Consider the following 242,342-nt stretch of genomic DNA (forward strand, 5'->3'; position numbering starts at 1 on the left):
GGTCCCTTACAATTTTAAAGCAATTTTTCTTTTCCTGTTCACTAATTGCAATCTTATCTTTTATATCTGAAATTCTGTCCTCACATTGGCTCATTCTGCTGTAGAGTTTCAATGGAGTTTTTAATCTCCTGGAAATCTGTTTGCATCTGTTTTATGGATTACATTTGTTTCCTATGTTGGGATTCCATCATGTTCCTGAGCTCCTCTCTGGATTTATTAATCATGTCTTGCATTATGAGCACAATCTCTGCTGTTATCTGAGAAATTACTTCTGATTTTCCAGTTCCTCTTTTGTGGCCAGTTTAGGGAGTCTAGGTGGTTGAGTATCAGAGTGTTCTATCTCGTTTCCCTTTGGGGTTGCTGTAGGTGATCTGGAAGTCTGGTTTTGAGACTTGTTTATGTGTCTTCTCATTTCGATGGGGGGGGGGGTGCTGCTGCTGGTGCTCGCACGGTACAGCAGCCTGGAAGCCTCCTCTTGTGTGCTGGGAGCAGCTCACCTCTCATGTGCTGGTGGGGGTAGTAAGGCAGCCTGGGAGCCTTCTCTTCTAATCCATCAATTTTTGGGAAAGATTTGAATAAAGTATTCCAGTAAGATTTTTATTTAAGGCTGTGTAATCAAGAGGCTAAAGGTTTATGACAATACAGTTTTTTGGCAGACAGTACATTTTCCTTCCATTTTCTTATTCTATCTAATAGCTTTGGTTTAGATCCTACTTTGTCTGACAATAATATTGCCATACTTACTGTCCCTAAGTCTTTTAACCTGAATAAATTTTAATTTATATGAGTACATGGATGTAAAAATCAAATATTTTTATAGGACTTATAACAAACTCCTTGTCTCACCCTTGATTCCCTTCTCCCTGGAGGCAGTTGCTTACTACATTATTTCTTCTGATAATTGCTTCCACATTTCTAAATAATAATCTTCCCACTCTACCTCTTGATTTGCAATGCTAGATTTCACCTATTTCCTGTTGTGAAACATTACGTAGCTCTATGCCATGACCCTACCACATTCCCAATTCCATTCCCAACATCTTTTCAAAATAGTTATACTTTTTGTTCATGTCAATATTCATTGTTCATTATTATGTCCATGAGACTGCGATTCATAGCTAAGTTACTTAATACTCTATGATTATATAACCTTTCTTTATATCAGGTTCTGCTTTCCTAGAAGTCACATTTCCCCCTTTGTCTGATTTTTTAAAGTATGAATTCACCCCAGCTTTGCACCAAAGAGTCAGCCATCTTCTGTCCTTGTGCATAATCCATGCTACCACTGTCCGTCCCAGGGCCTCCTGCACCCCTGTCCTTCTTGGGGTATCCATACACCATCCTGGGCCTTTTTCCCATTTAGGTCCCATTGTTGAACCTATATCTGTCTTTCTTTTGCCCTTGTTTTGCTGGGACTTGTCCGGACTTTTCAGGACAGCCCACATAAGAGCCTGAAATGTCTTTTTTCTACTCTCTCATTTGAGTGACATTTGATTCCCACATCAGAAACCGTTTTCTCTCAGGATTTTGAAGGCAGTGCCAGTTCTGGGCTTGTTCCTGAGGTGTGATGATTCCCATCTGATTCCCACTCCTTTGTCTGTGGCCTGTTATGTTTCCAGAAAACTTTCAGGATCTCCTATCCCAAGTGCTCTTAAATGTCAGTGAGCTGTCTCTGTGTGGATTTCCGGTCATGTGTCGTGCTGGGAGTTAGTTTGTCCTTTCCATTTAGAAACTCACGCCCTGGGTGACCTGACAGCTCTTCTTCAGTTGTAGACCTGGTCATTTCTTCTCCTTCCTTTCCTCTTTGTTCTCTAGAGCACCTATTTCTCTCAACTGAGTCTGGTCCCCTACCATCTCTAATCCATTTTCATCTTTGTTATGCATGCTCTTTATTTCTTCCACTTCTTAGGGAATTTTCCAAAATTTTTCTTCACTGAATTTTTCTTTTTTATTTCATTGAATATATCACATGCACCCTTGTATTTTTAATTTCCAAGGTGACTTTTGCATGTTCCTTTGTTTTACAGTTTTCTGATGGTATTTGTGAGTACAATAAACTTCTTTTATGTCTGAAAATAGCATTTTGTTTTGCTTTAGAAGTTTCTTATGCTTCTTCATTGTTCTTGCTCTCTTACATTTCCTTTTCTCTTGTGTTGATTTTTTTGTTTTGATTCCTGCTTTTATGTGGACATTTACCTCAGCTACGTGTCAGTGTTTTGGTGATCTTTCGAAATTAGGAGTGAGTCACCAAAAGTGTCCAGGCAAGGCAGGGAGACCTTTTCAAAAGCTGTCTGTGAGTGGGCATGACTTGTTTCCTAGGGAACTTTCCAGAAGAGCTGGCTGGGTGGTGTGGTTAGGGATGCTGGCCATCCATATGTGATGTTCTTTTCTATCGGGCTAGTCAGATGCCTGGGAAAAGACAGCCTTATTGCCTGGGAGTGCAGATACAGCATTCTCAGCGCCCAGGGGAGAAGGAGTTGGGAGTCCCAGGCTATACCATGTAGCCTTTCCTTAACTCCACCATGTCCAGCACAGTCTCCTAGGCCCTGAGTCCTTCTCATCCTTGTTTGCTGCAGAGGTGTCATTACAGCTCCAGTGGCATCATATGTGACATTCCTACAACAACACCAGTTTAGCTTGCTAACCACCCCATCCTCTAGTCTCACAGTGGTGCCTCCCATTCTTGACTCTGGTGGTTTGTGCACAAAGCTGCTTACTTCCAATTCCCACATTGCCAAAAGCCATTAGCCTTTCTGGTCGTTTAATCATTCACCAATTAGGTGTCCAGCTGATTTCTTTTCTGTAGGATGTTGCAGCTGTTCTTCCTTCTGAGATGATGCTTAGTTATTAAAAAATCTTATTGTATCATTAGAGGGTAAGGTAGGAGTGGATGCATCTTCAATCCATTGTGTTTAACTCACTGTTCCTCATGTATTTCCATCAGTACTTTCTTGTTCTATCTTTACTTGTTCCTGTATTTCCAAACCTTAAATCATCATTTGTTTCAAATAGCAATGATAACAGCCAACATTAAGCACGATTTGGCAGGCACTTTACATGTATGACATGTATAATTCCAGACTTGTATTGAAGTACAGGCACCACACTTGGTTCTCTCATTTACTACTCACAATGGGACTGTTAAGGAGGCAGTAGATACTGTTCAGATCTGAACTACATATACTAGAGGTGGATCCAAGAGGGAGCCCCAGAGTCTGTGTTACTGTACTAATCACTGTACTACTAGTAATGGCATCTTTTTCTTTAATCCATTAGCATCTCTGCCTAATAGAGACATTTCAATCTATAGCATTTATTGAGATTACAGGCATGTGCCCCATGCCAGGCTAGGACGGGTCTGATGTGGGTCCAACTTTACCTCCAGCCTCTGCTGAAAGGAGCAAACCCCAGTGCCATGAATGAGTTCCTACTTCAGTGGGTTCTCAAAGCTGGCTGATGCCCCTCTCTCAGTGCACTGTATTTCACATCTCCCATTCAAGGTTGTATTGCTTGTACACTTCCCGACAAGACAAAGGGTACAAAAGAAAATGATTAAAAATGGCTTATTTCTTCCAGTCATGGGATAGTGGGAGAAACACTTAAGGTTTCTGCCCTTCTCAATGACTTAACTTAGCAGCCACAGCATATGATGGTCTGAGATATAATGGTCAAGCTCAACAGGAAATACGGGAAAGTCTAGGACAGATGGATGTAAACTATGTGCAGAGACAGAAGTTGAGCAGTCTCCTGAGAGAGAAAATAGTTGGAACATTCTTGCTATGATGGACTTCTGACTGCTTGTATAAATAGATACAGAAATAGATTATGTCTCTACATAAATATATCTGCTACCTACAACTCTTGTGAGAAACACAATAACCATTTGCATTTCATTTGGGAGCAATGAGGTTTAAAACAAGTAAAGTGAATGTGTAATAAAAAATTAAATACCACCAGCATTCTAGTGCCTCCCTGTAACTCCAGCTTTCTGAGAGTCTGAGGCAGGAGGGTTGCAAATTCAAGCTTATCCTGGGCAACGTGGCAAGACCCTGTTTCCTGGTGAAATATAATAAAGGACTGGGATTGTAGCTCAATGTAAAGGCCTTGAGTTCAATCCCCAGTATCACAAGAAACAAAATTAAATACCAAATTTTCTTTTTCCTGTTGATGGTGAGCCTGAAGTCTTACACAAAATATCTGTTGATATTTACCAACCACCGTGAGGACCTTAGCAATGAACTAATCAAATGGCAACCAAAAAACACATGTCTACAAATGACTTGAACACAAGATTGCTGTGTCCCAAAATAACATTTTAACCTGTGCAATGTACATGAATTTATCTATTACCCCAAGAAACATGAGTTTCACTTAGACCAAATGACTGTTCTAAATTTATTTTATATATGAAAATTGAGAAGATGACTCTTAATACATTGATTCTATTAATAGAAGAAATCTGCAAAGATTTTCACAAGATTCCAGTTTATGTCTGCAAATGGGGCTTAAAATAGAGTAACAGATAATTCTAATAATGATTATTTTTGTTCTCAACCAATTCGTGATTGGAAAAATACAGCTTTTGGGAGTTCATTACATCAAAAGTGAAAAATCTGACACTGTTAAGGCTATTGTAGATCCAGGTTAAAGTTTTAACATTGAAGGCAAAAATACTTGAGGTGAAATTTTGGTGGTTAAAAATAGTTAATATTCTGAGTGCTTGGAGCAAAAATGTACAACAAAATTATACCCAAACAAGTTGTAATTTTCTGCTACTAGAAAAAAGCTAAGTATAGTATAATGAAATAGCTATACCTCAAAATTCAAAAATATTCTCATATGTGTACAGTTACATTGATTGAATTATAATTGTTTGTGTCTTGATATTAATGTTGGGAGAATTCTGTTTTTATGGAATAATGTTTATTTTATTGATCTTTTGGTGCTGAGCACTGAACCCAGGGCTTACTTAGCACCCGCTAAACATACACTCCATCCAAGAAATAACATTTTAAAAGCCTAGAATTGGGCCAGGGATTTAGCTCAGTGGCACTGTGCCTGCCTCACAAGCACAAGGTCCTGAGTTCCAACCCCAATATAAAAAAAAAAAGCCTAGGATTTTCTAGCATCCAAATTTGGTGAAACACTCAAAAGGATCATGAACATAGACAATTTAGTTGGCAAATTTAAATTGTTTGAAGTTAAATTGTTGAAGAAAACGGCTTTAAATGGAGCAAAAAGATTACATGTGAGACCACTGAATGAAATACCTGCCTGTTTCATGGTGAAGACTTTGGATGTGGGAGTAGCCTCCGTTAGTATAGGCTTTCTGAACTCACCATACCTCTCAGCTCTCTACTTGACAAACCCAGCTTCAGCTTATCCTCTCTCCTCTCTTCTTCACGCAGTTCTTGCCCCCATCGCCAGCCTACCCAGCTGTCAGGTCCCCTCTGCCAGGCGACCTCCTTCTGTGACCAGCCAGCACAATGGCTGCAGCCCAGTGCCTTCTCGGAGCCCTCCTGACCCACAGCAGAATACAGTTTCCTTGCTGCGTCCAATGATGTCACTATAGGCTGCTGTCTTTGTTTGTTTTCTGCTCTTATTGCAGAACACCACAGACCAGGTAACTTGTGAAGAAAAGAGGTTTCTTAGCTCAGGGTTCCAGAGGCTGGGAGATCCAGGAGCATGGGTCAGCCCGGATTCTGCTGGGATCAGGACCTGGTGGAGGGCATCATGCTCCAGGGTGGAACAGGCTTGTCAGAGGCGCTGCCATGTACCACCCAATCACTGCTGTGACAAGCCAGGAATCTGTTCATCTACAAGGGGCTTCATTCTACTGCGTGGGCTCAGCCTTACTTATCTGGTCACCCACAAACACCGCTCCTCTCCAGCGTCATTTACATATGACTTGGAGATTCCATTTCCAGTGCATGGAATCTGGGGGCACTTTGCTCTGTGGTTATGTCCCTTGTGGACCTGTCCCCCTGCATCTCATGCGCTACTAAGAGGCATAGGGCTAAATCAACCAAGCAAAGCAAGGGAGATTCTTTCCACCAAGACACCAACTTGGTGAGTTTCTTCTTCTCCTCAGCCTTGGGAAGGGAAAGGCCTCTACCCCAGCCTGCAGCCTTCATGGAAAGCTGTCACCTGGTGTTCATCCATCGCAGGAAGTCAGACTTCTGGAAGTCAGTCTGCTGGAAGTCCGACTTCTGGTGTTTCTGTGTCAGCCCTGCCCGTGGATGGGCCTCGACTTCTAAGCACATCAGCCACATCCTGGGCTGCTCATCTCCCGTTACTTATCTGTGCTCCGCCTGTTTCTCTACCTGCAAAATGGGCTCCTCAGCAGCCCTGCCAGGCAGGGTTACATGACGGTGAAGGGACACTAAGTGCCCCACAGGCTACCTCGCACCAGAGCTGTACTTGGGCTGAGAAGAACAGAATGGCCCATAGACAACAAGGCAGGTATTTGTTTCTCTCCAGCCAACTCCAAAAGTCAACACAGTAATTCCATGCTTGTTGTGATTTGAGATTTTGTTTTGTTTTTGGTTTTTGAGACAGGGATCTTGATATGTAGTTCAGGCTGGCCTCAAACTTGCGGTGATCCTCCTGCCTCAGCCTCCTGAGTGCTATGATTACAGGCTTGTCCCACCATACCCAGTGGCTATGCCATTTGTAAGCTAAAAACATTGTGATTCTTTACCTCTAAATACTTTAGATCCATTTCTTAACAATAAGGATATTTTCCTATACAGGTTGAGCATCCTAATCCAAAAATCCAAAATCTGAAATGCCCCCAAACCAGAAACTTTTTCAGGGCCAATATGATGCCATGAGTAGAAAATTCCACATGGTAAAACTTGGTTTCACACAGAGATTTATTTGAAATATAGGATAAGGTTGGGGGTGTAGCTCGCTAGTGGTGCTTGTCTGTGGAAAAAAGCATAAAATTACCTTCAGGTTACGCATATAATTTCATGTTTAGATTTGGGCCTCATCCCCAAGGTATCTCATTATATTTGTGTACCTATTACTGGTTTTGGGATGCTAGAGTCTCCTTCTGGAAGTTCTTTCTGTCCTGAGCAAAGAATTGGTTAAGGCAAGCACAAACAGTAGCAAAATTTTATTAAAAGTAGGAAAAGAAACAAGCTCTGCAGAGCGAGTTTGGGGCAAGTAAAAGTACAAAAAGAAGTACACCCTACAGCATGAGAGTGGGCTACCATGCAAGAGAGAAGATGGTGGCAAAAGCTCAATGTGGACTGTCTTTCTTGCTTCACTTAGTCCTCGGGCTGATGTTGGTCCAGGCCATCCTACCGAAAACCTACTCAAGTTCTTGCAAGAAGTCCATGTGCAGGGCTTTGGAAACTGTTCTGTGCATGTGTTCGGGGATCTTGTACTTAGAAGGTCACACCTACTTCCCCAGCTAGCTTTGCCATGCCCTAATCTTCTGTCTCACACCTATTCCAAAATCTAGAACACTCTGCTCCAAGTGTTTGGTTGGATAAGGGTTATTCAACATGTTAGTACTGTACTGTCATTTCACTGGAGAAAGTTAACAACAGTTCTACAGTATCATCTAAAGTCTCAAATTCTTGGGTCCCAGTTTTCTTGACCATAGTTTTGATAGGAGTAATATTTCAAACATGATCTAATCAAGGTTCCCAAATATCACTTGGCATTATTTTTCTTTAGTTTCCTTTTATCTAAAATAGTCCCACATTTTTGTTCACTTGTTTTTCTGAGACAGGGTCTCACTATATAGTTCAGGCTGGACTTGAACTCACTGTGGTCCTCTTGCTTCACCCTCTTATAGTGAAATTGCAGTCCTGTGCCACCACACCTAGATCTACATTTTAAAAATTCTCTAGAGAGCCCCACTTGTACCATGTCGCACCTTCTGGATTTGTCTAATTATTTCTTCACGTTGTCATTTAACCAGTTCCTCTGTCCCCTGTATTTCCTGTAAACTGCAGGTTCAACTTTGACAAGGCTTGACTGGCTTATGTTAAGCCTTTTAATCAAGCATTCAATCTTCTTTTATTGGCCAGGAAACTGAAACCTAAACAGGAATTTGGAAGCAGGCTTGTGTACATAGTATTTGGTTTTGAGCCAGAAGGTCTGAATTAAAACACACACAAGCCTTACTGGAACATTTGGAAAATTAACTTTTGCTTGGTAAAGCTTATTTTCCTCTGTAAAGAGAAAGGGTTAGAAAAGCTATTCCCTAGTGTGTTTTGGGTTCTAGGTTAAATGTCCATTTGCACATAATTAATGTGACAGGTAGCACAGGAAACTGCATCCCACCTCCCCCAGTTCAGGTTCTTTTGACCTTACCAGATCCATTGCTATCAAACACTTGGCAATATTTGCTTGGTTTTATTGTTGTTTGCCTCTTTTCTTTTTTTGAAGGGAGATAAAGGGTCCTGGCAATTGAACCCAAGGCCCCTGTTTTAATTGATGGATGATATAGCCATGAGCACTACTTTAAAGCCTAGGCCATAGTTAATGTTTACATTGATATACGACTGCCCACCCACCAGCCAGATTAAGCAGCCACCAGCCAACCTCATAATTTTACTCATGCTAAGTCTAGAATGGGTGAGTTTCCACAGAAGTGTCACTTGATTTAAGAAATGAAAGAGCCAGGTGAGGTAGTCCAAGCCTGCAGCTCCATCACTCAGAAGGCCGAGGCAGGAGGATCACCATGAATTCAGTGCCAGCCTAGGCTACATAATGAGTTCAAGTCCAGCCTGAACAACATAGTGAGACTCTCAACAAAGAAACAAACACAGATGAAAGAAGGTAGCAGGGTTCCACCACAGTGTAGAATGAGAAAAGTCAACATAACAAATTTGCTATAAAATCACTTTGTTTCTGGAACTCCATGAAAAAACATATTTTAATGTTAATTAAACATTTTATTATTTGCAAATTAAAAATAAAATATGAAAGCCCCTGCCATCGCAGCACGTAGCTCTCATGGCTAGTCCAGGTCAATTTCAGGGACCAATGTGCCATTCCCACCTGGGCAAAAAGCACCAAATCCCAAGTCCTAGGCATGTCTCCACAAACTACACCTGCAAAACACTTCTTTCACGGGTGGTCCCATGCCTCTTAGTCCTGCTTGCTTTCGCACTGTGTGACAAAGAAGGCCTCTGTTAAGGTTAAATCATGTGTTAGCCAGCATGGCGGTGTACACCTGTAATGCCAGCACTCAGGAGGTGCACACTTTAAAATTTAGAAATGTTTGTTTGTTTTGGTACTGGGGATCAAACTCAGGACCTTGTGCTTGTGAGGCAGGTGGTGAAACCACTGAGCTAAATCCCCAGCCCTAGAAATTGTTTATGTCACAAATTTTCCACTTCATAGTTTTGGACTGTGCTTGACTGTGCTGTGGAAATTGAAGATGGGTGTGGGGGTTGCAGTACTAATGGGTCTAAGGAATTGAGCCATTAAAGGGTAGGTTGTGACAGAGTAGTTACTGAGCCCCGAGCAATGTATGTAGTGAAAAGAAAGAGGCTAACAGGTGGGTGTGATGGTGCACACCTGTAATCCCAGCACTTGGGAGGCTGAAGCAGGAGGATCGTCTGGAGTTCAAGGCTAGCCTGGGCTACATAGTGAGTTCAAGGCCAGCCAGAACTTCAGTGAGACCCTGTCTCAAAAAAAAAGGATCCCTGAGCAGATGGTGAGGACCTCAGAGGCTTAGAGTGGGGCTCCCTCCCGCCCACACCCCACCCCACAGTGACCAGCATACCCCCCCCACCTCTGGCCTCCTGGCTGTGCCGGTACCTGGTTCCACACTACAGAGGCACAGGGGGCCATTATTAAGGCCATTGTCCTGAGCTCCAGAAGATAGAGCAAAAGTGAACAACAGAAAGAGAGCCTCTCTTAGGCTCCTTGATGAAAATTGAAGCCCAATGGAAAAGTGAAGACAATCTCTGCAATAAAGGCACACCAGACAACCGTACTTGCTAAGTTGGAGGGTTCATCACCTCCCATCAGAACCTGGACTATCTTCAGGGGAAGGGCAGCTGGAACCTGCAGTACAACCTTGCAGAGTTCAACCCTACAGGAGGACAGGGAGCTCAACTTGGGACTTGCAGCCAGAAATCTGCCTGAATCTCACGGGTCTGCTACTGGCTTGCTAAAACTCATGATTTATATCTGCACACTGCTGCCCACATTGTCTATTATGACAGCAGACAAATACCCTGAAGGAGGCCCTTCATTTTTATTTTTCATTTGCTATTTTCAAAACTTTTTTTGCTCTTATTTTTAATTTTTTTTCTACTCTTTTCAAATTTTTCTTTTTTCTTCTTTTTTTCTGCTCCTTTTCTCTTTTCTGTCTCTCTCTCTCACTCTCTCATTCTCTTGCTGGCCCATATTGTTCTTCATCTCCCTTTTTGTTCCTGTTCTGGCACTAATTTGGATTTCTTCTTTATTTTTCTTCTTCTTCCTTCTCTCGATTATCATTAGCTTTAAAGGAAAGTAAATACAGTTTCTAGCCTCCCTACTGCTGTTAGGTTGTTCTGTTCTCATCTTTGTTCTGTCATTCTGTTTTTTCCTCTTGTCTTTAACAGTTTCTTGGAGTTTGCATGATCTTCCTGTGTCCTCTGGCCTCACTGCTAACCTTTCCCTATCCTTCTTCCTGTCTATCCCTTCCTCCCCAACTCCTTCTAACTCCCCATCCTGAAGGGTAAAGTTGCTATATTGAAGAGGTTATTCCTGAAAACATATGTTTGGCTGGTCCTCAATTTTGATTTAATTTACAGAGTTAAAAGTAATAGATTAATAACTACCACAAATTGTCATTCTCTAAGCTGTGCTTGATGCTATGATGTGGCTGATTGTATCACTTGGGCTAATGTGTTATGATTGATCTAATCAGTTGTCCTTCCTGGTATAATAAAAATGAGATAGCTCCAGAGTCATTACAGACTCAAAACCTAATGACCAGCTGTATCTGGAAGAAATCTCTGAGAAGCAAGCATTCCATAAGGGTTCTAAATACAAGCAACAAAGATACTTACAATAAGCAATTTTGAAGTATCAGCCCAGGAATTAAACCAAGGAGAGTACCAAAAACAAAAATGAGAAGGCATTTAAGCAAGGCACAAACCCAGACTTCCACCTCACCAAAGGCAAACTCTGGGGGGAAACTACAGAGAAAAGTTTGATAATCAACCACCTGGACACCCTGAACTGATAACACAGGAAGTAGCAAAAGAGATGAATGAGGCTCTAGAAAAATTCAAAAGAGAAATAATCTCCCAGATAACTACAGAGATGGTGAGCAGAGTGAAAGACATGATTAGAGGCTCTAGAACAGAAACAGATAAAAAAAAATAAGTGAGCTCAGAACCATGCTGCAAGCCATGAATGCCCAGCATAAGAAAGAAATAGAAACCATGATCACTCAACACAGGAAAGAAATGGAATCCATGAAACAGAGTCAAACAGATATCCAGGAGATTAAAAGCTCTATTGAAAGTATTCACAGCAGATTGAGTGAATGTGAAGATAGAATATCAGGTATAGAAGACAGGATCATGGTTAGTGGCCATAAAAACAGAGATTTCTTAAAAATAGTAAAGGACCATGAGAAATCAATCCAGCAGCTGTTAGATGATGCAAAGAAGAAGAGCATAATACTGATAGGAGTCCATGAAAAAGCAAGAGAAAGTACAAATGACATAAAAAAACTGTTCACAGAAGTAATAGTAGAAAACTTCCCAGACAGAGGTAGAGAATTGGACATACAGATAAGTGAGGTATATAGAACTCCAACTAGCCACAATCAAAAAAAAAAAAAAAACTACACCTAGACATATAATAGTCAAGATCCCAGAAACCCAAAAGAAGAACAAAATCCTATAAGCAGTTAGAGGAAAAAAAACAAATCACATACAAAGAAAAGCCCATAAGAATCACAGCAGATGTCTCAACACAAACCTTCAAGTCAAGGAGAGCCTGGAGTGAAGTATTTCAAGCCCTAAAAGAAAATAACTTCCAACCTAGACTGTTGTATCCTGCAAAATTGATGGGGAAATTAGATACTTCCATGACAAAGAACACCTGAGAAATTTCATGAACACCAAACCAGAACGCCAAACAATTCTAAACAATATTCTAGAAAAAGGCAATAAAGGTCACAACTCCAGGAGGCCCAACAGAGTGAACCCATCAGACAAGGCAAGAAACTAAAGGGAAAGGGGGAAAAATAAAAAGTAAAAGAGCCAACAACAGTAAAACATCATGACAAGGATGAGTCAATATCGATCAATTATAACTATCAGTGTTAATGGCCTCAATTCACCAATCAAAAGAAATAGACTGGTAGAATGGATTAAGAAGCAAAATCCAACAATATGCTGTGTACAAGAAACACACCTAATTAAAAAAGAAATTCATAGAATGAAAGTAAAAGGATGGAAAACAGTTCTCCATGCAACAGGAGCCTGGAGAAAAAGCAGGGGTAGTAATCTTATTTGCAGACAAAGTAGATTTCAAGCCAAAACTAATTAGGAGAGACAAAGATAGTCACTACATCCTTGTGAAGGGAACAATCCAAGAGGAAGAGATGACAATCATAAATATATATACACCAAATATGAATGCCCCCAACTATACAAAACAAATATTAATGGACATGAAAAACCAAATAAGCACTAAGACAATTGTAGTGGGGGACTTCAGTACCCCACTATCACAAATAGATCATCTAGACAAAAAATCAACAACGAAATTCTAGAACTGAACCAAGCTATTGAAAAATGGACTTAATAGATGTTTACAGAGTATTCCACCCCACAAAATCAGAAGATACATTCTTTTCAGCTGCACATGGGTCATTCTCCAAAATAGACCACATGCTAGCTCATAGGGCATATTTAAGTAAATGTAAAAGAATTGAAGTTACCCATGTATATTATCAGACCATAGAGCAATAAAATTGGAGATCAGTAGCATAAGAAACTGCAAAACCCCCACAAACACATGGAAATTGAGTAACACTCTCCTGAAAAACCAATGGGTCACAGAGGAAATTAAAGAAGAAATTAGACAGTATCTACAAGTAAATGATACTGCCAGTGCAACATACAGGAATCTGTGGGACACAATGAAAACAGTTCTGTGCAGGAAATTCATAGCAGTGAATGCCCATATTAGGAAAACAGAGAGATCTCAAATAACCTAATGCTGAACCTCAAGCTCCTAGAAAAAGAAGAGCATGACAAACCCAAAGCTTGTACAAGAGAGGAAATTATAAAGATCAGACCAGAAATCGATGCAATGGAGACTAAGAGAATGATACAAAAAAAATCAATGAATCAAAGAGTTGGTTTTTTGAAAGAATAAATAAAATCAATAAACTGTTAGCCAAAACTTATCAAAAAAGGAAAGAATAGGCTCAAGTCCCTGCAATTAAGAATGAAAAAGGTGAAGTCACAACAGATCCAACAGAAATCCAGAGGATCATCAATACCTACTTCAAGAACCTGTACTCTAATAAAATGGAAAACACAGAAGAAATGGACAGATTCCTAGATACATATGAATTGCCAAAGTTAAATGAAGAAGATGTAAAAATTCTAAACACCCCAATTACAATGAGTGAAATTGAAAACATAATTAAAGATTTACCAACAAAGAAAAGCCCAGGTCCTGATGGCTTCACTGCTGAATTCTACAAGACATTTAAAGAAGAACTATTGCCATTACTCTTTAAATTCATCAATGAAATTGAAAGGGAACCAATACTTCCAAATTAATTCCTGGAAGCAAGAGTTACTTTGATTCCAAAACCAGGGAAAGACCCAACCCAAAAAGAGAACTACAGGCCTATCTCTCTAATGAACATAGAAGCAAAAATCCTCAACAAGATACTGGCAAACAGAATACAGAGGGTCATCAAGAAGATCATGCACCCTGACCAAGTTGGATTTATCCCAGGGATGCAAGGATGGTTCAACATATGTAAATCAATAAATGTAATACACTATATTAACAGAGTCAAGGACAAAAACCATATGATCATCTCAATAGATGCAGAAAAAGCATTCAACAAAATCCAACACCCATTCATAATAAAAACCCTACAGAAAATTGTAATAGAAGGTCTTTATCTCAACCTGATCTGGGCTATGAAAAACCAACAGCCAACATCATACTAAATGGTCAAAAACTGAAAACCTTCACGCTAAAATCAGGAACAAGTCAAGGACACCCACTATCACCACTCCTGTTCAATATAGTTCTGAAAACATTAGTCACAGCAATTAGAAAAGATAAAGAAATAAAAGGAATAAAGATAGGAAAGGAAGAAGTTAAACTGTCATTATTTGCTGATGATATACTTTGTATAGAAGACCCAAACAACTCTGCCTAAAGACTTCTAGACTTAATTGACAGATTCAGTAGAGTAGCTGGATACAATGTCAACACTCAAAAACTAATAGCCTTCTTGTACACAAATAATGGACGCACTGAGAGACAAATTAGGGAAACAATTCCTATTACAATAGCATCCAAAAATGAAATATCAAGGAATCAATCTAACAAAGGAAGCAAAAGACTTCTACACTGAAAACTACAGACTCTGAAAAAGTACATCAAAGAGGATGTAAGAAAGTGGAAAGGCATCCCTTGTTCCTGGGTAGGAAGAACCAATATAGTGAAAATGGCCATACTTCCAAAACTGCTATATAGATTTAATCCAACGCCAATTGAAATTCCAGCAATATATTTCACAGAACTACAGAAAACAATCTAAAATTTCATTTGAAACAAGGGACCTAGAATAGCAAAAGCAATTCCAGGGAACAGAAATATGGCAGGGGGATCACAATCCCCAACTTGAAACTATACTACAAAGCTACTGTGATAAAAATAGCATGGTACTGGCAAAGAAACAGACCTGAGGATCAGTGGAATAGATTAGAAGATGCAGAAACAACTCCAGACACACTCAGCCACCTCATGTTTGACAAAGGAGCCAACCATCCTCACTGGAGGAAAGATAGTCTCTTTAATAAATGGTGCTGGAATAATTGGGTTTCACCTTGCCAAAGATTAAAACTAGACCTATATCTCTCACCATGCACTAGACTAAAATCAAAATGGATTAAAGATCTAAATATTAAAAGAGAAACACTGAACCAGCTGGAACAGAGGTTAGGTAGAACTCTTGAAGACATTGGCGTAGGAAAAGATATTATGAACAAAACCTCAGTTGCCCGTGAGCTAGCACAAACAATCAACAAGTGGGATCTCTTCTTATTAAAATGCTTCTGCACAGCAAGAGAAACCACCAGCAGTGTGAAGAGAACCCACAATGTGGGAAAAAATCTTCACCTGCTCTTCCTCAGACAAAGGTCTACTACCTAGAATCTATGAAGAACTTACAAAAATCATACCTCCCAAATTTAAAGACCCAGTCCAAAAATGGGCATCTGAAATGAGCAGACATTTCTCAGACACAGAAGTAGAAATAGCAAAATATGAAAAAATGTTCAACATCACTGGTCATTCTAGAGATGCAGGTTAAAACAACACTGAGATTCTACCTCATCCCAGAAAGAATGGCTACTATCAAGAAATCAACCAATAACAGATGTTGGTGGGGGTGTGGGGAGAAAGGAACCCTTCTCCATTGTTGGTGGGAGTGTAGACTGGTGCAACCACTGTGGAAATCAGTACGGAGATACCTCAAAGAACTAGGACTAGAAGTCCCATTTGACCCAGCTATTCACCAGTTATTTTGGGTATCTTCCCAAAAGAATTAAAAGAATCATACCACAGTGATATATGTGCACCCATGTTTATAGCAGCACAGTTTGTAACAGTTAAAGTTTGGAAGCACCCCAAGTGCCCATCAACTGGAAACTGGGTAAAGAAAATGTGTGTGTGTGTTTTTTAAAATAAAGTGGAGTACTACTCACCCATAAAGAATGACAAACTAGAGGCATTTATAGCTAAATGGATGCATATTGAGGCCATCCTCTTAAGTGACATAAATAGGACACACATGTGTAAACGCCGAATAGTTTCTCTAGTGTGAGAAACTGAAAGTGTAAATAAGGATTAAAATGATTAAAATTAATAATTGATAATTTGAAATAGGAAGAAAAGGTCCAAAGGTGTAGGGGAAATGCGAGGGGAAGGGGAAAGGAAAGAAGAGAAAGGAAAAATTATACGAAATGGAAAAAATGGAAACAAAGTGTTTGTAAATAGACAAGGGTGGAGGGGGTGAAGGGAGGACAGGGAATGGGGAAAAAATAAGAACCAAGATTTATCATGTACAGATACAAGCACCCAATGATAAATGTAAATGTATTGTATACCTAAAATGTACCAATAAAAGAATTTAAGGGGAAAAAAAAAGCAGGTCATCAAACAGAGAAATTCCATTTATAAACAAATCAATGAATAAGTATGTTTAGGAGAAGAATAGAAATAGATTAAAAGCTAATGATTGTTGGTAGGGATTATAAGAGAATTTTATATACTTTTCCATATTTTATTTAATAACTACATTATTTTTATGAGCAGAGGAATTTTTTTCAGAGGAATTTTTAAGTCCTTCACATTAAGGAATCTTGGATCCTTTCATCACTACTTAGGTAAAATGCACAGGTTACCTGAAATTGAAAGGCCAAAAGCACAAGTATCACATTTGTGATTCTGAGGATTGAGCATGGGGAGCTTTGAACTATGTCTCCATCCTTTTTTATTTTTATTTTGAGACAGTCTTGCTACATTGTCCAGGGTGTCCTGCTTCAGCCTCCCAAGTGACTGAGACCACAGGCATGTGCCCCTGTGCTGGACTGGATCTGTTCCTTAATTCTGGTTTTGCTACTTTCTAATGGTACAATTGTAATAGACAGCTAAATTAAGTAGAAATATTGTAGGCAGTCAGATTGGGCTAAGCCCTCGAGAAAGTCAATGCAGAGGATGAGAACACATTGAATCTGTGACTGGAGACACATCTGAAGAAGATTAAAGTCACAATGGCCAGATCTGCACACTTCCCTAAGGGATGAACAGAAGCTTATTATTGGCACCATATAGATAGACCATTATCTCATTGGGGGTGGACTGTCCTCCTCCATCCACTAAGGCTAAGGCCACTAAGACTAAGACTATAGATTATTGACCAAGGTTAATGATGTTATCCATATACCCTTGTTACTATTGGGTCAATATTACCTAAGTGACTATACTTGTAATCTTCTTGGTTGATTACAGTTTTTACCCAAGTGGTACCCAACCCTTGTGACTTTGCTCTATAAAACTTCTTTTGAGAAGTGGGCTCCTTGGCAACCTATTCAGGATCCTCCTGTCTCTCAGGAGCTTTCTTATTCCCATTTCCTATTCCACATTCCTATTCTCCATTCCTTTTCCCCAATAAATTTTCCTACTCTTAACCTCCATTGCTCCTTAGAGTTCATTCTTTGACTTCAGGGAACACTAATTGAGTGTATCTAACATCTAGCATGTTGGGAGTTACATCTATTACCCTTATCATTCCTATATCACCATGAGGGCCAAGTTACTGAATGTCCCCAAGGCTTGGGCATTGTCCATAAAGTAGGGATAATGCACAATATGATTACACAGAGTGTGTGAGGATTGAATGACAATGTGAATGAAATGCTGAGTGACACACACCTAAATCCCAGAATTTAAAAGGCTGAGGCAGGAGGATCACTATGAGTTCAAGGCCAGCCTGAACTACATAATGAGACCCTGTCTCAAAAATAAATAAATAAATAAACAAATAAATAAAACAATGCCCTATTTGCAAAGAACTTATGTACATCCTCTTGCACATTTTGAATCACCTCTTGATTATTTATAATCCTTAAGGCAATGTAAGTGTTATGATAATAGATAGTATACTGTGTTGCTTAGGGACAAGAAAAAAGTCTGTCCATGTTTGGTGCAAATGTGACTTCTTGGAATATTTTCAATCCAGGGTCAGCTGGATCCACAGATAAGCACTGGCAGAGCTAAAGGCTGCCTGTTGCATTCGTCCTCTTCCTCCTGGGCCAGAACTGCAGAGCTAAGGAGGAAGCCAGGCCCAGGAGGCAGGGTGGCATCCCTCTCCCTTTTAGGTCAGGGCAGCCCTGCCCAGAGTGGAGAAGAGATATTTCTGTATCCCTACAAGACTCCTGTGAGGAGAAACTGCCCAGCTTTAACTTTTCTGACATGCAATGTTCAGAACAGCCAAATAGCAGCTGCTGGGAAAAGAACAGTTCCAATTTCCTGACTCACAGGCAGTAAAGTTTCATTGCATTAGCACAGCATTGCATTTAATTTCCTTAGCTTTTTGACACAAACAAAGCTTGTTCAACAAGAAAATGGAAATCCTCTCACAAAGGAAGACACATGACAATCTGAAGAGGTCATTGACATTCTCATTAAAATAAATACCTGTGTGTAATAAGAGAAATAATATTTTCACTTGCAAAAGCTCATGGCAGCAATATAATCAGATCCAGGGAATATAAGCAAAGTCATGTTTGCTTTGCCCATCATGCCATCATTCCTTATTTATATTTTTATGTCAGGCAGTTCTGTTAAATTTAGCAAAAGACATCATTCTTCAAAAAATTAAATAAACTTACTTAAATCTCAATATAAAAAAATGTTTCTAGTTGCAGCATGAGAAAAAGTCTCTCTCTCTCTCTCTCTCTCTCTCACACACACACACACACACACACACACACACACACACACAAACACAAATAGTTCAAGGGCCAGGGATGTAGCTGAGTGGCACTGCACCTGCCTGGCAAGTGCAAGGACCAGAGTTTGATTCCTGGTAGTGGGAAAAAAAAGTTCAAAGCCAGGAAGACATTTTTTTAAAAATTAGGTAATTCATAAATACTCCAACTAAACTGGAGAACACTCCATCCTGAAAAAACACTTCCTTTGGTAGCGCCAATTTCTTACTGGGGATTGAACTCAGGTCCTTACGCTTGCAAAGCAGGCATCAGAATCACTGAGCTAAATCCCTAGCCCACTAATGCCAATTTTTATTTCAATCTTTTTCTTGCTTAATTTTCTTCCTTCTTTTTATCCTATTAGTCTCTTCCTTATCATCTGTTACATGGTTATGAAAAGGTCTAAGAAACTTTTACAATTTAATTTTAAAGATAACCTTTATGGTGATTTGCAGATGGCATTTGCTTATTAAAAAGTCGGTCTATTTGAAAAATTACAGTGTAAATGAAAACAACCTGCAGCTCATGGCTGGAAGAGACTTTTGTGAGACTTTTAATTTTGATAGATGAACACAGTACAGTGAAGTCAATATATGCCTAAAAACACAGTTAGATGATGGTAAGAGAAGGCCATAGTAACAACTACCCAAACTGCCACTTTAGTAAACCACCCATGTGCTAAAGTGCAGAAACCACTATATTAGGAGAAGGAATAACTGTCTTCAACTTTCCTGAGAAACAGCAACAAGTTAATGACTCTGACAGGTTGGCTGGTGTCTTCCCCACCTGCTCGAAAAAGATTATGTGGAAGTCCTAAGTCCCAGGACCTGTGAATGTGACTTTATTTGGAAATTGGGTATTTGCAAATGCAATTAGTGAGCACAGGAGGAGAGGGGGGTCCTTCGTTCAGGAGGACAGGAGTCAGATGCTGTGTGGAGACAGAGGCTGATTGATGCAGCTGCAAACCCAGGACACAGGAGAAGTTGGAAGAGGCCAGGAAGGCCTGGAAGGGGTCCCTGAGGACAAGGTCAGCTCTGTGGGAGCTCGGCCCTGCCACACCCTGCCCCAGCCTCAGCCCTAGGAAGCCAGGCATTTCTGTGGCTCTAAGCAATAGAAAGCCAGTTTAATTAATCTATTTATTTATTTATTTACATATATTGTTGTTTTGTTTTGGATCTCACTATGTAGTCCAGGCTGGCCTTGAACTTGAGGCGATCTCCTGTCTCAGCTTCCGGAGTGCTGAGATTCCAGGCATGTACTACCACACCTAGCTCGAAAGCCAATTTAGAGGGCTGTATCAGAGCCACATTTAGGAAATTAATATAGTCACTTTATTTCATTAAAAATTTATATAAATGTATATATAAGACATGTTCATAGAGAAAATTCACAGAACCATATCTTGAAAGGAGAGGAGAGATTTAGTTTTGTTAGCTAGCAACTATTTAATGTGAGGTTTTTTGGCATTATTTCTCCTATGAGTAGTTTTAAGGTTTACATAACTATGACCATAATTTCAGACAAATTTTGTACAGTGGTATTTTCATTGAATATCATGACATATTTTCTTTGTCACTACACATTTTTCATAAACATCCTTTTAACTTTTCAATGTAATCAATGTTGCCTGGTTTCTTAGTTATTATTCTTGTTGCTGAGACAAAATACCAGACATCAAAAATTAAAGGGGGAAAGGTTTATTTAGCTTACAGTATGTAGAGGTTTCAGTCCATAATCAGCCGGCTCCAAGGCAGGGTGGCACATGGCAGAGGGGCAATAATTCATGGTGGATAGAAGGTAGCAAAGCAACAAGAAACCTTAGCAGTGTCTTTCTGCCCCTTTTATTTTATCTAGACTACTTAGGGTGGGTAGTACGCACACCCTTGATCCTAGTGGTCTTGAGCCTAGCACTGCACCATGAATCAACGCCAGAATCACACAGTCTAGACACAGCCACCTCTGAAAAAGCCCCACCTATGACTGCATGAGACTTTTGGGGGAATATCTAGAAACAGATTGTAACATTCTGCCCCCTCCCCAAAGACTCACACATATCCCCATATGTAAAAGGTATTTAGTCCATCTCCAAGAGTTGTTCAAGTCCTATCTTTTTCAGCATTGCTGAAAAGTCCAAGTCCAAAGTTTCCTCTGAGATTTAAGGCTGCAACCCCTTGTACAAATGAAAAGGAAGTTAAACACTTCCACCATTCATTGGCACAAGATAGATACTACCATTCCAAAAGGTTCAAACAGAGGGATACAAAGGAATGAGATCAAAGAAAGTCCAAACTCCAGCAGCACAAATGTAAAGACTTATAGTTTCATGTCCAGCATCTGAGGCAATCTGTGGCAGGATGATAACTCCAAAGGACTTGGGTGGTTCTACCCCTATGGTGCTGCAAATAGTTGTAGCTCCCATGGCTTCTTTCTTTCACTGGCTTTGCTCCCTCTTTGTAGTTTTCCTCAGACAATCCTTGTTCCTGGATTCCACAAATTTCTGGGGTCTCCACTGCACCTTTTGCATCACACTCACAGCTTCACACACTGCCCTCTCAGGACACACTGCCTGGCCTCCCAGGCCTGCTTCTGAAATCTGGGTAGAAGCCTTCCTGACCTTACAACTCTTACATTCTGCATGCACCTAAAACCAGCACCATGTGGGTGATGCCAAGGTCTGTCACCAGCTGGAGCAGTAGCCAGGCTTCCTTCTCTCTTGGCTATAGGGGTCCAGTGCCTATAAACCAAATCCCAAGAAACAACTTCCCTAGGCCACTGCCATTCTGGACCATGGCACTCTGGGCCTGTCTTCTCAAAGCAAAGTCTTTCACCTTTGCAACTCTGAGGCTCCAAAGGCTGGAGTCCTGCTGGTTCTTGTGATGTCCTCAGGCCATCTTTCTGCTGTCTTCTTCTGAAATACTTAACTTTTCCTTGCTAGACTTCTCTGTGCCCAGTTTCTGCTCTGTTCCATCTTTGCAGGCCCCAGCTTTACTGGAGCTTTCTTTCTGGCCAAACTCACAATGTTTTGAATCATTCTGCTGGGCTCTTTGCTCTTGATTCTCAACATAAATCTGGCTAAAAGCCCCCAACTCATGCCACTCCCATGCCACTGCCTCAACATTAGACTGTCTTGTGATTTCCTCTGCCAGATTAATTAGTTTGCCACTCTTTATCTTAGTCTCAGGCAAAGTGTCTGGACAGGAGCAAATTACAGACAAACTTTCTGAGAAGGTATAACACGCATTGTCTGGAGTTCAACAGCCAATCTAGTCCTTCTTCCTCGCAGAAACCTCCTGAGCCTGGTCTTTACTGGCAAGATTTCCATCAGCCTTCTGGTCTTCTGAGCTCTGACAAGAATCTCCCATCAGATACAGCCTAAGGCTTTCCAGTTTTCCTTTTTCAACCAGCATCTCCGAACCTTTCCAAACTCTTCCCACAGGCCAAACCTAAAGGCTCCTGAACCACATGGTCAGGTATGGTCACGGCAATGACCCCACTTCTCTGGTACCAAATTATGTCCTAGTTACCTCTCTATCATTGCTGAGACAAAATAGCCAACACCCACAAGTTAAGGGAGGAAAGATTTATTTAGCTCACAGTTGTAGAGGTTTCAGTCCATAATCAACTGGGCCCAAAACAGGATGGCATAGTGAACAGGCATCACAGAGAAAAAAAGTTCATGGTGGGATAAAGGTAGCAAAACAAGCAAGCAAGGGACAAGGCAAGCCTCTCTCTGTCCCTTATATTGTATTCAGGCTACTGGGATTTAGGCAGTGCCATATCAATCAGTGGACTGATTTTGTAATCACCCACACTTAATCCTAGCACTGTACCATGAATCAATCACATACTCTAGATTCAGCCACCTCTGAAAAAGCCCCATCTATGACTCCATGAGGCTTTGTGGGGACATCTAGACACAAGCCATAACGCCTTGATTATTGTTTGGCAATTTTATTGTATATTTTTTAATTATTATAGACAGTTTCTTGAATCTGACGTCTAAGGAATGAAAAACATGTTTGATTAGCCTAAAATATGCTGTGTGAGAAGCAGGAGGAAGATTATTTTTAAAAAGATAGGCCACTATATAGATCTTATGACTTTATTTTTTGTTGCTCTAATAGAATACCTGAGCTGGGTAATTTGTAAAGAAAAGAGGTTTATTTAGCTCATAGTTTTGGAGGTGAGAAGATCCAAGATCAGCAACTGTTTGGCTTTTGATGAAGGACTCGTGCTTCTTTGAGTCATAGCAGAAAGCCAAAGAGTGAGAGGGTACAAGGGAACCAAGGAGGGAACAGCAAGGGCTGGATGCTTTGTAACAACCCAATCTTGCCATAACCAACCCCCCTCTCATACACCACATCCACCCATCCATCTATTCAAGAACATGCAGTCCCACGACCCAGTCACTCTTTACTGTCTCTCCCCTCTCAGTATTGTTAGGTTACAATGACATTGCAGCACCTGTTTTAGTGGGAACAAACCACATCAAGTCACGTCACCCTCATAGGCCAAGGTCACACTTATGCAGCCTGGAATTGGTCACAGCCACCCTCAGATCTCTGGACTGAATCCAGAGCCCGGAGCCTGATTTTCACTCCTCCATCAGTTCTCTATCTCTGCTTAAGTCATGGTAACAATTCTCAAAATGCTTAAAGTGTTGTTTAGTTTTAAACTCAGAATAACATCACTAGATAGATATCTCTGCCATGTAATTATGGAAATCTTGGTTTCAAGTATATTTTAAGTCAGGATTTTTCAACTTTTAGCAGTGGAAATCTCATCTGAAAAAAAATATTACTCACATTCTGAGTTTATAGAACACATAAAATCAGAACTTATGTGGTGGAAGGAGGAAGGGCCAGGCAGTGAGCTCAGCAGTTCCGTTACTAAAATCCCCCCAAATCCCTTGGAATATCCAGGGAACCCTGGGACTCTGAGGAGCAGTTTGAGAAACAGAACATATATTCTCATTTTCATTCACTGCACAGTGTAGCAGTGCAGAAAGGGGCTTCCTCAGAGGACTAAAGAACCAATGGTTATGAAAATAGCTGTAAATGTTTTACTAAGAAGCTGCTTCTCTCTTTGAGTGCCTGCCTTGCTCCAAATTCCTGAAAATTTCAAAATGAGTGGTTATATTAACAAATGGCACATGCCGGGTCCATATCCAGATCTTTGACCTTTAACTCCTCTTGCCCTCGGCTGGTGTTCCATTTGTCTGCATTTTCTTCTCTCTGTACAACTAAAGAGCTAAGCTGGGATTCTGAAGCTCATGCTTGCATCACAGCCCATCTCCACAAACACCAGTGCAGATTTGAATTCTTTTTTATTTTTATTTTATTTTTGGTGCCGGGGATCGAACTCAGGTCCTTGTGCTTGTGGGGCAGGTGGTGAAACCACTGAGCTAACTCCCTGGCCCTGAATTCTTTTTTTATACAAGTCAGGCTGCTAACATTGATACATACTAATGCAATAGAAGATGGAATTTGGTGAGAACTAATAGGCCTTCTTGTTTGTGACTGACTCTGAGTTGCATGTTTAGGAGTTACAAGACTGTGCCCATCCACTTATACTTCCTTGTCCAAACTTTTCCTTCCTCCAATACTTCCCCCTCCTCAATTCCCAAATAACCTCCAGGGGCTCTGTGCCCCAGAGTTGAAACAAATCCACGTGATCCATTTCAGGAACGGCTGGCCTCTTGAGTTGGCTCTGACTACCCTAAACCAGCTGCTCACAGAATATAGGTAGTAGATGTGGAAAAGAAGATGAAAGTGATCATTGTGTTTATCCAAAAGAACAGAAAATCTGTAATTCATAAATACAGCATCTACCTGTCATAGGTGATTGTCAGCATGCACTAACGGTCTCTTGGTCTAGGACATAGTTTAGAAGGTTTGGAGATTGGAATCACTGTAATTAACTGCAAATCAATAACTAGCACTGGAGAGCTTGTGGGACACTAATGGAGCTATGTGGTTCATTCATTTTTAAAGGGATAAACTTGATTATGATTAAACTTTCACTTCCAAGGGAGCTTTGGTACGAATCAGATAAGATCTCATGTATCCTATCTGAACTCATGACTCAACTTCAGTTATGACATATTACATGACTGAGCATCAAGAAGCCCTTTCTGGTCTGGCCATTTTTTGGAAGGTAGCTTTCAGGCTGAGGGTACAAGTATCTGATGAAGTATGATATCAGTCTGCTATGTCCTCGACCAGCAGGTCTAGCTTGGTTCCCTTGGCAGAGTTCCTGACTCCCTTCTTCAGGAACCTAGCAAGGCCAGACATGGCTGACAATGACTAATGTCCAGGTCCTGCCTCTCCCAACCACTGTCTAGGACTCTCATCTTGAGTTCTCAAGGTGGGATTCTTGTTTTATTTCTTCTTAAATATTTAAATTTTAAAAACATATGGCAGTAAAAGACAAATTGCCATGAATCCCTCTCAAAATATCCTCCTTTTACTTTGGACATATTCGTTCCATGTTTCTTACAATGTCTGAATCAGTTCTGGAAGTCCTCTTTCATCAGTGTCTTTAGTTATGCTGTTGTGGCTGCCTTGATGTCCTCAATCACTTCAAAACATTTACCTTTCATGGTCATTTTTACTTTGAGGGAAGAGCCAAAATTTGCATGGTGCCATATCCAGTGAATAAGGACACACCATCATGTTTTTATGAGCCTGTCTTTCCATTAGATAGCATGTGGCAGCCACATTCACCAAATTTTTTATCACACTTCAATAAAGAGACTCATGAAAGAGGACTTTTAGAACTGCTTCAGAAAGCGACAAGAATAATGGGGTAAGTGTGTTCAAAATGGGGGGGTGTTTTTCATTTTAGTATATATATATTTTTTGTACATGTTTGTTCTGCTGCTTTATGGACATGTTAGAGTTCCATTTCCATTATCTGAAGCAACCTGTGACAAAGAGCTTAGGTGGCTCCGTCTCTTTGGCACTGGCAGTGTTGTAGCTCCCATGGCTTCCCTCATGGGCCGGCTCTGCTCCCTCTTTGTAGTTTTCCTCAGACAATCCTTGTTCCTGGATTCCACAAATTTCTGGGGTCTCCACTACACCTTCTGCTTCACACTCACAGCTTCACACATTGCCCTCTCAGGACACACTGCCTGGCCTCCCAGGCCTGCTTCTGAAATCTGGGTAGAAGCCTTCCTGACCTTACAACTCTTACATTCTGCATGCACCTAAAACCAGCACCATGTGGATGATGCCAAGGTCTGCCATCAGCTGGAGCAGTAGCCAGGCTTCCTTCTCTCCTGAATGTGGGGGTTCATACACAAATCCTGAGGACCGAGCTTCCCTAGGCCACTGCCATTCTGGAGCATGGTGCTCTGGAGCTCTCTTCTCAGAGCAAAGTCTTTCACCTTTGCAACTCTGAGGCTCCAAAGGCTGGAGTCCTGCTGGTTCTTGTGATGTCCTCAGGCCATCTTTTCTTTTGTCTTCTTCTGAAATACTTATCTTTTCCTTGCTAGTCTTTTCAGTGACCAATTTCTGCTCTGTTCCATCTTTGCAGGCCCCAGCTTTACTGGAGCTTTCTTTCTGGCCAAACTCACAATGTTTTGAATCATTCTGCTGGGCTCTTTGCTCTTGATTCTCAACATAAATCTGGCTAAAAGCCCCCAACTCATGCCACTCCCATGCCACTGCCTCAACATTAGACTGTCTTGTGATTTCCTCTGCCAGATTAATTAGTTTGCCACTCTTTATCTTAGTCTCAGGCAAAGTGTCTGGACAGGAGCAAATTACAGACAAACTTTCTGAGAAGGTATAACACACATTGTCTGGAGTTCAACAGCCAATCTAGTCCTTCTTCCTCGCAGAAACCTCCTGAGCCTGGTCTTTACTGGCAAGATTTCCATCAGCCTTCTGGTCTTCTGAGCTCTGACAAGAATCTCCCATCAATTACAGCCTAAGGTATTTTAGCTCTACTTTTTCAGCCAGTATCTCCAAACCTCTCCAAATTCTTCCCACAAGCTAGTCCCACAGGCTCCTGAACCACATGGTCAGGTATGGTCACAACAATGACCCCACTTCTCTGGTACCAAATTCTGTCTTAGTTACTTTTCTCATTGCTGAGACAAAATACCTGATGCTCAAAGTTAAAGGGGAAAGGTTTTATTAGCTCAGTTTGTAGAGGTTTCAGTCCATAATTGGCTGGCTCCAAGGCAGGGTGACTCACGAAGGGGTATTGCAGAAGAGAAACAGTTCATGGCAGGAAGAAGACAGAAAAAGCAAGCAAGCAAGAGACTATAGCAGCATCTTTCTCCCCCTTTTATAATGTATCTAGGCTAGCTGGATTAGGGCAGTGCCAAACCAGTCAGTGGACTGATTTAGTATTCAGATATCCTTACATACTCTAGATCCAGCCATCTCTGCAAAAGCCCCACCTATGACTGCATGAGGCTTTGTGGGGACATCTAGACACAAGCCACAAGAATCTATATACAGGAATTAGAATATTATGATTTTTAAAAAGAAAATGTTTATAAAACTCCTTTCTGTGAACACAGGTGCTAGGATTTGAACATGATTTGTCTCCTCTGGAACTCATGTGGAAATTTGTTTATCATTATGGCTCTGCTGGAAGGTGGGGCTCATTAAGAGAGATTGATGCCTTTCTATCTATCTAGTTTTCTTTTGGAGATCAGATTTTGCATGCCAGTGGGTTCCTATAAGGTGAATCTGCCTTTTTTGTCTTGTCCGGTCTGTTCACACCTCCTTCCCCTGGTGTTTTCTGGCATGAGTTGAAGGAGCACAAGGCCCTTGCTGGTGGCTAATGAATCTCTACTCTTTAAAAATTAGTCACCCCAGGTATTTTGTTATAGTAATGGAAGACAGACTAAGACAAAAGGTTCACATAAAGTGTACCTATAAAGTAAACTTGCATTTCCCCCCATTTTCTAGCAAGCTAGGAACATCTAGACATCTGCCCACAGGGGTTTTTTTGTTTTTTTTTTTCTTTTAGACAGGATCTCACTATGTAGTTCAGGCTGGCCTTCAATTCACTATGTAGCCCAGGCTAGCCTTGAACTCACGACAATCCTCCTGCCTCAGGCTCCTGAATACTGAGATTACAGGCATGTGGCACCATGTCCAGCTTGCCCACAGTGTTAACTTGCTCATTAACATGCTCCTCATTAGCTCAACTCCCTTCCACAATTTTTTTTTTTTTTTTTGGTACTGGGGATTGAACTCAGGACCTTGCACTTGTGAGGCAGGTGGTGGCATCATTGAGCTAAATCCCTGGTCCTCCCTTCCACTTTTACTTTCCTTTCTCCTACACTTGTGCTTCTTGGGCTGATTTCAGTCAAACTACCTGATCCAGTTCCTTCTTAGGTTCTGCTTTTGGAAGACCTAGGCTAAGATAATTTCCTCATCGCAGATATGGCAACATCCACAGCCCACTAGCAAGGATAAGATTTTGGTCCCACATGTGGGCTCTTTCTTCTTTTGTTGCCCTTCAGGCTGCCTTCCTTACCCCAAAGACTTTGTTCCTCTCCTCCAGTGCTCCTCCAATTCCTCTCCTTCAGTGCTCCTCCAGTTGCTTTCAAAAGATGGAACTTGCTGCCCAATGTAGAGCATTCCTCATGTGTCATTAAAACGTCTACTGCTCATGCCACCCCTCTTCCACCATCACTAAATTGTAAGGGATTATAGGCCTGAGGCCAGTATAATATAAGCCAGACTCTCCAAGGCTCCAAAAGGACCTTTTGATCATTTTATCCAATCCCTCAATCTCACATGTTAGAAAACTGAGGGACTCAGGGGATACACACTTGCTCAAGCCCTTATCCATCAGAAAAGAAGAACTCAGATCTCCACCCTCTAAGTCTGTGCTTCTCCTCTTTGAGCTTTGCCTGAATACAGCTCATCACTTTTCTTCATTCCCCTTGCTAATACTTTCATCATTTACCTGTATTTCCAGTTGGTCCAAGTCCTTAATGACCCTGAACACTCAAGTTATATCCATTCAATCCTCTGCTCTTAACCCTGCTCTCTTCTGAGGTTGAAATCCATTTCTCTAAATATTTCTGCACAAAAAAATAACCTAGGCAATAAGGCAATGGACAAGCAGTTGTCATAGTCCACCAAACATCCTTGTCTAACTAAGCTTCCCTAGAATTGTGTGAAGATAACTGCCAGCCCACTGTACCCTAGGAAGATGAGCATTCATATTCTGTGACCTGCTGAGCTCAGGACCACACCTGCTGCTGTGGTTTGGCAGTGACCCTAAAATTCATGTGTTACACACAATTCATGTGTTAGACACTTCATCCACAGTGTCACAGTGTTGGGAGGTGGGATCTTGTTATGGTTAGGTGGGGAATGTCCCCCTGACCCTCATGCACTCAGAAGGGGAGCTTTATAAAGGTGATTGGACCATGAGGTGCTACACTCATCAGTGGATTCATCCTCTGGCAAGTTCAGAGGCTGGGTGTGCTGTTGCAAAGTGGGGCCATGTAGGAAAGAGCAGTCACTGGGGCTGAGCTAGAAGAGGGGTTTATCTCCTTCCCTGGTTCTCTCCTCTCCCTGCTTCCTGGCCTCCATGACAGGAGCAGTTTTCCATGGCCCAGGCTTCTCTGCAATATTGTTTCTGTGGTTAAGTCAGCAGACCATGGACTGAAACTCCTGAAACTGTGAGCCAAGTAAACCTTTCCCCCTCTAAGGTATGGTTGTTGGGTACTGTGTCTCAGGGACAAGAACAGACTTCTAAGTGGTGATAGGGCATGAAGGCTCTGCCTCATGAATGGATTAATGCTGTTAATTACCGGGATGTGTCGGTTATCACTGTAGTCGGTTGGTTTAGTTATTGAAGGAGTGATTTCCTGATAAAAGGATGAGTTTCACACCCTTCTTCCTTGTCTTTGTCTTTCTCCCTGTCATGCATTTATGAGTGCACACACACACACACACCCCACACATACACACACACACATGCACACAGGCTTGCCCTTTTGCTATCAGCTGATGTAGCAAGAAGATCCTCATGGAGACCCCTCAACCTTGGACTTCTTGACCTCTAGAACAATAGCAAGTACATCTCTCGAGCCAGGGATTTAGCTCATTGACACTCCCTCTGCCTTGCAAGTGCAAGGTCATGGGTTTGATCCCCAGTACAAAAAAAAAAGTACATCTCTGTTCATTATAAATGACCCCATCTTAGGTATTCTGGTATAGTAACACAAAAGGAGCCAAAAACACTTGCTATCTGGGCCCTGAAGAGCTAAGGCCAGGCCGCCTCTTGCTTGGTATGATGGGGAGTCTAGTCTAGACTGTTTTCAACCCCTACATGGTATCCTTGACCCAGTTTTGTCTTCTGGTTCCACCTCACCTGCCTTACTCTCTGCTGCATTTTGATTCTTTAGTGTCCTCCAAGTGGCCATGTGTTCAAGGCTGAGTGCCCAGAGCGGTGCTATTAAAAGGTGGTGCACACTTTAAGAGGTGAGGCCTTGAAGGAAGTCATGGGTCACTGGAGGTTTGCCTTTGAAGGGGACAGTGGGAACCCACCCCTTTTTCTTCCTTTGTGTCTAGCCACCATGAAGTGAATGACTTTGCTCTGCCACCTCCTCATGATTCACTACTTCACCTCAGCCCAGAGCAGGGGTGCTAACCAATCACAGGCTGAAGCCTCCAAAATCATGAGTCACAAGACACCTTTTCTTTTTATAAGCAATGTTCACAGGTACTTGTTATAGTAACGGAAAACTGATTGACACACTCTATTTCTCAGGGTTCCTGAACTGAATCCTCTGTCCACTGTGGCTGGTCTCCTTTTTCTTTCAACTTTTCATTCTTTGTCTAAGCAAATAATTTTTCACCTGGCCTAAAATGCCAAAGGGCTACTTATTTTCTAGTATCCCATCTTGATTAGTGTTTTGGATGAGTTAATTTGTGTCCTCAAATAGATTCTTAAGGACAAGGGCCAAGACATCTTCTTTCTGGCATGGTGTACTGACTGTACTGACTGCACACAGCTTGTTGCAGACCAGATGTTTGTGTCTTCCTGACTCAAATTTAGGCTCTCTCCCCTTCCTCAGGTGCCTGTGTTTGGACATAGATAGGGCTTTAAGGAAGTACTTTAGATTAAATTAGGTCCTTAGGGTGAGGCCCTGGTGGATAGGGTTAGTGCCCTTATAAGAAATAGCAGAGAGCATGTTTTCCCTCTATCCTTTGCATGCACCAAGGAAAAGTCATGTGAAGACAAAAAGAGAAGGTGGCTGTCTATAAAGTGGGAAGAGAGGGCCACCTCAGACCACCCCCTCGCTCTATGCCTATTCAAATTCCTTCCATCATCTCAAGCCCCGTTCTATTTTCCCCAAGTCCCCTCTAAAGAACCAAATAGTTCAGAACCTTGGTCTTGGACTTCTAGTTTCCAGAATGGCAAGACTTTCTGTCACAGTAGTCCCCCCTGCCTTATCTATAGGAGACACATTCCAAGAAACTTGGTGCATGCCTGAAACCATGGATAGTACCAAATCTCATCCATACTGTGTTCTTTTCAGGTGCATATATGGGGTAAAGTTTAATTTATAAGTTAGGCTAAGTGATTGATTAATAACAATAATAAAAGGTAATTATAAGACTATAGTGTACTAAGTTTAAAAAAATTTATATGAAATTTATTTCTAGTATTTTCCATTTTCTATTTACATGTGGTTGACCTCAGGTAACTGAAACTTCAGAAAGAGAAATCATGAAGAAGAGGGACTAGAGGATGCAAGGCACCCATATGTGGAAAGCTACTATGGCAGCTTGGTCTATTGTGTGGCTGTTCATTGAAAACCTGGCTCCCAGCTATGGGGCTGGAGAGGGGTTTGAAGATGGGCAGGTGTCACTGATCCTGCAGGAAAAATTCATTAAATCTGGTCCTGGGCTCAAAAGGAAATCTTCCTTTGTCACTACCTTCCAGCAACTCCCATCTTCCTCTGCTCATGGCAACACCCTTGAAGTCTCAACAAGGCATGGAACCACAAGCAAATCTTTTACTTCTTTGTCTACCCTACCATCTGGCATCCCATCCAATGCCAAGTCTTAAATAACCTACTTTCCAAGACCTCTTTCGCTCCTCAGCAATAGGCTTGACCACCCTGGCCTGGGTTCTTGCTCGGCCTTCTCATTTCCAGTCTTCAGACTATCTAGAAGAGGAAACAGATGCTCAGAAGTCAAGCAGACTGAGCAAGATTGCACAACTGATACATAGTAGAGCTAGGGTTTGACCCCAATTCCATTTTTCCTAAATCCATTATACTCAACAATAGGCCTGCTTGCTGCTTTTTCCTGGGATTTACAATGTTCTGCTTCATGCTATGGCTATTTGTGGAACTATCTTATGCGCATTACCAATCAGGCTGTAAGCTCTCCCAGGGCAGGCTGTGTTGCTTTTCCTGACAACAGGCAATGGTGGGAGACCCTTCAAGAGTAGGAACTGACTTTAAAGTGTGAAATAACTGTCCCAACAGTGACAGAAGAAAAAGCAGCTTAGGAGGGAGGGAGACTTAGAGAAAGCCCATAGAAGGAAGAGATGGTTTTGAGCTGGGCTCGAGGTGATGGAGGGAAGAGGTGAGAAGGTGGTCTGAAGTGGGCCTTGATGTCATGGCTTTAGAGTTGAAGCTATGGAAGGAGCTGCCTAGGGGGAGGAGTACTGGCATTTGTGTATGGGACCACCTATGCATCCTGCCTGGTAAGGCACTTCTTCCTCTTTTTTCTGCCTCAGCCTCCTGAGTGCTGGGATTATAGGTGTTCACCACCATAGCCATAAATGTCTGTCTTGAGTCATTTATTTTCCAATATGTGGAGTAAAATAATATAATAACACATGTAAAGGACTTAGCACATTGCCTGAGCCTAATATGTGCTATGTATTACTACAAATAAACACTATTAAATATTATTACTAATAATATGGTTTGAACATTAAGAAGTGCATGAATCTAGTTCCAATTAAATTATTTAACCTGTATTCATACCTAGGTGATGCAGTTGCTGCTGACCAGAATAATTTATTTATTTATTTATTTATTTTTTTGAGACAGGATCTTGCTATGTAGCCCAGGCTGGCCTCATACTCATGGCAATCCCTCTGCCTCAGCCTCCCTAGTGCTGGGATTACAGGTGTGTGCCACCAGGCCCAGCCAGAATCATTTAAAAGGACTAGTAAATCCAAGAAGCACTTTGGTTACTGTGATTTATCAAATCAGTGAATACCAGGCATCCTTGGATATGTCTTAAGCCTGAAAGAGATTTTTCAGGTCGAAAACTTTGAAATTTAAACTGGCAGGAAGTAGGAAGGTGCTGAACCTAATCTGAGTGGAACAGACCACTTGAGTGGCATCAGACTTGAATTTTGGGATGGGTTCATAGGGAGAAATCCCCGCTCCCCTGACACAGCTCCCCTGACACAGCTCCCCTGACACAGAATGGGCGTGGGTTCATTGCTTATCTTTCTGTACTTTGGTTTCCTTACCCTAGGGCTGGGAATTGTATGTAGAACACTCAGCACTATGCAGGTGTGTAAGGTGGGTACAGTAGGTGATGATAACAACTCTATTGTTGGTGAAGCCCAGGGGTGAAGGGCCTTGGATTTGCAGGCAGGTGGGGCCTTGCTGTCAGCAAGCTGCAACTCGCAGTAACCATAGCTTCATCTGAGAACAGGCCAAGAGGCCCTGGACCTGAAGTTGGGGGTTAGCCCACAAGCTGTCAGGTACCCAGCGCTGGGGAACCACTGAATATTTTTGGCTGGTGCAGGAATGTGCTAAGAATGACTGGATGAAACAGGAGAGAACTCTGCCTAACTGCCTTCCAGCGTGAGAGGCTGCCTGTCTTGACCCTTGGTGACCTCCAGGTACAGAGTCTGAAGCCCCGCAGATCTGGGAGTGCGGCCGGGCAGATCGCGGCTGCTCGCGCAGGGCCACTAGAAGCGAGGGTCTCTGGGTGCATGTGTACACATGCTCAGCATGTGAGCTGGCAGGGCAAGGCCAGAGAGAGGCCCGCTCCACCCAGGCGGACCGGCTCCAGCCCTCTCCACAAGAGCCACGGAGTCCCTCCTGCCTCCTGGCTTTGGGGTCTCTGGAAGGGTCCCTTCTCTGGTCATTGTTACTGCGAGGTGGGAGCGCGTTGCCCCCATCCAGGACGCTTTTCGAACCCCTCGTGCCCCCGAGACCAGCACCCCCAGAGACAAGGCCTGGACCCGCCCCTGATGAATATTCATGAGGCCCGAGCGGGGCGGCCACTGTCCTGCTCCACCGACCCTTATAGTCACTACGCCCGCGCCCAGTCCGCCATTGCTTGGCCCCACCCCTAAATGAATATTCAAGAAGCCCGCGCGCCTCCAGACTTTAGTCCGGCCCCGCCCCTGCTGAATAGTCGAGTACCCGGGTGCCTGCCCAGCCATTGTTCGGCACCACCCACCTCGATGAATATTCAAATAGCCCGCCCCGCCGGCGACTGCCCGGCCCCGCCCACCCTGGTGAATATTCAAGACGAGCGCAAAGCGCCCGGCGCCTCGCCTCCCCGCGAGCTCCGGGCGTGAGCGCGTTTCCGTCCGTTCTCCAGCCTGCGAGGGGAAGGGGGAGCCGTTTTCTGCGTTCTGCGTTTCGAGGTCCCGGTCCCGCCCCGCGTCGCCGCCCCGCCCCGCGTCGCCGCCCGGGGATCTTTGTCTGGCGGCCTCGCGCGCGCTCGCTGGCTCGCGGCTTCTGGGCGCGGGCCGGTCCTGAGGCGGCGGGCGACGCCCGGGGCCATGGTGTGAGCGCCACCGCCGCGCACGCTCGTCGTGCCCCGCACCCGGCGGAGCCCGGGCGGGACCGCGGGAAGATGGCGAACGACTCCCCCGCCAAGAGCCTGGTGGACATCGACCTCTCGGCGCTGCGGGTAAGCGGCGGCTGCGCGGGCGCGGGCGCGGCCCCTTTGTCTACGGGCGCGGGCGGCGCAGGGACACCGGGGCGCCGGCGACGGCGGGTTCCCTCCTCCTCCTCTGCCCGCCGGGCCCTGGGCCGCTGACCCCTCCTCTTCTCCCTGCAGGACCCCGCGGGGATCTTCGAGCTCGTGGAAGTGGTCGGAAATGGCACCTACGGACAAGTCTACAAGGTCGGTGTGGGCGCCTCCTTTGTTCCCGTGGCGTGTGGAAACTTCGTGCTGAGGACCCTGGGGGACGGAGCCTCGCGGCAAGGCCGCGCCCGGGGAGGGCTCGCCCTGCAGCCGCTGCTCCGCACCCCGAGGGGAGACTCGCCCAGGTCTCTGAAGACCTCATTTCCTGGCTGTGCGATAAAGAAATCGGCCACTGTTAGGCATGCACTTTTTTTTTTCCCCCAGTGAAATTGAAGAGGATTTCTTTCTTCCCCCCAAGACAACCTGCGTCTTTTTCTTTTTTCTCCAAATCTGGCCTCTGAGTGTGTGTGTGTGTTTGTGTGTGTGTGTGCGCGCGCGCATTAATATTTGATACCGGCAGACCTGGCCTGGAATCACTCTCAGCCCCTGGTTCCTTGGCCTTAGGGACATTGTCATCCCATTTCCTGGCTGCCCCAGGGCTCGAGGTGGGGACTTAGTATTACCTGGGATTGCTTTAGAACTCCGCCCTGCCTCGCCTCCTTCCCTGGATCCGAAGCTGGGCACAGATTTTGGGGAAGCAGGGAGGAGTGTGTTTGGGCAACAGGAGCAGGAAGAATTACTGTGTGGGGATTATAAAATGAATTCCAGGAATAACCTGTTTGACAGCTGTGTAATTGAAACAGAGATGAGGGAGAGGAGGCAAGGATGCCCTGGTTTCACACCCACCCCAGGTCTTTCCCTTTAACTACCCCCCCCCCCAAGAAACTAAAGAATCTGGACACTGTGAGTCCGAGCTGAGTAGCTGACACCTGATGTGTTATTCATTTCATCCGTGCACATTTGTAGAGCTCGTGAAAGAGCTGTAGGTAATGGAGGCACAGGCCTCGAACATTCAAAACAGAATGCTACATTCTCCCAGACTTGATTTGTTGCTCGTTATCAGAGGTTTTCTGCGAGTTATCTGCTCGAGGGGAGTTTTCTAGCTTGTTAGAGTGGGCACAAGGTTAAGTTAGAAAAGAAAATGATCTTATGAAGCGAGGCTTTGTGGCTCACCATGAAGAACTGTCATTGTCTCATTAAAAATGGAAGGGAGGGGTTTGGAAGCTGACTGTAGACGTTTTCTTAGGCAGAATGAAGTGTGGATCCTATTGTCTGCTTTCTGCTTTCTGAACAGCGTTTGTCTATCCCTTGAAGCATCTCCCTACCTCTGACTGCCCCAGCAGGCCTGGGCCACGACTGGCCGGCTGGCCTGTGGTGTGCTGGAGTGTGTCTCCTTTGGTGATCTTAACTGAATTAGCGTGTGTTTCGCTGGTTAACTGTTGGGGCCCAGTCCAGATTTTTGAATTTGAAAGGAAGCCCTGTTAACTTAAGCCTGCTGGGCTCAACTGAATTTGGGAGGCTTTGGAAAATTTTGGAAAAGACTGTTGCAACTACTGAGTGCCTAGTTATTGGCTGAGAGACGTCCTCCCCAACCCGTGTTTGTTTAAGCACTGGGCGATTTTTTTCTAACCCAGTTTTTCTAGCCAAATCTAAATGGTGAGTATACTCTTCCCAGCCAGTTAGCCAGAGCTTGTTTTTGACCTGGTTACACAGTAGTTGGATTGTGTCTTCCTTGGTCAGCATGGATGTTGAGGGCAATGCAATAAGCCAGCAGGCTTTTTGAAACTAAGAAAAAGCAAAGAATGGGACCTCAGTATGAATGAGGAATTGGTTTTAAGAGTTGGGTGCTCTTTATGGTGTCAGTTTGGGCAGGTCCACTGTGGATTTTCCCTCTTCATTTCCTCCTCACTTCCAGCTCCCATCCACAGAGCTATTCCAGGAGATTTGCAGAGTACTACATTTGGAAAGTTTTTGGGATACTGGCAGTGACAGGAACTCTTGACTACAGAGTCTGTATGTACAGTTGAGCAGTTCTCTAATTATGTAAACCTCAGGATTTAAGAAATGTGTATAAAAGTTGCATGTAACGCAGAACTAAGCGGCATTTGAGATTTTGCTCACAAGAGGTATTCTCGTTATCTTGGAAAATTTCAAGAATCCAGGAAGAGTTGATAGCTCAGTTTAACAGTTATCTGCCCCTGACTAATCTGTTTCATCTGTAATCATCTTCCCCCCTTTTATTTTAAGGGAAACTCCAGGTACCATTTCACCCATAAATACGTTAGGATGTTTTTTCCTTTTTTAACATCATCACAATGTTACTGTTACACTTAGGCAAATATCACAAATCCAGTGTTAACATTTTTCTGATTGCCCCCTACGTGTCTCCAGACCTGTTTCTATCAAAAAACTTCTCCAGTGATGATGAACTGTCTTCAGTAGAGACAGGATCTCTGCTTTCCTTTTCAGTGTATGATTTTTAGAGCCATTTACCATTATGCATAGGGATTTATTTGGGATTTTTGTTGGTTCATTTGCACATGGTGGTTTTAGTTTATTGCAATTAATTTGTTATTTATGTTTTCTTTTTATTTGTTTATTGGGTTTTTTTTGAGACAAGGTCTCGCTATATAGTCCAGTCTGGTCTTGAACTCACTATGTAGCCCAGGTTGGCTGAGAAATCATGGCCATCCTCCTGCCTCAGCCTCCCAGAATGCTGGGATCACAGGCATGCACCACCACACCCTGCTAATGTTTTCTTTTTAGAAGATGTGATCTCCTATAAAGCAGAATAACCTGTAGTCCTAATTTATTTTAGTATTGTGTTTTCCATTTTAAAATTTTTTCTAGGAAGTTTTTTGTTTCTAGTGACAAGTTGCTTAGTTTGAAGGGATTGTATGTGAAGGGAATGAGTTTAAAATTTCTTGAGTTTTGATGTTTTATGAAAATGGCTTTTTTGGGAATATCTTTCAGTTTTTTAATATCTCTGAAAAAAGTGAATTCAAAAAGAATTTGAAGACAATATATTCTTTGTTTTAGACAGATTTATTTGTAACCTTACATTTTTGTGGGATTTTGGGAAAGGATAGTGATAAGTTAAAGCTTTTAATTTTTTTTTTTTTTTTCTCGTGAGGCTGGGGCTATAGCTAAAGTTGGGCCTGCCTAGCATGTGCCGGGCCCTGGGTTTGATTTCCAACCCTACCCCATACCCCTCATTTTTTTTTTTGCTTCCCGTGTGCTTGTGTAGAGGTGGTTTCGAGAGAGTGAAGTTCTCTTCACAACGTTACATTCAGAGTATCAATTTTTTTAAAAAAGAAACGCCCATATTCTGTATGTCTGCTTCCTGATTCCACAGGTTGAATGAATATGGTGAATTTCAATTATTTTCATTACTAGGAATAGTGATAGTGTGGAAAATTAAAACAAGAAATAAGTCAAGTTTATTATTTTGGAGTTTGTTAATTATTTTTTGACAGTTTTTGTGTTTTTCTTGAGGTGATTACTGTTGTTTTATATTTTGTGAACGTGCTGCTCCTGAGAAAGAAAACTGAATCTTGAAAGGACTGTTCAGCTGTGTGGCACATACCTGTGATCCTAGCACTCTGGGAAGCTGAGGCGGGAGGATCACAAGTTCAAGACCAGCCTGGGCAACTTAGCAGCTTAGTGAGAGCCTATCTCGAAATTAAAAAAAAGAATAAAAAAAGCTGGGGATGTAGCTCAGTATGAAAGCTATAGGTTCATGCCCTGGTACTGGAAAGAAAGAAATAAAAAAGGTTTGTATGGAGTCATAGGGTTATTTGTTAACAGTGTAGAATCTAGCAGGTGGAATGTCTGCAGTAGGGCTCATTCAGAGGAGCAATGACAGGCTTTATGGAGGACAGTGTGTCTGACCCCTCTGCAGAGCTCTGTCCTGGAAGTTTGGACTGGAGAGTACCCCAGTCCCAAAGACTTGGAAGGTAAGGGGTCAGCACTCAAGAGTTTGCTCATACCCCCTTGGGCACTGTGTGATTCTGTAGCCCACAGGTCACAAAGGCAGGAGAGAGTGTGTGGCAGAGGGGCTCAGAGTGACTTTTGAGAGTGGCAGGAGGTTTAGGGAGAAGTAGGAACCTCGGGGAGGCACTTTTTGGGCTGGAGTTTGGGGCATATTCTTTAAGCATTGAGGAGCCTTGGGATTAGCAGGGGAAAGTACTACAATTCCTTTGACGGTTCAGCAATAAAATTTCCTATAAATTGTGTGGCTTTTAAAAATCCTGACTCACATTTTGGAGCAGACACTTCAGCCTTGTGAGGGGTTCTCTGACTGTTCCAAGTGTGACAGGTCTTTTTCTTTTAGGAGGTGCAGACGTGCAGATGTCCAGACCTGGGGTTTTCCCTGGGAGGAGGCTGCTGTGGGGTGGCATGTCCAGGCTTGTTCCAAGACAAGGATTTCCTTCCTGCTGGGAGGATCCTGGACCTTGGGAAGGTGGGGGCATGCCAGCTTGTTAAACAAGTATTGGTGTGTAGCTCTCTTAGGTAGCAGCAGCTCACATCCTGAAAGCTGTCCCACTAAATTAGAAATGCTAAAAGTTAACAGAAAACCCAGACCCCTTGTTGGTGGTGGGGTCTTTAATTCCGTGTTGATTGGGACTTCATAATAAACATGTATTCAGTTGTGTAGCTGCAGACTTGCATTTTGCCATTTTTTAAAATCATTGTTGAATACTTGTGTATTTCTACATATGAACATAATCTAAAAGTACTGTTCAGACACTCTTGGTACAGTGCATGCTTCCGTACATTGAGCCTGGAGGAGTGGAGACATTTTTGAAATGTCTACTTTTGAAATAATGTATCACTGATCAGGCTGCCAGGCTAAAGAATGATCATCTGAGGAGTTCATTTTCAAGGAGCTAAAAATACTGAAAATTAAGTACACTTCACCTTACAGATAGATGCCTTAACATAGAAATTTCATACACTTTTGCCTTTGGCTTCCTTGGTAAGTATGTGCCCAACTGGTGCAAGCAGCTGTTTGAGTCAAGAGCTTGCCCGCTCTTGGAGCTTCACGTATTCTCAGTCTCTTGCAGCTGTGTTTTGGTTATGATGCCTGTGCTGTTTATTGGTATCAGTGCCTTCATTTGCCCTGTCCTTTATTCTAGCCATTTAAAAAATTGGCAGATACCAGTAAGGTATTTAAATAACTGCGTGGGTTACTGCTTTTCAGACACAGAAAGTGAAGGCATCAAGGCAGAACTGATAAGAGTGGTCACCCGGGAGGTTCTCCACCTGGCTTGGATAAAGGTTAAGTATGAGTACTAACTGAAGTAAAATGTACAAAAGCCCAGACTGCTTGACCACTGTATTAGAGTCAAGGATTTACTCCTTGGCAAACATTCAAAATCCCACTACTCATTTGGAGTGTGTGATAATTTGAAGGGCTGAAAAGATTTTTAGGTCACTTCTTTAGCTTTTTAGTAAGTGTTTTGAAAGTGTTTCTGTCACAGTTGATGGATATAAAATGAATTGCAGTTCATTATATAGGATATTTTATTGCTTCTCGGCCTTTTGGCTAAGATCAAGTGTATATAGGATATTTACAAATAGATACTTTGGAAATTGATTACAGATAAAATTGCTCACTAGTTGGGTTACTTGTGATGCTAATCTGAATTATGAGGTTTTTAATATTTAATTTGGGGGCAGTCACTTGATTATCCAGGTAGAGAGTCCCATGTATTTACTTGACTTGAAGACTTGTAGATGCTGTGCTCTAATAACATAAGAATAGAATCAATAAAATTTCTGGATGTGTGGAAGGATAGCTAGGAAGAGAACTAAGGAGGATAGAATAATGTTGTATTTACCACCAGTGTGGTGGTAAATATGTTCTTGTGTTTATACTGTTTTGTCAGTGTTTACCAAATAGAATATGATTTTTTTCCCCTGAGGTTTATTCAGAGTTATGGTTTAGATATAAAATGTCCCCAAAAAGTTTTATGTGTTCAGAGGTGGGACTTGGGGAAGGTGATTGCATCCGTGCTCATCAGTGGATTAATCTGATGAGTTCATGGCTGACTGTGCTGTAGGAGGTGAGGCTTGCTGGAAGAGGTGGTCACTGGGGCATGTCTTCGAAGGGCGTATTCTTGTCCCCAGCTCTTCCCGTCCCTTGCTACTTTCTGGCTACCATGAATTGAGCAGCTTTGCTCTCCTGTGCCCTTCTGCCATGCTGTTTCTGTCTTGGAGCCAATTGTGCATGGACCAAACCCTCAGAAACCATGAGCCAAAATATGAGGTGTGATCGAACAATAGTGTTTAAATTAAAACATGTATTACAGTAAAAGACACGTTGCTTTTTATACTTCCCCTTGCTTCAGACAGACTTCATCATTCTTACCACTTTCTGTTTTTCTTTTTCTTTTTTTGGAGACAGAGTCTCGCTATGTAGGTCAGGCTGGCCTTGAACTTGCAGTGATCCTCCTGCCTCAGCCTCTCAAGTGCTGAGATTACAGGTCTTTACCACCATGCCTGGTCACCACCTTCTGAAGCAGTTCTCGAAGTCCTCATTCATAAGTGTCTTTAGTTATGCTATTGTAGTGGCCTTGGTGTCCTAACTTGATTCAAATTGTTTACCTTTCATGGTCATTTTGACTTTGGGGAAGAATTTTTGGGGAAGTCTCAGGGTGGCAGGCCTGGTGAATAAAGTGGATGAAGACACACTGTGATGTGTTTACCAGCCTGCCTTTCCATCAGATGGCACTTAGCAGCAGTGTTCACTGTATTTTTGATCACATCTTGCAAAGACAACACAAAAGAGGACTTCAGAGCTTCTTCAGAAAGTGGCAGGAACAGTGAGATAAGTGTGTTTGAAGTGAGAAGCATTGAGGGGGATTCATGGGAATACTGTATGTCTTTTACTATAATAAGTTTTTAAATTTGTGACAGGAAGAGACTGGTACATTCACTAATAGCGACTCCTGGCATTATTCAGAAGAAAAACTGCCTCCTTGGTTAACTAATTAATAACATACTTTTGTTATTTGAGAGATACTTTTTCTGGTAAGAATTTTGTGGGAAAGGCTAGAATAGTAAGTTTTAGAACTTCACCAGTTTAAAAACTGGGATCTTAGAAACTTGATATCTATAAGTGAGTTCCAGAGACAAGGTGAAAAATGATGAAGCATCCAGCAGGTATTGACCTTGCTGTTGGTGGCGCTGGACCGTTTTCTTAATTCCAGTGTTGAGTGAAGAGGGTAGTGCCTTTGTCCCCCTGGACTCCACCCACAGACTCAGCTTCAAGCCCTGCCTCTCCACACCTGGGGACCCTCCGCCCAGCAGGCTGCACTAAGACTGAATGGGCCCGCCCTTGGGAACAGCTCCCGTTGAGCTCTAAGGCTTCGTGGCTTGACCTCACCAAGGCTTTTCTGTATGGTAAAATACAACAGAAATAAATGGATAGAAACTGAAATGAAGACTGGTTATTGCTATCAGAGTTGCAGAGTTTTTACCTACAGTACCTAATCTTAATTTCTGAAGAGGCCTTGCTATGTGTGCCAGTGAGTAGGCCAGGTTTTGAGGGTCACTGAACTATCAAGTTGGACTTGGAGCACAACTCTCCCTCAGCCTGGTGCTCTGGTGCCCTGAGCTGTTGTCCCAGCTCAGCTGTGGTTCTCTTATGTATGATGACAGACCCAGGACTGGGGAACCTGAGCTCCTGTGCTTCTAGGTTTGAGCCTCCAGCCAAATGTCTTTGACTTCAGGGGATTGTAATCTCCTAAGCTGTGGCTGAATATGGGCAAATTAGCCTATAAAGTCTAAGTCATTAAAGGAAAAAGGCCCACTTTCACAAGATAACTTTGCAGACCTTCTGTTATATATGAAAGGCCTTAAAAGACTTATCACAGTCCTGAACGTGTGTAGTTATAATCAAGTGACTCTGAAATGCACATTTCACACCTCAGTCTGTCACCCAGAGGTGCCATTCTCAATGCTTTTGGCTGCTACATTGGATATTTACTACCATACTTTTAAATTATAAGCTTCGGTGGCTGTTTCTCAGTTTATCAGTTTTAAAGCTTTGTTGACTTCCTGTAACAGTAGTTAACTGTAGTTCGATAATATTGCATGTTTGGCACCTCTCCCTGCCTCTTCCCTTCGATGAGTATATCATAATTTTGGGTTAAAATGACACAGTAGTTGTTTATATCATCTTGATTGTGCAGATACTACTTAATGTGTGAGCCAATCAGGTAAATATGATTACATTTCCTTTTTGCAACAGTACCCCTCCCCTCACGTTTCTTTACAGTGGTGTGTTTTCTGTGCACCTGTCATTACTTTTCCTCTTCATATGCCTTAAAAGATAAATGCTAGAGGAGTTTAGTCTCTATCAGCAGTTTTTCCTAATGCTAAATATATCAGATAATTTGTTGTTTCAGATACCCTTTCATTTTTTTGAAGACAAGGTATCAGTCACTATGTAGTTCAGATGTCTTGAATTCACTCTGTAGCCCAGGCTGGCCTTGAACTTCCTGTGATCTTCCCGCCTCAGCCTTCTAAGCACTTAGATTGCAGGCCTGTGTCTGGCTCAGATAACCTTTTTTTTTTTTTTTTGGTACTGGGGATCGAACTCGGGTCCTTGTGCTTGCAGGCCAGGCAGCGCTGGAACCACTGAGCTAAATTCCCAGCCCTCAGATAACCTTTTGATTCCCATTTTTCCACCCTCGAGAAACCTCAGAGCTGGGCAGGTATGAGTGCTCTTGGTCCTGTTTCTTGGATGCCACAGTCTTCTCTCTCTTTTTCTTTTTTATTTTGGTACCAGGAATTGAACTCAGGACCTCACGCTTACGAGGCAGGTGGCGGAACCACTGAGCTAAATCCCTGGCCCACTTTTTTTTTTGGTGTCCTATCTCGTTTTTCTGAAGCACATCCTCCAGTAGCTATGTAAGAAAGGATACATGGGCTGAAAATTTGAATTCTTTCATGGCCCCAGATCCTTCTGTCCTCCACCTTGCCCGGTGTCCTCATCTGGAGTGGGGATCTTTCATGAACGAGTCCACTGGTTTCCTGTGGGTATGAAGTGGGTGTGGAATGATGCTGGATAGTCACCAGACTGAGGCAGAGGAAGGGGTACATGCTTTTATTGCATTTCCCTGACGTTAGCCCTGCACCTCCTTTGATGTCATTGTTTCCAAGTGACCATGTTGTGGGGGCCACCTGTCTCACTTCTGATGCCTTCTCAGTAGGTGTTCAGTGGGTCAGGACTTTTGCTCTTTGTGAGTCTGTTACTGACCTGTCTACTTCTTAGCTGCCAGAACCTGGTAGAAATGATCTCTGCTGCATCTCCGGTCCTGTATCTCCACCTTTTCACCTTATAATCATTTTTATGGGTGTTAAGCCCCATGACTTATGATCAGTCTGCTGTGTTTGACTGGAAGTTGTGTCTTTGGGTGTTTTTGTTTTTTTTTTTAAGTAGATGGAGTCTCGCTGTATAGTCCAGGCTAGCCTTGAATCACCATGTAGTCCATACTTGGCTTGAATTTGCAGCAATCCTCCTGCCTCAGCCTCCTGAGTATTGAGATTACAGGCTATGTGTCTTTGATTTTTAACTTATGGTTTTGGTCAGGCATTTTTTTTCCTTTTCATCTAAAATAACACCAAACAGTGTCAACAACAAAACGCAAATGGGGCCAGCTATGTCTATGCTAACATCAGATTTGGGAGGAGTAAGCCCAGGGCAATGTCCAAGAGGAAGGTGGGGAATGGAGGTGAGATAGAAGGTGGTGTGTGTCATGTATTAGCCTGCTGTTTGCTGTTTTGAAGCCTTCAAGAGATAAAGGAAAGTTTTTATTTTTCAATAGTTTTATTGAGATTTTAAAAAAATATGTCACGTGAAATTCACCCAGATCAAACTTCCATTTTGGTGATTTTTAGTAAATTTACTGAGCAGTGGAACCATTACCACAAAGCAGTTGTTGGAACTCTTCGGTCTTACCAACGAGATCATTAAACCCAAACCCCGTTACCTTCATCCCGTTCTAACTCAGAGCCCCAGAAATCATTATTGTCCTGTTTGTATAATTGTGCCTGTTTTGCACATTTTATTTAAGTGGAATCATACAATGTGTAGTTTATTGTATGAAAGAGGTCCCTTTCACAGAGCATGTTTTAGAGATTCATCCATGTAGCTATGTGTTCCCTTTTTATTCCCACATTGTACTCCTGTGCGTAGATATACAAACCACATGCGTGCTGATCTGTGTAATGGATAATGCTCAGTAGAGTTGCTTCCTGTGGCTGTTGTAGGTAAACATGTTTAGAAGGTGGCTATGCCCAGTGTCACTGTCTCGTTCTGCGATTGTGCTTGCTGGAACCATGTGTTGAAAGAATGATGGAAGGCCAGGAATGGCCTGGTCTTCCTGCTTCTTGGCAGTGTGAGCAGACACCTGATTCTGATAACCGCACTCGATGTCTCTATTTGGCTGGGGAGCAGTCCAAAGTTGCTCTCACTGAGACCTTTCCTTTCCTCATCCTCACTGTTAGTCACCTCTGTGAGCTCAAGTCATTTCTTTAAATGTGACTGTGGCTACTTATCTCTAACAAGACAAACTACTTACTATCATTGGAGTATCAAGAAATAGAACTGGGGCAAACTGTTTTTTTCTTCTTACTGGTGTTTGGGGGATTCCTTTGTGTAATAGCCATTTGTCATGTGATGCTAAACTAGTTTTCTTTTATCCCAAGCAGAAACTATTGACTCCTGATTTTAGAAATGAAAACCTGTTACCTTTGGTCAGAGGAATGTATATGTCAGGTTAAATGACTTGCTGTGAATGAGTTCACTCATTTTCATTTGCTTCAAGTGTACTTTCACAATATTTTTCTAACTCTTATTCTGATGTTCAATTTGTGATACTTTTATTAGGACTTTTTGGGTGCATTTAGGTCAATGTAATTGCATTAAGAATTGTGTGCCTTTTGAGAATTCTTGAACTTGAGCCTATTCTTACCTGCTTGTGACAGTGGGAGAACACTGCTGTTGACTTCAAGTTTTCTTCCGCTTTCTGTTTTTGTGAGACCATGTGGTTGTTGTGCAGTTCTGTGACTTTCCAGTCTCGAGATCTCAAGGCAGAGACTACGTGTAATACACAGCAGACTGCTGTTTTTCAAGGGATGCAGATGTGTTGAGGTCCCAGTTAGATGCTGAGTGTCAGTGAGGGTTGAGGGAGTTCTCAGGGTGATGCCAAACTATTGGGAGTGTTCATTCACTCACCAAGGGGAGACACAAATTCCAGGCCCTTTCCAGTCTGTGGTTGGTATCTTAGAGCTCCCAGCTCTCTGGGCCTTTGCAGGTTTTCTCATCATCAGAACCCACTTCTCCCCCAGTTAAACCCAGGGCCTTGGGCATGCTAGGCAGGAACTCCCATGCCCCCAGCCCCTCTTCCATTCCTGTTGCTCCCTCCCTTACTGCTCAGAAAAAAAATCTGTGAATGCAGTACTTGCTGTCAGTGATTTGAGGGCTTGGTATCTGTGCTTTCGTTCACTGTCTATGGATACTTTGAGCCTATTCTGCCAGGCAAGATTCCTCTCATTCATTGCTGAAGTGCTTACTGCCTGTATAATGTGCGCCAAGACTCCATGCAAGGCTTGCTCCTGGGTGACAGTGAACAAGAAAGGCAGTCATCTCGTGCCCTTGTGCAGCATACAGCCCAGTGTGTAGGGCAGAAAGTGAACAAGTGGTTGAAGAGGATGAGGTTGCAGGTGGGGAAGAGTAGGGACTGAGAGTGTATGACCTGATAGCTGAGCTAGATCTGATAAAGGAGATAGGTATACACAGACAGATGGGTGAGGAAAAACAAAACAGTCTGTTTGGTTTAAAACAAGGCCTATACTCATCCTCTTGGTTAATACCAGACAGGAGAGGTGAAGTAAAGATAGGAAGGGTGTTTTCCATTGATAATGGTAATTAGCTGTCTCCACTCAGTTTGCCTTGAGCCAGCCAGGTCTTGGGACTCCAGCATCTGCTGCTGTTTGGTGTTCATTGGTCTGAACCTCCTGCTTCAGTGAAGCCTGTCCAGTTAGAGCCTGTGCATCCACATCAGAGGCAGAGCCCTTAGTACACCTCCGGGTGTCTTTTGTGGAGTGTCTGAATAATACCTGTTGAGTGGATGGCCTGAAGTCAGTACGTCTTGCTTCTGCACTACATGCACATAGAGAGGACTGCTTTGTTCAGCTGCTGGTACCCCGGGCCTAGGGCTGGCAGGGTGGAACACTGGGAACAGGTTTGTAATACTCAGAATAGTTTTTAAAAGTTTCTGTAATTCAAGTTATGGAAGGAAGCAATTAAAAGATGAAATTTTGCATTGCTTTTTTTTTTCTCCATTTGGCACACACAGTCATGCATTAATGAGATTATGTTGTGAGAGTATGTCATTTGATGGTTTTGGCAATTGTATAAATATAGTATACCCACACACACTAAGAGCTGTGGCATTACTGGGCAACATATCTTATAGGACCACTGTCATATTTACTGTTCACTGCTGGTGGAAAGGTCATTGTGCAGTGTATGGCTCTGTTTGCTTTTTGATGATGTGGATAAAATAATTATTTTTCTGAGCTTACTAAGTAAAATGGTTTTGTGACTGTTTTAAAAATAAAAAATTATAGGGCCCGGGATTTAGCTCAGTGGTGCTGCTGCCTGCCTTGCAAGTGCAAGGTCCCGAGTTTGATCCCCGGTGTCAAAAAACAAAACAAAACAAAACAAATTGTATAGACTGATATGTTTCTAACCTTTCTCTAATTTTACTGGAAAATAGGATGTTTCAGTTAGTAATCCCAGCCTTTAAAGTGTGAGATTATTTTTGTTTCATTTTGCTTAAGCAAGGCTTTGTCAGTCATCAGCTTCCAACATTAAATTGGATACTAGTTTGCTATCAGTTAGTTGAAAATATATTCTTAATTGTTATATGAAAAATAGTGATTTAGTGTTAAATCTTACATAGTTTTTTTCCTTGTCTTTATTTTTTTCCAGTTTTGTGAGGACTTGTTCTCATTGGTAGTTTTATCTTTTCCTTTTTCTGTCTTTGGGATTGAGTGTTTTCCTCTGATTCCATTTTATCTCCTTTGCAATTTTTTTTTCTATTTTTGTCTCCTTTGTTAGCTTATTAGCCATACCATACTTTACAGGTTGCTTTAGAGTTTACAGCACATACATTTATAATCTACTTTCAAATGATACATGCTTCAAGTAGAAGAGGCTTATGGTAGAAGCTAGTAAGTAAAAGAAACTAGTAAATGTACTCATGTGATTACCATTTGTGGTATTGGGCATTCTTTTGTGTAGATCCTTAATTCTTTTGGTATCATTTTCTTTCTGTCTGAATGACTTTAACACTTTGTAGTGTAAGTCTGGTGATAAATCCTTTTAGCTTTTGTGTGTCTGAAAACTTTTTTCATTTTTGAAAGATATTTTTGGTGGGTATAAAATTCTAGATTGAGGTTTTATTTTTTTAGATTGAGTTTTAAAGCTAGTCTATTGTCTTTCACTTGCATTGCTTTAACTGAGAAATGTTAACCCTATTGCTGTTACGCCTTTGTATGTATGTGTCATTCTTTTCAAGCTGCTTTTAAGACTTTCCTGAGTCCTTGGTTTTGAGCAATTTGATGCTTTTTTTCCCCTCTTGCTTTTTGTGTTGTGGTTTCTCAGCTTCTTATACCAGGATGCAGCAATTTGATCAGATTTTCCCCCTACTTGCTGCGCCTTTCCTTGGCTTGGGGACATTACTTGAAAATTAGGCCCCTTGAAGTTGTTTCATAGCTCCTTGGTGCACTTTATATTCAGATTCTTTGTGGGCTTCATTTTGGATAGTTTCTCTTGCTCAGGCTTCTTCAGTTATCTTTTCATCTTCAATTGTTGACTTTGTCAATAATCCCATTTAGGGCTGGGGATTTAGCTCAGTGATTCTGCCTCCTGCCTCACAAGTGCAAGATCCCCAGTTCAATCCCCCGTACCAAAAAAAAAATCCCATTTAGTATATTTTTCATTTAAGACATTGCATTTTTTTTATCTCTAGAAGTTTGATTTGGGTCTTTTTTTTACATTTTTTCCAGGTTTTAAATTTTCTCTAATTCTTGGGACACACGGGATACAGTATTATGGGTGTGTGAACATCCTTGTCTGCAGCTCATACATCTGTCAGCTTTGTGTTGGTTTCAGTTGATGGTTGTTCTCCATCTTGTAGTGGGTGCCAGATGTGAATTTCTCCTTGTTTGGCGCTGGGTATTTTTATATTCGTATGAGTATTCCTGAGCTGCATTCTGGGGTGTAATAAGTCACACAGAAATCACTTGATCCATTTAGGGCTCACTTTTAGGGTTTTTGTTAACATAGGTCTGGAGCAGTGGCCTGTCCCACATATCTACTCCCACTGCTGAGGCAACAGCTTTCTGAGCACACAGTGTGTCATGGCCTGTGGCTTCCTACAGTCAGTCTGGTGGGAATAGGTGCTGTTCCCATCCCTTTGTTCCCTCCAGTTCTTCTGAATATGCCTTGGGCAGCCTCCTTACATGCATGTGCTCATCATCACAGGGTCCCTCTGAAGAGATCTTTAGTTTTATCTCCCCTTCTTTCCCCCTCTTGTCTGAATTCTCACACTGAACTCTAGCTGCCTTGGTTTCAGCTCCTCCTTCTCACCAGAAGGCCTTTGCTGAGCTCTGTCTCTGTTTCCTCTCCTTGTGCTGTGGTCTGAAGAGTCTGTTGAGGTGAGCCCAGGGAGTTGAATATTAGCAATCCTTGTCCTTCATTGCTTGATGTGCAGTTTCTTTACCACCATTCTTTCAGAAGGTATATCCAGTCCCTGTTAACTCCATCCAGTCCCATTTCCAATGTGTCTCTGGAGTCACCATTCTCTAACATCACCAACAGCACAAGCTGGGAAAGTAGCCCTTCCTCTTGTCTAATGGGGGTACTGGAATGTAGAACAACAACCTTAGCTTTCAAAAGAGTCACAAAAGAAGGAAAAACCGTTTTGTTAAGACACAGTTCATACACACTCTTCACCCATTGAAAGCATACAATTCAGTGGCTTTTAGTCTTCTTACAGAGCTGTGCAACCATAGTGACAGTCAATTTTATAGCATTTTCACCATCCCCCAAATAAACCCCACACCCTAACCCTCCAGTGACTGACTAACCTCCTTCCCTATCCCTATCATAGGCTACCACTAATCTTCATGGCTTTTTAGATTTACCTGTTGTAGGCAATTTATATACATGGAATCAAACTGTGTGTTTTGTGACAGGATCCCCCCACCCCATGGAGATTGAACCGAGGGCCTTCACACTGAACTGCATCTCCAACCCCAGCTATTTTTATTTTGAGACGAGTTCTCCCTAAATTACTAAGTTGCCCAGGCTGGGCTTGAACTTGTCATCCTCCTGCCTGAGCCTCCCAGAGTTGGGATTAGAAGCATGTACCATCGCCATGCCCTGTTGTGACTGGCTTCTTTCACTTAGCATAATGTTCTCAAGGTTCACACATCTATCAGTATGTGTTAGTACCTTTATTGCTGGATAATATTCCAGTTTGTGTCTATACCACATTATGTTGGTTAATTAGTTGATGGACGTATGAGTTGTTTCTGCTGCTGGGTTGTTAGGAATGCTACTGCTGTGAACATTTGTATACAAGGTTCTGGGTGGGTTATGGAATTGCTGGGTTGTAGGGTTCCTCTCTCTAACCTTTTACAGACCCTTCAGATTGTTTTCCAAAGTGGCAGTACCATTCGCAAGCCCACTGGTAGTATGTGAAATTTTCAGTTTCTTCACATCTGTGTCAATACTTATAATTATCTGTCATTTTCTTTATAGTCTTCTTAGTATGTGTGAAATGTGACCTCATTTTAGTTTTTTTGATTTGCGTTTCTCTGTTGACTAATGGTGTTGACCATCTTGTCATTTGTTTGTTGGCCATTTGAATATCTTTGGAAATTTTTTTCAAATTCTTTATTCATTGTTTAAATTTTAGGTTGAAAGAGTTCTTTGTGTTCAAGATATAAGTCCCTTGCCAGGTGTATGCTTTGCAAAATTTTTCTCCCATTCTGTTCATTGTCTTTTCATTTTCTTGATACTGTATTTTCCAGAACAAGGTTTTAATTGTTTTGAAGTCCAGTTTAGTTTGTCTCTTTCTTCTGCTAGTGCTTTTGGGGTCATATGTAGGAAACAATAAGTTTTATAGTTTTAGCTTTTAACATTTAGTTCTTTAATCCACTTTTAATTATTTTGTGGATGGTGTGAAAAGGTGCTACTTCACTCATTTGCGTATGGATATCTGGTAGTCTCAGCATCACTTACTGAAAAGATGAATAGTCTTTGTTGAATTTTTTTAGCATAGTTGTCAGAAATCAATTGACCTTGAATGTAAGGGTTTCTAGATCTTTCTTGCCCCCTTTTAAGTTTCTGGACTCTTTATTCCATTGATTCCTGTGCCTGTCCTGTGTCAGTATCACACTGTCTTTACGGTGCTTTTGTAGTGATTTTTGAAATTAGGAACTGAACCTTCTAACTTTGTTCTTCAAAAGAACCTGTTGAGTTTTTTGAACTTTTTACTAATGGATGACCTTAATGTGTACGAGTTGATTTTTTTGCAGTTACCATAAACTTTATGAGTTGGTACTTTCTCTTCTCAAAATTAAAATCTCTACTGTTAGACTAGTGTCTGTTCATATACATGCATACATCATGCATCCACTGGACCTCATGTATTTGTAAGGAGCATCTAAAGACATTCCCATATCCTCTTCTGGCAAATGAGTCAAGGAATTACTTTATAATGTAAATGATGCTATCACAACCTTAGTGTTTTTATGAATTAAGAACCACATACCATAGTATAGAAGAAGAAAAAAAAATATCTAAAGAATGGAAATCAAGCCTGAAATATCTGTATGCAAAATTATTTTATGATTTCTTACAAAATACACACTGTTAAAAGTCTCTAGAATATGTGCAAATTATATGACTATATAACATACCTATTGCCATCACAAAAGTATAGTTAGATTTAAAGAAGATGAAAGGCTCTGGCCTTGGAATACAAGAAATAGCTCCTGTTAAATTTCAAGAGCTAACTAATCAAAAATTTCTGTTAAACCAAAATCTTTATTTTGCTTAAAATATTTTACCTTAGAGGAAAAATGTGGTTTGCTATTTGTGATGTTCTAGATTGAAAATGATAAGTGAAAAAGTTCCTAATCTCCCATCACCCAGCCCTACTAGCAGATACAACATCCTGGAGGTGCTTTCCGTTTTAGCTACAGTGCACAGACTCAGCTGGCCTTGTGACCAGAGTACGGTGTTTAATGTCCTTGTCTTAGAACCTCACTGGAACAACACGGCTAAACCTCAAGTGCAGTCCAGAGCATGGAATCAGGGGATAGTGATGATTTTAAGGCACTTTGGATATCTGTGGTGCTATAGCTAAATGCTAAGCAATCAAGACTTTTCAGGTTTAAGCTTCATATTTATTAGTTTTCTACTCACAAAATGTAGTTTTCATTAATTTATTCAATTGCTGGTTTATAATACTAGCAGAAGAGGAACTACCCAGGGCAGAGATTTCATCTAACAACCTGTTGAGACTAAATTGCAGAGAAGGGAGTCTTTGCTGAAATGCATTTCCTTTGCTTGTGAAGAAATTTCTATTGAGAAATGGACTTTAACTGTGAAAAATAGTGCCATTTCTGTGCAATGCACACATTTCTGTGCATGTATACTTGAGAAACCTAATTGCCCTACATTTTGCAGTGGGCCTTTGAAGTAGCAGGAAAACATCCTCCTGCTACAGAGTGTGAGAAGTATGTTCGACAACCACCTTATGTGATTGTCAAAACTGGCCGGAAATTACCTTCCTCTGAAGTTTAACACTTGTATCAGTCAACTGAAAGTTAAAAATCCAATATTGTTTTGCAGAATTTCTTTAAATAATACTCTTGTAATTGTTTCCATGTAAACTCATTAACTGTTAGGGCTAGGCGGCGGCTCCACCACAGTAGGTTCAAACTCTTAAAAGTATGGCTCTGGAAGCCAGGGATCTCTTCCCGAATCCAGAGCTCATTGTCAGAACTGGAACTAAAACCTATCTTCCCTCAGTTAAAAAATCAATTCAGAAATACCACCCAGCATTTCTTCAATGCACCACTCAATGGGTTTTTTTCTTTTTCTTCTTTTTTTCTTCTTCTTTTTTTTTTTCATTCAGAGGATGTGGTAGAGATTTGAGACCTACAGGAACAGATGCATGTGAGCTCCAAGCCTGCATAATTTTGCGTGGCCTGCCATAACAGAGTGTCACAGTCTGGGGGCTGAAACAACACAGACTCACAGTTCTAGGGCCTGAGGTCCAAGGGGGGGGGCAGTGGGAGCTCTGGCTTCTCCTGAGGCCCTTTCCTTGGCCCTAGGAGGGCCACCTTTAGCTGTGTCTTGTGCTGTGCCTTTCCCTCTTTGTGGGCCTCCCTGTGGTTCTCTTTTGAGGATACCAGTGAGTATGCACTAAAGAGTGGGTTGTGTGTCAGAAGGTGACGTGTAACATGCCAGGGATATAGCTCAGTGGCAAGTGCAAGGTCCTGAGTTTGATCCATGGTACTGGAAAAAAAAAAAGGTGACGTGTAAAGAGTGAAAGGTAAGTGTCAGTTCTTAGGATGAAACAGCAGGTAGTGGGATTGAGGTTTAAGTACCTCAGGTTAAGACTGGCATAGAAAACTCTCAATTTCTTCAAGAAGAAACTCCTACCTGGATTAGCCAGTTATTTTTGAAACTCAGAGACTTCCCCCACTGGAGGAGAGTTGCAGGAAGTGCAGTTCATTGCAGATGACTTTTTCCTGGGTCAGTGAGGAGGGTGTGGGTGGTGTGTCCATTGTGTGCCACTGCAGTACACCAGTCTAAGTTTAGAAAGGAATCAGGATGTGCCAAGCTCAGGAAAGGACTCTGCAGCCTTTGATAATGTGACTAGATCAATTAATAGAGATAAATAGGTGAAGTCTCAGGAAAACTGAAAAAAATGACATTGCTGGAGGCTAGAGCCTGATTTGTGGGAGTTTGGAATCAACAATGCTTTGTTTGAATTAGTGAAAAGAGGGGACTTGGTCCTTGACAGTTTGTTTTAAAAAAAACAAAAGTTCCGGAGTACTGACACCGGAACTTTTAAAAGCATTTTCTCTCTTTTATCCTTACATTACATATGTCTGGAGAGGCTAGGTGATGTACCTAAAATCTTATAGCTAATAAGCAAGTAGAGTAATCAGATAATAAGCCAGCTCAGTCTTGATTTTGAAGTTTTGTACTTAACCCAGGATATTGACAAGTTGAATGGATTGGCAGAAAGGAAGTAGGAGAGCTCAGGGCCAGGAGAATAGTGGGAAGAGGAAAGAGGAAAGCAAGTGCGGAGAGGTGAGGAGGCGAAGGGAGGGGCACCACTTGCCAGCATGCAGCATTCCTTTTTCTCTAGTTTTCTGTGCTTACTTCAGAGCTTCTCAAACTTGCATGTGCCCTTGAATCAGCTGGGGGCTTGTGAGAATGCAGATTCTGCTTCAGGGGTCTGAGGTACAGCCTGAGGACCTGCATGTCTGATACACATCTGGGGTGATGCTCATGTCCTTGCATGCATTGAATACAGAAGGTCACAGAGCAGCGTTAAGCGGCCAACTTAGAGGTTTCCTTCCTTGAACACCACTGTTAGGGCAGCTTATTTGCACCAGGATTAAGTCTTATCTGTGTAAAATGTCCTGTACACATTGGTGATATGGTGAATAGATTAAAACTTCCAGCTGGGCTTCTAATCTTTCTAGGAATCAGTTTCTGAGGTTTCACTTCTCCCAGGTGGAAAGTGTGGCAGAGAGGCAGGTGGAGGAACTGCTCAGTCCTTGGCTGCTGGAGGCAGACAGCGGAGAAAGAGCCCATGAGATGGTAAGGGGTTGGTGACAAGAAGACACCCGGTCACCCTGGGCTGCTTCCTCCTGCCTGGCCCCCTAGCTGATAGCATCTGTAACTGGGAGCTCCCCAGGTCCCCAGGACCCATAGCCCTGCCCTTAAGCTGACAGATGGGGAGAGAGGGTCACAGGGATCTTAGCCCTCACTCTCACCTGCTTCTGCTCTCTGTCTAGGCTGGAAGGCAGGACAGTGAAGTGCTGCCACCTCCTTGTTACTCAGGTTGGCAATTTGGTGATAGGACATCATCATAATCTTGACAGTATTTCTCATTGCATTTCAGGTTTTAGTGCATATCCGGGCATAAAGTAAGAGAATGGACAAAAGGGCTGATCTTTGGGTAAGGTGGGTCACACACAAATCAGGGGCTGGCATGGCTGGGTCTAGTGGAAACAAATGAGTCCTTTGTAGCTACACCCGCGACAGCTGTCTTTGAGGCAGGGGAGGGGAAAGCAAGCAGGCAAGAACGTGATCAAGTGGGTAGTTAGAGAAAAACTTACTTATGCTTTTTGGTTTTTGGCTATATGGTCTCTCTTGTATCTAGGAAAACAGGCAGTTAAAAAGTTCTTGTTGGAATGGAAAATTCAAAGCCATGTTTTGAGAATATGGGAGCAATGAGTGGGAGGTAGGAGGAGCTTGAAGATTCCAAGTATACCTGAGAAACAAGTGAGTTAGGAATCAGTCTTGGCGCAAATCTGTGCCATAGAGTTCTGCTAAATGTTGAGTCTTTTAGGGGTGGTGGGTAAGGCCAGCGGTTTTATGTTGAAGTGCTAGAGCCTTGAAATGATAGTTCCTTCATTTCAGGGAGCCTTAATCCACCCCCTGCCCCCAGTTCTACCTAGGAAACCCCCCAAAGGCCCAGTGAGCTGCTGAAGATATTTGGCAGCTGTGCAGTAGACAACAAAGCACTCTGGCTTTTCTCTCATTCATTTCTACAAATCCAGTTTTACTGTCTTTCATGTACAGGTACTATAATAAACAGTTATTCTGTCTGTATCCTTTCAGCTTTTAGACTATGCTTTCTGAAAATTCAGGTATTCAAGTTAAGTGATCTTTTGTTAAGTTTTCATGATAAAGAGAATAATTACTAGATTTATTTGTGGTAGACCTTAATTTAACTTGAAAAACAAGTTGAAGTATTGGTGAACTTGGGCAGGGTTGATAGATTTTGCAGTTCGTTGCATCAGGCTAGTCTTTAGAGAATAACATTAAAAATACTTAATTTTCCTATGATTCACATTAATAAAAAACACATTTTATAATTTGACCTTGCAGCACACAGAACTCTGGCTGAGTTGCATTTAACACTACTCATGGGATTTTTAGTAGCCTTAATTCAGGTCTCTCAATCAGCTAAAATCAGCTGAAAGTACAGAATTGACATTCCTGTTTTATAAATAGGCCTTGGAAAGTTAATTTCCACTGAGGTTAAAAAAGAAAGGATGCAAACTTAACAGATACTAGAAATTGAAGAGGTAATCCCTCAAGGCAGCCTTGAGAATTCAAAATCCACTTCTGAATGGCTTGGGAGGCAAGCAGGCTTTTCCTTCTAGGATTGTGTGGAAATGGTTCCAGAGGGGAGATGGCTCCAGTTTGTGGATTTGTGTTGGCAGAGATGGGGCGTCTGCAGATTCTCTTCTAGGAGTGTGTCAGTAGTGGTCATTGACGCCTTTGTGAAGGCTTTCTGACCCTCTAGCTCAGAGGAGGTGGTAATTGATGCTGAAATCAAGAATTGTCCTAAAGCAAGGTTACATACCTTTCTGCTTTCCAAGAAGATGTAGCTATTTGGAGCAGACTTGATTTACCCCAAAAGCAAATAAATGAACAAACAAAATCTTCAGTAAGAGCCAGACGGTAGACCTACCTTCAGCTGTTAGTAGCCTCTTGGGTTTGTTGTGTTCCCTAACTTCTTCTACACCCCGTGAGCATAGATCCTTCTGTGACCTTCCTGCTGAAAATAGTTTACAACAGAGGGAGGTGGTGGAAAATCTCAAAGAAAAGCCACAGAAAGAGAGTCTGTACTCCAAGGCACCTTGGAATCATCTTGGGGAGCTGTCAAGCTTCACTCGAAAGCAGCACAATCCTGACCTGGCTTGCACATTGCCGTCCTTGCTTGGAAAGTAAGAACAAATTGATGCCTGTGCGGCAGGAGTCAGATGGTTGTTCTGGGCGTGTCGCTGCCTGGTCTCTGTGTTAAAAAGCTCCCTGACACTCTTCGTGTTTACGCTTCTGAACTACCCAGTGTGGACCACACCTGCCAGCAGCCAGATTTGGTCTGCAGCTCTGATGGTTACTGAATTTGGAAAGTTCTTGGAACCCTTTCCTCTCCTTACTATTGTTTCTTTTACCTTCATTTATAATGACCCAGTTTGGGGGAACATTAAGTTCATTGTGGAAATTTACTCCTTCGTTTTGAGAGAGAGGTAAGCATAGGCCTGCTCTGTCGACTCATCTCTGAGACGGAAAGGTATGAGTTACTATTGATTTTTCTTACTGGCTTACCAGTTTTCAACTACAGCTGTGTTGGAGATTGTTCCTCTGGAAGTGTGTTGTTAATTTTCGTAGTTTTTAAAGAATTCATCTCAGAGGTGAATCTTAATGTGCAAATTTACTTGAGGACATTTCTTAGAGGAGATCTGTATTGTTTTTGGAGGAAGAGGCTATTAAGTCTAAGGACTAAAGGGGTTTCAGAATCGATTTCTTATCCACATTCTCAGCATTCCACAGAATCACAGATAATTGAGTTGATCTTGCATTCATCAAAGATTGACACTATAGTAGGGGTGTTCTTTTTTGTATTTATTGCAAACAACTTGTATAGACTAATGCATTAGTAACATTTTCCTGTAAATATTTGTACCATAGTAAGTACAGGAGAGAGTTGCTGAAGATGTGTAGTTGTGTAGCTTAGGGTAAAGGTAAGCAAAACAGGCTTTGGGTAAGCATAAAGGTGGATAAAGAAGGCGAAGGCTATAATTTGCTTTCTGTATAACCTCTGGAGAACAGTCAAAATCACTATATTCTGTAGGGTTTTACTTAAGAGCCTATCCCCTCTGTCGTTGGTGTGCATTAAGTGGCTGAGTCCTGGGCCAGAGCCCAGGTTAATTGTTAGTAAGGATGAGGAAAACTGGAGAGTTCACCTTAAGGAACTTAGCAATCACCTTTTCACAGTTGAAAGCACTAACTAGTTTGTTTGTTTGTTTGTTTTTAGTTTTATTGGTACATTTTAGGTATACAATATAACGACTTACATCATCCGAAATTTGCACCTCTACATAATCTCTCTTGGTTCTTATTTTTCCCCCTTCCCCTGCCTTCCCTTCAACCCTTCCATCCCTCCCTATTTACAAAGACTTTGTTTCCATTTTTCTGATACTAATTTCATTCCCTTCTTTCCTTTCCCCTACCCCTCCCACTTCCCCTTCCCCTTTGCCCCCTTTCTTCCTATTTCACATTACCTATTATACCTTTTAGTCCTTACTTACACTTTCAGTTTCTCACACTAGAGAAACTATTCAGTATTTACACGTGTGTGCTATTTATTTCACTTAAGAGTATCACCTCAATGTGCATCCATTTAGATATAAATGTTTCTAATTTCTCATTTTTTATGGCTGTGTATTACTCCATTTTATAAAAAAAAACACATTTTCTTTATCCATTCTCCAGTTGATGGGCATTTGGGCTTCCAAGTTTTAGCTGTTACAAACCGTGCTGCTATGAACATAGGTGCACATATATCACTGTGGTATGATTCTTTTAATTCTTTGGGGAAGATCCCCAGTAATGGAATAGCTGGGTCAAATGGGACTTCCAGTCCTAGTTCTTGGAGGTATCTCCATACTGATTTCCACAGTGGTTGCCCCAGTCTACACTCCCACCAGCAGTGGAGCAGGGTTCCTCTTTCCCCACAGTCCCGCCAGCATTTGTTATTGGTTGATTTCATGATAGCAGCCATTCTTTCTGGAGTGAGGTGGAATCTCAGCGTTGTTTTTATTTGCATCTCTCGAATGACCAGTGGTGTTGAACATTTTTTCATATGGTTATTTGCCATTTCTACTTTTTTGTGGGAGAAATGTCTGTTCATTTCAGATGCCCATTTTCGGATTGGGTCTTTAAATTTGGGAGGTCTGATTTTTGTAAGTTCTTTATAGATTCAAGATAGTAGACCTTTGTCTGAGGAAGAGCAGGTGAAGATTTTTCCTCACATTGTGGGTTGTCTCTTCACATTGCTGGTGGTTTCTCTTGCTGTGCAGAAGCTTTTTAATAAGAAGAGATCCCACTTGTTGATTGTTTGTGCTGGTTCACAGGCGACTGAGGTTTTGATCATAAAATCTTTGCTTATACTGATGTCTTCAAGAGTTCTACCTAACCTCTCTTCCAACTGGTTCAGAGTTTCTATTTTAATATTTAGATCTTTAATCCATTTTGATTTTAGTTTAGTGCATGGCGAGAGATATAGGTGTAGTTTTAATCTCGGGCAAGTTTTAGCCCAATTTTTCCAGCACCATTTATTAAAGAGGCTATCTTTCCTCCAGTGAGGGTGTTTGGCTCCTTTATCGAAGATGAGATGGCTGAGTGTGTCTGGTGTTGTTTCTGCATCTCCTCAGGTCTGTTTCTTTGCCAGTACCATGCTGTTTTTCTCACAGTAGCTTTGTAGTATAGTTGCAGGTTGGGGATTGTGATACCCCCTGCCATGTCTGTGTTACCTAGAATTCACCGTCAATTTTGAAAGATAGTTTTTCAGGGTACGTCAATCTGGGTTGGAGGTTATTTTCCTTTAGGGCTTGAAATACATCACTCCAACCTCTTTCTTGCCTCAAGGGTTTGCGTTGAGAAATCTGCTGTGATTCTCATGGGCTTTCCTTTGTATGTGATTTATTTCTTTTCTCTAACTGCTTGTAGAACTTTGTTCTTCTGTTGGGTTTCTGGAATCTTAACAATTATATGCCTATGTGTAGATTTTTTTTGATCAAGGTTATTTGGAGTCCTATATGCCTCACAATCTGTATGTCAAGCTCTTTTCCCCTGCTTGGGAAGTTTTCTGCCATCACTTCTGTGAACAGTGTCTTTATATCATCTGTACTCTCTCCTGTTTCTTTGTTGACTCCAATCAGTCTTATGTTATTCTTTTTTGCATCGTCTAGCAGTTTCTGAATTGATTTCTCATGGTCCCTTACAATTTTAAAGCAGTTTTTCATTTCCTTGTCACTAATTGCGATCTTATCTTCTATATCTGAAATTCTGCCCTCACATTTGGTCATTCTGCTGTGTAGACTTTCAGTGGAGTTTTTGATCTTCTAGAAATCTGTTTGCATCTGTTTTATGGATTCCGTTTGCTTCTTATGTAGGGATTCCATCATGTTCCTGAGCTCCTCTCTAGATTTATTAATCATGTCTTACACTATTGAGTACAATCTCTGCTGTTATCTGAGAAATTATTTCTGATTTCATTTTTTCAGATCCTCTTTTGTTGTCAGTTCAGGGAGTCCAGATGGTTGAGTATTAGAGTGTTCCATCTCACTTCCCTTTGGGGTTGCCTTAGGTGATCTCGAAGTCTCGTTTTGAGACTTGTTTACATGTCTTCTCATTTTAGCGGGGTGAGGGAGTGGGGTGCTGTTGGCACCCGTGTGGGTCACCTTCTCTGTGCTAGAAGTGGTGGTACAGTGGCCCGGAAGCCCCTTCCTCTGCACTGTGAGTGGCAGTACAGCGGCTTGGATGCCCCCTCCTGTGTGCTGGGAGTGCAGGAGCTGCAGCAACCCGGTGGCCCCCTCCTCTGCCCTGGGTGTAGTGGTACGACAGCCTGGAGGCCCCTTCCTCTGCCCTGGGAGAGGTGGTACAGTAGCTCCAAGGCCCCCTCCTCTGTGCTGGGAGTGGTGGTATGGCAGCCTGGAAGCCCCTTTTCTGTATTGGGAGCTGTGGTCGGGCAGCCCGGAAGTCCCTTCCTCTGCATTGTTAGCTGTGGTAGGACAGCCGGGAGGCCCCCTCCTCTGCACTGGGCGCCATGGTGCAGCAGCTCGGAGGCCCCCTCCTCTGCGCTGGGAGCAGTGGTACGATGGCCCAGAGGCCCTTTCCCCTGTGCTGGGAGCAGTAGTACAACGGCCTGGAGGCCCTTTCCCCTGTGCTGGGAGCAGTAGTACAACGGCCTGGAGGCCCTTTTCTCTGTGCTGGGAGCAGTGGTACAGCGGCCCGGAAGTCCCTTCCTCTGTGCTGGGAGTGGTGGAACGGCAGCCCTGAGGTCCCCTCCCCTGCGCTGGGAGCTGTGGAGCAGTGGCCTGAAGGCCCCTTGCTCTGTGCTGGGAGGGGTGGTATGGTGCCCCCTTGGCCCCTTCTTCTGCACTACTAACTAGTTGTTTTAACTCTTTATTGCTAGTTTTGTTTTAGTCTCTCAGCTTCGCGAGAGCTTGAGAGGAAACCTTAACCTGGCTTGATGGAATTAAATGAGCTCTTGATCCTGCATTGGAGAAGGAACCCCTGGGGTTAACCTGGTCTTACTGCCAGCCAGGCTCAGGAAGCCCTCCCATAGCATTGTTGCCCAGTTCTTTGTCCTTGTGCTTTGCATATCCCTAGGGACTGAGCATGTGGTCCCCCTCATGTATATGACTCCAGTTAGCTGTGTCGGCTGACATCTCCTTCCTGTAGCTTTTGCCTTCATGGGTGATGAGGCCTCACTGTGTTCTGTACAGACTTCTTAGTGTTGTCCCGAGCACCTTCAGTTCTTTCTTCATATGTCTCACACGTCTCTTTGTGTCTGATGTGATACTTTCAGGAGTGCTTCGGTTTGATAATGACTTTATTTGTTTTTGCGGTACCGGGGATCGATTGCAGGACCTTGTGCTTTGAGGCAGGCACAGCACCACTGAGCCAAACCCCTGGGGCCAGTAATGACTTTTTTAACTCCACATGCTTGGGGGTAGCCAGGGTTCCTGCCATCCAGCATGCCCTGTCCTGTGTACTTTTTTCCCAGATTCCAGACAGTGGAACAGTCTGAGCAGACGGGCGGCAGGCAGAGAGCCATGTGGGCAGTGAGTGGAAGAGCATCGAGGCCCAGGAATGATTTTCCCAGGTTATCTTGAGCTCATCCTGTCATCTCTTCAGGCCTGAGATTCCTTGTCTGCAAAAGGAAGGGGCAGGCCAGTATGGGCTCATTATCTTTCAAGTGTTGAGTGCTGTCAAAAGGCAGCAGTCTTTGAAACCTCTAGTACAGGGTGATTAAGAGGGCCAGGGATTTAGCTCAGTGGTGCCACTACCTGCCTTGCAAGTGCAAGGTCATGAGTTCCATCCCCAGTATCAAAAAAGAAAATGTGATTAAGATTTATGAAGCATCTGGTTCCATTCACAGGTTCACCCCAGACAATGTTTCAGGTCTTCACTGATTGCTTGGTTTGTTATTTCTGAACATATTCCACAGTCAGAAGAGTCTGTCTTTAGGGGGAATGAAAGGGGCAAGAACTTAAGGGATAGCTCTTGCCCAGCTGTGGGGGATTTGCCTCAAGAGATTAGGGAACAAACTGATCCTAGTACTCTTAAGTCTGTAAAGCTAGGCCTGTCTCTGGATGAGGCCCAGGAATGTGTGAATGCTTGTGTGTGTATGTGTGTTTTCTTCTTTTCTTTTAAACTTCTTCAAATGACTGTGTAGCCAAGTTTGGGAAATGCTAGTTTCAGCAGCATTTGATTCTTGTACATATTGAAGTATTTGCATATAACATGATTGATATTTGAGATTCACTTCAAAAAAGCTCAGTACAAGGAGAGGATAGGTAGGATAAAGATGAAATAGGACTAGCCTTGCATTGGTAATTAATTATTCAAGCTATTCATGGGTGCTCAGGGCTCATTCTACTGCTTTCTCCATCTTTGTAGTGTGTTTGAAGTTTTCCAGACTCAAAAGATAAGCAGGAAAAAAAATGGCATTTTGAAACTTTTTCCTTGTTCCTGTTGTTTTTATTCTGTAGTCACCAAAGGTCTGTGGCAAGGAGTGTACTCTGCTCACCTCACTGAAGAGCAGCTTGAACCAGACTTCTAGGATGGTGAAGCTGGCCCCCAGCCCCTGGTGTGTCACAGCAGGGGTGGTCCTCGCCATTTTGACTTCAGGTCTAGAAGATAACATGGAGAGATGTTCTCTCATCACTTCCCCAGTGCCAGCACCACCATTGCAACATGGTGGCTTGCAGATGCAGGCTCTGGAGGGTGGAGTGTGTGGCTGATGACTCTGGTTAGAGCCAGGATGGGGATACCTGGGTGCTGCAGCAGGTGGCGGTCACACATGGGACTCAGAACTTCTGAGGACCAGTGCTGTGGGTTCCATCTCGTCGTCCTTCTCCTTATGCCTTATTCCTTTATAGCTGCCTCATACTTCTTTTGATGACTGGTGTGGGGGATCCTTGACATGTAGGTTTTTGTGTTTTTGGTTTTTTTTAGCTTTAGAGCCTCCTCAGATTTGAGTTGGGTTCTGGCCTGGGTTACCTTGTATAGCCATTTCATCCCACTTTATACTGTGAAGATTACCGGTTAGATTGATTTATATGTCAGAACTGCAAATTGAAGAGTCTTGAAATTGGCCTATAATTTTGAGTGAGGATTCAGAATTATAAAGGGTCTTTTGGACTTGTGCTTATTTTTAGTGATTCAAGGACTTCAGAGGAATTATCATGATGACTGCTTTTGAATTAGTGTGGGTTTAAAAACTCATGGGAAATTTACTTCACTGTCACTGGAGCCATAGAGAATGCCAGTGATCAGTGGATTTATGAGCCTCTCCCTTTTATTATTTTAGCTTTGGTCTTATTGTTGACAAAAGTCCACTAATATTAGTTAATAATCAGGTGATATTAGCTTATCATCTTGGAGTTCACTGTGGGGCTCTCTGGGTTGTTTATAAGAGGTCTTGTGTTCACTTTTGCAATCCAGCTGCTAGGCTAGGTTAGCTGGTACTTTCCAAACCATGGCAAGGCCTCAGGTTTTACTTGGGACATAAATAACTTCATTTTAAAGAGCCTTAGTAGTCAGGATGATAGACTGTATTTCTTTAACTACACAGGAATGAGCAAGATGTTTTGTCATTGGTGTGGCTAGACTATTTAATGTGTGATAGAAGAGCAAATGAGTTTGACCCTCTCATAACTCTAATGATGTATGTTAGGGTACTTTACAGATGATCTGTAGAGATACTCAGTTAAAACATTTAGTGTTCACTCAGGCAGCAACTATTTTTTCCAAGAGTTGTGAAACTCATGGACCGTCTGTTAAGATCCTGTGAGAGTTTTATCTCCCTCCCCCACCACCTCAAATTGAATGTATGCTATCCCAGAATACCCAGAAATATAAAGATGCTTGTATAGTCAGTAGGTTGTCTTTTGATTCTACTTGTAGAACTCCTTTAAATATGAATCTGAAATAAAACTTTCTCAAGCTTAGCAAATACCACGCCCCGTGTGTTTTAGACTTAAAAAAATTTTTTTTTGTAAGTACATATTGACTAATATAGAATGAAAGAGAAACAAGCAACACTTGTCTTGATTTAAACAAGTGATCTAGCTCTTTGTGTTGAACATTGGAAAACAGGTCTGGATGTGTAGTTCAGTGAGAGAGCCCTTCCTTCTCACATACAAGGCCCTTGGTTCAACTCCCAGCATAGCAGGAAAGCAGCCACGCAAGCAAGCAGAAACAAATGCAAAAACAAAACCGGTGATGAGACCCTAAATAAGCAGCACACAACCTCTGTTGTTAAGGGCAATGGCTGTCCATAAATAACTTAGGGGATAGCCAGAGTTGGTTGTTTTAGGGGTGTAGCTCACAGAGCCTCTGATTTCTCGGTCATGGACATTGTTGGAGTTGGGATCTGGGGTGCAGATGTCCTAGCTTGTTTTTGTAGCATGCTAGTGAGATCATGCTCAGGGGGGATGGATCATCTCCTGGGGAACTTCTCAGATCCACCAGGGTACTTCTCAGACCCAGCTTCCTAGGCCCCCTCCACCAGGGGGCCAGAGGTAGGGCAGAGCCTCTGCACTTCAGTTGTGTACAGCTGGGAAGCTGCTGCTCTGAGGACCACATTGGGAGGTAGTGGCTTGCATTTCAGTTGCTTGGAGAGCTTTCCTCCCAACATTTCATTATGAGAAACTCAGACCTAGGAACAGGTAGGGTACACCCATGTATATCCACCTCCTAGCTTTTATAATGAATACTTCGGTGTTTTCACATCTACTTATGTACCTGTCAGTCTATCCTATTTTTTAAAGGCATTGCAAAGTAGGTTGCCCAAATCAGTACCTTTAACTCTGAAACGTTTCAGCTTGAATGACGTTAAATAGAGTACAGTGTTTCTTTACAGATTTTTTTTTAAGGAAAAATGTATATGTAGTGAAATGCATGGCTCTCACTGGGTTTTGACACTTGTGTAACCTAATGTCTTTCAAAATGTAGAGCATCACTGTCACACCTGGGAACTTTAAAAGACAGTGTGGTCCTTGGTCCCCATTGCTTACTTTGCAGTGAGACATAAATCCCGCAGTTGACTTAATCAGGCAACTGTGTTTGGAGACCATTGCTCTAGATTCTCTTGGATCTTGTAATATGTGTGAAAGAAATTGATTTATATTTGGAAACCTGGAAAAACCAAAAAATCAGTCTATAATATGAAGAAAAACTGGTGAATGTTTAATAAATGCTAAGCTTTTAAGAATGTAAAGATGCTAAAAATGAAGCATGGAATGGAAGCAGAAGCAACTGAAGAGTTACAGCTAGAGGGGATATTGTCCATCTATCTGTCCTACCCCCCTATCCTTTGTCCCCCTTATGGTCTTCCCTGAAGATCTGTTTGATATAAAAATCTCTTGATACTTGAGAAGATGAATTGGTACAAATTTTAGTATATGTTTTCTTAAAAGAATTCCACTGGGAGATGAAATGAGTTCAGAGAGCCCATGAAAGTAGCTAGTGTGTAATTTGCCATGGCCCTAGGGCTGCAGTAACCCATGTTCAGAGCAGACTGGTTTTAGGTTGATTTTATTTCTTTTAAGAGTTGGTTACTTCAGGGAGTGGAGTGGCACGTGTGGGATGGGCTGAAGAGAAAGGGCAGGTGATCTTCATAGAGAAGGAGGCTTTACCATCTTCATGTGTTGCCTACAGTGTAGCTGCTCAGGAAGTAGGGTGCTGCACAGTTCAGGGAGGCTTTTCCTCTCCCACCCTGAGCCCTCTAGTACTTGAGCCTCCCATTTCTGCTGTGCCAAGAAAGCTAAGCTGCCTCCCCTTTCTGTATCTTGCTACATGGGGGTGGTCTTGGAAAATGGAGGCCCAGCCTTTTGGAGCCATTGTCCTTGGGATATTTAGGGTTCACCACTGTCCTTCTGGCCTGAGCTCTGGGTCACCTGACCTGTGCCAGTAGTAGGAGGTCCAAGGCAGCTTTTTGGTGTCTTTGCAGACAGCCAGAACTGATGATTTACCTGTGTTAGGAAACGCCTGCCAGCATGGCCAGCCTTCCTCCTCTAGGTGTGGTGTTGCTGGAACCTGGAGCCTGGGGCTGGGAAAGGAAGTGGGGAAAGAAAAGGGCAGCCAGGACTGCGGGTGCAGCTCTACTGAGGTCTCCTAGCAAGTTGGGGTCAAGTCTGGAGGAGAATATGGGCATCTCTGTGAAAGCAGACAGTAGAGCTTCACAGTGGTCCATGGGTGTGCCGTGATATTGAGGGCAGGAGGTAGAGGAGGGGAGGTGGTTGGTGCTCTCCTTGCCCTAGGCCAGAGGGCACTGGTCAGTGTGTACCAGGGCAGGAGGGACAGGGCCAGCAGCCATGCAGCCCGTGTGCTTGCTGTGAAGCTAGACTGCTGGGTGTGCACATGGGGTCACCATCGGAGGGAGGACCATGCTGTTGGAGGAAGAGCACAGATTTGGAGTCTCAGTTTCTGGGCCAGTTCCACTTTTACATGTTGTTCATGTGACCCCTGACAATGTCCTGTTCCCTCCTGGAGCCTTCATTCCCTGAACCACAGCCTGATGTGTGTGTGTGTGTGTGTGTGTGTGTGTGTGTGTGTGTGTGTGACCAGTGGATGCACCTAGCAGTGTGTGGCCCCGAAGTGTATGGAAGGGGTTCATCACCTTCTTTCCTTCCATTACTATGCAGGCTGTTGAAGAGAAGGAAATTACGCAAGGAGTTTGATTTATTGTCCGTGATATAGGGTATCATTGGAATGTCTGTAGTGATAGGAAAGACTGAAGGTTTGAAATTATTTTTGGTTGAAAATCTGTATGAAGTCAAATATTAAGGGAAATATAAAAAAAAACAGTGAGAATAAAATGTGGAGGAACACCCCCCCCACACTTTTTCTTCTACATTGTACAGGTAACATGCAGCTACTACAGTTTGCTAGTGTGTGTGTGTTTAAGTTACAAGAAAAACCTCACATAAATCTGAGGCACATAATGTAGACTATGTACTGGATGTAATTTAGTATGACTGTCGGGCATCTTACTTCAAAGGTTGTAATCAGCCTTACTGCATAGTGGGCCAGAGTTCTACTTGTCATTGCCATTCTTTTCTGTCTGCAGACTGACAGTGCTTGGTTGATAACCATTCACCCACAGGCGCCTTGGTTGCTCATGTTCCTGGTTGCCCTCTGCAAGAACTGGCCAGTGTCCCCACACTCCCACCAGGGTGTGGCTATTTGCTTCCCTTCCCTCCCTGTCCTTGGATTTTACCCTGGGGTGGTTGAGGAAGAGAGAAGTCTCCTGAGAAAATGGGCCCTCAGAATAGAGAATTGGAGAGGAAGAGGGGTTGTGTGCACATGAAGTCTAGGAGTCAGGAAGTGGCTGGCCCAGCTAGAGAATGTTTGCCCTCGTTTGAGGGCGGGGTATTGTTGAGATGTGAGAAGGCACCAGGCTGACATCATACCACCACTGCCCCTCTCATTGGTTAGAACCCAGACTTTCTTGTCCAGCACCAAAGTCTTTTGGTTTTTTTTGGTAAAAAGCTTAACAGCAGATGTGTAGCAACTGGGCTTTGGTGCCTGGTGGCCAGAAGGAGTTAGGCCAGAAAAGCAGGCAGGTCCTGACTTTGGGACAGGAAGGAGGCAGAGAGGAAGTAGGGGACAGCCTTTCAGGGACGAATGGTGTCACCTACAGAGAGGATCTGAACAAGCAGACTTGGTGAAAGTGGCCCTGTTTTCTTCAGGCCAAAGTTGTCAGGGGTAAGAGCCTTCATTTCTCAGGTGGTGTCTCGCAGAGGCTCAGACTGGGCACCAGAAGGTACCACCAGCTTTATTTTTGTACCTGGGTTTCTTTTGAGATGAAAGAAAGCCTGTGGGTTTTGGAGTAAACACTTCTCAGAATACACCAAGTTACTCTTCTCAGTCTCTGGCTGGGGTGGGCAGGGCCAAGGCCAAAGGACTGGCTGGAGCTAGAGGCTTTGTCAAGCCAGTGAATTCAGCTTCCATCTGAGATTGCCAGGCAGATGGAAGGTTGGAAGCAGAGGAGGGAAACAGGTTGGCACTGGAAAGACATAGCCAGCTGAGTAGAGAGGGTGGCATGGAGTGACCGAAGCAAGGAGAGCAGTTTGGATGCTGCTGGAATGGGAGCCAGATGTGGAGGTGACAGAGGGTGTCAGAGCAAGAGGTGTGTGATGCTGACAGGTCTGGTCTGGTAGTTCCAGCTGTGATGTGGGCACCTCTCAGGATGGCTTTGGATGGCTGCCCGAGTGGCGTTCCCTCCATAGGGAGCAGCCCTTCCTTCAGACTGGGAGGGCTGCTGTGTGCCTGTCTCCTTCCACCCAGAATGAGTTGACCACCCAGCCTCTGAAAATGAAAAAGGCGGAGCTGCTGTCACTGCTGCTGCTTGGTCAGGACCCCCTGCCACTTGTCTTCACCCACTCTGCCACAGAGGCCTCTGCCTGCCTGGCTGCCAGCTTGGGCCTGCTCCCTACCCTGTGGGACCTGTTCCTGGCAGGAGGCCAGCTATGTCACCTTCTTCACCAGCTGCCCCATGCTCCTGGGAAACAGGCTCACCTCCCCATACACCTCTGGGCCCAGCAAGCCAGCCCTGGCGTGGTTCAGGCTGCCTTGTGGGTGGTTCCCTCCTTGCTGTTGCCCTCCTGGCCTTCTGTCAGGCCCTGCTTCATCTGGGTCCTGGTGAACATGGGAACTTTTAACACTGCCTCTTGTCACGACACCTGGCATGGTTGTGTTTCTGCAGTATTTGGGTAGTGTGAGAAGGGCTCACTACCATGGCCCTGCGCTTGTCAAGGTGCCTGGCACATAGTCGAATTCAACTTGGCCCATGGTAGTAACTTGTTTTGTGCTGACTCTTAGTTGGCCAAGAGTTTAATTCAGTGTCTTTTTCTGGTTGTCCTACATAAGTGAGCCCCTCTTCAGTGTGCCCCTTGTGCCTTGTTCCAACTTTGTAAAATTCCCGTTGTACTGTAACTAGTTGCTCTTCTGTTGGGGAGTAGTTTCCAGTGATGCAGTTGGTGCTCCTGGTGTACCAGGTGCATACTTTATAAAGGTTTCTTGACTGAAAGAACATTGTAGAAAGGTCCTGGCAGCACAGGGTGCCTCTGCACCCCTGTCTTCCTCGTTGCTTCCTTCCTCTCTGTGGACAGCTCGTGTACTATGACAGCATTATGTCCTGGCTGTATTATCATGAGCTGTTCACACACAGGAAGGGGGCTGTTGGGAAATTTGGAGTTTTGATTATGGAAGGTTAGTCATTGTGACAAATCAGTGAAACACAGATGATAAAGTTGCTAGTAAAATTTACTCTTGTGAAATTTGTCACCTGGAAGAGCTGCCATTCTGACATTCAGATACCAGGCAGAAGTGTCATTTCTGTTGGGCAGGGTTGTTGGTTTACTGCAGCATATAGTAAGATGCCACCCTTATTTGAGGAATGAGCCCTGTGCCCTCTGTCTCGTTTTTTGATTAAATTATGTTGTTTACATGGGTCCAGAGAACTTATGAATACACATTATTGCTTGAAATTTCTTGGGGTAGGACTTCCCCAATGTGAGGGATTTTCCTGGCTGCCACTAATTGTGGCCTCGCTTGATGGATCACAGAGTAAGACTGGGAGCTGGTGGTATATGGGAAGTGTCAGGTAAGGCCTTGTGGTGTTTCATTAAACTCCCTGATGAATGCACAGAGTAGAGATAATACCTGTTTCCTTTCCTTTCTCGTGCCACTTCTTTGAATTGCTCAAGGCCAGGATACATGTCTGGAACAGGTGACTCAGATGAAAGTTTGAAAAGGAAAAAAGCTGTCATTTTCTGGTTAGTCATCGTTCAGGGCCCAAATTACACCTTTTTTCTTTGCTCTCTTCCCATCTCACTTGCTCGTGTAAACTACTGTCTCCTTTAACCTTTTAATACGCTTTTTAGCTTGCTAGGAATTAATGGGAACACAAAGGAATACCATGAATTAGTAACTGTGGAAACCCCCGGATTCCCTGTTCAGGGGCAGGCTCGGGGGGTATTATTTTGAAGTTCAGAGAGGTCAGCTAACATGCCAACATTACAAGGTTCCCCGGTGGCAGAGCTGAGGGTGAGCCAGGGAAGATTGTCTTTTAAGAGTCAGACAGTTGGAACTGTGCTTCCACCCTGACCCTAAAACAGGAAACGCTTTCTACTTAATTTCTTCCTTGAAATCTAAAATACATTCCTAAGTGAATACTAAGATTCTTCAAACACTAAGGATCTACACAGATCTGGATCCTTTATTTTTGTGTGTTCAGTACTGGGGATTGAACCTGGGACCTTTTCACTCACTGAGCAACATCCTCAGCTCTTCAATTTTGAGACAGGGTTTCCTTAAGTCACCAAGTTGCCCGGGCTGGGCTACAGCTTGTGATCCTCCTTCCTCAGCCTTCCAGAGTGCCTGCATTACGTTTGTGCATCACTATGCCTGGGGTGGATCCTCTCTTTCTTGGTACCAGGGATCTAACTCAGGACCTTGCACTTGCCAGGCAGGCAGCAGCACCACTGAGCTAAATCCCCAGGCCCCCCCCCCCCCCCCCCCCCGCATTCATAATAAAGGAAACCAGGAAAAGAGCTCTGGACTAGAAACTGACTTGGACTCTTGCTGAACTTGAGGGTTAAAACTGCCATGGACACTGTACATAGAGAAATAAACCTTTCAGTCAGTGTTAGAAGTACTGATATGAAACTTTGAAAAAGCAGCAGGGCATCTTGTTTTTTAAATGGTGTAATTAAAGTCGGTTTGGGTTGAACCATATTGATGGTAGTTGCCTCTGGGAGGCCACTGAATACTTCGTAGAATGAATTAGGATAGTGATCTGTGGAAGGGCTTTTGGCTTGGTGAGTTTTGAAGCCACAAAGCCTGACTCCCTCTTTGCCTGTCCTCCCCGTGTGGAGCCCTGCAACTGGATTCACTGTCTTTGAGCACCATCTCATCTCAGCTCCTTCCCTTGACCTCAGTCTCGCCTTGTGCTCTGGGCTCCTGTCCTTGGCCTCTACCTTAAGGGAAGTGCTCTGGCTAAAAGGTCGTCCTGTTCCTGATTTGCAGACTGGTGCTGATCTCTTGAGAGACTGAGCCTGGGCCAGAGCCTGTTTTCCCAGGTGCAGATTAGGGCTGATGACGGCAGCATGCGGTGGCAGTGCAGGTGGGAGACGGTGTCCACAAAGTAAAATGGTGCTCATGGAGTGGCTGGAGCTGGATCCCCTTCCTCGGCACTGTGCAGGGCTGAAATCCTGCAGGTGTGGGTGTCTGTGGCCTTACCCAGCACAAGGTGTGGGAGGCAGGTAGGGCAAGCTGCCCCGAGAGTCCCTCGAGTGTTGCTGCTGGCTGTCTTCACCTCCTTTGCCCTCCTGCCTTGGACACGGTTGAGGTCCAGCAGACCCTGTCAGTGAGGTCGGCAGTCCCAGCAGTGTTACCCATGTTGACTTGAGGTTACAGTATGAGTGATCCCAAAGTAAAACCATTTATGAAGACATTTTCTGTAGTGCATACAAGTGCAGGAGTCCTGAGGACTATCCCTGAGATAGCATTTGATTTGGAAGTTTTTGTGTTTTTTTAAATTTACTTTTATGACAGTTTGGTGTAACTCAAGAATTAGAAATCAGAGCATTCCTGATGAACTAGTTGGTGTGCTATTCTCCGGGCGCCTAGTGGCTGTCAGGGGTTTCCTGGAGGTGGCCAGCTGCTTTCTCAGTCTGAGCACTCATTGCCTTATAGAACGGGGTGGGGGGGGTGCTGACTGGATAAACTTAATCTCTTTTGACTAAATAAATGTTAAAGAAAAGGAGCACTGCAGAGAGAGCATTTGTTTCCTTTATGTTTGGTAGGAGGGAGCATTTACAGTCAATCTCTGAGCCCCAGAAATTGAGTCTACTCTGATTATTTATTTATTTATTGTCAATGTGGGAAACCAACTGTTAACCTGTGAGTGCAGGAGACCCTGTGAATCTTCTAGGAGGGCAGTTCCCTTCCTCTTTCCTCCCTGAGGCTGGCCCTTCCTCTGCTGCTGAGCAGGCGTACCTGTTTCCTGACTGACACTGAAGAGAGGGTGGCGAGACGTTGAGAGACCTGTAGGATGGAAAGGAGGACCATGGAGCCTTCACTAGAATTCTGATTTGTTTGGCCTCAAGGTGATTTATTTATATCATCTGCCATCCTAATCCATCAACTATCCTAATTCAAAGCCTACACTACTATATTGTGCCCCTGATTTGTTATGTATATCAGTAGCCCTCCTCTAGTAGGTCATTACCATCTTTAGTAGACTTGAAACTGAAGTTGTGTTTTTTGACCTTGATGTCTGCAGTTACTCTTTTTTTCAAGCTTGAAAGAAGACAGGAGTGTTGATGTTCGAGTGGGAAAATAAATATTTGAAGATTAGTCTTCTCCATTTGCACTGTCAACATAAGCGAAGCCCTTTCCTTATTAGCTAAAGAGTAAAACAAAACAAAACAAAACAAAAACTTACTTTTAGAGTAAGGGAAGGAAACAAGTCAAATCAGAAACCCTTGCTAAGTTTTGTGGAAGTGGAAAATTCTCACCTCAGCCCTTCTCTCTTTTTCTGTAGCTAATATTAATAACAGTAATTATAGTCAACATTGGAGTGTTTCTGAGCTAGATCTGTGATGCATGTTTACCCTTAAAATATTCCTATTAGTGATTTCCATTGCTACAGAGGATGAGGCATGGAGGCTTAGAGAGGTTATTTAATCTCACCTAAAGCCATAAGGAGCTAAAATAAAAAGTGGATCTGAGAATCACATCCAACTTTGTTTTGCTTCATGTCTCTTTAACATTACTGTATTATACATTCTTGCAGTTTTGACTTTGTTATAGTTTTCTTTTTTTGTTTTTTTGAGACAGAATCTCACTTTGTAGTTTAGGTGGCCTTGAACTCACTGTAGCCCAGGCTGGCCTGGAATTTACAGTAATCCTTCTGCTTCAGTCTCCCAAGTGCTGAGATTATAGGTGTGCACCACCATTCCTGCCTGGTAATAGATATTTTTCTCTCTTATGGGTCTCATAGACTCCATGTTAATGAAGGATTCCTTGCTTGCACTAAACTAGATCAACTCAACTTCCCTGCAGTTACTCTGCTTCTATTTCTAATGTGGTAAATTTTGATATGATCCACCTGAACAAAAATTCTTTGATGTTTTCAATTTTTATGAGTGTAAAAGTTTCTGAGATTAAAAAGTTTGAGGACCCACGGTCTAGGCTTTGGGAGTCCTGGTTCTAAGCATTAGCTATGGGCCCTTCTGAAAATCATTTTTCTCACTTCCCATGCCCTTATTTGGAAAATGGATCCAATGGTATTAACTACTAGAGTTGTGAGGATTAAATAAAACAATGCATGCTGAGTGTTCCTCTCAGGGTGGACACACTCCATGTCACGGTGAGGCAGGGATGATTATTGGGCTGTCAGTCTTCAGAGGGCGCAGAGCCATTTTGAGGCAGATGGCATGAGACATAAAAATGGGTATGGAGAGGACACAGCACTCTTGCTGCACAGGGATCTGATCTTTGGCTTGGGAGAGATTGTCCCTTGGGCATAGGAATGTTGTGGGAACTGTGCCCAGGGCCTGGCATGTGCCAGTGGATCTGGGCACGTGGCCGGGGTGGGGGGACGGACTAGGAGACCCTTAGAGTCCTGTGCTCTGGAGAGAAAGGGCTGCTGCAGCGATCCAAGCCCTAACTAACCTTCCCTCACCTCCCAGCACTGCCTGCCTGTGTGCATTGCAGCTGATTGGAGCATCTCTTCTCAGTGACCTCTTGGGGGCGTTGTTTCCCTTAAGTCTTTAAGATCAGTTATTCCCTTCCTCCTTCTTGGCTGTTTTGTCCATGCCCTTCAGGAGGCTTGCAGTGAGTGTGTGCCTTAGGTGTAAGCCCCCTTTAACTTCTTGCTGATCTTGGCCAGAAAGTAGTGAGTGAGACTGGAGCTGGTTAGCACCTGTGCCGCCCCTCCGGGTCTGCCTCCTGGGGTTCTGATGCCTCACCCTGCAGCAGCCTGTTCCCTCAGGGTGGCCTGGCTGGGTTGGCCTGGGAAGGGAGAGGCTGAAGTGAAGGTAGAGAAGTGGTCCTTGAGACACAACGAGTCACCTCAGACTTCCAGTTGTACTTCCTGAGGGGGAAGGAAGACTAATGAACTGTTACCATCCCACGTTGGAATTCTACCTCTTCTAGTGTGCTGTGAGTGGGGTGGTGAGAGCTAGCGTCTTTCTGTCCCTCAAGTGTGTCAGCTAGAATTGAGAAGCCTGAAAAAACATCCATTTTTTCATTTTTAAATTCTAAAGTGAAATGCGAGACATTCATCAGACCTGGCGGTCCCTCTCTCCTTTAAAAAGAGGTTTTATCACTTTAAATAAGTTCCTAAAAATAAAGATATGTTTCATTCAGTTCCAGCTTAGCCTCAAGTTTCTTGCCTGAGGGGCCTGGCGAGACCAGAGCAGGGTCAGCTCAGGGCTTCTTCACTTAGAGGGTGTTGAGGACGGTGAGGTGTGGGAACCCTGGGTTAGCACTGAAGGGGTCAAGGGCTCCCCTTAGTTTCCCGGGAGGTGAGGTCCAGCCCCTCCTCCTTCCCATAAGGTGCTTATGGATCTGAGTAGGTTGATACTGGTTAAGACTCCTCTCTCCTGTTTGGTGAATTGGGGGGTGGGGGTGCGTTTATATGTGGTAAAAGCAAGATTTCCTCACATGGTGAAAGTAACAAAATACCAGACCTTGCAGTAGCAGACTAGTGACACTTGTCTCAGTGACTGACTTAGAATAAGGAAGAGCATGGCGTTGGTCATTCATTTTGGGCCAAGTGTTTATGAAGTCCCCATTTTTCCTCAACCGTAATACTTTTCCATGAGCAAGTTATCTGTTTCCTACATGCCCAGGCTTAGTTGAGCTCTTTGTGCAGACTTGTCTCTCTGACAAGGTGTGGACACCAAGGTGTCTCTGTCCTGCCTTTCCACCTCAGACACGATGGCCTTCTTACCGAAGAGGAAAACACCCCACACTTCACACCATTCTCAGGTGCAGATGATACTTGAAATAAGGAAAATAGGATGGAGGTAGAAAAACTGCCTGTTTCTCTTAAGTTGTTTCTAGTATTTTTTCCTTTGTTGCTCTGCTGGAATGATGAGAAGCTTGGCTGTTAAAAGTTGAGTGTAAGATTTATTAGGGCAGTTTGTCCAGCAGAGGCAGCAGGAGAGGTGTACATCTAGGAGCCTGGAGCAGAACTGACCCCAGAGCTGGACTTTCCCCTTTTCTACTGTGCATGTAAAAATGTGAAAAGAAACAGGTGGAAGTAATTTTTTTTTTTTTTTTTGGAACCGGGGATCGAACTCTGGTCCTTGCGCTTTTGAGGCAGGCAGTGGAACCAGGTGGAAGTAATTTTAATAATAGGCTTTATATTTTTCATTATAGCTGTACTATTACCACTCAGCATATTGTTTAACAAATATACTATTAGGCAGTTTACACTTTGCTTTTTAAAAATCCAGTGTGCAGTGCACATATATAGCTCAGAATTGGGACTTGTCACCTTTCAAATGCCCAAAGATTTAGAGAATTTATTCTTATAAAATTGTTTTGCTAGAGCCTGGGATTTAGCTCAGTGGTTCCACTGCCTGCCTCGAAAGCACAAGGTCCTGAGTTTGATCCCTGGTACCAAAAAAAAAAGTTGCTTTGCTTTCCTTTTTTTCTGCTTAATAAATTCTAGACCTCAGAAGGCATGATTGAGATGTATAGTGAATGTTTAAATTTAAAAAATTACAGGGCGCTGGGGATTTAGCTCAGCAGCACAGCACCTGCCTAGCAAGTGGGAAGTCCTCAGTTCGATGCCTGGTACCAAAAAAAATTCTCTCATCCTGGCTGTGCAGTTCCTCTCCTGGAAACTTGCCGCTGTCCCTCTTGACAGTGTACCCATTGATCTAAATAAAAAATCACAGTAAAAGACACATCTCCATGAATCCCCCTCAAAATATTCCCCTCGATTTGAGCACACTTATCCCATCATTCTTGCTGCTTTCTGAAGCAGTTCTGGAAATCTTTTTTTCCTGAGTGTCTTTTTGAAGTATATGATCAGTAATGCAGTGAATGCTGCTGTTGAGCACCATCCAACAGAAAGGGAGGCTTGTAAAAATATAATGCTGTATCTTCATCCACCTTATTCACTGGATGGCACCAGGTGACCTCTGGCTCTTCCCCAAAGTCAAAATGACCATGAAAGGGAAATGTTTTTGATTCAGGACATTGAGGCAGACATGAGGGCACAGCTAAAGACACTGACAAGAAAGGACTTCCAAAACTGCTTCAGAAAGTGGTAAGAACTGTGGGTTAGTGTTTGAAATGTGTGTGTGTGTGTGTGTGTGTGTGTGTGTGTGTGTGGTATTTTCAGGGGGATTAATGGCAATGTGTCTTTTACTGTAATAATTTAAAAAAATTTAAACCTTCACCATATTTTTTGGTCACACCTTGAAGATGTGAAAAGCCTGCCCTTTGCCCAGCACTGAGGGAGTCTGATGTTCCACCGGGAGAGGTAGGCATCCTGAGAGGCCTCTGGTCTTCTTTGCCTGGTGTTGCCGTAGGAGAGGGTGGCACCTTGTGGCAGGGCATTGCCAGGTGTCTTTTTCCTTCCCTGGAAGAGGCCTGCCCACCTCTGGTGGCTGCATGTGAAAGTGCAGATTCTCTACAGAAACCTGAGATTTCTAGTCTAGGGTGCTCATGGTTAAGACGTGTAATGCTGAGGAAGGCAGGTATTACGGAAGGGGCTGTTAATGACTCCCTTAGGTAAGCCAGACATTTGTCCCCTGTGTCCCCACCCTTTTCTCTCAGACAGTTTGAGGTTAGCATTCTAAGGAAGAGTTGACGAGAGTGCAGGGTGAGAAGAGAAGAGCAGTACCATGGCTTGGCTTTTTTGTATGTATCCTTGGTCAAGAATGATCCATATTTCTTTTGGGTTTTCAGAGAGAGTATGGAGTCTGGCCCCCATCATAAGGATAGGTATTTTAAGGGTGGAGTAATTAAAGGCTGCTGGAAAGGAACAGATATTCCCAGTGTGTAATTAGATGAGAGCTGTGCTGCAAGTGACCACAAATTAAAACAGCTCAGTCGGGATAGAAGCCTGGATGCCATGCTCCAGCAACCGTGTCCATTTCTTTTCCTTCCAAGGGTTTATTTTTTCTTTCTAACCCTGATATAGACATTAGAAAAGTTGTCTGAGGAACACATTAATCAATGAACAGAAAAGCTCCCCGGAGTCATTTCAGTACTAATTAGGCTGGTTTTGTGCACGAAGCGGGCTTGGTTAATCTTTCCAGCAGCCCCTGAGAGTGGGTGCACTGAGGAAGGAGACTGCTGGCAGGGTGGCGCCCCCTTCGTAATTCTAGAGACAGAGATGCTTTGTGGGCAATGAGATACGGGGCTGTGGTTGGCAACTCCATCCCTGGGTTTGGTAGTGCTAGTTCCCTCCAAGGAGCAGAGCTGCTTTCATGTCTTTAGCGTGTTGATATGTTAGACATACCGTAGTGGTTTTTTTGGGGGGGGGGTACTGGGGATCCAACTCGGGACCTTGTGCTTGCGAGGCAGGCAGTGGCACCACTGAGCTAAATCCCCAGCCCCTGTAGTGTATTTTCTATATTGTGTTGTTCAAAGCTACAACCTGAGATTTTAGTGTAAAACAGAGCTTTTTAGTATTTCATGGGATTTCCAGAGAATGTGGTAGGCTTTGTATTTAATACTGTGCCTTGCTGTTTGGCTTCTGAAGCATAATCTAAAAGTTTCTAAATGAAGCCATTCAGAGCAAGTTAGTACCCCAAAAAGATTTCTATTTGTACAACCTTTAAAAAGGTATGTTTGCCTATGTATGTGGAGGTAACATGCTTCTGGTGTTTTCGTGGAAATCTGCTCTTTTGTTTTGGAATTAGAATCAGAATTGTTTTCTATCAGGTGAATTTATTGAAGAGCTTTGTTTGTCTACTTAATTTCTATTTACCATTTCTTGACTCTGAACTTGGAGTACAGTGGGACTGCTGGTTAGGAATAAAGAACGAAGAGGCATGTCCAGGCTCAGCAAGATGAATTTGCAAGGGGGAAGTGGTCAGGATTACCCATCCAGGCACCCTTGTCTTCCATCGGCCCTCCACCCTTTACCCTGTCTCACTTCCTTTTTTGGGGGCTGGTACTGGGGATCAAACTCAGGACCTTGTGCTTGCGAGGCAGGGAGCTGAACCACTAAGCTAAATCCCTGGCTCCTATCTCATTTCCTTTTTGATTTGGAGGCAGGTAGCCTTTTTGGTTTGTTGGTGTGTTGGAAAGTATGGAGGTTTTAATAGTAGCATTTTAGTTACAGATTAGTAACTGGGCATTAGTGCTCCACAGCTTCACATATATACATTGTTATCAGGGGAAAGAGCATGAATTCAATTAAGAAACAGATTAAAGAAGGAGGGACAGTGCTTTAAAACAGCACCTTTGTAGGAATGAATTACCCAGTTCGGCTGTGTTTCTGTCTCCAAGCCCCAGCTTGCATGGTGGCAGCAGACAACCCTTGGAGTCTGAACGTGGCCTTCTGCAGACATGGCTCTGACAGGAGTACCAGCCCTTTTGGACCCCTTCGTTCATTCAGTGAACATCTGCAGGTGCCTGCTGAGCACAGGGCACTATGGTCTTTCCAGGCATTCAGACCCTGGGAAACAAAGGGCCTCTGCCTCCCCTTGTGGAGCAGCTGATCTGATGGGCAGACAATTACAGACAGATCAGACCACTTCAGCGGCTATCTGACAGCCAGGCTTGAGCTGTTGGGAGGTGCTGATGTGGAAGCTAGCTTCTTCTGGACCAGGATTGTTAGCAGCCTGACTGCGGAGATGCATTGTCACTGGGGAAGGGCCTCAGCATCGAAGTCTGACCGTGTGCCATCTGAGTCTGATGCCCTGGTGATGCCCTGCTCTGCATGTATCTGAAGTCTCTGCAAGGCTCTGCTGGATGAAGTTGCTGCTGGGATTCCCTGAGATGGGTCAGGAAGGAGTTGGGTGAAACTAGGATGGTGAGGAGCTGGAGAGGAGAGAGGAGGAGGGAGAGAAGGCACATTTACAACTGACTCAGAGAGCCACTGGAACTTCATTTTATACACCGAGGTCTCTACATTCCTAACACCAGAGGGAGAGTCTGACTGAAGTGTAGCCTGTGTACCATCCTCACCTGTACATTTCCTTTTATGATCTAGTTTGCCTCCGTTTGATCCTGGGGCTCCAACCAGGGTGAGATGTCAGAAGCCTTTCAGTTTTCTTGTCAGTGCTTCCTAGCTAACCTCTGAGCATTGCTGTTCTCAGAGGTCCCTCAGGCTCTGCAGCATGAGCCCTGTGGACTTTCTCTGAGGGTGTAGAGAACCCATACACTTTCTAAAGTGTGTGATTGTGGGAGGAGGCTGAGGCAGGAGGATTGACACAAGTTTGAGGCCAGCCTGGGTTATGTAGTGAGTTCAAGGCCAGCCTGGACTGCCAGAAAAAAACAAGTAAATAAAAAAAACAACCTCAAAAAAAAAAAAACCTCAAAAAAACCCCAAATAAGTAAATAAATAAAATGTATGGCTATGGCGTTTCAGTTCCCTATTTTAATCTCTCCTGTTTTCTGTCCGAACCTCTTCTTCCTTTCAGGGTTGTAAAGTGGATTAAAATGAATTTTATATTGAAATTGAATAATTATGACATGTACAAGGACAAATGTGAAGTCACTTCCAGGTATTGCAAATCTGGTCTGCGAATGAGAGATTGCTGGAAGCCCAGTGAGCACTAGTGCCAGAGCCTTCCTTGGCTTCGAGGTTTTCTATTTCTTGGGCGTACTCACAGGGCACCAACTTACCTCTGTGAGCAGTGGTTGCGCAGCAATTCTGTCCTTGTCTGAAAGGTAGCGTCCTCTCGTTAGTCCACCTTCATGTTGGTGCATGGTTGGCCATGAGGAGAATGCCACTCCCCTGTTAACCAACCTGCATTTTCTCCCGTCCTTATTCACTTCACATACCTTCTGATGGTCGTGGCTGACAAGCTCACATGTACAGCAGAAGACACTTGGCTTTAGGAAGTTCCAGGGTACAGGAGGGAAAGACAAAGGACAGAGGACGAGCTGGTGGTCCTTGCAGCTAGGCACTGTTCTGGTTCTTTCTCAATGCTCTTGGCATTTGTCGGAGGTACTGTGATTCCCATTCAGCAGAAGACACTGGGGCTGTCCCAAGCCTCATTGACCTGACTGTGGCCACACAGCCTTGAAGTCCTAGGCTGGAATTCAAGCTCCTTCTGCAGAATGGAGCCAGGGTTTTACCAGCTGGACCCAGCTTCAGCCCCTGTCCCTGTCTTGCTTGTGACATGGTGGTGGGCTCGGAGGCTGTTCCTGTTGTTACTGGTGCCAGGCTCCAGCTACAGGGAGGGTGTCAGCCTTACAGATGGAGCTGTGGCCTTGGGAGCAGACGCAGACCACTGGACAATGCTGCTCTGTCCTTGTGGCTGCATAGACGGTGATGATGACAGTGGCCAGCATCTGGGGTGTGTTCTGTGTGTGCCAGGAGTCTCAGAGTGTGCTTGGATGCATGCTGTCTTGTTTAACCCTTAAAGTCAGTGCAGTCGAGGCAGGCACTGTTTTGATGTGCGTTTTTCAGATGATGAATCAAGACTAAGTGGTGATTATACTGTTTTCCTGAGATTGTGTAGAGCTGACCAGTGCCAGAGCAGTGATTTGACCTGGCTAACCTAACCACTTTCCCAAGTTGCCTTTCATCAAGACAGTGAAATCACTTTTGCTTACTCCCCTTTCCTCCCCTCCTCATAACCTCTTTTCCAAGAAAATCTTTGTTTGGTATAAAAGCCTTTGAAATGTGCTGTTGGCATTTTGAACATAAACATTCTCATTGTGCCGCTTGGAAGAGGCTGTGGAAATGAGAATTCAGCACAGTGAGGTCTGCAGTCATCTTTCCTGAGGTCTGGAGTGTGAGGAAGGACGTCAGCGACATCCTGAGGCCCATCCGGCTGGGATTTATGAAACGATGTGGTATAGATTGCATCAAGTGTGTGAACCACTTTAGCCTTTTTTGGTATGTTTTGGTTTGCAAGAACCAAAACAAGTTTTGTTGAATCCAGCAACATTTTCAAGCTGTAGTCTGGAAGATCATATAGTTCATGCAGTATTCATTGTAGTAATTGCCAGCAGATAAGGGATTCTGCTGATTGCTTTGTATTTAATCAGCACTGTCTAGAAAGTTACCTCTCGATCTTTTGCAACTAAAGCGGTAACCATCTAGGTGTAGGTGGCCCTACCGGTTGGAAGCCTTTGCTCCTGCTGCTTGGGGTTTTCTCCCTGGGCCTGGTGGGAGCCTCAGCCAGTCTTTGGGCCTGGAGCATCAGCGACTATTTCTGGTAAAGTGAAGGGGGACAACTGACTGCCCAAGTGGTGTTTGTTTTTTTCTGTTAAGTGGAAAGGCCCAGAGAACAACATTGCTTTTGTCTTCAGTGTTAGTTGTCTACCTTCTTCTCTTCCAGGGCAGAGAGAATCTGTCTGTAGGGCCTCTCTTAACAGCAGTATATTTTCCTGTCCTCATGTTGCTGCTCTGATTCAGGAGCTAGTTGCACCCATTCTGTGAGAAATCACTTCAAAGGCATGGGTTACACATGTTCTCTTCCCAGAATATTGGAGGCCAGCCTTGTTGATGTAAGTTTTCATTAAGCAGTGAATTAAAACAAAGCCCCAGGAAAATTCTATGAGAAAATATACCTGAGATATTCACTGGTACTAAAAGTGTCATTTATTTATGCCTTGCTTCAGGAAAAATTTAAAGTGAATATTTACTATCCAGGGCAACTTGAGGTAACGAAATACAGCAATTTTGGGTATGGACAGCTGCTCCCTGTACATTACATTAGTTAAGATACTTTAATGAAGAGTTGGCCTTGTGCTAGATTTGGGAAGCATGAATGACAAGAATGATTCTTGTGTATTCTGGGCTAAAATTCTTAAAGGTTATCTTGTGGACTTCCTAGTAAAAGCTTTTAGACTGAATTCAAGTGACCAATGCTGAATGATAAATACTTGGCTAATCACTGCACAGGAAGGCCAGCAGATCTTCTGAACTTCATTTCGCACCTCAGGCCACCTATTCCATTATTCCTGACCCAGGAGGAAATCTTTTGGAAGAAAATTTTACTCCAGTTAGTCCCACAGCCCAAGATTCTCTTGAAGGGTCAGAAACCCCAGAAAATGATACCTTAACTATGCCTCTGATGTATGAAAAGCTTCTGGTCCCTTTCTGTAGTTCTGTTCCTTTCTCCTGTTCCTTACTCCCTCCTGTCCTGGAGTAGATTGCCAGGCCCGGCTCTCTGTTAAATGTGCTTGGTGTTGCTGCATGAGGCACTGGGTACAAGCAGGGATGTGTGTTTACTGCCTTTCTATCATAACTTTTACCATATTCTTGTGCATGTAAGGAAATACGTATTACAGTCTGAATTCTTGTTTACAAGATTTTCTCCAGTAACTCTTTATTGGCCAATTTTCTGGACGTTGTCTATTAATTAACAAAATCAATTGCTCCAGCTTAGGAGTTTTCCAGACACATTTCCCCTGCGTCACCCTTCTCTTTTTCCTTCCAGGCAGTTTTAGATAAATGTTTATTTCTTTTTTGGTACGGGGGATCGAACTCGGGTGCTTGTGCTTGCGCAGCAGGTGGCGAAACCACTGAGCTAAACCCCCAGCCCCATAAATGTTTATTTCTAATATAGACTCTTGTAAGTTGGTTTACATTTTTGAGGGAGATTTTTTGAATTAATGAGATATGAAAGGACTTAAACTGAATCGAATACCTTAACTTAGGTAGTGAATCTGCCTTGTCATTAGACTTTGAGAAGGAGTTGCTTGCAGCACATTCCTAATTTATATCCCTTTTCTGTATCAGGAAAGAGGTATTAAAAATACAACTCAGCATTTCTGTTGGGAGGGAAATACTTGAATACTTGTGAGTACTTGAGCCATAAGTACTTGAAGTCACGTTTCTTGGCTTGTCGCCTTAGTTGACTGAGCAGGCATGAAGCAAATCCAAGTAATATTGCTTTTCTCCTTGCTTCATGTGAAGTGGATTTAGAAGTGTACCTTCTCGGCCCCAGAGCTCAGGTTGCACCCTATATGTAGGGTGGAGATTCACCTTCCTGTTCACTCGGCCTATGTGGGTTACATGCCTAGGCTTTCTAGGCACATAAAAGCCAATATCTGCACCTTGCTGGTCTTGGCCGTTGTGTATGGTTTTGGTGGGAATGGAATGAGGAGAGGCAGGTTCTTTGTGATGAGAGGTTTAAAGTAAGCTCGAAGTGGACGGTTTTGAGAAGTTTCGCTTTCAGACTGTTCCCAGCAGTATCCGGGACGCCGTATCTATTTCTGAGTTAGCTGTGTTTAGGAAGTCATGCAGACATAGAGATCTCAGGGAGGCTGTATCTCACGCCCTCCTGTGAGGTGTCAATATGCAAGTTGATAGGAACTTAACTAAGAGAAGAGGGAATCTAGAAGCCCAGCAGATGCTATCTAGTCCAACCTGTTCCTTGTTTGTTGCTGAAAAAATCAGTACTTGTTCCCTAGCTGAAAAAGTCCCATTGGAACCTTGCTAAAGGTCAGAGGTATGCACAAGTTGTTGGTGACAGTACTGAACTCTGACCCATGTTCCTTGGGTCCTGGGTCATCTTTTCCACAAGCGTATCTGAGTATCAGAATGGTCTCCATCCTCTAGAAATAAATTACCCTGTTCTGCTATGGAAAGGTTTTTCCTGTGCATTCACTTGGGGTTGTATTAATACTGCCACTGTTTATTTATTTTAAAAAATTCTTTATTTTATAATACTTGATGAAGGATTGTAATTTTAATGTAATATAAGTAGACATTAATAAAGAAAATATTTTAAAAGTACTTTTCTTTCATTTTACTTCATGCTGAGCACATTCAACAGGGTTTGTTGGGAACTTGTAAGGTCTCACTCAACTCTTGAGATCTCCTTAAAAGTCCCTCTTCCCCTCCCCAGCAAAAAAGCAAGTACTGTAGTGAGTAGATGAGAGCTATAGAGAAGTAACCTGTAGTTTACAAATGGTAAAAATTTATTTATGTATGTATGTATTTTTGGTACCCAGGATCGAACTCGGGACCTTGCGCTCAGGCAGGTGGCGGCACCACTGAGCTAAATCCTCAGACCCAAATGGTAAAAATTAAGACTGAATCTAGTCTGGATTCTCCCCGCCCCCCCGCCAAGTAAATCAGACATCATAATGTCCATAGGAAAACAATACTTTTTAATGGTTTGTTTTCTGGTAATAGATCTAGTCATGGTACCCTCTTGTTTGGGGGGGAGGTTTTTGATAAATCAGAGGTATCTTTGTGTCACACTTGTGGCGCAACTGTTATTTTGTATTCCTTACTTGAAAAGGGATAAAACAGATCTTAAGGACCACTGTCAGTGATGCTTTATTGTGCATTTGTGTGTTTGTATTGACCAAGGGCAGGAAAGTTACAAAAATGCCCAGTCTTTAAGCTTCCCAGCCCCTCTCTGATAACCTCAACCCTGATGATCAACCCCATAGCTTTGCCTTGGATACTTTTCCTGGTAGGAGGGAGTATGGTCTGAAGAAAGGAAAGAAATTTGGAGAGGTCAGGACTGTAGGCAATGGAAATAATCACACTCCTTCCCAGCAGCATGCTTTCTTAGAGTCACTTAGATATCTCTCTTGGGTACTTGACACTATAAAGAACAGTTGCCATTTTATTTTAGGATTCTTGTTTCAGTTTTCCAGAGACTATAAAAAGCTTATTAATTGGGTTAGGCTTCTGTCTGGGAACAAAGCTTGCTTCCTTTAGTTTCCTTACGCATTTTTCTCCTAGAAAGAGCTCTTATCTCTTTTCCTTTTCTTAAAGGAGTCTTGCATGACACCATCTCCTTGGCATTTCCTCTGAGTTTGTGAATTTCCCAACCTAGAGGATGGGGGTTGTTTGTGAAAGGAGCTAAAACAGAAGAGAAAAGTAATGGAGCCCTTTTCCAACTGCTCCCCCCCTTTTGCGGTTGACTGTGTTTCACTCAAGCCTTTTTAAAGTATTTCCATGTTCTCATACTGTTTAGGTTCTGAACACTTCCAGATGTAGTGAGACATTTGTATGTGAATTAGAGATGTTGTGTAAAAGTAGTGGGGAGATAGAGGTAAAATACTATTTGTTATTATAATATAATTTTTTGTGGTTTAAAGCTGAGTATTTTAACATGTTGACTGATAAAAAAGGACTGACTTTTAATCTTTGGGATCATAAGCTCTCTGGGAACAAAATATTGAAGCAGTAATACCTAGAGTGTTAAAGCATTTGTGTTTGTGAACTTGCTATAGAAGTTGATGGTACTCTTGGGGCAGTGTGGTTTCCTTTTCATTTGGTTTTGGTGTACAAAAAGAACTTCATATTTAAGGTTATATACATTAAGATTTGAGGGTTTGCTATTATTAAATCTAGTTTTTCATTTATGGTTGTGTAGATTGGTGCTTACTTCATCTTTCCAGTGACTTGTGTGAGATTTGGCTTGGGCTTGGCTACCTGGCAGTCCTCGCTCTGGCCTCCTGTCAGGCAGCGGGTGTAAAAATAAGTCAGTCCTGGTCTGCAGGACACTCACTTGGTGGACAGGTAAGTATATCACGGCCCTCTGTTCAGCCACATCTGTCTCCTGTGCTGAGTTCATGGAGCACCACTGCCAATTCCAGCAGCCGGAGGCTGGAGAGCAGAGGGCTGGGCCAGGATTGCTAGGTTCTAGGGCTCTTGGGGCAGTACCTCCAACAGGTCTGTGAGGTTGGGGACTTACCTAACCCTCCTCAGTATGTTTCCTTCTCTGGAAAAATAGGAGCAGGATTAGAAAGATTGTTTTAGGATTAGAAAGTGAGTGATAGAGAATGAATTCCATCCAGTTCAGCATTTTGTAAGTGGTGTCGAGGTCCCAGTGAGGACCTTTGGCAGCAGGAAGTGTGTATCCACATGTGGGGATGCCTCATTCACAGGTCTAGACCAGTGGTGGTGAACCCATGGCGCATGTGCCATGGCAGGCTGTATCATTGAGAGCTCTAAAAGGCTTGCCATCACTGCTCTACTACTCTTCACTAAGAGGGTGGCATCTGGCAAGTTGCCACACCTTGATAAGATGCTTTACCTTAGTGACCAATCCAGGCTGACATAGTGTAGTTGGTGGTGTCCCTTCTCTCCCTGTCCCTCTGGGCAGTGAAGATCTTCTCTGCAGTGACTTGAATTCCTGGGATTTAGAAGCCAGGAGTTTTCAAAGGAGGCACTTGTGAATAGGAGCTCTGTCTCTCCAGGGCCCTCATACTCCATTCATCCCGGAGCACAGAAGTACTTTTGATACCATCTGCTGAGTTGTCAGCTCTTGTGGAGGTAAAACGGCTAAAGTGGCACAGGGGAAGATTATTAAGGGCATGGCCATCTAAATGGGAGCTCTTTAACAAAAGTCTGGCAATAAGCAGTATTTCCTCATTCCAGATCACCATGAAGAAAGCCCCCAAGCATGTGTTGCACAAAGCTGCTCTGTTGTCTCTCTGGGGCTAGCAGAGGGCTCCAAGGCTCTCCCTTGGTAAAACCCCTTCCTCCTCCGCTTTTTGGGCTCGGCCTCCCTGTGTGAGTGTCCCTGGGACCTGAGAGGAAGGGATTATGGAAAAGCCATTGCCAGCTTTCTGCTAGCTTCCAGCAGCTGTTTTGGGTGGTGGGAGCTGGGTGTTGTTTGTGTGGTAGGAGTTTGAGTGGCCAGCATTTGTGGAAATGTTACCACTGATTATCCTTCCATAGGTAGACAGCTGTGAGGTCAGAACCCAGTTAGAGGCAAGGGGTTTCCCTTCAGCCCCTGCTCTGTCCTGGTAAGTGTGGGAAGTCCAGATCCACTGCACTCTTTGCACAGAGCTTGGTGGGGGGGATCTGTAGGGACTCAAAAAAGCAGGACTTCTTTCCATCATGCTTTGCCCTCCCACTGCAGCCAGTGGGCAGAGGCTCTGTTCAGGGTTGCTGTGCAGTTGGTTTGTGCAGAACGAGTTTGCAGAGTCCAAAGCATAGTCTGTCATACCACTTTTGTGCATGTCAGGACCAGGTCAGGTGACTTCAGTTACCTGAGTGTCATGTTCTTTTGTGCTTACAATTATGATTTTTCTCCAGTTTTGATGGCCAGATGAGTTTATCAAATTAAGTTTTCAGTTAAATTCTTTTTGATTGGAGAATAACCACAGTTGTCAGAATGTACAAAAAAATTACACAAGCCCTCCTTTGTATCTTCAAGCAAAAAAAAATGTGAGTAAAGAAGGATTTTCAAAAGATTTTAAACTGACCAATCATTTGGTTATGAAAGGTACTGGTGGCATTCATGACTGGACTGCGCAGCTGCAGAGTGAGGTGAACCAATGTGAAAGATGTCAGGAATTTCTGTGAGAAGCAAAGGAGAGGAACTAATAGAATTCCCCAGAGAGTGCTTCTGTGAAGTAGGGTTGTTTGCTAATCTTGGAAACTCACTTTAACCTATGAAGACCTTCCCTGCAACAAACACAAACACCAAACCAGACACAAACCTCCAGTGTGCCAGCACCAGGCCGTGGGTGTAGGGATGCAGATGAGGACCAAGGGCTTCTGGCAGCAAACACCTCGGGACACTCTCTCTTACACAGAGCTGTCACTGCACAGCTTGTCTTATGAGAACCCAGTGTAGGTTTGCTGTTCCTTAAGGAGGGTTCATTTAACATACTTACAAATATTGTTTACTCAAATACAGAACACTAAGACTTAAAGACCCATGCAGTATTTAGGTGTATGTGTGAGGTGTACTATACACATATAAAGTATGTGTGTTGTGCATAAATAGCTCTTCACCTTAGTGTTCCACAAAACATGTTTCTGAGGAATTGCACCTGGATCAAATCTGGCTGTTTACACCCATAACTCATTTCACTAGACAGGCCATTCTGCTGAGTGCCAGGAGACAGAATCCCCTTAGTTTTGCCACTGTGTGCCTGGCTGGATCTTTGCCTTTAAGCGCAAACTTGCATTAGCAGCAGGAGGGTGAGAACTTTCTTGTTGTGACCCCCACCCCCAGGTGTGTGAATGTGTGCTTAGAGAAACATCTCATTCACAACCAAGCTTAATATAACCATGACCCTGACCTCTTCCACATTTTGTGGCTCGTCTACTTCTCTTAATTTAATATTTATCTTTTTTCTCTTGCATTCTTTATTTAAAAACTTACCTAGAAAACCCTATGTGCTTTTGTATAAAATAGCCTTAGATTAAAATATTTATTTCACTACTTAATAAAATTTAGGATCATGGATGCATAGTTGGATAACCTGATGTGTAATCCATTGCAGTGATATGGAAGTTTGCATCTTTTCTGTGAAATGACCATAACAATGCTAATCAGAATCTAAGGTAAACTTATGGCTAAGAGGAACAAATGATCAACACAAGGAACACGAGAGAAGAACCAAGTAAATCCAGAATGAGACACTTTCTGTAAAGCAGCTGGCCTCATTCCTTGAGAGTCAGAGCTGTAGAATCACAGGGGAACTGGGAAGGATTGAAACAAAAAGAAATCTGCAGAATGAGCTGGGCATGGTGCACATGCTTGTAATCCAAGCAGTATGGGAGGCTGAGGCAGGAGGATCAAAACTTTAAGCGCAGCGTGGGCAATTTAGCAATTTAGAGAGACCCTGTCTCAAAATAAAAAATTAAAAAAAGGCCTGGGGATGTGGCTCAGTGCAGAGGTCCTTGATCTTCTTTCCTCACGGTAGAGAGAGTATTGGATGATATGGGTTACAGCAGTTATGTTCCTTAGCTGAGGTCATGGTGTATCTCAGTGGGTAGGGGATATACAGTACTTACTATATGTAGAAAGGAGGTATGTTGATTGCTGTACTTTGAAATGGTGCAATGGGGGAAATGTCTTACTAGGAGAAATAATATCAAAATGTCAACAAGTTGAATCTAGACATTAGGTGATCAATTATTCATTATATTTAAGACTACTCCCTTCAATTTTCTAAGTTTCACAGTTACAAGTAGAGGGAATATTTCCATTTCTGAGCCAATTACTATACCTTAAATGTAGAGCTGTGTGAATTCCTCCAAACTTCTTTGCTGTAATGATCTTTTGCCCATTTTCAGATTGCTCATTGAGTCTTCAATAATAAAAGATGACACATGGTACTGCAGGGCATGGGTATTTGGGAAATGCCTGGTGCTGTTGTTGGCCCTGGCTGGGCCATCTTCCACACCAGCTCTCTATGTTCACCAAATGTCATGTGCCCTTGTCCTTGTCTTCTGGGAGAACGTTCTCCCTTGCCCCATAAATGAACTAAATGTGGCTGCTTAGTCTCTGTGCTCTAAGAATCTGCAGAATTGTGGAAAAAGGTATTCACTGGACTGATTTTCCCTCCTCTTTCAGAATGAGTGGGGGCTGGGGCAGGGGAAGTGGGTGCTATAGGGCTTGGTGGGAAGGGGACCGATGCTTTGAAAGTTGGTCTGCTGAGTGGCTTTGATTTTTGCCTTATGAGAGTGTTGTAAAATGTCCTAAAGGTAGCCTCTGGAAAATTCCAGAGGCCTAGAGCAGCCTTTGGGGCATGTCCACGTCTCTTTAAAGTCACTTCTCAGCAGTGTAAATACAAAGCACCTCTAATGGATTGGGTACTTTTGAAGGAAATGAACCTTAGTCTCTAGTTTCCAGCCGTGATTTAGTCTTTTTATCTAAGACTTGAGCATTTTTCTTTTTTCTTTTTTTTTTTTTTTTGTGGCATTTCAGAGTTTTATTTTTAAAAATTTAAACATTGGGTGTTTTTTCCTAACTTGTTTCTGGTGCTAGCATCTCTGCTCATTTCCTTTATGAGGAAATCATTCTTCCGGATTCACCCTTCCAAACTTGCTGCGTAGGTTGAGGCAGCCTGTTTCTGCTGGAGAGATGTGTTGACGGTAAAAAAGAAGTAGAACATTGGGCAAATGGCTCAGTCTTGTGAGAACAAGACAGTAGCTTATCTGGGACTCTTTTTTTTTTTTTTTTGGTATTGGGGATTGAACTCAGGACCTTGTGCTTGCAAGGCAGGTGGTGGCACCACTGAGTTAAATCCCCAGCTGGGACTCTCCTTTATGAAGAGCTAGGTGAACTTCTCAGATAGTTACTTCACTGGAAGTTGGGTGGAGAGGGTCTATAATTTAATCTGTTTTTTTGTTTGTTTGTTTTTGTTTTTTGGTACCCAGGTTCGAACTTGGGACCTTGTACTTGTGAGGCAGGCGGCTGAACAAACCACTGAGCTAAATCCCTGGCCCCTAACCTGGTTTTTATTAGAATTCTTGCATTAGTTCAAAATTGTAAAGAATGTATTACTTCTTTCCTTAAGTGTGACTTTTTCCTAAGCCCTCCAGTTTGTAGGTCCAGCGGAGGGAACCTTTGAACACAAGAGGTCCCCTGTGGCCGGAGGGGTTGGTCTCCCTGTGGCAGGGTGCTTTGGTGTCTTTGGCTTGTGGCTGTGTTGTGATCTATGATCTCCGGGGCAGCTTTGCTGTTAACTCTCAAACAATGGGGAAGCACAGCATGCTCATCCATCCTCTAGTGTGAACCAGCGTCTCTCACCTTTGCAACGCGTCTGCCTCTGTTCTCCTCCAACCCAGTCCCTAGCAGACTGGCTTCCTCCCAGACAGAGATGGGTTCCTCTAACTGACACTGGAGTGGGGTGTGTGTGTGGCAGGTTGTCTTAGCCTTTAATTAGGCAGGAAATTTGCTTTAATAATTGCTGTGACAACTCGGCTTCCTAATAGCTGGGTTAGAATGAGCTGTAATATACTGTTGCTTCTACTCAGCCCTGTTATTTCTTTTCTTTTACTTCCCACAAATAAAACTGCCTTTTGGATTAGGTAGCTTACTATAAATTGATACAGTTGTTCAGTATAAGATTGGGTTTCAGACTTTTTTGGTGTAGATAATTGAAACGGATACTTAATTTTTTCTTAATTGTTGCTTATTTATATACTTCCTCTTCACACTTGCCTTATTACTACAATTACTTAAGCTGCCTATGTGTATGATTATATTGTGTCATAATAATAGTAATATTTTAATATTACAGTGAGTCGGGTACATTAAAGTGACTGCATTTCCACATCCAGTTATGGGATATGTGCTCAGATTTTGATCTTTCAGTAACTGCCCAGGTGGGCTTGGAAGGTAGCTGGCCATCATATATGACTGCTTTTGTTTTAATAGTAGTAACTTTTTACCAAAGAATTCAGTGTTGGATTAGAAAAGACAGTTATTCTCTCCAGGAGCAAGAGTCCTTTCTGTAAAAAAAATAAAGTGCACACTGCTGTCTTCAGGGTGAAGATTTCGGCTTAGGTTTTGTGTACTTCGGTTATAGTCCTGACATTTTAATTCTGTGTTTTACCCTAACATTAACTTCAGTACAAACCACATAATGCATTACTTTTTCCTGTGCAGATTTGAGGCAGCACAGCAGCACCCTGCCCCTCCAGATGATGGTATGTGCTGTGTCCCCTGTCAGTGGGGTGAGCAGGATGTGAGGGACAGAGGGTCCATTGGGCACAGGCCATGGGGTTCTCTGAGCCAAGGTTTCAGGGCCACTTGGTCATGTCCCTGCCAGGAGGACACCTTCTCTGGTCTTTCTTCGTTTTGATGTTGCTTCTTCACCTCTTCTGCAGAAGGCAGGAATGCTTTTATTCACTGTGAGGTGAAAGGTTTCAGTTCTCAGTCAGCACAGGATGTCGTTGGTTGTAGTTGGATTAAGCCTTTCAAACTCTTCTCACTTAATAAAGTGTTGTTTGTTACAAAGCTGAAAGAAGAAGAATCTCTTGAAGGCCTGGGATTTTATTTATGGGCCAATTATAGAAAATCTTTGCTTTTACCAAAATCTTATGTCCCTGTGTGGTGTGTGGGTTCTTGGAAAAAACTACAATTCAAGTGACTTGGTTTTCTTCCCCCTTTAAATGGGAAAATTAACTGCTTTGTTATTATAAAATTTGATTTGTTATCGAGCCACCATTTAAACAGAAAAAGGAAGGTAGAGTGGTTTCCGCTCCTCTCAACAGATACGGTGTCCTGACTCTCACTCTAAAGCTGGCCCAAGTCAGCTGGTCAGCTCCCTGGCCTCTTGCTGCTCACAGGCAGACCCCAGTTCTTCAATGAAGGCACGAGGTGGTCAGGGCAGGTAGAATTCCAGGAACAGGGATGACTTTGTGGGAGTGGGATGGCATGTGCTTTCACAGTTTACTAGAAATCACGTGTGTTCTCTAGCATTAGGGTATCAGGCTGTGATAAGAGTGTGGTATTGTGATGCTTGAAATGATTTTGAGATACCTGTTAAAGGTTGTGCATTCAGGGGAAAGACTGGAGGGAATGGAAGAGAACCAGTAGCCTTGACATCTGGCCTTTTGAGCTTTTGTTAATTGGTTGCCAGCAAAATTACATTTCATAAACATTTACTAGGAGGATGAACTCACTTAGTATCATCTGTGACTAGATTTATCATCATGCTCCTTCAGTGTTTTGAAAACAAGATGTTAACATGTATGCAGCTTGGGCCTTTAAAGATGATCACTTAAATATAATTTTAGGACTGAGTTTCACAAAATATTACATTTCTGTTCATTCTGATTTTTTATGGAATAAAAATATTAATTAACACTTTGTGGTAGCGCCTGTGTAATGATTGGCAGTAGTTGGCCTTCCACCTAGCCTCATTCTTTTTTTTATTTTTTATTTTTTGGACCAGGGATTGAACTCAGGACCTTGTGTTTGCAAGGCAGGCGTGGTGCCACTGAGCTACATCCCCGGCCCTAGCCTCATTCTTGAAAAGAGGTATTCTCCTTGCCAGTCTGCATTGGGTTAACTTGTGACCCTCACCTGGGATTCTTGGAATTGTTGCAGTTGACTTGGAACCATCCCAATGGACAGTTCAGCTGCACAGACAACTGTCACTAGGTGGCACCAAACTGTGGCTTGGCTCCGGATGGAAGAAGTGGAAAATGTAGAGAAGACTCCAGTCTACCCTGCTGTTGTCGTTCTTTAAGCAGAAACAAAATCCCTGTGTAATTTACTGGATACCAAGATTGAAATACAATAGTTTGTGAACTCGTAATTGATGGTTGAAACCTAGCTGTTGGTGGTCCCAACACCAGGGTCCACAGGAAGCCAGCCTGGCTTCTGTGGGCCTCTCAAGTTTCTTTCGGTGTGGCATGGCAAGGCCAGGCAAGGGCTCGGTTAGGGTTAGAAGTCTGTTGACTCCAGGCATTGGGAGGACGGGATCCAGGTGCCCCTAGGCCTTGGCCTCTACTGGGCTGTGACCCCTGGTGGAGAGGACTGGGGGACACTGACTGCTCTGCATCTTGGCCACCAAGAATCCACTTAGAAACAAATTTCTCGTTTTTATTCCATGGAAAGGCAAGCTGTCTCCCTGGGCTTACAGTCAGACATCCTATTTTAGACAAACTTTGGGTTGAAGTTGCAGCTCTGACACCAAAAGGATATATCCAACGAAATTTGTTTAAGCTTGAGGAGCCTTGTTGAATATAGCAACAATTTTCTTGTGTGTCAACCTAGGAACACACCTACTGTGGAAATACTTCTCTCCACATGAATTCTTTTTCAGTTACAGGCTGTCATGACCTCCTTTAGGAAGGCCTGATGAGATTATTTTGTGCCTCTGTCCAAGAAAGGATAAGATAGAAAAGTTGTTGCCGTTTCCTCAGTTCTCTCCTACTATGTTTCATTCTCAGCATTAGAAGGGAAAGCAAGGAAGAATGAATCAAGGAGCCTGCCCTGGTTGATCTTCTTCTGCAGTCTTGATCAGCACTGTCTCCCCATGTGCTTTGCCTCACAAGCAGCTTGTCGGTCCTCATCTTTACCCCCGAGCGCAGGTGTTCAGGGGTGTGGGAAGTGGCACGCTCACCTCCCCTGCCCAAACCCATGCACACTGTCCCATTTCATCTTCATTATCTGTCCACACACACAGTGTTCATAAAATGGAGCGGGGTCCATCCACCTTTCTGTTGGTAGAGGGCGGTGCTTGTGAATGCCACCAACTTAGACCTCCGTTCTTAATACTTCTCCTTGACCTGGTACTTCCTCCTTGATGGAGCACCTGGGACCAGAATTACACCTGTCCTGGCTTTGACATTTTCCCAGCTGAAGACCTGATTCAGCAGAGACTCTGAATTGTGAGTTTCTCAAATGACAATGTGATAAGAATAGAAGCAGGGAGGAGGGAAGGAAGACAGTGCCAATGAAGCAGAATCCCCAAGCGGATGCGCCTGTCTGTCTGAGGTCCCCTCACTGAGCAAACAGGAAGAGGCCAAAGGGCCCTGGCCGGTCATGGGTTTTGAATCATTGCTGCTTCCTTTCAGTTTTTACATTTTATTAAACATCATTGTAAAGTAATACTGACTTTAGAATAGATAAGTGAATCCTGCTTCCTTGGAGTTAAGATTTTGGAGTGTCATGGTGTTGGGGAGACTTCACCCCTGCTAGGGGAGGTGCTCTGAGGACACAGGGAGAGTTGGAGGCTTGGGTGTGGTGGAGGCTCAGGTGTGGCAGCTGTGCCAGCAGCCTCCAGGACTCTCCACAGCTAGTGACCTGGCTTTGTCACACTTCATTTTGCTTATCATTTGAATGGGGAACTAGGATGTCCTATTGCTCTCTTTCTCCCCTCCTTTTTAAAGAGCTGGATGATGTTTGCAGGCATTTTCAGACTTTACAGCAGTACTTCAGGAATTTTTCATCAATCTTTATGCTTCAGCACCACACTGTACAGTGTAGGAGAACGAGTTCTGGGGGACAGCTGGCTCACCCCCATCAGAAACAGCAGCAGTGCCTGCCCCTAAAGAGGAGATGCTCTGTCTTCCCCAGAGCCTCAGGAGCCAGCTCCTGCATCATGTGTGGCCACTTCTTTTTGAGTGTATTTCTTGTGTTGAGTTTGGGGGAACCATTCAGATGGACTTGCAGAGTAGAGAAGGAAAGGTCATTGGAGAGATGTGAAGCTTGGCCTCTGAGAAGTTGCTTGTAAAGGTCTTTGTTTGCAAGCACTTCGCAGAGTCCTCACGCAAGCACTAGTGGCCTCTTGATTAGTCCCTGGAAAACCACTTGCTGATCACCTGCTGTGTACAGGCTGGGCAAGGGCTGGCAGTGAGAATTTAGAATGTGATAATTAGTGACTTGCCATCTGTTTCAGACTTTTCCCCTTGGAGAAATTCTTGCAGCTGGGTGAAGGGAAGGTGACTGTACTTCCTGTTGGCCTAAGGCAGTGTTGGTTCATACTTGCTGTGGCACACTTTTTATTAGTGTCCTGTTTGCACAGTAGATTCATATGGTTACCCAGTAAAGCGGGGCAGGAGGCAGGAGGACATCTGGGTCCCTTACCATTCCGTGTTTTTGTTGGGGGCTTTGCTGCTTGGGCTCCCCCACAGTGTTGGGCCAACCCTGTTACTTGTCCTGGAGATAATTGTGTGTCTTACTAGCTGCACAGGATGTGCCCCTCACTGTCCCATGGGATTCAGGGCGTCCTTGGTTTGGGAGGCTTACAGTTCTTCCTGGAGGGTGTGGGGCCCAGTGTTAGACACTCAAGTCTTTCTCACATTATTCCCATGGGGCCGTGTTGCGGGTATTCTGAATGTTTCATGGGGGAGCTTAAGATGCTCAGGCCCCACACCTGGGGATTTGATCCAGAAGATCTGGGTGAGGCCCAAATCATTTTGAGTTAAAGACACTTGGCTTTAACAACCCAGCTCTGTGTCTGCTGTGACAACAAACAGGCTATTGTCACTGAGGGGCTGCAGTGGAAGCAGGTTCTGGAGCACAGGCCTTCAGCTTTAAGTCACTGGAGCCTATGAGGAAAGTGCTGATTGAATCAGTGGTCAGCACTGAGCTCTGAAGCAGACACACAAGGCTCAGAGTCCGCCCTGCCTCTTCCTAGCTGTGGGAACTCAGACTGGTTTTCTGTCACCTGGAGCTTCCCCTTCCCCTCTGTGAAGTGGGCATGTTTTCATCTCTGTAATTCTTAGCGAGGACTTTCTGTATTATGTAGTGTTTGTACACTTGTGAAAGGTGCGGTAAACAGGTACTCACTGGAACACTTGTGGAGAGGGAGCACATAGTGTGGCCCTGGCTGCCCCTGCCTTGGCCGGGAGAGGTTTGTGGGGTGACGGGAAGGCAGGGACAGTTGTTGCCACTGCTTCTCATCCCAGTGGGAGGGAAGTGGCCAGGACTTTGCTTCTTCAGCACCACTCAGGTTGAGCAGCACTCCAAAACTCCCTTTTACTTTATTTACTTACCAAGTGTCTCACTGTGATTCTTATTGTGAGAAAGCAACAAGGAATATGTACAGCTTAAAAGAAATGATTATATGACAATGAGGAAAACTCAGCCTGCTTTTATAATATGATTTCTCATAGTTAGTTCATCCTGATTTTTAACAAAAGGTGCTTTGAGAAGGGAATTTTCTGTTTCAAAGGGTGAGCTCCCTATTTTCTATGGAAATATTTTTCAAGTCAAGACCTTTTTTTTTTTTTTTCATTTTGACCAAGTTTAAGTTTAGATGAGCACGACATGAGTTTGTATAAAAGGATTCTGACTTTTAAAACTTGAGCTGGTGGTATGAGTGGATTATTCCTGGTAAGGGAGGGTTTCCCCCTTTATCATCCACTCCCCTTTTAGTGGAGCAATAATGCAGTTATACGTAATGAATGAAATATCTCATGGATATTCAGCACAGGCAAATTCAGAGTTGTATATAGACTTGAATACCAGCGGGAAAACAAGCACTGCCCTCCTAGAACACCAAGAGAACAGTTATGTCCTCCAGACTCTGCCAGTGCCTGCAATGCAACAGCAGCAGCATTGTCGGTTCAGAAGCGGGATTATAATTACATTCAGAAACAGTTCAGGGAGATGCAAGCCTGCTTTGTTTGACTTTATATGAGGAGTGTAAATATATCCAGGTTCAAAAGCAGTGCTGTTTTGGAGTCCTGATGTGCTGGGAAAGAAGGGGCGGTTTGAAAGCCTTAACTGACAGTTGAGTTGGTAGTCAGCAGGAAGGGACCACGGGAGGGTCAGCAGCCCAGAAGGGGATCTGAATCCCTTGTACCACTTAATCCCTTGCTTTCTAATCTGTGTCTGAAACATTCAACTTTTTCATCTAAGCCAGTGAATGATACAGATTGACTTGGAGCGCTTTGCTGACATCTGAAGTGATATTTCAGTATTAGAATTATGGCTGTAATTCTCAAATTGACTGCATTGTGAAGCCACAAAGAAGAAATGTGGAGAAACTTCCTGGGGGAAGGGAGGGAATCCCACAGAATCTGTATTTTGTTTTTTGCTCTGGAGCAGTGGTTGCCTCACAGCAAATGCCTTTTTATGAAAATTCTCTAACTTTTCTGTGTCTGCTGCCTTCTGGAGTCTTGCTGTTGGGTTTCAGTGCTGTGGTGGCTCTGCCTACATGGCAGTAGGTGTGTAGCCATGGCTGCTGTCCCGGGGTCCAGGGCTGCTCGGAGCAGAGGCCCAGCCCAGTACTGATGGTCTTGCCGGAGCAACTTTGTCCCATTGGTCAATTAGAGGACCTTCTGTCTCATGTTGGATTAAGCTACCTTCAGGAGTGTTTACCGCTAATGTATCAAGGCAGTCATGTGGTTGAATTCCAGGTTGAGCACCACCAGATCAACCCATTACTCAGCTACTGAATGTAATGGCATATCTCTTAGATGCTATTAAACATTCCTTTGCTATTTTAAACTAAAATTGCTGAGTTTAAACTCAGTTGGGATTTTTTTTTGAGATGGGCCTCACTATGTAGTGTAGGCTAGCCTCGAACTCATGGTTCTTCTGCCTAAGCCTCCCAAGTGCTGGGATTACAGGTGTGGGCAACCACGCCTGGCTCAGTTGAGATTTTTAAGTGAGTGAAAGAGAAGGCAGTTGTCCATGGATAATACATGTTAGTGATAGCTGCCTGCAAAATGTGAAAGTTCTAGTGTTTTATATGTTGCTATTGATGAAACCTTTATCCTTCCTTGTTTTTTCTGGTGCTTTTACATTTGCGAGTCCTCCTCTTCTTCACGCTTGATTTGTTGTCTGGACCACAGGACTGTGGCCTCCATTGGAAAGGGCATCACCTGTTGTCCTTTCTTTCTTTTTTTTTTTTTGGTACCAGGGATTGAACTCAGGACCTTGTACTTTCGAGGCAGGCGGTGGCACCACTGAGCTAAATCCCCGGCCCCTGTTGTCCTTTCTGATGGACTTTCACCAGGTGTCTCTAAAAAGCAGCTGTCCTTTTCTCCTACCCGAGCCACTGCCCAACCAAGTCTGCCCTTCCCCATTTTGAAGGAATTGCTCCTAAATTCTTGTGGCAGTGTTTCTTGTCTTTGCAGCCTTTCACTATATGTCATTTCACTGTATGTCCATCCAGACTGTCTCCACTTCTCTGACACTGAGGGGATTTAGGGCACAATGAGCGATAGCACATCTAACTGGAACCCAGCTTGCTGCCTGCAACCCCCACACCCCAGCCTGTCAGGAACACAACTGTGAGTGACGGACCACAGACAGAGCCCAGATGACTAGCCTTCTCTTTGTACTGCCTGACATCATGTTCCCTGAGGCTCTCAGCTTAATTGCAAGGACTGGATTGTAATTGATGTTCATCATGATTTCCCTCCCCATCCAGAAAAGCACCTTTAGTGTACTCAGGAATTCATGGTTTGGAAAGATTTCCATCCATATTGGCCCCTTTAAAAAAAGATATGGTGCAGAATCTTATGTTGAATTATCTGGTAACTCTGCTGTGCAAAATGGTGGCTCAATTACTGGGAAATGAGTGGTGCAGCATTGTGCAAAGTCTTTACCATTGTGTAAAGCCTTACCATGTGGTAAGAGTGTTATTCTCATCTACACAACAGAGTTTTCTCTAAAGGGAATGCTGTTCTAGATAAGGTAGCTCCCTCCTAAGGAAGCTATACGTCTATATTTTGGCTTTTCACTTTAAACTCTTGCGCAAATAGAAGCACTGTTTTTGTGAAACCACAAGTCCTCTGATCTCATGGCACTTCTGTGTTCCTGTGGTATCTTTGTCTACTGCTCATCCACAGCCATGACTGTGGAAAGGGAGAGAAGTGGGTGGGCATCTGTTGACTGTCCCTGGAAGTACTAGTTACAGGAATGAGATATTCAAATACTTGGCCTCTGTGCTGGAGGTCACTGAGGTCCCTGGGCTTGCGTTGCCTTCTTCCTGCCCTCTGGTAGGGAGGGGCTCAGAAGCCAAGCTGTCCCTGAGTGCTTGGCAATGTCTCCCTTCTGAGTTAAAGACACTCAGATCCTTATCTTAGCCTCAGAGTGCTGTCTGGGTAATAATGTCCTCCCCTGTTGATAATTTTGGATATTTCACAGACACTTCCTGGAAAAGAGCACTCATGAGGGAGGCTTGTGGTTTTGGGGTTCACCGTGCAGAACCAGTCAAGCTGGTCTTTGACTTTGGGGCGGATGGAAAGAGTGGTCAGCAGATTGCCCAGTGCTGAACTCATGCCACTAACCACACAGCCCCCAGGTTTCATCTTTGCTATGAAAATCAGGAAACACCAAAAGGGGAGTGGATAGGAGTTTTCAGGTTGAACCGTGAGCAGTGTGGTGAGATGTGCTGGGGAGAGAATGCCAGGCGTGTGTTGTTCTTGCTCTAGGTTTATTTCTGCGCCTGTAAAATCATCTATTTTGTTGACAAGCTTCACCTTTCCTTTGAGCTCTTGAATTCCTCTAAGTTATGTGTTTTTATGGAACATGTAATTGACATTTGTTAGAATTTACACATTAGGAATCTTGACCTTCACACACCAAACCCCCAGTGAAGACCATACATAGCATATATCATCATAATTAATACACTACATAGTCTGAAAGCAGTATGAGAGCTTGAGTTTGGCCCCTTTCATCAGCCCTGGAGAAGTGATTCCCCACAACTCACAGAACCTGAGAGATCACTAGTTACTGGTTTAAAAAGTCACGGACTTTTGCACCTAACTTAAAACAGCTCTCCTGTTGGGGTGTGGATGAGTTACTGAACTTGACTTGCTCCCGCCCCCATAAGCTTCTTAATTCCAAAGTGTGAACACTCTAACAGAATGCCACTGAAAAGTCAAACGACAAAGATGAAGACACAGAACTTCCCAGATGGGGCTGGCTCTCCTTTCCTGACAGGCACTGCACTCAGGGTGGAATCCCTTCCAGCTCTGTGGAGGACACCGGCACCTTCCTGTTCAGGCACAGCACATTGACAGGCTCTTCTTGTCCTTGCTTGCCCACACATGGGTGATGCAGTTTGCTGACATATCTGGACCTGAGTGAATCATTGTGCCCTCCCCCTTTCTCCGGCTTGTTCCTGCTTGCCTGTCCCCTCCTGGGATTTGGGAAGGATATTTTGCAGCTCAAATCTTGAGGGATCTGTGCCCTGTTCTTTGCTGGTCTTCAGATATCTCCCCGAGAGGCCCCTTTGCCCTTCTTGTCAAAACAGAGTAGTTGCTCACACTGTCATGTTTCTATTATAGGGCACGCACGGTGTTTTCTCCATGTGATGCTGTGTGTGTGTTTGTGTGTGTGTGTGTGTGTGTGTATGTGTCTGTGTGTGCATGCACATTTAAACACTCCTCTAAATCACAAAACTCCTTGAAGGCAGTTGCCCTGTGTAATCCCCTGTCAAGGTAGAGCAGGTCCTGGGGTCTTGGGAACATAGTCATTCTTCAGCTCATTGACATTTGCTTTAATAGGTTTTGCTGTTAAGCCAACTGTAAAGTCAGTTTGGGGCAGTTAATTTCAGAAGTTCTTCCCCCACCCCTTTCATTGTTGGGGATTGAACCTAGGGCTTTTGCACAGACAAGACAAGGCTTCAGAAGTTCTTGTTTCAGATTAAACACAGCAGAAATAAAGTGACATTTTGATCTCTGGTATTTATGGAAGGAAAGTTTATCAGAGATAAATGTGAGCACAAATGGAAGCCTGTCATCAGTTTCAGAGAGCTGTGGTCAGGTGGCAAGGAATGTGTCCTGAACACATGCTTTCCGGTTCCCCAAGGAATCTCTGTAGTATAGGACGTTCAGTCCAGCGATGAAAAATGTGTTTTAGGTTTTGGTCACCATGTTGCCATGTTTGATTATAATCAATGAAAGCATTTGTTTGTAGCATAGTGTACTTGGCAGTGGTAATTGTGGTCATGTCTGTTTTATAGTGCATGGCCTAGAATAAGGAACAAGTTTAGGTTAATCTAACCTCCCTAAGCTTTAGTTATGAGGATAACTTGCATTGCATTGTTCACCAAGTGTCTAAGTGCTGGGCAGGGCTGTCCTGGTCTCTGCTCTCCCCTGTCCAGGGACTGTCAAGGTCTCTGCAGCCCAGCTGGGCTTTATACTGTGAACACGCATGCCTTTGGGCTCTTGAGGAAAGAAAAGCTTCGTTATTCCTAAATTATGTGTCACACAGGGCCATAAGCATACTGGAACTTCCTTCTTCGATAGTCTGTTAGTTCTCTCAGGCTGAATGACCCCTCACCCTCTGTAAAGATGGGCAGGATCTAAGAAGGCCAGCTTAGGTAAAGCTGTGTGGACAGAATCGCTGCCAGATCACAGTGTACTTTCCTGAGAAGGCACAAAGTGGTGGCACCATTCAATGAGGGAATGTTGTAGGATGAGTGGTAGAATTTGTTGTTGGGACAGTTGGTATGGCACAGCTCAGGGTCTCTGTTTTTAGGATGGATTCCCAACTTTAAGGGTTCTTTCACTAATGTTGGGTTCATGTGCACCTCTTCCAAATTCCCTCTTAATGTGAACAAGACCCCCAGAAGTTGCCTCTCACTGGGCATATGTAGTCATCAGCTATATTTTAATATACTTACAGGGCTGAGGCAAAGATATCCTACAACATGAACTGTGACTTAGCTACCTGGCACTTAGTTCTAGTAGGTGATTTCAGAAGCTAGGAAACATCTCCATCTTCTTGGTTGGTTTGTTTTTTGCCCTGGAGATTTAAAAGCTTCCCTTGAAGGCTCTTTCCTCTGCCTCTAGGCTCCTATCTGTGGGCCAGGAACAGACTTCATTGAGGCAGACAGACAGGCTGCCACAGTGCCCTGCAATTTAAAACCATGTGGCATGATTTTTCTTGGACCATGTGTTCTAAATGCATTGCATATTTGCAAGTGCAAGGTGGCAATTTTGACTTGGTTAGGACAAAGGAGAGTTGAAAAATAGGCCAGTTTCTTTAGCTTGAACTTCTGCCAACAATAGTTTTCTTCTTAAAAAAGAAACATTCATTTTCCTAAAACTTAAAAACTAAAAATGAGTCAAAAGCCACTAAGGTTGCTCAGCAGAGGGGGGTGATTGTGGTTACTGTGAGACAGACTTGGATGAAATGATACTAGTGGAGAGAAAATTTTAAATCTTGATCATTTTATGTCTAAAGTGTAGAATGAAAATAATTCAAGCCGTTTCTTTAAAAACAAAACATTTTGATAGTAGGGATTTGACGAGTTGCAAGGAACAGTGGGGGGGTCATTTTATTATATAATCGTCATGGAAGGGATGCTGCTGCTACTCTACCTTGAGCTCATAACTTAATAATAAAATCTGTTGGATTTTTTCATCTGTAGAACAGGTTAATGACCTGCTTTGGTGCCTTCCTAGGGTTTTCCAGGACCAGTTGAGAAAATACATGTGAATAGTATTCTGGAGCTTCTCATTATTAAATGTCTTATAAATGCATTAATGTTTACATGGTGCACCACAAGTAAAGCAAGTGTCAAGCCTTTAATCCCTGCCATCTGGCATTTCAGAGCCCTAGACAGGATACCTTGTCTGTAGGTAACAGGACAAGAATAGAGTTCATAAATGGGTCCTAGGTATGCGTATTTAATATGACAAAGTATTTGACAATGGATGACACAAAGGAAAGACAGACTCTTAATATTAAGTTCAGAATCCTTCCCTGTATAAGTTAGATGTGTTCATTGACATAGCACACCAGATTTGGAATCCTGTGACAAATTGTGATCATGTTATTCAAGGTAGGAAGAAACATTGTGGAGGTTAAAATGAGATGATGTAGTGGAGGTATAGCCTCAGACTCAGTGAATAACCCCTTTTCCTGTATCCTTAGATCCCTAGCACAGTGCAGTGCATTTTTTCTTTGACTGCTCTCTCAGTAGCAGTCCAGAGGAAGGCCAGCTGTCAGATCCCAGGGACTCTGAGAGGATCCTGAGGAGGCATGGTATCCCCTACCACCACCCCCACCCCCCCAGGTTGTATTCCACTCTTGGTGGCGGGGATCAGTACAATCTCTCAGTATTCTCTTGGCTCGTGCTGAGTAAATAACAGATTCCTGACCTTTGGAAAACTCTGCTGTAGCCTCCTTACTGCACAGTTGACGTACATATTAATGCTGAGCACTTTCAGCTCCAGCTTCAGTTTTTCCCTTAGGTTTTCTGTTGGCTACTTTTGTTCCTTGTCACAAAGATGGCCCATCTCACAAAGATGGCCCATCTCAGCAGATAGGCTGTTACTTGTTTTAAATTAGGCGGTTTGCTTTTTTAAAAACTTAGAGAAATATATTGGATTAGTATCCCTACCTCCTCTAAGACTGGTCTTGCCTTTCAGAAGTTAGGCATAGTCCTCAATTGCTAGGTCCCAGATAGTTGCACCCTGGATTAGGGAGAAGAGGACAGGGATAAGTGGGCCTCTGCTGGGATGGATGTGGAGGTCTTGCTTGTGCAGGCGTGATGGCCAGGGCTTTCCATGCTTCCTGTATGGGCACCTGGCATCTGAACACACCAGGTCCCACTGCAACCTGAGGAAGCTCAGAAAAGTTAAGCAGCTTTCCCAAGGACATGTAGTGATGGGCAGAGGAGGAATGGGAGCCCAGAGCTGCCTGGATCCCATATTCTTTTTTTTTTCCCCTTCCAATATCTCTTCTCCTTAGAATAGAAGAAGCAGAATTCTTAGAAGATTTCCTAATTTAAATTTAAAATGGAGCTAGTTTGGAGACCTAGGATGTGTTAATGAAGATTAGTGCCTTTGCATGGTCTGGCCTTAGTCACAGAAATAATTGATTCTGTATTAGGTCTTGATTTATAATCCCTTAGTCGGGAAAACTTACATTCTATATAAAGCAAATGCTGAGTGAATTCACAAATCTCAGCTTTTATGCCATTGTCAAACTGCTAGGTCCCGAGAATACACATTTGTGGTCTTGAATTGAACCATGGAAGGAAGATCAGGTCATTTTCTGGTTGCTCTTGAAGGCTTTGTTTATTTATTTATTTATTTTTGGTACTGGGGATCGAACTCTGGACCTTGCGCTTTCGAGGCAGGTGGCAGAACCACTGAGCTAAATCCCCAGCCCATGAAGGCTTTGTTTATGTTGCGTTGTTTGAGGAAGAAAAAAGATACCACTAAATAAACATCTGGAGAGGATTTTTATAGACCTGTGGATTTTCTTGACCTTAGGGACTTTAAGTCTTAACCATGTCAGACACTAAGGAACCAATACCCCCTTTCCCACCCCAGCACAGCACAACAGAGCACGGCACAGCACATCTGTCTTCTCACAAAGAGAGGGCTCCAGGACAACTCTGACACTTTGCCACCCAGAGACCAGCTGTCAGTGGGCTTTGGTAATTTGGAAATAGGCCCATTTCAGGAAGACCAGGAGGTTTGAGGGCCGATGGGATGCCTAGAAGCTCATCTTTGTGCCCCTTACCTGGAAAAGTGTCAGAGGATTACTTCGTACTTGTTAAGGCTTGTGTCAAAGCCTCATGCAGTCATACAGGTGGGGCTTTTTCAGAGGTGGCTGGATCTAGAGTACGTGGCTGATTCATGGTGCAATGCTAGGATTAAGGGTGTGTGATTACTGAATCAGTCCATTGATTGGGTTGGCACTGCCCTAATTCTGGTAGCCTGGATATAATATAAGGGACAGAGAGAGGCTTGTCTTGTCCCTTGCTTGCTTGCTTTGCTACCTTTTGTCTGCCATGAACTGTTTCTCTGTGATGCCCCTCTGCCATGTGCCACACTGCCTGGGGGCCATACAATTATGGACTGAAACCTCTACAAACTATGAGCTAAATAAACTTTTCCTCCTACAACTTTGGGTGTTGGGTATTTTGTTTCAGCAATGAGAGCGAAGTAACTAAGACACTACTATATTTGTATTCCATTCTCTCTTCTTGGGTTCAAGAAAATCAGAATTTGGCTTCATGGTTGTGTGGCCAGCCACAGTCATAGGAGCTGTCATGGATTGAAGGGAGCAAGGTCCATCTAAACTCCTGGTTGTGCTTGACCACCAACCACATGCCTATTTGCATCCCAGTTAGTACATACAACAACCCTAAGAAATGGCTGCCACCTTTGCCTGCCATTACAGAGGAGGCCCAAGATGCACCAGTCTGAGAGTTGTTAGGTCACAGTGACTGAGTGTACTAGTCATGCAGTATCATTTACTTGGGGTTGCTTTGTCTATGTTGCAACTTGAGTTCCCACACAAGCTTTTCAGAATAAACAGACTTTTTTTCCAGGTTTGAAATTGTAAGGTCACTCTTCATCATGAGACCACAAGAGAGACAGACTCTTTGAAAAGACATGGATATTCTTTCTGTTTGGCATTTGCAGAAGGAGCATTTCTACTAAGTCCCTAAGTAGGTCATAGTCAGATATCTGGGTAGCTCTTAGTTGCTGGCCTGAGACATGACCAGAGGGCATTGGAGAGGGGAACAACACTAACAGTAGAAACCAAACCACCACTGTTCATCTGGGTGTGAGAATGATACTAATTTGTTTGAAATATCTAGTGATATAAGTGGGTTACAAAGTTTTAGGTTCTAGGTCAGGACTTACGGGATAGCCACAGGAAAAAAAGTTAGCTTCCCTCAGTCTTTCAGTGTACTTCAGTATACATTGATCCCTAAACTCTTTACCTTGGGATTGCCAGACAGTTTCAAAGAAGATTCAGTATAACGGTTGTAAATTCAAGGCATGAGTGCTGGGGAGTCCATCAGGGCAAAATTGCAGTTACCCATTTTTTGACATAAAAATAGTTTTTCTTTAATGTGCAATTTTAAGGAAATAAATTTTAAGGTCAGTCTGCTGTGTAGATGAACACATTTTAAGTTTTTTGGAGATGATATGTAAATTAAACCCGTGAAAGAAGGAAGGAGTTGATGGCTTATCAAATCTGTTTGTTCTAATTGTCGTGTTTTAAAAGTGTGGTTCATTTATATTACAAGATATTGTTGTGTTGGAGAGCACAGAATTTCATCACCACCCTTGGTTGATAAGAGGAAAGCCTAGAAGAGAGACGATTTATTGGAAATCTTAACTATGTTCTAATGATCTTGCAAAACATCTTTGCTGACTGATCTCCTTTTCTCTGGTTTTCAGGGCCGACATGTTAAAACGGGTCAGCTGGCAGCCATCAAAGTTATGGATGTCACCGAGGTAAGGTGGGATCACACATTTTTAAAGAAATCCTTACATAAAAGGACCCCTACTCCCACCCCAGTAATGTGAGAGCATTGTTCTGCTTGGAGAATCTGATCCCAGGAACAAACAGCCCCCAGGTGATGTTGTGGGTTAGTAGGTCCAAGAGCAGACTAGGTGACTTAAACTGTTGCAGATGGTCCTCAAGTAACCAAGACTCAGTAGCATTTGGTTTAAATACCCCCCGCCCCCCGAAATCCACATCTAAGTGATGTCATCCTTGGCCAGCATAATGGGCCATAATTGGAAACAGCTTGTCTAATGGAAAGAAGGGAGCTTGGAGGTCACATGAGTAGGGAAGATGAGGGGTGTGGGGTGGGGGACAGTTTCTCTAAGGTATTAGGCCACATTTGTGCCATTTCTTTTATTTTTAACATTAGGGAATAAAAAAGACCCAGCCAAGTTCCCAGAGGTTGAAAAACAGAAACATCTGCTAGAATGCTGAGCAGCTTGTTGGCAAAATTTAGTAGCAAAAAATAGTTCTTGAAATGGTCGCATGAGGATTTACTGTACAGCTTTAGATGGGAAAGAGAAGTTAAACCAGGCAAAAAAGTAAATCTGTGTGGATTTATGTACCTATATACATGATGCCACATTTAAATTTTAAAAAACCATTGATTATAAAGAGCTAAATCTTACTTAAATTATTTTTGTAGGAAATTTATGTTTTCATAGTTGCTTGCCTAATTATGAATAGGGTTCAACATTGTTATTTCACAGATTCTGGAAAGTGTTGCCCAGCAGCTTTATGAATTTGGAGTGCCTTTTATTCAAGCCGTGGTTTCCCCAAATCTGGGTCTACTGAGGGAAATAATGCTAACCTTCCTTCAGGAGTGCCATTCAGTGGCGCACAGAGGTGTCCCTGTGTCCTCTGCTGGTCTCTGATAGCATGGTCAGCTGAGTGCAAGTGATTGTCAGTTGGAACCAGAAAACATTGTTGTCTTTGGACCACAGGACAACTAGTAGATCCTTAATAAAAATATTCAAGGATGAGGCATTTTATAAGGTGTTGGTGCTCTTTTCTCTGTCAGAGAGGATACGAGAGGCTTTTAAAATGGAGAAACTACTGCTTCTTGGTTGAATGTGCAGAAGAGTATGGCATTGGGTTCTGCTGCTTAGCGTGGAGCATGTGTTCAGGGCGGTGCTGCAGCCAAAGTTCTCAGTACCTCAGGTGAGGTCATTCACAGAGTGCCCTGCGAGCTGCACTCGAGCAGTGGTCTGTCCTGCTGTGTGGTGTGGGGACATGGTGTCACTGGAGACCACAGTCTCCAAAGATTTATTAGCACAGTTGTTGTTTACAGCAGACTTGTGGGTTGCATTTTAAGTGTAAGCTCTGAGATTTTATAAACAGTTTCTTGCTGGTCTCCTGACAGGAGCTGTGGCCAGCAGAGGACTGCTGGCTTGCACTTCCTGGGGAGTTCCCAGGGCTGGCTTTCTGTGCAGAGGCCACCTGCCCTCAGCCTGGCTCTGCGGTTGAGGCATGGCACGTGGTCACTGCAGATGAGCGTGCACAGTACAGGGAAGAGTGGAGAGGTATGAGGTCCTTCTACTCCTGCCAATTTAGAGCCCTGTTCTTGGTGCTGTGCTCTTTGCTTTCAGCCAGGTCTCTGAGCATAGATATAAAGCAATGCACGTGTGAATGTGGAGCAGATGCTATGTCTCCCACTTTATTTTTCTTTCATTGGTGGTGCTGAGGCTCAGTCCCAGGATGTGTGCATGTCAGCCAGGTGAAGGCTGTCCTACTGAGCTCTAGGCCCAGTTTCAAATTCCACTTCTGTGGAGTTGCATACAGAAGATATTTTCTTGCCTGAAAAACAAGGCAGTTTTGAACAAATGCAAGATAGAAATGTTTTCACCTTTAAAAATAATTAGTGCAAAACCCACGTGTTCAGGTAAAATGAAAACCAGATGGTGGGTCTTAAAAAAAAAAAAAAAGAGCCCAATCAACCATTTGTTATATTTGCCTGTCACTCACACTTCTTCTGTGTGAGTCTCACTCAGTGTCTGCCACTGTAGTCCATGCTTAGGGAGGACTGGAGTTGTGTTGCTGGTGGCTAGGGGACCCGAAGGTTCACCTCGCCTCGCCCTTCCTGTCTAGGCCTCTGGGTTCTTATCCCAAAGTTGAGAGCCTTGGAACCTGGGCCAGAGGATGCAGGCTGAGAGGTCCTGCAGCTGATGCTTCTGGCATCCACTCCAGGGGCAGCTGTTGGCACTGGCTCTCTGGGAGAAGCAGGGTTCTGTGTGCTTTCCTCTCAGAGCAAAAAAGTGGATGCTTGTTTGTGGAACAGACTGGTCTTGACTCCTGAGGCGAACTAAGAGGTAGTTAGCAGGCTGCTAGTTACCGCCAGGCTCAGAAGGCAAGAGGAGCAGCAGGTGGCAGCTGGGTGGGTCAGCCTTGGGGCTGGCTGTGATGGTGGTGGAGTCAAGGGCCCACTTCACCTGCTGTTGTTACGAGAAGTGCCCGGAGGGACCAGTCGACAGTCCAGACCACACTCTGGGGTGTAGTGACGGACTGTGGGGCAAACTAAGAGATGTACAGGTCTCCTGGGGTCTTGTTGTATTAAGAATTGATTCTCCTTAGCATTTTGGAGGGCTCTTAGGAAGGAAAGCAGCCTTTTGTTTCATTGGTTTTGGGAAAGGTTTAAGGAGCGTGTTAAAGATGTGTTCAAATTGGTTGACACTAGTACAACACATCTATAAGGTGTTTTTGTTTTATTTAAAATATATAGATTCTGCCAGGTGTGGTGGTACATGCCTGTAATTCCAGCACTTAGGAGGCTGAGGCAGGAAGATTGCTGTGAGTTCAAGACCAGCCTGAGCTACATAGAGTAATTATAATAATATAATAATATAATAATAATAATAATATGTATTCATATTCATTCACTGGAATTTGCAGAGAAATATGGGGAAGGCCCATGTACCCTTGACTCAGTTTTCCCATGCTAGCATCTTGTATAAACTGTCCTGTGGTGTCATAATGGAAGTACATGCACAAAACAAAGCAGAGCAGAGGTTGCCTTAATAAGCCAGTGTTTCACTGTACTCCAGGGTTGATCCTAGAAAATTGGGCTTCACTGGTCCCTGTGTCAGTCCACAGCCTTGGCTGACCATTGGATGCTGACTTTGGTGGAGTCCAGTGGGCACATCCAGATGCCCCCAGTTTAACATGCACACATTTCTGTGCTCCTGATGTGAGGGGGTCCTTGAATTGGTAGTTTAAATTTTTTTTTTATCAATACATGTTTGCAGTGTATAATATTTACATTCATGTTAGAGAGTAGGTAGATGTGCTTAACATATCTTAATTCTTTTTTATCTTCTTTCTGGTAGTTTAAATTCTTAATAGGTTCTTCAGTTCTTGCTTTTTTTTTTTTGAGTCATGGTCTTGCTGTGTAGTTCAGGTTGACCTCGAACTCACAGCGATCCTTCTACCTCAGCCTCTCAAGTGCTGGGACTACAGGTATGTGAGACCTGTACTGTATTATACATAAGGGACTGATCCTCATCAGGGGATAATAGTTTCCCTCTTGTGAGTTTGAGTTATCCCCTTACTTTCAGTTAGTCTTCTGTGAGGCAGAAAGGTGAGTTAGCCAGACCAGTGATTGTCAGGGGGGTCCGTAAATGCTGTAAGTAAGGTTTATCTGAGAACAGAATTGTATTTTGAATTTCACTGATACCTCCCAACTGGGTTTATTTATGCACACCTGTAATCCCATCACTTGGGGAGGCTGAGACAGGAGGATCAGAAGTTCAAGCTCAGCCTGGGCAATGTTACTGACTTAGCAAGACCCTGTTAGGCTGGAGAAGTAGCTGAGTTGGAAGTCCTTACTTATCTCCCCCCATGACCAACTTCTTATGAAAATGTCCATATGTATATAACTGTTCAAAGAATGAACATTCTCTATCTTTTACTTAGATTCATAGATGTTACGTTTTGTGTTATATGTACTGTGATTGGAAGTAATCCCCCAGTACTCCCTGGCACTTGAGCTGGACATATAGCACTCGAGCTTGCTTTTCTTCAGTATAGCCCTCACGAAGCTGTAGCACCACCCTAAGAGGATTGACTCCACCTTTTAGCCTGCATCCAGACAGCCCCAGTTGTTTTTATGACTAGTTTTTGAATCATAGTCCAACCCCATTTTTTAAAGAAACTTGACTTTTGGAAGAGTTAAGCCAGTTGTTTTGCAAAATGTCCACATTCTCGATTTAGTTTCCCCAGGTTTCCTATGAACTGGAAATGGAGTGAGGTGGCCTCTTGGATCCAGGTTGGAGTACTTGGTAGGGGCTCTTCCCTGGCTGTGTCAGGTATTCCCGTTGGGCATCAGCTCCAACTGTCTGCTCCCCACCCACACCTGGTCACAGCAATGACTGCTGTGGGTGTCCTTCAGAGGCCATCACTGTGTGCCACAGTGGTAGTGGTCTCCAGGGGCATTTCTGTCCCACATCCTTTAACTGAGGGCTCAGTGTGCATTTGCTGCCCCTTGCCTGGGGAAGTCGTTGTTGCAGAATAGTGGCATTTGCCTGTCTTCATCAGCCAGCATTGTTCCGTAGTTTCCTTTCCCACCTTCTCCTGCCCTTTCTTGTCCTTTCTTTCTGGGTGTTGCTGTAGATGTAAGCAGTTTTATTTACTCAGTGTTATTTCTACTACTTACACTTGGTATTATTATGTAATCAAATTGGAGGGAAGTAGGCAGTGGGGGCCTTGGACATGACCCCGGTGGGTCCCAGCGGAGTCTGAGGCCTCTTACGTGATCCCACGAGTTCCTGAGTACCACCTTGTCTTGTGCTTACTGGGGATGTGTTTGGACACCAGCATCCAGATTCTAAGTGTACTTGATGCTTCTGAGGTGTTACTGCTTCTAGACAGAGTCAAGAAATACATTTCTTCAAGAAAATCCTGGTTCCTAATAATTAATGGTATATTTGCACAGTCATTTCAGAATTGCAGTAATGTTGTTTACTACCTCACTTGCACATGGATGGGAGTGCTCCTTGCCCTTAGAATGTGTGTATGGTAAGGAGATTTACAGTTCAAGCCCTGTGTCTAGAAGTAACAGAAGTGATTCTTTCCTCGGTGTGGTTAGGAATTTGTTAGGTAACTTGGTTCAAGTTTCTGTTTAAATTCAATCATAGGGTGTGCTTTTTCCTAATTTAATTTTTTAGTATATAAACCATTTACATAATTCAGAAGTCAAAACTGTATGAAGAAGCATTTATTTGAAAAGCAGTTTTAAAAAGCTCAGGGTACTTAACCTGGATGTGGACCAACTGCCTTGTCCTCAAGTGCTGCTGTGCAGTTTGCGGTACCTGCATTTGTGTTTTTTTCCTTAGGGCAAAGCAGAGCATGGCACATTCTTGGGTTAAAGCAGAAAAGAGAGGCAGTTAGTATATACATGGAGATGAGGCAGTACTCTACAGGGTGGCAACCCACTGCAGCCAACCTGGGGGTCTCCCCTGCTGCCTTGCTCCTCGACCCTCTTGATGTGAAGCAGTGTGTTCTTGGGTGTGTTTGGCAGAGCAGCAGGGTCGGCAAGCACCTGAGAACTCATGGGAAATGTGGTGCCTCGGGTGCCATGCCACACGACTGGAGACTGATGCAGCTCAGGTTTGAAGATGCTGCCTTAATGGAACCAGAACCTTAGACAAAAGCTCCTCCTAGCTTCAGGCCAGCACTCTGCTTTGAGGCCCCAGAAGTCTGTTAGTTAAAATCTTTCATGCTCAACTCACAGTTCCTATGTAAACAACAGGTTCTGAGGAGCCCTGTTGAGAAAGCTGATTTGATCTAGATCATTTTTTTCCTTTCTGAAGTTTTTAGCAAATCAATCAAAGGAGACTTCCTTTTAGTCTCAAGACTAAACTTTTGGTTGGTAACCTTGTATATTCTTTGGGGGACAGGCGTGGTTTGGTCACAATGCCTCCCAGTGCCAGGGGGCCAGGCCTCTGGGTAAAGTCTGTGGAGCATCTTCTGTACTCCCAGCCTCGTGCTGATGGAGACATGGGAGGACAGTCCACAATACCCAGGCCTGCCTGCACTGAGAAGGCAGCAGCCACACAGGGAGCCCTGGGCACTCAGCACACCCTCCCTGCTTTGGGTGGACAGGTACTGGAGGGCCTGCTGAACTAGGCCCTGGGGTGTGCGGGACCCTTTTGTGCTCTTTGGGGCACAGTGTATTCTGGAAGAAGAGCAGAATTGGCCCTCTCCAGTGGCAGAGCTCACCATTTTCCCTTCTGTGGTAGGAGGGAGGTGCAAGAATATGCAATTCTCGTCTAGACCAAGAATAGGAGCAAAAGGAAGGGAGGGAGAGACCTGTGAGCCTTGTGACCCATGTTCCATCCTTAGAAGCTGGCTGAGTGCAGTAGGCCTGACAGCGTACTACTGGCTTCTTGGCTGTGGGCAGCTGGGGCACTTGGTCCCTGTCCTTCCATGGTGCTGAGCAACTCGCCTCAGGACCACTCAGGGCTCTAAGGGGCCCTGGTGCACCACCTCCCACCTTCATCCTCTCACAGTTTGTCTTCTATTTTTTTAACAAGCTGCCTTCCTTCTTAGCTACAGACAGAGATTCTGATGCTTGTATGATGCTCAATTTCCTTATTTGGTGCTTGCTTCTCTTTGTAGTTTTTGATCTGATTTCAGTGACCTTGACACGACTTCCCAGTTTGGATTGTTTTCCTTACCTGTCTGTAGACAGAGAAAAGATCACCAGTTGTGTTTTTTTTTATACCAGTGTAATGCTACTCTTTGAAGAAAAACTCTTAAAATTTATTAGAACCAACTAACTTTTAATTAAAACGTTTAATGACTGTGAGAAGTGATGGTTCCCCTGTGCCTCATAGAACCCAGTAGTGTCTCTCCCAACTCCTCTGTTGTTACTTCCTTACAAAGCATTTCAGATCTTATCATCCTTAGAGAATTTTAGTAAAGATATTCTGCATACCTGTGTGTGCACCTGTGTAATGAACAATATGTCTTTGTGCTCATTCATAAAAGTATTGAGTTTTCCTCCTCCTTAAAGAGGTACCTTTCGTAGCCTTGGCCCATTAAAATGCAAGTCTGGTACAGAGAATAGAAACACAAAGAAGTTTCACATATAGGCCAGAGGACTCTTTGTACTCTTCCTAGTATCTCCTTGTTTTAATAGATATAGCTAGATAACAGAATTAAGTCTTGGTGATAAAGCACGTAAATTGGTGAAAAAGTAACCTAGATGAAGTGAACTAACTCGTTTTATAAAAGATGACTTTGGCTATTTATTGTATGCTGTCTGAGACACTATCTACTGCATTAAGCATGTCGTGTAACGACAGCTTTGAGACTGATGTCACTGTGTCCTCTATCCAGAGGAAAGAGCAAGCCCTGGCCTCAAATCCATGTTTTTCTTGTTATAAATCTCATTCCTCTTTCTTTGAATGCTTTTGTCTCTCTTATCCTACAAGCAGTAATGTTAATTTACAGTCAAGTTGAACTGTTCAACAGATGGTACCTGTTCAGGCATTTAAAAAAAGTTACACTATGAGCGATATTGAACAGCAAAATTTTTTGAAGAATTAGGTCTTTTGTTTTAGGTAGAAATAGAATGTGTTTTGGATTAATTCATTCTAACTTAATACTATCACTGGGAATTTATAAAATATGAAATTTCTCCCTTGCATTCTTATCTGTAAACAGGAGGGTTAAAACTGGTTAGCTCTTTACCTCAAACATTTTATTTTTTTTTAAATTGAAAAGCTTCACTTTATTTATTTATTTAGTACCAGGAATCAAACTCAAGACCTTGCACTTGCCAGGCAGGCGTGCACCACTGATCATCCCTGGCCCTTTACTTTATTTATGGGTGACAGCAATTGGAATTCAGAGTGGTGATAGACCTGCCCAGAGTTTCATAGCTCTTTGCCAGAGTAGTATCCCAATCTTGTTTTTCTGCACCGTGGTGTCTGCCAGTTCACCTCAGGAACACCATGGAAGTGTTTGTATTTGAGTTTTAGAGTAGTAGTACCAAACAGGTTGTGAGACTGACTGTATTGTAAGTATTAGGTAGTCATATCTTCGATGAATTATCTTTAATTAATTGTGGACCCTGGAGGAAGGATATGATAGGGTGTTGGTTAAATTTAATTGAGTCATTTTGAGAACCACTTAGTGGATTACAAAGGCGTGCCTCTGGGAGTGTCTGAGTGGTTTATGGAGGTGTGACTTTGGATATTAAATATGGTTCCTTGCCCTGTCCTCTCTGCCACTGTTCCCCTGCTCTATTTCACAGCTGGCATGAACTAAGCAGCTTTTTCCCACCATACCCTTCCACCATGATGTTTCTGCCTTGGTGCCAGTTGACCATGAATCCCCTGAAACCAGGAGCCAGATTAAATCTCTCCTCCTTTAAGTGTGGGTGTCAGGAAAGCTGATAGAAAGATAAATGACACTGGTTGCTTTATTGAAGAAAATTACAGTTAACGTAATTTTGTAGAGAAGACTCTGGTGAGATCACTTTTCATATGCATTTTTGGTAATCAGATATCAAATTTGGAAATGCTAACATAAATAATAGTAAGAGATAGTCTTATTTACTTTTACACTTGAATTTCATCTTTAGAAAAGAATGAGTACATTTTGGGGTCTTGTTCTTAGAATTGTCACTTAGCTAATAATGTTTTAGCCTTTTTCTCATTACTATGAACATAAATTTGAGCTCATAAATACTTTTTAATGTGAATTTATAGTTCGTGAATCTCATAGAAAACTGGCCTTTTTAATAGTCCTATCCTGCCTCTTATACTATTGTATCTCTTGTTAGGCTAGGGCCTTGGATTACCCAGGATGAAGCTTCGGTTTCCTTATCTGTAAAGTGGGTTAATAATTCCCACCTCATAGCCTTGTGTCAGGATAGAAAGTACCAGCACATTAACTTTTACACAGTAAATACAAGTTTCCTTGCTCTGATTTTTAAGCATTGTTTTTGTTCAGTGCTCTGTTTTCAAGGCTCTGATGCTTTCCTCTGCCACTCTTCCTCATGGGCCACCCCCCAAGTGGCCTCCTCCTCTAGAGGTCCTCCTTCTCAGGAGTTGGCTTCCTCAGCCTCTTTGTGGTCACAGCCATTGCAACCACTTTTGTCTCACCCTGTGAGCCACTGCCACTTTATTTTTAGAGAACAGTTTCTATATGTTGATTCCATGTGTTTGTTATATTGTAGTAGATTGCAAACTCTTTGTGGGAGCGAACCCTTTTAGAAAAATTCGACGCTCATGACAGAGCCCTTCGCTCATATGAATGGGGCCCAGCTTATATTTGCTTTATCTGAAAAGGGCCCTGGGATTTAGGGCAGTTTAAAATGAATTTCCAAGGCCCGCGGATTTAGCCCAGTGGCAACGCCTCCCATGCAAGCGCAAGGTCCTGAGTTCCATCTCCGGTACCCCCCCCCCCCCCCAAAAGAAAGAGTTTCCAAAAGGGTTTTGGGCATTGACAAAAAGATGTGCATAGTGTCCCCTTTTAAAGATTAGAGGCAGCCTTTATTTTAATATGTACATGCTAGTATATTTTTAATCACATTACATAGTAATCATAGCATTTCTTTACTACTTTGTGAGATAGTTTTAAATATTGAAAAGGAAAAGAAAGAACATCATATTCATTCTTAGAAAATATGACAACACTAATTGGTTTGGTCAGATGCAGTTTTGGTTCATTAGAACTGGAAATGACAAGTAAACCATGGTTTTGTTTTTAATGGTATTAATGAAGTTGCACTAATTTGTTCATTTAAACAATTACTAAACGCTTGCACCTCTCAGAACATACTTTTCTGAGTCTCTAGGTAGAATAGAAAGATTAATTATGCGCTAGAAGGAGCTATTCTTGACCTCTAGGTTAAAAGAGAGAAAACTTGCTATGAAACGATGCCATGAAATGTTAACAAGCACCCTTGGTGCAGGTTGCACGTCCACACTTTTTTAGTTTAATTCCATAACTTTGAGTCAAGATCATGCCTTCTAAGTAAAGTAAATAGGTGAATAAAAAAATTACCCAACTGATTTGGTACAACCCAAATGTTACTTTTTGAAGATTATGATACTGTCCTTTTATCATCCCACTCCAAACCATCTTTTTATATTTGAGAAGACATAAAGCAAAATTGGCATGGAGGAAGAGGTGCATGGGATGACATCTGAAGGAGTCCCATCCCATGGAGGCACAGGACACAATTACTTTCTTCAGAAACACATGTGACATACAGACCAGGGATGCTCTCTAGAGCCACGGGTCCTGGATTCTTTTTCCTAGGGCTGATGTCATGTACAACGCTTCAGAGTCCTAGAAGAAAAGTGGGTGTTGAACATAAACTATTGTTTAGGCACAGCAAGCATAGAACTCTTCTCCCCTACTTCCCAGTTGCAGCTGCCTCCCTACCTCAGTGTTGCCCCTACCTGCTCCTGTGCCTGATCTCACCAGTCTCCTCTGGATGTGCAGCTGGTGATGCTGTGAAACAAATTGAGATCACACCCTTTCGTTAGTGGCTTACCTAGTTCAGAGTCAATCTGTCCAGTGGCTCACGCCCTCCTTGATGGGTCCAGCCCATTCCTTCTCAGACCTCTGCTCCTACTTCTCTTGCATACTCACTCCAACCACACTGCCCTGCTTGCTCTTTCTCCTACCTGTAACCCTGCCCCACCTGAAGGCCTGCCACTTGCTACTTGCTCTCTGTGTCTAGAATCCTTTTCCTCACCATTGTATAGCCTGCTTCCTCCCTTTATACCTTGACACAAGGAATGGCACCTTCCTACTCCTAATGCCCTACCCTGCTCTGTGTCCCCTGTGCCTGTGGCAGAGTATAACTGCCTCACGGCTCATTTATTATATTTGATGTGTATCCCTTGCTTCACATCCCCCCTCCCCACCCTATATTCCCTGCTCTCTGAGAATATGAACTCATGATAACAGGGATCTTGGTTTTCTTCAGTGATGTGTTCTCCTGAGTGACAGTCCAGTGCCTGGCCCATAGTAGGTGATGCATGAGCCTTTATTGAATGAATGACCAGAGTCTATACTGGAAGGCAGATGAGAAACCTATAGTGTCCCCTCCTCCTTTAATTAATAATAATAATTATTATTGTTATTATTACTGTGGTACTGGAGATAGAGCCCAGGGCCTTTGCACTGAGCTACATCCACAGTCCTTTTTTATTTCGAGGCAGGGTCTCACTAAGTCACAAAGTAGCCCAGGCTGGGCTTGAACTTTTGATTCTCCTCCCTGAGCCTCTCAGAGTGCTGGGATTACAGGTGTGTACCACCACATCCAGTTCCCTTTCTCTTTTTATACACGAAGAACCTAAAGCTTAAAGAAGTTACCTGTGGTTGGGGTGTGAAACTTTGACAGTGGAACTTTGTGCTAGTCTTAACTTTGTATGATGAGGCATTCTTTGAGATACAGTAAAATGGTGAGGCAGTACAGAGGGAAAGAAAATGTTTCCATATCCTTAGCCCATTCCATTGAAACACTTTCCCTTTAAAGATGGAAAACCTCTTCAAAAACTTCTTGCTCCCCGTCCCCAGATTTAATTCTAATAACTCTTTTCCAGTTCAAATTCTCTTCATAGGATCTGAATATAAACTCAATCTAAACTAAACAGCCCATATATATGATAAAGGAGAAATTCCTAGTTTAAGCTGTCTGTGTCCATTGAACATTTGTGGTAGAAACACACAATCTTAAAAGTTTGTGTGACAATGAAATTGTTTTAGAATAAAAGCTTTAATTGCTTAATTAAGGAGCTGCTTTCCTGTTAGCATCATATACAGAGATAAGGAAAGTAGGAAATGTCTAGCAAGAAATCATTGGGTTCTAATTATTCTGACGTTTTGTACTAACTTTATGAATAAGAGGGTTGACTTCAGTGTGATTGATCTAAAACACGACCAGGGAGCTAGCTAGGTCTGAGATTTTACCTTCCACATCTACAGTATTGTAGATGTGCTCTGGATCCATGAATGACCTATAAGTAGTACAGGAATATGCTAGGAAAAGACACTAGAGAGCCTGTAGGAGTGGAGGTGGAGGGAGGAGAAACTGAGAAACTGACAAGAGACTGGAGAGAGACAGACACTGGTATTGACTACTGCACTGGCATTGTTGGTGGACGAGGTCACATTCTCTCCTTTGTCTTGATTCTGTTCGCTAGTAGACATGACATAACCCAGACTATATTATGGCTATAATCTTGTCCCAAAGGTTTAATTCACTCTTATACATGTACAGCTATCCCTTTGAGCCTTGGCTATTGTACGAAGTCAAGTTTGTCTTGGAGGTTTTCAGTGGTCTTTAGAATCATTACGGTTATTGAAATTGAAATGACGGTGGGCTGAACTGAGAAAGTCATTTCTCTTGGCTTCTGTCTGTGACCAGTGCTGAGTGATCACTGGTGCTGACACCAGTGCTGGCTGGCTGGACACTGGCCTCTGAACACAGGCAGCTCCTGTCCAGTAGCTGGTGGTTATCATGGTGTCCTGGGGGCCTTTTCTCTGAGCACAGGAACCCCAGCCATTTCTCCTGTGCCCTTGCTTCTTTCGTGTCTGGACATTCTCATAAACTTCTCCCTTATACACTGGTGCTGTGTCAGCATAGTGGACAGGTGTGGAAGAAGTCACTTCTCCAGAATAGCTGTGTACTTGTCTTTGGACCAAGTTTGGAAGTACCTTCATATGTATAATCCTCACTAGTTTTTGTGGTTTTTGTATGTCTAACCTTTTTTAAAAATTGAAATATAGTGTGCATATAGAAAAGCATACAAAAAAAAAAAAGAAAAGCATACAAATGATAAACTCAGTAAATTTCCAAAAACTGAATATACCTCTCCTGTGAACCAACAGGAGGCTCAGGAACCAGGACATTTCCAGCAGCTGTGAATGCTCTGGTGTCTCAGAGGTGGCACTGTCCCGATTTCTAACACAACAGACTGTTTCTATAGTGTTTGTACTGGATGTAAATGGGACCATGTGGGCTTTTTGGTCTGGCTTCTTTCACTTACCATGTGTTCATGAGGTCCATTCGTACTGTGGCACATAGGGATAGTTGGTTGGTTTTGTTTCTTTTAGTGTCCTGCTAGCTTCAGAGTGAGTAAATACATCTCTGCTGTTGAGTGTCGAGCTGCTCATGTAGCCAGTGCTGAATTGAATTGTTGCAGATATAATAGGGATTCTTAGCTAGTGTGAAGAGTTCTTTAGTGGGTAAGAGATACCGAAGTGCAGGTTATTAGGGTGTCATGGTTTGTGTCTAGATTCCCCCCAAAGCCTCAGGTGGTCATAGGTGGGGGTTTTCAGAGATGGCTGGATCATGGGTGTGTGATTATTAAATTGGTCCACTGTTTGGTTTGGCATAACTTTGGGCATGGATAATGGGAAGACCCACCCTGAGTGTGCGTGGTACCCTCCCTAAGGATGAGTAGCCTGGGTAGAATATAGAGGGCTGCTGTGGTCACTGCTTGTTGCTTGCTGCTTCACTGTTTACTGCCATGAACTGTTTCTCTGCCGCACTGTCCTGCCTTGGAGCCAGCCAGCTATGGATTGAAACCTCTACAAACTGTGAACTACAATAAACTTTTCCTCCTTTAACTGTGGGTGTTCAGTATTTTGTCTCAGCAACGAGAAGAGTAACTAAGACATAGGGAAAACCCGACTTTTTTTCTCGTGTTTTGCACAGGATTAGTTACTTTTTCCTTGGCTTAATTTTGTTAGTTTACCTGCAAGAGTCCCGAGAGAGCAGGTTGTGTTGCTGACTCATAGCAGGAGATGGAGTGTTCCTTTGGGATCTTATGCTCCCCACCACGGTGGCTGACTCCCAGAACCTCCCCACCATTTCGGGTATGGAGCGGAGTGCACAGTGCTTTCTGTGGTTCTAGTTTGGTCCCATCTGTACGCTACTGTGGCTGCTGCTGCTGCTTGCCCTGTATGTGAGGCTGGTGCTCTTGTGTCCCGACCCTGCACTTGCAGGGTGTCCTCTCTTCCCCTGTGTGTGATGAGGTTTGGGGCAGAGCAGAGATGGGGAGATACAACCACACAGATAAAATTCCCAGCAAGCGCAGTTCTGGCCCAGCCCCACCCTGCCTACAACACCCTGCTGCTGTCTCCACTGGTAAATTACCAAGGTCCGGCTCCTTCCTGTCTCTGTGATGGTCCATGAAAACAGAGTCCTGTGACATTGTGACATCTCTGAAAGTGGCAGTATTGGCAACAGCTGTATGGTCGAGGGAATCTATAGGTATGTGGTATTTCCTCATGGTGAATCACCTCTGGTGACTGCTACTTTTGTGAACAGTCAAGGGAAGGTGTTCAGACAAGAGTGAGCAGATGCCTCCTTTGTAGCAGTTTCTCTCTTAAGGTACCCCGGGAACTCCTCTCCTACTTCCTGAAGATGCTGGATTCTCCCTCCCTGAAGCTGCAGCTGAGGAAGACTCCCTGGCCATTTATTCCTCCTTAAGTTATTTATTTGGAGCGTGACTGACTGAACAGGTGTTTTTGTTCAAAAGAGCAAGGATGCATAGGCCCTGAGCTAGAGCACTGTGTGGAACTGCAGAACACAGCAGCTTTGTCTCTGGCCTCTGACAGTGGGTGTGCAGGGCTGGGTCAGCACTGGAGCAGTGTTGCTCACATGTCTCCAGCAGCCTTTCCCATCTTCTCTCTTGCCCTCTGTAGCCCAGCACAGCCACTTTCTCGATGGCGTGGCTGGCTGGCTCAGCCATGTCTGTCTGTGTCTGGGAAAGTGGTGTGTGGCGATGGCGTGCTTCCTGGGCTGGGCTTCGGTGTGAGAGTAGCACTCAGTCAGCCGGCGACACACGGTGAGATGGGGTAAACGCAAAGACCAGAGACCCTTCTCCACAGTGTGCCAAATCTCTGTGACCATCAGTCCTCCTTATGTTCCTCAGCATTCTTACTTGTCCACAGTGGGAGGCGGGGAAGAATGCACATTGCTGTATCTTTACTATGGTGTCAGGGTACCCAAAGGAGGGCTGTGGGGATTGTGGCTGGGAGCTGGTATGGGGACTTTGTGCCTGCCTGTGTGAGGCGCAACCAACCCTTCTTGTTGTTGCCCTGTCCCCGCCTCCAGTCCCACAGGGTTTGAAGGTTAGCCCCATGCCCTGGGTGAGTGCTCTCCACTGCACACCTCTGCTCCTCCAAAGGCAACTGGTCAGCTCCATCTATTTGCATGGTAAGAAAATCAAAGTCTGTCATGCCCCATCCAACCTCCCAAACCAAGCTCACTGCAGCCACAGGGGTGAATTCTGTGATTTATAAATTATAGGTTAGTAAAGCTGTTGAAACAAAAATTGAAGCAGCTGTGAAATAACATATTCTAGGGAGAAAATACAAAGAATCAGATGCAAAAATATTTTTTGACATAGAATACGTGAGTGATCCAAGAGCCCAACATGATTTTCCATGCAGACCCAAAGATTGCAGTAGCTGAAAGTGCCATTGTCTTGTGGGTGTGTACCCGTTTTGTACAGCCCAGTGCCACCAAAGGCACGCTGTGGACATGGCCGCGCCCTTCACCTGGAGCTGGAGAAACAGTCTGGGCCAAACCATCAGGGTGAATTTGATTTGAATCAGATTCTGTGAGGATTGCTCTGTCTGAGATGCATTTCTTGGCAGCTCCTATACAGGTTTTCAAAGAATGTTTAGAAAAAGATTCCATAGTATGATTGATTCCACAGGATCTATCTGTCCATATAATGTCCGTGTATATATTATATAATGTAAGTTTATATATTTACATTATGGTTTCAGATATTTAATGTATATCCATGGTTAATATATAAGCACTTTTTTAGTTCTTACATTGGACTTTGGGAGTCTTCTCTTGGATTGGCACTTGCTTTTATAATATCTGAGGAAGATCAAAACACCACTTAACAAGTACTGAAGTCTCTAAAATTTGTTCCTTATTATACCCCTGAGATTGTATAATTTTCCCCCTGGGTAATTAGGGATGTCAGTCTTGAGTGAGATTAACTACTGAGGGATCTTACCTTGAACACCAAGCCCCTGCTGGGTTAATTCCTTACTTCCTCCCTCCTCTTGAACCAAAGGGACATATATTTCCTTTTGCTTTGGGTTTTGAGGTTTTCTTTTTAGGGGTTGTGAACCTTAGAAAATGTCAGTTGTTAAACTCAGTATTTTCCCCACTTTGTATCTGAGTTTTGTTACTGAAAAACTCAGTTCTGTGAGCAGAAGCTGCAGTGCTCCTGTGTGTTGCTTTTGGCCAGGGTGCAGTACGTAGTGCAGGACAGCTGTGGGATGGGGTGTACCTTGTGCCCGTTGCTGAGGGACCCTGACCTGAGGCTGCAGCTTGTGCCAAGCCTGGCAGGAAAGAAGTCTTTATTGGTATTAGACAGTTTTGTTTTCTCTGTACCTCAGTTGGTTGGGCTTGAGAGGATGAATGGAGTCCTGTTGACCTGGGTTTTCTTGCCTCTTTCTGTTTGCTGTGTGATTCCTTATCCGGCCCTTGTCACAGTCTTCTTTCTGTGTAATCTGCCTCCTCACGCTCCAGGGTAGCTTGCTGCCCTTGTCCCTGTGCTTCATGCCTCCTGTCCCTGTTGGCCACCTGTCTCCCTCCCTCGCTGTCCGTCTCCCCAGGGGTCCTGTGTGCTCTCACATGTCTGTGCCCTCAGTGGGATATGCGGACTGAGGGGCCCCCCAGGCCAGTGGAGGGGCAGTGGCCAGGCTTTTCGCGGGCTGTCAGGAAGGGTGACGCAGCCCCTTCTTAGCCTTCTGCTTCTGAGTAATGGCAGACGGTAGATTTGGAGTCCCCATTGCTGGTTGCAGGAAGACAGTTGGGCAGGTTCCAGCAGTTTAACATCCTCTGTGCTCCTAGATTCAAGTTACTGGTTGGCCCTTTAGTGTCTTTGCCATGCACGTTTACTTGGAAATGTAGTTAATTGGTTTAAATTGGGGTCTCTCTAAACCAGTATGTACAAGTGGAGGAGGAGATGCCATTTGAGAGACCATATGTGTGCACCAGTGTAGCAATGGGTTTGCTTTCTCTGTACAGTGACCCCCCTACCTTGTCCCATTTCCTTAGTACGGGTAGTTGGTGTTGTTCTGTTTTTCTTACAGCTATGTTCTCTTCCTTGCTCTCAGTGAGAGTGAGAGTTCCAGTTTTAATACAGCTCCGAACTGGGTTTCTCTCATGTTTTTGACTCATCAACAAGAAGGTGTATATGATGGAACACATTTAGGGTAGCAGGTACTGTCAAGGGTATTGAGATGAATAAGACTGAGTACCTATGTTCAAAGAGCTTCTTTTTTTGTACAGATGGTAAACTAAGAATTAAGCTAGGCATGGTGACACATACTGGTAATCCCAGCACTTGAGAGGCTGAGGGATGAGGATTGCTGGAAGTTAAAGGCCAGCCTGAATATATAACAAGCCCCCCACCCTACACACAACCCAAACAAACTAAGAATTATAGGGGATACTCGTAATCCTAGCATTCTGGGAGGCCAAGCAGGAAGATCACAAGTTGAAGCCCAGCCTGAGCAATTTAAGCACTTAGCAAGACCCTTTGTGGTTGTAGGTTAGCACAGATGTCCTGGGCTCAGTCCCCAGTACTGTAGAGAGGGGCAGTGAGTGCTGTGGAAGGCACTGAGATCCTGAACACATGCTCTCATTGCCTTTCTGGGTTCTTCTGGGGCCTGAGACTTGTAGCTTGCATGGCTGTGGCACTATTGGAGTGAGGCTCAGTGTGGAGAGGGATGGATTTTTATGAATTTCCCTGCATCCAGCTGTACAGTACTTTCCCAAAGAAGATCACTTCGAGGGCTGGAACTGAGTCTATTGGTTTACTTTGAGCAGAACTCCCCTGGGGCTCTGTTAGGTTAGTGTGTGCACCAAGTGCTGTGCAGGTGGTGGCCCGTGGAACCAGGTCCCTCAGGAGCTGGGCACGTGCTGGGATTTCTCTAGGGACTTTGCAGTTTTGGGTTCTGTGTTCCTTTGGCTTTCTCCTTTCACATGATTGGGTATATTTCTAAGCAGTATTGGCAGGGAGAGACACATTATGTGACTTTCTGGTTGTGTGGAGAAAGAAGGTGGTGAGGTTTGTTGGTTGAAGGTGTCACTGGTGCCAGGCGGTAGGACGGAATGATTCACGTGGATCTAAGGAGCGGCGAGAAGTTTTGGCATGGGCCCCATGTTCATGCCAGCTCATACCTTCCACAAGGACCAAGTGGAACATGCTGCTACAGAGTGGACCCAGACATCGGAACTTGGTCACCTGGTGTTTGGTAAGTTGAAAGTGTTTATCAGGACTCAACACTGCGATACTCCTTTCGGGGTTACTCAAGTCTATGGAGCTCCATCAGTGTCTCTGGAGTAACTTCAGTGGAGAGCAGCTTTGGCATTCAGATGAGGACAAGGTCTGTCATGTGTGGTGGCCCCCAGAGGGCCTTCTGGGGGGTCCTCTAGGCTTGCAGGACACAAGCCAAATGGCCCTCAGTCCAGAACGAAGCAGTCATTGGAAAGAAAGAGGGGCCCTCTCTGATGTGCCGGTGACTCAAGAGGAAAGAAGTGTTTGGAAGTCACAGTGGGAGTGTGCACACATTTAAACTAAGGCCTGGTTCCCTGTTGCCAACTTGGCCCGTATGGAAACTTGGTGTCATCCAGGGAGCACTGAGAGCCAGGCCAGAGCTGCAGCCACCTCACTTTAACACCTCAACCTTTGAAAGATTGTCTTCTGAGGAGGATTTTACTACTCTCCTTCCTCCTGGTGATCAGATGAGGGCTCAGGACCTCCTGAGCAGAAGGCCAGAAAACAGAGCAGTTACTGCCACCCAAGGGTTAGCCCGAGGTTACTGAGTGTTTTTGTTGGTTAAGTCTGTCTTCCAGGACTGTTTTGGTTGGACTCCCCCTCCCCCTTATGGCTGTGTGTTCTGGCTTATTTGCATGCATGGCAATTTTCAATGAAAGCAGGTGTTGTGAATTTTACCTTACTAGATACTGGATATTTTTTATTCTTATAATATTCCTGACATTCATTTTGGGATGCAGTTTATTACTGGGAACAGTAATCCTTAAACAAATGATCCTTATGGTCAGGGATTTAACTCAGTGGTTCCGGTGCCTGCCTCGCAAGCGCAAGGTCCTGAGTTCGATCCCCGGTACCAAAAAAAAAAAAAAAGTGATCCTTAAAAAGTTTTTCTTTTTTTAGAGCTAGATCACCAGCATTTAGTCTCTGCTAATTTGGCTCCTCTCTGGGGCCAGAACCTACTGGTGCTCCCCTGAATGCCTGTGGATGTGCATTTCTGGTGTGGTTGGTGGTGGCAGGTGCTGATTTCCATCTCTGGGAGCGCTGGTTCAAATGCACAGAGTCAGGGTTGAGTTCTTTCCCTGACCTCAGGTGGTATCCTTTTGGGCAGGGCTGATGGTACCTGCTGAGTCCTCAAGGAGGATCCTCAGGCCTCTGTGCCTCATGCTCCATCTCTGCAGCTCCCCCACCCCCACCCCCACCCCAGTCCAGGGACAAAGGAAGGCGGACTGTGGAAGTTGCCTGGGAGAAGCTCCTTGCGAACTCAGAGGGCTCACTCCTCTGTCCTAAACTGGTACTTACTTGGTTTTTCCAAATTAGTAAAATATAGTACACGCCGATTGTAGAAAATTAAAAAGTTAGAGAAAAGTATCTATAATTTAGCGATAATCTTTGGTGGCATTCCTTTTTTCTTCTGGTCGTACATTCATCAAAACATAATGTAGTTATTAAAACATACTGTGTGCTCTTGTGTTGTCCATTGCAAAATGTTGATTTCAAGAACATCCTGTTGTGTTAACCACTGAGCAGTTTAGATTTTGGAAATCTTGGTCTCAAAGTTTCCATATAATCAACATTTTTGGTAGAAGATTCAATTTTGGGCTAATAGGGATGTTTTAAAGTTACTTTGTTGAAGACACTGGTACCAAGGGTATTTTGCCTTCTAGGTAGGGTCTGAACATGACTGTTGGGCATTGATGACCTGAAACTTGAGAAAGATCTAGAAGTTTCTTTTCAGAGCCTAGAGCAAATCAACAGTGATCTGTTTATTTGACTTGACTCTTGTAAGATCCTCCATATCATAGGCCATCATATGCTTTTTGGTGGGGGTTTTCAGAGTTATGTTTGGGGCCTCTCTGTGGTTTCTTGGCATCAGTAAGCAGTTTCTGCAGGTGAATTATATTCATCCTCCAACAGAATTCAGTGTTAGTCTGAAGCCCTCCTTCAGGCTCCCAGGTGCAGGTGCATGGTGTTATAAGATTCTCTTCTTCATATTATTATCATTATTATTATTATTTTGGTACTGGGGATCAAACTCAGGACCTTGTGCTTGCCAGGCAGGTGCGGCACCATTGAGCTAAATCCCTGGCTTTGTCATATTATTTTTAATTTCCATCTGAGTGATAAGTCACATTATACTGCTCAGCAAGGGACAGATTTTGTAGAGGGCTTTCTCGTGACCTTGTGTGTAGGAGTTTTGTCTTACCCATGGACAGAATAGATGGAAGCATGTTCTGGCTTCAGAGCCTTTACACTTGGGTGTGGAGTCTCAGAAGGAATTAATTCAGTAGTAGAAGTAGAGTATGTCTTTTAGTCTGAAATGTGTTCAAAACAGTGTTTTTTCTTGAGCAAGCTACCATGAGTGTATGATTTCTATTGTGGTTATATGGATTTTTGTGATATCCTATTGGGTTTTTATTCTGGAAGTGATTGATCTGCAGAGGCTGGTTAATTTAAAGAACACATCCTTCCTTTCTTTTGACCAGATCTTGTAACCTTAATTTTGTTTGGACTCTGTGCTGCATAGTTCTCTTCATTTTTGTTTATGCAGATAGTTGGTGAATTTAAGTGGTGTAACTTTGAATGAAAGAATTAAATGTGATTAATATGCTGCTTTTAACTTGATTCATACTGAATAATATGCTTAGATGTAATGGATTTTGCAAAGTAAAAAGTGATCTCATTTTTCTACCACTTTGTAGTCATATAAAGATGGTAGTTGACTAAAACAAACTTATAAACTGGCTTTAAGAAATGGATATTCAAAATTATTTTTTATTTTTGTTTTTTCATTACTGGGGATTGAACCCAGGGCCTTCGCACTGAGCTACATCCCTAGTTCTTTTTTAAAATTTTGAGACAGGCTCTCAATAAGGAATTAAGTTGCCCAGGCCAGGTTTGAATTTGCCCCCTGCCCCTTAAAGGGCTGGACTTACAGGAGCTATTTTTAAAGTGTATATTTAGTTGTGCATTTTGGTGCAGAAATCTTTTAGATATATCTGTATCTCATTTTATGAGCCATCCTTCCGATTAGCAAAGATAGAGTATAGAACTTTATCCTGTGAAGAAGGTGAGTCCGGTGGAAAAACAGTTCGCTCAGAGCCTTCCAGGTCCTCTTGGGCTGCAGTTGGCTCACCTGCAGTTAGCCTGTCTCTCTTCACGTGGTTCCTACTGTGAATGGAACAAGAGAGTATTTAGGTAAGGACAGTTTAAACAGCATTGTAAGGAGATGTTGGGGAACAAACAACAAAGTGCTGATGATCATCCACACCCGTGTGCCCAGATGGTGAAGTGGGAGGCTTGTCATCTGACCACTCACACAGCCAGTGCTGCTGTGAACACTGCCACAGTGCAGATGTTTGCCCTCCCCTCCTCTCACAGCTAGGGGAGGCCACTGAATCCCATCCCCTAGGCAGATCCCAGGCCAGACAAAGACTTTGCTGTGAGAGTTTGCTAGCTGGTCAGCATCCAGAATGCTAATCGGCATCAGCTGCATGAAACCCCGGGGGCGGAGGCTAGCAGCTGCCTGGCCATTGGAGAAAAGGAGGGGGAGCCTTCCCTTTCTTCCCTTTGGAAAGGGTTCTCTCAGCTCCCCAGCCAGCCCCTCTCCATTTGCATTTCTTGAGCACAGCCCTGTGAAGGGCACAGTAGTTGGGGTCCGGAGGACACATGGCCTGTGTCGGCTTCATCCACAGTTTTGCCAGCTCAGCTTTCTTTTCATCTGTGGGATTTGGTGGCAGTGTTTTTAAATTTCAGTTTTAGCCAATTCCAAGTCTGTCTGCTGTTGTTTCTTCGGCTAAATGAGTTGTTTGTTTTGGTCGTGGTAAGGTGGTATGTGTGTATGAATTAAGTGTTGCAATGAGCCCACCAAACTTGTTTTTAATGGATGACTAAAGGAGACTAGATAGAACTCAGAAGTTGGTTCACTGTTACTCTAAAGACAACATAAAATACTGTGTAATAAGCATTAGTCATTAATGGGAATTCTAGTTGTAGTTGGCTCGAAGTAGTTGGCAAATTCTATATTTGTGCTTTTTCTTCAAGGGTGGGCATTCATAATTAGACAGTAAAGGACAATTAATGGTGCTAAGTGCCTTTAGAAGATGTGTAACAATCATCTGTTTAAAATCAGAAAGCAAGAAGAAATGTTTAAAACATCTATAAACTTCATCCTAAAATTTTTGAGAGAATTGCATTTCCCCTCAGTATTTTAGGGGTTTCAGTTTTAAATGCTTCAGGATTTGACTGCTTACTACCTTGGAAATATTTTGATGAGTGACGTTGATCTGATCCCTGTATTTCTAGATGATACTCAGATGCTTCAGTCATATTAGAAAAGCTGTAGTCAGACTTGATTCTCTTTAAGCTGCTCTGTGTTTCACTGATTCTAAGATGCAGCCAGGTCTGAAGATGGTACAGTGGGAGTCTTGGACTGAATGTTGTGCCATGGTTACTTTATATAAGGTAAATCATGTCTTTATCTAGAGGCGCTTTAGAGCCAGTGAAATGCAGTGCATGATGATTATCTGTTGACTGTATTTATCAATGTGCATAGTTCGTGCCTTTCATATCAGAGGACAGTACAGAATGTAAGTCTTCAGGAACCTCAGAATGTGTAGTATTTATCATTGTGCATAGTTCATGCTTTTCCTAACAGAGGACAGTACAGAATGTAAGTCTTCAGGAACCTCAGAATGTGTACTTGATTTTTAATTGGTGGGCTATGAAAACATAGTGCCTGTAGAAGCTCTTGACTCTCCCTAGAATGGTGAAGTTAGGCCCTAGAAGACATTGGTTAAAGAAAAAGATACATCAGAACTAGTCAGAATGTGTCCTGATCCTGAAGGGTTATTCAGGACGCTTCCAGGAGAATCTCAGATAGCATTGACTTTCTGTTTCACCAGCCTGTTGGTGGAGCTGGCTGGGAATGGTGACCCTGGGACTAGTTTAGCCAGAAGGGGAAGTGGAGGGAGGCAGGTAAAAAAGGACAGTTGACTTTCCTTATCCGTGTGACCATCTGTTTCCTTCCTTGCCCTCACCGTATCTCAAAACCTGCTTCTCCTAAGCATACCTTGCTTTAATAACCAGGAGGTTAGGGAAAGAGCCAAGTCTGGAATATATTGCTCAGTGGTACTGGTCAATGAGGTTTTATCCTGATTCCTGCTGGGCTCCCCTGAATGCAGCCTCTTCCTGGGTGGGGGCCTTCTGTGAGTACCACATTGTGGTCAGTCATGTGCTTGGCACAACTTTGCTGGCCTTATTAAGTGGATCAGACTATTTGTATTGACAGTGTTTTCTAGAACATTCTTTCCTAGTAAATAGCAGCTGAAGTAGTATTATCAGTTACCTTATTGGGTCCCAGTTGAGCACACTGTGGCCCAGAGAAGTGGGGTGAATGGCCCAAGGTCACAGCTAGTGAGGAGCCAGGAGCCAGTTGGGCGTTGGCCTGTGGCCTCCTCTTCCCTGTTTCCTCTCTGTTCCTCTCACACAGTCTCTGGTCACATCCCACAGAATGAGTTCCTGAGGATGGAGTGAGTGTAGATCCATATATTTCCCCTGCATGGGGAACTTCCCATTCTTTTCTCATTATATATATGTGTGTGGAGAAAAATAAAGTCTGGCACATCACTTAAAAACTGTGTGTTTTCTTCTTTTTTCTTAAGGATGAAGAGGAAGAAATCAAACTGGAGATAAATATGCTGAAGAAATATTCTCATCATAGAAATATTGCAACGTACTATGGTGCTTTCATTAAAAAGAGCCCTCCAGGACACGATGACCAGCTCTGGGTAGGCGGTGTTCCTGTGTGTGCCGGCCTTCCTCTGTGGTTGTGTTCATAAGGGCATTAACCACTGTGCGTGGGGCAGGAGAGAAGTGACAAAGGGCAGTGGCTGGAAGATTCCAAAGGCTTTCTCAGCTGCTTTCTGTTGTTGAAGATACTCTAAATGTTTATTGTGAGGTTGATTTCACATTGCAAGCAAAAAGTTAGCTTCATGTTTCAGAAATAAAATGGCATCCTCTACAAGGAATGTGAGCAAATAGCAAAGAAAATAAGTGCCTGATAGTAATGAAGTAAAACCTTTATGGGAACCACATAATATGAAAGCTTAATAAATTTCAGCCTTTTTTTTTTTACAAAAAAAAATCATCTGAAATGAGAGACAAAGTATTGTCATTCACTTATTAATAAAATTAATGATTCTAGTTAAAAACAGTGCATGCCAGGGAAATTTCCTGAATTGAACTTGGTGCCCTGTCTCTTGTGAACCCATTTGTATTCAAGACGATGGCCTTGAGAGACTGGCAGATCTGTGGCTGTCCTGCTAGACAGGCTCGAGGCATTGTGCTTATGAAACTGGGAGATAAGAGTGATGTTTTTCCTAATGATTCTTTTAAACTCCATTATAGAAAAGATTGTAAAATTAAGAAAATAGAAGGAAGAATTATCCTTATTTCCATTGCCTGAATCCAATCAGTGTTTAAATTGTAGAAAATTCAATTCAGTTCATTTTCTAGGTAATTTACACATACAGTTGTGATTGTATTTTTCAAACACATAGATATTATAAATTTGCAGTTGGTAAAAATTACATAACAGCTTAAAACCACATTTCCCTTTAGAATTAAACCCAGTTAATATGAAGTAGTTTGAAAGAGGCCATCTTCAAGGTAGCATGAGAAAGGCTGTTGGGGAGTATGGATTCCGATTTCTGGTCATCAGGCAGTGCTGAAGGACAGTAGCTCACTATGCCCAAGTGCTCAGGAGAAACGAGTGAGTGGGTGGTCAGAGCCACCATACAGGCCTGCCGTGGAATGCCGCGTACTCACAGCTCCTGGACCATGCGTGCCAGGAGTGGGTGCTCATGGGTTCGCCTGCCTGGGGTTCGGGCCATAGGGCCAGGTGGCACTTCCTGCTTCTCTCATGTGTGTAATTGCCATGTGTGCTGTGTGTCCTGTAGCTTGTTATGGAGTTCTGTGGTGCAGGGTCCATCACGGACCTCGTGAAGAACACCAAAGGGAACACGCTCAAGGAGGACTGGATCGCCTACATCTCCAGAGAGATCCTGAGGGTGAGGAAAGCAGGGCCCACAGCCTCACCCTGGCCTCAGACCCCAAGTCTGCCTGTATATTACTCTATAACAGATCATTCTGTCTTTCATAGCCTAGGGCTCTGTGTAACTAGTGAGCTTTGGTGGTTTAAGCTGCATCATGATTTGGTCTGGGAGATCCCTAAAGGAGGTAGACTTAAAAATACAGTCAGACCTCTGCATCTGTGGGTCAGAAGTATTGGGAAAAAATTGCTCCTGTACTGACGTGTGGACCTTTTTCTTGTCCCTAAACAACACAGCATAACAACTGTTTATGTGCCATTCACATTGTGTTAGGTGTTATGAGTAGTCTAGAAATGATTGAAAGTATAGGGAAATACAGGTTATGTGCTAGCCGTGTACCATTTTATGGAAAGGACTCGAACAACCTCTGATTCTGGTCTACAAAGGACATTCAGAGAATCCTGGAAACAAACCCCTTCAATATCTAGAGACAACTGTTTGTATTTCCCTGAATTTGGTTTCCAGGCCATTGTGAAATACCCAGTGCCAACTTTGCTTTAGAGTTTAAAGGGAGACCAGGGTGAAGGGATAGAGAAAGATCTCAAACTGTTGCTTTTCCAAGAATAAACCGTGCACATGCTTACAAAGCACTGCTTAGGGTACCTGATGCTGGTTTTCCGAATCCTCTTGTGGACTTTGGCATTAGCTGTTAGAATCTGTTGCAGTATTTTATGAAGAAATGTTCTGCTGTTCAGTATTATTTACAGCCAATTGAAGAGCTGGCTAATGATCTTAGAGCAAGTTTCTGAATTGCTATTTTAGTTGCCATTAGATGGTTGCTTTGAGTAGCAAAGCCATCCTGACAGCCTGAGTGGTGTCTCTTAAGATTTTATATTTGTGTTTTTTTCTCTCTTTCTTTCTTTTTTCTTTTTGGTGTTTTGAGACAGGATCTTGCTATGTAGCCCAGGCTGGCCTTGAACTATGTGGTTCGGGCTTGCTTCAGATTCACGGTCCTCTTCCTGCCTCAGCTTCCCGAGTGCTGGGATTATAGGCATGCGCCACCACACCAGCTCCTAGGATTTTCTATTTGAAAGTTATGTGTGAGTTACTAATGGCCTCCCTCTTTTCCTTCCATCATAAGTTTTTCTTTCTACCTCATCCTTGAATTACTTGAATATATTTTATTTACTAACTCTATTTTAAAAATACGACTTAGGGAGTTAAGCTGGAATCAAGTTTGCTTTTCCTGCAAGTAAAATAAAAGTAATATTTGTAACATTTTATTTTTTAGTTACAGGTAAAGCCACCTACTTTTTATATTTAAGATTTATAGAGGACTGCAGGCTTAAAAAACCGCCATTTAGAATTCCTAGAGAAATGTTTTATTTCTTTTTATTTAAATATCTTACAGTGCCCTTCCCTTGTAAGCCTATGAGGCAGGGAGCAGAGTGGTGGGAGCACCTCTATTTACAATTTCATGCAGGGTCTTGCCCACCAGGATGATTGCAGGAACCAGAGCCTGCGAGGGAGAGCCTACTCGTCCTGTCCAGCTGTGCCTGCTCTAGAGGGATTCTGGAAGTGACAGGCAGAACAGAGTGGGGTTAGCGGGTCAACTGGCCATGAGGCTTACCTGTCCTTCGTGAGTCCAGCCCTTATTGTTGATTCTGCACCCTGTGTGGATCAGCTCTCAGGACTTATTTCCTGACATGTGTTACAGATCCCAAATTGAGGAAATTACAGTTGCTAGGTGAAGAAGAGAGTAGAGTATGTGAATCATGTGACGTGTCATGTTTGCACACAGCTATCTCTCAGGTTTTCACACACATCCACATACCTTTCTTGTGTAGAATTCCAACATGAGATTTCGTAACTGCAAGTTAGCTTTGGCACAGCGTCCTCAGGGTCAAGTGTTCTGCTGCCTGCTGAAATGCGTGGCGTGGCTTTGTACACTCAGATGAGCGTTGTCTGCCATCATGCCTGCTAAGTGTGTTTAACTATCTCCCACCGCCAGTCTCAGGCAGCATTGAAGCGAAGTGTTGGTTATTTGCAGCCCCTAACCAGCTCCAATGTGGTAGGCAAAGGACAGCAGGCAGACAGCCTATTGAGATGCCGCAACTCTTGTCTCCACGGTGGGCATCTACAACAGGAGGTTCTGTCATGTCTGTTTCATGCACAGTGGGAGTTTTTCCAGGGCCATGGTTTAAATGAACAAGAGCTACCAGATGTGTGTCCCAACGAGAGTGAGGGTATTATCTGCTAGTTGGTGTGTGTATGAACATAGCAGTGACCATGAGTCAGTTTTGTAGAGAGAGCCAGCTGTGAGCGGAGGTGTGAGTATGCAGGCTGTAGAGATCAGTGGAAGGTGATCCCAGGGCCAGCCTGCTGAGATCTCGGGACCATGAGGCTCACCAACAAAAGCAGTGTTTTCCTCCCAGCCCGCTGTCCCCTCCCAAGGTGTGCAGCCGTTTTCTCGTTGTGGTGGAAACCAGTATTTCATATCGAGTGTGGGAACTTGGGGCTTTCCATAACCAGTATTGAGGGTCAGCCTTTGACCATCCTTTTGCTCTCTGTCCTCAGGTGAGACAGTTGCAGGACATGTGTCCTGCTTGCTCTGGATGGGTGGTTACAAGCATGCACACTGGGCCCCTCTGCTGAGGGGAAGCAATCGTGACCTGCACTGTGGCAGGGGAGTAGCTGCTTGCTCCCAGGCAGTGCATGTGGGAGAAAGGCTCCTGTTCCGGGTAATCCTAGCTCAGATTAGCATTGCTGCAGCACTGGGAGACAGTGTCTGCAACTCTCCTGCACAGAAGCAGCTGTCCCTAAGCACGGTAGACAGGGAAACAGGCATGATTTCATGCATCTGTTGCTGGCAGCAGACAAGAGCCCCAAAGCCCTGTCAGTGTAAGATGACAGGGGTACTTCAGTTGGTTGCTAAGATAACCCTGTGAAAGTGTAAGAAGGAGATTTGTACAAGTTGGAGGACAGAAACGAATGGAAGTAATGGAAGCAGGAATCTGAGAATTAGGGACGCTTCATTTTCCTTCCTCCTTTTGCTGATGGGTGTCACACCATGCCAAATGCAGGCGGCACTTGGGTATCCATGTGTGTGGCTTTTCCCAGTCAGTGCTGTGTTTACCACATTTGCACATCCTGTGTTAGGAAGAGTAAACAATCATCCAATAGACTCTGTTCACTGCAGACTAGTAAATGAATTAAAGAGTGTTCTAGAGGAGTTGCTGTATTTCATTCATATACTACAAAGTAATGATAATACGGTGAAACCATGCAGAAAAATAAGAGAAAAATCAAATGAGCACCCTGTCACCCATCCTTTTTGTAATGAGATATTTCAGAGTAAACAGGTTGCTGTGTCTCAGGCAGATGAGGTATAGATTTGGCTTCTCCAGTGAAGCACAGAATAGTCAGTGAGTTCTGAGATGACACATCGGTGTCTTGCAGGCAGATTTGGATGCAGCAGGTGTGTTTGTCTCCCCCCACCTCGTAAGAGACATGCTCTTGGCCTTCCCTCCAGATTCAAGGTCATCAGAAAGTGCTAGATGCCCAGCAGGGCTTGTTTTCTTGGAAAAGAAAGACATTTTACTTCAGCACAAGGCTTTTCAGATGGCAGAGTCACTTTACACTTGGGGTGGAGCTGGGATTGACCAGCACCTAGCAGTTTGTCACCATGTGGTAAGAGCCAGCCTTTAAACCCTCTCTAGTCCTCTGGGGATGGGTCTGGTTCACATATACCACAGCATCAGCCACTGAAAGATAGATGCTTGGCGTGGGAAAGGCCCCACCCTGTACACAAATAACACAAATTACAGCCAAGGAACTGCAGCTGCAATCTACAGTGTGTCTTAAAGGCACAGCAAGGAGGGTTGTGTTGCCCCCAGCTGGGAGTGAACCCTCTGGTTGGGTGGCAGGGACAGGGCTCTTTGTGTGGGAGTGCGGATGATGTCTTCTTTGGAATTCACTGAGGGTGAGTCCTGTGTCCCAAACAGGAGTTCCCAAAATTGCTTGGCCCACATTTGCATGTTGTAAGAGATGCGTCCTTGGCTGCTCACTTACAGGGCTATAGAGTAAAGCTTACATGTGTCTCTCCTCAGGGGCTGGCACATCTTCACATTCATCATGTGATTCACCGGGACATCAAGGGCCAGAATGTGTTGCTGACGGAAAACGCAGAGGTGAAACTTGGTATGTGGGTGTAGTCTGACGCTTGCTGTGTGCATATTTAGCTGAAAGTCCACGGTCCGTGCTGTGCCTGTGTTCCCTGTTTCTGCTCTGGTGGAGAGTGTGGGAACCAGGCTTCAGCCCTCCCCCACGCTTCTCCTGTGCTGCTTCCTCTGTATGGCAGCCAGGCTGATGTTTAAATGCAACCGTGTTACTCTCCCGCTTAAAGGCCCTTAGTGGCTATTTTACTTTGAACAAAATCCACATTTTTTACCCTGGCCCATAAAATGTACTAGGAACTGACCTCTACTACTTTCCCCCTGTTTTGTGACCCTCTTGTTTTCTTGCTCTGCCCCTGCTGGGTTGGGGGGTGGGCAGAGGCTTATCCCAGGGCCTTTGCACACACTGTCTCCCATTGGGAGCACTTAAACTCAGTTTTGGACTCACAGGTTTTTCCTCATCTGCAGAGGCTTTCTCTGACTCTCTGATCTGTCTTGGACTTTATTTTCTTTCCCAGTACTGCTTACAGTTTATAATTTATGACTATTTATTTTCTTGTTTTTCTGTCTCATTTGTCAGAATGAATGTAAGTTCTGGGAATGCAGCAGCTGGATTGAGAGTGTTCTTAGGCAGCACCTGTAACATCACCTTACATGTAGTAAATGTTAGAGAAATTTGTACGTGACTAGATACAGATCCCAGTCTTCCTGGAGATAATTTTACAGTGATTTCTAACCTGTTTCTTTTGGCTGGATCTGAACTTGTTCCCATTTTATTCTCATATAGTGGTCTCCCAAGGTTTCCAACAGTATTAGCTGTAATTTTTCTTCCACTAATGCATCATTTTAAAAAAACACCTTTTTTATGCTCACAAGAATCTAGTCTACCTTTGTTTGAAATGAGGCAGGGAAGTTGTCCATCTTCCCTATGCCAGGGCGTCCTGGGCATCAGGAGGACTGATGACTTGGAGAGCTGTGTGTCCCCTGCCCTCGGGTGGGGTGCCAGGCTGTGGTGGTTGCCCTGTGATCAGCTGGCAGGAAGCGGTCTGTGCTGACTCTTCAGCCTGGGGCTTCCTCAAGGAAGAGCAGGAGCAGGAGCCGTCAGTGACGCACCCACTGCTGCGCACTGCTTCCTTCACATGCTCTGTGAGCAGAAGTGCACTCTGACCTTGCACATGAACTGGTCCTGCTGCTCTGTGTTCCTGTGGGGGCCGTGGCAGTGTATGTGACCTGATGTTGGCTGGGACTCAAGGGCAGGTGATGTCCAGAGAGGGGGCCTTCTGCTGCCCCTACAGGGTCTTTCCTCTAGACCACCATCACCGTTGAGTTGAGTGGGAGATAGAAGTGACCTTGAGAAACCTAGGTGCCAAGTGCTTTGGGAGGTGTTCTTTGTGTATTCTTGGTGCTCTTTCTTTAGTGCACCGATACTGTGCTCTTTCTAAGAAACCCCAGTGTTGCTTCAGAAGCCACATCAGGGGCCTTGGGTCTCTTCCCCTGAACTTGCACTTGGTTGATGCAGGCTTGTTCTCTGAAGGCACCAATGAGCACCACCCTGCAGAAGGCTCTGCGCTGGTCACTGGTGGGCAGGCCGGGCTCCCAGGAGCATCCAGACTGGCAGAGGGACTGGCAGACTTGGTGGCCGTGCCCAGGAGTGGGCTCTGTTTCACAGCATCACCTGCCTCGCAGTTTGATTGTTCACGAGCCAGCAGCACCCTCTCACTGTGCCCCAAGGACACCTCCCCCTCACATTGCCTCTGCATTTTGCGTGTTTACTGACCATGATCCCTGTTCCTGTCTGTCTTCCTTTCACAGTGGACTTTGGAGTGAGTGCTCAGCTGGACAGGACAGTTGGGCGGAGAAACACGTTCATTGGCACTCCTTACTGGATGGCACCCGAGGTCATCGCCTGCGACGAGAACCCAGATGCCACCTATGACTACAGAGTAAGGGGTGATGTCTGCTGGGCTCTTCCTGGGGATGGTGTGCCTTGCTTAGGAGCTGCTTTTTCAGTGAGAAAGATGGGAGGCCTTGCTCTGGGTGCACATTGTCTGGCACTGTGTGTAGATTGCTGTCTGTCTGTCTATCCATTGCTGCTGCCTGCGAGCTCCTTCCCAAGGAGTCATGCTGCTGCCTTGTGCCCGCGCTCTTCTGGAGTTGGTCCAGCACCTCATCCTGTCTGCTTTGCCAGCTGACATTAGAATCACATATTTTTCTTTATAAAACACTGTCAAGATGTACAATACCTTCACCTAGGAAATTTTAGACTATTCTTGTTTAAAGAGCTTGACAGCTTTGATTAGGTCCTTGAATTTTCTGAAGTTCCTACACTGACCTCTAGAGACTTGAGTCAGTAATGCATTTTTTTTTTATACAGGGGAACGAACTCGGGACCTTGTGCTTGAGAGGCAGGCAGTGGCACCACTGAGCTAAATCCCCGGCCCATTAATGCATTTTTTGATCCAGGTGTAACACACACACACACAATAAAGAGATTGTTTACAAAAATTTCTTTAAAACTAATTAATGGCTATAATTAAATGAGCCAGAGTGGTTAATGTACCTGTTAACAATATTCAAAACTGAGTTCATGTCCTGACAGTCCCCAGTATATTTAGTATTTATTATAATACCTAATTAATGAGACTTAAGTCAGTGTTACAGAGGAATTTTAATTTCTTAGGTGAAATAATTTTAAATCAAATTACAGACTTTGTGACTTGCCATTCTTTTAGTGTGTTATTACTTAAGTTTAAAATTTGAGAACATTTCAAATTTAGAACACTTTTGAAAAAAATCTAGACAACTCCCCCCGAAACTAAATTGCCGAAGGGGCTAGGTCTGTTGTAAAATGTCCTGCCCCCCTCTGGGCTTATCTGGTGCCTTTTCCAATCAACTGGAAAGGCCTGGCTCTCGTCACAGGATGGATGCTAAGTGCAGTCTCCTGTAAGGAAAGCTGTGACCCCGCTTGCTTATCCTACCATGGAGGCCCCCAGAAGCTGTCTCTGGGACAGTATCAAGCCTGTGTGTTCCTGTGTGTAGGACACCCTGTCGTGGTAAGGGACGGTCTGCAGGCCTGTCCCCAGCTTCATAACAGGACCGTAGATTATGTGGAGACCTTTCAAACTGAGCAAGTGTCAGGTATTTCCTTGGAGAGGATAGCGTATAAATGAAAATATACTATGGCACTGATTGTCTGTTGTCTGCTTTTTAGAGTTTTTTTGGATTTTAAGAAACATTGGCAGATGATAACTTTTGTTCATCAGCTGGCGTTTTTTGGGTGTGCATATGAGTGTGAGCAAAACAGACAAAAGTGCTTGCTGTTCAGGAACTTTATTGGTATAGGGGGTGAAGTTAGATGCAGTTCTTAAAACTGACGTTTGCAGGCGCCATTTGGAAAAAGCACACATGAGTCCCCAACAGCTCCTTGTGTGGCTGGAGAGGGGAGCATGGATGCCCAGCATGGAGTGAAGCAGAGAACCACGTTTGGTTCCATGAATTTAGTTATGTGCATTTTATAAAGAACACTTACTGTATTTTAAACTCTGCAAATTTTAATTAAGTTTGAGGTAGCAACATAAAGTAAACTTAAATATGGACCAGGAGACTAATCTTTATTAATGCTATAAAGACATGAAGGAGTAACGTGAAGAGGAGACTGTTGACTGATTAGTTATAGGGAGGTTTTGAAGGGAACCATCTCTACTTAATTTGTACATATGAGTGGTTTTAATTATAAATCAACATTAATTTTATTTTATGTTTTATTCATTCACTCACTTATAAAATGTCCTTATAGATGTGTTTGTGCTTTAAGTTCCTGGCAAACTTCTTTTAGGATTGTACCTGGAAGAAAGCCTGTATTTCCTTTGTGTGAACAGGCAGACATGTAAATAAGCTGTGACTTTGTAGCTGTTATGACATGCTGTTTTCTTTCTGCAGAGTGACCTTTGGTCCTGTGGCATTACAGCCATTGAGATGGCAGAAGGTGCTCCCCGTAAGTCACTTTCTTTCCTCTAGCCAAGTTGTCGTGTAACCTAACCCAGCCCCCTGTCTGACATCATTCCTGGTGGGCCCGGTAGATGAAGGAATGCTAAACACGTGGTTTTAGATATAAAGGGAATTCTTGGCAGCCAGGCTTCCTTGTAGAGATCTGTAAGCTGTATTTTCTTTTATTTAAGTAATGTTCATATGTGTGTCCTGAAGAGATTAAATAATTAGTGCTAACTTTTCTTTTTACATTTTAAATTTAACATTCAGTGAAATTAGTTCTAACACATGAAGTTCTGTTATTAAATTTTGACTTTACAGATGGGAGTATTACCTTTTATTTACAGAATAATTTGTTTTTGGTGTCACCTAATGAACATTTGTAAGAGTGTTGGCTTCCTTGGATTAAATCAATGAAAACATCATAAAATTGATTTTTGATCAGGGATGGGATAGAATTGCCAAGGAAAAAGGGAAAAAATCACAAATTTTCTGCTGGTCTCCCTTTAAATAGATACTCCCAAACAGTGTGTAACTGCCCGGTACATAGTTGCTGAATAAATATTTGTTGAATGAATGAAAAAACATATTGACATCTAAGAGCTAGTTTGCTGTACAGAGATGAGTGTCTGCCTTTTGTTTCATCTGTTCCCTCATGTTTCCTTCTAAGGAATTGAGACAGGGAAGATTGCATGATCCTTTGTCTGTTTTCCTTCACAAAGGAAATACTGTGGTCTCCCCCACCCCCATCCCTAGCAGCCTTGTGAGCTTCTCTTGAAGGTAAATAAACTCAAGGAGATGCATAGTGCCTGTGGTGAGACATTGATGTGTGTGTCTGCCACACAGTCTTTATCAGAGCAAGGGATGGAAGTGCAGCAACCGTGCAGAATCCACTCCGTTAGTACACTCACATTTTTACCCTCTGTAATACTAGCTATAGTGATAAACAGCAGCAGCATTTCTGTTTGTTACAGGTGTTGTGTGAAGGCCTTTGCAAGCCATGTCTTATTTAATCCTTAAAAACAGTCATTTTTATTGCAGTCTTACAGATGGCTTAAAAACTTAAACATTACCTCCTTTAAGACTTTGAATTAGTATTTAACTTTGATTTATGAAAAGTTTCTTATGTCTCTTTGAAGTTGTATATTCTTCTTGCTGCTCTTGTTCTTTTATTTTGCTGTTACTAAATGGGAAATTCAAGGTGTGCCCTAGACTTTATAACTAGAAGTCCAAACTGACATGCCAGCGTGTCAGTGTGGAACAGAGCATGTGCTATTGTTATGAGTGTGCCCTAGGAGGCACAGTGAGTGAACCAAGTGCTGCACTGACACGCGTCTCCTCTCCCCAGCTCTCTGTGACATGCACCCCATGAGAGCACTGTTTCTCATCCCCAGAAACCCTCCTCCCCGGCTGAAGTCAAAAAAATGGTAAGCAAAGTATGGATGTCTGTTGTTCTCTTTCTTTTCCTTTTCTCTCCTCTATCCCTTCCTTCCTTCATCCTTCCCTTACCCCTATCTCCCTCTTTCTTATTTTACTTTCTTCTGAGATAAAATTCTGGCCATTGTAATTTCACTGAGTACAAAAATCATTACCTCCAAGCACGATTAAAAGGTGCCTGTTTTCCCCTGAGTTTGATTCTTGATAAATTCTCTTAGAATTCCAATACGATAAGTGACCATATGAAACACTATCACTGGTTAAAGAAAAAAGTTCCATTTAGATATTTAAGCATACTGTAATATACTTCGAAACATCATTTATAAAAGCAAACCTGTGCTTACTTGAAGTTTCTCAGATGATGCACGATTTTAAACTTAATGGAAGGATTCACTAGTTATTTGAGAAGGAAGCTGGACATACCCCATTTCACTCCAGAAGAGTGTAGTAACAGATGGGTCTTCTCTCCTTGGGCAGCCACCTTCACTCTCCCTTGCTGCTCTCTTGCATTGTCAGAGAAAAGACTGACAGACATCCACAGAGGACGCCCATCCTGAGGACAGCTGTTGGAATTTAGAGTTTTGCCTACTTGTCCTCTCCCGAACTTTTTCCTGAGCCTTTTCTGTCCGCTGTCTTCACTTAAGCTTCCATCCATGGCAGCTTCCCCTCCTTTCTCTGGTCCCTAAGTGTTGCCCACCAACTAAGTGTCCCCAAACTCCCTATCTCTTTTTAAATTTGATTCAAGTTAATGTTGTTTCCTCTTAAGTTCTTACCTCTTGTGCTGAAGTGCATGTACCAGGACATGTCCATGTTGAGCCTTCTTTTCTGCATTTGGTCTTTCAGCTGTGATTGTCTGTGCTGTCCTTTTTTGGTTGCTCATCTTCTGATGTGTTGCAGTTTTTCTTCCCCTCTTGGTCATTGATGCACCCAGACATTTTCACCCCAGTTTCTTTCATGCATCTCCCTTTTTTTACTATCCTGGCTCCTAGCACCTTGTGCTGTCCTTCCTTACCTTTTTCTGCTGGCAGGGTTTCTTTTCATCCTTTATGCATTGCCTGTCACCTTATTCTATCCTATATACCTCAGGTCATCTCCCTCCATTCTCTAGTTTGTGGAGAAGTTCTTAAAGGCCACACAGTTGTGAAGATGTGGGGCTTGATTGATCAGCTCTGTTAAGGCATGATAATGCTGGGCCTTACGGGTGGCCAGCCAGCCCCAAGACACCACATGTGTAGTAAACATTGCCCAGGAGTATTTGTTGGATTTGAATGAGTCGGTCTAGCTAATACTAAAGTAAGTGAGTCTTCTTTTCCTTTCTCTTTCTCTGTTAGATTTTTTTTTTTTTTTTTTTGCACTGGGGATCGAACTCAGGACCTTACGCTTGCGAGGCAGGTGGCGGAACCACTGAGCTAAATCCCTGGCCCTCTCAGTCAGATTTTATTGAATGGATTCTGTAGTAAGTGGATTACTCAATGCTCTATCTTAAGGGTACTTCACACTTTTTTTTCTGTCCATTGCTTGCACTTTGGAGTTAACCACTAAGTGCAAAACATACACTAGAGTAAACAGACCATGGTAGGGGTTGATAACTGCTTCCTGGGTTCTTTATTGACACCAAGCTTGCTCTAACTGAACTTGATGACTCCCCACATTTATCCATTTACATCACTGTCCTCATGTATTCTGAAAGGGCAAGATGATTGCAGACATCACAGTTTTCTTCTGTTGTCTTTGCTATCTTCCTGAACACAAGATGTAAATTTTTATTATTGTATTGTTTTTGGAGAAGTGGCCATCAAAAGACAGTCAGTGACTTTTCCAGCATAATTCAACTGTTGATTATAAAGAATGTACTATAGATGCTTGGTCTCCAAATGTTAGTCTGGATACAGAGCATGAAAACTTTTTGGAATCTTTTTTTGGGGGGGGTTACTGGGTATCGAACTCAGGACCTTGCACTTGGGAGGCAGGTGTGGTGCCACTGAGCTAAATCCCAGGCCCCCTTTTGGAATCTTTTTTTAAGTCAGGGCACCAAGGCTCCAAATTTCTGGTCTGGGGAGTGACTCAGGTATTTGTATTTTTAATAAATTCCCTGCAGTGATGCCGTAGGGAGCACAGTTTGGGGATATTTGTGTACAGCATTCTGCTTTACAGTACTGTGTAGCATCTTTCAGGTTCCTCATTAACCACAGAGCAGCAGTGCTGAGTAACTTTGAGGGTCTTTCTCTGAGTGATCCTGACCCGTTTTCCCATTCTCTCTACTTTTCATACAATCCTTAGAAAATGACTCACTCTCCTCTGGTACGTTTGTCCTTTTGTTCATATTTCTGCTCTGTGGATTTCTGTCTCCTCATGCCTGTCTTAGGAATATCAAATATCCTACCTTTTTAGACCATCAAATATCCTGCCTTTTCTTTAGGTCCAACCACTGTACCAGTTTGACTTTTTTTCCTCTGAAAGCTTACTTATAATTTGCTATCATGTATACCTAAATTACTTCTCCATTATTTTCTATGTAAATTTTTTATATAGCCTAACATAAACACATAAATATTTGTCAAACTGAAAAAAATATTAAGCTTTGGTGGAAATAAGAGAAGTCATTCTTACGAGCAGCAAAATAATTAGAGCTGAACTAATTTTCTGAGTCATATTTCTAAAAACTGAAGAAGTCATTCATTCAACAAAAATTTATTACATATCATTTGTGTTATGCCACATGGAGAGCTGAGCATTTCTAATAAGTTGGACCTGACCTGCCCTACTTGCAACCAGTAGGGGCAAAAGACACATTGAGTGTGCAGTCTGCTAAGTACAGGCGACTCCAGAAGAGGGGCTCCTATTTTGGGGAATGTGTGGCAGAATGCTGGTGGGGGTCCACCTTGCCCTAGGGACAGTCCAGAGCCCTGTCTCCACAGATAGGATTCTCAAGAGTGGCAGAAATGACGATTGGTCTGGGTCCTCACGAGTGTGGAGAAACAGACAGCACTCAGAGTGGCTAGTCATGCAAATGCCCGTGCACAGCTGTCAGTTACACCTGTGAGCAGGAAGGCCTGAGAGTCAGTCAGCCAGTGTGACACTTCGATTGCAGCAGCAGATTAGCAGACTCAGAAGTGCCAGCTTTGGTCTCTGACGTGCTTCCTTTCTCATCTCTCTCTATTCTGTCTTCTAGGTCCCAACATCCACCCTCTGTGTGCCTCATGCTAGTACAGCCCTCCCTCTGTTCCCTTCTCTGCCCCCATGATTTAGTGATTAGTTAGCAACACAAGATTTTAAACTCCCCGTAGCTGTCTGCTTGTGGTGTGTTGTTAGTGTCATTGTGGCATAAATCTTAGCCTATGTTACATTGCTGTTCCTGGTCCCCAGTGAGCTCACCTTCCTCTTCCTGTTTTTACACTGTTCCTGGGCACTTGCAGTACGTTCACTGTGAATTCTGAAACTCTTTGTTTTCAGGCTTGTAAGTTATTGATGTTTTGGAGTTTTGCTCTTTGTGGTAGAAACTGATAGTTTTCCCTTCTTTCTACAGGTCAAAGAAATTTTTTAGTTTTATAGAGGGGTGCCTGGTGAAGAATTACATGCAGCGGCCCTCTACCGAACAGCTTTTGAAGCATCCTTTTATAAGGGATCAGCCAAATGAAAGGCAAGTTCGAATCCAGCTTAAAGACCATATAGACCGGACCAGAAAGAAGAGAGGAGAGAAAGGTATTAAGCCTGATTATACTTTGATCCTTTTAAATTTCTCTTTTTAGGTTCTTGCCAACTAGAACACCCCAAGGGTGACACCGAGCTGCTCACTTGACGCAGAGGTCATATTGTTTGTCTCTGCCATGTGGTTCAGGGATCAGGCCTAGAGAACTTGGGTATTCAGTTAAGTTATTGTTGATGTTCTTTTCCCCTCTTATATATTCGGTCATGAAAGTAGTTAAGCTTTGCGTATTAAACTATGTGATTACAACAAAGTGAAGTAAAGGCTAAAAGAGATGTCTTTTTTTCTTAACTCTTAGCCAACATGGTAGCTCCTATTTTTGGAAAATATTTTCTGTGTAGTGGATGTATTAGTAAGCTTTCCTGTCACTGGGACACAATACTTGACACCCACACTTACAGGAGGAAAGGTTTAATTTGGCTTGTGGTTTCAAGGGATTTATTCCATGGTCTGCTATCTCTAAGGAGGAACATCATGGCAGAAGGGCCTGGTAGAGCAAAAACACTTAGTTCATGGCATTCAGGAAGCAAAGCAGGGGAACAATGTCAGAGATGAAGGGGCCAGGGACCAAATACAGTACCAGAGTCTTGTCTTTGACCTGCCCAGACATTCCCGGCTCTAGACAGTTCCCAAGCCAGTCAAAGTAACAATTAAGTTTAAGCAGTACTTCTAGTCATTTTCCCATCACTGTACTTAATCCCAAAAACTAACATTCACGGAACATTGGCTGTGCACCAGTGTTTGCTAAGTGCCTGCCCTAGACCATGTCTGATTCCTCACCATACATGTCTTGTGGGTAGAAACAGCAGAGCAACTAACTTAGTTTCTTAATGTTCAGTCACAGTAACTGTGTTTCACATTCACCTTCCACATACTCTCAGTTTCTTGTCTAGGATTAGTTTATAATGTAGAATTTAAAAAATAATGGTGTACCAATTTTAAAAGAGTCCAATGATTATTTAGGTCGGAATTCTCTTTAGAAACAGCAAGTGTCTATGTGTCCATTAAAATTATATGGTCTGATTGTCTAGCATAGAGAAGAGTTAATGTAATATATAGACTGATGGGTTTGTCCAGAACCACATTTTAAGTCCTTAGGCTTGTTTTTCTCACCAGGAAAATGATTTTCATCTTACGTATCTCTGACAAAAAGCAGAAGTCTTTTGTTTGTTTGTGAGTAGACTTTGTTAATCTCTTCTCTGTTTCTGGTTCTGATTGCTCTCTGGCATGAGGCTGCTCCTTGAAGTTGATCTGCCATTTGCAAAGAGACTAATACAGTGGCCTCTTACCTTCTGAGAAAATGGGATAAAATCTGTACAGTGAAAATTAATTACTCATGTTGAAAATTTTGCTTGTCTGGTGTAAGTAGAATAGTTTTTGTCCTCTTCTTTTGCTCTACTGTTTTCATTAGTTTTTCTGTTTTGTTTTTTCTACTGGGCATTGAACTCAGGACCTTGTGCTTGCCAGGCAGGCATGGCACTGCCAAGCTACATCCCTGGACCTAGTTTTTCTCTGGTTTTGCCTTTCATAGCTTGTGAGAGTATTTGATTTGGGGTGCTAGCATCCACTTAGTGCTTCCCTTCCTCTCCACCCAGCAGACCTTTCTCTCGCCTGCACCCTGGGTCTCCCAGGTGCTAAAAACACCAAAATAAATCTTTTGATTGCTTCAGCCTCTTTCAGTAGTTGCTTCTCTTTCTTTGGAGTTCTGGTGTGCAGACAGACTCCTACTGATTTATTTGCTGGTCACTTTTCTTGTGCATTCCTCTGAGACACTCAGAACATCCCATTGGGTCTTTTGAATACAGCAGAGTCGGCCTTTGCCCAGGAGTCAGGCTGGCCCAGGAGTGTCCACCTTCTGTGTATGGGAATTTAGCATGTCATCCCCCAACCCACATCCTGGACAAGTTGGTGTTTCCCATGATGCTGGAGCTTCTGGCCTGTGCAGACCCAGGTCAGGAGTTGTGACAGTCCCTGTGTCCTTGTGTTCACAGATGAGACGGAGTACGAGTACAGTGGGAGCGAGGAGGAGGAGGAGGAAGTGCCTGAGCAGGAAGGAGAGCCGAGGTGAGGACACAGCCCCAGCCAGCTACCCGCTCTGGGCAGAAGTTAGGCTGCAGGCTGATGGCAGATTCCGAAGGCCTGGGATCAAAGGAAGGGATCCTAAATCTCTGACAAGTGCCTTGCTGTCCCCGTTTCCTGTGCTATGACAGACTCCTGCTAGATGCCCCCCCATCCCCCCCTTTTTAACCAAGGTTACACCTCATTCCTCCCCACTCAGAGTGGGTGGTTGTGTTTGGGGATCCAGAGTTCAAAGCTGGTAAAGGGTCCTGCCTGCACACAGAGTCATCCTGCGCGCAGGCAGGTGGGGCCGCCACTGAGCAATGACGACCCCCAACCCCGTTCTTTTTGTTTGGTTTTACTCTTCCACCGATGTGGTTACCAGCATTTGATTTCCCATTTAGAGTGTGCTCAGTGCTGACCCAGTTTATGGTCTATGCTTTGGTTTCTCCCTGGCTTCCCAAGGTGTGATAAAGTAGGGTTGAGGACCAAGAACTACATGAATCTCATAGTGACATGAGTCAGAGATCAGAGAATCTGGCCTTTAGTAATGGTTTTGCCAGGCAGCTGCTCGTGCTGCCCTCACTGTGACTTGAGTGAGGGGACAGAAGGTGGTGAAGGGGACCTGGGAAGACTAGAGACAAGAGTGGAAGGAGAAGGGAATGTGCTACATTAAGAGACCCATGGCATCTTCTCGTGAAGAATATATGAACCTATTTTAAACTAAAAATTTAGAGGATTTTCAACCAGTTTTTGAGCAGTGTAATTGTTTTCGGATAAGGGCATGATTCAGGGAAATAGAAGAGTTTGGGAGATCTGTTTGTTGCCATATTATTCTGAGTGGAGGGTGGTGAGCAAGGAAGCCACGGGTCAGTTTGTCTGTGCAGTAACTCGTTCCTGAAGCCCACGTGGGCTCAACTCTGACCCTGACCAGGGACATTGGGCAGCATACACACCAAGGCTTGGGAGTTGGCCAGATCAACAGGAAAGAAAGCTAAATGCTGAAGAGCACACTGATATTTCTATTTGCTAATGGAAAATGGGTGGTCTGGTGAGGTGGAAGAGGTGATTTAGCCTTTGATTGTTGTTAAATGGTAAAAGAAGCCAGGTGTAGTGATGCACACCTGTAATCCCCCGCACTCAGGAGGCTGAGGCAGGAGGATTGCTGCGAGTTAGAAGCCAGCTTGGGTACATAGAGAGACCCTGTCTCAGAATAACAGACAGAGGAATGAATGCTGTTGCTGCCACCTCTCTAGGGGGCTGGGCGATGTGTGGGCACCCCTGAAGCCCTGCTTTCCCCCACAGCTCCATTGTCAACGTGCCTGGGGAGTCCACTCTGCGCCGGGACTTCCTGAGACTGCAGCAGGAGAACAAGGAGCGCTCTGAGGCTCTTCGGAGACAGCAGCTGCTGCAAGAGCAGCAGCTCCGGGAGCAGGAGGAGTATAAGAGGCAGCTGCTGGCCGAGCGGCAGAAGCGGATCGAGCAGCAGAAGGAGCAGAGGCGGCGGCTGGAGGAGGTAGAGAAGGGAATGTCCCTGCTGGCCTTGCCTCCCGTCTATTTGTTGGTAGCTGGGCACTCCCAGGAACATGCCCTGTGGCCTGCTGTGGGTACACCTGTCCCCTGGCACAGCCGCTCAGAGGACTCCTGAGAAGAGCCTATGCTGTGGCTCTTCACACTCCTGCAGCTCTAGCCAGGTCGTCCTTCCCGTGAGAGCTCTGAAGACCCATCCCACAGTTACTCTCTGTAAGATGCGAGTTCTGCGTTCCAAAGGTGGCATCCCTCAGCTTCGTGGAAAGTTTCCTTGTAAGCCAGGCGTAGTGGTGCACATCTGTAATCCCAGCACTTGGGAGGCTGAGGCAGGCAGAGTACCATGAGTTTTGAGGCCAGCCTGGATTACATAGTGAGTTCAAGGACAGCCTGAACTGCATAGTGAGACCCTGTCTAAAAAACAAAAAAGAAAAGCTTTCCTGTGGCCAAGTCGACTTGGTCAGCCTTGACCTGCTTTCTTTTCCACTCTTGGCCTCTGGGCCACATTTTTCTGAAACTTCAGACTTTGTCATGTGAAAAGGTTTTTCTCTGTGTGTCCTGACTTCAGGTATATTTGAGAGTATAGAGAACAGAGTTTTAGGGTAAGTTATGTGCATGGTGGGAAGTACATTTGGCTCACTTAACCCATTTATAGAGTCAGCACTCGTGATGTGGCTCCCTACAGCTGTCCTGATTTTAATTTGTAGAAGTAATTCATTCCTGTGGGATTGTACTTGGGGGGTCAGAAGCACCTTTGATTTTCTTTTCTTGGTGGCCTTTTGCTGTGTATTTCACAGCCACAAATGTCTCAATAATCATTTGTTTCCATTTAATCCAAACATCTTAATTGTTTTGCCTTTATGTTTCTCCTCTAGAAAACAACATAAAGCCCTGTATTGATATTTTCCAGCAGAGTTCAGTTTGAGTAACAACAGATGCTGCAAGCCGAGTTACTGAACAATACATTTTGGTGGGGAGGCATTGTTTTGTTTTGTGTACTTGTAATCTGGACTCTGAAAACTCTATGATTTGCCCCTTGGTTAGAAAATCAGTACCCGTCTAAGGAGCTTGGAAATGTTCAGCCAGGACTTTTTTTTTTGTACCAGGCATTGAACTCAGAACCTTGGGCTTGCGAGGCAGGCACCGTGCCACTGAGCTAAACCCCTGGCTCCCAGCCAGGGCTTTTAAAGAAAACAGGTCATACCTTCCCCGGTGGTAGGGACAACATGGTATTTATATCACTTCTCCTATGTTTTATTTGCAGTTTCTTTGTAGTATTTCTGTTAAGATTTTCCTCGGTGTTTAAAAATCCCGAGTGGGCTTGGGAGGTGGCGTTGCATGTTGATCACTTGACTTGCTGTAGTGGGATGTTCCACGTGGTCTAAGTGCTTGTTGATATGGTGTCCCCAGCGCCTGTTCTCATGCTCAGCTGAGCTTTCCAAGGCCGGGTGGCACTGGTTACTTCAGCAGTCTGTGGGTCGAGGTGCCAGGGACCGGATCAGGTAGCATGGGCATGGAAGTGCCTTTCAGGTGTCGGAGGACATGAGGATCCCTTATCCAGCCTCTCCACAGGGTCAGTGGTGAGCTGGGGCAGGAGACCTGTGGCTCTAGGTGAGGAACTAAGATTAAGAGTTATTGTTTTATTAAATAAACAGCTGCTGGTGAGTTAGGGGTGTCTGTGTACTTCACCTATTTTAGTTAGCCCTGTAAGTTCAAACTCAGGGTGAGCCCTTTGTCCCTCTTTCCTTCCTCTGGAAGGATGAGCTGGGAAATGTGCACATGAGCAGAGCCTGCATGTTGAATTCTTAGCAGTCTGCCTCCAGGGTGTTAGGCATTGTTCACACTCATTGTAAGGCCCCTTTATTGAAAGTAAAGATTCAGCCCGAACTGCTTGGGGGAATGCTGATTCCTTATTTGATGACTAGAACAGGTGAAGATAGTAAGCCTCATTCATAGGAAGGGGGGAAGAGAAAAGCCTCAAGCTTTCTCTCAAGTCGAGGTTGCAGGGAAGTGCAGCACACTTCCTTTCTTTGCAGCTGCCATGAAACCAGGCTCATTAATTTCTCCTGCCAACCAGACCCTCTTCTTTGACCCTCCTAGGTCCGTCATCTTTCAGGAGCTTGTATTGTGTGTGTGTATGTGTCTGTGTGTGTGCCTGTGTCTGTGTGTGTCCCCATCTTGGGCCCTGACACCTGCTGCTGCTAGCATCTTTCTTCTGTCTCTGCTCACTTCCTCCTTGGCTGCTGTGTTGTCAGGGGAATCTTTTGGAAGCTTTTGCAAATATCTTAGTGTTTCCCAGTTTTGTTGAAAATGAGGTCTTTTCTGTTTTCTTACTGCTTTTGGAGGTTCCCAGGAGGAAAAGGGAAAATTCTGAGTGCATGCAGCCGAATTCCTACAGGAATCAGGCAGTCCCCTCCCTGTCCCTCACAGCTGTCCACCTGAGTGCCTCCCTTGGGGACAAACTCCAGGTGGTGAGCTTGCTCTGTATATATTGCCCATATTCAGAATTCCTGTAGGATAGAGGTCCACCTGCATTAGAAGGTTGTAATCCTAGTGATTGATAGTGCCATTGGTGTTTAGAGCACAGAGACAACTTTGTCTTAGCTAAGTTTTTTCAAAAAATTGTATGCCCTTCTGTTTATGGTTATGTCTTTGTTTTTTCAGGAAAATTGAAGTATGTTTGTTATTTCATCTTTTTTTTTTTTATTGAATGTGATTTGGCATCTATTTCTTCCTCTTTCCCAACACTCACACATTTAGTTAGCTTGTTTTCCAAGTTCTTTGGCTAAGCTTAATAAAAATACTAAAAATGTTATTCTAGAGAAAACCTGAATAGCAAGAGGAGTTCACCTAAGTTTCTTTAGCCAGTCTACTTTGGATATGATTTTGAACCCACTACGTATTTAAGTAGATTTCCTAGCTGCCTGAATGTATGTCTTTATTTTGACCTCATGGAAACTGAGGTATTGGGTAAGAACAAGAAAATTTTGTGGAGAAGTTTTGTTTTTAATAAGTCTCGTTCTGTTAATATCACATTCTTAAAACTGTACATAAATGGTGCTTTTAGTGTAGATAAGGTCAGAAATCTAGCTTTTGATTTGGCACTCCCAAAACTTAACTTTTTCTTTAAAAACAACAACAAATAAAAATCCCTTTCCATTTTTAACATATGAAGACCATGATGTACTCTGAAGACTTAGTTTTTTCATTGAAGTCCAGTGAGGAACTTGGTTTATGAGCTCTTGGTCTCTTTTGGCTACCCATGCCCCCTTTCTCTTCCAGAGCACTGCTAATAAGATGCTCATCTTCAGCCTCTAGGTGTCCATCTGTGATCTTCCCTTCACACTGTTTGCCCTAGAGTCTTAGTTGTCACTTGAGTTTGGAGGACCCATGTTCCTCTGGGAGGGGCCGGGACAAGCCCAGCAGTCTTTCCTTAGCTTCTCTCCCCCAAGAAGACACAGGGCCAAATTCATCCCTGCCATTGCAGTTTGGAGGGCTGGGTGGTAGTAAAAGAAATTAAAAGCTAATGGAAGCAAGAAATAAATATTTTCTGTGTGAAGTGGGATGATGATGATGATGATAATGATGGTGATGATGATGATGATGATGATGATGATGATGATGATGATGATGATGATGATGATGATGATGATGATTTTTGTGTCAAGAATTGAACTTGGGACCTTGAGCTTGCGAGGCAGGTGGCGGCACCACTGAGCTAAATCTCTGGCCCAGGATTAATATTGATGATAAATTTTAGCACTGGGAAAACATAGAAGTTTCTCAGTAAAAAAAAATTAATATGCCACGTCATGTCTTTGTTGTGTTTCTTAGCTCTAAGATCTTAGAAGGTGGTGAACTACTTTCCCCCAAGGACTTTCCAGCAGTGTTTCCATGCACTTTGAAGAACTAGGAACCCTTTCCTCCCTTCTTGCTGCCTGTAGAAAAGGCCTTTGTTTCAAACATCAGCTTCTCACATCAGAAGGAGGCATTGGTACAGTGCTGCCCTTCTCTCAGTCCCAACTTTAATGTATTTGGCAGTCACAGATACCTAGCGGCCTGCAGTGAAGGCCTTTCTATCAAGTCAGCAGTGAAGTTATTTGCAGAGGGTGACTGTCTTGTTTTTAAGAATCTCTTAAAAGGGCTGGAGATTTAGCTCAATGGTTCTGCTGCCTGCCTCGCCAGCGCAAGGTCTGGAGTTCAATCCCCGGTACCAAAAAAAAAAAAGAATCTCTTAAAGTTCTTAAATGTTCTTTTGCCATCCAGTCTAGCAGTTAGTTTATTTACAGTACATTTTTTAAAGAGTTTAATTCAGCAAATGTTATTTGTTGTCTAAAGATGGTAAGGAGCTGTGTTTGAGCAGAAGCAGTGGTCTCTATTATGGCTTAGTCAGGACTTGCATATAAGGAAACAAACCCTCAGGGGTTGGTAATGTGTGTGTAGCAGGAGACCTTGTAACAGAATCTGAAAGCTAAACTGACTGAAGTGTAAATCCAGTGTCATGCATTAAATAGGCCTCACTGTTGTCACTGTAACTTACTAAGAAAAGTTTTTAGAATTGTGAGGGAAAGCATTCCTTTAAATACCAAATTGGAAAATGATCTTGGATAATTAAAGCATAGCTGGAAAAGTATATATTTACCCAAGCATTCTTGGGGAAACTCAAGTTATAAGGAAATCTCTTCCTAATTTGAGAGATTGGAACTCATATTACAGCATCATGTCGTTTTTCAATCTGTTTGATTTTATTTTAAAGAAGGAATGATTTAAGAAAACAATGACATCAGTTTGCAGAAACTTAGAAGGAGTATATGATGTTTGTCGTTCTTAGTGGGATAAGCCTGAAAAGGCATATTCATTAGAATTCCCTGTTTGAAATAACAGCTATAAGGTTAAGGCCACAGGGATCGCTATTGACAGCATGCACTTCATTTTTGGCTATTTTCTTTTGAGGTTCTAATCCAAGAGGCTAGTTTTCACATCATTCAGCTGTTATGATGTATTGGCTAAGTGGACTGTTCAAGACTGGTCACTGGCACATGTTGCCACTGAGCACCTGAAGTGTGAGTATTGCATTTCGACTATATGTCGTTTATCTTACCAACAAGACTTGGAGAAGGCCTATTTCTAATTTACCCTTGTGTACCCATGGCATTTATTAGTAACTACTTCTCAAATCAGCCATTCTTGGTTATGACCATTGTATATCACTTGCTTGAATTTCTAACCATTTGGAAATGAACCCTTGGCTTGACCGTCTATCATTGGAGCCCCAGAGCCACTGTAGAAATGTCAGAGACCCTCACTGAGCACGCCAAGGGACACAGGGCCTGCTTTCCCAGTGCGAGGCACTGCTGAGGTCACAATGGTTGTTCAAGCCTTTGTGCGTCTACTTGGGGATTTGAAGAGAAAGCATTAGGATCAGAGATAGATTTGCTCTCTGAGTGGATTCTTTAACCCTCATTACTCTAAATGCTAAATATTGGGTAAAATCACCCCAGTTTTTGTGTTGGATGTGATACACTCAGTGTGACACTTAATTTAACCAAAGGAACACACAGGCTGAGGGTGCAGCTCAGTGGTAGAATGTGTGCTTAGTGTGCCTGAGGCCCCTGTCCCCAAAAACTAATGCATTGCTCTCATGAAGGTGATTTGCTATGGAGGAGAAGATGAACAAGACACAACTCATGCTCTTAGGAACTTAGGTCTTAAAGTTTCACAGGAAACTAAGAAGAAAAAGCCTTTTGAAAGCTTTTGGTTGATAATTGAGATTTTTAAAGGTATCCTTTAGCTGCTTTTAAGATGCTGATTGTCCATTTTGATAGTGTATTTTTAATTAAACTTATAATGACTCTTAGTTGTTTCAGATAAGAATTGTATTGACTTTGAGGTTCATTGGGATAGAAACTTTCTGTGAGAAATTCCACTGAAATGATTGAAGAAGTGCAAATAGTATGAGCAACAGTGACAACTGGAAAAGGATGATTGAACTGTGGAAAGTAAATAGTAAACAAGATTATTCTTTCTTTCTTTCTCTCTCTCTCTCTCTCTCTTTTTCTCTCTTTCCTTCCCTCCCTCCCTCCTTCCTTCCTTCCACCAGGGATCTAACTCAGAACCTTGCACTTGTGAGGCAGGCACAGTGGCACTGAGCTAAATCCCTGGCCCTAGACTGGTTTTTAACTGCAGATCCTGGAAGAATCAGAAATGGTAGGCAAATAGGTGGGGCTAAACACGAGACTTGTTGGAAGAGGAGTGGGTGGGGACAGGCAGAGAAAGGAGGGATCAGTCAGAGCCCTGCCTGTGCTCCACTCTGCCTCTGTCCTGGTGTAAAGGTGAGGCCTCCCTGAGACTGTGCGTGCAGGGCTCCAGTCAGGCCCTGGAGAGCTGATTGGGTCACAGGTGCTGACCCCAAGGGATTCATTAGGAAGGTTCACTACCTGGGTGAGCCTTAGAAGGTGGGACTTACCTGGAGGAGTAGGTCACTGGGGCTGTGCCTTTGGAGAGTGTGTGTTTCTCAGGGTCTTTCCACGTGGGTACGGCCCCTGTGTTCGGATCCTCCACAGTCTGCCTGTGTCCTCGTCGTCCTCACCAAGTCCAGGGCAGGGCTGCAAGGGAAGCCAAGCTGCCGAGGACATGGGCACTTGGGTAGTTGTTTTCCATTCTCCCTGCATTTGGGTTTGAACACAGACTCTAGTCTAATTTTTCTCTTTTTCTATAACTTTTTTTTTAAGCTATAAATGCAGGCTCTCAAACCATAGGCAGGAAGTACATTGGTTGGGGAACAGAACGTAATAAAGAGACTTCAGCCCTGAGAGCTGTAGTTTTACACATTAGAGCATGAGTTCCATTTCACACCCTACCATGGGCGGCGGGAGAGTTTGTGCGCAGAGTTAATGCTTCTAGGACAGACAAAGGGAGAAAGAGCAAAGCCTGTCACAGTGAGGCACCGGGACCGGATGCTGTGTTGGAGAATAATGGTGCTAGTCAGGGAGGGGGCCAGGATGCCAGCCAGTGCCTCTGTCCCAGACCCCACATAAAACACATTGCTTCTGTTTCTCAGGGAATCCTAAGTATCGCCATTTAAATTGAATATGAGTTGAGAGGGTTTCGGTTGAGGACCTGAAGGCCTGTTTTAGCTCCAATGAGTACCTCTTTAATGTACCTACTGTAAGGATTTATGTCTCCTCCCCACGCTTCACTTCAAACCCTGTTTACATTACTTCAGTGTCACACATACTTTGTGCAATATTGTCAGCTCTCTGTGTAACAGACCCTTGATGGCTGTGTATCTTCAGGACTGCTGCTGTCCAGTACAGTGACCACTGGCCTCAGGTGGCCAGTTAATTGACTTGGGTGAAATAAAATGAAAAGTGAAGTGCTTCATTTGTGCTTGCTGTAATCCATGTGCTCGGGGACAGCATGTGACAGTGACCAGTTTTGAGCGGTACAGAGACAACGCTCTCCTGACTCCAGAGCGTTCCGTGGGACTTGGCTGGTGTAGAGTGCAGCATTTTTGTATTTGTGGGACTAGCTAATGGGCTGTAGACCCTGTACCAGGTAAGTAGAGGTGGGTCCTCTGTGGTGAATGAAACGAGCTATCCCTCCAGTGGCTTGCCTCTCTGAACTGTGACTGGCGACAGCATGAATCTGGGGCTCAGTTGCAGCCCCTGTGGCTATTGGCAGGATGCAGGATGCAGGATGCTGAGGCAGAGTGACCTCCTTGCTGAGGCTGGCCGCACTGGGCAAGTTACTTACCTCTGTGGAACCTGTGCTCTCGTTTGTAGATTGGGAGCGATGTGCTGGCTTCTCAGGGTCGTTAGAATTCCATTCAGAAAAGGGAATGTTAAGTGTCAGAGTGGGAGACATCTAGCAGAGTGTGCTCAGGGTTGTGTGAATATTCACAGGAGAAGCTGCCTGTGATTCTCACATCCTTCTTTCTCTCCTTTATTCTTTACCTCTCTTTCTTTGCCTTATTCTGGTTTGTTTTTTTGCTTCCTGTGTTTTTCTTCTGATTTAAGGGTCCTTGATAACTCTGTGAATGACACCAAAGAATAAAGAGTTCCCTGTCCCCTAATTGCCATAGTACAGTGAGCAATGGGTACAAAGCAAAATGAAACCCTGTAGGGATTCATGGAAACACAGCCCTTTGGCCAGTCTCAATGAAGAGGCTGTAATGTCCAGGGCCAGGGCAGTGTGGAAATAATTGGCCTGCAGGAGTATGGGGTCTGCAGATGGGACTGTGCTAGCGCCCACCTAGAACCACTCCCAAACCATCACAAGAGCCACATGGAAGAGCTCTGATGGTCTGTGTGTTTACTTCTGCAGCAACAAAGGAGAGAGCGTGAGGTTAGGAGGCAGCAGGAACGGGAGCAGCGAAGGAGAGAACAGGAGGAGAAGAGGCGTCTAGAAGAGCTGGAGAGGAGGCGTAAAGAAGAAGAAGAGAGGAGACGGGCAGAGGAAGAGAAGAGACGTGTGGAAAGAGAGCAGGTGAGTTTGAAGAGAAAGATCCTACCACTCCACTTGTGAAGTTTGACTCCGTAAGCTGGGTGCTCCAGGGCAGGTATGCACGTGTGTGTGCACACTGGAACATTCACTTCCAGGACGTCAGGCATTTAAAGTGCTGAAACACATCAGGAGCCTACCAGGAAACTGAAAAAAAGATCTGTGAATCATCACACTAGAGAAAGTCTTGACATCAGCTGAGTGGTCTCCAAATAGTATCACCTGAAAGATCCCTGAATATGTTCTCCACCCATGGTGTAAATGTTCTGAAACTTCAAATATCAGGGTGGTAATAAACACTCTTTGAGAAGGAAGTTAAAGATCAACTGCAAGAATTTTCTAATGATTAATACAGGGAATATCCAGTGGCTGAGTGAATATTATAATGTGTTTGTGCACACATACACACATGGACAGCATTTAAAAACTACTAACATTTTATGAGTCGGCCAGAAAAGATCATGTTTTAATGATATTTATGCACAAGTACAGTTTTACTTACAAATTTTCTGTTTCCTGAACCACCCTTGTAAACAAAAAGTAGACGATGCCCAGCCTCACTGCCTTTCTTGTGTTTGAATTGACCACTCTGTCTTGACCTTTGAATAGAGAAGAAAACAATCCAAATGGGGACCAGTTTCAATGCTAGTTGGGATTCTTGCTAACACACTTCCACACCATAGTGATAACTTGCGTGCGACTGTAACCACTGTTGTGATGCCGGTCATGGGCCTTGGGTTTCTGGGACTTGGGTGGGTGTGCATGCTCACTGGTGTTTTCCTGGGAATTTCAGTGCCACTCTTAATCCATTACCTTATTGACATTGTTGACTAGTTAACTGTGGTGTGTGTATGTGTGTGTGTGTAACATTTTGCTCATGTTCTTACCTGGCAGCTGCAGAGAGAGGAAAATACTGTACCAGTCTATAAGAAATCACCTAGGGATAGTTCTCATCTTTTGATTGTAACAGGAGGGTTTGGTGGTAGTTCTCCATCTTCAGAGCTCAAGTGGCAATTAGATTTTGTGAATAGCAAGTCTTCTGTGCCTCTTTGACAAAAACAAAGTCAGTTTTACTCTGCTTTCCTTTGTCCATTACAGAGCAGTAATTCCCATGTTAACAGTGCTGCAGCACACGTCTCCTTCCTGCAAAAGTGTATCTATCTGTGTGCTTTACTTGGTGTTCTATGTAGTATGTTCATTGTATGTTGGGACCTTTGCAGTTTGGATAGGATGTGATTTTTCCAGCTGTCCCTGTGACATAAAGGCAGAAAATATATGAGTATAACCTGATTTTTCGGGTTAGGATAAAGTTCTGTTTGTTGTTTTTTTTTAAAGAAGAAATAAGTTGTGAGTCAGGCTCCTTTTCTCAGTGTGGTTGGTAACGGCCGCACAGCAGCTATTTAGCATCTCACAGTCTTGGAGGGTCAGGAGTAAAGAAAGGTACTCAGCCAGGTCAGAGCCAGGGGTCTTTGTGAGTGGCTTTGTGAATAAGCTTCCCCACAGAGGCTTTTTGGGCTTGATTTGCTTTGTAAGATAAAGATTTCTAAGGGTGTTTATACGTCATGATTTCTGTATTGTCCAATATTCTCCTAACCGGAATTATTGGTTGATTTAAACTCTCCAGCTTTTGTCTATGGCCATTTTTATATTATGGTGTGTATGAAACAAGAGGATGGACAGCAGTAGTTATAATAAAATTTCAGGATAAATTTCTCAGCATGCCCTTAGTCTTTTCCCCTTCTAGGGCAAGAAGTTAACTTTTTTCCTTGTCAAAAAAGAATGAATCTTTTACTATAAAATGTTTCTTGCTCTTTAAAATTATTTTATACTGTTCTCTCATTTCTTGTTGTTTAAAGTTAATTCATATCTCTGTCCTGTTTGAGCCTCACACAAACACCCTGAGCATTGGGAAAGATCTCTGATGATTATTTCTCAAGTAAGGAGACTGAGCAAGTGGGAGGTTGAGAGTGTGCAGTGGGGTCATAGAGCTGGTCCTCAGTGACCTGGGGTCAAGGCCTCCTGATCTCCTTGTCCATGTAATATACACAACTTCAAGGTAGGCCCTTTGCCTCTTTGCATACTATATTTTGACTGTGCATGCCTGTTTTCATTGTTAGTGAGTTGATCATTCTTCTCATTGGACAAAACCACCCTTGTGCTCCATGCATGCATGCACACACATGCATACACAGAAACATGAGAGCTCGTCACCAAGAACCCAGGCTTATTTATTGGAAGGGAATTGCCCACATGTGGTCTCCTTAGACCTTAGCTTGCAGAACATCATCATTCCAGGAACATTCTGAGTCATCAGAGAAAGCACAAATCATGTTTGTGGGGTTTTTAAAAAAAATATTAAATAGGTTTTGGTTTAAAGTTTCAAAAATGGGTGATCCATGCTTGTTTGAAATAACTAAAATGTAGGTGTTTACTAGTCAGAACCTTCTAGTCCTTTGTAACTGAACTAATTTCTCTGGAGTCTGCCATCCTTCCAAGGCTCCACCTTTCAAATTCTGCGTGGTATCTGACAGTGATGTCACAGCAGAAGTGCTTCAAAAGCCTCTGGGTGTATCCTTGGAATGCATTAGACTTTTTGGGTCCTACCATCCAATTTGAAACTCTTGGGGGAATCGTTAACAGTGGATTGTTTGTAGATGAGGCATTCACTGCTAAGATGATGGGGCCATGGCTTGTGGTGCTCCATGCAGGTGGTTATGATGCTTTCCTTTGGGATAAATTGATCGCTGGGTAATTTCTGTGTGACAGGAGTATATCAGGCGACAGCTAGAAGAGGAGCAGCGGCACTTGGAAATCCTTCAGCAGCAGCTGCTCCAGGAGCAGGCCATGTTACTGGTAACGCCCCGCCTCTGTCCTGTTCCCTAGCACTAGGGCTTGAGCTTGGTTGTCCCTCCCCTGAGTTGGTCCGCTCTGGTGATCACAGGCCCTTTTGGTTTTGTTGTAAGTGACCAGGCTCGAAGTGAGACATCTCTCTGGTCATACAGCTCGAGCGGAGTGCAAAGTGGCTCTTGTTTATTCATGTACGTCCTGCTAGCCAGCTGACCACTCTCATCCGGTAGGTAGGCAGGTTTAGAGCAGAACTCGGTGAGCGCACTAGAATGCTAAGGCTGCAGCATCAAAGCTCATGCAGTAGGAGTTTGAGTATATGTGCACTGAAACCCACCTGAATTCAGTCCTCTCTCACTCTGACCAGTGGTGTCATAGTTAGCAAGAGCTGTGAGATTTTTCCGCAGGTAATAATGCTACTTAAAATCCTAGCTGTTTTGCTTTGTTATAAAGTAGGGGGAAATGCATTGTGTTTAAGAAAAAGCTACGAGCGAATCTGGAGCAGGGGTGAGCTCGCTCTCCAGTGCTCGTAGATTCAGTGTTCTCTCCCTCTCCAAGGAGTGCCGCTGGCGGGAGATGGAGGAGCACCGACAGGCAGAGAGGCTCCAGAGGCAGTTGCAACAAGAACAAGCATATCTCCTGTCTCTACAGCACGACCACCGGAGGCCGCACCCGCAGCACCCGCAGCCGCCACAGCCCCCACCGCAGCAGGAGCGGAGCAAGCCGGGCTATCATGCTCCTGAGCCCAAGCCACATTACGAACCTGCGGACAGAGCCCGAGAGGTACTTGCTTCCTCCCGTGCCTGGCCGGGCTCTGTGTCGGGTGCTCTGAGCCCCGTGCATGGCTGCTGACAAGAGTGGGTGTGGGGTTGTCTCCAGCTAGTGGAGGACTCACCCCAGCTCTCCTGTCTAGTTAGTGTATCTCCCACAAAGACCAGCATGAGTGCCTCATGGACAAGTCTCAGAAGACTGTGTGGCAGAATCATTTTCTAAAATGTAAATGGTCTGCTTCACTCATTGTCCAAAACTAGTAGGAAGATAAAATGTGGGTTTGGTCCCCTCTGTTATAGGATGTGGCCAAATGCTCCTGTGCAGGTGGCCGGCCCTTGGGGCTGAGGTCTCTCCGACTTGTGTCACCCTGGCCTGTAGGTGGTGCCCCTATGCCATGTTGGCCCTCCCTGGGAGCAGGCTCTCCAGCCAGCAATGTGCTGCTTGTCCAGACGCTTTTCCGGCGGGACTGGTGAAGCATGTTTTGGATTCCCGATGATCATCTTTTAGTCTGTTGATTTAGCTGGTTGTGACAGATTGGGTAATTTCATTGTATACAGTCCCCAGACTCAGGGCATAGAGGGAATCTTCGAGGCTCCCTTGCTTAATTTTGCCTTCATAAGTGTTTTCTTTTTCCTGAATCGGATCCTAGCCCCACTTTCTCTGCCCGTTCTCCCTGCAGGCTCTCTCCTGTAGCTGAAAGAAATGGGAGACTTTTTAGAGTTCTTCCACATTCAGGCTTGCTTCAGCATCTGTGCTTTCTTTTCCCTACTAACCCAGAGTTCTGTCTCCTAATTCTCCGATGCAGGTGGAAGATAGATTTAGGAAAACTAACCACAACTCCCCTGAAGCCCAGGCTAAGCAAACAGGCAGAGTATTGGAGCCTCCAGTGCCTTCCCGGTCAGAGTCTTTTTCCAATGGCAACTCCGAGTCTGTGCACCCCGCCCTGCAGAGATCAGCGGAGCCACAGGTAGCGCAGTTGGCCTGGCCACAGAGAGAGACTCTCGGGCTGGGCCTGCTCGTGACCATGACTGACAGCAGTGGATCGGGTATTACTGGAGAAGGAAGGAGATGCTCGGGGTGGCTAGAGGCAGAGAGGGCAGGCTCAGTTTCAGGGAAGGGAGGATCTTTTTTGAACTCAATAAGAATGTTTGGTCTGTGATTCCTCTTAAGTTTTTGCCTTCCCTAACTCAGATGCAAAGCGCCTCTTCCTAAAACAAACATTTTTGTAGCTGAGTTTTTAGAGGGTTACTATTGCAAGCATGCAGAGGGGAAGCAGAACCTCTTCTTCCTGGCACTGTAAACATAGAGCTCCACCCTTGATCTCTGGTCCAGGCCAATTATTTGAAAGGGCCTGAAAGAGCCAAGGAGGAGCTCCCAGAAATTCTATGCAGAATTTTTTGATTTGTCTAAATGTGCATATTTTTCTGGGAAAGGGCCCATTTATCAAATTCTGGAGGGGTTCAAATCCAAAACAGCATGATCCAGGAGTTAGGTATGGGTTTCCAAGAGGGTCAGGGCAAAGGTCATGGCCACGCCTTGGTCTGCTGCGCCCTTGTGTCCCGTTGAGGGAGGGTACCCACTGGTTGAGTGTGGCAGTGATTAACAGTGAGGCTGCTGTGCCTTGGACAGGATCACAGCAGGGATCGCCCAGCCTGAGGTCACAGACAACCTTAACACACTGAGACAATGGTCATAAGGATTTCTTCCTCGATACTGGGTAATCTGTGTTGTTGGGTACAGATTCCTGAGCCTTGGGTGTCCCAGTTACTGCTGTTTGTGTGGATGGAACAAAAGCTCGTTTTCCTGAGGCAGGAGTAGCAGGGGTGCTCTGAAAAACAGATGCAAGAGGATGGGAACCAGTTGTATAGTCCACAGTGCCCTTGGACAGTGGGACCTACAGGGAGGAGGGGTCAACAGAAAGACAGGGCTCAGGCTGGGGGGTGTGGGGCAAGGGCATTGACACAGGAGTGGCCACTGGACTGGACTGTCCACAGGAGGACACCTGGACTGTCCACAGCCAAGTGGCTGTAGAGTAAGCAGTGGAAAGAAAAAGACAGGAAGAGGAAAGGAGAGGGAAAAAGTAAAGAGGCCAGCAGAATAGGCTTTTATTTTTTTGACAACTTTGCATTGTTGACCAATACAGGTGGATTTAAAGAGTGCAGGACAAAAGCTTTTGTTTTGGAAGTTAGAGTTAAGACAAAGAAAATCTCTTTCTGCTTGGCTATTGACTGTAGAACGTGGAGTTCCTGGGTCTTGTCAGCTCAAGATTAATTAATGTGGTACCTAGAGATAGTCTTCCCTTTCCCCCAGTGATTTGGAAGTTGCTTTTGGCTAAAACATACACCTTTGGAACATTCTTTGTGGAAAACTTAACTCACATGGGACTATATTTTAAGTCCCATTATAATTTTAGATAATACTTTCATTTATATGTTTTCCCCAAAAAAATCTTAAACATGTTGGACATCTGGAACTATACCAAATAGTGAAATTATTTGAATCTCATCTGAAAATCATAGAAATCATATACCTGGAACTAAGTCTGTATGTTTCACATTAAAACACATCATGATTTGGTATTTTATGTTTTTGTTGAATACATCAGCGTAATAGGTATATAGCTAGAATTGTGTAAATTGCAGTGTTGAACAAGTATTTTATCATATTTCTTGAATTCCAGTGATAAATTTAGTCAAGTTAACAGCAGTCAGTTGACAAATGTCATGATACTGAATATTTTAAAGAGATGAGAATGTTTTTTTCATGATGAAAGTTCTGAATATGTCTAGGTTACAAGTGTTTTCTTGGAAGAAAAGAGAAAAATCATTGGTGTATTTGAAACACTGGCTATTCAGACTGTATTCAGTCACACTGTTACAGTCTGTTGAAGCCCGAGGGCTTTGTCTTTGTTCACTAACTGGGTGGCTGTTTCTTGGCAACCTCACACTCCCCATTCCCACGTGAGGATGGCGGGCAGCTTTGCCTGTTTGGCAATGTCTTTATCTTGCAATTTTTCCGCCTTGATGTGGACACGTACATACTCATTGTCTCCCTTCAGAGAGTCTGCCAATCTCCGCACTTGCTGCTCTGTAGTGTTTGTCTGAACATGAGCAGTTTCCTGTCAGTGTGCATTCGTTTCTTCCTGCCTGCCGTGTCCCCAGACCACCTCTGCGCCCAGCCCCTTACTGAGTCCCTGCCCTGTTCATCCCCAGTGCTGCACTGCCCTCAGTTTGCATTACACCTCTGTCACCTCCTGCTTTGGATTCGGTATTTTCTGCAGACTGCATTGAATGTTTGTGTTTTGTTCTCTCGTAAGGTACAGTGGTCCCACCTGGCATCTCTCAAGAACAATGTTTCCCCTGTCTCGCGATCCCATTCCTTCAGCGATCCTTCTCCTCCCAAATTCGCACACCACCATCTTCGTTCTCAGGACCCATGTCCGCCTTCCCGCAATGAGGTGCTCAGTCAGAGCCCCGACCCTAAGTCGGAGGTGCCCGATCCTACCCCAAAGGCATGGTCTAGATCAGACAGTGACGAGGTGCCTCCACGGGTAAGGAGCAGACAGACAGGCATGCCACGCTGCCTTTGCCTTGTTGTCATTTCTAAATATGATTGATGGAATTATAAGCATGGTGATGTCTTCCGAATTAAAGGGGCCATGGGGTTCAGAGAACTGTTTATAGTGGAGAGGAGGTTCCACAGTTATGCAGTTGGAAGTAGCCAGTGGCCAATTAGCTTCTTATTAATGCTGTGCTTAAAATATAGAGTAGCAAAATGGTTTAAGAGAAGAAAGCTGTAAGAATATGCTTCTGCAGCAAGCAAAGTCATAATTCATATGTTTATAAAGAAGCTATTATTTTACACATTAATACCAATTTTCAGGAATGGTCTTACAGGGAAAATCTCAAAGAAAAATGTTTTTCCCTTTTAAATTAAGGGATTTTTTTTAACTAGTTACTTAACAATGAAATTATACAACGGGCATATTTTTAGTGTATTTTTTTTCTGTACTTGGAATTTGCCTCCTCCAAATATTTTCTTGCTTTGCGCCAGTCTCTGCTTCCAGCCAATCCATTTGTAGATTATTGTGGTTTCTTTGAGCTTATTTTCCCAATTCTCACATTATCTCAGCAAAGTGCTCCTATATGTCCCCTGCTACCAGCATCAGTGCCTACGTCACTGGCATGTCAGGGAGCATAGAAAGGCTGTGTGTCTTGGCTCCTCAGCTGCCTTGGGCTAAATTTTCTCCCCTTGTATCATTGGAGGTCTGGGATGGGTGGGCTGGAGCTAAGAGCAGGGCCTGTTTTAAAAATATGTTTCAGTGAGGAGATCTTTGCTCTCTAGAGATTTGTGATAATTTAATTCCTGTATTTTCTACTTAAAGGTTCCTGTGAGAACAACGTCTCGTTCCCCTGTCCTGTCCCGTCGAGATTCCCCGCTGCAGGGCAGTGGACAGCAAAACAGCCAAGCAGGACAGAGAAACTCTACCAGGTAAGGAGGCAGGAGGGGTAGGAGCAGGGTACTGTGCTGTCTCCACTCTGATGAACGGTCACAAACGCTGAAGTCCCCCAGCGCAAAGAGATGAGCCATTGCATTTCTTTAAAGGACAGTTACAGTCCATCCATGTGAATAATATGTCAGGTTGATCTGTAGTAAGAAGAGTTTGTTTCCAGATGTCTATTGTAGTAATTTGGAAGCAAAAACTTCCCATCTCTAGCAGTTAGTGTAGAGGCTGGTGGGAGTGGAGAGGTTCAGAGAGACTTGAAATCTGACAGAGCTTTCTGTCTTAGAGGAAGTTATAAGGCCTTGGACTAGTCTATAATCACAGATAGGGTGCTGAGGAAAGTCAGTGGCTGCTGAAAGCCCTGCAGTGGACTAGTAAGTCAACCAAGTAATACCTTTTCCAGGTTCTAGAGCAGCTCTGTCTAGTCCAGGTGCTGTCAGGCACATGAGGCTTCTTAAGTTTGAGTTTAACTTAATTAAAATGAAATAAATTGAACACTTTACTCCTGCGCACCATGTAGAGTGCTACATTTGCCACCCTGTCCTAGGGAAGAAGAAACTTCTGTTGGATGTTTTGTAACTTGATCACTACTGAACCTCTGGAGCTGGCCTTGTGTACATTGGGAAGCTGGCATCTGGACATGAACCTGGCAGTTGCAGAAGGCCCCAGGAGCTGATAGCCAGGAGCCTGTGGGGTGCTCCTGTGAGCATCTCTGTGGGAGTTCTCACCCACACATGTCTAACTTTCTGGAACACTCCTCACACAGCTTCAAAGGAGAGGACTTGGAAAGGGTGGGATGAGAAGATGATGACACATGTGATTGCACCAGTGTAGTTATTTTCATAATATTAAACTCAATATTGAGCTTGAGGCTGTCCCAGAAGTGACTAGTATCTAGATGGAGTAGTCTTGTTTTGTCACATACTTAATGAGGACTTTAGGTGTGCTAATGGAAAGATATTAGGGTTTGTTAGGATATCTGAGCTAAAATCCATGAATGATGTCATCATAACCTTTAGTGGGTTTAATGTCAGATGCTGTTTATGGGCTGCTTTCTCCTCCCTGCATTGGACATATCATATATGCGTTTGTGATTGGCACTGCGTCTTGAGGCAGAGCGTAACTGTTCTTTCACCTTTCCTAACAGCAGCATCGAGCCGAGGCTCCTGTGGGAGAGAGTGGAGAAGCTGGTGCCCAGGCCAGGCAGTGGCAGCTCCTCTGGGTCCAGCAACTCCGGATCGCAACCGGGATCCCACGCTGGGTCTCAGAGCGGGTCTGGAGAGCGCTTCCGAGTGAGATGTGAGCTGCGCTCTTTGGCCCTTCCTATGCAGATCCATGTGTTGGCCTAATGCACTATTCTCTAAAGAGGGCCCTCGGGTGCATGTAGCTGCATTTCACAAAATGACATTTTAGTTAGATTGCTAATCACAGTGGGATTTTAACCAGAGGGGTGAAGTCCAGAGAGTTTTACACTCGTCTAGCACTGTGAGCATTCTGCAATTGAGTGCCAGAGGTCCTCACGAAAGGTCTGAGCTGGGATTTGAACTTGTTTTTCCCAGGACGGATTCCAGGGCCTATGCTGTCATCCATATTGGTTACAGATGATTTGCTGCTCTGCTGTGTTCTTGATATAATGGGGTGTAAATTGGGAGACATGTCGAACAGAGTATGCTGTGCAGGAGGCTAAGTAGGACATTGGGGAGATTGCAGAGCACCCCTGGGTCCCCCTACTCCCTGGGATTCAAACCTGCATGAGAGCGGCCAGTAGAAGAGGGTAAAAACAGCCAGGAGGGCTGGGGTAGCTCTGTGACACATATCTGTGTTAATGTGTCTGCTTTTCGTGTCTCTTATTTTAACAGCGTCCTCTAAGTCAGAAGGCTCTCCATCTCAGCGTCTTGAAAATGCAGCAAAAAAACCTGAGGATAAGAAAGAAGTGTTTAGACCTCTCAAGCCTGCTGTAAGGACTGCACAAATCTATCTTATTTCTGGCTTGAGTAAGATCTTTCTATTAAAAACATGGCTGAGGGGCTGGGACCATATCTTAGTGGTAGAGCACTTGCCACCAGGCCCTGGATTCAATCCCCAGCAAGACCAAAAGAAGAAAAAGGTAGCGAGACCTACAGCTCTCGCTGCTGGCACCTCCTAGATGAGGGGAACCTTAGGGAACGTCCTGTACCCAGACACTTCTGTGTCGTCTTCCTTTGGCATCTTACTTCCTGGGAAAAGTCCTCAGTGGAATGAAAACTTTCTAGCATTATAACCATACGGTGTGTCAGTGCTTTACAAAGAAACAGAAAGGGGTAGTTTTTACTGATGAAATTTCCTTACAAGGAAACAAACTACAAAAGAAAGAAAAGCCTTTTTATCCCCTTGCTTGACATTAACATTGTTTTAAAGTGCATTAGCTTACTCTTGAAGGGTTCGGCATTTACAATACTGGCTTTTAGGAAGTTTTTTTGTTCTTTTCAAGTGGTAGTAAGGATTGAACCTAGGTCCTCCACACTGAATTATATCCCCAGTCCTTTTAAAAATTTTTTAGTTTGAGATAGGCTTTGGCTAAGCTACCCAGACTGGATTCAAACTTGTAATTCTCCTGCCTTAGCCTCCCAGAGAGCTAGTTTACAGGCATGCACCACCGTACCAGCAAAGAATAAATTTTTTAAAATCACCTGCTTAAGTTTTGCCTCTTGGTCCCTCGTACTTTTGCTCCCTGTCACATAACTGACCGAGTAACTACATGGGTTGTGGGATTTTAAGCCTGTTGGAGCTTTGATTTCCTGCTTGAACTGATATCTTCACTCCCCCCTTGGCTTCCTCCTGCCTCGCTCTCCCTGTCTGTGCTTTCCGGACACCTGACCTGCTGGGTCCTCCAGAGTGAAGTGGTAAGTTGGCCCCGCCCCTGCACAGCTGCCTTCCCCTTCCTCAGCTGCCCTCCCCTGGCACCTCCGGCTTAAAACCCTGAAAGCTCTGACTTCACTTGCTGTATGAATAAAATATGCTGCGTTTATTATCTTCATCATTATTATTAAATTAGCTTTTTTGAACAGTTGTTTAGAAAGCCACAGTTGTAAACATTAAGTATTTAGAAAGACTTATGACCTCACACTTGATCCTTACTATCACAGGTGCAAATGCTAACAATAAACGTATCCTCAGCTGTAGCAGAAAAGAAAATTGCCTTGGAACTGCTAAAAATAAGAGAAAAGGCTACATAGCCTTTTAAAAGAAATAATTACTTTTAAATAGAATTCTCAAGTTGAAAGATGGAATTTGGGCTTGTTTGAAAATACAGAATGTAAATAACAATCATGCTGTTTGTTTGTTGTTATGTAAGGCAGGCTGGCCTTGAACTCAATATGTAGCCCAGGCTGGCCTCAAACTCACAGCAGTCCTCCTTTTTTAGCCTCGAAAGAGCTGGGATTACAGGCGTGGGCCTCCACACCCAGGTTCCTTCTTACATTATATTCAGTAAATTGATAGGAATCTTAAAGTATCTCAGTAAGAAGGAATGAAGGGCAGTGAAGCAGTGAAGCCCTTTCGAGTCACTTTTAGTAGGGATTATTTTCCTTCCTATTCATGTTCTCACTGACCAAGGCTGAGCCAGGCAGCCGCGAAGTCCACCACATGGGGCACCCTTGTGTAGACCTGGAATTTTTGGAGGAAAACTTAAAAGGTTTCAGTCCAACCTGTTTTAAGTAGAAGTTTGTTTCCTACGTATTGTAGTTCCCCTAAAAGAAATTTTTGTAATATATGCTATTATCTTTACACTGAAGGCCAGTAGTCTGTCTATATAGTTTTGGATATAGAATTTTACCTTGTATTTGAAAACAGAAGCATGCTGTCAGTGTATCATAAGCAGATTGCTGGGTCACTGTGAGATTTGAATTGACTGCATCATCTTTGGTTTGTTTGTTTGGGGTTTTTTGTTCTTTTAAAAATCTGTCTTTTGATTATTTGACTACCTGTAAAAGCTCACCTTTATATGAAACTGGCAAATACTAAACAGCTTTAGAAAGATGGCATTGCGGCTGTGTGCTTCAGTTAGGTGTAGGACTTCCTGTTGTTCCTGGTGTCCTCGAACTGGCCCAGGCTGACTCTTCTCTGTCCTGTCTGTGTCTCAGGATCTGACTGCACTGGCCAAAGAGCTCCGCGCGGTGGAAGACGTGCGGCCGCCCCACAAAGTGACCGACTACTCATCCTCCAGCGAGGAGTCTGGGACAACAGATGAGGAGGAAGATGAAGGGGAGCAAGATGGGGCTGAGGAGTGTGCCTCAGGGCTGGAGGACACCAGAGCAGCGTCAGTCCTTGTGTACTGGAGGGAGGAGGGCGGGTCCCCTGACCCCTCACTGCGGGCCACCCACTGGCTGTCCCTACATGGTCACACAAACCTGTGAGCATTAGTGCATGGTCTTCCTAGACTCAGCTACAGACAGCTGTGGTGTGTCCCATCTTGCTGTGTGCATAGGACTGCGCTCCCCCAGCATGAGCTTTGTATTTTGATTAGGGATGAGATAAAGGGGAAATTCCAATTTGGTGCAACCACCTGAATTAACCAATAAGTACTCATTTTTGAATTCTTTGTGGAAGGGAAAAAGCCACGCCCTTGCTTTCCTTGAGGAAACTTTGTCCTCAGGGTCGTAGCCTTCTCTCAGGACTGAACAGCATGTCCTCTGCTCCTGGGACCAGGCCTTTCATCCCAAATCTCGTCCCAATAGGTCATCTCTGAATTTGAGCAATGGTGAAACGGAGTCCGTAAAAACCATGATTGTCCACGACGATGTGGAAAGTGAGCCGGCCTTGACGCCCTCCAAGGAGGGCACACTGATCGTGCGCCAGGTACCTAATGTCTCCAGTGTGCTGTCAGAGGCTGAGCTGCTCCTGTAGTCATTAACCCACTTGCTCATCCACTCACTCACGCTGTTTCTCCATCATCATCTGTTTTCATGTTAACAGCCCCGAGGGTATCGTGGCCAGGGCAGGGAAGCAGGTGCGTTGCTGCATGCCACCAGGGTAGCCGGTAGTCTCCATCTACATTGCTGCTCCCTGCATGCCTTCAGCAGCCCTCATCCCAGCACCTCGCTGAGTCTTACAGTCCATGTCTGAGTGGTAGAAAAGCCAGGGAGCTACAGTTAGAGGGCCCGGGGCTCTTCCCAGAAGCCTAGCTCCCCGTGTCCGAAGGGTGTAATGGCAACCTCACAGGCAGGACAGGCCTCCCTTGGCCCCGTAGAGCCTCGGGGCACAGGCTGAAGGTCTCTCCTGTGCCCCCCATGAGCTGGCTCCCCTTCCTGAAGACTTCAGCATGTGCCACCAGATCAGTTTGGATCACTGAGTTTGACAGCTGTCTGTTCATCCTTATCTTAGACTTTATCTAAGTGACACCATCCTCTCAGAGGGAGGACAGGCTCCTGCTAGTGGCGGGGCCTCTGCCCTGAGTGGGACTCCTGCTCCAGCAATGCCCTCGCTGGAAAGTAGGAAGGGCATGGGAAGGATCAGGACTCACAGGAGCTACTGGGTCCTTAGAGCTGGAGGCAGAAAGGGGCAGTGGCGTGCTGAGAACCCAGCACCATGAGGGAGCAGTGACCCTCTCAGCTTCAGGTGTGCAGCCCCCAGCTGGGATTCTTTGAATTCTGGAAGTAGAACTTGGGCATTTGGCCAGGCAGTGTGAGCATTCAGGCCAATTCCTTGGTTTCTCCTTGGTAATTGAGCAGAGTACGAAAAGTCGTATAGCACCTTAAACAAGCAGCTAATGTTAGGGGCATAGGCAATGTCAGCAGCGCTTGAGCGAGACCAGTGTGCCTGTTTTTTCTACAGAGTACAGTTGACCAAAAGCGTGCCAGCCATCATGAGAGCAATGGCTTTGCCGGCCGCATTCACCTCTTGCCAGATCTCTTACAGCAAAGCCATTCCTCCTCCACTTCCTCCACCTCTTCCTCCCCATCCTCCAGCCAGCCGACACCCACCATGTCCCCACAGACACCCCAGGACAAGCTCACTGCTAATGAGGTATGTCTCGCACCACAGCTGGCTGCTTTCCTGGGTTAGAGCAGCACTGCCTAGGAGCTGGTTTGCAAAGCAGACCTTTCCAGCACCCACCCTGCCCTCCTGCTTTCTTCTCTCAAACCCTGCCCCCCCCCCCCCAGTAACATGTTTCAGATCTGCATATGAATCCCTTAACCTCAGATCGATTTCCCCCAAACTTGCCAGTTCACTGTGTTCTTTCTCTAGACAAGTGTAGTTGCATGGCTTTCTTTATTCAATTTTTAAAAATCTAAATAGTGATTGCTGTGTTCTCAGATTCATTATATATTTGGCATGAAATTCTTATAGTCATCTGTGGAATCTACCCGTTTTCATTCTTTTTATCCAGTTAAAATTTTGTTAACTGGACTTGGCCTTTACCCACACAAGTTTTTTACCCTTTACAGGAATTTCCTTCAAACAAGATTGGAGTGTGTGTGTGTGTGTGTGTTTTCCTCTTTCTTTTTCCTAGGGGGTAGTTCTTGGCTTTTTACTCCTATTTTCACCAACACTTTAAAAAGAATTTCTTTCTTTGAAATTCACACTCAGAGTTTTAAGAGGCTGAGTGCTTTTGAGGGAAACGTAGGAGATTAGGGGTGTTAAGCAAGGACCAAGGTGTGAGCATGCTTTGATTTCGGTTCTGTGTGGGAAAAGCTGTGGTGGTGGTTGTGGCTGTGCTGCTGGCTGGGTGTGAGCTAGGTGGTCCTAGATGGGTCCTGCCCGCCTTGAGCACCCTGTCCTTGATGAAACAAGGCATTGGGCTTCACAGGAAATTTGGTTCCTATCCATGTAGCCAAAAGTTGAGGGAGGTTGAGGCTGACCTCTAGCTTCAGCCTGTCTTAATGTATGCACCAAACTGAACTGACAGCCGCTCCTTCTATGGTTCCCTCATTAGAAAGAATCAGAAACCCTCCCCACCTGAGGAGCAGGTGCAAGCTGACTGCTTCCCAGGCGGGCCACGGATGGGTGTACGCACAGGGAGGGAAGCCCGCGTGCTCAGAGTGCTCAGCAGGGAGCTTAGGGGGACTGGGCTGCAGGGCAGATGGCTTCTGGTGCTCCCGGAGGGTGAAATGGTCCGGGACCAAAGCACTCAATCAGAAGTGCTTGTTTTTCCTCCCAAGATACTGTATATATCCCTTCTACACTCAGCATTCCTCCTTATATTTTTACTTTGCACTTTGCTTCATTTTACTATATTTTACTATAACCCTTAACTCACTAAACTGGCAGATTTATTTTTGTTTGTATTGTTTTTAATCATCATTACATTTCCACTTAACAGTTTGTTTCACTTTCTTTGTTTTTTTAAGTTACATTATTAATCAAAACACTAGTGCTCCTAAGAGATCAGAGATCTGCCTTGTGTTGTCATTTGCACATTTCACTAATGAACTCCTGTTTGCTATGGGTTTATGGTGTCATGTGCTTAAAACAGTGGTAGCCAAAGCTTCTGTAGCTTTCTGGCAAGAGGCTCAATTTAAACAAAGTGAAGATTTGCCACTATTCCAACATAGTCATTGGGCTTTGGGAGTTGGAAGAGTAAATTCAGAAATTAGTGAATTAAGGCAATTAAGATATTGCATATGTCCTGTAGATTTTTACAGTCTTTTATTTAATTGAATAAACAGCTAGAAGCCTAAGTGTAGATGTTCTTTGGCGGCTTGCAGTCACTGTCTAGATTTTCATCTCTCCAGAGCAGGTGTGGCTCACCTGGGAGCTGGGGCTGTGGCCTGCTGGGGTGCACTGTGCCCTTGTGGGAGCTCCCTGCAGAGTTACTGGGGTCCGGTGCAGGAAGGACAGGGTTGGGATTGCGAACTAGTGCAGGTTAGCAGTGGACTGGAATGTTCTTTTAATGTTCACTTTTGAAATGCTGTTTGTATTAATGAAATTGAAATTTACATTGCAGACTCAGTCCGCTAGTAGCACACTCCAGAAACACAAATCTTCCTCCTCCTTTACACCTTTTATAGACCCCAGATTACTACAGATTTCTCCATCTAGCGGGACAACAGTGACTTCTGTGGGTAAGTACAGTAGCAACAGGAAAGCAGCCAACACTTAGGGCTGGGTTGCTTTGCACTGCTCTCCAGTGGCTTAGCATGGCATAGTGGGCCATAGGCCAGGCCTTGGGTGCAGAGCCCTCTGCCCACTCCCTTGGCTTTCCCTGCAGTGAGCTGCACAGTCAGTTTCCTTTTTCTACTCACATTTCTTTGGGGATGTCTTCTCCAGGACACAGTGTCAGTTATGGCCTGTGAGTGTTTCCCTGAGTGTTGTGACAGTGGGGGAGTCAGGTGTGATGTGTGTGTGTGTGTGTGTGTGTGTGTGTGTGTGTAGCATAACTTCCCACATCCTGTGTTGCAGTGGGATTTTCCTGTGATGGAATGAGACCAGAAGCCATAAGGCAGGATCCTACCCGGAAAGGCTCAGTGGTCAATGTGAACCCCACCAATACTAGGCCACAGAGCGACACCCCTGAGATTCGTAAATACAAGAAGAGGTTTAACTCCGAGATCCTGTGTGCTGCCTTGTGGGGTAGGTGTCCTTCTGCTTTTGCACTGTTTTATTGCAAAGAGCCGCTGGTCTTCTAAAGAATTGCTGATTTGAGTAGACGGGGGTTTGTGAAGCCTTCTCCCAAGGTTGAGTGGCACATTCTCAGCCATTTCAGCAGCCAGCTTCTGAACTGGAGGGTTGCAGGCTGCCTTTTTCCTTGCTCTCTGTGACTCAGGCCTATTGTTCAGAGATATTTAAAGGGAGCTGCCCCGGCCACATTTGCAGGGGATTCGGAGCTGCTCCTGCTGAGTCCGAGTAGCTTCAGCACTGAGACCCCCGGGGGTAGCTTGCTGCACAGGCGGCCCTTACCTCTTTCAGCTATGAAGCAGCAGGCCTTTTGGCCTCTTGTCTGTCGCCTCACCTCCAGTCCCCTTCAGACAGGCCCTGCAGTGTAACAAGGAGCCCGGTTTTCCTCGGGAGAGGTCCTCCCTCCCTCAGAAGTGGGGAGGAGCCCCCACCCTGCTCCTGATTGTCCATACTCTTGCTTGTTACTGTGCAGGAGAAACAGTTCACCATTTGGCCCTCAAGAGTGTTTGTAGATTGTGCTGGAGAAATGGGCCTGTGGTTTGGTGAAATGGACCCTTTCCCAGTCCCTGCCATCCTAGGTTCTCCCATCCAGCCACACCCACTCAGTACTGTCACTGGCTGTTGCAGGGCCACCTGTTTGCTCCTTGGTCCTTGGAGATCCAGATTTCTGTCCCTGTCACTGCCAGGAGGGTATGTTAGAGCCCTGATGACTGCATCAGGAGGCTTTTTCCTATTAACCACGGAGGTGAGGAAGGACCATGCCTTCTCATGGTGGTGCCTGGCAAAGTGTCATCACCTCAGCTGCTGTCCCTCAGAGAGGGGCAGTTGTCACTGTTTGGGGAGTGGTGCCCATCGTTTTTGTTCATATCAGGGTCTTTGGTGGAAGGGTTTGTATCCTCAAGGATTATTACATTACCCTCAGTGTAGAGATAACATGAAATAAATATGGTAGTTCTTTTGAAGTTGGTAATTAGCAAGTGACATCATTTTATCCAGAACACTTGTGCTTGGCAGCAGTCTTACTTTATATTCCTCTAATGCCCCAGAAGATGCCAGGCCCTGTACTCTATACCATTAACTGATTCTTTTTTAATTAACTAAAAAGACATAAAACTTTAAAAGTTTTTCCTAATTCTTCAATACGCCAAAGAAATAGTGGGTATCTCAAGCCTGTACTTTAAAAAGTACAGTGAAACTTCCTATTTTATCATCACGTTAAAAGAACAGAAGAGTTAATATTAAAATTCCCTAAGTCAGTGAATTTGAGGTCTCCTGGGGCCTGATGGGAGACCACATTGGGGTAGGTTCTTAAACTGCTGTGATGATTAGTTAACACAGAAGTTAAAATACAATCCTTTAAACAGTTAGACTCAGAAGTTAAAAGGTGTGCTACCAGAGGCCGGGGATTCAGCTCAGTGGTTCTGCTGCCTGCCTAGCAAGCACAAGGTCCCAAGTTTGATCCCTGGTACCTCTTCCCCGCCAAAAAACACATGTACCACCAGAGGAGAAAATTCAGAATAATAACACAGATGGCTTTTTTTTGAAATGCTAAATCCCATGCATAAGTTAGTCTTTTGCATTTCCTAGGAAATGCTTGCAGCAAGCATTCTTTCATAATTATTTTATATAACTGAATTTGGTAGAGTGCCACATATTTCACACGTGTGTATGTATGTATGTGTTTCATTAGGTTGCCTATGCTGGCCTCAAACTCCTGGCCTCAAATGATTTTCCCACCTCAGCCTCCCAAGTACTTGGGCTTGTGGGCACATGCTACTGTGCCGATGTGTGTGTGTGTGTGTGTGTGTGTGTGTGTGTGTGTGTGTTGGTGTGTGTGTATATATATATATATATATTTTTTTTTTTTTTTTTTTTTTTTTTTTTTTTTGGTACAGGTGATAGAACTTGGGACCTTGTGCTTTTGAGGCAGGCAGCGGAACCACTGAGCTAACTCCCCAGCCCTGTGGTTATATTTTTTTAATGAGGTGCTTTTCCTGTATGTGGAGCCAGGGTTATTTTAACACTTCTTTTGAACATGATTATTTTCTGTTTTTACGTTCGTAATGCATTGCCTGCACTTATTAGATTGCTTTGTCACAGAAGCAAGTGAAATTTTAAATCATATGTTTTAGAGCCATTTCTCCCACCAACCTACATAAGATTCTTGGGAACACAGTTACAATTCTTAGTAAAAACAATCTGTGAACAATTTAGAATAAGGGAAGGGGTTTAAAAAAAGAAAAAAATGGGAGTTCTAATATAAGAATTATAGTTTAATTATATCTAAAAGCTGAAAAGTTTAAAATGTGTAATGATAGAAAATTATTACATCGTGCAACTGAATTTTTTTTTTATTAGAAAGGGTCAAAGTGCCAAAATATATGTAAGCCTTGTGTATTTGAAGAGATTTTTCAACTTTATTTTTTTATTCTTACTGTAAAACCTTAGTTTCTGTTTATGTTCTGTTTGTTTATTTATTTATTTTTAAATGTGGAATGCTTCACAAATTTGCATGTCATCCTTGCTCAGGGGCCATGCTAATCCTCTCTATATTGTTCCAGTTTTAGTATATGTGCTGCCGAAGCGAGCATTGTCCTGTTTAGTTTTGAAAGCCATAAATAATAGATTTTTTACAAGGCTTATATTATGGGTAGTGATTGCCAAATTCCTTTTTTTAAGCATCACCAGTGACATCATTTATTAAAATCTGTACATAAATACACATAAATATAACAGTTCTATACAAGTCTACTGCTATTTAAAGTGGCTCTTGCTGTTGACTGTCTTGTAGAGCACATCTGTAACCCCAGCTCTTGGTAGGCTTAGGCAGGAATATTGCTGTGAATTCGAGGCCAGCCTGAGCTACACAGAGAGATCCTGTCTCAAAAACCCAAAACAAATAGTCCTTATCATTCCTATCTTAATTCCTTCCCAAATCACATGAGTTTTCAACTATACACAGGGAAAATCAAATCATCATTTTTACATTCTAAGAAACAAATTCAGTACAATCAATAAAAATCTGAGGGTGAGGGTGTAGCTCAGTGCTAGAACACCTGCCCAGTGTAGATGAGGTCTGATCCCCAGCACTGCAAGCTAAATGAACAAAAACAAGCCAGGTGTGCTAGTGTACACCAGAGGCGAGGCAGGAGGATCACAAGTTCGAGCCCAGCCTGAGTAACTTAGTGAGAGCCTGTCTCGAAATTTAAATATTGTTCATGAGGGTTGGGAATGTTGCTCAGTGCTAAGGCCCTGAGTTTAGTCCTCACTACTGAAAAAATTTTTTGTGGCAAACCCAAAAACTACGGGAATACAAATATCCCCAAAGTTGAAGTGGCCCCTTTGCTTCCTTCTAGCCTCCCACTCAACAACAGTTTACATAGACTGTTTCTGGTGCTTCTCGTGTCTTTTGCTGTGCTTCTCGCTTCTTTTGCTGCGCTTTGGGCATTTCCTTTTTGTATTTCTTTCTCTGTGTACAAAACCATTGATTTATCTGCCAGTATGTCACATTGAACTGGAAGGACAGCGGCAGACTGTCAGGTGATGAGGGGCGGCCACACAACTTGAACCTGGCCCACAGTGTGGCCATCAGGGACCTGTTGACCTGAGGTCTTGACAGCTGCTGCTGCTGCCCCCCCTCCCCCTTTCCTTTTTCCTCTTCCTCCCCCTCTTTCTTTCTTTTTTCCTCCTCTCTCTGCTTCTGCTCTCCTTCCCCCATCAAGGTCAGTGCAGTCACTGCTGGGCAGCTCTGGGCTTTGTTTTCGAGGCGAGACTGCTTCTGTGTGCTGAGATCTGAGTGCTGCGTGGCAGGTGTGGTATCTGGGTCTGGTCCCACGCATGCCGTGGCACTGTGGCAGTGGTGCCTGTGGCCCATGCCATGTGTGTCTTGGTCTAAGAACTGCAGGATGAAGGTGTCCTCAGAGCTCCTGCTGCTGCTGCTGACAGCAGCCTACACTGCTACATCTCTCTCCAGGTTCATACCAGTCCACTTGTCTGACCAGGTGGATGTGCGTTCTAGGGGTCCTAGGTCCAGGGACTGAAGGTGACCATGACCTTCCCGCTGCAGGAGCTCAGAGTGACATGTTTTTCATTTTTCTTTCAAGCTATTTGACATTGACCAGGAAAATACCAAAATAATTCTATAAAATGGAGCCCTTGTAACGGGCAGTTTTTGTGATTGCTGCTCGTCAGCAGATATTTATCTTGTGTGTGGGTCACTTTATAGATGTTAGAATTAACTCAGTGCAGCCTCAGTGGGGCAGAAGGTGAAAATAACGGTGTTGTGAGGGGAAGTTGTCAGGTCAATGTTGCCAACCTAAGAAAATTATATGAAAATGAGTAGAACATACTACATATACTATTAATTCCTCTTATAAAAACCAACAAATTTGCTTTTAGATTGGACAGCTATTTTTTTCTCTGAATGTTAGGTTACTACCTGATGTGTATGTTCTATTGAAGAACTTGCTTATAAAAACAAAATTGCTTGCTATAAGTTTAAAAACTGTAAAGCATAAGATTTAATTCAATGCCATGATGTTACTTGAGCTGTAAAATATCATTCATAGTGATGCTCTCCATTATGGTGGCTTCTACTTAAATTTAAATAAATTAAAGTAATATGTCCAGCTCCTCATTCATCCTTGGGTCACATGTGGCCGGGGGCCCCTGGACAGTACAGATAAAGAGCATCCACATCCCCGTAGGGCATCCTGTTGGTGGGCCTGGTTAGAGTGCACCTGAACCTGAGTTAGATGATGGAAGGAACCATGTGAGCCTGTGAGCCTTGTGCCCTAGGCTGTACATATGATCATTTGGGAGGAAATTGTTTACTTCAGCAGTCTTTCCCCAGACTTGCAGAGGCTGGCTTCCAATTCCTTAGAGCTCCTTGTCTGCCAGCCTCTAAACCACTGTCTCGGTAGGAAGCATCTGTGGGAGGGGAGGGGCATGCACAAAATTCTCCGAGATGGAATCTTGTGCTGTAGGCCAGATTTTCATGGGGGCTTTTATCAGGCCACACTATTATCAGAAACAGAATGCCCATCCCTGGAACTTGTAAAGATTTTTTTACACTTTTTACATTTTCTGAGGGCCCAGGGATGGTGTGCTTTGGGGCACCCATAATGATTGTTCCTGTGTGCTTGGCCCTGTTGGTCACCAGGGCTCTCGTTTGGGTTTGGGGGCAGCAATAGCAAGTCTGCCTGTCCTCTTTTCTCCCAGGACTCCAGAGGTGTTTCCAGTTCCCTGCCAAGGATTGCTTATATAGATGCTGTCCCCAGATCCTGCCGTAGCACCCACCAAGGCTGAGAAAGGGCTCTTCAAGGCTGTTTTCTTGTTGTCCTCACAATTCTTCATTTCAAATACTGTGGAAGTCTAACCGGTGGGTGGGTGGGGAGGTGAGTATCATGTGTGCCATGATACTCTTCCCTGCCATTCTGTCTACCTGAATTATTGACTGAGCAGTTACTTTATAAAAGCACAAACTCTTTCTTGTCACAGTTTATTGCCCAGTTTTGGGAATCCATGCAAGCATGTATGCGCCTAGTTTCCTTATGGTATGTTTCCATTGGAGGTTTAGACGATGAATGTTCTAGGAAGCAAGAGCATTTGGACGTAAGTGTATGATAGAGGGGAGAAGGATGCTGTCTCAAGGGGTAAGAAGTCTCCAATACCATGGTTGGCTTTTGAACTTCTCCATGGAGAGAATGATTTATGGAGATGAGAATTGATTTGGTGTGCAGTTGTAAGAAAATAGTTTCTTAATCTGAATTAGGGCCCTGTGCATTAGTTCCAAGGTTGCCAAAGCCTGAGCTAGGGTGAGATAGTGGAAGAGATGGAGGTAGGGAGGCCATACCTATTTTGAGGGGTCAGCTGAACTCATTGTGCGAGGTGGAAAAGCTGGGAGCTACAGCATGGGATCAAGAGTTACTGGTTCTGAGACGCTGTTTGAGGCAGGTGACGATGTGCCTACCAGCCAGGCAGCGACAGCAGTGTCTGTAGAAGAAGCAGGGAAGACCACCCACCACAGTGGAAAAGGAAGAAACTCAGCATGGTCCTACCAGGAGCGCCACGTGTTCTCATGTCCCTAAGAAGTGAGAGGCCAGAGAGCTGGGTGCAGCAGTTCCCTGATGCTGGTGGAGGCTGATAGACCCAGCTCCCAAGCTGAGGAAGGCCAGGGTTTTCTATATATCTGACTTGTCTCAAGTTCACCCACAAAAATAAAGAAAGCTGCTGTCAGATGAAGGTTTTGTTCATGTCTGGTGTGGCCTTAGATATGAGATCTGTAAAGACACAGAGATGGTAGGCTCTCTACATTTTAGGGGAATCTGAGTAACTAGAAATGGGAGGCTGTGAAGATCATCAGAGAGATCCTCGTTCCTCTCCTTATTCCTTTCTCATATCTTACGTAGTGGCATCACTGTCACTGTATGGCTGGTGTGTATGCTTCCATCTCTGAATCCTATGTGCTCCTTCCTCTGGGTGAAGGAAGGAGGTGCCCTCTTCTCAGGTGGGTGCACTGCCCTTTCCTTGTAGGTGGCCAGCCAGCCAACAAGACATAAAATGTTGCTTTTCTGTGTCCTTCATGCAGGGGTGAATCTGCTGGTAGGCACAGAGAGTGGCCTGATGCTGCTGGACCGAAGTGGCCAGGGGAAGGTGTACCCTCTGATCAACAGGAGGCGCTTCCAGCAGATGGATGTGCTCGAGGGCTTGAACGTCTTGGTGACGATATCTGGTAAGTGCTGGCCAAATAAGATCCAAGTACGTGCACATAGCTGTGACACGTACCAATTTCCCCTATCACTAACGTCTTGTATATGGTAGGAATTGCTAATTGGTAATAATAACTCATTATTATTAACCAGAGTAGATCATTTATGTTAGGGTCCACACTTTGTGGTACCTTCTGTGGGTTTTGGCAAATGTGTACAGCGATAGACCTGCCATTATTGATCATTCAGGGTAGTTCCGGTACCCCAGAGATCACTATTCATCTTTCTTCCTCAGACCCTGGCAGCAACTGATCTGCTGCTGTCTCTGTGGGTTTTCCTTTTCCAGAATGTCATATGACTAGGATCATAGTGGTGCCATCATGTAGTCCCATGATGAATACATGGGCTGTACAGTCTGTAGCCTTGTAGACCGGCTTCTTCCCCTTGGTAGTACAACTTTGATTCTTCTTTGTCTTTCTGTGCTTAGTATCTTTTTCCTTTTACTATTGAATAATATTCTGTACATGGATGCACTGTGGTTTATTCACTTATTGAAAGACATTGTGGTTGCTTCCAAGCTCTGGCAGTTGGAACCAAGCTGGTATATAAACCTTTGTGTGCAGCTTTCTGCGTGGACATGAGCTTTCTTGTTTGTTTGGTAATACCTTGAAGCATACCTGGAGACTGCCCTAGTGTCTTCCAAAGTGTCTGGGTCACTCTGCACCCCACAGGCAGTGACTGTTTTCTGTTGCTCCAAATCCCCGTCAGCATTTGGGGGAATCTGTGCTTTCTGATGGGTTAGTGCAATGGTATCTCATTGTCATTTAAATGTGCAATTCCCTAATTGTAGATGGTGTTGAACATCTTTTCATATGCTCATTGACCACCATCTTAAGTGAGGTACCTCCTCAGATCTTCACTCCATTCTGGGCTTTGGTTGCTTGTTTTCCAGTTGCTGAGTTGTAAGAATTATTTGTGTATTTTGGACAGAAGTCTTTTATATCACATATGTGTTTTGCAAATATTTTTCACTTTCTGAGGCTCATCTGTTCTTTTTCTCTAGCAGTGTCTTTTTTTAAAAAAAAAAGTTATTTTATTGGTACATTTTAAGTGTGTACAGTGATAACATTCATCATTGGAAATTTACACCTTTACATAATCTCTCTTAGTTATTTTTTCTCCCTTCCCCTGCCCTCCCTTCAGCCCCTCCATTCCTCCCTATTCACAAAGATTTTGTTCCCATTTTTTTCATTTTCTCATATTCCATTCCCTTCTTTCCTTTCCCCTACCCCTCCCACTTCACCTTCCCCTTTGCCCCTTTTCTTCCTGTTTCACATTATCTGTTATAACTTTCAGTCCTTATTTACACTTCCAGTTTCTCAAACCAGACAAACTATTTGGTATTTACACATGTGTGTCCTATTTATTTCACTTAAAGAGTATCACCTCAATGTGCATCCATTTAGATATAAATGTCTCTAATTTCTCATTTTTTATGGCTGAGTAGTACTCCATTTTATTTTTTAAAAACCCACATTTTCTTTATCCAGTCTCCAGTTGATGGGCACTTGGGCTGCTTCCAAGTTTTAGCTATTACAAATTGTGTTGCTATGAACATGAGTGCGCATATATCACTGCGGTATGATGCTTTTAATTCTCTGAGGAAGATAACCAGCAGTGCAATATCTGGGTCAAATGGGACTTCCAATCCTAGTTCTTGGAGGTATCTCCATACTGATTTCCACAGTGACTGTACCAGTCGACACTCGCACCAGCAGTGTAGCAGTGTTCCTCTTTCCCCACAGCCCCGTCAGCATTTGTTATTGGTTGATTTCATGATAGCAGCCATTCTTTCTGGAGTGAGGTGGAATCTCAGCATTGTTTTCATTTGCATCTCTAGAAAGACCAGTGATGTTCAACATTTTTTCATATGTTTATTTGCCATTTCTACTTCTTTGTGTGAGAAATGTCTGTTCATTTCAGATGCCCATTTTCGGATTGGGTCTTTAAATTTGGGAGCTCTGATTTGTTTAAGTTCTTTATAGATTCTAGATAGTAGACCTTTGTCTGAGGAACAGCAGGTGAAAACTTTTTCCCACATTGTGGATTGTCTCTTCACACTATTGGTCGTTTCTCTTGCTGTGCAGAAACTTTTTAATAAGAAAAGATCTCACTTGTTGATTGTTTGTGCTAGTTCACAGGCAACTGAGGTTTTGTTCATAAAATCTTTTCCTACACCAGTGTCTTCAAGAGTTCTACCTAACCTCTGTTCCAGCCAGTTCAGCGTTTCTATTTTAATATTTATATCTTTAATCCATTTTGATTTTAGTCTGTTGCATGGTGAGAGATACAGGTCTACTTTTAATCTTTGGCAAGTTGAAATCCAATTTTTCCAGCACCATTTATTAAAGAGGCTATCTTTCCTCCGGTGACAGTGTTTGGCTCCTTTGTTGAAGATGAAGTGGCTGAGTGTGTCTGGAGTTGTTTCTGCGTCTTCTAATCTGTTCCACTGATCCTCAGGTCTGTTTCTTTGCCAGTACCATGTTGTTTTTATCACAGTAGCTTTGTAGTATAGTTTCAAGTTGGGGTTTGTGATACTTCCTGCTGTGTCTCTGTCGCAATTCTAGGTCTCTTGTTCCAAATGAATTTTTGGATTGATTTCTCAAGGACTGTGAAGTATGCTACTGGGATTTCAATTGGGATTGCATTGAATCTATATAGCAGTTTTGGAAGTATGGCCATTTTCACTATATTGATCCTTCCTACCCAAGCGCAGGGGATGTCTTTCCATTTTCTGATACCATCTTCAGTCTCTCTTTTCAGAGTGCCATAGTTTTCAGAGAAGAGGTCTTTGATTTCTTTTGTTAGATTGATTCCTAGGTATTTCAATTTTTTGGATGCTATTGTGAAAGGAATTGTTTGCCCTGATTTTCTCTCAGTGACTCCGTTGTTCATGTAGAGGAAAGCTATTGATTTTTGTGTATTGACCTTGTAACCAGCTACTTGACTGAATTTGTTTATTTAGTCTAGAAGACTTTTGGTGGAGTTCTTCGGAACGTCTAAATAGAGTATCAGGTCATCTGCAAATAATGACAATTTGACTTCTTCATTTCCTACCTTATTCCTTTTATTTCTTTCTCTTGTCTAATTGCCGTGGCTAATGTTCCCAAAACTATATTGAACAAGAGTGATGATAGTGGACATCCTTGTCTTGTTCCTGATTTTAGTGTGAAGGATTTCTGGTTTTGAGCATTTAGTATGATATTGGCTGTTGGTTTTTCATAGATAGCTTTGATCAGATTGAGGTAGAGACCATCTGTTCCATTTTTTTGTTGGGTTATCATAAATGCATGTTGAAGTTTGTCAAGTTCTTTTTCTGCATCTATTGAGATGATCATATGGTTTTTGTCCTTGGCTCTATTGATATAGTGTATTACATTGATTAATTTGCATATGTTGAACCATCCCTGCATCCTTAGGATGAATCCCACTTGGTCAGGGTGTATGATCTTGATGATCTTCTGCATTCCGTTTGCCAGTATCTTCTTAAGGATTTTTGCATCTATGTTCATTAGTGAGATTGGCCTATAGTTCTCTTTTTCAGTTGGGTCTTTCTCTGCTTTGGGGATCAAGGTGATGTTTGCTTCTAGGAATGATTTCGGGAGTATTGCTTCCCTTTCAATTTTGTTGAAAAGTTTATAAACAGTAGTGGCAGTAGTTCCTCTAAATGTCTTGTAGAATTCAGCAGTGAAGCCATCAGTACCCGGCCTTTTCTTGGTTGGTTAGTTTTTAATTATGTTTTCAATTTCATTGATTGATATAGGGTCATTTAGAATATTTAGGTCTTTTTCATTCAACTTTTGTATTTCATATGTGTCTAGGAATCTATCCATTTCTTTTGTATTTTCCATCTTATTGGCGTGTGGGTTCTCGAAGTAGGTACTGATGATCCTCTGGATTTCTACCGGGTCCGTTGTAATTTTACCCTTTTCATTCCTAATTGCATGGATTTGGGCCTTTTCATTCCTTTTTCAGATAAGGTTGGCTAAGGATTTGTCAATTTTGTTTATTCTTTCGAAGAACCAACTCTTGGCTTCATTCATTTTTTTTTTTTTTTTTTGTATCATTCTCTTAGTTTCTATTGCATTGATTTCTGCTCTGATCTTTATAATTTCCTCCCTTGTATGAGCTTTGGGTTTGTTTTGCTCTTCTTTTTCTAGAAGCTTGTGGTTTAGCATCAGGTTGTTTAATTCGGCTTGCTCTGTTTTCCTAATATGATTATTCACTGTTATGAATTTCCCTCGTAAGACTTCTTTCATTATGTCGCATCAATTCTGATATATTGTATTGTCATTGTCATTTAATTGAAGGAACTGATTTCTTCTTTAATTTCCTATGTGACCCATTGGTTATTCATAAGTATGTTATTCAGTTTCCATGTGTTTATGGAATTCTTGCAGTTTCTTTTGCTGTTGATCTCCAATTTCATCGCACTATTGTCTAATAATATACAGGGAACAACTTTAATTCATTTGCACTTACTTAAACATGTTCTGTGAGCGAGTATGTGGTCTGTTTTGGAGAAAGACCCGTGTGTAGCTAAAGAGAATGTATTCTGATTTTGTGGGGTGGAACACTTGGTAAACATTTGTTAAGTTCATTTGTTCAAGAGTTTGATTGAGTTCTAGTATTTTGTTGCTTATTTTTTGTCTAGTTGATCTATTTGTGACAGTGGGGTATTGAGGTCCCCCATTACTATTGTATTAGTGCTTATTTGATTTTTCATGTCCGTTAGTTTTTGTTTTATATAGTTGGGCACACTAGTGTTTGGTGCATATATAAAGTTTATGATTGCCATCTCTTCCTCTTGGATTGTTCCCTTTACAAGGATGTGGTGTCCTTCTTTGTTTCTCTTAATCAGTGTTTTTTCAGGTTCGTGTCACATGGAGTATTGTTTTCCAACCTTTAACTTTCAATGTGTGAGTTTCTTTTTGAATTAAGTGTGTTTCTTGTATGCAGCATATTGTTGGATCTTGCTTCTTGACCCATTCTGCCAGTCTGTTTCTTTTGATTGCTGAATTGAGTCCATTAACATTGATGGTTATAACTGATATGTATTGACTTATCATTTTCATGCCTTTTTTTTGCGTTTAATTTCTTGTCATGTCCAATGAGCTTCCTGGGGTTGTGATCCTCATTGTGTTTTCCTAGGACATTGTCTAAAATTTTTTGGAGTGCTGGTTTGGTTTTATAAAGTTCCTAAAGTGCTCTTTGTCATGAAAGTATCTTATTTCTCCATCAATTTTGAAAGATAGTTTTGCAGGGTACATCAATCTGAGTTGGAGGCTGTTTTCCTTTAGGGCTTGAAATACATCACTCCAAGCTCTTCTTGCCTTGAGGGTTTGCATTGAGAAGTCTGCTGTGATTCTGATGGGGTTTCCTTTGTTTATGATTTGTTTCTCTTCTCTAAGTGCTTGTTAGAATTTTGTTCTTCTGTTGTGTTTCTGGAATCTTAACAATTATATGCCTATGTGTAGATTTTTTTTTTTTTAATCAAGGCTAGTTGGAGTCCTATATGCCTCACTTATCTGTATGTCAAGTTCTTTTCTCCTGCTTGGGAAGTTTTCTGCCATCACTTCTGTGAAGAGTTTTTTTATGTCATCTGCACTCTCTCCTCTTTCTTCATTGACTCCAATCAGTCTTATGTTATTCTTCTTTGCATTGTCTAGCAGCTGCTGGATCAATTTCTCATGGTCCCTTACAGTTTTAAAGCAATTTTTCTTTTCCTGGTCACTAATTGCAATCTTATCCTCTATATCTGAAATTCTGTCCTCATATTAGCTCTTCGTGTTGTGTAGACTTTCAATGGAGTTTTTCATCTCCTGGAAATCTATTTGCATGTGTTCTATGGATTCCATTCATTTCCTATGTTTCCATCATATTCCTCAGCTCCTCTATTTTTTTTGTCTGTGTCCTCTCTAGATGTATTAATCATGTCTTGCAGTATGGGCACAATCTTTGCTGTTATCTGAGAAATTACTTCTAATTTCATTATTTTCAGATCCTCTTTCATTGCCAGTTCAGGAAGTCCAGGTGCTTTAGTGTCAGATTATTTCATCTCCTTTCCCTTTGGGGTTGCTTTAGGTGATCTGGAAGTCTGGTTTTGAGACTTGTTTATGAGTCTTCTCATTTCATGGTGGGGGACATGCTGCTGACGCCTGCAAGGCTCATCTCCTTGCCACTGGGGGCGGTGGTACAGAGGCCCAGATGGCTCACCTCCTCTGCGCTTGGGGGCAGCTCTGCTCCTCGGCATTCGGGGCGGTGGTACGGTGGCCTCTAAGTGTCTTTTGAGGAACAGATGTTCTAATTTTAATGAAACTGAGCTTAAATTAATGATGTTTTTTTCTTCCATGAATTGTGCATTTTTTTTGCTTTATCCAAAACCATTGCCAAATTCAAGATCACCTAGGTTTCCTCCTATTTTCTGAAGCTTGATGACTTTACATTTTAGATTTGGGTCTGTGAGCCATTTCAATTGATTTTTATAAAAGAGTAAAAGTCAGTGTATGTGTTAAAGTATGCCATCTCTCATTGAGCCGCCTTTGCTTCTTTGTCAGAGATTTGCTCTCTGTCTTTGTGTAGCTCTGTTTCTGGGTTGTTTTATTGCGCTGATCGGCTTGTCTGTTCTCTTGCTAATAACCACACTGCCTTGATCACTGTAGATGTGTAGTAAATCTTGAATTCAAGAACTGTCATTTTTCAGTTTTGTATTAATTATGTTGGTTTTTTTGCCGCTTTGTGTAAATAGTTTATTGATATGCACAAAATAGCTTGCTGTGATTTTGATTGGGGTTGGGTTAAATGTACACATGAAGTTGAGAAGAACTAGCCATCTTGACAATGCGGTATCTTCCCTCCATGACCCTGGGATATCTCTCCATTTCTTTGGTTGTTCTTTGATATCTTTTATTAGAGCTTTGTAGCTTTCCCTGACTATATTGAAAAGCGCTACTTTGTTTGATTTATGCCTATTTCTTTTATTGTGTTAATATAAATGATGTTTTAAATTTAAAATTTTAATTGTTTTGTGCTGGTTTGTAGCATAGTGATTGACTCTTGTATAATAGGCTTGTATCCTGTAAGCTCACTGTAGTCACTTACTAGTTTCAAGAGAGGGGTCCCCCCTCATTTTTTGGTATTTTCTGCTAGACAATTATACCTTCTGTAAACAAAGACTTATCCTTACCAGTCCTTACACATTTTATTTCCTTCTCTTAAGTGCATTGGCCAGGGCACCCATGTAGTGTTTAGTAGGAGTTGTGAGATCTAGGGGAAAGCATCCACTTCTCAGCATTTCAATATTAGCTCTTAAGTGTCACATAGCTCACACTGAGGCAGTTCCTCTGTCCCTGTTTTCCTGAGAGTTTTTATCCTTAACACCTTGATGTGATCGTACCTTTTCCTCTTTAGCCTCTAGGTGGGAATATGTGGCTGCTTTTGCTCAATGTCAGTTTTCTGTTGCTTGTAGCAGAGCTGGTTCCTCTTTGTGACTCTACCACATTTCTTTACTCATTCTGCTGTTGATAGAAACATTTGTGTGGTTTCCTGTTAGGGGCTATAGTGAACATTTCTGTTCATCTATCTGGGCGTGTACACATATATATTAGCATAGAAAGTATTGACTGGATCATATATAGGGTGTGCATATACACTTTAATAGATAATGCCAGACTTTAAAGGTAGTTCAACACTAGTTTATAAAGTTTTCAGTTGCACTACACTTGTCCTTCTTTTGATTTTGTTTTTAAATTCTAGACACTCCTAGTTGTATGAATTATATCTATTTATAGTTTTAATATGCATTCAATATTGCTGGTCCTGTTCATTTATCTATGAGATAAACTTCTTTTGCAAAATACTCATTCTCCTTGCTTTCCTAGTTTTTCTGTTGGGTTATTTCTCTTTCTGTTTGATTTATAGGTGTTTATTACATAGATGTGAATCCTTTGTCAGCTGTTCAAGTGACACGCCTGTTTAATTTGTGACTTGCTTTCCCCTAGATTCAGACTGCTTTAACCCTTGCATTCGTCTGTCCAAGGGGAGATCACAGCTGCTCTAAATGGTTTTGAGAGTCAGGTGGCAGCGTATGTGACAATATCTTATAATCTTTTGGTTTTGTTGTTGTATAGGAGTTTATTTGAACTATATATAGAAAAAACTTAATTTCTCCTATACTTTCACCCAATAACAATCAAGATGGGAGACTTTGTGTGTGAACTAAAAGGTGTGGCGATTTCTCCTCTGCAGTGAGCAAGCAGTTAATTCTGCAGGGTAGACACCAGCTGAGTGTCCCTCCCCGCCACATCAGTCCAGGCCTTGGGGAGTTCTGACCACCGGGTTGTAAATGGGGCTTCACACAACTCCCCTGCTTGGATTCAAGAGCAGCTTACAGAACTCAGAGAATTGTGTTTATAGCTTAATCATAAAGGGCATTTTGAAGAATGCAGCTAAAGAGATGCACAGTGTGTTGGTGTGGGAAGGGTGTGGAGCCTTACCCTCACCTCCACTTGTTCTGCTGTCTGCAAGTTCATCCAGACTCTGTCTTTGTAGCTTTCAGGAAGGCTTCATTCCATAGACATGATTGATGATCACTTGGCCAGTAGTAATGGGCTTAAGCTTCAGCCCCTCTGCACTCCCTGGAGGTTGGAAGTGGAGCCAAAAATCCCCACTTCCAGTCTTGGCGCTACAGAAGGGCTGCCAGCTGGTCAGTCCCACAGTCAGGCGCTAGCATATAGGAAGTCACAGACTGTGATCCCAAGGATTCAGGGTGGCAACACCTATTTCACAACGTCACAGCATTGCTGTTAGTTCATCAACATGATTCTCAGACATATAAGTGCAAGTCTTTTTATGCTTTTAAAACCTTTCCTTCTAATCATGCTGATACCATTGATAATTCTGTAGGGATTCAAAGGTTCATCTGAATAGCTTAAATTGCGTTTGTAGGAAAACTTTGATGGAAAATAATTTCCATAGGGGACATGAGTTAGCGTTTCTGAAATTTCTTTTGATTTCTATTATTATTAATGATGATACCTATTTTTAAGTACCTGTGTAAAATATTTATATTTGTTTTGCTAGGTAAAAAGGATAAGTTACGTGTCTATTATTTGTCCTGGTTAAGAAATAAAATACTTCACAATGACCCAGAAGTTGAGAAGAAGCAAGGGTGGACAACTGTGGGCGATTTGGAAGGATGTGTCCACTATAAAGTTGGTGAGTTCTGGGTGGGTCAGAAGGGTTCATTTTAAAACTCAATGTGTTTTTTGATGCTTGTCATAATATCCCTGTTTCTGAAAGGTGTGGCCCCTTCAAGGCCTTGTGGTCCTGACACCTCCTCCAGGCATTGTCCCACTGCCCCTGTTGCCTGTGAGACTGTGCAGAGTTGGTCCCCTCTGCTCACTCTGTTCTCAGTGCACCCCCACATCTCCTGTGTAGGATTCAGTTCAGAGTGACCTGTTTGAGGACACCTTGCCAGTGAATGCCAGCTGACTCAGTTCCTTCTTTAGCGCCAGCTCGGTCTCTGTTTATAGGACAGTGGGTCCTGGGCGATCACCTCTAGGCCTCATGGGAGTTTGGCCCATAGCATCACCACCTGTCACTCCTGACTGGGTGCACCATACTGTGTGCTGGTTCCCGGGCTGGCCAGCTGGCCAGTGTTTCCCCTGGGTGTGCATGTGGTGATGCCCATGAAGGAAACCACACAGGAATGAGACCCAGTCAGTTCTCGTTTTATATGAAAAAATGGTAAAATACTGGTACTGATGTTAGAAATAAAGGAGAAATAACAGACCAGCTGAATTAGAAGTTTTATGGGAATGATGATATATATGGGCCAGAAAGGGCTCTCTGTACCAATTAACATTAGGAACTCATTGAATGTTGCTCTCTGTTTGCATGGTTTTTCCCCAGTGTTTGTTGTGAAAGTACATATTATCATCAGTTCCTCTGTAATTATGCATATAGTCCTTAACGTTCTCTTTTTTTGTGTATGTAGTCTTTATCTACAAACCCCAGCTCCATGGTTAATAATGATTCCAGGAGCCCCCACAGTATCAGAATGATTCTCAGTGATGACTGGAATGTAATACTATTTCCTCGGTATCGTTTTGAGATTAGGATTGTCTGTGTTGTGTTCATGGGAAATACTTTTACTTGTTGAAGTATAACTAAAATCATCCCAGGCAAAGTGTAGTGAGCATTTCAGATAAGCCTGATCCTGTGCAAGCGGGTTTCCCACAGGGGCACAGTGAGGCTGGAGGATTAGGTTATACCAGGCTTCTCCTTAGGGGACAAGCTGAGTTCTAGAGTTTCCCTAACATTTTGCACTGGGAGAGACATGGAGATGCATCTTTTCAGCTGTGAAAAGAGTCTGCCCCCATTTCACACCTGCTGATCTCACAGGATGAGTCATTCCAGATTGAGTCATTGGTATTTTCTGGAGATTAGTGTGCAGAATACCATCCATTTATTATCTTTATGGTTGTCACCAAGAACAGAGGAGTATTTAAAAGTATATTTAAATCAATCAAAATTAAGTGAACCTTAAAAAGTCAGTTCCTCAGTAGCCCTAGTACATTCCAAGTACCCAACAGCCATGTACATCTCATAGCTGTCGTATTAGCAATGCAGATAGAGTACATTGCCATCATTTCAGAAAATGCTAGGAAACAGTGTTGGTTTGGACAGCCTCTTCTAGTCCTGTGTCTCTTAATGTCCGCAGTTTCTCTGATCAGTGACGCTATCTGGAATTTAACAGAGAGCCATCAAGTTAAGAAGTCCTCTCATGCACAAAGAATCCAGTAGTAGCTTGATGTTATGTAACCTGATAGAAGCCAGTATTTCTAGAAGCAGAATCCTGAGTCACTCGTGGTCAGGGATACCAGTTTTTAGCAGTTTCCTGAATGAGAGAGAACCAAAACAGCTGTGAAATGGGCAGATTGTTTTCACCGTTGCATCTCCTAATGTAGAACATTAGGGAGAACCCTAGACCTCAGCGGTCAGGGTACATCAGGGAATGGCCAAGAGCGCTCCGTGACTTGGGCATAGGTCCTCTAACCCACCGACAGAACCGGAGCTTAGGAGCATTGTGACATGGCCTTCTTTGTTCCTTAGTTTGTGCGTGCCCCTTGCAGGATGAGGGGGAAACTGCAGAGGAGTTCTTGGCCTCTTGCCACAGCAGGATTTTGAAGCCTCATCACAGATGAATTGTGTCATTAGCTCTGTGAAATGAGACTGAGCCTGTGAGACTTTAGGGTGGGGTGCCTGGCGTTGACCTTGGTAATAAAAATACTGCTTGGAACCTAAGATTAGGAACACGGGTGAAAGTATTCATTGATGATGTCCCAAGTTTTAGAATTGAATCCAGTAGAGAAATGAGATGTGGGTGACACATGAAAGAATTGGAAAGGGAAGTGTGTGGCTTAGTCTCTCTGCATTTTCTTTTCCCCTGGTTTGGATTAATCAATAGAAGACATATTTATAAAGTTTGGAGATGACAACTAAAAGAATTTAAAGTTCCATGTGTCTCTTGCCTTTATTTATTTGTTGTTTTTTTTCTTCTTCAGTAAAATATGAAAGAATCAAGTTTCTGGTGATTGCTTTGAAGAGTTCTGTGGAAGTCTATGCATGGGCACCTAAGCCATATCACAAATTCATGGCCTTTAAGGTAACGACATGCGCAAGTGCATTGAAGAGTTGCATCAGCTTTGCAGGTTGCAAGAGGGTTGGGGGTCAGTTCTAAAGAGTCTGAACAGTTAACATTGACCGTTTAAAGCTGTGCATTAATGTAGCACATAGCTTTTCCCTACAACAGGCCATTCTGATGGAAGATAATCACCTCAGCAGTTTTCCAAGCCCTTAGATGATCAGCTTGCTAATGTGGCAGCAGGAAAGACAAAACACCGTTTCCACCCTGCACTACTAAGCAGACCTTCAGCAGGTCATGGTGGAACATGCCTGTAATCCCAGTACTCTGAGGCTGAGACAGGAGGATCACAAGTTCAAACCTAGACTTAGTGAAACCCTGTCTCAAAATAAAAAACAAGACTGGGGATGTAGTTTAGTGCTAAGGTCCCAGGTTCAATGCCGAGTACCACAAAAAAAATTTAAATTAAAAAAAATAAAAAGACCTTTAAAAAGAGGTATGTATAAAGATCTAAACATATTGTAAATGTGCCTTTGGTAACAAAATATTCAAAAATAGGCAGTTCTGAAGGGTATCTATTTGGTAGAGTACTAAATTTTAGATTACAGAGATTGTTAATGATACAAGCAATGTGCATTTACATTAAATGGAAATAGGAAGTTTAAAATATGTATAATTTGGTCCTATTTTTATGTAAATAAAATCTGTAGTTACAATATACAAACTAATGTTTGAAATGAGATGATTTTACCATTTGCAGGTACAGAGATTTGGGAAAATAAATGAATCAGTGCTTTGTTTTAAAATTGGGACTATTTCTGTTTGTTAAACTCTAGGTATCTGGGCATAAGTCTGCATCTGGTATAGTTAGGTTTCTAAGAGTTGTGGATAAAATAATTTAGTAAGCTTAATGGTCTTTAGCATATACTGTATTTAAATAAAGTTACTCTTTAAAAACAAAAACTATAGAAAATTAGCAGTTATTATCTCTGTACATTTTTAATACTTTTATAGCTCGGTATGGTGCCACATGCCTATAATCCCAGCACTTGTGGGAGGCTGAGGCAGGAGGATCACTATGCATTAGAGGCCAGCCTGGTTATATAGTGAGTTTGAGACTAGCCTGAACTATGTAATGAGACCCTGTCTCAAACAACAGCAACAAAATTCTTCTATAATTTGAGTTTGTGCTAAGTACAATTTTATGAAAGTCTTAGTCAAAACAGCTACTACTCTGACATTAGATAGAAATAAATTAGTAACATCATTTCTAATATTAGACACACAACCTTAAGAATACCCAAGGCCCATTTTAGTGCAGGGCAAAAATTAAGAAGTCTTCATGTCAAGTGCTTCTTCTAATTAAAATAGTTCTGATGTGTTTTACTGGAGTTAAGTTTCTATTGCTTGGGAAATTTACATTTTTGGATTGTTTATTGCTCAACTTCTCACTGAAGCAGGATAAAGGGGCTAATTGTTATAAAAGCAGACTGTCTCCCACAGTCTGGCCTGGTGTCCTTTGTGTGCCAGGCTTTGTGCTAGTTGCCTGCACAAATATGATTGCAGTGAAATCGGTGCAGTGTCATTGCCGTCCTGGAAGGAGTGAGAAGCTGAGGCTGGACAGGATGCCACAGCCTGTCACCAGAAGTGGGGGTCTTTCTGGCTCACATGGTGATGAGGGTGGCAGCACTGGCCAGATTCTCAGTGAGTGACACCTGTCACTTCACATTCCTGTGTTTCAGTGGTTGAGCACTGTGCTGCAGACAACCTCATTGTACTTCACGTGTGTCTCTGATCGAGACACAGGACAGTAGGTGATAGTGTGGAATTCCTAGGCGAGGCAGGAGAAATTTCAGATGCAACTACTAGAGGAAACATCTGCCAGGTGCCGATCAATAGACACAGAGCTATGTAGAGCACTTTCCTCCCATTGATTGCCAGTGCGCCTGGGTCCCCAGATGTGGAGAGTTCTGCTTCTCTCACGTGTCTGTCTCGCTTCTCTCTGCAGTCGTTTGGAGAACTGGTGCACAAGCCCTTGCTGGTGGACCTCACTGTCGAGGAGGGCCAGCGGCTGAAAGTGATCTACGGGTCCTGTGCAGGCTTCCACGCTGTGGATGTGGACTCAGGATCTGTGTATGACATTTATCTACCAACACACGTAAGAAAGAGCCCCCACTGAATGGCTGGTTGACTGGCTTTATTTTGTTTTGCCTTCTCCTCTGCTATCTTAGTGAACTAATGTGAACAGGACTTGCTTACTTCCCCCTGGGGAAGGATGAGTGTGTGAGCAGTGTCTCATGCTCAGCAGCTCTACTGTGCTGGCTCTATCCCCCGCCTCCAGCCTTAGGCCCCTGCTGACTTATTTGGGACAGATAGGGGTGGTTGCTGAGGCAGAGCCCCCTGGGGCAGGCATGGTTCTCCAGAGGGCCACCTGCCATGTGTTCCCAGGGCCCAGGAAGTGGGACTCACTGCAATGTGTGACTTGTAAACTGTACCACACAGGCTCCAGAATGTCACACGTTTGCCATGTATGTCCCCAGGGCTAGGGACTGCATTTTCAGACCCTCTCACTGAGCTTTCACTGGGCTAGAAGCAGCGGCAAACACATTCCTGTGCTCTGTTTCTCTTCTTCAGATCCAGTGTAGCATCAAGCCCCACGCAATCATCATCCTGCCCAACACAGATGGCATGGAACTCCTGGTGTGCTATGAAGACGAGGGTGTCTATGTGAACACGTACGGCAGGATCACGAAGGACGTGGTCCTGCAGTGGGGAGAGATGCCGACCTCCGTTGGTGTGTAACCCTGGGAGGTGGTGTGGGGATTGGGGCTTCTCTCAGCTGCGTCTCCATCATGCTGGTTTGCATGCTCAGACCTTCTTCTGGCCACTTAAGAGTGGTTGCTGGAGATCTGGAAGGTCAGCTTGTAGACATGGAAATGGTCATCTATTTCAGAACAAAGTGCAAGTAATTAGTGTATACTTTTTAGAGTATTATCACAGTCCCTCATGTAAACCTGAAGGCATCCAGAGAACGCCAGACAGATGTTTCTAAGGACTTAGAGAAGGTGGAGGAAGGTCAGCTTTGAGAGCAGCAGTCACAGCTGGAGACTCCTGGGCAGTCCCTCATCGTGTCAAGATTAGGGGCTGATGCCTGAGGTCTCCAGGCTGCCAGTCAGTCTGCTTATCACTTCCCACCTCTGTCATGACTGGCCCTCATGGTCACCTCTGAGGAGGGTATGATGAATTCCTGAGGGAGCACTCAATTCACAGTCAGCTCAGATGCCTGCTTCCCACACTAGGACTGGGCCCCACAGACACAAGTCCTCAGGAGCTGGGCTTTAGGATGTCATGCAGATAAGCTCCTCTTTTGACGCTTTCTGTTTCTCCTCTCCCCAAAAGCATACATCCGGTCCAATCAGACAATGGGCTGGGGTGAGAAGGCCATAGAGATCCGGTCCGTGGAAACCGGTCACCTAGACGGTGTGTTTATGCACAAAAGGGCGCAAAGACTCAAATTCCTGTGTGAACGCAATGACAAGGTAAAGTTTCCCTGGGGCTTCTTTTGAGTTGCTACTACCTTTCAGCAGTTGTTTCTTTTCCATAGAGCTCGGTGATGAATTTCCTCAGTTTTGATGGATGCTGAAAGAACTTGCTAGACACTGCCTGTCCGGTGTACGTGTAGATGCGTAGACCGGACACTCACTGTTCGTTCTCTCTCTCCTGCGAACCTTGCAGGTATTCTTCGCCTCCGTACGCTCTGGTGGCAGCAGTCAGGTCTACTTTATGACCTTGGGCAGGACGTCTCTCCTGAGCTGGTAAAGCGGCGCCATTGGGCATTACCGACTCCAGAGTCTTCAAGATCCTGAGAACTTGGAATTCCTTGCAACTGGATCTTGGAGCCACTCGGTGCCACTGGGACAGCTGTGCACAGGCCTCGTGCGTTAGCCCCCCTTCCTTGGCAGTTCATCCCCGTTCTCTTCTTTTCCTTACTCAAAAATAAACCCAGGCTGCATCGCCGCTGGTGCTCCTCCGATCTCCCACAGGTGCTAGAAGTGTTGGGCTAGCATCATAGCAGAGCGCATGCCTCTCCCGTGGCTCCAGAATTCCTGTCTCTGCGAGACTCTGTCCTGTGGGCATCTGAGGTGGCGGTGACGCACAAGCCATCGGCTTTGTTGGCAGTGGCACAAAGGGGTGAAAAGCAGTGATGTAAGGAGCAGTTTGCCGAAGCAAAGAGCAGATTTAATATAGTAACATTAACAATGTATTTAATTGACATTTCTTTTTTGTAATGTGACAATATGTGGACAAAGACGAAGGTGCAGGTTTAAGAAGTTAATATTTATAAAATGTGAAAGACAGTTACTAGGATAACTTTTTGTGGATGGGTTTGTGGGTGGGGTGGGTTATGGTTCCCATTTTGTTTCTTTGCATATGGGGGGGTGGGTCCTGGCCGAGAACTCAGTCATTTTACTGTGTACCAAGTTTTGCCTAACTCATGTGCAGGTGGTTCTAAAAAAGAAAAAAAAAAGGAAAAACAGATAAAGAAAATGTGTGCATTTTGTATAATGGCCAGAACTTTGTTGTGTGACAGTATTAGCACTGCCTCAGTTAAAGGTTTAATTTTTGTTTAAACCTAGAAGTGCAACAGCAGTTTTACCACAGTCTGCACTTGCAGAAGAAAAAAAAAAATTCAACCTACGTTTTTTTTTTTTGCCTACCTCATTGTTTTTAATGCATTGAGAGGTGATTTAGTTTATGTTTTGGAAGAAAACATTAATGTTTAATTTAATCTTAATACCAAAACTATGGGATTGAAGTCTGACTGTTACTCTGTCACAGGTCCTCAGGCACAAGAGGCACTGTCCCACAGGGGGAACAGCCCATCTGCTTTCTTCTGCAGGAAGTAGAGTGCTGGGTTGTTCCCAGTTCCTGGTAGTGTTTAGGGGACAGCTGTCGTCTACAACACACGAGATCTTGATTGTTGATTGGGGGTCAGTAGCAGACAGGTGGTCCCTTTCAGATGGTCACACAAACTGTTCAGTGTTGCAGGAACCTTTTCTTGGGGTGAGGGTGTGTCCCTTTTCTAAAAAAAATGCAATGCACTAAAACTATTTTAAGAATGTAGTTAATTCTACTTATTCATACAAATGGCATCTGCCTATGTTTAGGTGTAATATTGAAGCCCTGGCTTTTCCTGTTTTCTCACTTGCTCTGTTTTTTTAAACTAATTTTACTTTATGAATATGTTCGTGACATTTGTAATAAATGTCTTGAGTAATAACTGGCTTCCAGTTTTGTGCTATCACCTCATCCCTCTGAGAGTATGCCTCCGTCCCAGGAAGGACATCATTTGGCATCCTGGCTTTGCCCCTTGCCCTCCTCCCGCTGTGTCCTGAGTGGAATCAGTGTGGGAAGCCGCTCTACACTGAGCTCCCCAGACAGAAGCCTGGGGTTTCCCAGGCCTGCTCCTCTTCTTTTGTGGTTAATCTTCCATAGTATGAAAGTAGAGGCTCTCCCTCTTCCCCTCCAAATATATCCACCCCGTGTTGCCAAGCCTCAGCATGGCCTCCCTGCTCATTCAGTGTCTGTTCTGACAGTCAGCATTCTCATCGTCCTGGGCAGTGCTTTCATCAAGGCACTCTCTTGAACTGTGGAAATCTGATAACAAATTCATGCACTCACAGATGCAGAGGATCGGTGGGTGTGCATATCCACTGGGACAAGTAGCTGAGGAAGGTCACTTTCTTTGGGAGGGACAAGGAGATAAGGTGGTTTTTCCTTTGTGTGACTTAGGAGCAGTGTTAATGGCCAAAGCAGAAAGAACTATTCTTGTCTACTGGTTTGTAATTAACCTGGACTTAAAGAATTGATCTCCCTGGTGAAAGGGACTTGGGACATCTGACCCCCACTGCTGAAGGACTGCAGTCAGAATCCACTGTCTGCTGTGATCTCCTGTCTGCCGTTAGGCTTTTCCTAAGATGAAAAAGGCCATGGTGAGGAATGTAGCAGGAGGATGAGAAGCTCGGGGACAGCCTCCACCCTGACCCCAGAGAGCTGCAAAAGGCGGGCAGATGCCTCTGAAGAAACCCAAGGACCAATGCTAGTACAAAGGAAGTAACAAAGAATGTGGAATCGTGTCTTTCATGTCCACAGGCTGGAGGCTTGGAGTAGGAATCAGTGGAGTTTGCAGATCCTATAGGAGACTTGAGAAGTTTCCCAGTGGAGGCTATGGGAAGGAGTCCGCTGAGGTCTGACCTGTGTCTGGGCCAGGCCCCTGGCCACACCCTCCTGGTGTCTGAGTTGGAGCTGACTGATGACCCCATTGCCAGCCTAATGCCTCCCTCCTGGGCAAGCTCTGGACACTGTCCTCCACCATCCTTCCTTCCTGGGAACCCTATTGAGCTAGGACTGCTCAAAGTGCAGGCCCACTGAGGTTTCTTGTTAAAGGTTGTGAGCTGTGGAAATTTCAGCTTCCTCTAGGGCAGGAATGATGATGATCTCCCCCTTCTCTGGGATAATGATTTCTCAGAGAAGTGCCAATATGGCAGAATGGTGAGGGGAAACAGTGTTAGGGCACTTTGCCTACGGAGCATGAAACTGTTAGTCCTCTTCCAAGCCAAGCCCTGAGTGACTCCATTCCACCAGAGCTTTAACAAGTCTGTCCTTCCCAGTGTGAAGCAAGGTGCCCCTTTCTGTGATTAGGGCAGGGTTTCTGCTTTTTCTTACGCACATTTTGTGTGTGTGTGTGTGTTTTTTTCTGGTACAGGGGATTGAACTCAGGACCTTGTGCTGACAAGGCAGGCACAGCACCACTGAAGCTAAATCCCCAGCCCTTTCTCATGCACATTTGATGTTGGAGAAAACATTTACAAAAGTGGTTTTGTCAACACTAATGCACTTCACAAAGTTATGATTTTTTATGAGGTATTTAGGATCTGGCCTTGGGTGTAGCACATGTGTGGTGATTCGTAATCCCTAACTTTGCCAGTTACAAATTTACTGAATAGTGCTACAAATGACAAACCACACTGAGTTACTAATCACGAAGCTGCAACGCAGACTAGTGAGAAAGGTGCGGCCTCTTTTTTTCTTTTTTCTTTTTTGGCATTGCTAACTCATCTACTGTATTTTATGAAAATTGCCTACTCCCCTTTAATAAAGTAAAAATGAAACCCATTTTATGTGGCATGCATTTCAAATACGTTCCTACCCCTACCGTGTGCCCTTCATGGGAGGACCCCTACTTTCACATGCATCCCTCCCCGCAACCCCTCCCGGGCCAGAGTAGGCTCCCCATACCCTCTGTCCCCCAAGAATCGCCAGCACAGGTGACAAAAGTAGCACATGTTTGAAGATCTGAAAGGGGCAGGTGCTCTTCAAAGGGAGCAGAGCTGGCCCTTAGATGGGACGGTGTGATGTTTGCAAGTCTGAAGTGGATCAGAAGGGAAAACCACACAGTGCTCCTACCATATAGGGCAATTCATCTGCTCTTTTTCCTTTTGGCATGGGGTGCTGACTTGGACCTGCTTGATGGAGGTTGCAGGGTGCTGGGGGCCATGCACCGCCCCCACCCCCCACTGGGTGTTGGAGCCAGGGCCCCCATCTGATGGATGTCATCAGGCCACAGATTGACCCCTCTGTACTCCTTGCTAGAAACCTTTCCCAAGGTGAAAATAAAATTGTAAATTCAGAGGCTTCCAGACAAGTCAGTATTTCCTTTTACTTTTCTTATTTGATGTGTGTTGTGGCTGGTGGGTGATCGAGAATAAAAACCTGCTGGAGGTTTTGGGGACCAGCGTGGATTTATCTGCTCCTGCTTCCCGTCCTTTGGCTGAGGTTTCATGCAAAGGAAGCAGCCAGGCTCAGACCAGCCCCCACATCGGACCCCTAATTTGGCATCACATTCAAGGTTGCATGGAAATTGCTGCTCTCACTACAGAGTATGACTTACAGAAAAAGAACATTGTGCTTCACTTAGGAGCAGTAGATGAAGTGTTTTAAAAAGTAAAAAGCCTGCATGGAGGGGGCTTCTGGGTCGGCATGCCATAGCTCCCAGCCCAGAGGAGACTTCCAGGTTGGTGTGCCACGGTTTGCAGGCAGGAGGAGGCTTCCGGGTAGGTGTGCCGCAGCTCCCAGCTTAGAGGGGGCTTCTGGGTTGGCATGCCATGGCTCCCAGGCAGAAGCAGGCTTCCGAGTAAGCGTGCCGCGGCTCCCAGTGTAGAGGAGGCTTCTGGGTAGTGGTCCTGTGGCTCCCAGCATAGAGGAGGCTTCTGGGTAGGCATCCCACAGCTCCCAGCATAGAGGAGGCTTCCGGGTCGGTGTGCCATGGCTCAGAGCACAGAGGAGGTGAGCCACATGGGCGTCAGGAACACACCCTCTGCCACCTGTGACAAAATGAGAAGACAGGTAAGCCACAGAACCAGACTTCCAGATCACCTACAACAACCCCAAAGGGAGATGAGATGGAACACTCTGATACTCAACCATCTGGACTCCCTGAACTAGCAATGAAAGAGGATCTGGAAAAAATGAAATCAGAAATAATTTCTCATGTAACAGCAAAGATTGTGCCCATAGTGCAAGACATGATTAATAAATCTAAAGAGGACACAAATAAAAAAACAGAGGAGCTGAGGAACATGATGGAATCCCAACATAGATGCAAACAGATTTCCAGGAGATTAAAAACTCCATTGAAAGTCTGTGAGGCAGAATGAGCCAATGTGAAGACAGAATTTCAGATATAGAAGATAAGATTGCAAGCAGTGACCAGGAAAAGAAAAAATTCCTTAAAATTTTCAGGGACCACGAGAAATCAATCCAGCAGCTGCTAGATGATGCAAAGAAAAATAACATAAGACTGATTGGAGTCAATGAAGAAACAGGAGAGAGTGCAGATGACATAAAAAAAGTGTTCACAGAAGTGATGGCAGAAAACATCCCAAGCAGGGGAAAAGAATTTGACATACAGATAAGTGAGGCATATAGGATTCCAACTAGCCTTGATCAAAAATAAATCTATACATAGGCATATAATTGTTAAGATTCCAGAAACATAACAGAAGAACAAAATTCTACAAGTAGTTAGAGAAAAGAAACAAATCACATATAAAGGAAAGCCCATCAGAATCACAGCAGACTTCTCAATGCAAACCCTCAAGGCAAGAAGAGCTTGGAGTGATGTGTTTCAAGCTCTAAAGGAAAACAACCTCCAACCCAGACTGATGTACCCTGCAAAACTATCTTTCAAAATTGATGGTGAAATAAGATACTTTCATGACAAAGAGCATCTTAGGAACTTCATGAATACCAAACCAACACTCCAAAAAATTTTAGACAAAATCCTAGGAAAAGACAATGAGGATCACAACCCCAGGCAGCCCAGCAGAATTAATCCACTGGGCACAACAAGAAATTAAAAGCAAAAGGGGAGGATCAAACAAAAAGAAAAAGTCATGGCAATGATAACTCAATTTGTATCAGTTATAACCATCAATGTTAATGGTCTCGACTCACCAAAAGAAATAGACTGGCAGAATGGGTCAAGAAGCAAGATCCAGCAATATGCTACATACAAGAAACACAATTCAAAACAAAACTCACAGACTGAAAGTTAAAAGGGTAGAAAACAATACTCCATGCTACGGGAACCCGAAAAAAAGCAGGAGTAGCTATCCTCTGCAGACCAAGTGGATTTCAAACCCACACTGATTAGAGAGAGACAAAGAAGGACACTATATCCTTATAAAGGGAACATTTTAACAATCCAAGAGGAAGAGATGACAATCATAAATATCTGCATCAAACACCAGGGCACCCAACTATATAAAATACTAATGGACATGAAAAAGCATATAAGCACTAATACAAAAGTAGTGGGGAACCTTAATACCCCACTGTCACAAAATGAAAGATCTAGTAGAAAACAAGCAATGAAATACTAGAGCTCAAACTCTTGAACATATGAATTTAACATGTTTACAGAGTGTTTCACCCCACAAAATCAGAATACACATTCTTTTCAGCTGCACACCGGTCATTCTCCAAAAGAGACAACATACTCACTCATACAACATATTTAGGTAAGTGCAAAGGAATTGAAGTTATCCCCTGTATATTATCAGACCATAGTGCAATGAAATTGGAGATCAACAGCAAAAGAAACTGCAAAAACTTCATAAACGTGGAAATTGAACAACATACTTCTGAATAGCCAATGGGTCACAGGAAATTAAAGAAATCAGACAGTTCCTTCAAATAAATGACCGTGACAATACAACATTGGAATCTATGGGACACAATGAAAGCAGTCTTAGGGAAATTCATACCAGTGAATAATCATATTAGGAAAACAGCAAGCCCAATTAACCTGATGCTGAACCTCAAGCTTCTAGAAAGAAGAGCAGGACAAACCCACAGCTCATACAAGGGAGGAAATTATAAAGATCAGGGCAGAATTGAATGCAATGGAGACTAAGAAAACAATACAAAAAAGTCAATGAAGACAGTTGGTTCTTTGAAAGAATGAACAAAATTGACAAATGCTTAGCCAACCTTATCAGTAAAAGGAAAGAAAAGGCCCAAATCCGTGCAATAAAAGGATGAAATTACAACAGATCCAGCAGAAATCCAGAGAATCATCAATACCTACTTCAAGAACCATACGCCAATAAGATGGAAAACAGAAGAAATGGACAGATTCCTAGATACGTATGAAATACAAAAGTTGATTGAAGAAGACCTAAAAATTCTAAATGACCCTATATCAATCAATGAAAATGAAAACAATTAAAATCTAACCAACCAAGAAAAGCCCAGGTACTGATGGCTTCACTGCTGAATTCTACAAGACATTTAGAGAGGAACTACTGCCACTACTGTTTAAACTTTTCAACAAAATTGAAAGGGAAGCAATACTCCCGAAATCATTCCTGGAAGCAAACATCACCTTGATCCCCAAAGCAGAGAAAGACCCAACTGAAAAAGAGAACTATAGGCCAATCTCACTAATGACCATAGATGCAAAAATCCTTAATAAGATACTGGCAAACGGAATGCAGAAGATCATCAAGATCATACACCCTGACCAAGTGGGATTCGTCCTAGGGATGCAGGGATGGTTCAACATATGCAAATCAATCAGTGTAAAACACTATATCAATAGAGCCAAGGACAAAAACCATATGATCATCTCTAGATGCAGAAAAAGCATTTGACAAAATTAAACATGCATTCATGATAACCCAACAAAAAATTGGAATAGATGGTCTCTACCTCAATCTGATCAAAGCCATCTGTGAAAAACCAACAGCCACTATCATACTAAATGGCCAAAACCAGAAATCCTTCACACTAAAATCAGGAACAAGACAAAGATGTCCACTATCATCACTCTTGTTCAATATAGTTTTGGAAACATTAGCCACAACAATTAGACAAGAGAAAGAAATAAAAGGAATAAAAATAGGAAATGAAGAAGTCAAATTATCATTATTTGCAGATGACATGATACTCTATATAGAAGACCCCAAGAACTCCACCAAAAGTCTTCTAGACTTAATAACCAAATTCAGTAGAGTAACTGGATACAAGGACAACACTCAAAAATCAATAGCTTTCCGCTACATGAACAACAGAGTCACTGAGAGAGAACTAGGGCAAACAATTCCTTTCAGAATAGAATCCAAAAAACGGAAATACCTAGGAATCAATCTAACAAAAGAAATCAAAGACCTCTTCTCTGAAAACTGTAGCACTTTGAAAAGAGAGATTGAAGACAATATCAGAAAATGGAAAGACATCCCTTGCTCCTGGTTAGGAAGGATCAACATAGTGAAAATGGCCATACTTCCAAAACTGCTATATAGATCCAGTGCAATCCTAATTGGAATCCCAGCAGCATACTTCATGGACTTTGAGAAAACAATTCAAAAATTCATTCGGAACAAGAGACCCAGAATAGCAAAAGCAATTCTAGGCAACAGGCAGGGGGTATTACAATCCCCAACCTGCAACTATACTACAAAGCTACTGTGATAAAAACAGCATGGTAATGGCAAAGAAACAGACCTGAGGATCAGTGGAACAGATTAGAAGATCATAAGCAACACCAGACATACTCAGCTACCTCATCTTTGACAAAGGAGCCAAACACCCTCACTGGAGGAAAGATAGCGTCTTTAATAAATGGTGCTGGAGAAATTTGCTTTCAACTTTCCAAAGACTAAAACTAGACCTATATCTCTCACCATGCTAAAATCAAAATGGATTAAAGATGCAAATATTAAAACAGAAACACTGAACCAGCTGGAACAGAGGTTAGGTAGAACTCTTGAAGACACTGGTGTAGGAAAAGATTTTTATGAACAAAACCTCAGTTGCCCATGAACTAGCACAATCAACAAGTGGGATCTCTTCTTACTAAAAAGCTTCTGCACAGCAAGAGAAACCACCAGCAGTGTGAAGAGACAACCCACAATGTGGGATAAAATTTTCACCAGTGGTCCCCCAGACAAAGGTCTACTATCTTGAATCTATAAAGAATTTTAAAAAATCAGACCTCCCAAATTTAAAGACCCAATCCAAAAATGGGTATCTGAAATGAATAGAAATTTCTCACACAAAGAAGTAGAAGTGGCAAATAAACATATGAAAAAATGTTCAACATCACTTGTCATTTGAGAGGTGCAAATGAAAACCGCTGAGATTCCACCTCACCCCAGAAAGAATGGCTGCCATCATGAAAGCAACCAATAACAAATGCTGGCGGGGCTGTGGGGAAAGAGGAACCCTGCTCCACTGCTGGTGGGAGTGTAGACTGGTGCAACCACTGTGGAAATCAGTATGGAGATACCTCCAAGAACTAGGACTGGAAGTCCCATTTGACCCAGCCATTCCTCTGCTGGGTATCTTCCCCAAAGAATTAAAAGAATCATACCACAGTGATATATGTGCACCCATGTTCATAGCAGCACAGTTTGTGATAGCTAAAACTTGGAAACAGCCCAAATGCCCATCAACTGGAGACTGGATAAAGAAAATGTGGTTTTTTAATAAAATGGAGTAGTACTGAGCCATCAAAAATAAGAAATTAAAGACATAGCTGAATGGATTCACATTGAAGCGATACTCTTTAAGTGAAAGAAACGGGACACACGTGTAAATACCCAATAGTTTCTCTAGTGTGAGAAACTGAAAGTGTAAACAAGGACTGAAAGGTATAATAGATAATGTGAAATGGGAAGAAAAGGAGCAAAGGGGAGGGGGAAGTGGGATGGGTAGGGGAAAGGAAAGAAGGGAATGGAATTAATATGAGAAAATGAAAAAATGTACACAAAGTCTTTGTAAATAGAGAGGGATGGAGGGGTTGAAGGGAGGGCAGAGGAAGGGGTAAAAAATAAGAACCAAGAGGTATGTAAAGTTGCATATCTCCAATGATGAATGTTATACTGTACACCTAAAATGTACCAATAAAAGGATATATAAAAAAATAAAAAATAAAGTAAAAAGCTGAAAGTTGGGAAATGTCCTTATTCCATGTTTTTAAGGGAGAAGGAACATGGGATCCAATATCAGGTTTGCATATCTGGTTTGTTTTGGGGGGTTTTTTTTGGTACTGGGGATGAAGCTCAGGTCATTGCATTTGCGCAGCAGGTGGTGAAACCACTGAGCTAAATCCCCAGCCCGGGTTTTCTTTTAAGGTTAATTAATGTCTTATCTGTGTGTCGGTCTGAAGCCCCTGTCATCCTGGTTGGCTTCTCTGCCTGTTCTGCCCTGTCTCCTGGTGACCTGCATAGTGGTGTCCTGTGCCCCATTTCTTTTTTGTCTAGATACAGAGCTGGCACATGAGCTGAGATGGTTTCTCCTGCTTGGTGACTACCTCTTAAGCCAAAATCTGCCCTGCTCTGCAGAGAACTGAGCAGCACTTGGCTTGGCATGGCAGACACTCCAATTCCCTGACCTTAACTAGCCTGAAGTAAAGGCAGTGGTTCCTCCACAGGAAACCCTGCTCTCCTGTGCAGGGTCTGGTGAGGAAGTCCCTGATCCACCCCAGTGCTAGCGGGGTGTGGGCACCACCAGGCCGCTGGCCACAATGCACCATGACGCCCCAGAGTCACAGCCAGGCTGGAGTTGCTGTGCTGACACCGTGGGTCTCAGTTTCTGACTCCCAGTTTGCTTGGCTCTGTATTGTAGCATTGATTTTATTTTCTCTCAAGATCCTTGCTTTGGTCTATGGTGAACATCTGGAGGGCAGTGTGGATAGAGAGTGAGCAAGGCTATTCTGTCCTTTCTCAAATTTATAGAAGCAGATGTAACTGCAAGCCTTAGAAATCAGTATTAAATGACTCCACAGTAAATGATACTGAGTCATTCTTTGGTTTTCTGACAGCTTTCTTGAGCAGTAATGCTACAATTCACCACAGAGTCCTGAAACTGGAGCCGGCAGCCAACACTAATGCAGTTGTCAAACATTTTTTTTTTGTACCATAGTTCTTTATTACCCATTCAAGAACATAAACTCATTAAAAATATCACCCAATTTAGATAACAAACTTCAAAGTGAGCTCTTGATCACACTTTTCATCCAAGACATATCTACTTCATTTTCTTCCAAATAACAGGTCAGGTACAACAAATTAGCTCTATTTCATTATTAGAGGGGACTGGTGTGTGGATGCAGAGGGGCCAATCTATGTATTTGTGATGGCACGGTTACATTCTTAAGGTACTTAGACGTGTGACATTTAAACAAGGTCCAGACACATCCAGCACTCAGGTTGGCTTTACCCACCCCTAATCATTCAGGGGTGTGTGTGTGTGTGTGTGTGTGTGTGTTTGTACCCTGTGAGGCAGGTAGGGCTGTGGAGATGGTATGCTAAGGAGTTAAACCCTTAGAGCCCTGAGACAATGTCATCTGAAAAATGGAGGAATGAAATATAAGTAACAGGTTCTTTCCTTCAATCCAATTTCTAAGCACTTGTGTGATCGATCAATCGATTGGCTGTCTAATCCACCTTCACATTCATCTCTGCTGCTGGGGTACAGCTGGCCCAATTTCTGGCTGGCAGTGTGGGGTGCTCCTTCCAGGAGGCAGGGCCTGCCCGTCACACAGGGGTGGGGACTGCAGCTCCTGGAGCAGGTAGAGCACGTTGGCCGAGTAGAGGCTCTGCTGCCCAGAGAATCCCCGCCGCTGCACCAGGTGCAGGCTGGGGTGAGGGGCTATGAACTGCAGGGGGCAATAAAGTTCATTTAGGAGGAACCAGATGGAGTCCGGATCTACCTTCATCAAGTGTTGGAAGACACTCCTGGCAGCCTCTTGTAATTTCACGGGCTGTTTGGTGCTGAGGTAAATCAAGCAGGCATCAGCCACTTTACTCAGGTCACCCTCACCTAAGTCCAGTCTCTCACAGAGGGGGCCTAGACCCTGCAAGACAGCCAGCTTCAACTTGAAGGCCAGCGTGTGTGAGTAAACTGGTCCAGCCCTGGCACTGATGGGAGCCTGGGTAACTAAGGAGCCAGCCAGCTTTGGTAGGACATCTTTGCAGAAACAGTTCCAAAGAAAATCATCACACTTGCCTCCCAGGGTGCACAAAGCCTTGAAGGCTCTGAGCACTGCCAGGGGGTCATCATTTGTGAGTCAGTGCACGAGTGAGGGCCAGGCCCCATGAACCAAGGGAAGGAGCTGGTTCTTATATGACTGCAGAACAATTACACATAAACCCAGCACATCTAAGACCTTCAAGCGGATCTTCAGATTTTTATCTGACAACAAGTGAATGCAGCGCTCCATCACATCCTTGGCTATCTGGATATGCACTGGAAGTGGTGGTTCCACATCTGGAAGAGTGTCATTCTCCTCCAACATTGGAGGGACTGACAGCTCCTCTTCATCACTGTCAAAATCCAAGACATTTCCCTGTGCCACATCCTTCTCTTTGAGGTAGTCTAGCACAAACTGTTCAATGTCTTCAGCTGTAGTGTTATTCTCAGAAGTTTGGTGCAAATAACTTCCCTCCTCCTTTAAACTTTGATCTTGGGGTTGCCCGATATAACTTGTTTCTGGGAACCACTGGGTTAATGCTACCAGCAGGGCATGCAGAACACTGACAAAGGAAGCAGTTCTCTTATCGTAAAATTGGTCCAGGGTGGCCAAGACATCTTGAACCACATCTGCCACCAAAGGAAGCAGGGTAGCATCTGAATTCCAAAGCATGACTTCCAAAACCTTTGCGGTATGAGGGTGCAGAGACAGATGGCGGAGATTTAAGGAAATGCCATTCACCAAATAGTCTGAATTTTGATTGATTAGGTCCTGCAAGGAGTCATAGTTACAAGCAACACAAATATCTACCATGGTGCAGGTAGCCACCTGACTAATAAGCAGGGTTTGGTCTCCAGCCTTCTCTAGTACTGGATAGAGGGCTGACATCAAGAGCAAACGAAAGTCTTTTCCTAGTGCATATGCAAACTGGCTAATCCCTTCCAACTGGATGCATATTTGCCAGATGTTGCTGTTCATGGAGCAAATAGTGGGACTTGGCTTTGAGAAGGCTGGAAAAGATATAATTTGGCAGGTGTGCACACCAGACGTGATGGCCTGGAGGTCTGACTGTTTCATCATTAGCTCCTCTCCCTCCTCAGTTTCAATACAGGTAACCAAATACCAGTTTTCTTGGCTAGTGTATAGTTCAAGTAAAGATGTCACAATCTCTCTCAGTTCCTCTAGGCTTGTTTTAGTATGCTTTTCTTGAAGATCCTCTACTTCCAACCCAGCAGCCCCTGTAACCAGTTCATTAAGGATCATGGTGGCTTGCTTCCGGTAAACCACAGACTCAAGGTACAGTTCCATAAAGTGATCCACAAGCAAATAAAGGTTCCCATAATAACCAAGAAGCCTACAAACTTGTCGCAAAAGCAGAAAAACTCTCTCATCTGTGAAGAAGTGGAAATATCTTCTCTGGACTTGGTTTCCTTGCCATGTAGTGGGGGTCTTTGGAGAAGCACTCAGGTCATCAGAGTTCCAACTCCTCTCTTCAACAATTTTTACATCAGCAACATCTAGTTCTAGAACTTGGATGAGTGCTTTGGAAAGTCACTGGAGATGGGCTACAGAGTTGAGGACAAAGTTTATTTTGGGGCCCAAGAGTTTCAGATAACCAAGTAACAAGGAGAGAGTAGAGAATTTGCCATGATCATCTTGGGAGTTCATTAGGCGGGGAAGAGATGTGGTAAGGGGATGCAGGCTTTCTGACAAGATGTCTGTAAAGGCTCTGTTGCCCACCACTACTTTTTGATCTGCAAATTGTCTCAGAACATTATTGCACTGGGCTTGGACTTCAGAACTCTCATCATTTATGAGGCCCACTAAAGCCTTCAGGAGGGGACCAGCAGAATCGACCAGTGACTGACTGGACTTCAAAAGAAGGGCCTCCACAAGGTCTACCAGCTCTAGGCTTACCTTCCAGTGTGGGTGAACCGAAATACACTCAATTATCTTTTTTAATAAGGATCACCAACTTGTCACTAGTATTTTTTACCCAATCTCCTTCTCTATGAACCATTAGCTCTGCAATTCTATGCTCAACTACAGGCTCTGCTTGGGCCTTTGAGATTCTTCTGAGCTGTTCATCAGCCATAACAAAGCCCACTGTCTTGTGAAAGATCTTTAGGGAACATATCACAATGCTGTGACCTTGTTTAAAGTCTCCTGTGATAACCCTGGTCAGTGCAGTTGAGATTCCAGGTAAAAAAGCAAACAAATCCCCCAGCTGCTGTTGCTCAAGCTCATCCAAGGACCTAGGATGGTCCTGACAATCGCACTGAAAGAGCAGAACCTGTAAACATTTTAAGGCAGCAATTTTAACTTGCTTTGATTTCTCCTGTCTTGCCAAGCCTAACAGTAAAGATACAGCAAATCCTAAACGAGGCAGAATGGAGGGCTCGTAAAAGCCCTCCATGAGGTCACCATAAGCTGAGTGCATTAAGGTGTTAAGTCCCTGGATTACAGCCAATTTCAACTCCTCTGACACAGCGGCAGGTTTCTGGGAGTTGGGAGAATACAAACATGTAGAAAGCTCTGAAAAGAGTTCCTGAAGAAACTCTTGCTCTTTCACACATGTTGAAGAGAGGACAAATGTGAGGCATTCCACCACACTCTGGACCAAATGCTCTCGTTTAGGACCTGGGGTCTTCAAGGTAAATCGTAAGGGGAAGAGGATGTACTGCTGAAGTTCCTGAAGGGCAGTGTCACTCACAGCTTGTAATTGTGTCTGTAGATGTTCCACATTCTCCACTGTCTGGGTCTTTGTGAGCTGAACACAGACTGGACGTAGGATGCCAAAAGCCTCTTGAGGAGTATCAAACACTGCCATTGTGCAATAGCCTTCCTCTCACTGAGGAAACATCCTGCAGGCTCACCTTCCAGCCTTTCCCTCACTCTCCTGCCTCCTGCAAGTCGCCGGAAGTGACGCTATAAGCAGCGCGCCATAACGCGCCAGAAAGGTTCTGCAGCAGTGGGAGAAAGGGTTCCGGTGAGATTCATTGCGCCGCCGTGCAGGCTTGAACGGTCAAAGCTCCTTCCGGGCCTGGGAAACGGAGGTCTTTCTGTCTTGCTTTTTCAAAGTGCTCTGAGCGAGGGTCAGAGAGGCCACCGCTTCCAGAGCAACGTTTTCCTACAGCTCCGACTCCTCTCAGTGCCCAGCTACTCCGGCCTTTGCCCTTTAACCTCGCTCTCGCGGCGGGGTGAGAGGTCGGGTGGCCATCTTGTGCCGGGTACGCGGGCGGCTATTACTGCAGAGACCCATCCCCTCCCCCGCCTTGCACCGCTGGCCATCTGTCAGTTGGTAAAGAGTCTTGCGGTCTGTCAGTTAGGGCCCGGGACGTGTGCGGTCGCTCTTCTCATTACACTGGGCGGCCTAGGCCGCTCTTTCCCGGGCCTCTCCACCGTCACTATGTCCTCCTCTGAGGCGGCGCTGGAGAAGAAGCTCTCGGAGCTGAGCAATTCTCAGCAGAGCGTGCAGACTCTATCCCTGTGGCTCATACACCACCGCAAGCACGCAGGACCAATCGTCTCTGTCAGTTGTCAAACATTTTGATGACCCCAAGAAGATGCCCTGCTCTTTGGGCTCTTCTTCCATCTCCAAGCCTGTGCATCCCCTAGACCGGCAACCTGTGATGTTTCCTGTCACTGCATCGTCCACCTCTGGACTTGTCATGGGCCATGGTATTCACTGTGTGGCCTCAGTGACTGGCTTCCTGCACCAACCATTTTGCAGCTTCATTTTTGCTCATTGGCACCTGATTCTTCATCCCACTGCTTCATCGAGAGCTGAAGTCCCTGCCGTAAGCAGAAGCTGCAGCATTAATCCTTCACCCTTCAGAAAGGGGTTGAAAAGCAGCCCCTGGAATGGAGTTTTACTGAGGTTCACTTCCAGGTGCACCTCCTAGAAACCTAGTGTCCCCACCCCTCAACAGTCAGGCTCCTAGGTCCTGTCCAGGGTTTGGAACAGGGTCTGCTCTGGGGAACAGCCTCAAGGACTGCAGAGCTGGGCCCTGCCAGCCTCAGCCAGGCCAGCGCTGAACATCCTGCCTGGAGTCCAAGGCATGAGTTGAAGTGCCCAAGCTGGCCCCTCAAATGAACATGTGCTCAGCCCTAGGAAGACATATTGCTAGCTTGCCGAGCAAGACCTGGGCAGCTGCACATAGCTGTCACGGTGATCAAGATACATGGTGACTGCTGCTATGAGCGCCATCCAGCAGAAAGGCAGCTGGTGAAAACACGACGGTGTCCTCGTCCACCTCATGCAAAGCACCAGGTCTGCCACTGCAACTCTGGCTCTTGTCCAAAGTCAAAATGACCAGGAAAGAGAAAGGTTTTGAGGTGGCCGTGGCAGCACAGCTAGACACTCAGGAAAGGAGACTTCCGGAACTGCTGCAGAAAGCAAGAATGATGGTATGAGCGTACTCGAAGCCAAGAGGAGGATTTGAGCCAGACCAGTGGCAGTGGGTCTTACTGTACTACAGCTCTGTAAACATGGACCGTGTTTCCATCCTGCCTTGGGTGTCCTGTGCCTCTTCCTGGCACAGAGGGTGTTTCCTCAGTGCTGCTAGAAGCCTGTCCCTGGCCTCCTTGGCAGGGTACATTGTTAAGTAAGGGTGGAAACAAGTAAACTTCTGGGAACTTGGCAGCATTTGGGTCAAACAGATTGAGCAATGGCCGTGTGATGAGCAATATTCAGGTATGGTGGGCCCATGGGGGTGTGGGGTGGGAGACCCACAGGTGACTTGGGGTGCTTGCCATGCACTTGAGGTTGAAGCAAGGTCTCCGGTTAAGATGCTCATGCAAGAGGCAGAGGCTTTTTAAGAAGCACAGCACAGAGCTGCCAGCAGAACTGCTTCGATTTGGGACTGTGGCTAAATGCAACAAAGCAGGTGCAATGCCCCATGTGACAGTCACTCGGAGACTGTTGCCCTAAAGTCTGGAGAGCAGCCCTGCATGAAGGCCCCAGTTGCACCCCAGTGAAGACGGGTGAAAGGAGGGCAGCAGAAGTCATTAGTAAACATGAGCACATCAACCCCAGTCCACCCTGCCTTGAGGGCAGTGACAGTGACAATTGTAACAGCTAGGAAGTGCACTTTCTGTTTGCTGTCCCTGGTGGCTTTGTGGAGTGGATAAACACAAGCCTCTCCCCAGGAGGACAAGAGACTGTGTCCCCACCTGTTGATTCTGCTTGGAGGGACACCAAATGCTGGTGCCAAGTGGCAGAGCAGATGGGGCAGGTCAGGATGAAAAGGACTGTCAGAGTTGTCTGGAGGACAAAGCAGGTGGCTCCAGCACTGGCCAGCCCACAGGGCTGGAGGTGCAGTGGGGACGCAGAGGCCCGAGGTCCCTTTGTCCTGCAGCTCCAGTCTGGCTGAGGTGACTTGGTGCAAGGGTTGGGACAGCAAGGTGGGGGGGCTCAGGACCCTGTGCTGTCCCCTCGCCCAGGTGGTCACCTTCCCAGGGCTTGCTGCAGTGTTGTGAACACCCAAGCAGGATGTCTGTCTCCCCAGCTGACCCACAGCAGCCACACTGGGACCCGGTGCAGGAAACACAGGCCCCTCAGGACCCAAGGTTGGGCCTTGAAGAGCTTCTTAGGGAAGTCAGGTGTCCAGGTCGTGAGAGCGAGACTGCATGTTCCCCAACAGGCCCTTCAGGGTTCCGCCCTTGGTAAGCATGGGATGGCAGCATAGAGAACAGATTAAAGAAGAACTGATGTGGCGTCTAAGTTCAATCTGTGATGTTCTAAGTTAGGTGTGGTGGTGCATACCTGTGATCCCAGCACTCAGAAGGCTGAGGCAGAAGTGCAGTGAGTTTGAGGCCAGCCTGGACTCCACAGTGAGTTCAAGGCCAGTCTGAGCTACATAGTGAGAGACAAGCAACAACAACAATATATATAATTCTTTTAAGGTCAGACAATGAGAACTGATTCTCTGCTGCTGGTGTTTATAGATATCTACCAATATCAGCAGCAAATTTATTTTCATTTTTACTTCTCTAATATGGAGAAAATTCTGATGCCCACATAATTTTTAAACAGTCAACCTTGCAAGGAAAGAACCTAAAAAGTGTATGAGGTCTGAAAGGTGAGGTGGCACGTGCCTTTAATCTCAGCTATTCAGGAGGCTGAGGCAGGAAGACTGCAAGCCTGGGTAGCTTAGATCTTATCTCAGAATTTTAAAAGGGCTGGTCCTGTAAGTCATTGCCCCTGTATTCAGTGGTGTTGGGTATGCGGTCTCAGTACTAGAGAGGGGGAAAAAATATGCAGTACAGTCTGCAGCCATGGGATACTTTATAGTGGCTCAAGGGTAGCAGGAAAAACTTTTAAGATGTGCACAGTAATGAGTCACTTGGCAACATAAACTCATTTTTTGTTGGTCTCTCGTGCAAGATAAACCAGTTGTTTAATTTCGTGCATTTGAGAATTATTAATATATTTAACAATTCAGTGTGGTCCAGGATATCCCGACATGTGCCAGTATTTCCGAGCCACCCCAAGGCTGCAAGGCTGTCCCTGGGTGGACATCCAGGCCCCTCCCTGGAGCATGTGTTAGGTACTTAAGGGGCCGCTGAGACCAGAGGCTGGGTCCCCCTCGTAGCGTCTGACTCCCAGGCCTGGGTAGAGCCACTAAACTTGATTTCTAGCAAATTTCTGGGGGGCCTGGAGACCCCACACTGAGAACCAGAGTTTTATAGAAATTGTTATTAAAAATAGGAAAATTAATCCCAGCACTGGGGAGGCTGAGTCAGGAGGATTCTTACGAATTCAAGGCCAGGTCATAAAACACAGTGAAACCCTCTCTCAAAAACAAAAGAGAGGGCCGGAGATTTAGCCCAGTGGTTTCGCCGCCTGCTGTGCAAGTGCAAGGACCTGAACTCAGTCCCTGGTACCAAAAAAAAAAAACTCAAAAGAGACAGTAGGAGTGCATAGGCACAGGGTAAAGTGGGGGAGTACACAGCAAGACAGCAGTGTCCACACCCAGAGCGGACTCAGGGAGATCAACCCTGCAGCCCCTGGGCCTTGGACCCCAGCTCCAGGGTTGCAGGAGTTCTGCTGTCACTCACCGGCTGCCAGGGCTCTGCTGGGGAGCGCGGAAAGACAGGTGCTCCCTGCAGCTGGCACAGGGGCTTGGGAAGGGGTCACAGGGCCTCAGAGAGAAACAGTGGCTTTTGGATGACTGGAGCCCCCAGGTCCCCAACCCCTAGATGTAGCATCCCAGGCACCTCACCAGTGGGGACCCGGGCAGCTGGTCGACCCAGCAGTGCCACCTGTCACTCTCCAGTCACTGCTGGCAGCACTGGGCCTGGTGTCGACGCTCCACCAACTTTCACTGTGGGAAGTGTACAGTGTGTGCAAATAACAGAAAGAATGCACCCCGGGTCTCCAGCACCCTGCTTCAGCTGTTACCAGCTCCCGCTCCCAGGTTCCCACCTGCCTTCCTGGACTGTGGTTCTGAAGTAATTCCCAGGCCTGACACCATTTTATCTCTAAAAACTACAGTGTCTTACCTATTTCCAAATTCACTAAACATCATCACATAAAATCTAACAAAAAATTCCCTAATTCCATCAAATAGTCATTGAGTCAAATGGCCCTGGTAGTTGTGTGTGTGTGTGTGTGGGGGTGTGTGTGTGTGTGTGGGTGTAACAGTAAATTTGGATCAAGATTGAAGTAAGTGTGCTCCTTACCTTTGTGAAGGCTGCTTGTTTATTAGTTTTTAGTTTATCTTTTCATTTTTTAGAAAACATAAGCAAATGTGTTTGTGTTTTTGTATTCACCCCTCGCAACTCTCATTTCTGCCCACATTGCTTTGCTCATTTAATAATATATCTCTGAGGTAGGCATGGTGGCACATACCTGTAACCCCAGAACTCAGGAGGCTGAGGCAGGAGGATCACAAGTTCAAGGCCAGCATCAGCTACATAGTGAGTTCAAGTCCAGCCTGAACTCCTTAGCAAGACCCTGTCTCAAAAAAACCAAAATTAATAATAATAATAATATAATAAAAACTCAGATATCACTCCATAGCCACATGTAAAGTTATTTTCCATTCCTTTTTTTTCAGATTTAAAAATATTTTATTCTTTAGAAAATACAGCATTCAACCATCTTGTCCTGCAGTGACCCCTGCCCCAGCTCAGTTCACCCCTCCCACTGTCACAGAGGCTTCTGGGCCCTGCTGGGACCCCAGTCTCAGGTCCTGTGAAGGCCAGGTTTATGCCAAGCTCCTAATCCAGGCCCCCTGACTCAACCAGGGAGGGCTCTGGGTACTTTGGGCATACATATGAGAAGCAGGGACAGCCACAGGGAAGGGTCACAAAATGCTGGCCAGTGGCCCTTGGAAGCTGCAAGTGTTTGGCCACTAGCTCTCCTGCCCTGCAGTCAGCACCTCCCTGGAGCCAAGGCTGGGAAGGAGGGAGGTACAGGGAGCTGAGGCAGGCAACCCCACAGTCCACACGCCAGCCTGGCTCCATCTGGCTGCCTAGCTGTCATCTCCATTCTCACCAGGGCCCTGGATGAGGTGCTTGTGGCCTCGCTTCCCCCTAGAGCCCTTGGGCTTGGCAAAGGCCTGGTTGAAGGCATGTTGCTTGGGGTGGATCTCATTGTAGAGGAACTCAGCTGTCATTTCTGCCCCATTGTCAATCTCAATCTTCTTGGAGATCTCCAGCTTGAAGTCCTGCTCTACGGAATTGAAGAGGTGCCTCTTGTAGCTGGAGTAGAGCATTCGCTCCTTGATGCTGCACTTGTAGCCCGGCATGGAGTAGATGAACATCACAGACTCAAGGGGGTCACCCTCATAGGTGTGCCTGTAGAGGAAGAAGTGGTAGCGGGCAGCATCTTGGGGTACCTGGGAGGGCAGCTGGACAACATCTGTATGCTCTGTATGCACCAGCTTGATGGTCTCCCGCTCCAGGTCCAGCTTTAGCTGGATGTAGTTGATGGTTTTCTGCTTCAGCTGCTGAAGTGCCCACTGGGCCTCAAGCTGAAGGGGGAAGGTGAGGCCCTGCAGCATCTAGTGCTTGCTTTCCACGCTGATCTTCGTCTTCACCTCATTGACACAGATCTGCTGGAGCTCTCTCTCGGCTGAAGTCAGAGGGGCAGGGGCAACACAGGATGACAGGTGCTTCTGGTACCCAGAAAAGAAGAGGTCATCCTTCACCATGCCAAAGAGCTCATCCTTGATGTGGCTGCCCCCAAACTCCTTCACTGTGGCCCGTGTGGCGACATAGAGCATCTTCAGCCAGGCGGGGGAATTATCAGGTGACCAGGCGACGAAGAGCCACTTGAAGCCCTGAGCGGTCTGTGAGTCCAGGCAGAAGAGCATGTAGTAGGGCTGTTGGGCATCCAGCAGTGGCAGCACAGCCCTGTCATAGTCTTGGTCCTCGTGGCCCATGGGCTCCTACAAGGCACCCAGCACAAGCTGCTCATCCTTGATGATGACTTTGATGAGCCGGACAGAGCCAGCCTGTGCCTTGGCCAAGAATTCCTTCAGCTCCTGTGTGGCATGGATGCCTGTCTGGTGCACCATGGCTTGGCATCCCACTCGCCCACACCGTCAGAGCTGCTGCTTGGCCCTGGCAGGGTTACATTTTGGGGACCCAAAGGAGGATGATGTTGCATTCCTTTTCAAAACAGTTTTAATGAGGTGTAATTTAATAGACTTCAGTGGAATTATTATCTGAAAGGTCCGTTTGGATGAGTTGTTGTGCACTTACACAGTCATGCAGCCTCATCACAATCTAGTTTAAGGACACTTTCAACACCCTAGAAAGTCCCTTCCTGAGTTGATTATGAAAGTTGACAGTAGACATGTGTTTACATTATGCTAACTCCAGACACCTATCATTCTCTGCCTGTCTGCATCAGGTATCATGACCTCTGTACCACCCAAAAGGAGGTTCATCTGCTGTGTGGATCAAATGGGTCACCTCTTCATATGCTCTGTTAATTCCTCAAACCATGGTTTATATTTTAACCATGGTTTTCCTAAGCAGCATATTTTGCCTTTTAAAAAAGAAGTCTTTATATTGTCTTCTATCTTAGCCAGGCTTTCTGTGGTCACCTGCAGGCTGCACTCTGCTTTTGGTAGCAGCACTCCTTGTAGACTCCTGTAGCACCTGCTCTCTAGGACTGCTGGCTGGATCCCCTGGGACTTCCATTCTGGGATCGCTGCTCCTTCCCCTAATTGGTTAGATTTCAGATGCTTTCTGGATTTCACTTCCTTCTCTCTTTTGTTTTCCTTCCTTATTTTCTTGAAGCACATCCTTGAGTAACTTCCTCAGAAAGAGTATGTTGGAGGAAACCTTTAGATCCTATATTTCTGAAAATATTTGTTCCATCTGTCATAATTGGTTGGCAGTTTTCCTGGGAATAAGATTCTATATTAAAATACTGATGTGGGAACTTGAGTCAGTCATGATTCTTTTTCCTTATTACTTAAAAGTTTTCCCCCTCTAGAAGCATCTAGGATGATTCCTTTATCTTTGGTGTTCTGAATACTTTCCTTTTATTTTATTTTGGGAGCATACTGGATTTAAAAAATTATCCTAGTTGATATTAGTAGTCCCTTTCAATATGCACTCTGTTCATCTTTTCTTTTGTTCTCTACTTTGACAAACTTGTATTAGCTAGATGTTCTACTTGATGAGTTGACTCTGTCTCACTTGTTCTATTTTTTTGATGAAAGTTTTGACATTGTCTTCTTGTTTACTAAAAAATCTTGACTTTTAGCCTGTCTGCTGATTTTTTTCTTTGCATTTTGGCAATCATTATATATATTAAAGCTCAGAGTAGCATCAGGTAGACCACCAAGAACAATCAAAAGTGCTTTTAAAAACATAAATCTATTTAACAGCATTGGAAAGCAGTTAATGAAGACAAGACTTATGGGAACATGAAACTAGACAGAAGGAAGGGTATACAGGTGAGCCCAGATTGTTAGTGTTTCTACCTTTGAGAAGTCTGTCTTGGTCTCTTTTTTGTTTCTGAAACAAAATACCTGACACCCACAGTTTGAAGGAGGAGGTTTATTTTGGCCCGAGTTTCAGTGAATAGTCAGCTGGCTCCAAGGCAGGATGCTGGAGGAGAGCTGCTCATGGCATGGCAGACAGGAAGCAGAGAGCCAAGGGAGATAAACACTTCTGGATCACACCCCACAGTAACTGCTGCCTCCAACCAGGCCTCAGCTCCTAACAACAAGTCAGCTCTAAGCCCTCATAATCTAGTCACCTTCCAAAAACCCCACATCTTTATGATCCAACACTTGTACTGATGGCCATTTGTTTCAGAAAAATAAAAACTTACTATATCCATAAACAAAACAAAGCAAAGTCCTGTGTACAATGTTGCTGGCATCTTTACTCATCATAGCCTAAACCAGGGAACAATCCCAGAGTCCCTCTGTGGTATGGTTGGACTGCAGCATACACTTACCATAAAATGCTGCTCGACAGTAAAAAGGGAGGCCCTCTGAGGCGGGTAATAGCTTTGTTTGACCCTTGAGGGTGTTAGACTGGGTGGGGAACAAGCCAATTTCCAATGATTGCAGACGGTAGACTCCCAGTTGTTCAACAATTTTGAAATGACAACATTGTAGAAATACAGGGAAGAGCAATGGCTGCCAATGCTGAGAGCTGTGGGGGTGTGACCAGAGAGGAGCACAAGGGACACATTTATGGTGGTGGCAGAGCCCTTGCTTTTTAGTGGTGATTGCATGAATCCCTGCAAGGGGTAAAATTCACAAAATGTCCACACACCAACATCCACCAAGAAGTGTGTGCAGAACTGTGAGATCTGAATGAATGCTACGGACTGTACCAATGCCAATCTCTGAATTTTGATATTGTATTAAAATTAAATAAGTTGCTCCCATGGGGAAAACTAACTTGAAGGTTAAGAGGACCTTTCCACTACTTTTTCAATTTTCTGTGAATCTATAAAATAAAAAAGCTGTTAAAAATCAATCGTATTTTTATTCAGCAGAAAAAATTCCAAACTAAAAAATTTAAATATACTGACCATACTAAGGCAACTGTCATGGAACACACATGTAATCACTGTTCTCTAGGAGGCTGAAGTTTGAGCCCAGCATGGACAATTTAGTGACTTAGTGAAACCCTGTCTCAAAAAATTTTTTTAAAAGGGCTAGAGATGTACTTAGTGCAAAGGCCCTGGATTAAACCATCATTACCCCCCCCCCCAATTTAAATACAGTATTTATAATAGCTTTAAAAGGAAATCAAAGTCTTAAGCATAAATGTAATGAAAAATGTGCCGGACCTCTACATAGAAAACTTAAAGAATTTAGAGAACTAAACAAATAAAGGGATAATTCTGTTCTTGATTGAAAGATTTTTAAAAAGTGTCAATTCACCCTAAACTAATCTATAGGATTTAATGTAATCCCAATTAAAATCTCAGCAGACTTTTATGGGGGCATCAGTGACAATTTGACTCTAAAGTATACATTGAATTGCAAATCAGAGGAATTCTCATGATGATGATAAGGAGGAAAGTTGGAATATTTTTACTTCAGATATCAAGATTTATTACAAAGTGACAGTGTAGTAGTGGTGGAAGAATAGGCAATTAGACTGAAGAAGTAAAATAAAATTCAGAAATAAACACACACATACGGACACTTACAGGGAAAGGTTCTTTCAGTAAGTGGAACTGGGAACACTTACAGCCACACATGAAAATATAAATACACACTCCTGCTTCACATGGTACACAAAATCAGTGTTCTACTTGTAAAAGGTTTTAAAAAATCTAAAATATAATTTAAAATAATGTCTTTTAGGTTTGGGACAAGTAAAGATTTCTTCAACAAAAACATTATGTAACTGTTTTACTGAGATCGTTTATGGGTTTTTATTTCTTTTTCATAGCACTGTCTTCTTGTTCTATGGATGTATCTTCTCCATGGTACTATCAATTACAATCTTATGTCTCTTGATTTTCCAGGTTTGCTTTTTATTTTCCTTTTTCATACTCCTGGAGTCCATATGTATCTGACGATTGTAGGTTTGGTTCTCCCAGGACTAGATTGCTTCGAGGTGGCCGATGTATGTCTCCTCTGGTCTCGGATAAGCAGGTTTGAGTGTCCATTAGGTCTGAATGGGAAAGCTGGTGGGAGCTGTAGGGACATAGTGAGATGGTAGCTCTTTGGCTGGGAAAATCCCAAATTTCAGGATTCTTAATGCAGCGTCGAAAGCTGCATTCCCTGGAGGATGGCTCTCTCGTTTCTTTGTCCAGTGGCAAACACTTGACTGCCAGTCCCTGGGAACCCCCTGCCCCCCGAGCACCTCCAGGGAGACTTCCTTCTGGGCCCCATGTGGCCCTTTCTTGCATGCAGCCTTGTCCCTGGCTCCCTCCACTTGGTGTCCTTCAGGGACACACTCTCACCCTTTCTTCTTATCTCAGAAGCATGTTAATGGCCAGGGATTTAGCTCAGTGGTTCCGGTGCCTGCCTTGCAAGAGCAAGGTCCTGAATTCAATCCACGGTACCAAAAAAAAAAAAAAAGAAGCATGTTAACATCTTCCGCCCACTGACCGCCACTCCCTGGATTTTTTTTTTTTTTTTTGGTACCAAGGATCGAACTTGGGTCCTTGTGCTTGAGCATCAGACTCCCTGGATTCTTAATGGCAGTAAGTGGAAAATTCAGGTGTTTTCAGTCTGCCTGCTTGACACAAAGCCCTCTAACTCATCCTTCTTTTATATAACAGTTGAAACTAGCACTTGCCAAAATCACAGTATCTGTCACTTAGTCTGTTTTCTGTTGCTATAACAGGATATCTGAGTCTGGATAGTTTATAAAGAAAAGAAGTGGCTTAGGGTCATGAAGGACATGAGCATGGAGCACCATCTGCTCAGCTTTCTGAGGGCCTCGTGGCTGGAAAGCAGAAAGCAAACAGGCACATATGGATGAGAAGGAAACTAGCTTTTTAGCAACTGCTCTGATGGAAATTATATTAAAACCCTCATGAAGGGGAGTCCCCGTGTTCTAATTGCCTCCTTTTCTTTTTGAGACAGGGTCTCACTATGTAGTTCAGGCTAGCCTTGAACTCAATGTGTATGTGGGCCAGGCGGGCCTTGATCCTCCTGCCTCAGCCTCCCCAGAGCTGGGATTGTAGGGATGCACCACCACACCCAGCTCCTAATTCCCTCCTAAAGGCTCTGCCACCTCCCAACATTGCTAAGCAAGGAATTCACCCTTAACATGGGTTTTGGTGGGGACCGACTATAGCAGTGTCCTATCAGCCTCCATATGGAACATACCATTTGAAATGGTGTTACCTAGAAATGTGAGGGGATTGCAAAAAGTTTGATGATGAGATCTAAGGAGAATAAAATTTCTCATGTCCTTGATGAAGAAAACCAGGCCAGGCCCTTGGAGAAAGTTTTGGTGATAGTATGCGTTTCAGTACTTCAGCTCAGGCACCCTGGGGACCCGAACCTCTGGGGGTGAAATCATAACAACTGATGACTTCTCTCAGTGGTCAAGTGAACCCCACACTTCCTCCAAAAAAACTCAGGTTGCCCCTTGGTGCAGAAGACCGGTGAGGCTTCAGAACTCTCACAGAAGACAATTTGTCCTTGTGGCCAGCTGTGTGCCCCTGACCTGAGGAACCCTGGCACAGGAAGCACAGTGCAAAGGAATCACATTTAGAATAATATCCAACACCATTCCACAGAGCCTCCCTAGTCTACCACATGTTCACACTCTTCACTGGCAGGCAATATCCTGTGACTGTTCAAAGCACCTTTGCATTTTCAGGTCTCAGGCAAGACCTGTTTGACCTGCATGAAACCAGCCTTGCCCACAGGCTGGATTCCGGGGCCTGCACTGAGGGGATTTACCAGAAGCACAGGATGACACACACTTCTCCATCTGTGATGCAACGCTGTTTGAAAACCGTTCTCTTAGATCCTCCCCGTCCAAACCTCTGTATAACAAATGTCTCAGAATTCGTGCTAAGGTGCGGGTGGGACAGGGGACTTTTCCCTTTCTGCCAGAAGAGTCATGTAGCAAAGGAGTTGTTCCCCTTTCTGCTCAAGGAAACAATGAGTCACCCGTGATGGTCTCGGCAAAGTTATCAATCCCTATGATTAGCATACTGACGTCCTTCCTCTTTCCACATGCTTACTAGTTTGATTTTATTTGATGCTCAGTTACTGCACCCTTTGCTAAGCCATTTGAAAAACATGTTGGAGCAGTCATAGTCTGAGTGTGTTTCAGTGTTGCTAAGGAAACATGGTCCAATGATGGTCCACTGTCACACCTTGTGACAAGTTCCACAGATTTGGAACTATTTTTACACAAACATCCAGTTTATATAGCATGACTAATGGTCACAGTGTCCCAGACTCCTACAGAGGGTGGTCAGAGATGGGCACAAGGCTAACGCTGGCCAACCAGACTTGTGGGTAAGGTTGTTAAGGGTCTCTTAGAAAAGTGACCTTGCTTTTAGAAGTGAGACAGTGCTGTCTTTGTGTCAGGTTGAGAGGCCCAGACTTGCTTCTGCCATCGTGGAACGCCAGCACATAGAGTAGAGCTGCAAGAGAATTGCTAGAAATGATCCAGGCACGTGAGCTAATATGTGGACTTTGTGCTTGCTGTGGTTTCAATGTGTCCCCTGAGGGCTCAAGTATGGAAGCTTGGTCTTCAGTGTGGCACTGTAGAGATGGTTGGATCTTTGGAAGGTGGGAAGGGGTTAATGTAGCTCTTATGGGAGGCTGGTCAGTTTCCTTAAGAGAAGGTTGTTATAAAAAGAGCAAGAATGGTCCTTCCCAGTCTTTTGCTTCCTGTATTGCCATAAGATCTCTGCCACATGTGCTCCAGCCATTGTGATGCCATCTACCTTCAGACTCTCACCAGAGTCCAGCAGATGCCAGTGTCGTGTTCTTGAACCTTCAGGACGGTGTGCTAGATAAACATTTTCTTTACAAATTACCCAGCCTCAGGTGTTGTATTGCAGCAACAGAAAATGGACTAATACTATGTTTAAGCCAAATTGAGCTGTGATGCTATTTCTTTCATCCTAAAGCATCACCATAGATTCAGGCTCCTTCCAAAATCTTTGGTGCTACTGTCCATTAACAAAGTTTTCCTTCCATAATCCAATCTGTCCATACCAGCAAGTGACTGAAGTTCAGCTGATTTGAGGTCAGTAATCAAATGGTAGCTTCCTGGAAGCTTCCTACCTGGAGTGTAGGGGTCTCCATGTGTTTTGTTTCCTAGAGAGGAATGCTTATTTCTAATGCACTGAAGGGAGGAGTGAGGAGGCTCAACATCACCTTCCTCAGAGAAACTTTGCTCTTTAAGTTTCATCCTGTACTTTAAAGTCAGTAGTCTGATTGTGGCCTCATCTGTTGGGGTCCTAAGTAAAATTCTGAGGGAGTCAAATATTGGCATGTCCCTAGAGGTAGCCAGGGAGCGTTGGGGCAAGAAGTAGTCTGTGTGAACAATTCAGGGGCCAGGGTACAGCAGGAAGGTGCCCCACACAGACAGGACAGCATCCGGGGCCACAGCCCAGTGTGGCCCTGGCCCTCTGTTCTGGCTGCTGTGAGCACACATGTGGACTTTCCAGCCAGATGTACTCCAGTTGTTGAAGGGTGCAGCAAGTCTCTTCCTCCCCTGCATCTGAGCCAGGTGCTGTCAACCATGCAACCTGGGCTCCTCTCCAAAGTGAAGCCAGTCAAAAATCCCTAAAGATCTTCCCCTCAAAATATGAACAGAATTGCCTAGATTTCTTTCTGAATTTGTACTATTTTATTTTTTATATTTAAGTTTTAATTCTTCAGAAGTTTATTTTTATATATGGTGTGGATAGCTGTTACGGTTTAGATAAAAAATGTCCCCCAAAGGCCTCATGCACTCATAGGCAGGGCTTTCCAAAGGTTATTAAATCATGGGGGTGATATAGCTGACTTGCTATGCGGAAGTGGGGTCTGGTCAGAAGAAGTGGTCACTGGGGGCATGATCTGGAAGGGTGCATCTCCCTTCCAAGCTCCTGGCTTCCCTCTCTGCTTCCTGGTCACTATGATGTGAGCAGGTTTCCTACATCAGACTCATCCACCATGGCATGTCTTTGTTTAAACCTGTTCTGTGTTTAAGCATACAAAACATGGACAAAAACTTCTGAAATGAGAGCCAAAATAAACCTTTCCTTCCTTAAGTTGTAAAGGAGTTAATTATTCCTTTTATCAATAATTTCTACTTTTGTTAAATTATGATTAGAGCACATAGTCTATCAAATTCTTAATTTTAGAATTTCTTAAGATCTAAGAGATTACACAAATTTTATTAGTGTCATATGGGCAAATGCCAAAATATACATTCTTTATCTGAGGAATGGAACATTTCATTTGTATCTGCTAATTGAATTTCTTAATCATTTCATTTGTATTTCTTTATGTTCTTAATTCATTTAACCTGGTTCAATTATATATACAGCATTTTTCAATTTTGCTCTTTGACAGTATTTTAACAATTTTCATTAAATTTTAATTTGTGTACAGTGGACCCTTGACTTATGAACTCAATTCATTCACCAGGGCTGGTTGTAACTCAAGTTGGTCAGTTGAAAGCTCAGGCTCCTCTACACAGCCTTCAAAGTCTCTCTCCTGTATACAGGCAGATCTTAGTGTACTTAGAGAGAGACTGGCCCAGGATTTCTCAACCCCACGGAGGAGAGGATGTTGTAATGTTCCTTCCAGGAACCCTCTTTAAGGGTTAAATCTGTATCTGAGATCATCTGGAAGCACAAGTAGCTGGCATTCAGGTCATAACTCAAGACTTTGTTCATAAGTTAAAACTAAAATTCCAGTAATAACCCAAATCATTCATATAACAGGCCAGTCATAAGTCAAGGGTCCACTACATTTACATGTTGTTGTAAGCAAACAAAAATAGAGTATCATCCTAAAAAACCTGGGACAGGGGCTTCCAGATTCCCAAAACTATGAATTACCTGGCAAAAACTACCAGATTCAACTTGTGTAATGTTGGAATCAAGTAAAACACCTACAACCATCAGAGAAAAGCTGATAAAGAAATAAATTGCTTAATTTCAGTTAGAGGAAAAAAGAAAAGGAAGTATAATTCATTGACAAGAATAAAAGAAACTAATAAAAATCATCTGAGAAAGTCCAGGCATTGGACTTATTAGAGAAAGACTGCAAATCAACTTTCTTAAACATTGTCAAAGAATGAAAGGAAATTATAGAAAACAAGGAAAGAAACCAGGAGTACAATGTCTGAACATATGTAGAATATCAGTGAAAGAGAGAGAAATTATAAATAAGAACCTCACAGAAATTCTGGTGTTAAGAAGTATAATGACTGAAATAAAAAGTTAACTAGAGGAGTCTAACACAGGTGTGAGGAAACAGAAAAACGAATTAGAGAATTTGAAGTTAGGTCTATTGAGATTATCGAATCTGAGGAGCAAGAAGATTAAAAGAATGAAGAAATCAGCTGGGTATAGTGGCACACACCTGTAATTCCAGTACTTGGGAGGCTGAGGCAGAAGGATTGCTGCAAGTTTGAGGCCAGCCTGGATACATAGTGAAATATTGTCTCAAAAGAAGAAGAAGAAGGAGGAGGAGGAGGAGGAGGAGGAGGAGGAGGAGGAGAATCAACACATTTAAACTGATTCTTAGATGTGATTTCTGAAGTACAAGAAACAAAAGAAAAATAGATAATTTTGACTTCATCAAAATGAAAATTAGTCAATATTCCTTATAAGTATAGATGTAAATATCTATCTGAGGTAAAACATTTGCAGGTAATATAGCTATAAAGGTCTGTTGTCTAGCATATAAAAAGGGCAATTCAACAACAAAAACCTAATTTAAAAACTGACAAAGGACTTAAATAGACGTTTCTCCAAGAAAGTTATACCAGTGTTCATAAAGCACATTAAAAAGATGCTCACCAGGGTCGAGGTGCAGGTTAGTGGCTGTGCACTTGTCTAGCATGCAAGAAGTACTGAGTTTGGTCTCCAACAATTCAAAAAAAATTCTTTGTCTTTAGTTTTCAAAAGTTTAAATATAATGTATATTGGCATGGATATTTTCAGATTTATCCTATTTGAGATTCAATCTGCTTCCTGACTCTCTAGTTTTATGACTTTCACCAAGTTTAAGACTTTTTTTTTGGTACTGGGGATTGAACTTGGCACCTTGAGCTTGTGAGGCAGGCAGTGGCACCACTGAGCTAGATCCCCAGCTCAAGTTTAAGACTTTTTCAGCCTTTATTTCTCTTTCTTTGAACCCATGTCCCATCATCCTTGCCACTTTCTGAAGCAGTTGTACAAGTCCTCTTTTGTGAGTGTTGTTAGTTGTGCTCTTGTGGCCTCAATTAGGGAAGACCCAGAAGTCACAGGGTGTCAGATTCATTGAATGATGTGGATAAGGACATTTTGTCATCATGTTTTTATGAGCTGTCTTTCCATTAGATGACACTCAGCAACAGCAGTCATAGTTTTAATTACAGCTTGTAAAGACACTCAGGGGAGTCTAACACAGATATGGAGAGACATTGTTAATAGCAATGCACAGTGTTCTTGAAAATTGCTGAGATAGTAGATTTTAAGTGATCTCAGCTAAAAAATGATAAATATATGAGGTAATACATATATCAGCTAGCTTGATTTACCCATTGTACAATGTATACATATTTCAAAACATCATGTTGTGCATGATAAATATATATGATTTTTATTTTTCAGTTAAAATAATTAATTTAAAAAATGAACTAAAATATAGCAAACCTTTCTTCCCAGAAATCTTATCCCTGGCATTTTATTCTATGAAAATAAAAGTACCAAGATCTGAGAATTTTTGCATATAAATTTTGTGCTGAAAATGACTCAAGACCAGTGCTAATCAGTTGAGTGAACCTCGTTCACCCAGTTAACAGGAAATGCAACAGACATCGAGGGACATGAGAGTGACTTAGGAAATACTGCCATGTTGTATTCTTATTTTGCCATAACTACAGATTTCTGGAAGGTTACAAAATGCTACAAACAATTCTCATAGCCCCCTTCATTAAGTTCTCCAGTGCTTCACATTTAACCATATCTGTACCTTCTCCCCACCTTCTGGGTAGATACAGATGATTTTTCATAGTTTTTATTTTTGCCTAACTATTTCAGCATATGTTTCTTACAAACAAAGACTTTTTTTTTTTACATAATTATTGCATAAGTAACAAAGTCAGGAAGTGAGCACTGGTGTAATGTTATTATTTAGTGCTCAGCAAATTGTGCCTTTAGCCTTTAATAGAAAAACAATTAGGTCTTCAGGATCTGATCTAGGATCAGCCCAGCTTGGGCTCCACCTTGGGGGTCTTGTCTCTTTGTTCTGGGATGTGTCCTCTGTCCCTAGTGTCTCTCTTGACCTTGACAGTTCTGAAGGGCACAGGCCCACAGTTCTGTAAGATGCCCTTCAGTGAGGCTGGTCTGACGTTTCCTCATAATTAGATGCTGATCATGTATTTTTTTGGCAGGAATACCACAAAGAGGATGTTGGCCTTTCTCTGTATATATTCTTTTTTTTTAATCAGTGGTTTTTAATGTATTTGTAAAATTATGCAACCATCACTACTGCCTAATTTTAGAACATTTTCATCATCCATACAAGAAACTCCAAATTCCATACTCTTTAGCCACTGAGCATCAATTATCTAATGTCCCTTACTGGGGACCCCTGAAACGTTACTGGAAACCTCTATAGTAGGCTCCAGTTTCCTGCCCAGTGTAGAACACAGGCCTAAGAGAAAAACCTAAAAGAGACAGAAAGTGGGGTGCCAGGGTGACCAATGCTGGTGTAACTGACAAAGGTACTGGCCAATATGAGCCACTGATTTTTATTAGTAATCAACTCGGGTAAAGGCAACCTACCTGCAAGGTCAGAAGTATGTGCTAGGATATGCTGTTGTGTGGTTTCTATGGAAATTAATGTAAGCAAGGCTCATGAAAAGCAAGACAAAGCATTCTCAAATTAGGAACAGAATAGACAAAATATATAGTTGTAATTAGTACATCATCGTTCTAGTAAGAAGGTTTTAGTTGTGGGAACGGAATTTGGGTTTGAGTTACTGTGACCTCAGCACAGAGGCTTCGGCCAGACTCACTTCTAAGCCAGTTGTGGGGTGAACTCTTCACAGCCTGCACTCCTTACAGCCTGCTTTGGGCATAATCAATATTGCAGTCTCCTGAAGTCCCTGGATCTAAGCAACCAGTGTAGATTTGCCTCACCTGCACATTTCATCTAAATGAAACCATAACCACCTGAAGTGCTTTGTGTGTGTGGATCCAGATTCTTTCTTGTTGCATAGTGTTTCCAAGGTTTGTCTGTGCTGTTCCATGTATCGATACTTTCTTCCTTTTTTCCATGGTGTAGCTAGGCCAGGCTTCACTTTTCACTCATTCACCAGGAGACATTTGGCTTGTTCCCACTCTGACTAGTCTGAGTAAGCTGCTGGGAATGAGTGTGGATGAGCTTTTGTGTGGACTCACTCCTCTTGGGTATGTATACCCAGGAGTGGAACTGCTGGGCCTCGTGATGAGTCTATGTTTGAAGTGATTGCAGGAGTCAGGATTGTCTAGAGACAACAGGACTAACAGGATATGTGTCCATATGTGACAATTTCCTACAGGCTCACCCCGGAAGGCCAAATTCACACAGAGGCATGGTAATGCATGCCTGTAATCCTAGCACTCTAGGAGGCTGAGACAGAAGAATCACAAATTTGAGCCCAGGCTGGACAATTTAGCAACTTAGCAGAGACTGTATCTCAAAATAACATGTTAAAAATAAAGGCTGGGATGTAGCTCACCATGAAGACCCTGGGTTCAATCCCCAGTACTGCCAAAAAGTAAATAAATCAACAAAACTCTCTCCACTGTACAGACACTGAGGCCACGTCTTGGGGCTGAGGCCACCCCAGTGCTCCAAGCACTGCCCTGCCAGCCAGCCTGAGTGACAGCTGGTGTCCCAGGCATTTCCAGTGGTCAGGTGCCACCAGTGACTCTTAGGTGACTCCTGGCTTGCCTGGGACCATGGCTTACATCGCCATTCACTGAGGAGAAAGCAGGGAGGTGGCTATGCAGGTCCAGCGGCTCAGAGGTGCGAAGACCTGGTCGGCCTTGGCTGCGGGCCTGGGAGCCACCCTCATCCTCAGGCTCACCCCAGTGCTCAGGCAGGAGGCTGCACCTCAGGACAGCAGCAGGAGGAAGCTGGCAGGGATGGGACCAGGCCGCAAGCGGAACACGGTGGCCCTTCTCAGTGCTCTGTCCAGCTGGTGCTTGGGAACCTCAGGCTGTCATGCTGTGGAGCAGCATCCAGGGCCTGGGCTGTTGCTGCCTGGAGTGCTGAGGTTCATGGGGTGGTGGAGAGTTCCTGGCACAAGAGCAGTAGCTGCAAAGGCTTCTGGGATGCTGAGGATTGGGAGTCACTTGTCAGCTCTGCCACATCCTATCGGTCAAAATCACAGTCATGCTGCTTACATCTTTTGGTGAGTATTCTCCTGTCGGGAGCAATGCTACATAATTTTAGGGTAAAATCATTTGGTTAGCCTAGTTCTCCTGCCTACAGCCCAGCTATGGAATTCCAAAACATAATTGCATTTTGATCTCTGGTCACAACTGAGACCTCAATGATCTGGTGATGATGCTGTGATTCTCCAGGACAAGATTACACCAGCTGAAGACATCCTGGGAGGAACAAACATCTACTCAGTTCCTCATTATTCTTGGATTGTTACATCTTGTTTACTTGGATGTACTGAACTCTCTGGAAGTCATTTGTTACATTTGTTTCTCCCGATGTACTGAATAAAAGGTGCGGTAAGCTGGGGGCTTTCGTCTTTGCTGCCCAGAGCAGCACTGATCAGACCCAAAGCTCAGCTTCTCAGTCTCATTTTTCTACCTTTCCTGTAATTTGCCTTGTGCTGCCATGGCTCACAGGAGACTAGGACTTACTGCAGAGGTTCTGTTAATGTCCCCTTTCCCTGTTCCCTACATTCTCCAAACTGCTGCATGTTTAAGAATTGGACAGAATGGAGAAAGGTCACCATTCCTTCTGTGCCATTCCTGCTGAAGATTCACAGTGGGATCCAACCACGGGACAGACCTGCAGTGCAGGCACCCTCCGGGACCACTGGTCAGTGCAGAAACATCTAGGCCTGGTGTGGGGACAGCTTGGGGTACAGCGCTTGTGAGCCCGGGGTTCCACCCTCAGCTCCCAAAACAACAACAAAATGAGCCAAGACATCAAGGTTGAGAGAGAGAGTTTGATCAAAAAAATTCCAAGGGCAGCCCAGATTCAAGGGTGAAAAAACAGAGGCAAAGAATTTGTGGAGTTTTATTTATCCAATACATTAAAGCATACATTCTTGCTTTTTGGTTTATTTCCTAGTTCCATGAAAGCACAGGTCCCAGTAATTTCTTCAGTAGGATACGTGGAAGGGGATGAGTTGAGTCTTTACCTAGCTACATCAATGACGTGACTTAGCATCAGGTGGATCACACTAGAAAGACCAGCGATGTCACTTTGGTTGGTGGCTTTGTGTCATGCCTGGGGACAGGGTCCCGAGGTCAGCTCCAGGACCTTCTAGCAAATCCTAGAATAGAGTAGTTGGGATCCGCATAAATGTGGACTAATGTCAGAGAGAACAGGGCTTTTGTGGACCATGTCTATGCCCTTGGCAGTTGGCTAAATTCTTGCAACTTCCCAAGAACATCTTCTGGCTCTCTGACCAGTCCTTTCTCTCTGCCCTCTGCTCCTATAACCCACACCAGTAGGGCAGGGGAACCAGCCTCTCTCCTTTCTCCATGGATGTTCTAGGTTGCTATTCTTCAGATACTTCTTGTTCCCTCTTCCCCCTCTCATCCATGTCCTGGCTTTGTTTCTCTCTCTCCGTTCCTCTCTTCCTGCTGGGGACTTCTCTGAAATTTTCTAACGACTCATCCCTGCCATTTATGCATGTGGAGAATGAAACCTGAGGTGGCCTACCAGAAGCCTTAGGCTGGTCATCTTGGGGGTCCCTGGGTGGTGGGGTTGTTGGTGGCCTTTCCACTGAGGGACCCCTACACCTGGAGCCATTTTCTCTGTGGATCAGAGATGTGTGAAATGTCTCTGTGATGGAGATCTACAGACCTGGCCAAGGAGGTTCTGGAAACAAAATTGCGGCTGGATCCCACAAGAACCCATTTATCCTGTCTTTGACCCTGGATTTCCCCTGCTGTCTGGATTCAGAGCCTGTTACCACCGTGACTTAACTTGCATGGAGACTGTGCCTCTGACCATTCCCGACTGGGGGCAGGGTGGGGCGAGTGAGGACAGGCATCACCTGGCTGCTGCTTGTTCTTTACCCATGCTGCCACAGTCTGCTGTCCAGTGGCTTCTGCCCATGACTTGTCATCTAGGCAAGTAGCATTCAGGCATTAAAGCAGCAAGTATGATGTTTTTTCAGGGGGGATATTCCAGGTCCTAAATGTTAGGTCAAGCAAACAACCAAACCCTAAAAACTAAGGTCTCTGCCTTGAAGATTCATTTTTATATTATGGTATGGAGGATGGAACCCAGGGGCATTCTACTGCTGAGCTACATCTCCCACCGGCAGACACTGCCCACACTGGATGCGTGTCCTGTCTGCTATTAGAGAGAAACAGACCCAAGGCTATGGGAACTGCACAGTGACTGGAAGGCTCCCTGGAGCAAGTAAGGTCTGCACTGAGTCTGAGGGTGGGAAGATTCCAACAAGCAGCCAATGGATCAGGTGGGAGACAATCCTGCTGGGCTCTTCACGGACTCCCCCCTGGATGCCCCTGGGCTCCAGGTGCTTCCATTAGAACAGCAGGAGCAGGGTCCCAGATGGCTCCCGGGGTGACGCCAAGAGCAATTCTGAAGATCCGGCTGCTGGGGAGCTGCCCCTTCTGCTGCCACCATGCTGGTGGCACTCGGGAGGCCATTCCTGGGTCACTGAGGTGATGGGCCTTCACATCCCTTGCTCTGGAAATTGGGAAGCTGTTATTGCCCCCACTGCAAGTAACTCTCAACACCCCCAACAAAGCTGGGGAGCAGCCCCAAGAACCCCAATAACCATGCTTGCCCATAGCAATGGTGGACAACGGCCATGGTGCTCTTGGGTCACCCAAATCATGAGGATGGACAGGGGATGGATGGGTCTTGGTTTGCATTAGGAATCACAGAAGAAGGGGTCTTTGGATCTGCAGTGCCAGTGGGCTGGACTGAGTACCAGATGCCCCTTATCTGAACTTCACCCAGTATCTTAAGGGTGGTTACTCTTGGGCCCAGGCATCTGTTAGGGCATTTCCTACAACAGCCGAGTTGTGTGGAAAGCATGTTCATGGTGATGCTTGGGCAGGGCTGGCAGTGGCACTGGTCTGCTCCTTAAGAGGGTGCCAAGGCTTCCCACCCACCCCCTCACAAGACCCTTTGGACTTGCAGGGGTTTCAAAAAACTGATTGTCTTGTTCATAGAGAATAAACTAATCTTGCCTGAAAGTTTTGCTCAGGCACAGGAGGAATGTGACCTTAGAATTTGCTGTAATGCTATTGGGGGCTGTATTGGTCTACTTTCTATTGCTATAACAAAACACCTGAGGTGAAATAACTTTAGAAAGCAAAGAGGTTTCCTGAGTTCATGGGTCTTGAGATTCCAGAGTATGGTGCCAATGTCTGCTCAACTCTGGTGAGAGTCTCTGGCCATGTCACAACATGGTGGAGACAGGAAGCCAGGGAGCCAGGGGTCACTCTCCCTCTTTTTATAACAAATCCCTCTCACAGGAGCTCATTGGTTCTATGAGAAGTGCATTCATTCCTGTGTGTGGGGACCAGGCTTCCAGTAGCTGGGCCTTTGGGGGACCCATTTAAGATTTCTCCAAGCTGTAGCACAAAAGCTGTGAATGGCATGTACCAGGGATGTGCCCAGCTCCGTGTTTTAGTTATTTCCTTTGGTGTGGGACACAAGACCAAACTCTCACAAAGTAAAGGAGGAGAGGTATATGTTGGCTCTCAGTCTGTAGAGATTTCTGTCTTTGGTTGGCTGGTGCCAAGGCAGGACAGCATGGCAGAGGGGCCTGGTGGAAGAGAGCTGCTCAAGGTGTGGTGGACAGGAAGTGGCGAGAGAAGGGAGGAGCCACTTGATAGTTAACTGTGTCAATTTGAATAAAAAACGCCTGACTAAATTGGATCAGCATAGTTCTGGGTGTGGCTGAGGGGATTTACTGAAGACAAAAGACCCACTCTGGGTGAGTGACAGCTGCCAATGGGCTTGTCACCTGAATGGAATAAAGGGAAACAAAGAAGGAGGTTCCATGCTGTCTCTTTGGAGGAGCTGCCACCTTCACCTTCACCTTGGGCATTGTCTCCTGCCTTCCAGTGCAGACTCCTTGTCCTCCATCGCAGACCCTTTGGCCTCCTGATACGGACTTGCACAGGACTCTGCAGTGAGCTCCAGGCCTTGCACCGGCTCCCTCGGATCTCCAGTGCACAGACAGTTCTTCTGTGCTCTTCCCCATCTGACTCTACAGGCGGCCATTGTAAGCCTACCTTGTAATCCTTATATGTTATATATCTTGGATTAAATCTGTTTTTCTAGTAAGCACTGACTGATACAAGCCAGAGGGAGATGAACCCTTCTAGGCCACACACCCAGTGACCCTCTTCTGATCACACCCCACCTCTGAACAGCAAGTCAGCTGCAAGGCCCCAAATCTAGGCACCTTCCACAAGCTGCCTGTGAGCACGTATGGGTGTTGAGGGATGTCCTGACAGAAAGCATAACACCAGGGTGCTTATTTAGGAGAGTCACTCTGCTCCTCCTGCTAGACACCAGCATCCCAGCTGTCTGGGCTGAGCCTTCCTCCTCAGCCTACGCAGGGCTGGAGGGGTCTGGGAAGGTTAGCAGGATGGCCATCCCCTACCCAGGATCTTTGCCCCCTCCAGTGTCATCTCTCCTGTGCTTTCAGTTGATAGAAGGAGAAACTGAGGCACACAGAGGTCATGACTTAGGTCCTCTGACTCATCATACCCCTGTCCCTCCAGACAAAGGTGAAAAGCATATTGCTCCTGGCCACAGAAGCATGGAAAGGTGGACTTAAAAAAAAATTGTTAAAGCAGCCATGACCACGGCTTTGGATAGGGACCTGAGGTTGTGCCTGAGGATATGGTCCCTCAACATCCAAGGCACAGGAACTGCGGCAGTGCCCTTGGTAGAGGAGGACAAGCAGGGCAGGAGTGGCTGGTACAGAGAACAATGAAGAGTTCATTGCTACACTGCAAGTGAGCAGCAGGCAAGTCCAAGAGGCTGACAGGGAGAAAGGCTGAGGTGTTTGTACCGGATTTCTATGTGAGGAGGGGTCTGGGTGTCACCCTGGCATAGTAATTTAGTTTAGTTCTGATGAGCAGACAGCACAGCCTAAGGATAGGGTCAGATACAGAAAGCGGCCCACTTGGGTTGAGCAGCTAAGCTTGGAGATGCAAAGGTAAACACAAGAAGTTACCTAAGCTGCAATAAAAGCAGATGAGAGACAAGGACGTCCCTCCTTAACTAGCTAGGTCAGTGGACAGCTCCTCCCTGACCTCCCAACACTTACACATGCAGAATAACCAGTTCCCTTTGAGCTCAGCTTCCTGTGACCCAGCTAAAGGACTCATTTCCTTGGAACCGTAAACTGACAAAGCCTCCTGTTTAAAACAAGTTCCCGTGACCCAGGCCCTGACGAGGATGAGGAAAGCACAAGGGACTCCTTCCCCTCCTGTGTGTCTAACAAGAGCTTTCTTCTTATTACTTCGATAAACCCTCTCCTAAATTCTTCCCTTTGTCCTTAAACTTATTCTTCGGTTTTGGGAGACAAAGAACTCGGGTTTACACACAAGAGACCGTCTCACCAGGAGCACCGTCCTGGGTCTCGAGGTTCTGCTGTTATCCCTCTCTGGCCTGGGACAGCCGGCATCCTCTGAAGCCTGATCGAAGGTTTTGTTCCACAGGGTCCAAGTCCTTCCGTGTAAAATTAATGAACAAAATGTAAAGATTGGCTACTGTCAGTGGTCAGGGGGATCATAATAAACATATATGTTTGTGCTTGGAGGGGACTTAGAGTGTCCTATGGGGCAGGAAGAAGCAGTTTCTTAGGAGCTGACAAGAGGTTTGATTGTCTAGCAGTGCAGACAAATCCTTGTGTACAGCCTACACAGTGGAAAGTTAATGTCCCACTACAAAGTTGCCACCCAGCTGCAGCATAGCCTTAAACAAACCGAGGTAAAATAACCACAACTGCCCACACTCAGGGGTTTCGGGGTTGTACAGTGGCCAGGCCTCAGGCAGCCTTTCTAGGACCTCATCATGCCCACTGGGCTCTGGTGCACCGTGCATTTCACCACGGGTGTCTGTGTCTGTCATCTGGAGCCCATCACACCCACGCATGCACACATGCAGTTTCTCAACCTAGCACGGAAATCCTGGCATCGCCACTCCACAGCCCTGAGCTGTGAGGCAACTTGATGTTGAAATGCAGAGTGGCATCCAGCACGGATGCCCGCCCACTCCCCTGTGTGCCTTTCTGGCTTCAGATGCGAGAGACACCCATGTGGGAAGAACACTCAGACCGGGTCATGGAACTGTGCTGGGCCTTAGGTAGGGCAGCTCACACCTGCCGAGCTCAGTTTCACACTTAGGACACAGCCGGGTGTAATGGCACACACCTGTAATCCCAGTACTCTGGAGGCTGAGGCAGGAGGATCACCATGAGCTAGATCCAGGCCAACTGGAGCTACATAGTGAGTTCAAAGCCAGCCTGAATTACACAGTGAGACCCTGTCTCAAATACATGCTCATATGCACATGCGCACACACACCAAACAAAAAGCGGGACACAAAGAACACAATTTGATGAGTATTGGCAAAGGAAATGACATAGTATCTGCAAAGCACACAGTCCTCCCTTGCCTGCCCCCTTCCCAACTCCCCTGGGTGAGTTTCCAGTGTCCTCGCCTCTAGGTCACTTGGTGGCATTGAGGACAGTGACAGCGAAGTGAGTTAGTCCAGAGGAGAATGAGCCGGAGGGGCCCCCGGGATGGTATTGCATGGCCGATGCCACCTCGAGGCCCAGGTCTGTCCCCAGGAGGAGGCTCATCATGTGGCCAGTCCATACCCGCTGGAATGGAGCTGGGAGCTCTTGTCAGGCTTGGTGGGGAGTTGCCGAGAGTCTCATCTGGAAGGCAGTCGGGCTTATGGCTGGGTGTGTGGCTGAGCCAGACTCTGGGCCTGCCCGGGACACAGCAGGAAGTGGAGACGTTCAGGGTCTTTCTTGATGTGTGGACAGATCACCTCCCTGTCTCCTTCTACCTGCCATCCCTGTAGGTCCTTCCAAGGGCTGAGGAAGGAGCCCAAGGGTGCAAGGGTGCAGGAGCAGGCAGCGTGTGTGTGTGTGTGTGTGTGTGTGTGTGTGTTTGTGCACACTTCTATGCATGTGTGGTGGAAAATCCCAGGCCCATTGCCAAGCAGCTTTGAGTCCTGGGCACCATGCCCTGCCTGCCCTGCCAGCAATCTCAGTGGTGCCTGTCACAGCTCTGGTTCCTGTCCCTGCTAGGGAGAAGCCAGCCTGAGGGCCACAGCGGGTCACGTCCGTCCTCTTCAGGTTGTGTAATCCCCACTTGTGCACTGTACAGCTTATGCTTAAGCAGTCATTGGAGATGCCAGGCTAGGCCAACACTCAAAGTGGTGGAGGGCTTTATATGTTCATCATTTTAAGATATCCTAGCCCGGTGTGGTAGGGCATGCCTGTGATCCTGGCACACAAGAGGCTGAGGCAGGAGGATTGTCGCAAGTTCAAGGCTAGCCTGGGCTACGAAGTGAGTTCAAGGCCAGCCTGAAACCTGTCTCAAAAAAAAAAAAAAAAAAGATATCCTAAAAGTTAATAATTTGTTTAAGCCCAAATCATTTAATATTTTAGTAACAGTCAGTTTTAAGAAAATGAAATCTTTCACTGCAGAGAATTAGTAACTGTGACTTATCTGCTTTGTTAGTAGGTTTGTCTCCATGGCCTAATGCTGATCATGTTTTAATGCTAAAAATGTTTTCTTGCTTCTCTGTAATAGACAAAGTGCTATTATTTTACTGTCTAATCTTTGCTTGCATAAGTACTTAAATATGTAGGGTTGTTTTTGGTACCGGGGATCGAACTCGGGTCCTTGCGCTTGCGCAGCAGGCAGCAAAACCACTGAGCTAAATCCCCAGCTAAATATGTGGGTTTTAAATCACTGTGTTTTACAGAAAAGCCTTACAGAGTTTAGAAACAAAGATGTTGGGCTTTACCCACGCCAAGTATGTCATGTGTCCTCCAGGTTCGGGCATCAGAGTCCGCCCTTCCGTATCCTACAAGGGCAGGGCAGCAATGACAGCCTTGCACACTGTCCTGTTAGGGGTTTAGCTGGCTTCTCCACCTTGGAGGCTCGGTGTGTCTCTCCCTGTGGCTCCCCCTGCACGACTTCCCACGCAGATCTGCAAGGCCCTGACTTCGCCTTGATCATTGCAGCAGCTGCTTCCATTCCTCATGTTATAAGCAGATTAAAAATCTTTATACATGTTTGCTTTTCTTTTGTAGGAAGGTCATGATTTTACCTTTTCCCCCAAATGATCATTGAATACTGCATTTCATCAGTGGGGCCACACGTGGATGCCGGCTACACAGTGGGTGGCCGGGGAGCCGGGAGGGCCCTAGGCAGACCCATGGCTGTGGTCCGGAGGGGCTGTATAAGGTTCCTGTCGGCCCTGGGGAAGGAGGATCCTGACATTACGCAGATTGAAGTTCTCACCAGTTCTAAAGCAGAAATGTCTACACCTGGGGTGTTGGAGGTTGCTCAGGGCTAGATTTAATTTGGTGTTAGAAATGTTAAGAAATGTGAAGTTTCTTGCAGCTAAGTTGTGGAGCAAATGCTGTGTGTGGCTTCCGGGTGTAGGGGTCTGGTCCAGGCTTGCACCACATTGAGTAGTAATTGTAACGATCCCGTTTCAGATTTGAGTGAATGAAAACAGCAGCGACAACTGCAACACGAAACTTCCTAAAATAAAACAGTGTCTGCTAACTGGAAGCCTTCCAGGAGAAAGAGGGGTTGCACGGGTAATGTCGCGGGTGGGTTCATAGGAAGAACTTTTCACTCCAGTCCTTGACTAACTTCTGCCACCTACATGGGCTGAGCTGTGAGCGGGAGAGGGGGCTAGGGAAGCTGAAAATAGTGAACTACCAGAATGCAAGGGCATTTTGGGGGATGAGCTTTGGCTAACCTGACAGGCTGGAGCCATGGCAGCCCTGGGAGGCCCAGGAGGAACTCTGCTGAGGAGATGCCTCAGGACTCAGGGGCCCCATTCCCCAGTGACTGGCTGGGTGACCCAGGCCTGAAACCCTGCTTTGGGCCAATAGCAGAGAACAGGTTGTGTTCAGTCCTTAGGAAGCTCCAGGTAGCTACTGAGGGTTGGGAAATGAGTTCCCTGGCTACCGCCTGAGGTCTCGGTCTTGGAAACTGCATCAGTAGAATGGGCAATGGCCAAAATTTGCATAGAGACAGAACTCTATCCCACAGGATGCAGAGCCACCCTGACCAGGACACTCACCTGCCACCCACCAGGACCAGCCTATAGGAGGCCAGAGGACTGCTTTCTTCTCTTTTTTTCTGAGACAGAGTCTCACTATGAAGTGCAGGCTGGCTTTGAATTCATTGTGTAGCCCAGGATGGCCTCAATCTTGCAGAGATTCTCCTGCCTCAGCCTCCTAAGTGCTGGGATTGTAGGTGTGTACCACTCTCTGAGCACTTCCTGGCACCTGAGGCAGGAACCCAGAGGAGAACCTGGAACTGCTGACCCCCAAATGCTAGCATATGGCTGGTTACTGCCAGCTGCCTCATTTATACCCATAGGGGTTGAAGACCTGGCTGCCGCTTAGGCCCAGGAGCTCCAGGGAGCAGCCCTCCTGAGAGCCAGCTACTTGGCCAAGGGTCCTGGAGGGGCAGGCAGGCTCTGGGGTGGCTCTTGGTGGCCCCAGGCACTACAGAGGGGTGAGGCGGGAGGAGGAGACTCAGAGCCAGGAGCTGGTGGGTAGCCAATGGGGTGTGGATGGGCTCCTGGGGCTGGGGATGGGCTTTCTTGAACTTAAACATAGTGAGTTCAAGGCCAGCATAAATTACATAGTGAGACTCTGTCTCTCAAAAAGAAAAAAAAAAAGCCAGCCTCAAATTGCTGTGATCCTCCTGCCTCAGCCTCCTGAGTGCTAAGATTACAGGTGTGCACCACCACACCAGGCTTGAAGATCCAGGAGATCTATTGCTCCTACTTCTCAGCTTCAGCTACTCAGCCTGAACGAGTTAGGAAAAAATCTGGCCTTGTAAGGAGCAGGGCTCCGAGGGCCTCAGAATTGGCCAGCCTGGGGAAGGACCCTGGCCTGGGAACTGGGGGAGATGGAGAGGCTCAGAACAGAGAACTGTGGGGTGGAGTGGGCTCTGGAGGCCACAGTGGCAGAGACAGCAGCAGATTTGGGAGGGGAGCCAGGCTTCCCACTGCTCCTGCCTGACTCAGCCTCCTATCTCCTCAGGGACTGGGCTACTGTAGCTCCTGGCTTCAAGGCCCAGCCAGGCTGGCACCAGGGTGCTCAGGAAGGGGAGCTGACCCCACCTACCAGAGCCCCCTCCTCTGGATGCCACTGGCTGCTTCCTTGCCGGGCCCCTCAACCTCGAGGATGTTGCCACCTTCTGCACCCCCTTCCCTCTGCCCAGCCCTGGATCTGTGAGTCTGGCCAGGATCTCAGCTCTGCAGGCCCAGCCCTAGCCGAGGAGGGGCTGGGTGGGACGGGGTGGGAGCTGGCAGGGTTGGTGCCACCCTGAGCCAGCCGCCCGGGGCTCTCCGAGTTCCTGCATGGGATGGGACTGTGCTGCAGGCCAAGGACCCATGAGGCCAAAACTGGTCCGCTGCTGGGCAGACTCTACCCAGTTTCTGTCTCTCTGTCCCTGGAGTCCCTCTGGCCTCTGGGTTGGGACCCCACACCCGACCTGGTCCATGTATGTGGTGTCACTGTCTCTGACTTCTCCTGAGCACCCTCCTTTGTTCCCACCAGGTTCTTAATGTTGGTTTAACCCTATAATAACCCTGGGTAGACACTGCAGGTCTCCAGTGTACAGAGAAGGAGCTGAACTCTGTGTCCAGCCACAGACAAGTATGGGGACACTGTCACCCCTGCCCTTTGGCTCCAGGAACCAACCTAATAAATGTCACTTAGGCCGAACTGAATTAGAGACCCACACAGCTTTGTGCAGTTTGCACTCACTGGGGCTCACCGGGTCTCTACTTTAGGGTGTCTGTTCACAATCGAGGTGTAGATGAACTTCCGGGGGCAGGGTGAGGCTGCCCTTCCACCCAGCATCCAGCACCCAGTGCCCTGAGTTGGGGCAGGGCTGACCAGGAGGGTGGGCTTGGGGGCACCTTTCCTGCCCTCCTGGAAGGGTGTTTTGTTCTGGCTTTGTCTGCCCAGCTGGGGCTGGGGTCCCATTCCCTTCTTGATGGGGTGTAACAGGTGAGAACCCAGAGGAAAGCCAGGTGACCAAAGCACATTGGGAAGCCCGCCCTCCCTCTGCACAGGCACTCTATGGTCCTGACCGAGCACACTGGGAGCAGGGACGGACTTGTCTGGTTAGAGATGTTTGCCGTCTTTCATTTATTTTAATCTTTGAAGAATGTGGAACAACAACCAAGAGCAGTTGTCTTCTCCGTCTTCCTGGGGTTCTGTGCTGACCCCCACTTCTACATATGATCTGACATCATGTCCAGCTGTGCTGGCCACCACTTCCTCCCCAGCTCCCTGGGCTCTTGGGTGACATCAGGAACTACCCATGTATACTGTTTCCTAGGGTTGCCATAGCAGACTACCACGGAGCAGGGTTTAGAACAAGCGGAATTCACTGTCTCAAAGTTGTGGGCACTGAAGTCTGCAGTCAGGCAGGCCATGGCTGGGCTGAATGGCGCTGGTGGCCTTGAAGAGCCCTTCTTGCTTCTGCTCCTGGAGTTCCAGGCATGCTTGTTGTCCCTTGGCTGGCAGCAGGTCCCTCCAGGCACACAGTCATCTCCGTGTGTCTTCGTCATCATCCCCATGGGGCTGTCTCTGTGTTCACCTTCCTCCTGAGTGTAAATAGGGCATCAGGCATTGCACAGGGCCCACCCTAAGGACCTTGTTTCAACTTGATGACCTCTGCAAAGATCCT

At 44.2% G+C, this 242,342-nt stretch overlaps 1 protein-coding gene, 1 non-coding gene and 2 pseudogenes across 42 annotated transcripts; 1 reads left to right on the plus strand and 3 right to left on the minus strand.

The window, feature by feature from the left end:
* The first annotated feature begins 34,228 nt into the window (after nt 1–34,228).
* Nucleotides 34,229–197,800, plus strand: Map4k4 (mitogen-activated protein kinase kinase kinase kinase 4). Of its 41 annotated transcripts, none has more exons than XM_087203734.1 (32): nt 34,229–34,615; nt 34,766–34,831; nt 106,555–106,611; nt 130,608–130,733; nt 131,904–132,014; nt 136,106–136,196; nt 137,984–138,114; nt 140,111–140,165; nt 141,507–141,585; nt 145,122–145,297; nt 147,293–147,365; nt 148,665–148,875; nt 157,212–157,373; nt 160,155–160,241; nt 160,791–161,015; nt 161,809–161,970; nt 164,320–164,553; nt 165,388–165,494; nt 166,658–166,806; nt 167,367–167,464; nt 169,629–169,804; nt 170,223–170,343; nt 171,319–171,510; nt 173,432–173,549; nt 173,887–174,057; nt 180,692–180,835; nt 189,954–190,088; nt 192,440–192,540; nt 194,528–194,677; nt 195,154–195,313; nt 195,919–196,058; nt 196,255–197,800. In XM_087203734.1, exons 1-32 carry the CDS (start codon nt 34,559–34,561, stop codon nt 196,336–196,338), a joined length of 4,149 nt encoding a protein of 1,382 aa, XP_087059860.1. In that variant the 5' UTR covers nt 34,229–34,558; the 3' UTR covers nt 196,339–197,800. The 41 variants fall into 41 exon arrangements, with proteins under 41 accessions (XP_087059860.1, XP_087059863.1, XP_087059917.1 ...); XM_087203737.1 differs by having other exon boundaries at nt 164,326–164,553; nt 166,655–166,806; XM_013072140.3 differs by having other exon boundaries at nt 34,230–34,615; nt 166,655–166,806.
* On the minus strand, nt 176,587–176,693 carry LOC147829755 (U6 spliceosomal RNA). Its single transcript, XR_015448570.1, has one exon. It is a non-coding gene; the product is annotated as a U6 spliceosomal RNA (small nuclear RNA).
* Nucleotides 197,801–207,004: 9,204 nt separating the features above from the next.
* On the minus strand, nt 207,005–211,243 carry LOC101709820 (TELO2-interacting protein 1 homolog pseudogene; annotated as a pseudogene).
* A 5,194-nt stretch (nt 211,244–216,437) lies between these two features.
* Nucleotides 216,438–217,587, minus strand: LOC101710174 (twinfilin-2 pseudogene; annotated as a pseudogene).
* Between the last annotated feature and the right edge of the window lie 24,755 nt (nt 217,588–242,342).

This window comes from Heterocephalus glaber, unplaced genomic scaffold (genome assembly GCF_053883595.1).
Source record: "Heterocephalus glaber isolate CG9 unplaced genomic scaffold, H.glaber_assembly_v1.0 deba00000470, whole genome shotgun sequence".
Taxonomy (NCBI): Eukaryota; Metazoa; Chordata; class Mammalia; order Rodentia; family Bathyergidae; genus Heterocephalus; species Heterocephalus glaber.

Excerpts from the sequence above, each read along its gene's own strand:
- Map4k4 (XM_013072140.3), top strand. The coding sequence starts at position 34,559 with ATGGCGAACGACTCCCCCGCCAAGAGCCTGGTGGACATCGACCTCTCG. Across the intron at positions 157,374-160,154 it reads GACGTGTGGAAAGAGAGCAG|GAGTATATCAGGCGACAGCT; the intron begins GTGAGTTTGAAG and ends TCTGTGTGACAG. Across the intron at positions 192,541-194,527 it reads ACAAATTCATGGCCTTTAAG|TCGTTTGGAGAACTGGTGCA; the intron begins GTAACGACATGC and ends TTCTCTCTGCAG.